Raw genomic sequence first — 230,529 nt, forward strand, 5'->3', positions numbered from 1 at the left:
ATTCACATTGATTTTGAGTTTGACAGTAGGAATTGTGGTCCTGATGCGACTGGAGAATATTGATTGTGCTGATGAGGGCAGACCCTGTCGTGGCATATTTTGCATACTGAAGAGTGCATCATAGTTATCTGTGTGACCCTCGGCACATTTCTCTCGAAAGTGCTTAGCTGAGCGTACCGCCTGTTGTGCCAGGCCATTGGACTATGGGTATAGGGGGCTGTTCATGATGTGCTCAAAATTCCACGTTGCTGCAAAGTTTCTAAATTCAGTGGAGACAAGCAGTATCTATCATAAGTCTCTGAGGGATGCAGTGATTTGATTTAATTTGGTTTATTATTGTCACATGTATTAGTATACAGTGAAAAGTATTGTTTCTTGTGCGCTATACAGATAAGCATACTGTTCATAGAGAAGGAAATTAGAGAGTGCAGAATGTAGTATTACATTCATTATATTCATTGGAGTTTAGGAGGTTGAGGGGAGATCTGATAGAAACTTACAAGATAATGAACGGCTTAGATAGGATGGACGTAGGGAAGTTGTTTCCATTAACAGGGGAGACTAGGACGCGGGGGCACAGCCTTAGAATAAAAGGGAGTCACTTTAGAACAGAGATGAGGAGAAATTTCTTCAGCCAGAGAGTGGTGGGTCTGTGGAATTCATTGCCACAGAGGGCTGTGGAGGCCGAGACGTTGAGCGTCTTCAAGACAGAAATTGATAAATTCTTGATTTCTCGAGGAATTAAGGGCTATGGGGAGAGAGCGGGTAAATGGAGTTGAAATCAACCATGATTGAATGGTGGAGTGGACTCGATGGGCCGAATGGCCTTACTTCCGCTCCTATGTCTTATGGTCTTATTACAGTCATAGTTACAGGAGAGAAAGATCAACTTAATGCAAGGTAGGTCCATTCAAAAGTGTGTAGCGAAGTGTCTCTTTGAACTTGATGATGACTCTGTTATTCATTATGTTTGGCAGGTAGTCGAGTTCAAACAGCCCAGAATAGGAGTCGACTAAAACCAAATGTTGTTTACTGTTCTGTTCGAAGATGCCAGCTGCTGTGAATAACAATGGGAGGTCTGGGATCTTATGTAGGTGCAGCGGTGCCCTTTTTGATGGGGCTTGAGTGCATTGCATGGTGTGCATCTGGAGACTTCCCTTTCCATGTCAGCATACCTGGAGGGCCAAAGTGATTTCTTGGCCCTGTATCTTATTGTTTCAACCCAGCATGCTCATGGTGAAGTAGCTTTGAAGAGAAGTGGGATGATGAATCTCTGGCCATGCAGTATCAGTACATCCTGTACAGTTTGCTCTTTGCTGATGGTGAAGAATGTGCAAATCTCATGGGGAAGTGCCCTTGAGGACTCAGGCTAGTCCCGCATGATAATATCATGTAGTTGTCTACCTGTAATATCTGCCGTTAAGGCATAGTTGAGTTTCTGGATTCTATAAGAGGACAGCACCTCTATTGTCATCATGTCTACGTCTTCCTCACGATCTGTCTTGTCTGAAGTGGGAAGGAAGGCTCGAGAAAAGACCTCAGCCAAGTACAGCTCTTCACCACGTTTTCAGACAATGCTGAGATTGTAATGTTGTAGCTTTAACACTATGCGCTCCAGTAGTGCAGACACAGTGGAAAGAGGCATTTTTAGGATAGTTATCAGTGGCGTATGATCAGTTTCAGCAGTTGCAGGATGGCTATATGAAATCATGAAATTTCTGACAGGCGAAGACTAGAGCGAGGAGTTCCTTTTGGAACTGTGCACCATGAGTCTCAATATCAGTGAGGGCCCTTGATACAAAGGCTGTTGGTCTATCATTCTGGATGTAGACTGCACCAAGTATGTGCTGGGAGGCATCTGCTGATATTATGGATGCTCGAATATATCATTGCAGAACTTGTTGGGCTGAGAGTGTCTGTTAGAGTCTGTTCAAGACCACTATGTGGTGGTCTTGCCAGCACCATTCAAAGTCCTGGTGGAGGTGCTGACGAAGAGATCCAGTGACCTCAGTGTAACAGGGAATGAACTTGGAAAGATAGTTCGTCATACTGTAACGTGTGCTTGTCCTATAGCCATTGTCCTGTCTGGATCTGGCTTCACACCATCGGCTGTGAGTAAGTGACCCACATAGAAAACCTGGTTGACCCTGACTCTACATTCAGCAGGGTTGAGCTTTAGCTGTATGGTCCTGATTCTGTTGAAGATGAGACGAAGATGTGCATCTTGTTCTTGCAGATTATGACCACAGATCAGGATGTCATCAACAATGATTTTACAGGATTGGTCTGCAAAGAGTTGTTCCATGCACTGCTCGAAGACCACACTGTCAATGGCGATCCCATAGGGCATACAAAGAAAATGGTATCTGCCTATCGGACATATGAATGTGGCAAGGTTCGAGGATTCTTCATCTGATGGGATCTACCAGAACCTGCATTTTGCATCCAGAATGCTGAAAACCTTAGCATTGGGCATACCACCAGTCACCTGTTCCACTGTCTTCACAGGGAGCTGAGGTCTGAGCAGCGCTTTGTTCAAGTGCACTGGGTCAATGTACATCCTGTACTGCAGCCACCATTGCCCTATAGGAATGATGACAACCAGTGGTCGTGATCCGATGCAGCTCATTGACTGCTTTCTGCTTCGTGGCTATTGGTACTCTTCAATCTGTTGGTGGTACCAAGTCATCTAGTCTCATGTGGTATATTACAGGTAACTTACCAATGACGCCGCAGTTGAAGAGGTCCTTGTGCTCTATCATTTCCGGGGCCTGGTATTGCAGAACATGCACCTCTGGACCAAGTTTGATGAGCTCCAGTGTAATGCTGTCTTGAAGACCCTAACTGCATCTACCCTAGGGTATTCAAGTTTGCTGATGACACAAAGGTGAGTGGGAAAGCGAATTGCGTGGAGGACGCAGAAAGTCTGCAGAGAGATTTGGATAGGCTGAGCGAGTGGGCGAGGATCTGGCAGATGAAATATAACATTAGCAAATGTGAGGTTATCCACTTTGGAAGAAATAATAGTAAATTGGAATATTATTTAAATGGAGAAAAATTACACCGTGCGACTGTGCAGAGGGACCTGGGGGTCCTTGTGCACGAATCGCAAAAACTCAGTCTGCAGGTGCAGCAGGTGATCAAGAAGGCGAATGGAATGTTGGCCTTTATCGCGAGGGGGATAGAATATAAAAGCAGGGAGGTCTTGCTGCAACTGTACAAGGCACTGGTGAGGCCGCAACTGGAGTACTGTGTGCAATTTTGGTCCCCTTATTTGCGAAAGGATATATTGGCCTTGGAGGGAGTGCAGAGAAGGTTCACCAGGTTGATACCGGAGATGAGGGGTATAGCTTATGAGGAGAGATTAAACAGATGGGGTCTGTACTCGTTGGAGTTTAGAAGGATGAGGGGTGATCTTATAGAGACATATAAGATAATGAAGGGGCTGGATAGGGTAGAGGTGGAGAGATTCTTTCCACCTAGAAGGGAAACCAGAACAAGAGGGCACAGCCTCAAAATAAGGGGGGGGGTGCGGTTCAGAACAGAGTTGAGGGGGAACTTCTTCTCTCAGAGGGTAGTGAATCTCTGGAATTCTCTGCCCATTGAAGTGGTGGAGGCTTCCTCGTTGAATATGTTTAAATCACGGGTAGATAGTTTTCTGATCGATAAGGGAATTAGGGGATATGGGGAGCAGGCGGGTAAGTGGAACTGATTCGCTTCAGATCAGCCATGATCTTGTTGAATGGCGGGGCAGGCTCGAAGGGCCAGATGGCCTACTCCTGCTCCTATTTCTTATGTTCTTATGTTCTTATGTTCTAACAATTCTTGTTACATTCTGGTCAACGGTATGAAACTTGAAGCTGCCCATTGTACAATGTAGAGTGGCCACACCTTCAGTGCAGATAATTTGTCCACAAAAGGCCATAAGGTCCACCTTGGTATTGGGGTCCAGCTTTGCAGATGGGTCTAGTTCCTGTAGCATTTAGCTAGGCAACATGTTACACTTTGCTCCAATGTCAATCTTTACCTTCAGTTTTGAGCTGCTGCAAATCATGTTCTGGGTGGTGAAGATCTCACCCTTTTCTGTGACAATGTGGACACTCTCATAATAGAGCGATGTTGGAGGCTCAGTGGTTTGGTTGCTCTGGCTGAGTTCCAGTTCGTTCACCTTGTTGGCACTCTTCTCCTTGGAGGACTGACCGGCTGCAATGTTGCTGATGGCAATGGAAGGCTGCTGTGGTTTTGATCTGCAGCAATTTTCAAAATGATTCACTTGCCACGATTATTGCTGCATTTACTATACGCCAAACATGCTCTTCTGTTCTGAGGGTGATGGCCACTGCATCACCCTGTACCATGTGCAGGGATGTGCCCTGTACCATGAAAACTTCTGGTTCCTGCCTAAACTCCTTGCTGCTTTTTTCAGACTGATTATTTAGCATGCAGATGCTCATGGCTCTTTGTAGTGTTAAATCTTTCTCTCACAGCAGCTGCTTGCAGACAAGATCGCTGCGGTCCCCGCAGACTATTCGATTCCTGACTAACTCATCGGTAAGAGAGCCAAATGCATAATCTTTTGCTAAGATTTTCCATGTGGACTGTATTGTTTCATCAGATTTTTGGTTTGTAGAGTTTAAAAACCCATCTGGTTCACTAATGCCCTTTCGGGAAATAAATCTGCCCTCCTTACCTGGTCTGGCCTACATTTGACTCCAGATCCACGGCTATGTGGTTGACTCTTAAATGCCCTCTAATATCTTGTTGTGCATTTCCTTTAAATTGATCACTGGGAATTCAAATCTCTTGTTTGAAGTTATTAGTTTTTACAGCGATTGTAACATAATGGATCTTTTATATCCATTTCCATCACATGCAAGATAAATGCAACTCGCACAGGAGGGCAGCTAATTATCCAGCTGAATGTGTAGACGAGCCACGTCCTGATAAACAGCCTGTAAATGATTTATTAAACCCAAATTAATTCCAGAAGGATCCTCTATTGATTAGACAACTCCCGGAAAGAATTATTCAAAGCTTTTGAAATTCATTTTATTTCTGTCATGCCATATCCTGTAAATTGAATTTCTTAAGACACTAGAATGACATTGGGTTGATTGAAAATCAATTTGTACCTCATGAATTGTAATGAAGCTGTACATCAAGTTCAAATCTGGTGACTGGTTCATGTTTAAAAAATATAATCATTAAGAAAGCAACGCTTCTATGGTTTCAATTCCAACACCTCCCCAATAAGTGTAACAATCCCTTCCTTATATAGGAGCATCGGAAATAAGATCATAGGACATAGGAGCAGAATTAGGCCTCTCGGTCCATCTAGCCTGCTCCGCCATTCAATCATGGCTGATTTTTTTTCATCCCCATTATCCTGCCCTTTCCCCATAACCCCTGATCCCCTTATCAATCAAGAACCTATCTATCTCTGTCTTAAAGACAATGACCTGGCCTCCACAGCCTTCTACGGCAAAGATTCTTTAAAATCATAGAAACCCTACAGTGCAGAAGGAGGCCATTCGGCCCATCGAGTCCGCACCGACCACAATCCCACCCAGGCCCTACCCCACATATTTACCCGCTAATCCCACTAACCTACGCATCACAGGACTCTAAGGGGCAATTTTTAACCTGGTCAATCAACCTAACCCGCACATCTTTGGACTGTGGGAGGAAACCGGAGCACCCGGAGGAAACCCACGCAGACATGAGGAGAATGTGCAAACTTCACACAGACAGTGACCCGAGCCGGGAATCGAACCCGGGACCCTGGAGCTGTGAAGCAGCAGTGCTAACCACTGTGCTACCGTGCCACCCCATCACTCTCTGGCCGAAGAAATTCCTCCTCATCTCTGTTTTAGTCTGAGGTTGTGCCCTCTGGTTCTAGTTTTTCCGACTAGTGGAAACATCCTCTCCACGTCCAATCTATCCAGGCCTCACAGTATCCTGTAAGTTTCATCAGATGCCCCCTCACCCTTCTAAACTCCAAAGAGTACAGACCCAGAGTCCTTAACCGTTCCTCATACGACAAGCTCTTTATTCCAGGGATCATTCTTGTGAATCTCCTCTTGACCCTTTCCAAGGCCAGCACATCCTTCCTTTGATACAGGGCCCAAAACAGCTCACAATACTCCAAATAGGGTCTGACCAGAGCCTTATACAGCTTCAGAAGTACATCCCTACTCTTGTATTCTATAGGAGCAGGAGTAGGCTATTTGGCCCCTCAAACCTGCTCCATCATGGCTAATGTTCTACTTAAATGCAATTTTCCTGTACTATTTCCAAATTCCTCAATATATTTAGTATCTAAAAATTTATTGATCTCTGTCATGAATATACTCCATGTCTGCGCCTCTGGGATAGAAAATTTCAAAGATTCATTACCATCTCAGTGAAGAAATTCCTCCTCATCTCTGTCCTAAATGAGCCATGTCTTATTCTGGGATTTTGTCCTCTGGTTCTAGGCCCCTGCATTCATTGGGATGTTTCTCTTGCTTGGATATGGTCCATATGTCTGCCCACTACTTTGTTCTCAACTCGAACTCAGAATGCCAATGGACCTGTTTCTGAAAGGATGGCTCCTGGATGGATCCCCTTCCCCCGTAGGCCACAAGGCCCACCTTGGTATTGGGGTCCAGTGCTGCATATGGTCTAATTCCTGTAGCATTCGGCTGAGCATGGTCCACTTTCAAAGTTACGCAGGTACATGGAGTCGCCTATTTTGAATGTATGTGTCCAGCTGTGCATGGTGTGATCATTTTGTTTCTGTCTCACCTTCCCTTCCAAATTGGGAAACATCAAATCCAGATGAGCACAAGCGGCGTTTCAGCAGCAGCTCTGACGGCGTGGAGTCTGTAGTCTTTGGTGTTCTGTGATAACTCGAGAAGGTATTTGGAAAGACAAGACTCCAAACTAGCTCCAGACAACTTCTTCATACTGGTTTAAAGGTCTGGACAGCTCTTTCAGTGAGACCATTTGCCAAAGGATGCCGGGGGCAGTCTTTATGTGCCAGATGCCATTCAGGTCTGTGAACTGCTGAAATTCTGTGCTGGTGAAAGATGTCCCATTGTCAGAGACAGTGATCCCAGGCAACCCATATAAGGGAGTGATGCAGCTTCTCAATAGTTGCAGCTGAAGTTGGCGTCTTTACCTTGTAGACCACAAGCCCCCTCGAATGTGTATCGATGAGTAACAGAAACTTGGTGCCTAGAAATAGTCCCACATAGCCAATGTGCAGTCTGACCAAATGACAACCAGGCCATTCCCATGGATAAAGATGAGGTGAAGGAGGCTGTTTCTGTGCTGCTGGCAGAGGGAAGTGTTTAAGCATGTCCTCGAGGTCACTGTCAAACCCTGGCCACCAGATATAACTACGTGCCAACATCTTCATCCCTAACGTGCCCGGGTGTGCACTGTGAAGCTCTGCTAAGAGTGGTCCTCTTCCCTGGAAAGGGACCATGACTCTGGAACCCTATAGCAAAATGCTGTCATGGCAACTCAGTCCAGTGCTTCTGGAATAAAAGGAACACAGGTCATCAGACACTGGAGTACTTGGCCAACCTTGTAAAACAAAATGTTTAACTCTTAACAGTACTAGGTTTTTGTTTGTCCAATTCTTGATCTGTTTAGCGCCATAAGGGCAATGAATCCAAGAAATTTAACAACATTAATTTTTGTGGAATGGATGTTTTGGCAGAATTACCCACTACCGGAAGACGACTAAGTGCGTCTGCATTGGCTATATGCAAGCCAGGGCAGTACATGAATGTGTCCTAATAAGCTGATAGTGTCAGGGCTCAATGCTGGATTCTCACTGAAGCTATAGATGGGATAGCTTTGTCTTCACTTAATAAGCCTGTCAGTGGCTTTTGGTCGGACACCATTGTAAACTGTTGCCCGTGCAGATATTGGTGAAATGTCTTGACACCAAACACAACCGACAATGCTTCTTCCTCCAGCTTGCAGCAGTCCTTTTCAACTTGTGAGAGTGTTCTTGAAACGCAGCTGATGGGCTTTTCTGGGACAGTACAGCTCCTATGCCATAGGGAGAAGTGTCACATATCAGCACTAGCTTTCAAGTTGGATCATAATGTTACACAAGCAAAATGACTGAAGCAGTTTTCTCGTTGCTGTGAACCCCATGACCAGTGGTGGTTCTTCCTCAATAACAGGTGAAGTGGTGCAAACACAGTGGACAGATTAAGTAAGAAATGGCTGCAGTAATTTATCATCTCTAGGAAAGACTTAAATTCTGTCACATTGCGGGGTGATGATGCGTCTTTAATGGCTTGAACCTTGTCTTCAACAGGATCCAATCTCACAACATCCACATTGTGGCCAAGGTAGGTTACCTCTGATGCCTGGAATGTGCATTTCTCTCTCTCCAAGCACATACCTGCTTCCATAAATCTTTCCAGCACTTCCTCGGGTGGGCTAAATGTTCAGCTTCAGTCAGTCCAGTGACAAGGACCTCATCTAAGTACACAACCACGGAAGTCCCTGCAGGAGATCTTCATAGTTCGCTGAGAAATGGCACATGCAAATGAAATTCTGAAAGGTGCACTGGTGGAGGCCTCTCTGTGTATTTATTTTCACATACTCCCTTGATGTGTCCAATTCCAACTGCTGATAGGTATGATTCATATCTAGTTTGGTGAATGACTTGCCTCCTGCTAACTTGGTGTAAAAGTAATCAATTCTGGGAATGGGGTACTTGTCTAACTTTGCTTGCTCCATTGACCATCATTTTGTAATCACCACATAGATATATGGTCTGGTCTCGCATGAGAACCAGAAGAATGGGTACAACCTATTCAGAAAATGAATAGACTGAATTGTTTCTGGATTTTCCAATCTATACAACTCTGCTTCCATTTTTTCTCTGAAGGAGTAAGGCAGCAGCTGAGCCTTGAAAAAGTGTGGTTACCTGGAGATTGACGTGTATTTGAGCTTGCATGCCCTTCAGTTTTCATCTGGAAAAAGAGCATCATATTTCTTCAAGAGCTCTGGAATTCCATTGGGTGTCAAATGGAATATTTCAGACCAGTCTACTTTTATTTTTCATAGTCAACCTCAATCCAAAGGGCTGGGCCTCTCTGCTTCCACAACCGTTACAGAAAGCTGGGCTGTTGGTAGCAGACAGGAACAGCAGCAATGCCCTTGATATATATTGGCTTTCCAGTGTAGATTTTCAGTTGGGTGGATGTGCACTCCAATGGCTTACCTTCTTCACTAATGTTCTTGAATGTGTGCTCCCCAACAACAGTAGCTGAAGCGCCAATGCCCATCTGCAGTTGCTTGCCTTTCACCTGTGTGGTGACCCACTGTAACTACATGTGTATGCCTGGACACACCCATGCTGCCCCTGGCCCAAGACTCCCCCCTTTCCACCTGAGACTCCTCCCTTTTCACCAGAGCGAGGTATAAAGGTGATGGTTCCTCCTCCTCGCCTCAGTCTGGGCCAGGTCAGCTACAAGGGTGTGCTCCTGTTCTTTGCGAATAAAAGCCTGTTATTTCACTCATTCACTGGAGTCCTCGTATCGTGATTGATAGTGCATCAATCTGCACTATCATTACAACAGACGCAGATTCAACAGCGATCACCTGATACAGAGAGTATGCAGCAGCCGCAGCATCAGCTTCTGCAGTGCCGCTTGAGTTGATCAGATTTGCGCTCTGCTCCACTATTGGTTTATATTTTGTTCTGCACTGCCTAGCCAGGTGTCCTTTCTTGTGGCAGTGGCACTCTGCCTCTCTAAATCTTCATGATGCGTCCGCCACATGATTCCCTCCACATCTATAGCCAAAGTGTACCTTTGTCAGCTGATGCATTGTAAGTAGGCTTCCTAACCTGATGTTTGGTAGATTGGGAATCGCTCTGAAAATCTGCGGGTGCTGCCCTTTTCGCTATGCTCAGTGGCAGACTTCTGCCTAATGTGGTGCAGTGCTCCATTATTTCTCTGCTGCTAATCTGAGGACTCTTTTGCGGCACCCTCCGTGACAAGAGAAAGTTCCAGAGCATGTTTGAATCCGGTTCAGCCAGCAACCGGGGCTATGTGCCTTTGTTGTTCACCCTGCAGCGTATCATTCAAAACAGGACCAACATCACAGTACACAATACTCAGTGCTCAGTTCGCCACAGGTTCACTCAGGTTCGCCACAAAGGTGGCAAATATATTCTCCTGGTGCACTAACTATCATGTTGAGCTTGAAGCACTGCATAATTACAGAATATTTTGGCTGAAAATGGGACTTTACAAAATCCACCAACTCGCTGTACAATTTAGTACTGGGTGCGTCTGCTGCAGTGAGGTTCCTGATAAGATTATATGTTTTACTTCTGCAAATGCTCAGTAGGCTAGCCTTATGCTTCCTCAATAACTTCACTCGCCGTGAAATAGAAACCGAGCATCTTGACATACTGATTCCAATCCTCAGCATCTGCACCGTACAGATCGACCCTCCGTGCAACAGCATGATCAGTGAGACTTTCTTCTAGTTGCTCTTGTGCTTTTGCTGGCTGTGTTTTCCCATGTTTACCGCTTTAAGAACATTGCTGCTGTAAGAGCTGCCAGTGCAAATCCTTGTTTTACTCTGCTGTCTCTGCAGCTTTCTGTGATTCCAAGATTCCCATTCTTTTTGGGATCTCGACGATCGTGGGCCTCCTTTGCTCCTGGGTAACTCTGCCCGCTGGTCAAATTGCTTATGATGAAGAAACATTGTGACCATCACTGCCTTTAAACTTCACAAATTTGTGTGTGTTTTTTCCCTTTACGGTTTGGACTCAGGGCGCAATACTCTTTGAAGTTGCAAGTTGCTGGTTTTGTGGTTTTCCCGCACTCTTAAGAATCATGGGCTGCTCATGGTTTACAAAACTTTTGAACCTTTTTTTAAAAACAATCTGTGGCAATTCTGTCTTGAATAGTTCTGACCCTTTTCAGGAACTCCCATCCAGGTGAGTCCTCGGTTTCTTTATTCACTGTGCAAGACTTCACTGTCCCCGAACTCCGTGGTACTCACCGCATTATGCAGCACCATTCGGATTTATCCTCATCGCCAGTGTAATATCTTGAGGCAGGAGCAAACAAGCATAAACTTTATTGGGACCACACATGGAGCTATTCATAACTCTTTGCCATTTGGCTGTCCAGGCCAGGCACTGCCCATCCCCACCGGTTGATTAGCAGGAGGGCAGGGAATCTACTTGGACGTGGGCGCGGATCTCACTAATCACCTCACGCCTGACTTTACCAAGCTTTCGGGCGCGACGCAATGGTAAAATCAGGCCCGATAAGTGATGTATTTGGATCTTTAGTATCATGCTTGAATTTGTTTTGGGGCGACATGGTGGCACAGTGGTTAGCACTGCTGCCTCGCAGCGCCAGGGACCCTGGTCCGATTCCCAGCTTGAGTCACTGTCTGTGCAGAGTCTGCACGTTCTTCCCGTGTCTGCATGAGTTTCCTCTGGGTGCTCCGGTTTCCTCCCACAGTATGAAAGATGTGCTGGTTAAGTGCATTGGCCATGCTAAATTCCCCCTCAGTGTACCCGAACAGGTGGCAGAGTGTGGCAACTAGGGGATTTTCACGGTAACTTTATTGCAGTGTTAATGTAAGCCTACTTGTGACACTAATAAATAAACTTAAGTAAATACATTTATAAATAAATTCAAGATTTATTTTACTCAGAGAGTAGTAGGAATCAGGGACTCAAAATGCCTCAATGGGTAGGAGAAGCAGAACGCTTCATAACATTAAAAAAATATTTGGGCTTGCATTTAAAGCCATGGACTAACAGCTGGAAAGTGGGATTGGGCTGGGTGGTTACTTGTCAACCAATGGGAACACGATGGGCTGAAGGGCCTCCTTCCATGCTGTAAATTTCTATGACTATGTTTAATGAAATGCGTAAAATCACATTTCAAGGAAACACACGAGAACTTAATCTAATGCCAAGCTGAAGATGTGTTTGTCTGAAGAGAAGTTGGGGATATATAATGGGAAATCAGAACCCACAGGTTAAAGAACAGTAATAACAACGCATGGATTAAAATGAGTTTAAAATAAAATTGATTTATTTGTTTACAAGTGCAAGAATACTTAAGGCGTATGTGACATGTTTCCAATGATTAAGCACCTTATCAGAAACACTTCAGTCAATAAAGACCATGTAAAGCTTCATTTCAGAGCCTGTTGTATATTTGTATACACAAATTTCCTTCATGTGAACACCAGAGAGACATTGTCCAGTGTTGCCATTTGAGTTCACTAAATAACAATTGAGTAGCAGCAATTAAATTTATCCTACTATCCAAAACACTTTTGGAACCAACTTGATATTGCTAAATTACAAGGTGACTAGATGTACCATTTTTCCAACACATAAACTGCCATGGGATGAATGCGCAATTGCCTCTGTAGGGAGAATTGATACCAGAATTTCTGCATTTATCACAGTGGGGGAATTTCCCCCACCCCTTGGAGATGGGGTTTGGTGGAGAGTTGGAAGGTGTGTGTGTGTTGGGGTGGTGGTGGTGGTGGTGGTGGGGGGAGGGGGGGCAGTTTTGGCACGAGGAAAATCTGTTGAAAGTGGGATGAATCAGTTTGCGGACGTGCTCCCACATCTGGTCACTTTATTCGGAGACAGGAACAGATGTTGAGACACTGTACAGCAGCAGAGAGAAAGAAATTGAGGTCACTGATGAGGCAATTGTCAGGCATGTTCACCGCATACTTAAAATTATGCTCAGGGGAACATAACCCCCGCTCACTGGAGGCAGGTGTACATCCGAAGGTCCTGGCAACTTTACAGTTGCAGCCAATCTTTACATAGCAAGAATGGCAAGATGGTAAGATGGCAATCATCTGGAGGCCTGCCACATGACCAGTCTCACAGGGAGACTCCTGTCACAGTGTTAAAGAGCTTTCTAACGCCATCAGCTTGCTCTCCATTTCATTGCATTGCTCCTTCATGCCTCAGAATCCTCAGCACTCTCACTGTCACCACAGTAAAGACTACTGACTGAGCTCTGATCAAACCTTCCACCTCCTGAGCCCACCTGCTATTCTTGAATGGACAGTGATCTCAGAGGAGGGTTTTCATTGACCAGTGAAATCCTGGCTGAAGCCCCAATGCTGCCACAAGGAGGGTCAGAGCCTGAAAATGCTCCTGATGCCTGAACCTTTTCAGAGTCTGGAAGATTCGGCCCACTGAGTCAGCATTAGAGCTCACCTTGCAACACCTGGTTCCACTCTTAACACACGCAGACCAAATTTGGTCATTTTCCATGGGCAGCTTTCTTTAGAAATGGACACAGAAATTTATAATTAAAGAGACAGGAAGTGATTGCAGACGTGAGTTTTAACACATATATAAGTATCTGACATATAAAGTGATTGAACAATAAAGCCATGCAAGGGATAGTAAAGGGATAATCTTTCACCAATCCCTCGGATTACACATGTAGTGAGTCAAATAAAGAAGAAACAACGTAGTCAGTGGGAATTCCATCAATAAATCCTTTCCCGCTGTAGTGGACAAACCAACATGGGATATTGGTTCCTCGCTTTGGATCAAATCTGTAATCTTTCTGGTATCCCCTAAAATTAGAATCATCAATAAAATGTATGTAAGAAACGTACAGAGAAATTACAACTATTAGAAGAACTCATCAAAAGTGTTAATAATACTATAGCAACATTACCTCGTCACCCTGAGTTTGTGACCTTTTACAATCATTGTTGCGTCAGGTTTGCCTTCATCTAAGCCAGGACGAATGTTATATATCTCAGCATTTACTTCATGGTAAAACTGGCCTGTGTCAAAATAAAGATAAATTAATTTGACTGGAAAGTCACAAATAATGGTGCAGGATATGGAAGAAGAATAAAGAAAATGTATTTCATTCTACCAATGAGGGTGACCTAATGGTTCATACAGGATGAATGAGTTTAGATGCTGTTGCTGAATGTTGTGATTAAACTGTTGTGAAAGTCAACTTACGTTCAGGCAGCTAAAGGCACGGCTCCCAATGGTGCAGTGATTAAAATTGGGGAAAAGGAATTGGCAACGAGCTGAGCTTGAATTGTGCCATGGGAGGCGATGGCCTAGTGTTATTACTGCTAGACCATTAATCCAGAAACTCAGTGTGGTGAACCATCGTTGGTCCCCACTAGATAGTACTGAGCCAGGGTCTGGCCAGTACTACAAGTATGTATATATGTTGCTGTTGGGGTTAGGGATGGGTTGTTCTACTTGTTGCTGTTGGGGTTAGGGTTGGGCTGTTACACCTTGTATTATAGTTATTGTGGTACATCCCAGTCGGGCTCCGCCTCCTGGGAGAGGTATAAAGGTCTCTGCTCTGTCTGGGACCCCTCAGTCTGGGATCGTGTATATAATTAGTAGCTGCCTTGTTACAGCAAATAAAAGCCTTTATTTCCTGAGCATCAAGCCTCGTGTGTGATAGCGCGCATCACTCAGTTAATGTTCTAGGGACTTGGGTTCAAATCCCGCCACGGCAGCTGATGGAATTTGAATTCAATAAAAAAAATCTGGAATTAAGGATCCACTGATGACCATGAAACCATTGTCGATTGTCAGAAAAATCCATCTGGTTCACTAATGTCCTTTAGGGAAGGAAATCTGCCGTTCTTACCTGGTTTGCCCTGCAAGGGCAACTAGGGATGAACTATAAATGCTGGCCAGCCAGCGATGCCCATGTCCCATTAATGAATAATAAAACCCCATAGCCTTGAGCGCGGAGGTCAGAAACTTCAACAGCCGATGGACCTCAGAGCTTTTGTGCACGCGCAGATCTGGAGCAGGTTTGCATTTTGAGTTCTTTGGGCTCAGTCCGCCTGTGCTTGAAGAAAAATCTGGGGCAAAAGCTCAATCATTTGACTGGCAGCAGAGTGCCATGGATGACTAGTATCCCAGGCAAGGAACAGGGTGAAGGCCCAATGGAAGTGTCCCAGAATGGCGACAGGAAGAAGTCTCAGATCAGTTAAAAGTAGGTAGAGGAATGCAGTGAACAGACTTTAAGTGAAGGTGGCTCAGCCGAAGCTCTGGTAATTGATAAGAGCTCAGGGGAAAACCTAGTAATCGAAAAGGCCTTGGGAGAAGCCCAGAAGATCCAAAAAAGCAGCCAAAGGTTGGTGACTCCATGCTACAGGCTGCTGGGGTGAAGTTACACCTTTGTAACAGTGGTATTCTGCTCAGCATGGCCGAAGAGTTGAAGTTGTGCCTGTGAACACTTAAGGAGTCTTTGGAAAAAGCTGTACCATAAAAAGGAATGGGTGTTAAAACTGTAGCAATGGTACAAGTGAAATGTGTTCTCTCAGGGGGATATAGCTCAGGGTAGTCAAGGGAATTCTTGGCTACTTTTAAAAGTGAGTCAGGTTACTGTAGGTTTAAAAGACTTGGTCTTGAAGGGAGAAGTGTCCCATTACTCCTCCAACAAAGCCAGTAAGCAAATTAATATTTTGAGAGATACTGGAGCAGATCATCATTGATTGTGTTCCAGATTATTTGATGAAAGAAAAGGTATTAAGCGGGAGTACTCATGGGATTTATAAACCTGTTCCATTGTAAAAAGTCAATTTACGAAGTGACTTAGTAAACCGAATTGTTATTGCAGAAATTGTCCCTAGTTTAACATAAAACAAAGGCAACTGAACTGTCCAGACTGGTTGTTGAGCTGAATCAAAAGATAAGGAAATCTGGAAAAGAATTGGAAAATAAGAGAGGAAGCAAATACTCGGGTGAAACTGTGAAAGAAGTGGAAATGACTGTTCCATTTTTTGGAACATCAACGGGAAGAATAAGAGTGTTTTCAGAAGACTGGAGCATCTCTTGGGTCAACTAGAAAGTGGACTTGAGTAAAGAGAGGAAAGTTCCCTCAGTGTGAGTTCATTCTTCTGGTGAAAAGAGAAAGTCTGTTATGGAGGAAGTGAATGAAGAATAGAATTTTGATGCTGATTGTCAATCAGACATATGTGCTTTCCGTGACAAACCTAAAGGACCCATTAAGGCATGTTTCCATGAACAGAGGAAAAGAATAAGAAAAGCTCCACGTTCTTGTATAAAAATTCGCAGATCATGCTGCCATTGTACAGAACCTTAGTTAGGCCTCATTTAGAATATTTCGTACAATTCTGGTCGCCACACTACCAGAAGGATGTGGATGTTTTGGAGAGGGTACAGAAGTGGTTTACCAGGATGTTGCCTGGTCTGGAGGGTATTGGCTATGAGGAGCGGTTGGATAAACTCAGTTAGTTCTCACTGGAACAACGGAGGTTGAGGGGTGACCTGACAGAGGTTTACAAGATTATGAGTGGCATGGACAGACTGGACAGTCAGATGTTCTTTCCTAGGGTGGAAAAGTTAAGTACTAGGGGACATAGTTTTAAGATGCGTGGGGAAAAGTTTAGAGGAGATGTGCGAGGCAAGTTTTTTACACAGAGGGTGGTGAATGTCTGGAACGCACTGCCCAGGGAGGTGGTGGGAGCAGGTACGATAGTGGCATTGAAGGGGCAACTAGACGAATACATGAATAGGATGGGAATGGAAGAATATGGATTCCAAAAGTGCATACAGTTTCAGTTTAGGCAGGCATCATTCATGGCGCTGGCTTGGAGGCCTGTTCCTGTGCTGTACTTTTCTTTGTTCTCTGTTCTTCTGTATTAAAGTTGAGAAACCTATGCGAAAGTCATTTGTATCACATAAAATGACTAAAACGCATCCATATGTGAAGAGGGGAAGACCGCCAGAGTTTTGGCTTCCATTCACACCAGCATAGTTGAAAACCCTGGTACAAAATAGAGAAGTTTAACAACACCAGGTTAAAGTCCAACAGGTTTATTTGGTAGCAAAAGCCACACAAGCTTTCGGAGCTCCAAGCCCCTTCTTCAGGTGAGTGGGAATTCTGTTCACAAACAGGGCATATAAAGACACAAACTCAATTTACATGAATAATGGTTGGAATGCGAATACTTACAACTAATCAAGTCTTTAAGAAACAAAACAACGTGAGTGGAGAGAGCATCAAGACAGGCTAAAAAGATGTGTATTGTCTCCAGACAAGACAGCTATTTGTAACTCCCACAGTTGCGTGGACCTGCAGAGTTTCACTGGCTGCCTTGTCTGGAGACAATACACATCTTTTTAGCCTGTCTTGATGCTCTCTCCACTCACGTTGTTTTGTTTCTTAAAGACTTGATTAGTCGTAAGTATTCGCATTCCAACCATTATTCATGTAAATTGAGTTTGTGTCTTTATATGCCCTGTTTGTGAACAGAATTCCCACTCACCTGAAGAAGGGGCTTGGAGCTCCGAAAGCTTGTGTGGCTTTTGCTACCAAATAAACCTGTTGGACTTTAACCTGGTGTTGTTAAACTTCTTACTGTGTTAACCCCAGTCCAACGCCGGCATCTCCACATCACAAAATAGAGATGCAAGCTGGTCAAGATGGTTCCAAAGAAATCTTTAATGTAACTTCACTATCTTTGGTTGACCATGAAAAAAATATGAGATTTTACAGCCTCACTCATCCTGAAACCATAAAACCTCACCCGAGGTCAACAGACCTGTCCATTGTCCGCTTCTCACCCCGTGGCGGGCGGGGCGTTAAAATTCCGGCCCATGTGATTGTTGATGTTCTTATTCAGTTTAAAGAAAAGACCAAATGTGATTGTTGATGCTCTATTCAGAGTTTAAGAAAGGGTGTAGGAGAAAGGGCAGATTCTAAGCTGTGATAATTCTATGGGCACGATCTTTCCTGCCATTCACACCATGCTCCCGTTACAGCCAAGTTGGAGAATTTGGCAGCCAGCCAAATTTCCGTTCACTAAGGCTGGATGGGAAAATCCTGGTGGCGTGAACGACGTTAAGATTCCAGCCTATGAGTTTTAAATCTTGCTAATCCTAGTTGATATGTAGTGGCTTCTGTTTTGGTTAAATCTTTGTAACTTTATGATATGTGTAGCTGTGGAACAAAATGGAAAGTTTAGTTGTGTTGCAATGCTGCAATAAGCTATTCATTAGAATTGAACGATATTAAATATTTAATATTAAATATTTCTTGTAAAGAATTCCTGTTACCAAATGTCTCTGGTTGGCCTGCTAATGCCTTGATAGTGACAAAACTGCAGTCAATCATGCCTTGCACCCTTGGAAAACAAGCCAAGGCAGCATAGCCTTTGGCTCTTTCTGTTTGATTATTGCGATCAATTGTGAAGGCTAGGATTTGATCCACATGTTTAAGCATGGCATCTGTGAGCACGTTTATAAAGTTTATTTATTAGTGTCACAAGTAGGCTTACATTAACACTACAATAAAATTACTGTGAAAATCCCTGAATCGTCAGACTCCAGCACCTGTTCGGGTGAGGGAGAATTTAGCATGACCAATGTATCTAACCAGCACGTCTTTCGGACTGTGGGAGGAAACCAGAGCACCGGGTGGAAACCCATGCAGACACAGGGAGAATGTGCAGACTCAGCACAGACAGTGACTCAAGCTGGAAATCATACCCAGGTCCCTGGCACTGTGAGTCTGCAGTGCCAACCATTGTGTCACTGTGCCACCCACAGTGATGCGCAGCAGGCTGGATAATGCCACTCAGGTCCCCTCACATGCCCTTAAATGAGTCTGAGACAAAGCTACTGTGACTTTCAAAGCGATGTACTGGCATTGGGTGGCCGCCCCATAGTTAGATATAATCTAAAGTTTATTAGTCCCAAGTAGGCTTACATTAACACTGCAATAAAGTTACTGTGAAAATTCCCTCATCGCCACACTCCAGCATCTGTTCAGGTGCACTAAGGGAGGATTTAGCATGGCCAATGCACCTAACTAGCATGTCTTTTGGACTGTGGGAGGAAACCAGAGCGTCCGAAGGAAACCGACACAGAAACGGGGAGAACGTGCATACTCCACACAGATAGTGACCCAAGCCGGGAATTGAACCCGGGTCCTTGGCGCTGTGAGGCAGCAGTGCTAACCACTGTGCCACCCTTGGCCACTGTGTCACAAGAAATGTCACGGTTGCTCTAGAAAGCCGAAGCCTTCACAGGCATCACATCCTGTCATCTTAAAGTCATCCGTGCCCTGCATACACAATTAGCTAGGTCTGGCCTCCACTAGCTCCCTATGGCTGCTCTCAGCCCCTTATTCTTCAGCAGGTTGAGCTCCTTCACATATTTCCTGTGGTTTCAGTCCCTGTTCATCTGGTCTCTTCCTTCTCCTTGCCTTACTCTTCCTCACTGGAGGATGTATCTCTAACAAAAGTAAGTATACCCATAACGCAGAGTGACAATGCTGCAATGGCGATATCTTGCTGAGTCCCCCAGTGTGTAGACAATATCGTGCGAAAGACTCTTGATAACGTCTATGAATTCTGGGACTTCCAACAGTAGCCAATCAAAAGCTTCCCTCCTGCTGAAGCCAGGCACGGATCCAGCTGCAGCTTTTATATTTGCCCTTATTATCCAACAAAAGTCCTGCATCAAGGATTTATTATTGCAGTCAATTAGACTGCTAGAGGTTAAATAGCCATTAATTGCTAATTTCAAAATGCTTTCGGAGTCTGCCTACCCACGGTGTAACGAGTTTGGAATTGCAATTCAAAGTCATCGCACCAGACATTACACCATCGCAGGATGAAAACAGTCCTATTTTCACAAGGTAAAATTCAGCCTATGGTGTCATATTCACAGTCAGTTTCAGTGGAGAAAGGGAACTACTGTTTCTGGGACATACATCCTGCAGAATCATCATTAAATATGGTATTGCAGAATGATAGTTTTTTGATGCAAAATAATATGTAAAACCAAGAGTTGTATATCCTGTTGGTAGTATTGAATGGTGAAAGCAACACCACTCAGCATAGTGGCCCAGTGGTTAGCACTGCTGCCTCATAGCGCCAGGGACCCAGGTTCAATTCCAGCCTCGGGTGACTGTGTGGAGTTTGCACATTCTCTCCGCCTGCGTGGGTTTCCTCCGGGTGCTCTGGTTTCCTCCCACAGTCCAAAGATATGCAGGTTAGGTGGATTGTCCATGATAAATTGCTCCTTAGTGTCCCAAAATGTGTACGTTAGGCGGATTAAATGTGTGGGGTTATAGGGACAGGGACAGGGCAGGTGCAGACTGGATGGGCCAAATGGCCCCCTTCTTCATAGTGCAGATTCTATGAGAATAACTTGTGCTTATAAAGCATCTTTAACTTAATATAAAGCCTCAAGGTGCTTCGCAGAGACATTTAGAACAAAATATGACACAGAGCAACATAAGGAGATATTAGGGCAGAGGACCAAAGGTTAGTTCAGAGGTCAATTTTAAGCAGTGTCTAAAAGGAGGAAAGTGAAGTGCAGAGGCAGAAGCTTTAGGGTTGCAACTCCAGAGGTTGGGGCCTGAGCAGCTTTTTTTTTATTCATTCGTGGGACATGGGCGTCACTGGCTGGCCAGCATTTATTGCCCATCCCTAGTTGCCCTTGAGAAGGTGGTGGTGAGCTGCCTTCTTGAATCGCTGCAGTCTATGTTCTGTGGGTTGACCCACAATGCTGTTAGGGAGAGAATTCCAGGATTTTGGCCCAGCGACTGTGAAGGAATAGTGATATATTTCCAAGTCAGGATGGTGAGTGGCTTGGAGGGGAACTTGCAGGTGGTGGTGTTCCCATTTATCTGCTGCTCTTGTCCTTCTAGGTGGAAGTGGTTGTGGGTTTGGAAGGTGCTGTCTAAGGATCTTTGGTGAATTGCTGCAGTGCACCTTGTAGATAGTACACACTGCTGCTACTGAGAGTCAATGGTGGAGGGATTGAATGTTTGTAGATGTGGTGCCAATCAAGTGGGCTGCTTTGTCCTGGATGGTGTCAAGCTTCTTGAGTATTATTGGAGCTGCACCCATCCAGGCAAGTGGGAAGTATTCCATCACACTCCTGACTTGTGCTTTGTAGAGGGTGGATAGGCTTTGGGGAGTCAGGAGGTGAGTTACTCGCCACAGTATTCCTAGCCTCTGACCTGCTCTTGTAGCCACTGTGTTTATGTGGTGAGTCCAGTTGAGTTTCTGGTCAATGGTAATCCCAAGGATGTTGACAGTGGGGGATTCAGTGATGGTTACACCATTGAATGTCAAGGGGCGGTGGTTAGAGTGTCCCTTATTGGTGATGGTCATTGCCTGGCATTTGTGTGGCTTAAGGCACAGCCTTGCTGGTAACGTGTTTAACTATGTTTGAGCAGCCAGTAAAGTGAATACATACCGAGTAATCCATGGGTCATGTTTGAGAGCCTGTGGCTGTCAAGTGTATAAAATCCCAGAAAGTCTCTGTGCAGAGGATGATTTTTCCAAACCCGATGCAGCACAATAACAAATTTTGCAGCATCGCCCACTGTCAGTGTGAAATTCCTTTCCTTCATGATGGAGATTGAGAAACTAGGAAATAAATTTAGAGATGATAGATTATGCCATGTCTATACTAAATGCAAACAAATAAAACTCTCAAAATTATTAATTTTATAAATCCATTATTAATAACCTTTATAAATAAGAATACAATCCATAAAATCCCACTACAGATAGTAGTCTGTTATACCTCTCTTGACCTCTGCCACTGAATGTTGGCAGGGTGAATATTTTTGCCCTTGTTTGTTTGTCTGTTTGCCTGTGAAAAAAATCTCAAAAACTAATGGATGGATTTGAACAAAGTTTGGTGCACATTGGGAGTGGCCGAAGAAATGTTTTTTAAAATTCATTCGTGGGACATGGGCGTCACTGGCTGGCCAGCATTTATTGCCCATCCCTAGCTGTCCTTGAGAAGGTGGTGGCGAGCTGCCTTCTTGAATCGCTGCAGTCCATGTACTGTGGGTTACCACAATGCTGTTAGAGAGGGAATTCCAGGATTTTGACCCAGCGACTGCAAAGGGACATCAATATATTTCCAAGTCAGGATGGTGAGTGGTTTGGAGGGAAAATTGCAGGTGGGTGTGTTCCCATTCATCTGCTGTCCTTGTCCTTCTAGATGGAAGTGGTCATGGGTTTGGAAGGTGCTGTCTGAGGATCATTGGTGAGTTCCTGCAGTGCATTTTGTTGATAGTACACACTGGTGGTGGAGGGAGTGGATGTTTGTAGATGTGGTGCCAATCACATGGGCTGCTTTGTCCTGAATGGTGTCAAGCTTCTTCATAGAAATCATCATAGAAACCCTACAGTGCAGAAGGAGGCCATTCGGCCCATCGAGTCTGCACCGACCACAATCCCACCCTGGCCCTACCCCCACATATTTACCCGCTAATCCCTCTAACTACGCATCTCAGGGACAATTTTTAACCTGGCCAATCAACCTAACCCACACATCTTTGGACTGTGGGAGAAAGCACCCGGAGGAAACCCACGCAGACACGAGGAGAATGTGCAAACTCCACACAGACAGTGACCCGAGCCGGGAATCGAACCTGGGACCCTGGAGCTGTGAAGCAGCAGTGCTAACCACTGTGCTACCGTGCTGCCCATTTTCTTTTTCATTAAGCCAAATTTTGAGTGCAAATAATTGTAAAAGGGAGCAACAGCAGCAGTTAATCATTTGGACCCACTGAATTATCAATAGCTTAGAAAACGAACGAAACGCTAGGAATGAGATACAACATTTTGGTGATGTTAATGAGGAATCCTTTATTATAATAGCTATGAAGTTTCTAGAAAAAAAGTTTCTTGAGTGTTGTTGGAGCTGCACCCATCCAGGCAAGTGAGGAGTGTTCCATCACACTCCTGACTTGTGGCTTCAATTTGGTGGCTATAGAAAAATGTAATGCTGCTGTATTGCTGCATAAACTGTACCTCTCTCTTGTTAAAGATGCTGTTGCTGACCAAGGGAAAATAAGTTTGTCTTCTCCATGAAACACCGTAATCATTTTAGTCGATACTTCAACTTTCAGGTCCATTTTGTTATTCAAAATACCAAACTTTCCGAAGTATGTATTTATTTTCATATTATTTTGTATTTGCTTCTCTCCAATCAGCTCTCCATTTACCACAAAATCTGTATGAAAATTTCAAAACACATCAATTAATGTGAATCAATTGTCACAATATCAAATTAAAATCAGGAGAACCATTTTCTTTCATTAAGCCAAATTTTGAGTGCAAATAATTGTAAAAGGGAGCAACAGCAAACAGTTAATCATTTGGACCCACTGAATTATCAATAGCTTAGAAAACGAACGAAACGCTGGGAATGAGATACAACATTTTGGTGATGTTAATGAGGAATCCTTTATTATAATAGCTATGAAGTTTCTAGAAAAAAATCCTTTTTGATTTTATGTATATGTGGGTTACATTCAGGACCATTAACTAAGTTGACAAAAAAATAGTGCTCCAAATAATCTACAATGACTTGAGTCTCTAGAAAGACAAAGGATGATTGGGATTCAGTGAAGTGGCCACGAAATCAATGATTCAGGAATTAATTGCAGAAAGAAGCAATCTGTGCCTACTGTCCTTTATTTCTGGAATGTTACTTCAGAGATTTCTTTTATTCGTTCATGGGGTGTGGCTAGGCCTGCCCTTATTTCCCATTCCTAATTGGCCTTGTTCAGAGGGCATTTAAAAGTCAGCCACATTTCTGAGGATTTTCACAGTAACTTCATTGCAGTGTAAGCCTACTTGTGACACTAATAAATACATTTTAAAAAATCTCTCCTCTGAATAAAAATGGAGGAAATAATGAAGATTATAATGGAAACATCAAGTGAATTATCTATAAGATTTGCACAAAATAAAAATACACTTAAGCCACTTCATAAAATTAGAAGCATCACACTGAACTGGCAACTTAAAAGGCCACACGTTTGGGCCAGGCATCCTACTCCTGCTGATAGTTCACTTGTTTGTTTGTATATTCAAATTCTGGTTCAATCTAGCAAGTGTGGTAAAGATCAATAAATCTCAGGTTTTATTTTGTATTCTGTTCACTACAAATAAAAACTGCAGTAAAATTCCAGAATGATTGGCTTTAATGGCACTGTATGATCCACTAACTCAGATGTTTCTGTTTGTTAGCAATGCATAGCTATTTTCCTTTCCTTATGACAGCTTCTGTCGGAGCTTGCACCTACCTGTATGAGGATCTGTCACCAGGTTTAGAATTGCACCTGGTTTCCCATCAACGTTGAAACAAATGGCATCACTGTGATCATTTATTGAAATGATAAAATGAGGATCACTGTCAACTTGAAAAAAAAGAGGTCAAAGTTTTGGAACATTTAAGTCATTGTCACTTTTATATAAAACAAAGTTTGGAGTCCCGTGACACTTTAACTTTACGCATTGTAACAGATGCAAAACAATCTTGAATGAAAAGCAGGCATTTCTTCTGCATGTTGAGAATTTGGCAGGGAGCTGGCATTTTAAAACAATGGACCCTGTGTTCAATCTCACGATGCGCTGAAGAGAAATTGGTCAAAATAATACCAGCAGAAGGCATTCAGCACATTTAAGACATTTGCCTCACATGGGAGCAGGGAAAGACATCACATGCAATTGTGGGAGACAAAACAAACATAGCCAAGAGATCTCTGAAAATGAAGGTGCAGTGTAATTTTGGTAGCTTTTTAGGCTACGTCAGAAGAATATTAGGGCCACTAAAGAATACTGTTGGAGAGATTTAAACTGTTTCTCAAGTTAGTATTATTTTGTACCAGTTTGTACTCCGATGCTTAAATCCCAGATTGTGGGTTGGAGATAACATACTCTGTTTTTGAGGAAGTTATTAGGGTAGCAGATAAAGGGAATATTGTGGGTCTTGTCTATCTGGACTTTTAGAAAACTTTTGATAAGGAATTTCTCACCAGCTTACTTCACAAGATAGATTTTGGTGGTATTGGTAGGGATTTAAATGCTGACTTATGAATTGGCTCAAATCCCACAGCCGAAGTGTTGTAACTAGTGAATCCAGTTCAACCTGGTGGTATGCCACTTGTGATGATCACCTGATAGGTCCAAAGTCCACTTCCATTCACTGCCCTAATTAATGACCTTAACAGTGGTGTTAGGATTGTGGTCAGTATATTTGCAGATGACACCAAAATTTGGAAAAGGATTAAGCCCTGTGGGAATGGCTCCCCTCGGACATCTGAAAATTTCCTGCCCCGCTATGCTGGTCAAGTAGCATAGCGGGGCAGGGAAATCCCACCGTTGCTTTGGCTATCATGAAAGTGGGGCAGACTTTTCCTGTCCATCAATTTTAAATGTACACGGTTATAAGATTTACTAATACAACTAGATACATAAAGCAAATTCTTAAGCTGAGTCTTACCGTAAGTGTAAGTAGGACTTTGAGCTGCAGAAAAGAAAATTAAAATCAATGAGTGATCAAGCAACTGAAGGAGTTCGAGGAATTTCATTCGTGAATGTCTTTGCAATATCTTATGGAATACATGGGAATATCTATACTTACAAGTCATTGATGTGATTTTGTCTCATGTCACCTGAATGCGTTTACAACTCCAAAGAGTACAAGCATATAAGACCATAAGAAATAAGAACAGGAATGGGCCATTCAGCCCCTCACGTCTGCTCTGTCATTCAATAGAGTCATGGCTGATCCAACATTCGTCACGTCCACTTTCCTGTCCTTTCCCCGTCACCCTTGATTCCCTTACTGTTCAACAATCTATCTATCTCAGCTATATATATGCACAAGGACTCTGTCCCCACAGCTCTCTGTGGCAAGGAGTTCCAAAGACTCTCAGCCCTCTGAGAGAAGAAATTCCTCCTACTTCAGTCTCAAGTTGGCGTCCCTTTATTCTGATACTATGCCCTCTGGTCCTACACTCTTCCATGAGGGGAAACATCCTCTCAGCATTTACGCTATTAAGCCCCTTAAGAATCCTATACGCTTCAATGTGATCACCCCTCATTCTTCTGAACTCCAATGAAAAAAGTTCCAACCCCTTTAACCTTTCTTTATAAGACAATCCCTCCATAACCAGGATCATCCCGGTGTACCTTCTCTGAACTGCCTCCAATGAAATAATATTTTTCCTTAAGTAAGGGGACCAAAACTGCTTACAGTACTCCAGATGTGATCTCACCAGTATCTTGTACAGTTGCAGCAAGATTTCCCAACTCCTATACTTCAACCCCCTTTGAAATAAGGGCCAACATTCCATTAGCCTTCCTGATTACCTGCTGCACCTGTATGTTGGCTTTCCGTGTTTCATGCACAAGTACCCCCAAGCCCCTTTGTGTTGCAGCATTCTGCAGTTTTTCTTCATTTAAATAATATTCTCCTTTTGTTCGTCCTTCCAAAATGAACAATTTTCCATTTTCCCACATTATATCCCATTTGTCAACTTTTTGCCCATTTACTTAACCAATCAATATATTTTTGTAAACTGTGTGTATCCCTCTTGCAACTTGTCTTTCCATCTATTTTTGTGTCGTCTACAAATACGGCTACAGTATGTTTGCTTCCTTCCTCCAAGTCATTAATATATTTAGTAAATATTTGCAGTCCCAGCGCTGATCTCTGTGGAACCCCACTAGTTACAGGTTGCACAGCCTGAAAAACAGCACCATACCACTTGTGCTATAACTCATTCATTAGATGTGTCAATGAAAAAACTTTTCCAAGTATCTGGAGTCGTTGGACAAGAGAAAACAGCTTGCAATTCTCAATGATTTATATTTGAGAAAATAAATTGTTGCATGCATACAATAACTTGCCTCAACTATCAGAAAAAGTTCAAAATCCAACTGTATGTGAAAGAAAACTTACATTTAATACTTGTCCTTGTAAATTGTGGTCCTAGAAAAAACATTAAATCTTTGTAATTATACAACTTTGAAAAACCTGAGTTCAGTGTGTACCTATAATGCCAAGTTTAGTATATTTAGTATATTTTAATTCATTCATGAGACATGGGCGTCGCTGGATGGCCAGCATTTATTGCCCATCCCTAGTTGCCCGAGGGCAATTGAGTATCAACCACATTGCTGTGGCTCTGGAGTCACATGTAGGCCAGATCAAGGTAAGGACGGCAGATTTCCCTCCTCAAAGGACATCAGTGGACCAGATGGGTTTTTCCGATAATTGACAATAGTTTCATGGTCATCAGAAGATTCTTAATTCCAGATGTTTTTTATTGAATTCAAATTCCACTAGCTGCCGTGGCGGAATTTGAACTCAGGTGCCCAGAACATTAACTGAATTTCTGGATTAATAGTCCAATGATAATACCACTGAGCCATCATCTCCTTTATGTAATTTCTGGAAGCATTATTGAATTCTAAATTTAATTATTAGCTGTATATAATTTGATGACTTGGGAAGAACCGAAAAATTGTTTGAGAAATTTGATTGGTTAATTTAGTGGTACACCTTGTTTCACGGGCATTACATCTGAAATTGTGTCGGACAAGCTTTAGTTCTCAATACTGTCACACTTTTAGAGAGTGACATCTGCATGGGACATGTGGGACATGGGTGTCACTGGCTAGGCCAACATTTATTACTTGTTCCTTGAGCAGGTGGTGGTAAGCTGCCTTTTTGAACTACTGCAGTCCCTGAGGCATAGGTACACCCACAGTGCTGTTAGGGAGGAAGTTCCAGGATTTTGACCCAGCGACAGCGAAGAAACAGCAATATATTTCCAAGCCAGAATGGTGAGTGACTTGGAGGAGAACCTCCAGGTGGTAGTGTTCCCAGATATCATCTGCTCTTATCCTTCTGGATGATAGCAGCCATGGGTTTTGAAGGTGCTGCCTAAGGATCCTCAGTGAGTTTCTGGAGTACATCTTGTAGATGGTTTATACACTGCTGCCACTGTTCATCAGTGGTGGAGGGAGTGAATGTTTGTGGAGCAGGTATTAAATGAGTGGGCTGCTTTGTCCGAGGTGGTGTCGAGTTTCTTAAGTGTTATTGGAGTTGCACTCATCCAGGTAAGTATGGAATATTCCTTCACACTCCTGACTTCTGCCTTGTATATGGTGGACAGGATTTGGGAGTCAGTAAGCAAGTTACTTGCTGCAGGGTTCCTAGCCTCTGACCTGCTCTTGGAGCTTATTTATATGGCTGGTCCAGTCCAATTTCTGGTCAATGGTAACCCCAGGATGTTGGCAGTGGGTGATTAACTCATGGCAATGCCATTGAATGTCAATTAATCACTTTACTGTTAAGTTACCAATGAAGTATTTGATTGACTAAATACAAATCAGCCAAAACACTTTTCTTATCTCAGCAAGTGGCTAACAGCAAAATTGAGGTGTGTGATATCAACAGAAATTGAAGGAAGTATTTTCCCACCACACAACAATTCATAACCAGTAAGTATTATAAAATAGACTAGCCAAATTAATCAATTTTCTTACTTGTGTTGTTTTTTTCTGTCCTCCCTGTACTCTACACAACTAACAATGTAATTGAGAACATTATATGGGGTGGCACAGTGGTTAGCACTGCTGCCGCACAGCGCCATGGACCCGGGTTCAATTCCAACCTCGGGTCACTGTCTGTGTGGAGTTTGCACATTCTCCCTGTGTCCGCGTGGGTTTCCTCTCGGTGCTCCGGTTTCCTCCCACAGTCCAAAGATGTGTAAGTTACGTGGATTGGCCATGGTAAATTGCCCCTTAGTGTCAGGAGGATTAGCAGGGTAAATATGTGGGGTTACGGGGATAGGGCCTGCGTGGGATTGATGTTGGTGCAGGCTCAATGGGCCAAATGGCCTCCTTCTGCACTGATTATGATATAATTTTGAATGTATTTATTATTTCTTTATAAAAATAACCAAAATGCACAGAAACTTGTCTCAAAATACTTTCTTCCCCTCTTCCACCATTATGCGTGTTCTTTTGAAAAGCTCCTGCTCGCTGCTTCCTTCTCCTGAACCTTCGTCATGAGCAAGGGCTCGGGAGAAGAGCAGCAAGGCAACAGCAACCTTGATGGTCCATATGGATTGTAACAGTACCACTGGGACTTTCCCTTCCGCAGCATCAAAGCTCAGGCTTTGGCGTGGATCTGGATCTTGAATGGGAAGACCAGTCCAGGAGAAGGAAACAGCAAGAGGACGAGTCAGGGAACAGGAGGTTCAATGAGAGGGTGAATCAGGGAGGGGAATTGGTCACCACTCGGAGGTCTAGGAGCAGAAGAGGCCACGACCTGGAGATCGAGGAAGCGGAGAGGCCACAACATGGAGGTTGAGGAGAGCTGCGACACAGAGGTTGGGGAGTGGGAGAGCCATAACCTGGTAGTTGGGATGAGGGAGAGAGAGGCTGCAACTTGGAGGCCGGGGAGAGAGGGGTGCTGCACCTCAAGGTCAAGGAGGAGGAAAGGCCACAACATGGAGGTTAGGGAGGGACAGAGGACGTAACTCAAAGGAAGGGGAGAAAAGGCTGCAATTTGAGGGTCCAGGAGCAACGAGAGGCCACAACGTGGAGGTTGGAGATCAGGGAGATGCTGCAACTTGGAGGTTAGGGAGCAGGAAAGACCACAATTTGGGAGAGGGGAATAGATCACTCCATAATGGCGCCAATTGAATCACATAGTACAAAACGTTAAAATGCATTTTCAGATGCTCAATGAGATTACAGGCCCCATTAACTTATCAAACAGAACCGAGGAAATGTTATCAATGTTAAATGGGGCAACATTAAACAAGGCCTTAATAATGTAAATCTTTTCTGACTATTTCCTTCATTGCCTGCCACTGTAACTCTGCTATCCTACAATTTAAACTATTTTCCCAGTTCACTTTTGCCAACTCTGTCCTTATATCTTTGTAATTGCCTTTATTTAAGTTCAAAATACTAGTCTTAGACATACACTTCTCATCCTCCTCAAATTGAATGTGAAATTCTATCATGTTATGATCACTGCTACCTAGACACTCCTTTAGCATGGGGTCATTAATTAAACCTGCCACATTGCACACTAGCATGTCTAAAATAGCCAGCTCTTTGGTTGGCTCAAGTGTAAGGGCCTCACTGCATTCTTGCTTATGTTATGATCCCAGTTGATGTTATAACTGGACAGGAAGATCCCAGAATGGAATCCCCTGGCTGAAAAAATTGTGGGGCAAATTTTACTATTCCACCTGCCACAGGAATTGTAGCGGGCAAGGACCGGACCTTTGAAAGGTCCGGTTTTGGGACGAGCATGGCAGGAAAATCCTGTCCAGTAACTTATGCTCTTTTTTGTCAAACATGGAGGAATATAGTCACAGGACTGCTAAACAGATTTAGCAACAAGAAAAAAAAGTTTATTAAAGATGGAAAATTGGATAATACAATACTTTTGTACTCCCCCACTTAACTTAATAATACACACAAGTTTTAAGATTAACATGAATGACAAAGTACATTTGCAGCTACAATGGTGTCAGTGACACACATTTTCCTGTGGTTAAATACACACTCCACTCTGGACCCCCAAGTGAATGTCTGTGGATGCCTCCTCAGAATCCCTGCCAGATGATTGTCTTTGTAAGAGTGTCCAAACTCTAATTTGTAAAACACACTTTGAAATCTTCTCTCATAATCATGCTTTCCATGAGTGGTTTGCATCCCGAAATGCAGCCCACATTTTCCAAAAGACTCTTGTGAACAGAATTTCCACCCCATTTTTACCAGCGAATCCAGTCCTGGATTTTACACCAAACCCTCTCAGGATTTTTTTTAAAAAAGGCTTCCACAGAAATTCTGAAATCCAGCCAGTTTTACTTGATTATTTCAAGTAGAGTCTCATAAACCTTAATACCCCTGCAGATAATTTTCTGGCCTCTTACAACTTCTTCAACTCTCTGTGACTTTCCTGAACAGTGACCTGTTTTTGTTTCCAGTTTCCTCGGTTCTGTTTAACTGCAGCCTTCTTAAGAAACATTTCCCTGTCCCAATTCCCTGGTTATTTGTACTGCAACTTGTTCCTTAGAAAACTTGCATCATTGCAATTCTCTTGTCCTATCCAGATTCTCCTGACAGAGATAAGAGCTGTTCACTCCTCTGTAATCTGGCTCCAAGTGCTGTGGCTTTCAGTTTTAAAAAAACTAAGAATAAAGGAAGGCTTTTTCTTTCCTTACAAGGCACCAGTTGCTAAGCAGCCACTTTTCCCTCTATAAGCTTTAATTTAGTCCATTCTTCAATGCTCTACAAGCAGAATAGAGTCACAGTTGGAATTGAAACCAACCCCCACATATACAAACACTTTGTACAGCAATAATTTATATCTCTAGTGGATTTAATTGCCCTCGCTCCGGACTTTCTAGTTGACAAAGAAACCTCATGGAGGGATTCACCGATCCCATTCACTGATGGAAGGAATTTTGATTGCCCGCTGAATCAGGGGTCAGGACTAAAATCGGGATTCACGCCGAACAAGAGGGCTACCAGGATTCACCCAACCTGCCCCGCCGGCCCTGATCGGGCTCCCACCCAGAGCATGTGGAAACTCGATTAATGTGCAAGGGTTTGATGGCCCATTCACCACCCCCTTTTCCATGCAATCAGCCCTCCAGCGGGAATGCACAGGGTGGGCAGTTAGTTTGGTCAAAGGGAATAAGTGATCTGCAGGAGAGGAAGTTAAACCAATTACTCCCTATGAAGAAACCATAGCTGTCAATCAGACTTAGAGTCTATGTAAACATTATGGTTAGGAACAATGGACGTACTTGAGATGCATTCAAGTGTGAAGGGAAATGAAAATTAACACAACTAACTGAAGGCTGAGTAGAAATCCATTAAGCTGTCAATGGAAGCATTTTTCAAAGCACTGCATTTTGAAATTGTCAGAGATTAAAGGTTTCCAATGGAATAGAGAGGGTTTCAAAGGTTTCAGCTTTGCCAGGAAGGCTCAGAGACTTCAAGTCAAAGCTGTGTGAATATGTTGGGGCTGAGTGCACAGCTGTGTAGAATGGAACCCGCAAGTGAAATTGACATCTCCTCTCTGTCAGAGGATTTCAAATGGGTCTCCTCACACCTGCAGCTTCTGAAATGGAGAAAGGGAAATCTCTGCTGTAGAATGGAGTGCTGCAGCGATATTAAAGGCTGCAGGGGGCATGGAGATTAAAATGACCTGGCCATTTCAAAGTTTTCACAGTTGACAAGCAAGAATGAAAATATTGATCACAGGGCTGCCTGAAATCACCATGTCAGGGGTGATCTTCAGGGCTACCAGGCTAAAAGAGGCAATCCAGTTATGAGACCCTCTTCCTGTGGGAGAGTGGTGAGGTCGCCCCACCCTTGTCCCCAGCCCAAGCTCACCCAATGTCCAGATGTTTCCTACTCAGCCTGGCAGCAGCAGAGGGGCAAATGGCCACTGGATGTACCTCCTTGCCCCTCTTGGGGACCAAGGTGCCAGGCCATGATGTCAGTCATGATGTGGAGAATGTGGATGTCAGTGCCAGGGGCAGAGTACTTTGGCACTGCCAAGGCCTGTGGCCTGAAAGTGGGCTAGAGTGGGTGGTCTGAGGTAAAGGAGGACTTAATGAGGGTCTGAGGAGGGAGGGGATCTGATGCGGTGTCAGGTTGTGTCGCCCTCATGCCTGCATGGCATGGGAGGAGGGGGTGACCAATTATTTAGTGGCACGGGGAGGGTATCCCTCTTCACTGAAGGGTTGGTGGTACAACTTCCCTAGTCAAGGGGAGGGGTCACCATTTCATTTTTTGTGGGGAGGGGGCCTGTCTCCAAGTGCAGAGATGGGGGCACCCTTGATCTCTGAACAGTTGGGCTGGCTAGTGGGTTTCGCAAGATGGCCTCATTTGCATTTTTCAGGTGGGTGAATCCCACCTGACAGACACTGTCAGTGCCAGTAAGAAACACTCCTGTTTTCCCACTGGCGTGGGCACTTAGCCCGGAAATGGGAGAATCCCACCCCACGTGTTCAAAAAGTTGTTCTTCATTTCTTTTGAACTGGGACCTTTGGCGTAACTTGTCCATTCCACCCAGTTTTTACCACTAAACTAATCTCAATTGCCCGTGTTTGCCCCATATCCATTTATACCCATCTTACCCATGTAACTGTCTAAATACTTTTGAAAAATAAATTGTACCCGCCTCTACTACGACCTCTGGCAGCTCATTTCAGACACTCACCACCCTCTGTGTAAAACAACTGCCCCTCTGGACCCTTTTATATCTCTCCCCTCTTGCCTTAAACCTATGCCCTCTAGTTTTAGACTCCCCTACCTTTGGGAAAATATGTTGACTATCTATCTACCTTATAGACCTCTATAAGGACACCCCTAAATCTCCTACATTCCAGGGAAAAAAGTCCCAGTCTATCCAGCTTCTTCTTATAACTCAAACCATCAAGTCCCAGTAGCATCCTAGTAAACCTTTTCTGCATTCTTTCTCGTTTAATAATATCCTTTCTATAATAGGGCAACCAGAACTGCACACAGTATTCCAAGTGTGGCCTTACTAATGCCTTGTACAACTTCAACAAGACGTCCCAACTCCTGTATTCAATGTTCTGACCAATGAAACCAAGCATGCTGAATGCCTTCTTCACCATTCTGTCCACCTGTGACTCCACTTTCAAGGAGCTATGATCTGTACCCCTAGATTTCTTTGTTCTACAACACTGCCCTACCATTAATTGAGTAAGTCCTGCCCTGGTTCAATCTACCAAAATGCATCACCTTGCATTTATCTAAATTAAACTCCATCTGCCATTCATCAGCCCACTGGCCCAATTGATCAGGATCCCATTGCAATCCCAGATAACCTTCTTCACTGTCCACTATGCCACCAATCTTGGTGTCATCTGCAAACTTACTAACCATGCCTCTTAAATTCATATCCAAATCATTAATATAAATGCCAAAATGACATGAATAATTTAAATCCTCACTGGAGTACCTGTATATGATGTGGAGATGCCGGCGTTGGACTGGGGTAAGCACAGTAAGAAGTCTCACAACACCAGGTTAAAGTCCAACAGGTTTATTTGGTAGCAAATACCATAAGCTTTCGGAGCACAGCTCCTTCGTCAGATGGAGTGGATATCTGTGGATATCAGATGGAGTGGATATCCACAGATATCCACTCCATCTGACGAAGGAGCTGTGCTCCGAAAGCTTATGCTATTTGCTACCAAATAAACCTGTTGGACTTTAACCTGGTGTTGTGAGACTTCTTACTGTGCGTACCTGTATATGTCATGGCTCTACCAAAGCTAAAAGATACGTCAACCATTGTTTAGCTTCCACAATCAACTTGGAACTTATTGAATAAACTCAGTTTACCTTCTAATTGTGATTATTGAATTTCATCAGGTTGTTACTCATTTCTCAATGAGATGTTTCCATTTCTCTCAAATTTTAAAAAAATTCCCAAACTAAAAAGTTATATTTCTAATGCACATGACTTATGAAATCAGATATTTGCAACATTAGTTTACAGTTACGAACTACACATGAGTAAGACTCTTTCAGCCGTAAAACCAATTATAATTTTGAGGAATCATCACCCAATTAGGACTTCTGTGATAGAGTCACAGGGGGCGATCGTACCAAAAAGATTCTAAGTGCCTAACAAGCGTGAAACTCGAGGGCAATTAAATCCAATAGGATTAACCTATTCGACCCTTTGAGCCTGCACCACCATTCAATATGAACATAGCTGATCACGCACTTTCAGTATCCCACTTCCGCTTTCTCTCCATATCCCTTGATCCCTTTAGTCACAAGGACCATATCCAGCTCCCTCTTGAATATATCTAATGAATTGGCCCCAGCAGCTTTCTGTGGTAGAGAATTCCACAGGTTCACAACTCTCTAAGTGAAGAAGTTCTTCCTCATCTCAGTCCTGAATGACTTACCCCTTATTCTTAGACTGTGACCCCTAGTTCTGGACTTCCCCAACATTGGGAACATTCTTCCCGCATTCAGCCTGCCCAGTCCCATCAAGATTTTATATGTTTCTATGAAATCCCCTCTCATTCTTCTAAATTCCAGTGAGTATAAGCCCAGTCGATCCAATCTTTCTTCATATGGCAGTCCTGCCATTCTGGGAATCAGTCTGGTGAACCTTCACTGGACTCCCTCAGTAGAAAGAATGTCCTTCCTCAGATGAGGCAACCAAAACTGCACACAATACTCAAGGCGTGGCCTCATCAATGCTCTGTATAACTGCAGAAAGACATCCCTACTCCTATACTCAAATCCTCTTGTATGAAGGCCAGCATGCCATTAGCTTTCCTCACCGCCTGCTGTACCTGCATGCCAACCTTCAGCGACTGTTCCACCATGACACCCAGGTCACTTTGTACTTCCCCTTTTCCTAAATTGCCATTATTCAGATAATAATCTTCCTTCCTGTTTTTGCCACCAAAATGGATAACCTCACATTTATCCACATTATATTGCATTGGCAAATATTTGCCTACTCAGTCAGCTTGTCCAAGTCACCCTGCAGCCTCTTGGCATCCTCCTCACAGCACACACTGCCACACAACTTAGTGTCATCTGCAAATGGGAGAAATCCACGCCTTTTTTTTGGGTGACTTAAAAGTTTAATCTTATCACACTCCGTCAAAAAAAACTCAACAAACTTGAAATTCAACAGCAGAGGGAGTGGGCAGGGCCTAAATCGCCTTATGGTTGGCTGATAGCAGCAGAGGGCACCATTGTGCATGTGCAGGTTTCTGTGGAGTGAGAACAGCAGAGGCTCAGCACTCCACCCCCCGCTACTGTGTCACCCATGGTCAATCGCAAGCCCCCACCACCCGGAACGATCACAACCCTGCCCCCCCCACCCGGAATGTTCACCACCAACTTTCCCCCACTGTTCACCATTGCAGAGTGCGCAGTGGTACCCCCTCTCGCCCCCATCAATCACCGCTGCAGAGTGGCAGCAGTCCCCCCACCCTCCCCCCACCGATCACTGTGCAGGGTGCGCAGTGGTCCCACACCACCCCCCCCCCCCACCGAATGGCCTGCCCCAGTCACACCTCAGGTCCCACCCCCTTGGCATTGCCCAGTGCACAGTGGGCAGTGCCAGGGTTGCACTGCTCAAGGGGCATCCCGTGTCCCTGATCTCCCAGGGAGGCCTCAATGGCCTCTGGTTCTACTGGCAATAAGAGGTTTAACAACACCAGGTTAAAGTCCAACAGGTTTATTTGGTAGCAAAAGCCACACAAGCTTTCGGAGCTCCAAGCTCACCTGAAGAAGGGGCTGTAGGCTCCGAAAGCTTGTGTGGCTTTTGCTACCAAATAAACCTGCTGGATTTTAACCTGGTGTTGTTAAACTTCTTACTGTGTTTACCCCAGTCCAACGCCGGCATCTCCACATCATGTCTACTGGCAATGCCACCATGTCTGGTCCCCATGATGGGGTCCATATGTGATCCTCGCTGGAGAGAATCTTCCCTAATTACCATCAAATTTGAATTTACATTTATTTAAATAATATATTCATCCCCATGCCTCTACCACCCTTTCAAGCAGTGAGTTCCAGATTCCCACCAGCCTTTGGGTGAAAACATTTTCCCTCAAATCCCCTCTAAATATCCTGCCCCTTACCTTAAATCTATGCTCCCTGGCTGTCGACCTCAACCAAGGGGAAAGGTTTCTTCCTGTCTACCCTATCAGCTCCCCCTCAGCCTTCTCTGTTCTAAGGAAAGTAACTGCAGACTAGCCAGGTTCTCTTCATAGTTGAATGTCATGCACGTCTTTCCATCTCCTGGTTGCACTCAGTTTCCTGCTCTCCCTGTTGTTCTCATTTCCACTCCATTGGCATATGTTGTTCCTTTGCCATTCTGGCTGTGGAACTATGGAAGGCATCCTTTTGAATCGCCTGCTAATAAAGCTATCAGATCCAACCCTTTCCACTCTGGCAAATGAGCTGAAAATGCTTTGAAATCATGACTTTCTTCACATATCTCTTACACTTGTGCAGCAGCTTACCACTGCTCTCAGACACAACTTCCAAGTAAGACTAAGATTTGTTTATGAAAACGTACCCAATGCGTACATTGGAGAACTGAATTGTTTCCGTGGTCTCTCAATTTTTTCTGGAAAATAAATGAAAACATATATTTACTTTAATTTTTTTTAAAATCTGGCATGTATAGAAGTTCTTGATACTCAGTTTGTAAGTAGATCATTTTGAAGTTTTCCGTCTGTTGCTTCCTTCTAAGTGATGTGCAAATGGAAAAAAGAGTTCAAAACATATAGAAAAGGACAGCACATATACAGAGAATGAAAGAGAATAAGAGGGATACAGGGGGAGGTGATGGCCTAGTGGTATCATCGCTAGACCATTAATCCAGAAACTCAGCTGATGATCTTGGGACCCGGGTTTGAATCCTGCCACGGCACAAGGTGGGGTTTGAATTCAATTTTTTTTAAAATCTGGAATTAAGATGACTATGAAACCATGTCGGAAAAACACATCTGGATCACGAATGACCTTTAGGGAAGGAAATCTGCCATCCTTATCCGGTCTGATCTACATGTGAGTCCGGAGCCACAGCAATGTGTTTGACTCTCAAGGGCAACTAGGGGTGGGCAATAAATGCTGGCCAGCCAGCGACGCCCATGTCCCACGAATGAATTTTAAAAAAATCAGATGTACAATAGCAGCTTCCATTTATATCAAAACAGACAATGTTAATTTACTTTAACTTAAAGGGCGGACAGTGGCAGTACAGTAGTTAGCGTTGCTGCCTCACAGTGCCAGGAACCCGAGTTCGATTCCCGGCTTGGGTCTCTGTCTCCATGTTCTCTCCGTGTCTGCATGGGTTTCCTCTGAGTGGTCTGGTTTCTTCCTACAGTCTAAATGATGTGCTGATTAGGTGCATTGGCCACGTTAAAGTCTCCCTCAGTGTACCCGAACAGGTGCTGGACAGTGGAGACTGGGGGATTTTCACAGTAACTTCATTGCTGTGTTAATGCAAGCCTACTTGTGACACTAATAAATAAACTTTAAAAAAATGAGTGAACTAGATGAGTTTTTACAATGGTCACCATTATTGATACTAACTTTCATTTCCAGATCTTCTTAACTAATCAATGAGTGAGATTTGAACCCGTCACTCTAGAATATTAGCTGGGGCCTCTAGGCTACTAGTCTTGTGACATTAACACTACACCACACTCTCCCCCTGGAAAGCTGATCAGATTGGACAACATTTATGGAGATAGAAACTGATCAATGAGCTTTCATTTGCATTTCTATAGCACCTTTAATTTTGTAAATCATTCAACGATGCTTCACAGGAGTGATCAGATAAAAATGAATGGAAATTCAGAGAAGGATTTATGTCTAAAGGTTTAAGGTCTTTAAAGAGGCAACTGTATAAAGTGGTTTAGAGAAGAATTCTTGGACGTAGGGCTTGGACAGCTACATGTACAGGGTGCAATCTTACCAGTTCGTTACACTGGTCGATCGGTGTGGCAAACCGGTAAGATTGCATTCGAAGCCAAAAGTCGGGTTCGCATCCATTTTGTGCCGCACCAAACGCTACTGGCACTGTTTTGCCAGCAGGATTGGCTTTGCGCCCAAAAAGATATGGACAGGGATGTTAGGCAGAAGGGACTTGGTACAAAATAGGATACAGGCAGCAGATTTTTTTTTTAATGAGTTGAAGCTGACAGGATGTGGAGGGTGGGAAGACATCCAGGGCAGCAGAAGGATAGTTGAATGTTGAAATCACAAAATAATTGACAAGGTTTCCAGTAGCAATGGGCTGAGGCAGGAGCAGAGAGCAGGACCAGATGCACATGAGATCACAGGCGGCTAACCTGCCAACATTCCTGCAGCTCGGAAAATGACATGTGGGGAGGAACACATTGGTCCATTCCCCCAACACCTCACTTGCCACTTTGCCTACCTTCCTGATGTTGTTTTCAAATTTGTTTTGGGAAGCAACTGCACAGGATTTTAATGTTACTGCATAATATGTGTGTTTCATAGCATCATATTTTTTACATTATAAAATGGTGCATGTGCATCTAAGGAACAATTTCATGGAAGATCAACTAATTTTCTCAAATACAATTAAATCTCTGCTGCCTTTGACAATCATGAAAAATTCTGACTTGTTCAGAATGTCGGGCGATGCCGGCGACCCATGTTGCCATGTGGCGGGGTGGGGAGAGTTACACTGCTACCAACAATGGGGGGGGTGCGGTTGCAGGAGGTCTCCCAGTTCACTGGGAGATCAGGGTGCCTGCGCAACCTACGCAACGGCGCCCCAAGCAGTGAGCTTAGGCCCCTTCCCCCAATTGGTGCAAATTGCAATGCTGTCCAAAAAAGTGACAGAGTGCCTTAAGATTTCATTGCCAAACTCGCCCAAAAAACTCATCTCAAAGACACCCATTTTCAGACTTTTTTGACATTCGTAAGATAGCGCCCGTTTATTACTGTCAAATTTAATTTTTGATCTTTGCTTTTGGAGAAATTTAATGATTAATTGAAAAATGTTTTGCATATTAACATAAACATGTAGCTTTTTAAATTAAACGTACGCATCATGTGTTGACTGATAAACAAGGTGAGTGTCAATTGCAAAATCAAGATTGAATGAAATGTAGTTTTATTCAAACATTACCATCTTCTGGTGGTTTGTCAGCCACAAAAGTGTCATTTTTGTTTTCCTCTGGTTTTGTGACGACCATTGATGTTAAAGGAGTTACAAAGCTGTATTTGAGTGAAAGCTCCAGGATTCGATCTGTTAGGTTTTTCTTTTCATTTGTATCTGCAGAAACCCTGAAGATAACAATTGGTAGCAATTAATTTTGTATCATATGAAGCACAGTAAATACCTGTGCTGTCATTTAAAGAATTATTCCTGCAAAAATTTTTAACGGCCTGTGTGATATTCCTCTACGATTAATCAAAATAGATAATTAAACTTCGCGATTATTAGTCATTTTGCTCTAGTGACAGCTACAGTTAGTAAGAATAAAAGATAATGAAGGATTAAGAACCAAACCATTAACCTATCTTTCAGGTGCTGAATATCAGCTGTGCAAGTGTGTGAATCACGGCTTGTATATCAGTTACATTTCAAGCTCATAGGCAGAAAACTCCTGCTACTTTACCGCTTCTCAAAGAGCTGTTGTATGGTCAGATAAGCCCACAGTCGCTCAGTAAAATCACCAAAAATGTATTGCTGCTGCTGAGTGACACTTTCAGCTTCTGATACCTTCACTTTAGTTTGTAGAGTTAGGTTTTCATTGGCCTGTGGGAGAATTAAAGGTTTCAGCTGAAACTTGTGTTTAAGTATCGGGAACATACATTATAGAATCATAGAATCCTACAGTGCAGAAGGAGGCCATTCGGCCCATCGAGTCTGCACCGTCCACAATCCCACCCAGGCCCTATCCGCATAACCCCATGCACTTACACTGGCTAGTCCCTCTGACGCTAAGGGACAATTTAGCATGGCCAATGCACCTAACCCGCACATCTTTGGCTGTGGGAGGAAACCGGAGCACTCGGAGGAAACCCACGCAGATACGGGGAGAATGTGCAAACTCCACACAGACAGTGATCCAAGCCGCGAGTATAACCCGGGTCCCTGGCGCTGGTGCTGTGAGGCAGCAGTGCTAACCACTGTGCCACCGTGCCGCCCCGTCATGCATACTTTAATGCATGACAGAAATTCACAATTTGCTGTTGATTATGTTTTCATGTTAGGCACAAAGTACACAAATTATTTTCACAAAATATTTATCTCTATACTGCAACAGAACTAGTCAGAGATCTGAAGACGAATTTTCCCATTCCGCCAGCCATGGGAATCTTAGCGGGCGAGGGGTAGACCATGGAAAGGTCCATTGACCTCTGGTGGGATTTTCCGGTTTCGGGGCGAGCGGGGCTGGAAAATCCCGCCCCTCATTGTTTGCTTTGGGACCTTGCTTTGTGCAAATTGGCTGCCATGGTGGCTGACATAACAACATCAACCACTTTTCAAAAGTATATGAAATAACGTGAGATGTCCTAAGGATGTGAAGAATGTTATGTTTGAGTGCTTTCTTCATGATTATGTTCTTATCAGGAGTACAATGTGTGAACTTCAACTGAACAATGCTGGGTCCAATGTCCAATTCAAAGAGTGATGTAGAGATGCCGATGTTGGACTTGAGTGGGCGCAGTAAGAAGTCTCACAGCACCAGGTTAAAGTCCAACAGGTTTATTTAGAATCTCAAGCTTTCAGGACGCTGCTCCTTCATCAGGTGAGTGGGCCCACTCAACTGATGAAGGAGCAGCGCTCCGAAAGTTCGTGATTCAAAATAAACCTGTTGGACCTGAACCTGGTGTTGTGAGACTTCTTACAATGCTAGGGGAAAAGTGAATGCTGAAGGCAAGGGTTCAAGAAAATCTGCAGGGGAAAGGGGGCAGGCATGACAAAGAAGCAGAAAGGTTAAAAAAGAAAGACTTGGAAAGATAAAAAGGAACAGATCTTTACAAGGATAGACCACACTCGGTAACAATATCAAACAGGTGGGTGGCACAGTGGCACCGTGGTTAATACTGCTGTCACCCTGCGCCAGGTACCTGGGTTCAATTCCAGCCTCGGGTAACTGTCTACACATTCTCCCCGTGTCTGCGTGGATTTCCTCCGGGCACTCCAGTTTCCTCCCACAGTCCAAAAATGTGCAGGTTAGGTGGATTGGCCATGGTACAATGGCCCTTAGTGTCCCAAGGTGTTTAGGTTCGTTGGATTAGCCATGGTAAATGTGTGGAGTTACAGGGATAGGGTGGTGGAGAGGGCCTGGTTAGGATACTCTGTCAGAGAGTCGGTGCAGACCCGATGGGCAAAATGGCCTCCTTCTACATTGTAGAGATTCTATGAGATTAAGTGGGGGTACATGGTTAATAGGTAAGGTACTATGAATAAAACTGGGAATCTTGAAGCACAAGTCTGTGGTATGATATAAAGCTCAGACCAGGAAAAGACTGGAAACTGAACATTTATGGTTATAAAATATTCCAGTGGAATGTAGGAAGAAATGAGGGAGGAAATGTAGTACTTAAAATGTTCCAACTGCAGGGATAGAGCAAAGAGATTGTGACGAGGGACAGTGCAAAATCTGAATATAGAACACCTTTGTTAAAGAAGGGGCAAACCAGGGAATGACTGGCCCACCAGCCTAACATCAACAGTGGCTAAATTTCTAGAGGCTATTACATGGAATAAAATGAAATATTTTGCATAAGAGACATGGGTTGGTTAAGGACAGCCAATGGGAATTCATAAAAGGCCAGCCATATCTCATTTTTTAAGGAAGTAGTGGAAGTATTGATAAAGGAAATGGATGTTTCTTTCAAAGACATTTGGCCAGAGGTTGCTTTGCAAGCTTGTTGACAAAAGTGAACACATTATTAAAGGGAGTGTGGAAGCATGTATAGAAACTGGTTTAGATGGAATACAGTAGAGCTGTGCTTCCCATCAGTTACTGATGAAAGTGTGGGCTGGGGTTCTCCCAAAATATTCTAAGTCTCCGATTCGTGTGAAAACGGGAGTAACTCCACCAATTTTGGATTTTCAGATCAAATTTCCCACGCTCCAAGCATTGCAGAGTGCCTCAGCATGATTCCCTCTGAAAATTTGTGGGCGGGGCCTATTAGCACCCAAAGGGCCGGCAGAATAGCATTGAGCGGGCCACTGCGCATGTGCTGATCTGCCAGCGCGGAGTTTGGTGCATGCGCACTACCCCCACGTTGCCAGCCTCCCAATCGCTGGCCAGCCCTGCAGCCTCCCATCGCTGCCCCTCCGACCCCCCCCCACCAATCGCTGGCCTCCCAGACCTCCCCGAGCCAACCAGCTCCGTTCTCCCCGACCCTCCACCCAGCCAGCCCCAATCTCCTGATCATCGTACCCCCCTCCCTCCCAACAATCCCAACCACGGCAGTCCCAAAGCGCCCCCCAGCAGCTGCGTTCCCCCCTCCACCACCGTCCCCCTCCCCCCCCCCCCCCCCCCCCCCCCCCCCCCAACCTGGATGGCCAGCCCTGATCTCCTCTTCCCTCCTTCTGCCTGTGATGCTCTGGCAGAGTGGCAGTGGGCTCACCCTTTCACCCACACCAATCGCTCCCCCCCAAATAGGCCCCGCCTCCTCTGTCCCCATTCCCTTGTCACGACCCGATGCCTGGTGGGCAGTACCAAGGTGTCCCTTGGGCATTGTCAGTCTGCCCCTTGGGCAGTGCCAGATGGCCATGTTGGTACTGGCTGGCTGGCACTGCCCAGGGGGCACCCCCTCTTACACCTGACCTCCTGGGGGAGCCTCAATGGCCTCTCTTCCCTCCAGCAGGGTCGGGTTGCCTGTTCCCCGTTAGTGGAGAGCAGTTGTAAACCTGGCTGGAGTGAACCACTCCTGGCCGGATGGGGGAAGAGGGAGATGCAAGCGGGCCTGGAAACCTCAGTCCCGGGCCTGCTAATCATATGCTAATTGCAATTACAAAATTGAAATCAGCTTTGCGCCAATTACCAGCGCGGAGCTGATGGTGCCGGCCGCCCAGCGGGAAGCCTGCGGAATGGCCTCCGCTGATGTCTGCTGGCCCATTGCACTGCCAGAGCAGCACGGTGGGCTGGGAGAATCGCCCCCGTGATCTTTTCATTTTATCCAAATGATTTGGATTTTGGAGACACAATATCAAAATTGGCAGCCAATATAAAAATAAGGAGCATGGATAACCTTTAAGAGAACTGAGTGAGGCTAATTGAAACAAAAATCAAGAAAGATGTCGAAAAAACTACCAATCCAATATCTCCTGCACAACACCATCATCAAATGTTTAAATTACCCCCGATTATCTCCTGGGAGGCACAAACTGGTCTTCTGATTGGGCGGATAAATCATAGTTGATATTTAATATAGAGAATGTAAGAATAAACATTTTGGCAGTAAAATAGAGGTTATGTACATGAAACGATAACATTTTAAAAGGAGCTGAGAGAAAAGTGTTTGACAGTACGAAGACAAGTTGATAAGTGATTTTACACATAGAAGTTCAGAGTAGAAAAGCAAAGAGATAATACTAAACCTATCCAAATTTTTAATATTTGCAACATAGACCTGGATTTTCACTAAATTGGGATGACACGGGAAATGCCTTTAAAAATGTCGGGTGGGTCCTGATCTCATTCCTAGGCTGTGTGATTTTTGGATGTCTTTAAAGAATGCAGGCTGCTTCCGGTCAAAAGTCCACACCTCGCACTCGCAATCTGACAGGCTCCATTGCGGTGATGGGCGTATCCTATTCAGCAATTTTCACGGAGGCGGGTCAGTTTTTAAAGGGCTTGTAGTTCACGATCCTCAGAGGGAAAAAGGGTAAGTTGTAAATGTCCTCCTCATGCCAAAGTATGGCTCCCTCAACCACCCATGGCCTACCATGATCGCCATGTCAAAATGTGCTCCCCAACCCATCACCTACGGCCCCTCATTATACATTCTTGGTTGAGAGCCCAGGCATCCATTAGAGTCCTGAAACACCGGAGCCCCAGACCTAATATTGCTTGATTGACAGCTCTGGCTCTCTGCTGTCGATTTCACAATGTTTATTTACACAATATTTGAAATTTTAAATGCCTGCAGCTTCATCTATTCAAACCTTTAAGGGTATGAATCCTTGACATCTTTATTGCCCTGACCTATTAATGGTTTCTGAAGAATGGAAAATTATCAATGAATGATTTTTCTTAAAGCTTTTTTTAAAAAACACATCTTACTGTCACTATAGGTTCATTGCTTCTATAGTGGATGAATGGACATGGGAGTGCCATAGCTTGGTGTGGGGTGCATGAGGGGCCATAGAGTGGGTGGGAGAGGTGCATGAAGTATCATAAATGAGGCATGGGGAGAGTGGGGGTTTTGAAGAGTGAAGGGCTGAAGAGCTTTCCATTTTAATTTTAATTGGGACCAAGTTGGGCACGAAGGGCCTGTTTCCATGCTGTAAACCTCGATGACCTCTTTGACTATGACTCTAGGTTCCACAGCATTGAGGCTGGTCTTTAAAATGGCCCACCTCCACTTTTCCCAGGGCCGGATGGCCCAATTCCAGACTGCACCCACCCCTCTGCAGTGAAGATCCCCATCCTTGTGGGCACTTTCCCTCAAGGTGGGTGGGTTAAGCCAATAATTTTTGTGGCTCCTGCTGCCTGTCTTGTTGGTGAAAATCCAGGCCACTGAGTGCACTTTCCCACTATCTTATTTGAGAAGGCTGTCAAGGCTGCGGAATGGTTACAGATGACATTCAGACAGATTCAATTCACAATAAGAAGTTCAGGCGCTGAGGTCAGAATGGCGACATTGGACTTTTATTAAAACAGTGAAATTAAGAGAAGATCTGATTGAATCATTCAAATTTATGAAGGGGTTTTATCAGGGGGATGGAGAAAACTTCTTTCTATGAGTCGTCATCAATAACTGAAAGGCATGAAGAGGTCAGAGGGGTGCTTTAAATAATTTGGCAGGGTAGGGTACCACAATGAAGCATCAGAGAAGAGATACAAATGCACATAGAACTGAAGGAGTTAACCAGCAATCGAATAAAGGGTAGATCAGAAACAGGAAGGTCCTGACAGATAAAACATTAGGGCAGACTAAGATCGGTTTAAAATGCATGTGTGTAACTGTCAGGATCGTGGTAAATGTCATCGAATAGAATCCCTACAGTGCAGAAGGAGGCCATTTGGCCCATCGAGTCTGCACTGACCACAATCCCATCCAGGCCCTATCCCCATAACCCCACGTTTTTACATTGCTAATCCCTCTGACACCAAGGGGCAATTTAGCAAAGCCAATCCACCTAACCTGCACATCTCTGAACTGTGGAAGGAAACCGCAGCGCTCGGAGGAAACCCACACAGGCACGGGGAGAATGTGCAGACTCCGCACAGGTAATGACCCAAGCCAGGAATTGAACCTGAGTCCCTGGCACTGTGAGGCAGCAGAGCTAACCACTGCATCACCATGCCGCACTTACATGGTTGCTGAGTTGCAGGCACAAGTTGTCCCATGAAGTCAGGATTCCAGGGTGGCACTAACAGAGTTGGCTCAAACAGGAGGCAAACGGTTACTTAATGTTTCTGGCTACAATATATTCAGGAGAGATAGGGTGGAATAAAAAGGAGGAATGAGCTTGATCAAAAGTACTATTATAGCACCGGAAAGGAATGACATACTTGAAGATTCAAAGGTTATAATTAAGGAACACAGAGGTGCTATTACCCTGTTGGGTGTAGAATCTTTTAAACAGGAAGCCGATAATTAATTATAAGAAAACATTTTTGGTAAGGTACGAGGGAAGGAGAAAGAAACAGAGGTGAAGAGATAATTCTTTCATAGGCACAATGGGTTAAATAACTTCCTACATGCAATACTGTCTTCTATTTTCCACCCAATATATAAATTGAAATAACTGATAGAGGGTACCTACAGTTTGAGCAAGGACCTCTGCTACGAGAAAATTCAGATTGTTGTCTGAAATCTTGCCAGCCACGACAATTTCAGAGCCATCGTAATACTGTTTAAAATTGGCCTGAGTTAAATCTGAAATGGCATTCTCTGGATATTGCAATTCAATGTCCAGAAGCAAGGGATTGGCCACTTCATCATAAAAACCCTGTGAAAAAGAAAACAAAGAATTTGACATACTTTCTAAACAATCATAATACCGATGAGAGATTAAGCTTGGAAACTCCCCGCGCAACACAAACAGAGGTCGAAATGCATTTGCAGGACCATTTGCTCCTGATATTGAGGTTTTGTGTGCTTTTCTACTCGTTTTTAGTTCTGAACTTAACCACTTGCTTGCTCAGGAAGCATTCATTTGGTGGCCATTTAAAGTACCACAGGGTAAAATATCTGTGCTCTTGCCTCAAAGGATAGATCAATAAACTGCAGAATTCCTGAATGTGAAAGACTTCTCAATTTAGTTTATTTAAAGTTCGTTTATTAGTGTCACAAGTAGGCTTACATTAACACTGCAATGAAGTTACTGTGAAAATCCCCTAGTCGCCACACTCCGGTGCTTGTTCAGGTACACTGAGGGAGAATTTAGCATGGCCAATGCACCTAACCAGCACGTCTTTCGGACTGTGGGAGGAAAATGGAGCACCCGGAGGAAACTCACACACACATGGAGAGAATGTGCAGACTCCGGATTTTTGCAGTAACTTCGTTGCAGTGTTAATGTAAGCTTACTTGTGACACTAATAAAATAAACTTTAAATTGACAGTGACCCAAGCTGGGAATCAAACCCAGGTCCCTAATGCTGAGGCAGCAGTGCTAACCACTGGGCCACCGTGCCGCCCCGTGGTTGTTGGTAATTGAATCTCTTATTGTCCTCCATTTATATCTGAAAAAACATAGCAACAAGCGTAGGAGAAAATTGTTAACGTAAGACAAGGAAATTCTGGATGACTTTACAAGACTTTTAAAATAACATAGAGGAAATCTGGTTGGAAGCCCTTGATTTGCATACATAGGGCTGGATTTAGGGCTGACCTCTCTGCCCAAGACCGCAAGAAACTTGAAAAGGTCGTGAGTGTAGCTCAATCCATCACACAAACCAGCCTCCCATCCATTGACTCTGTCTACACTTCCCGCTGCCCCAGCAAAGCAGTCAGCATAACTAAGGACCCCACACACCCCAGACATTCTCTCTTCCATTTTCTTCCGTCGGGAAAAAGATACAAAAGTCTGACATCATGTACATTGGATGAGAATATAGGGGGCATGGTTAGCAAGTTTGCAGATGACACCAAGATTGGTGGCATAGTGGACAGTGAAGAAAGTTATCTCCAATTGCAACGGGATCTTGATCAATTGGGCCAGTGGGCTGACGAATGGCAGATGGAGTTTAATTTAGACAAATGCAAGGTGATGCATTTTGGTAGATTGAACCAGGGCAGGACTTACTCAGTTAATGATAGGATGTTGGGGAGAGTTACAGAACAAAGAGATCTAGGGGTACATGTTCATAGTTCCTTGAAAGTGGAGTCACAGGTGGACAGAGTGGTGAAGAAGGCATTCGGCATGCTTGGTTTCATCGGTCAGAACTTTGAATACAGGAGTTGGGACGTCTTGTTGAAGCTGTACAAGACTTTGGTAAGGCCACACTTGGAATACTGTGTGCAATTCTGGTCACCCTAATATAGAAAGGATATTATTAAACTAGAAAGAGTGCAGAAAAGATTTACTAGGATGCTACCGGGACTTGATGGATTGAGTTATAAGGAGAGGCTGAATAGACTGGGACTTTTTTCTCTGGAGCGTAGGAGGCTGAGTGGTGACCTTTTAGAGGTCTATAAAATAATGAGGGGCATAGACAAGGTAGATAGTCAATATCTTTTCCCAAAGGTAGGGGAGTCTAAAACTAGAGGGCATAGGTTTAAGGTGAGAGGGGAGAGATACAAAAGTGTCCAGAGGGGCAATGTTTTCACACAGAGGGTGGTGAGTGTCTGGAACAAGCTGCCAGAGGTAGTAGTAGAGGCAGGTACAATTTTATCTTTTAAAAAGCATTTAGATAGTTACATGGAAAATTGCGATGGAAAATTTTCGGATTGGAGGCAGGTTGCTAGCAGAGTTCCGCAGGGATCAGTGCTTGGTCCTCTGCTCTTTGTGATTTTTATTAATGACTTAGAGGAGGGGGCTGAAGGGTGGATCAGTAAATTTGCTGATGACACCAAGATTGGTGGAGTAGTGGATGAGGTGGAGGGCTGTTGTAGGCTGCAAAGAGACATAGATAGGATGCAAAGCTGGGCTGAAAAATGGCAAATGGAGTTTAACCCTGATAAATGTGAGGTGATTCATTTTGGTAGGACTAATTTAAATGTGGATTACAGGGTCAAAGGTAGGGTTCTGAAGACTGTGGAGGAACAGAGAGATCTTGGGGTTCATATCCACAGATCTCTAAAGGTTGCCACTCAAGTGGATAGAGCTGTGAAGAAGGCCTATCGTGTGTTAGCTTTTATTAACAAGGGGTTGGAGTTTAAGAGCCGTGGGGTTATGCTGCAACTGTACAGGACCTTGGTGAGACCACATTTGGAATATTGTGTGCAGTTCTGGTCACCTCACTATAAGAAGGATGTGGAAGCGCTGGAAAGAGTGCAGAGGAGATTTACCAGGATGCTGCCTGGTTTGGAGGGTAGGTCTTATGAGGAAAGGTTGAGGGAGCTAGGGCTGTTCTCTCTGGAGCGGAGGAGGCTGAGGGGAGACTTAATAGAGGTTTATAAAATGATGAAGGGGATAGATAGAGTGAATGTTCAAAGACTATTTCCTCGGGTGGATGGAGCTATTACGAGGGGGCATAACTATAGGGTTCGTGGTGGGAGATATAGGAAGGATATCAGAGGTAGGTTCTTTACGCAGAGAGTGGTTGGGGTGTGGAATGGACTGCCTGCAGTGATAGTGGAGTCAGACACTTTAGGAACATTTAAGCGGTTATTGGATAGGCACATGGAGCACACCAGGATGATAGGGAGTGGGATAGCTTGATCTTGGTTTCAGATAAAGCTCGGCACAACATCGTGGGCCGAAGGGCCTGTTCTGTGCTGTACTGTTCTATGTTCTATGTTCTATGGGTACGATGGGTATAGAGGGATATGGGCCAAATGCGGGCAATTGGGATTAGCTTAGGGGTTTTCAAAAAAAGGGCGGCATGGACAAGTTGGGCCGAAGGGCCTGTTTCCATGCTGTAAACCTCTATGACTCTATGACTCTACAAACCAACTCAAGAACAGCTTCTTCCCTGCTGCCATCAGATTTTTGAATGGACCTACCTTTCATTAAGTTGATCTTTCTCTACACCCTAGTTATGACTGTAACACTACGTTCTGCACTCTCTCGTTTCCTCTTCTATGAATGGTATGCTTTGTATAGCGCACAAGAAACAATACTTTTCACTGTATGCTGATACATGTGACAATAATAAATCAAATCAAATCAAATTTACTACAGCCTATTGCAACAGAAACCCTGGTGGTTGGACCCACTTAATCATGAGGCAGTTTCAAAATAAAGTGTCTCCCACTTAAGTTGGAGATAAGGAGGAATTTCTTCTTCTGGGGTTGTTAATCTTTGAAATTCACTGCCCCAAAGAGCAGTGTATCACAAGGGAGTGAAGGTCTATGAGTTAAAGGGATCAGTTCGCTCAGTTAACTGGATGGATTGTTCACAATGCATAGCGATGCCAACAGTGCGGGTTCAATTGCTGTACCGGCTGAGGTTATTCATGAAGGGCCCGCCTTCTCAACCTTACAGGAATAGGGCCTGGTGGGATTGTGGTCAGTACAGACTCAATGGGGCGAATGGCCTCCTTCCATACTATAGGGATTCTGTGATTCTAAGGCAGGCAAGAAAGTAGAAGTGAAACCCAGTCAGGTCAGCAGTGCTCTTATTGGATGGCAGAGGGGGCTTGAGGTATCAAAATAGTCAACTCCTGCTCATATTTTGTATGTTCTTCCTTGCTTAAGTTCTTCTGCTCACATGAAACCACACGTGGAACGAAGATTGAATTAAACAGCTGCAGTGTGTTTGACAACTTATACTGCAAGTCAGACTTACAAGACACAAGTTACCAATCATTATACAAAGTAGTACATAAGATAACTCGTGGGAAGAGGTGAGTGAAATTCTGCGGATTTCTTCACAGATACTCCCACTCCAACACTATCACTTTGCCAGCAGTGCAGTTATAATTCAGTTTGTTAGTGTCAATAGAGTTTCGGTTGCACTTGTTTTGTAGGTACAGCAGTAATAGGAACATCTCTGAGGAGATTCTGGACCATAGAAAGTGAGACAATATCAGTAAATATTTAATAATCATTTTTACCTGGAGCTGTAAGGGAGCATCTGAATCCTCATAAATTCTCCGTGCTACACCGTCATTCTCCAGTGACATTTTCTCCAGAAAATTGTAATTAACATCAAAACCAAAACCAAGGGAATAGACGGTGTACCTGCCATTGACAGCACCTTTAACATTCTGCTGGATTTTTGTTGGGTTTGATTCTCCTGTAATAAAAATAAATATAATTAAGTTTGGAACTGTCCATTTAGTGAAGTGAGCCAATGTGCTACTAACCTCAGGTAAAATAAATGATTAATGAAATATTTCTACTTTTCACAAACTTTTTAAGGGATTCTACCGGGATGGGAGAAGGTTTAACTTGGTAACATTATTAATAGTTTAGGTCCCACTTATAGAGTGACTTAACTTATACATTCCAATAATTTTATCACTGATACATATATTGCATGACATATTGTAGTGATTGTTCTTTTAAGGGAAACACAGAAGGTCACCTGGCCTGGGTGACTAATTGGGAGTCAGAGTGGGTAATCACACCCAGAAGGTGGAGTCCTCTCTTTGGAAGGATACATGTAGGGGGCTAGGTGCTGTATTGCTATATGATTCTTCTTGTTATTAAATCATTTTGTGTTTTACTGAAGTCTATGAAAATGCTTCGTTTCATCTGACAACGAGGATAAGAGTATCATGACACTGCCTCTGGCCCGACACCTGTGAGTATCCTGTTTTAATCTAAGTCTTAAAAAAAGTACTCGCCCAAATGCCTCTCACAGACCCATTTATGATGTTGAGATATTGCCAGATCCTGAGTAATGTGGAATCAGAAAAGATAGACAGTTCCAAGCTGTGTGGGCAAGAGAGAGAATATGCCAGTACCCCTCAGTCAAAATCCACAAGGAGGGTGAGCAAAATACAGAATTGTACCTCAGCTAACATTGTAGACTAGGAGGTGAGGCGGTGCAGGAAGCCTTAGAGTGGCTGAGGGACAGATGCAGAACAAACCTGAATTGGCTGGTACTGTCAAAAGTTTAGAAACATATAGAAAAAAAATCAAGAGAAAATAATACTGGAAAACAAGAGCTGTGCCTTTAAGTTTTTAAAAATAGAAATTAAGTTTAAAAAAAACATAGAGGTACTGTAAAGTTTTTATAAAGGGGTAGACAGAAAGCAGTGCTTTAAGTAAAAAAAGCCCCAAAGTGAGGTGTCCCAAAGTACAGGAAAAATCAAGGAGTTGAAACTGGTGAGTGTGGTAAACAACTGTTAAGCTTATTGCCTGTGTGTATGTGTGACATGCCTGGGCATGCCCCTGCCGGCCCTGCCTGAGACTCCTCCCCCCCTGGTCCAGGTATAAAGGTGACTGCTCCCAACCCCCCTGCCTCAGTCGCCGGACCAGTTCATCAGCATGGGTATGCTCCAAGTCTTTTGCAAATAAAAGCCTATTTGTTCTTGCATACTAACTAGTCTTTGCTTGATTGATAGTGCATCAGTGAGTTCCCAACGTTGGAGCAGAGACTGTGGGGGTTCCATGGCAGGAATCGCTGCATTGATGGACTTCAAACAAAAGGAGAGAAGTCCTTAAGATTTTAAAGAAAGAAATAGCAATTTTAAAAAACAATGGCCTCAAACAGACTTTGCCAGGTCTCCAAGTGAAATTGACAGAAAGACAGACATCTTAAAAAAAAGAAAGAAAAAAGGCTGTCCAAACAGCCTGAAGAAAAAGAAAGCTCCCCAAGATTACTGAAAAGGTTTTCCTTTATTAAAAGGAGAAGTTTCAGAAGTTCAAAAAAGTAAGAGAGAAACCAGGCTTGCACCAAAATTCCAAAAGCATGGGAAAAGGACAGAGAGAAGCTGGCAGCTGAGCAAAAAAAAAAATGACAGTCTTAAAGTAGCGATACATTTAAAGCAGCAACAACAAGAAGAAACAAACGGCTATGGACCGGAAAATTGGATAAGACTCCAGGTAGAGGGCAACAGGAAAGGTCCATAAGCAACAAAGTCCTCAAAGAAGAGGCAAAGGAAGAGATCAGAGAAGGCAATGAAGAACCCATCAACCATGATGTGAAATTAATCAGACCTAAGCACTGACAGGCCAAATCCTCGGAAGATTCCAGAAGGTAGCCAGACAAATGTGCTAGCAGCGTTCGAAAGAAACCACTTCCCCAGCTTCCCCAGAAGTGCGTCAGGACATGGCAGTGACAAGAGCAGCTCGCCTCCATGCCAAAGAGAAAGAGAGAGAGAGAGAGAGATTTGAGAGTTCAACGTACTGACAGAATTGCGAGGATCCGGGGTAGTATACAAATTTCTAAATGATCGATTGGCTAGAGCAAGAGAGAATTGTTATAGTTGTAAAACTATATTTTACTGTTTGGAATAAAGTTGCTACTTGGTTATTTACTATTAGTTCGTGTGCGTAGTCCTTTTGTCTGATATATGCAGGGGTGTTTGAGTGAAATCCATTATACACAGTGCTGGTTGAGTGAGTCTGCAGGATATTAGAAATACACCGGACAACACCTCACCCGCTCGGATTCAGTGTCGGCCGGGCAATAAAATTCCTGCGTATGTCTCTGAGGAAATTGGCAGCAGTGGCTAAACTTCAATAATAACTAATTACCTGTAAAACATGTTGGATGGTGCTGTGGTCATGAAAGGGCCTGTATGACTACAACCTGTTTTCTTTAAGATTGTGAAATATAGTCAGAAGGGACAAATATTCTGCACCTGGATCTCACCAAGGCCTTAGTGGATTGAAGGCAGTGGGAATTAATTCAGAGCGCTTAGGCAAGGGAACCCAGGAAAATTTCTAATACAATCCCAAATTTGTAATGGGGACAATCCCCATGATTTGGAAATTTCTAGGAGAAAGGCTTTGGGCACAATCTTACTAGCCGTTCATGCCACACTCCCAGCATGGTCAGAGAATTTGGCACCCAGCCAAATCTCCGTTCACTGTAACAGGATGGGAAAATCCCGCCGGTGTGAATGGTGGTAACATTCTGGTCTTGATGTTTAATTTCTATTTTTGCATTTTATTATCAGAAAACATAGATTATAAAATATTGCAATATTTTTCAATGAACTCTAATTAAGGAACCCTCAGAATGAAGGTTTCACATCATCCTTCTAAGATCTACCTTGTCCATGTTCCGCTTTGAGCTTTAGTTTTGTAACCAGTTTTTCAAAGGAAGGTACTTAATTTTAATAACCTGAATTTGGATGACCGTCAGTTAACAAAATGATCATGGAGATACTTCTTTCAGGCAGTTGCCTGTCTCGATGGCCCTTGTTGAGAAGTCGCACTGCTTCCATCATTGGGTCATTTATATTTGTTACTGCAATAGAAGAATTTTGCTGAAATTTACACAGTTATGTGACGCCACCAAAATATAAATTAGGCAACTAAATTTCAGATGTTAAAGTGTGATTTGACTTCTTGTCTTTAATAAGCACTGGGACAAAATTGCAAAGTGTGGCAAAATGGCTCTGTTTGAATATCTGAGCGTTGTTAACCACATCATTAGAAAATGGAACAAAAACAGAAAATGCTGGAAAATCTCAGCAGGTCTGACAGCATCTGTGGTGAGAGAACAGAGCCAACATTTCGAGTCTAGATGGCCCTTTGAAGGGTCATCTAGACTTGAAATGTTGGCTCTATTCTCTCCCTACAAATGCTGTCAGACCTGGTGAGATTTTCCAGCATTTTCTGTTTTTGTTTCAGATTCCAGCATCTGCAGTATTTTGCTTTTAATTAGAAAATGGATCTGATTAAACACTGCTAAACTGTAATCCCATATCTGCGTTATGTTCCACCTTTGTAGTAAGTTAAGAAACTGTTATGTCCTGCAGGTAGTGTTCTCGCCTGAGTCGCAAGGTTCCAGTTCAGATCCCACTCCAGGACTTGAGCACAAAAACTAAGGCTGACACTCTGGTGCAGTAGTGGGAAAGCACTGCACCATTACAGATGTGACGTTAAAGCAGGACCCCTTCTACCTGCTTGGATAGATGCAAAAGAACCCATGCACCATGTCAAAGAAGAGTAAGGAATTTATTTCAGTGTCCTGGCCAGTATTTATCCCTCAATTAACACCACAAAGAAACAAATGATATAGTCATTATCACATCGCTGTTTGTAGGAGTTTGCTGTGAGTGAATTGGCTGCTGCCTTTCTTACTTTATAGCAGCAACTACATTTCGAAAGTACTTCATTGGCTGTAAAGCGCCTTGAAGTGTCCCATGGTCATGTCAAACCTTATATACATTCCAGTCTTTCTTTCTTGTAAGCTGAGGGGAGTGGGGATCATGTGGTAAACCACTGTTAGCTTATTACCTGTATATGTGACATGCCTGGACACATCCCTGCCGGCCCTACCTGAGACTCCTCCCCCCCCCCCCCCGGTCCAGGTATAAAGGCAACTGCTCCCCACCCCCCTGCCTCAGTCTGGACCAGTTCATTGGCATGGGTGTGCTCCAAGTCTTTTGCTAATAAAAGCCTATTTGTTCTTGCATACAAACTAGTCTTTGCTCGATTGATGGTGCATCAGATCATAGAACTGTAACAAGATGGCTAATTAAAATTCAATTAAAAGAGCAGCAGAAATAAGAAAGAACAGTTAGCAGAGGTGTTTATATTCCTATGGGATTGCAGACTTGGCATCTCAGTTGGAATGTGACAAGGAGTAATGGAGGATTATGCCTTAGTTCAGGTCAGGGTAAGGAGGAGGTGTCTCCATCCGGAAACATTAGATGATTAAAGGGCACAAGTAACTCCAGTGTAAAAAATGTCCCTATGAACAGGGTTGTAATGAATGGCAAAGCTGGACAAGACATCACACCTGATCCACTTTCTCCCTTTTTACTTCTATCTCTCCATTTACATGACAAGTTGCAACCAATTCTAACTCTACTTACCCTTGGCACTTAAAGCTAACCCTCATCTGTCGCCTTCATATCAGATGCTGATAATTCAGATGTAGCTCTACCAAAGTCACCCACCACAGCCAAACATAGGGGGCAATTTCCAGCTTGCTCTACGTCCGCGAGAATAGCGGCACACACTCAAAATCCAGAGTTCCTATTTTCCCAGCCTGTCACTGGCGGAGTGGCGTCAAACACGCGGCGAGACCGCAGAAATCTCAATTTAATACATTATCATGTCATTAGCGAGCACTCCTCCGAGGGGGAGTTCGGAGGTGAGCACTCAGGCAGCCAGCACGCTCCACTGTGTGCCATGCTCAGGGAGCACTAGAGAGGACTCGAGGGACACAGATAAGTGACTCTCTAAGTGACTCTCGGTGCCGGGGGTGGGAGTCCCACAATCGTCATATCGGGTGGGGGGGGGGGGCTCCACAGGGTCATTTGCAGGCCTTACCTTCCCTTCATGTCGGGGCGCCCCTTGCTTTAAAGGGGTTGTGAGGGCTGGTGTGCAGGTAGTGCTTCCTGTGTCCTCCTTCCTCTGTTCCTCTCCATATCACAGTTGAGGGAGTGCCCTTCCTTAGTGGGGACTGGCCAGAAGTTGGGAGGACTTGAAAACAAGAAGCACATCACTGGGGGCGACTGAGAGTTACCCGGGTGGGGTCCTATGAGAGGCCGGGCTGTCAGGGCACAGTAGGGGAATCAGGAATGGGCTGTGTCCCCCCTCATGCGACCTGAAGGGCCTCGCGCTTGAGGGAGTTTGACTGCAATTGGAACCCACGCTCAGGCAGCGGTGGGAGGACAAAGGGGAGGAGCTGCCCGGACAGCCAAAACCAATTGTCAGGAGGCTTGTGTGCAAGGGTGGATCTCATTGGATCATGGAAGGCTGCTCAGCTCTGTACCTTGTGACCTGGGAAAAACAGGGTGCCCTCTGGGAATGCACTGGACAGCTGTGCCTCGCCTGCCACAAGAGGCAGACACTTGGCTGAACAGCCACCCCATCCTCCCCTCACTAGTGATTATGTCATTCAATGGTTTGCAACAAAAAGCACTGCCATTTAGTGGAGGCCAACTGTTAACCCTTCACAAGCGATGTCCCAGGCATTGAGTTGACATTTCCAGTAACAGATAATGCTGATGTGCTCCCCTATGCAAGGCATGATGGTGTGTCTATCATCACGCAACTCACTCGAGGTCACAATGAGTGCAAGGCACCCCTTGAGGATGCAAACACTGGTCACATTCAACCACTTGACTGCCCTCTAATGTGACACCCTTTGAGGAGGAGTTTGGGGGCTCAGGTAAAGCGGCTGTTTGGTGCCACTGACATTCTGGTGGGTCCACACGATGCATCCTGCTAGAGTTGACAGGGACCAGTATGGAGATGTGGTGATAGTGTCTGAGGGTATGAGGGATGGTGTTGAGGCACCTACTGAGTGTGCTGCCATTGAGTGATAGTCCCAGACGAATTGAAGAAGGAAGTTTGGGACTCTGTGGTTTTCTCTTCTTTACAGTGCATGGTCTGGAGAATCATGGAGCCTATCGAGTTCGCTACCCTACTTCGAGTGGTGACAGAGACACCCACATGCCATGGCAGCTGGCCAGGACCTGCAGCCTGTGGAAGAGGGGGAAACTAGGCCTGTTGCTGTTCTTGGAGCAGCACCACAGATGCGTAGGTACCAGCCGAGGGTATTCTGATGTCGATCATCATACCTGCAGATGTCAGAGATGCAGTGCCGTAGAAGGTTGCCTCTGTCCTAGGGGACGGTGGACCACCTCTGCCAGACCCTGCAAGAGCTGGCACCACAGGGAATGGGAGGACACGTACTACCTGTGGCCCTTAAACTCACAGCAGCTCTGAATTTCTGTGTGAGTGGCTCATTTTAGGGAAGCACAGGCAACTTGTGTGGCATCGCCCAGTCGGCCACACAGAAGTGGGAGGTCAGAGTTGCCCTTTATGCGAGGGCTCACACGTATGTCAACTAGGACGGGAGCAGGTGAGCCAAGATGTCAGAGCCATGAGCTTCGCCCTCTTAGCAGGCTTTCCTTATGGGGCAAGGTCTGATTGCCTACACCCATGTGGGCCTGTGCACTCCATGGTGCCACACTGCGCCATTCATGAACCGCAAGGGATTCTACTCCCTCCATGTGCAGCTCATCTGTGATCACATGATGCACTTAATGCAGGCGTGAGCCTGTTTCCTGGGCAGTATCTATGACAGCTACATTGTGGGTGCTCTCAAATTCCAGCTGTCTTTGAGGGAGAGTGGCAGCGGGTGGGTTGGATCCACATGGACAAGGAGTACCCACCCAGGAGTTGATGGTGGCGCCAATGCAGAGGTCACAAACACCAGCGGAGACCTGTTACAATGAGGCTCACACTGTAATGTGTGTGCTTGTTGAGCAGGCCTGCTGAAGATGCAGTTCCAGTGCCTGGACAGGTTGGTATATGCCCCTACGTTGCACCCTCTAGAGGATCTCCTGCATTGTTGTAGACTGCTGTGCTCTCCACAACTTGGCGCTGCAGAGGGGAGACCACCTGGACCTGGAGGAGATGGAGGAGCGCCATATCTCCTCGGATGAGGAGGATGTCGAGGAGGGCGATGAGGGTGACCACACAGAAGAGGAGGTGGAAGAAGTCTGGGCAGTGGTCAGGGCCCGACTGGGCCGATATGCTAGGGATGGCCTCATAACGTCTCACTTCGAGAAAGCAGGACTATTTGCCTTTCCACCATGGGGACTAACATCTAAGCAGTTATTTGGTGCCAGAAGTATGCTCCCATGCTGTGGACAGGCATCATGGGCAGGTTGCTGAAGCCATTGGCTGGGCTCTGTGGGAGAATGATGATGACTTGCATTGAGGACAGAGCGATACTCCTCCAAAGGAGATAGCCATCGACTTCAGGAAGCGAAGAGGAGAACATGTCCCTGTCTACATCAATGGGGATGAAGCAGAAACGGTCAAGAGCTTCACGTTTTTAAGTGTCCAGATCCTCAACAACCTGTCCTGGTCCCCCCATGCTGACACTATAGTTAAGAAAGCCCATCAACGCCTCTACTTTCTCAGACGACGAAGGAAATTTGGCATGTCAGCTACGACTCTCACCAACTTTTACAAATGCACCATAGAAAGCATTCTTTTGGGTTGTATCACAGCTTGGTATGGCTCCTGCTCTGCCCAAGACCACAAGAAACTACAAAGGTCATGAATGTAACCCAGTCCATCACGCAAACCAGCCTCCCATCCGTTGACTCTGTCCACACTTCCCGCTGCCTCGGAAAAGCAACCAGCATAATTAAGGACCCCACGCACCCTGGACATTCTCTCTTTCACTTTCTTCCGTCAGGAAAAAGATACAAAAATCTGAGGTCATGTACCAACTGACTCAAGAACAGCTTCTTCCTTGCTGCCATCAGACTTTTGAATGGAACTACCTCGCACTAAGTTGATCTTTCTCTACATCCTAGCTATGACTGTAACACTACATTCTGCACTCTCTCCTTTCCTTCTCTATGAATGGTATGCTTTGTCTGTATAACATGCAAGAAACAATACTTTTCACTGTATGTTAATACATGTGACAATAATAAATCAAATCAAATCCTCTCATCCTCAGTGATATGGCTGACTCCTGACTGACAGAGAGCATCACACATCATGCCAACGAGTGGGCTTATCATAGGGCTCAGAAACACTGGCTGTGCAGCGTCAACTACTACAGACCCCATCCACGTCACAGGTCCTGGTGTTCACATCCGTCTTCATGCCGAGGTGGGCAACCTGGCAGCATCTCAACAGCCCTTGGCCTCGAGAACACTGTTAGACAATAGAGGAATGCCTTTTGATGGAGTCCGGTGGCGGGGATGGGGCTCCCCCTTCCATGGATGGGGTTTGGGGGATGGGCTCTGAAAGTGGGAAACACTCTTTTTTTGTGCTGGAAATAACCCTCTGCCATTTTTTGGTAAGATTTCATCGTGTTTTTCACATCTGTGACCCAGTAAGCAACTTGTGACCTTATAGTTTGGATGGAATAATAGTAGCAGAGAAGCCAGGAACACGATAGATAAAGAACAAAGAACAAAGAAAATTACAGCACAGGAACAGGCCCATCGGCCTTCCAAGCCTGCACCGACCATGCTGTCCGACTGAACTAAAACCCCCTACCCTTTCGGGGACCATATCCCTCTATTCCCATTCTATTCATGTATTTGTCAAGAAGCCCCTTAAAACTCACTATCGTATCTGCTTCCACCACCTCCCCCGGTAGCGAGTTCCAGGCACCCACTACTCTCTGTGTAAAAAACTTGCCTCGTACATCTCCTTCAAACCTTGCTCCTCGCACCTTAAACCTATGCCCCCTAGTAATTGACTCTTCCAACCTGGAAAAAAGCTTCTGTCCATGCCCCTCATAATCTTGCAGACTTCTATCAGGTCGCCCCTCAACCTCTGTCATTCCAGTGAGAACAAACCAAGTTTCTCCAACCTCTCCTCATAGCTAATGCCCTCCATACCAGGCAACATCCTGGTAAATCTTTTCTGTACCCTCTCCAAAGTCTCCACATCCTTCTGGTAGTGTGGCGACCAGAATTGAACACTATATTCCAAGTGCGGCTTAACTAAAGTTCTATAAAACTGAAATATGACTTGCCAATTTTTAAACTCAATGCCCCGGTCGATAACGACAAGCATGCCATATGCCTTCTTGACTACAAATGTCCCCTATAAATGGGGGACATTTTGAAGAATAAGTATTCTCCTATATTTCCCTTTCTCATCAACTGATTTTGCAAGTTATAGTATAAGAAATTCTCATGTTTTTATTAATAAAAGCAGTAGTCTTTACCTCCTCTGGCTGAAATAGATCGTGCATACTTCTGAGCTTCAGCCACATTATCCGGAGTTGCTTGAAATATGGTATTCCTCCATGTTTCAATGGTATCATCAAATATAATAATTGCAAAATGATCCTTTGCGTCCATATCATCCAGAATTTTGACAAGAGCTTCATTTGTCTGGAAGAGACAAAAAAATGTTTGCAACTGTAACTTCAAAGCATAAACTTTAACAATTACATTAACTATAGTGCCATAGCAGGTTTTGATACTATTTTCCTCATTGTGTTTCTATGCTTTTTTAAAATTCATTCGTGGGACATGGGCGTCGCTGGCTGGCCAGCATTTATTGCCCATCCCTAGCTATCCTTGAGAAGGTAGTGGTGAGCTGCCTTCTTGAATCGCTGCAGTCCATGTGCTGTGGGTTGACCCACAATGCCGTTAGCGAGGGAATTCCAGGATTTTGACCCAGCGTCTGTGAAGGAACAGCAATATATTTCCAAGTCAGGATGGTGAGTGGCTTGGATGGAAACTTGCAGGTGGTGGTCTCCCCATTTATCTGCTGCCCTTGTCCTTCTACATGGGAGTGGTCGTGGGTTTGGAAGGTGCTGTCCAAGGATCTTTGGTGAATTGCTGCAGTGCATCTTGTAGATAGTACACACTGTTGCTATTGAGCATCGGTGGTGGACAGAGTGGATGTTTGTGGATGTGGTGCCAATCAAGTGGGCTGCTTTGTCCTGGATGGTGTCAAGCTTCTTGAGTGTTGTTGTAACTGCACCCATCCAGGCAAGTGGGGAGTATTCCATCACACTCCTGACTCGTGCCTTGTAGATGGTGGATAGGCTTTGGGGAGTCAGGAGGTGAGTTAGTCGCCACAGTATTCCTAGCCTCTGACCTGCTCTTGTAGCCATTGTGTTTATGTGGTGAGTCCAGTTGAGTTTCTGGTCAATGGTAACCACAAGGATGTTGACAGTGGGGGATTCAGTGATGGTTACATCATTGAATGCTGTATAGGTGTCCCCATGAACCCATCTGAACACACAATGAATAAGAGACTACACTGTTAATGTTGACCAAATAAGTTGAAATTGAATTGGACTGAAGTTGATTTCCAAAGCATGTTGTTGAACAATAGAAATCATTATTTATTGCTTAAGTCTTAAGTAGGGACGTATAATTCAATTGTGTTGCAGCATTATCAGTTGATATTTGCATTTGCACCTAAATAGCTGATGCCATATTCATAAAATGAACAAAATTGTGAGGTTTTCCACCCACAACATTAGCTTGTAATTTGTAATCAAATTAGGGAAGTGAGTAAGTAAAGTAGAATAATAATCACGGATGATTTCAATTAGCATGATATGAATTGGCCAGAAGAGGTAGGTAAAAGCAGCTGCAGTTCCTACGATGTTTACATATCTCCTTTCTATCCTAATATTTAAGAAACCCAGTAAGGTTAGATTTGTTACTAGATCTAGTAATGGGAAATGAGTCAGAACAAATAAAATAAGGAAAAATAGCAGAATATCAAGTTGATAATGACCAGAATATTGTACACTTTAAGATAACAATTGAAGACACAAGTATGACAAAGACCAGAGTAATAGGAACATAAGAAAGTTATAAATAGAGCAGCAGTAGACCATTCAGCTCTACATGCCAGCTCTGCCATTCAATATGACATGGTTGATCCCCTGCCCCAACTCTGCTACCCATATCCTTTGATATCCCTTGACCCCCTGCATTCTAAACTCTGAAACTGAATAACAAAAGGTGTGGACTCCCACAATAATGTCTGGAGTTTGATTTTGTGGAGGCCAATTTGGGGAAATATCTTCCAAAATACAATTCCCAGGTTTCCCACTCTGCAATAGAATATAATATAATATAATATGGGTAAATGTGAGGTTATTCACTTTGGAAGCAAAAACAAGAAGGCAGATTACTACCTGAATGGCTGTAAATTGGGAGTGGGGAGTGTGCAGTGGGACCTGGGTGTCCTTGTGCACCAGTTTCTGAAGGTAAGCATGCAAATGCAGCAGGCGGTAAAGAAGGCAAACGGTATGTTGGCCTTCATTGCGAGAGGGTTCGAGTTCAGGAGCAGGGATGTATTGTTGCAATTATATAAGGGCCTTGGTGAGGCCACACCTAGAATATTGTGTGCAGTTTTGGTCTCCTTTTCTGAGGAAGGATGTTCTTACTCTCGAGGGAGTGCAGTGAGGTTTGCCAGGCTGATTCCGGGGATGGTGGGACTGATGTATGAGGAGAGATTGACTAGGTTAGGATTGCTTTCGCTGGAGTTCGGACAAATGAGGGGGGAATTTCACAGAGACTTATTAAATTCCAACAGGACTAGACAGGGTAGATGCAGGGAGGATGTTCCCGACAGTGGGGGAGTCCAGAACCGGGGATCACAGTCTGAGGATTCGGGGTAGACCATTTAGGACGGAGATGAGGAGACATTTCTTCACCCAAAGAGTGGTGAGTCTGTGGAATTCATTATCACAGGAAGTAATTGATGCCAAAACACTGAATGTATTCAAGAGGTAGCTGGACATAGCATTTGGAGCGAACGGGATCAAAGGTTATGGGGAGAAAGCAGGATTAAGCTATTGAGTTGGACGATCAGCCATGATCGTATTGAATGGCAGAGCAGGCTCGAAGGGCCAAATGGCCTCCTTCTGCTCCTATCGTCTATGTTTCTATATGATGATGTGGCTCGGTGAATAGTAGCGAAGGTGGGCTTTTAACATCATTATGTCACACTGAAGTCCTGGGCTATAGAAACGTTTCAATGTTGGCTCCATTTTCCTTCCACAGATGCTGTCAGGTCTGCTGAAATTTTCTAGCATTTTTCTGTTTTTGTTTCAGATTCCAGCATCCGCAGTATTTTGCTTTTATCTATCGATGAAGCCGGGAACCAGAACAGCTTATTGTTCAAGAAGAGCAGAGTTGAAAATTTAAAGTTTATTAGTGTCGCAAGTAGGCTTACATTAACACTGCAATGAAGTTACTGTGAAAATCCCCTAATTGCCACATTTCCGCACCTATTCGGCTCCACTGTGGGAGAATTTAGCACTGCCAATGCACCTAACCAGCACGTCTTATAGGCTGTGGGGAGAAACCAGAGCAAACCCACACAGAGAGAATATGCAGACTCCACACAGGCAGTGGCTCAAGCTGGGAACCGGGTCCCTGCGTTGTGAGGCAACATTGCTAACCACTGTGCCACCGTGCTGTCCGCTGTGGGTCGGGAGATGCCAGAAAGATATCTGCAATAGTGCTAAGGTTTGTGAGAAAATTACCACCGTTTGGGACACCTTGTTTGAAATAATTGTGGAAATTGGTGGCTGGACCTTGAATGTGTAAAAGCACTTGAAGACAAAGAAATCCTAAAGGGCTTGGTGTAAAATCCTGGACGGATTCGCTGTTAAAAGTGGAACAGAAGCTTTGTTTATAAGTGTCATTTGAAAAATCTGGACTGGAATTCGAAATGCAACCTGCTAATGGAACGCATTATTATGAGAGAAGGTTTTAAAGTGTGTTTTGGGAATGGAGTTTTGAAACTCTTGTATAACATTCATCTGGGGGGCTTCAGAGGAGAAATCCACAGACACTAACTTGGGTTCAGAGCGGAATCACAATCAATCTGTTTACTTTAAAAAAGGACTCTATGAAACCATTGTAGATTCAAATGTATTTTGTCAACCATATTAATCTTAAAACATGTATGTAATTATTAAATAAGTGGGGAGTAAAGAAGTATTATATTATAGTACAATTTTTAAATGTTTAATAAATATTTATTTCTAATTAAAACTAATTAGAAGTCCCATGACTCTGTTCCTCCACGTTTGATTCCATTCTGCAATCTCCCCATCGAGTTCTAACATCAACTGGCATCTTACCACTATAATCCAAAGGTTCATTGCCTGCAAAGCACTTTGAGGTATCATGTGACTTTGAAAGCTGCTATATAAATGGAAGCTTTTCCTTGGTGGATGTGTAAGATAAGTTAGTTTCTCTTTTGCCTGCAGCTTGAAGATCTGGGAAGGAAATAGAGTAAGAAAAACAACCCTCCTGCACCAAAAGCTTTTCTTACCTGACGCATTTTAGCCCCTGACATAGATCCACTGTGGTCGATCACAAAGATAACATTTTTGGGGATTCTGGATAGATTAGCAGGTGCAAAATGATGTACAAAATATCCATTTACAATCTGAAAAAGAAATTACAGCATATGTTTTCTTTAAAAGTCATCAGAGTGAGGAATCCTATGAGATTTCCATTTTAAGTATAATTTTCAATTACCTGAATACTACCAGCTGACAGGTCTCTATTCACATCATACTCTATGATGAAGTTTCCATCTAGTATTGTTTCATGACAATCAGGACATTTGCGTTGTTGCTCAAGAGTTGGTTTGAAGGAAACATGCCCCTGAATAAAGCAGTGACTCAATGTTAATTTTTACAGTAATTGTTTGGGTCAATATGTTTCTGAACAATTATATGTACCTGCCTTTGTGCCAGTAAGAGTCTTTTTCACAATCGAAGTCAGATTATTAGTTAGGAACTTTGCATCAACGTTCAGGAAGGCAATGCCTTGTGGTTCAAAAATGTGTACGTCAATCTGGAAAAAGCAATCCAAAATGTAAGATAATTGAATTATCATCAAATGGGAAATTTAAAAGTTGAAATATATTAGTAATGTTGCTATGTTAGAAAAGAACCTGGAAATTTTTGACAAGTTGCTGGGGTTTTACTCTGATGTTCATCTCATATTTCCCCAGGTTACGTTTTAATAATTCTTCGTAAGTTAGTTCAAACGTGACTTTTTTGGTTGGTCCAATATTTACTGACACTTTAAACTTTTCCATTTTTCTTCCAGACGCCCTTTGAAAATCAGAGGGATAAAAAGACACTGAAGATCATGGAATCCTCATGCTACATTGAGCAAACAAACACTCATTGCCTTTTCTTATATTGGTGTCTCAGTATGGAGCTTACACCATTATAATGTCCAATTTTGGGTGCGGCAAAAGAAAGGCTTGAAATTATATCATGTCGTTCACAACCGAAAGGGTACTCAAACCACTTGTCAGCCACTAAATTACTTTTGAATGGTAGTCACTGTTGTCGGCAAAAGGAACAGGCAATCTGCATACAACAAGATCCAACAAATAACAATCAAATAAATGATCTGTTTCAGGTGTTGGGTAAAGGGACTCATAATTGATGGAAGAAAATATTACAAAGTATAATTCAATCTCAGTTAATTGTATATAGTAGATTATGACCTTGATGGGGTGGCACGGTGGCACAGTGGTTAGCACTGCTGCCTCACAGCGCCAGGGACCCGAGTTTGATTCCCAGTTTGGGTCACTGTCTATGTGGAGTCTGCATGTTCTCCTCATGTCTGTGTGGGTTTCCTCTGGGTGCTCCGGTTTCCTCCCACAGTCCGAAAGACGTGCTGGTTAGGTGCTTTAACCATGCTAAATTCTCCATCAACGTACCCGAACAGGTGCTGGAGTGTGGTGACTAGGGGATTTTCACAGTAACTTCATTGCTGTGTTAATGTAGGCTGACTTGTGACACTAATAAATAAATTTGTGGTTACTCGTGTCAATCTATCAGAACTCAGTGACAACAATTGGATCAAATGTAATAATCGCAGCAAATAGCACAAGTTTATTTATTGAAATACCTCAGCAGAAAATTTAACTTGAATTGTGGCATGAATTAATTATTTGGTCTGGGCATTATTTGTACAATGTAGACAGGTTAATTTTTCCAGAGTAGAGTATTTCTTGTATCTTGCATGCTGGTATTTCGAGAAATGGTGAAGAGGATGGGCCCAATTTTACCATTGCGTCGCGCCCGAAAACGAGCGCGAAAACTTGGTAAAGTGTGGCGTGAGGCGATTAGCACGATCCGCGCCCGCATCTGCGCAGATGCCCACTTTACTTTGCATGCATTTAAATTGACTTAATGAGCTGGATTAATGGTCTGTTTCGGGCGCTCCAGCTTCTGAAGAGGTAAGTTCAGAGCTTCCAGCGGCTCTCTAACTCAGATCGATGGTGGGGGGGAGGTAAGGAGGCAGGCCAGATCATTGTCTGGTGGGGGAGGCAAGGGAGACCCAATCGTTCTCTGGTGGGGGGAGAGGAGGGAGGGCCAGATGTATTTCATGTGGGGGGGGGGGGGGGGGGAAGGAGGCCAGATGGTTCTCTGGTGGGAGGGAGGAGAGGAGGAGGCCAGATCATTCTTTGGTGTGGAGGGGGAGGGAGGAGGGAGGCCCGATTATTCTCTGGCGTGGGGGGAGAGAGGGAGGAGAGATGCCTGATTATTCTCTGGTGGGGGGGGGGGGGGGGGGGAGGGAGGAAGGCCACATTATTCTCTGTTAGGGAGGCAGGAGTGGAGGGGTCCGCTGCCACTCTGCGGGTGATCGGTGGGGGGGTGGGCAGAGGATTGCAATCGGTCTGGGTAGTGGGAGGGGGGTGGGTAGATAAAGGGGACAGTTATGTTGTGGGGAAGGCGCGATATCTGTGGGGGCCCACCTGTTTTTCGCTCCCGGGCTGCTTTATCCGCTTTTGGCGGCCCGGGAGCGATGTGACAAGGGCGTGTTTTTCAAATTTTATTTCACTGCGCATGCGCAGTTGGAGGCTCCGATCAGAGCAGCAGGGTTTTGGGTGCATAAAGCCCCACCCACAGCGCGATTCAGACTCACGATTTGTTTTTCAGGCTCAGAGTGTATGGGGGCGCCTGAGAACAGGTTTCCAAGTCAGATCTGAATTGCCCCCAGATTCAGCACTTAGAATCAAAATGGTAAAATCGGGCCCATTGTGCTCAAATTAATATTTAAATGAGATTCCTGCTTGTTTAGGTCAGGTGTTTCCTGTGCTGTTTTCCCACTTTTCAGAGACTGTTGTGATGCACAAAGTTTATTATTTTTTCCCGGGGTTTGGACATCGATGGCTAGGCTGGCATTTATTGCCCATCCCTAATTGCCTTTGAGTCATCTTCTTGAACTGCTGCAGTCCATGTGGTGCAGGTACACCCATAGTGCTGTTAAGGAGGGAGTTCCAGGATATCGATTCAGCAGCAGTGAAGGAACGGCGATGTATTTTCAAGTCAAGATGGTGTATGGCTTAGAGAAAACCTGCAGGTGGCGACGTTTCCATGCAACTGCTGTCCTTGTCCTTTGAGGTGGTACAAGTTGCAGGGTTAGAAGACATTGCCGATGAAGCCTTGATGAGCTGCTTGTTTCAGTGCATCTTGAAGAGAGGCTTTGGGGAGTCAGGAGGTGAGTCATTCACTTCAGTTCCTGGTCAATGGTAACCCTCATCTTATTGGTAGTGGGGTTTCATTGACGGTAATGTCATTGAATGTCAAGGGAGGTGTGGTGAACCATAGATGGTTACCACTATGGGTACTGAACCATAGATGGTCAGCACTATGGGTACTTGTACATATGTTACTGTTGTCACTGTTGGGGTTAGGGTTGGGGTGTTCTACCTGTTGATATTGTTCTGTGGTACACTCCAGTTGGCTCCGCCTACCTGGAGGAGTATAAAGGTCACTGCACTGCCTGGTGACCCTTTAGTCCGGGATTATATTGTTATATAGTGTGCTCCATTCTTGTTACTAATAAAAGCCTTTATTTCCCGGGTACGATCTAGCCTCCCGAGTGATTTAATCGCGCATCAGGAGGTAGTTAGATTCTCTCTTGCGAGAGATGGTTATTGCCTGAAATGAGTGTATGAATGCTACTTGCCACTTATTCACCCAAATCTGAATGTTGTCCAGGTTCTGGTGCATATGGACTCAGACTGCTTCAGTATCTGAGGAGTCGCAAATGGTGTTGTGCAATCATCAGTGAACATCTCCATTTCTGATGGAAGGAAGGCCATTGATGAAGCAGTTGGAGATGGTTGGGCTTAGGAAAATGCTCTGAATGGGTACAGAGTGGGTGACGATCTGGCATTATTGATTCCTGCCAGTTTTTCCGATTATATCTGCCTGAGTTACACTTTTAGATCGGTTGAATCCAATCGGTAAAACCATGTTATGAATAATATAATTGTCAGAGGCGATTTAAATAGTTTGCGTGTTTCTGTGATCCTGCACTACCAGCAGGGAATCTCTGTGTTTGGGCACCCAATGTGGGAAACAGCACTGTAATCATATATTTTGAAATTTCATTCTCAGGGAATTTCCTGGTCGGTGTACACAACAGCAGGGTTTGCCCTGATATTGGAAGATGTTTAAAAAGGTAAGACTGCATAGAATTAGTGAAACATTAGCCAGGTGGGTTGAAAACTGCCTTGGCAAGAGGTGATGATAAATGGACAAGTGTTGGGGGTGGGAGTAGGGGGTACTGCCCATTGGAATTTCATGTATCAATTTCTATTCTCATTTCTCTGCAGCTAATACTGACACAATCCCAAGGACTTTCACTCATCAAATGGCGTGGGGACTAATCGAACGAAGAATGGATGTCTCGGTTAAATGCTCAGAAATTGTTCTTACTTTACAAGCCCTGCAGTTTGTCCCCGTGAAACCGCTTGTTGGTACTGTCGCTGAGCCACTTCTTTCTCTTTCACAGCTCCCACGTACGTCACTCCATCTAGAGTCCTACAAGAGAGAAATCACATGGATGGTACAACGGGAATCCTATTTGGCTTAATGCTCCCCTCATACCTCCTCCACTCCTTCCTTCTTTTAAACCACAATTTTTAATTACATTCATATTGTTGAAGGAGGAATATTCACACTCATTTAACATGCTCCTAATTATCAATTACTGTACTTTATTTCAACACATATTTATGCACCGAGCAAGAGGACCGGCATGGTGACACAGTGGTTAGCACTGCTGTCTCACAGCATCAGGGACCCGGGTTCAATTCCGGCATTGGGTGACTATTTGTGTGGCGTTTGCATGTTCTCTCCAGGCGGGATTTTCTGACCTCACTCACCCCAAAATCCCCTGAGGTCAACGGACCTTTCCACATTATCGCCTGCTCCGATTCCCATGGCGGGCAGGACGGTAAAATTCTGGCCTCTGGTTTCCAGTTTCCTCCCACACTCCAAAGGTGTGCAGGTTAGGTAGATTGGGAAGGCTAAATTGCCCTTTAGTGTCCCAAGATGCGTAGGTTAGATGGATTAGCCATGGTAAAATCTGTGGGATTACAGGGATAGGGCAGGGGTGAGGGCCTGGATAAGACACCCGTCAGAGAGCTGTTGCAGTCCTGATGGGCTGAATGGCCTCCGCATGCACTGTAGGGATTCTATAATCTTGAAAACACAGAGTGGACACTATGCAGGGCATAGATCTCAAAAATGTGCAGAGATCTCAAAAGCAATTGAGGACATCTCTGAGGCAGTGAGATTAGGAGAGTGATACCAGGTAATAAATGAGGGAAATCTTGGAATCAGGGAGTAAAGAGATAACATTTCAGAAACATAGAGGGATATCGTTATCGGAATTACAAATCTCTTGTTGCCATGTAGCAAATTGAAAGAGGAAAGATGTTGGCCTGAATTTTACATTCGGGCCTTGCCTGAAGTAGGCAACATCGCGTAGGTAATATCGCATTGTTAACACGATATTACACTGGCTGGTCAATTAATGACCTTTCACCTGAAACACACTCGGGGGAAGGCTGAGCTCCACTGAGGAGGGTGGGAGGAGAGCAGTGCCAAGAAAAGGCAGGGTGAGGAGACCAGTATGGAGCTGTCTAAGGGAGTTGCTGACCTGTAAAAAATAAATATCAGAAGAAAAATGGTGCCACGGGTGTCCGGACAGCACAATCATGCACAGACCTCAGTCCCCAGACAAACCTGTTCATTTTACTGAGCCTTGACTTTCATCCCACCCTGGATCGAGGTTGCAGCTTAACCGTAAAGGCCACCTCACCGATCGGCCAGTCTGCCAACCATAAAGGAAGACGGGCAAAGTAAAATACTGGTCAATTGCTGTTTAATTCATTTAAGTTGGCTTCTTGGTTTTCGGTGGGCATGTTTCTGACTCAAGTGTTCGTCCATCGACTGAAATATCGCACAAAGGGTGAGGTGACATTGGGACATGTGCCCAACTGCTTCTGGCATGATTTTAGACATTTCCAGCAGTGCCCCCACACACAGTGTCAGGGGGCAGTGCTGGAATCGGGGTTGGGGGGTGGTTCTGATGGAGAGGTTTGTGGGTCAGTTAGACGATTGAAATTTTATGTAATTCCTTTGCAGGGAATTGACAATATTGTCGCTATGCATTGGCACTCTTCTGTTGTATCTTTAATGGTGGACAGAATTTAATCAATCCCTTGGGGGCAGGGTGGAGGACTCCCAGATGCCATCAAATTATATTAGCGGCAGAGAAGGTGCATATCTGCCCAGAGGCTAATTGAGGCCTTTAAGTGACCAATGAAGGCCTTCTATGCTCTTTTCCTGATCCCCACTGGCATTTTACCAGCAGGCAGGAGGGAAGCCTCCGCTGTATTGGGAAAGCAGCTGGTAAATACTGTGGTCTCCATGTGGGTAGGAGGGTGCGGCCAGATGCCCCCCCCCCCACTACCCAATCGGGGCCATCTGGCAACAATGGCCACCCAGGTAATACAATGGCCACTACCGTGCCCAACCAATCTCCTCCCTCCTCACCTGTGCCTTCCTGAAAGGCCCCAGCAACCTTGACCTCACTTACCTTCTCAGGGTGAAGTCCATGCGCTGGGTGCTGTTCCGGCAATGGCCACTGCTCCCAGTGGTGCTGCTGGATGGGAAGTGCTGCCAGTCCTCCAAATGGCCGGCAGCTTCTGGATGTGAGGTCTCATCCCTTAATGAGCCTGTTAACTGCCTGATTACCACAGAATCCAGCCAGAGAATCTGTAGAGAAAACTCAGCAGTGCAGCTGTAGAGCTACACGTCGGTTTTCTTGCCTCAGCCAGCACTGTGTGTGCAGATTGCAAAATTCCACCCTATATCTGTATGGGTTTCCTCTGGGTATTCCGGTTTCCTCCCACAGTCCAATGATGTGTGGGGTAAGTGGATTAACCATCGTAAATGCGTGGGGTTACGAGGATAAGGCAGAGCAGAGAGTCTGAGTGTGATGCTCTTGGAGAGTCAGTGCAGACTTTAGGGGCTGAATGGCCTCTTTCTGCACTGTAGGGATTCAATGGTACTATTTTTGAACTTTCACACAGTATACGTAAAAGAGCTAGTTCATGCTAATTAGTAATTAGTCTAGCTGACACTCACATGCTAAAGTTGGTAATGAAGGCTGTTTTGGGTAGTTCTATTTCAAAGAAAGCTTCCTTTGACGCATTCGCTCGATTTACCACCCGGCTGATTACCACATTGTGAGCAAATCGAGATGTGACTTTGGACTCGATCTTCATCCCGTAGATTTCAAGATCCCTGTGAGGCTGAAGGAGCAGAGAAATGATGGGTGCGAGAAACTAAAATAACTGGAAAGATCCAATTTCAATTAAGTCAGTGCTTTGTGCTGTTCTAATGGAACATTAATTATCAAGCATCTAATATTTTCACTCTAAATGATCACAGGGTACAAACGGTAGCCTCAAATACATTATACAAAATCACAATCCCATTAAATCATCAAGACCAGGCCAATCTGGCAATTGTGTCGAGGAAGAAGAGAATGTAATTGAAATGATAAAAATCATCCAACATATTTGCAGTGAGTACAGATTGTTACTGAAGTAAATACTATCGGAGAAATCAAACCTACTATGTTGCCATGTCCCTCGGTGCTTCTTTTCTGTTGACAGGAAGAAAGAACCAATACATTAATGTTTCAAAATGCTTCATTAGGCACACAAATTATACAAGAATTATATCAGAAATTAGATTAAATTCAGATGTTTGACGTGCAGAAAAATAAAGTAAAATATCAGCACAGTAAAGTTTTCCTCTCTCTTTTGTGAAGTCAAATATTAATGGCACCAAATTGAGGAACTTAATCAATACGGAGGATTGCGATAATTTCCAGAAGAAGATAAATAAACTTGCAGAATGAACAAATAATTGGCAAATTAAGTTCAACAAAAATAAATGTGAGTCACATTTTGGAAGGAAGAGAAAGATCACTTATTACTTGGACGGTGCTAATCTAGGAAGGGTAGAGAAACAGAGTGCAAATATATCAATCACCTTTGGGTGGCACGGTGGCACAGTGGTTAGCACTGCTGCCTCACAGTGCCAGGGACCCGGGTTCGATTCCCGGCTTGGGTCACTGTCTGTGCAGAGTTTGCACGTTCTCCCTGTGTCTGCGTGGCTCTGCTCCGGGTGCTCCGGTTTCCTCCCACAGTCCAAAGAGGTGCGGGTTAGTTTGTTTGGCCATGTTAAATTGCCCCTCAGTGTCAGGGGGACTAACTAGAGTAAATGCATGGGGTTATGGGGATAGGGCCTGGGTGGGATTGTGGCTGGTGCAGATCCGATGGGCCGAATGGCCTCCTTCTGCACTGTATGATTCTATGATCACTAAACTTTACGCTATAGATTTGCAAAGCCTTAAGATAAAAGCAAACCGAGCACTGGGCTTTATTTCTAGAGGGATGGAATTGGAACGCAGGAAAGCTATGCTAAATCTGTTGAACCTTGGTTAAACTGTATGTAGACGGCAGCAGCAGTTCTGATTGCTTACTATAAAAAGGATAATGTTGTACTGGAGAGGGCACAAAAAAAGTTTTACAAGAGCAAATCCAGAAATACGTGGTTGTACATGTCAAGAAAGGATTGACAGACTGGGGTTTCCGGTTTCCCGATAAATGAAGGCTGATCTAATGGAGGTCATTAAAATTCTGAGAGATTTTGATCGAGTGGGTACAAAGAGAATGTTTCTTCTTATGGGAAGAGCATAACTAGAGTCCATCAATATAAGGTAGTCATCAAGAAATTCAATAGGGAATTCAGAAGAAACTTCTTTACTCTAGAGTGGTGAGAATGTGGAGCTTGGGAGTGGTTGAAATGAACAGTGTAGCTGCATTTAAGGGGAAACTACACAAAAATATGAGGGAGAAGGAAAAAGAGAGTTATGACAATCTGATTGAGGGAAAATAATGAATATAAATGCATATCATTTTATATTTGATAATACAATCTTGTGAATCAACAGTTATGCCTCCAGACTTTATAAGGGGCTCATGTACCATTGCGTCTAATATGTCACATTTAATAAACAGTAATAATGTACTACAAATTGCAATAAATAGTGTACCAACTGAGGATGATTTTTGCATCAAAGTCATCATAATATTTGATCCTTTGCAAAAAATAATCCTCAGTTGCTGGCTGCATTGACAGCTGTTGTCAACAGTGGGAAAAACAAAGCAAGACATAATCAAATTGAAGCAGTACTCACTATTAAAGACAATTAGATGCTAGAGAGCGAACATAAGCCTAGAATCTAACTGAAAGGTTTAATGAGAATTAATAAAATTGTCCTCGGTTTACTCTTGCCCAGGATTTCATTTGGAAAAGTTACCTAAATTGTGTCATTGCGTAATCATTATTAGATTAGTGGGCGGCTTGAAAATCATTTCAGTCGTGGGCGAGGCTTGCAAATCATGGCTAGTGGGGACAATGCCTGGTATGACTGGCATTGATCAGAGCTCAGAATTGAAGTATATAATCAATCATCAATCCTTTTATATTTTGCAGTGATTAAATGAAGCACAGTACTTGTACATGCACAGATTAGTTACTGAATACCTTCAGGGTTCTTCCGGCCAGTTTTAGAACATGTGGTATAGTGTTCGCATGATCACTCTGCTCAAGATAAAAATGAAAATGCTTAAACAATCAGCCCATTAAGAAAGTTATTAAAATATTTGGTCATATAAATAATACATTACCTTATGTTGTTCTGCTTCCGTTATGATGAAATCGGAGGTTATTAATGCTGGAATAGAAATCAGTAAAAGAAATGACAACATTGTCTTCACTTTGCACAAGGTAATGCGCCAAATGGGTTACAAGAAACTAGGTTTTATTCTGAAGTCTGTTAATCAGCAACAGTAGTTTGACCCTATTCCTACAACTGCCAAGAAGTGTTGATCCAGCGGAGGATATAATGTAAACAGTCGGTGTAATTAAAGCAAATACAGTTGTTTGCAGAGCAATTGTGAAACCTGAACAGTCTGTAACATAGAATCATAGAATCTACAGTGCAGAAAGAGGCCATTCGGCCCATCAAACCTGCACCGACAACAATCCCACCCAACCCCAATCCCATAACCCCCCACATCTACCCTACTAATTTCCCTGACACTAAGGGGCATAGCCACCTAACCTGCACATTTTTGGACTGTGGGAGGAAACCGGAGCACCCAGAGGAAACCCATGCAGACACAGGGAGAATGTGCAAACTCCACGCAGACCCGAGGCTGGAATTGAACCTGGGTCCCTGGCACTGTGAGGCAGCAGTGCTAACCACTGTGCCATCATGTCCCCCTGGAGCTCAATACTGGAATATAAATATAAATTTCAATGTGGGAGCTCATGGATACCAGAGTTTTCCTCACCAGATAAGTCTACAGTAAGTGTCTGCAGCTTGAGGAGTTTCGACTGAGAGTCATTGAGCTGGAGGTTGAGCTGCAGACACTGCGAGATCAGGGAGGGCGAGAGTTACCTAGACACATTGTACAAGGCGGTGGTCACACCCCTTAGGATAGGTTTATCTCATTTGGGAAGTGGTCAGGGGCAGGAGGGTGTGATTGCAGCTGAGGCAGATAAGGGGACCCAGAGGGCATGAGTACAGGAGTGTCACCCTCTGCAATTTGAGGTTCTTTCAGCTTGTCTGGAGGAGAGTGGGGGCTACAGACCATGGTACTGTGATGCAGGATGTCATTCATGTGGGGGGAGCATATAAGAATGTAGTGGTGGTAGGGGACAGTGTGGTGAGGGGAATTAGCACTGTTCTCTGTAGCAAGGAGTGAGAGACCAGATGGTTGTCTGATGCTCAGATTCAGGACATCTGCTCCAGGCTGGAGAGGAACGTGCAGTGGGATGGGAGAGAAACGTGCACTGGGATGGGGGAGGAGAGAAGATCCAGTTGTTGTAGTCCATGTAGGTACCAACGACATAGGCAGGATGAGGAAAAGGATTCTATATAGTCAGTATGAGGAGCTAGGCAGCAAATTAAGAAGCAGAACCTCAAAGGTAATAATATCCAGATTATTACATGAGAGATGTGCAAATTGGCATAGGAGAAATAAAAACACACGGGTCAAAGACTGGTGTGGAAGAAGTGGGTTCCAGTTCTTGGGGCACTGGCACCAGTACTGGGGAAAGTGGGATCTGTACCGTTGGGATGCCAGCCCCATAACTAGGGAAGTAGAGGGCATTTTAAACTAAATAATAGGGGCAAGGGATCAAATTTAGGGAGAGAAAAGTGCATTCAAGACTAGTATTTTAAACTTGACTAAGGGTGAATATGAAGCTATGAAAGTGAAGCTAGTTAGAGCGAACTGGCAAATATGCTTAAGGAATAGATCAACAGAGGTTCAGTGGCAGACATTTAAAAGGATATTTCAGAATACACATTAGTGGTTAACTAAAAAGTTTAAGACAGTATTAAACTTAAAGAAAAAGCATATATTTTTGTGAAGACAGTAGCACCAATAACACCTAATAAACTCAGCACCATCCAGGACAACACAGCCTGATAGATCGCCATCCCATCCACCACACTAAACATTCATTCCCTCCACCACGAACACAGAATGGCAGTGTGTACCAGCTGCAAGACGTGCTGCTGCAACTCACCAAGGGTCCTTCGACAGCACTTCCTAAACCCATGACTTCTACCACCTAGAGAGTAGAAGGCACATGGGGAACACCACCATCTGCAAGTTCCTCTCCAAACCACAACCACCCTGACTTGGAACCTTATCACTGTTCCTTCACTGTCACTGGTTCAAAATCTTGATCAGCTGGGCCATTGGGCTGAGGTATGGCAGATGGATTTTAATTCAGATAAATGCCAGGTGTTGCATTTTGGTAAGACAAACCAGGACAGGACTTACACAGTTAATGGTCGGGCCCTGGGGAGTGCTGTCGAACAGCGAAATCTAGAGGTGCGGGTATATAGTTCCTTGAAAGTGGCATCACAGATAGACAGAGTGGTGAAGAAGGCCTTTGGCACACTTGCCTTCATTGGTTAGAGCATTGAATACAAGATTTGGGATGTTATGTTACAACTGTACAAGACATTGGTAAGGCCACATTTGGAGTACTGCGTACAATTCTGTTCACCCTGCTATAGGAAGGATGCTATGGAAAGGATGCAATAAAGATTTACAAGGGTGTTACCTGAACTGGAAGGTTTGAATTATAAGGAGAGGCTGGATAGATTGGGACATTTTTCACTGGAGCATAAGACGATGAGGGGTGACTTTATAGAGGTTTATAAAATCATGACAGGCATAGATAAGGTGAATAGCCAAGGTCTTTTCCCCAGGATAGGGGAGTTCAAAACTAGAGGGCATAAGTTTAAGTTGAGAGGGAAAAGATTTAAAAGGGACCTCAGGGGCAACTTTTATACACAGAGGGTGGTGAGTTTATGGAATGAGCTGCCAGAGGAAGTGGTAGAGCCAGGTACAATTACAACATTTAAAAGACATTTGGACAGGTACATGGATAGGAAAGGTTTAGAGGGATATGGGCCAAACACAGCAAATGGGACTAGTTCAGTTTAGGAAACCTGGTTGGCATGGACGAGTTAGGCCGAAGGGTCTGTTTCTGTGCAGTATATCTCTATGACTTTATGAAATCCTGGAACACCCTCCCTAATAGCTCTATGGGTGTATTTATATCACATGAACTGCAATGGTTCATGCATATAGCTCATCATCATCTCAAAGGCAATTTGAGATGGCAATAAATGCTGGCCTAGCCGGTGCTGCTTATAACCCCTTACACAAGCCAAGATCCAGTGGTCCTCGTTGTGTAAGATGCCTCAGTGTAGTAGTGGTGCGAATTGAACTAAGGCGTACCACTCTCCACAACAGTTCTGATGAATGGGATCATTCAAGCCAGCAGCCCCCTAATGAGTTTAGAAATACATATGGACCAATTTAATTGGAGACCACAAGATTGTGGGAGGGGTTGGGTGGGCGGGTGGGATTACAGGAGCTAAAGTTTTCAATAGGCACGGGCAGACGGCAAATAATTTAAATAAGGTCCCCACCGGCTTTAGGCTTCCACTTGCTCAGAAACACAGATTAAAACGGAAAATGATGGGATAGTGGATAGGAGATCAACCAGTCAATTTTAACTGCTTCCACCCAATTGGTTTGAGGTTATTGAATATTGGCCCAAATTTCATGCTCCCCCCTGCTGACAGATTTCTAAATGGTGGCGGGGGACATAAAATAGAACAAATGGGCTTCCCACAGGATTCCTGGGTTCCAGTCCACTCTGAACCCTCAACAATCTAATGCTGGGCAAGTGAGGCATCTGATGGGCTGTCCACCCTTGCTTCAACTGAGACCTTTAAGTGATTAATTATTGGCCACCTAAGGGCCATTCCCACCCAGCATTAATTTTTAGGATGGTGGAAGGATTTCCCAGATGTTGTGAAAGCCCAAAAATGATTGGGCTTAGATCTTGGGCAGGAAGGGTGGGGTAGGGGGTCGTCTCCATCGGAAACCATCTTATAAATTTGGACAACGACCCCCCTGCCTTAAGGTCCAGCAGCCACTGGACCTCCCTGCACCACCCCCTGGGTACTCTCCTGACACCCCAATCTTTCCTGCACCCCCACTCCCCAAGGTCTTCCCTGCCTTCTCCGCCCTGGGACCCTGAAAACCTACCTTTCCAAACAGATCCAGAACTTAGGTGCTGTTGTCTTCAGAAAGTTCCTCTTCTGTCGCTAAGGTGACAAGAGAGCTAGAGGCCAATCAAATTGGCTGGCAGTTCTTTTAGGTGGGTCCTCCTCCCACAAGAGGGGCAGAATGACACTCATTCAAGGGGGAGGCAGAGTTGGCGGGGTTGTGTTCCCTGCCAATCCTTTGGATAATGGGAAGGCAAACCCTACCATTTGAAATATCCTGACCATTATTTGGGGCTAAGAAGAGTTTTATAAAACCATTAAGATTTCACAAAGAAAACTGTGGAGTAACGAGCTGATCATAGAATCATACAGTGCAGAAGGAGACCATTTGGCCCATCGAGTCTGGCTACAATCCCACTCAGGTCCTATCCCCCATAACTCCATGCATTACCCTAGCTAGTCCCCCTGATACTAAGGAGCACTTTAGCTTGACCAATCTACCTAACCTGTGCATCTTTGGACCATGGGAGGAAACCAGAGCAGCCGGAGGAAACCCACGCAGACACGGAGAGAACGTGCTAACTCCACACAGACAGTGACCCAAGCCGGGAATCGAACCTAGGTCCCTGGCACTGTGAGGCAGCAGTGCCAACCACAGTGCCGCCGTGCTGCCCCTTTCCACCATTTTGAAGAACTATTTTCATACTTTGAAAAATTCAGAGTGTCAGCAACAAAGAACAAATGAGTAAGCTTGACCAAGTGAGAGAATAGCCAAGAATGAGAGTTCAGGTGCCTGGTGGCATTGTCCTATGGGATCTGAATATTAATCCAACTCACATTCCCAGAAAGGAAATTTCTATTCTCTACTTGTTGAAAAGGTTATAAATCTCAACCAGTTCCGCCTGGGCATATATCCACATCCCATAATTTGCCTCAGGGGTCAGTAATAAATTGACAGTCATCAGGATAGTTGAAAAGGGGAGGCAATTTTGTGGTTCTCATATTTTGTGCCAATTTTTATGAACATATCTTTAAAATGGGTAAGTTACTTAAAGATGAGAGGAAAGTTTTGGGACTAAGGACAAGTTGCTTTGCAATGGAGTTAGTTTCTAGTCATCTTGCGAGAGATTTGTGCAATAAATGTATGAAGTTGTGAATATTGTTACTGAACATTGTGTCCTTTGCTTGTTTAATCTGCTGCTTCAGTGAGAATCTGTAATATGTAACAGCTTCCATTAATGTACACACTAGGGTGAATTTCAATCGATGTAATTGAGTGAAGTCCTTCTGTCATAAAACAGAGCATAATCATAGCATTATTTTACTTTACCCATGAAGTTACTCTAATCCCCAAACAGAATGAAAGCATTTGATTCCTGAGGATTAGCATAATAGGCGTGATTTTTCAGTCCTGAATGTATCTCCATTTGGTACTCATTGTTCAGGAGAATATAAATTACTCAAGTAGAAGCTGAATATGTGCCTTAATGGATTTTTTTATATCACTGGCCATCACATGCAAGATAGTAACAACACACAAAAGAAGGCAACTAATTTGTCTACCTGAGTGTATAGACAAACCAGGTCCTGATATATGGCCTGGAAATGATTTATTAAACCCAACTGAATTCCAGAAGGATGGTATAATGAAGATTAGTCAGCTCCCAGAAAGAATTATTCAAAGCTTTAGAAATTTAATTGATTTCTATCATACCATATCAGTAAATTGAATTTCTTAAAACATTGGAAATGGTATTGGGTTGATTTGAAATTCATTTTGTACCTTATAACCTGTAATGAAGTCATCCGCCATGTTCGAATTTGGAGGCTGTATAGGCAATGCAATCAAAGCAATAGGCTGAAGTTCCTGCAGGCCTTGAGATCCCAGCATGGGACCAAATGGGGATCACAAGCTCCCACTTGCTGGCAGCCAGCTCAACTTAACAATCTTTCTGGAGGCTCATTGGCGTTCTCCATCCTAGTAAGGATGGCAGGTTGGCTCTCGACATTGCAGGCCCAATCAGAGGGCCGGCCGCTCAGCAGCCCAATCGGGAGAGGTGGGCACTGTTAAGGCAGGTCAGGGACTCTGGGGGCACTGCATGATGGAGGCATCTGCACTGGCCTGCATGCAATGAAGAAATAAAAATGGTCCATGCTGGTGGATCCATTGGGATGAATGGGTGAATCCCTTCGCTGGATTGGATTCGGTCCAGATTGGAGATTTTTCATTCTCGTAATCTCATCAATGTGGCATTGAGCCTCTGGTTCCAGTAACCAGCCTGCCTGCCATGGAGAGGCAATCTCAGTGAGCTTGCAGCCTCCATACAGAGCATGGAGGGATACTCAACCAAATGCACAAGTCCTAGAGTGGAATCCACAACTCTGACTTAGAGATGAGGGTTCTACCAACTGAGTGTAGCTGATGTTAATGCTTATTACATTCGTCTCAAATTCTTCTGTTTGTTCACTTAATCAGGCTCCATATGTTGGATGAGTGGTAATAAAGAGCAGTTGCCAGTGACATGTGCAATGATGCAAAAATTATACTTGTTTATTTTAAGACCATAAGACCATAAGACATAGGAGCGGAAGTAAGGCCATTCGGCCCATCGAGTCCACTCCACCATTCAATCATGGTTGATTTCAACTCCATTTACCCGCTCTCTCCCCATAGCCCTTAATTCCTCGAGAAATCAAGAATTTATCAATTTCTGTCTTGAAGACGCTCAACGTCTCGGCCTCCACAGCCCTTTACATTGATTTAAAGAGATTTTGATGAAAAATGACACTTCAAAGACTCAAGTGGGATTGCTAAGGGAATGGTTGAATAGAATGTCAATTTTATGCTGCTACAATCAATTTACATTGATGTACAAATGGACTTCTAGAATATTAAGTGATTGCTGCATTGTCGGAGGTGGTACTCATTGACAAAGTGTCATGGGCTCCATAAAGTTTATTTATTTATTAGTCACAAGTAGGCTTACATTAACACTGCAATGAAGTTACTGTGAAAATCCTCTAGTTGCCACAATCCTGTGCCTGTTCAGGTACACTGAGGGAGAATTTAGCGTGGCCAATGCCCCTAATCAGCGCATCTTTCGGACTGTGGGAGGAAACTGGAGCACCCGGAGGAAACCCATGCAGACACAGGGAGAACGTGCAGACTCCGCACAGGCAGTGACCCAAGCCGGGAATCAAACCCGGGCGCTGTGAGGCAGCAGTGCTAACCACTGTGCCACCATGCCACCCTAATTTCCAGATGTTGTTACTACGGAGGAGACTAAACTACTCAAATTGAGCTATGTTGAGAAATTTAGCTGGCAATTGATAAATTATATTACTTAGTCAAGTACATTTTTATGCACCTGGAGAAAATACATTTACCCAACAGGTCACGGTACTGAAGCCAGTGCTATCAGAAAAAGATGTGTTGGTTAGGTGCATTGACCATGCTAAATTCTCCCTCGGTGTACCTGACCAGGCGCTGGAGTGTGGCGCCTCGGGAATTTTCACAGTAACTTCCTCGTGGTGTTAATGTAAGCCTACTAGCGACACTAATAATAAACTTTAAAACCGGGGACAAATTTTCCGGTTCACCCCACCACGGGAATTGTAGCGGGCGAGGGACGGACCATGGAAAGGCTTGTTGACCTCGGGCGGGATTTTCCAGTTTTGGGGCGAGCGTGGCTGGAAAATCCCGCCCATAGTTGTCATAGCCCACATTCTTTAAAGTTTCTCAGTCAACGCAGTGAAGCCATATCTAAGCAAACAGGGAACTACCCTGCACCCTCAGGACTATTTATTATAAATTGTATAAGATCTTAGTGAGCCCACATTCAGAAATCATAGGTGATTTGATTGAGTACTATAAAATAATGATAGAACTAGATTGTGCCCACCTTGAGAAATTATTTCAATTAAGTGGATTGGAAAGATTGGCTCAGGAAAGAATTGGATTCATCTGGAGTTGTTTTTTGCCTCACTCAAGTGCCAACACAGACCAAGAAGACAACATAGACCCTCATGGATAGGAAATGATAGGTTAGGTCATTGAACCAATCTTTTCCAGTTGTGTATTTTCATATGTTTGCATGTTCAAAGGTCACTTCTATCTATTCAGATGGCTGTTAACGATCACAGTTTCGTTGAAGGTGACTTTTGCTCTCTTACGTAACATCAGTCATTGGACTTCAAACTCAATGTATTCTGCAAATATGCTTCACAGTATAGAATCATAGAATCCATACAGTGCAGAAGGAGGATATTCAGCCCATTGAGTCCGCACCAACTCTTCGAAAGGGCACCTTAACCGACCCTATCCCAGAAATCCCACATATTTACCCCGCTAATCCCCCTAACCTACACATCTTGGGAGACTAAGGGCAAGATATTATGACCTCGTTTGGGTGAGATGGTAAAATCCCGCCTGAAGCCAATGGAGATTTCCGTTCTGCGAGTCTCGCCCGCCCCGGGCAAGGCGGTAACATTCCGGCCCAAGGAGCAATTTAGTATGGCCAATACACCTAACCTGAACATCTTTATACTGTGGAAGGAAACTGGAGCACCCAGAGAAAACCCACGTAGACATGGGAGAAGGTGCAAACTCTAAATAGGCAATGTCCCGAAGCCAGATATATTGACATCATCTATATGAAAAAGTATGAATAACATAAAAATTGTAATTATAGGCTTTTATTGTCTTTTTTATTGAACTGGTCAGATCTTATATCTGTGTTGAGTCAAATAAAGAGGAAACAACATAGTCAGCATAAATTCCATCAATAAATCCTTTCCCATTATTGTGAACGAACCAGCATGAGACATTGGCACCCTGCTTGGGATCCAGTCGATAATCTTTCTGCCATCCTCTAATAAGAAAAATGTATGTTAGAAAATTCAAAACAATTATACTTTCGAAAAATATTGTTTAAAATGTTCTCAGATATGTAAATTTACCCATGGTTGAAACTTTTACCTTGTTACTGTGAGTTTGTGACCCTTTACAATCATTGTGGCATCTGTTTTTCCTGGGTCTGATCCAGGGTGAATGTTATATACCTCATAATCAATATCGCGGTAAAATTGACCTGTGAAAATATCAAATAAAATCAGCTCTGGCTTAAAATTAGAATTTCACAAATACATTGCGGCCAGGATTTTTAGCGGGGGTGGTGGGGGGGGGGGGGGGGGGGGGAATGGTTTCCCTTCCCATTATCCAGAGGGTCAACAGAGAAGACTTCCCTGTTGTTGCCACCTCTCCTCATAGAGTCATAGAGGTTTACAGCATGGAAATAGGCCCTTCGGCCCAACTTGTCCATGCCGCTCTTTTTTTTTAAACACCGAAGCTAGTCCCAATTGCCCACATTTGGCCCATATTCCTCTATACCCATCTTACCCATGTAACTGTCTAAATGCTTTTTAAAAGGCAAAATTGTTCCCACCTCTACTATTACCTCTGGCAGCTCATTCCAGACACTTCCCACCCTGTGTGTGAAAAACTTGCCCCTCTGGACACTTTTGTATCTCTCCCCTTAAACCTATGCCCCCTAGTTTTAGACTTCCCTACCTTTGGGAAAAGATATTGACTATCTAGCTGATCTATGCCTCTCATTATTTTATAGACCTCTATAAGATCACCCCTCAGTCTTCTATGCTCCAGAGAAAAAAGTCCCAGTCTATCCAGCCTCTCCTTATAACTCAAACCACCAAGTCCTGCAGCCATTTAATGCTCCAACAAGCCGGGAGGAAGTCCCACCTCAGAGAGCAGCCGGCTAATCTAATGGGCCTCTAGTCCCTGCAGTGGCAGTTGACAGAGCTGGGATTGCGAGCTGTCCCTCAGGGCCTCAATCACAAGAATCCAGAATGAGGTAAGTGTTGTGGTCTTAGGGCTGGATCAGGAGATGGGGTCTAGGCGAGTGGGCAGAAGAGGGTGGAGGTATTGGTGGAGAGGCCAGGGGGTGCGAGGGGGGGGGGTACCTGCAGGGGCTGCACCTTTTGGAAGGGTGGAGTGGGGGATGTGGGGAGGCAGGGCAATGATAAAAGGAGGTTGCTGATGGAAGTTCCCCCACCTACTTCCTTCCCAAGGCCTGAACATGGTTCATTTTGGGCTTCCCTCCTAGAATCATAAAAAACAAAGAACAGTACAGCACAGGAACAGGCCCTTTGGCCCACCAAACCTGTGCCGACACAGATGCCTCTCTAATCTAATATTTTATTGCTTCTACATGGTCCATATCCCTCTATTCCCTGCCTATTCATGTATCTATCCAGATGCCTCTTGAACGTTGTTATAGAATCTGCTTCCACCACCTCCTCTGGCAACGCGTTCCAGGCATTCACCACCCTGTGTGTGAAAAACTTGCCCCTTGCATCCCTTTTAAATTTTCTCCCTCTCACTTTCAACCTATGCCCCAGAGTAATTGACCCTTTGACCCTGGGAAAAAAACTCTGACTATCCACTCTGCCTAAGCCTGTCATAACCTTGTAAACCTCTATCAAGTCCCCCCCTCATCCTCCGACGCTCCAATGAAAACAATCCAAGTTTGCTCAACCTTTTTTCATAGTCCATTTCCTCCTGGTAAATCTCTTCTGCACTCTTTCCAATGCATCAACATTCTTCCGGTAGTGTGGTGACCAGAATTGTGTACAATTCTCCAAATGCGGCCTAACAAAAGTCTTATGCAGCTGCAACATGATTTTTCCAATTCCTATAGTCAATGCCCCGATCGATGAAGGCCAGCATACCATACGCCTTCTTGACCACCTTGCCAACCTGAGTTGCCACCTTCAGGGAACTGTGGATCTGCACGCCTAGATCCCTCTGTATGTTAATATTCCTAAGGGCTCTGTCAGTTACTGTATACTTTCCTTCTGCAGTAGACCTTCCAAATCGCTTCACCGCACATTTGTCCGGGTTAAATTCCATCTGCCATCTTTCAGCCCAGGTCTCCAGCCAATTTACATCCTGCCTCTTACAATCCTCCTCACTATCCGCAACTGCCCCAATTTTGTATCATCTGCAAATTTACTAATCAGACCACCAACATTTTCCTCCAAATCATTTATATATATATATATATATTACAAACAACAGAGGCCCCAACACTGATCCTCGTGGAACACCGCTTGTCACAGACCTCCAGTTAGAAAAGTACCCTTCTACTGCTACTCTCTGCTTTCTACGCCCTAGCCAGTTTTGTATCCATCTTAACAGCTCACCTCGAATCCCAAATGACTTCATCTTCAGATTCAGGCTGCCATGAGGAATCTTATCGAAGGTTATCAAATCATAGAATCCCCACAGTGCAGAAGTAGACCATTCGGCCCACTGCGTCTGCACCGACTCTCCGACAGAGCATCTTTAACCAGGTCCACCCCCTGCCCTATCCCCATGACCCCATGTACTTACCCTGCTAATCCCTCTAACCTATATATCTTGGGACACTAAGAGGCAATTTAGCATGGGCAATCCACCTAACCTGCACATCTTTGCATTGTGGGAGGAAACTGGAGCACCCGAAGGAAACCCACGCAGACACAGGGAATCATAGAATCATACAGTGCAGAAGGGACCCTTCGGCCCATCAAGTCCGCACTGACACATTAGAAACACCTGAACTCCCACCTAATCCCATCTGCCAGCACTTGGCCCATAGCTCTGAAGGTTATGATGTGCCAAATGCTCATCCAGATACCGCCTAAAGAGTGTGAGGCAACCCGCCTCTACCACCCTCCTAGGTAACGCATTCCAGACCATCACCACCCTCTGGGTAAAAACGTTTTTCCTCACATCCCCCGTAAACCTCCTGCCTCTCACTTTGAATCTATGTCCCCTTGTGACTGACCCTTGAACTATGGAGAACAGCAGAACATGCAAACTCCACAGAGTCACCCAAGGCCGGAATTGAACTCAGGTCCCTGGCGCTGTGAGGCAGCAGTGCTAACCATTGTGCCGCCCCTAACCACTTCGCCACCTATTGTGTCTGGAACAAGCTGCCAGAGGTAGTTGTAGAGGCGGGTACAATTTTATCTTTTAAAAAGCATTTAGATAGTTACATGGGTACGATGGGTATAGAGGGATATGGGCCAAATGTGGGCAATTGGGATTAGCTTAGGGGTTGAAAAAAAAAGGGCGGCATGGACAAGTTGGTCCGAAGGGCCTGTTTCCATGCTGTAAACCTCTATGACTCTATCCCTGAAATCCTGCCAGCCTGAAATTGAGGCTGAGTGGGAAACAGTCCTTATCCATAATAAACATCGCTAAAACAGCCATCTATGTAATTTATATATGTGTGGGATGTTGTTGTGTACATATTGCTACAACCTTTCCTTGAATTAGAATTGTGCCTATACTCAAAATGTATTTAATTGGTTATGATTGCTTTGAAGATCCTCAGATCTCATTCTTTGCTGCCAGAGTAGGTAATTAAATAAATATTCTACGTACCAAGTAATCCGTGGGTCATATTTGAGAGCCTGTGGCTGTCAAGTGTATAAAATCCCAGAAAGTCTCTGTGCAGAGGATGTTTTTTCCAAACCCGATGCAGCACAATAATGAATGTTGCACCATCTCCCATCATAACTGTGAGATTCTTTTCCTTTTTGATGGAGACTGAGAACCTTGGTGGAGATTATTTTTATGTTCAATTATAATCAATCCAAAATTGTATCAATTCTTTACAAAAGCATAGGTAAAAATGAATAATTACAGGAATATAATCTCAAGCAGTTCATCATCAAGAGGAATTTAGATGAAATTAGGTTTATTGAAATTATAACTGTGGTATATTTGACTAGGTCCAATAAGTGTGCTGCTTTTTGCTCTGCCCGTTGTTGGACAACTTGAGGTCATTGTCACTGAAATATAAATTTATGTGGTAATCACTTTAAGAAAGCAGGAATTCAATCTACAGTGTGCAGTATCTTCTCAATTTTACTGTGCAAATCTATATACTGTAAACCTTGGGTTATTGACACTTTACCAACCAGATTTCTCTACCATTCTGAATTTCTGCTGGGCCTATTTATTAACTGGAGATGTCTTTCATCCCTCAGAAGCTGGCGCTAACACTTGTTGCCCCCTCAGTCCCACACTCACGTAACTGCTAAAAATTGTCAAACTCACAGGTGGTTGTTATCCGTGGTTTCCCTCTCTCCGGTCTCAGCCTCCCACCATTCCCACAGAGCTGCTCACTAGATTGGCATCTCTCGCGTGACCCCAATACTCACCCCAATACCTGTTCACCCAGGAGCTTTCCGATTGGTTGAAAAAGTGGAAGGAACTTTTAGGAAACTGGCATTTTTGGTTAATTGGCACTACCCATTTCCCACGCATGCCAAATAATAGAAATGTTACTACATTGGCACAATGCTGATAGGAACACGATACATAGAATCATAGAGTCCCTACAGTGCAGAAGAGGCCATTCGGCCCATCGAGTCTACACTGATTCTCTGACAGAGTATCTTACCCAGGCCCTCTCCCCTACCCTATCCCTGTTACCCCCACACATTTCCCATGGCTAATCTGCCTAACCTACACATCTTGGGACACTAAATGGCAATTTATAGATTGAACTCAGACAGAAGAGCTGAAAGTTTCTCATTTGACAAGGAAAGTATCTTAGCCCTAATTATTTGATATCTTAGCTCCAATTTTTAAAGTTATTTAAAATGTAAAAGTTTGGCAGCTAGGTGACCTGTGATCTGCCAATGCTAGTAATCAAATTCTGTGACCATCTATTAGGAAGTTGCAGAAGAGTGGTGAGATTTTGTCTCCCCCTATGAGAAGAGCCTTACCTGTACCGGCTGCCTCCCCTCACAACCCAGAAGAGACCTGAAACTCACCTTGGCCAGAAAATTACTAGACCACAAAATTACAAGATTATAAAATAATTACAGATGAGGTTTGAGGTTGATTTTAGTTTGTTAATTTTGAAAATCACAGAAAAAAACCCATGCAATATCTTGAAAATATTCCAGCTTTTTCACCTCCGCAGTCTATCTGAGAATCTACACATATATTTCTGTAACCATTGCTTAGTATTCTAAAATGCAAACATATGGCAGTTTATTCATGCAGCCAATACCTCTCATAAATTAGTGTTGCTGTTGTTGACCAAGGGATAATAATCTTTTCTTCTCTGTAATAAATGGCGATCATTTCAGTTGTCACGACTATTTTCATGTTGATTTTTTTGTTTTCAAGCCCAAACTTTCCAAAATACGTATTTAATTTCTGGTTGTTTTCTGTTTTCTTGTCTCCTATTAATTGTCCATTTACTTTTATGCCTGTTGTTTTAGAATACATACATTGAAAATAACTTAAAAACAATAAAGCCAAATGCACAAACGGAACATTTGATGAATAATTAATTATTATTAATACACTAAATTTATGATCGTTATTTGGACAACATTATCTGACAGGAAGACCACATAGGAAATGGAAATGTCAGACGGAGGTATAGAAAATAGTAAAGAGACAAAAAGTACACAGTGTGGGAAATGGGGAAATAGTACTTGCTGGGAAGATAAGCATGGGAATGGAGTCCAAAACAGAGAGGAACAGCAATGGATATGACATGTGATCATTTTGGTGACTTTATTGTCACCATTGTCGAGCCAAAACAAAAATACGGGCTTGAATTTTCTGTCGTTCACGCTCCGCCTCCGCTGTGACTGAAGACGGAGAATTTGGCACTCACCCAAATTTCCATTCACAGCAACGAGGACAGAAAATCCTGCCGGCGTGAACGGCTGGAAAATTCCGCCCACAGTGTGGAACCATAAAAGCAAATGTAATTTGAGACAAGCTGGAAAAAAAGAGCACAGAGAACAAAAAGGGAGAGAAGGGGAGAAACAAAAAAAAACAATGTGAAGTCAACAGAGACAGATAGAAAAGAACATATATTCTCCTGCTCCCCAGCAGCAATGCTGTGGGAGATTTACTGTAGTGGTGCTTTTAATTTTTTAAAAGTTTATTAGTGTCAAGTAGGCTTACATTAACACTGCAATGAAGTTACTGTGAAAATCCCCTAGTCACCACATTCCGGCACTTGGTCGAGCACATACTGAGGTAGAATTTGGCATGGCCAATGCACCCTAACCAGCACATCTTTCAGACTGTGGGAGGAAACCGGAGCTCCCGGAGGAAACCCATGCAGAGACGGGGAGAATATGCAAAGATGGTGACCCAAGCCAGGAATCGAACCTGGGTTCCTGGCTCTGTGAGGCAGCAGTGCTAACCACCGTGCCACCCCCAGCATTTCCTTGTGGAAAGTTCTGCATCAACCTATAGTGCCACTTGGGCATGTGGATGCTTTTGCATTAATGTAATGGATTGTAAAAACAAGTAGTTAAATTGTAAAAGAAGATCATTTACAAAGACACATTAGCTGCAAAACAATTTGATTTTGTTTCCCACAGGAGAACCTGACAAGGAGAATATTTTAGTGCCCTGCTCTTCCGCAATAAGTAAGGACAAATCAGAATTTCACTATTTTCACGGAATCATAAAGATTCATTTTCTTTTGCAGAACTTGAACGGAGTTTCTGATGTCTCATCTAACTTTGTGCTGTGAATTTGTGCGGTACGGTGGCACAGTGGTTAGCACTGCTGCCACACAGCGCCAGGGACCCAGGTTCAATTCCAGCCTTGGTCTAGTCTGTGTGGATTTTGCACAATCTCCCTGTGTCTGCGTGGGTCTCCTCTGGGTGCTCTGGTTTCCTCTTACAGCCCAAAGATGTGCAGGTTAGGTGAATTGGCCATGCTAAATTGTCCCTTAATGTCAGGGGAGGAAAATATGTGGGGTTACGGGCATAGGGCCTGGGTGGGATTGTGATTGGTGCAGACTTGATGGGCCAAATGGCCTCCTTCTGTACTGTAGGATTCTATGATTCGATGATATCAGGATATTTTCTTAAATGTGGCAGGAAGTCAGGTTGACGTAAAGAAAAACTTCCAAGGCGCTCTTCAAACAAAAACAAAGGATCTTTTTAGGTGCCCTGGTCAGTATTTATCTTTCATTCCATTTCATTTTATTCATAGCTGTGTGTGGGATCTTGCTGTGTGGAAATTGGCTACCATATTTGCCTAAATTAATGACTACAGCTTAGAAACAAATAACTGCCCAGGAAGCATTTTGCAACATTGGGACGTGAAAGGCACTACATAAACACAAGCTAATTATTTCCATTACTGTGACAAATTCAGTGCTATCTTGTGTTTGGGTTCTGTTCTAGCACTCTGCTTAAAAACAACACAATGTTGGATGCACATAATACCGTTACCTGTGTCTGGATCAGTGACAAGATTTACGATCGAACCTGGTTTCCCACCAATGTTAAAACAGATGGCATCAGATTGCTTTGGGAGCTGGATAATGAAGTGCGGATCTCCGTCAACTTCGAAAAGTGTAAAGTTAATAAAACTTGAGTAATTGCCATAATTAATTATATTTTAACAGAAGAACAGATGTTTCATTTGCTGATATCAGATAACAATATAGAAGAGAGCAGCATGAAATAGAAGAATGGAAATCTTTATTCTACTTGTTACATTAATGACAGAAGACATTTCTTTCATGTACATTTTTCTCATTTGCATTTAAATGATGTTAACAAATAAATTTTTATTTTAAAATATTCCCCGAAGCCTTTTCAATGTATACTATTTGTTTTCCTATTGCCACACCAAGGGCCCGATTTTACCAAAACTTCGGGCACGAAATCACGGTAAAGTTGGGCGTCGGGCCTATACCGCGATCTGCACCCGATTCCGAGCAGATCACGGCTTTACCAACACCCGATTCAGGCGCGGGTCCAGCCCGCGCCCGAATTGGGCAGCCCGACGATTTAAATGTATTAGCACGCATTTAAATCGACTTAATGAACCGTGCGCCCAATTCTATCACCAAATCCCACTTTACCGTCTTCTGGCCCGTTCCGCATGCGCGCTTTTAGCGATCTGCAGAATAAAAGTCCGAAGCGGATTTCTATTCTGCAGGGGAACCTCCGAAGCCCTCTCTGCCCTTGTGAAGTCACCATCCTCCTCGACCATCCTTCGCAGACCCCCCCACTAACCACCCCGGCAGACCCACCCCCCCCCCCGGGAGGCAGGCCCCCCTCGGCAGACTCCCCCCCCTGCCCCGGGATCGGAGACCCCTGGGAGGCAGGCCCCCCTCGGCAGAGCACACCCCCAACCTAACTCGATCGCTGGTCTCCCTCCACCATCCTTCGACCTGCAGTCTTTCGAGAGCCTGCAGCACCTTCCTGGCCTTCCGCTGGCATCTGCCGGAGGAGGGGGGCGGGCTCAGATGGATCTCTGGTTGGGGGGGGGTGGGGTGGGGGAAGCGGAGGATGGACTTGGGAGAGTCTTGCAAACTGAAAATAATGTAGCATCTTCTTTGTGCTGCCTAATTACCTATGGGAAAGGTAATTAAACTACAGTGTCCTAGTGAGCAATTAGTGACCTGTATAATACATTTGTGAACTGTAACTGGATTGCTGATGTCCCTGTAGCCATGAGCCAGGTGCTCAAATGTTCAGAGTCATGTGGTGAACTTGGGAGAATTATCCCCGTGGTGGAACTTGGTTGGAAATAAGATTCAAGGAGATTACTAAATCTGGGAAATCAATCATAGTGAAAAGAAGTTTGTATTGGCAACTCTTCTCTCACATTCCATGGCAGATGTGCCCCTACTTATGAATGTGATTTGCATGGGCAACGTTGGGTGCAGCTAATCTGCCTCTGGAGCAGCCTTGGATCCTTTCTTTCATCTTGTTTTCATCTGAACATTGCACAGAATTAGAGGAATTCCCTTTGGAAGATAATGTCAAAATTATAATCGCAGGAACTAAAAACGTGACAGTCAAAAATTTGGGAAAATATTTCAAAATATGGATGGGGGGATATATATTTTGAAATATTTTCCCAAATTTTTGACTGTCACATTTTTAGTTCCTGCGATTATAATTTTAATTGTAGTTTAATTGTAGTTTAATTCCCATTCCCATAGATAATTAGGCAGCACAAAGAAGATGCTACATTATTTTCAGTTTGCAAGATTCTCCCAAGTCCATCCTCCCCCCCTCTCTGCTCTCTCTGCTGTATTTTTCTTTCGCACCCGGGCGCGCTGCTTCGGTTTTTTGCAGTTCAGAGCTCCGATCGTTCCGGCAGCACTAAGCCCCGCCCACAGCGCGGATCGGACTGGAGCTGGCAAAACACGTATGGGCGCGCTGCAAAGAGGATTCCAGGCTCGGATCTAGTGCCCAGATTCAGCACTTAGACTCCAAATGGTAAAATCAGGCCCCAAGTCTCTTTTAATCCATTGGCAGTAAACTGCATTGCCATTACACAAAGATTCAATTTCTTCTAAATATAGATATATTTTATCTTACAAGATCCTCTGCAAAGTGAATTTTCAGCTGAGGGGGACAATGATTGAAAAAATTCAATGGGGAAATACTTGGATGGGTGGAGTGTCAAAAATCATGACCCCCAACTTCTGGTTTAATGGAGATGGGATGGGTTGCTTTATAGCCATTGGGAAACCTGGTAGCTAAAGGGAGCCGAGCCCTGCAGAATCTAGGAGATAAGTGTCCTTTCCTTTTACCTGCTCGATCAAATTTACCTGTTTCACCAGCCACCCCCTCCTTGATCAGATACCCCTGCTCTCGTCTCTTCCTTCTCCACAAGGCCACCACTCTCACTAGACTCTTCAAATCTCCGCACCGACTCCTGATTTCCATGGACTCTTTGCATCATTTCCACAAGACCTTTGAGATCCCCCCACCCAACCCTTGCCATCGATCATCTCTGGTCTCCAATCTCCTCACTACTCTGACCTCTGATCTTCCTTGCTTCAAATTGTACCCTACGTTGGCCGTTACTTTACATTGAGCTTCGAACTTCTCCCCTAGCGCCCATCTCTCTGTCTTTCCAATCTCTCCCTCCTCCAATCCAGTGTGGGCCTGGTGCTAAAGGCATCCCCTCTCGACAGCCAACCTCTCAATCTGGAAGGCTGTGTTGGGGAAACATAAGAATTTCTACTCGGGTCCTGCCACCTTTGAGAAACATGATGTGGAGATGCCGGCGTTGGACTGGGGTGAACACAGTAAGAAGTCTCACAACACCAGGTTAAAGTCCAACAGGTTTATTTGGTAGCAAATACCATAAGCTTTCAGAGCGCTGCTCCTTCGTCAGATGGAGTGGAAATGTGCTCTCAAACAGTGCACAGCTACACAACATCAAGTTACAGAATACTGAATAGCTTGCCTCCTGGGCTTGCAGAATTTCACTAGCTGTTCTGTCTGGAGACAATACACATCTCTTTAACCTGTGTTTAATGTTCCCGCCACCCACATTGTCTGTACCTTTAAGACCTGGCTGGCTTTAGGGATTCGCATTCTAATCAGTATTCTGTAACTTGATGTTGTGTAGCTGTGCACTGTTTGAGAGCACATTTCCACTCCATCTGACGAAGGAGCAGCGCTCCGAAAGCTTATGGTATTTGCTACCAAATAAACCTGTTGGACTTTAACCTGGTGTTGTGAGACTTCTTACCTTTGAGAAACCCACTCTACCAGGATTCCTGACCTCAAAGCAACCCATTCCTCCCTCCCCAGCTCTCAATAAATGTCCAGCCCAGAATATCTGAACAGATGAGTAACATCTCCACCCTTCTCTAGCCCAAAAATGATTTATAAAGGGAAGGGAAAACAGATAGTAGAAATGATTAGTAATGATCAGAAATGAGTACGTCGTCAAAACCTATAAATGAAGTTTTTAAATAAATTTAGAAATAATTTGTATCTATTTGAAAGTTAGAAAGAAACTTAACCAACTTACCACTAATTACTGGCTGTTCAGACGCTTAGAAATAAACAGAAAAAATATGTTGTTCAACAAAATTACATTGAGGAGATTAGATATTACACATTTTCAGTCAATTACAAAGCAGTGAGCTAATTATGAAAGCTCAGATAACAAAGATAAATCACTCAAATTTCACTGTCTTCGTTCAAGTTGATTATTTGAACTCATGAAATTGAACTACTGTTTTAGAAACACCATCAAGCTTCAATTTTGGAGGTAATAGTAGTGAGATGATGGCGTTATTTCAAAAGTATTTTCTTAGTGTTGTGCTGTTGATGTGTTTTTGTTACTCTTTAAAGGCTGTCATGTGACAAGAGAACCCCAAATAATTCTTCTCTTAACATAAAAACACAATGATGTACTTCAATTGTGAGATAGAAATAGAACTGAGGGGTTAAAATTGGCTTGAAAGACTTGTCAGGAAAGCAGAGGGAGTTTTAGATGAACTATATATCTGAGTTTTTTTGTTTCAGTTAAAACTGTGTTGCTTTTGTGCTGAGAGAGCGTACAGCGTGAAAAGTAAATAAAACCTTGGAGGAGGAATGAGTCGTTGCTTAGCAACCAGGGCATCTGTCGGGTAGGAAGGATTTTTGTGACTTAACTTAACTGAATTCATAGCAGTCGGTGATAAGGGTGGAGAGGGAAAAGTTCTTAGCTCTGCTAGATGCAGGAAGTTAAGTAATGGTCACGAAAGCAAGCTCCAGAGGAACTAAAGAACAGTTGGTTCGAGAAATCAAAGAATGGAAATGAAGCTCCAGGAATTTTGAAGTAAATAGGAACAAAGATGAATTGCCATTGGAACAGGGTAATATTCATGGATGTTAAAGTCAGACTTGGGAAGAGAAGGCCTGATGAGGTTGGCTATAGAAGAGTCACATATTTGAAGTGATTGTAAGGTTTGGTGTCCTTATTTCCGGTTTCCTGAGTAATAATGTGCTGTTGGGGATTGAATACTCAAGTTTTGTGTAGAAATTTGGAAACTGTGGCAATGCAAGACAAAGGAATCCTGAAAGAAGAGTTGAAAAATCAGGAGGCAGGAACATGTTAAAACAGTGGAGAGAAAGCCTTATTCAAAGGGATAGTTGGAAAATCTGGAGGTGGATCCTTGATGAAAACAGTTGAGAGAAAGCATTGGTGTAGAAGAAGATTTTAAAGTGTGCTTTTTTGAGAGTTAAATTTGGAAACGCTCGTATGACAATCATCCAGGGGGAATTTGAGGAGGAATCCATGGAAGAGCGATTGAGTGGCATCTGCCATTTGGTTACAGGGTGGAGTGTTGTCTGATCATAGTCAGCCTGTGGATTTAAAGGGACTATGTATTTGCTGAAAACTTTATACCATCAGGTCTATTTTGCAACTTGTGTTATCCTTAAAATCTGTGTACATTTCTGAAGATAAGGGTGAAAGTTTAATGGATTATAATCAAAATTTTCTTTTTTTTTTACTCTTATTAAAACCTAATCGACAGTCCTGTGATTCTGTTCCTCCACATTTTCCAAAAAAAGTAAAAGGTTACGACCTTTTGAGCCACGGTTCCATTCTGGGATTGTATCAGACTGAAGCAGCTGGGGCACTCTTCACTAGCAAAGGGAATGCTGAGGCGATGACCAAATAAAGATACTTATGATAATGAAAGGGCTTTATAAGATAGACAGAGAAAATGTTTCCACTTGTGGGGAAGACCAAAATTAGTGGCTCTTAGGCAGTCACTAATAAATCCAATAGAGAATTCAGGAGAAAAATCTCATCCCAAGGGGTGGTAAAAATGTGGAATGTGCTATCACAAGGATTAGCCAAGATGTAACATTACTGCATTTAAGATGAATCTTGATAAGTATATGAGGGAGAAAGGAATAGAAGTATATGTTAATAGGGTTGAATGGGATGGGATGGGAGGTAGTTTGTATGGAGCACAAATGTCAGCTCAAACTTGTTGGGCTGATTGGCCTGTTTCTCTGCTGTAAACTCAATATAGGCTGGGATTTTCTGGCCTCAATTTGGCAGGACTCCCTGCAAGGTATGTGGCAGGCCAGCCAGAAGTGCATTGACTATCGGTGGGACTGGAAGATCCCCGTGGTGGGCAGGACTGGAAAATCCCCGCCATAGGCTTTTACAGTGTTACCTGATCATTTGGAGAAAACAAAATTACAGAAAAAAGTGGCTACCTTACATATAAATTATACCAAAACATCCTGCAACAGATGAAAATAACTGAAACCATTCCCTAACCCATTATCTAAATTTGACATACAAATCTGAGCAAATCTTATTGATGAATTTTTTCAATTATAAGAATTATTCATGGAAATAGCAGAAGAGATGGATGAATAAATGTCACTGTTCTTGTACAAACTCTCAGTGCATTCTTTGCATTATTTCAATGTGGGCACCAACTCGTTTAAAATTGAATTTTGTATAAGTGTGTTACATCTTACACAACAGAACAGAACCCATTGTAATCTGTCTCTGCGTCGCACAATGGGTCAGCGCAGTCAGCTATTAAGTAAATTGTGGGCGCCTTGAGACCAGCTAAGGATATAAACCATTAAATAGCTCTTTATTCCAACAATTGGAATCCAGAGTTACGAGAAAAGGTCAGTCCATCACTCAAACCAGCCTCCCTTCCATTGACTCTGTCTACACTTTCCGTTGCCTCAGAAAAGCAGCCAGAATAATCAAGGACCCCATGTACCCTGGACATTCTCTCTTCCACCTTCTTCCATCAGTAAAAGGATACGAAAACCTGAGGTCATGTACCAACCGACTCTAGAAAGCTTCTTCCCTGCTGCCATCAGACTTTTGAATGGACCTACCTTATATTAAGCTGATCTTTCTCTACACCCTAGCTATGACTGTAATACTACATTCTGCACTCTCTCCTTTCCTTCTGTATATACAGTATGCTTTGTCTGTAGAGCGCGCAAGAAACAATACTTTCCACTGTATATGAATACATGTATACATGGGCGGCACGGTGGCACAGTGGTTAGCACTGCTGCCTCACAGCTCCAGGGACCTGGGTTCGATTCCCAGTTTGGGTCACTGTATGTGTGGAGTTTGCACATTCTCCCCATGTCTGCGTGGGTTTCCTCCAGTGCTCCGGTTTCCTCCCACACACCAAAGATATGCGGGTTAGGTTGATTGGCCATACTAAATTGCCCCTTCGTGTCCCAGGATGTGTAAGTTAGAGGGATTAGTGGGATAAATGTGTGGGTTTGTGGGGATAGGGCCTGAGGTGGGATTGTGGTCGGGGCAGACTCGATGGGCCTCCTTCTGCACTGTAGGAATCTATGTGAAAATAATAAATCAAATCAAAACAAAATCATGGATAGAAGGACTACTTAGACTAACAGTTTGCGCTTGCTTGCTGCTGTTCACTATGTGTAATACCAACACTAGGCCACCTCAGGACTGTGACTGATGGCATAACATTATAATGAATCAATTAAACGATTATAGGAGTTCATACTGGATTATTCATTATAACTATTAACATATTAACAAATACAAATTGTGATCTTACAATATAGATTTTTAACATTGCTTAGTTATTAAGTTACTAAGTTATTAAGTCAGTTATTAAGATTTTGGCTTTTGAGTAAACCTGTTGACATCCTTAGGAAAAATCTGGAATTAAGTACATTTTATGCAAGTCAATGCTTAAATGGATTATGTAAAGCTCTAATTAAAACAAACTGTTAATATTCATTTGTATGAGCAGTCTATATGTAAATTCTATATATTATAACATACTTCAAGCATCCATTTCTGTATGTAACTTGACAAGTATCTGTGATCAGAGCTTCAATGCTGTATTTTACAGAATAAAATAACTGATTTTTGTGTCTAACTGCAAGTATGTTTATCGGCAAGGTCACTGCATTTTGGAAAATGATTAGCAACTGGACAAATTCAATCATTAATCCATCAACATATTTGTTAATGTTGCATCACTGTGCATCAACAAATCAAACTAGAGCTACGTTGAAGGTCATCAAGCAATTCTTTTCCTAAATAGTTGGTGCACAAAGTGTTGTGCAATTTCAAATCATAAACGTGAACATGTTTCTCCAAAGGTTCCCAAAGATGAATTTGTTCTTTGGAAAAAAATCGACATCACCATCAAAACCCAACAAATATATTTGAACTTACAGATTGAAAGGGAATAAAGACAAGAAATGATGTGTGATAATGTGCTTGATTGGATGTGATACATCTGCATGGAAATTATATCAGTCAGAAATATTGATTGCTCTTGGCCAACACCATGGCTCGACTGAAGATCTAGGACAGTAGAACATAGAACATAGAACATAGAAAGCCACAGCACAAACAGGCCCTTCGGCCCACAAGTTGCGCCGATCACATCCCCACCTCTAGGCCTATCTATAGCCCTCAATCCCATTAAATCCCATGTACTCATCCAGAAGTCTCTTAAAAGACCCCAACGAGTTTGCCTCCACCACCACCGACGTCAGCCGATTCCACTCACCCACCACCCTCTGAGTGAAAAACTTACCCCTGACATCCCCCCTGTACCTACCCCCCAGCACCTTAAACCTGTGTCCTCTCGTAGCAACCATTTCAGCCCTTGGAAATAGCCTCTGAGAGTCCACCCTATCCAGACCCCTCAACATCTTGTAAACCTCTATCAGGTCACCTCTCATCCTTCGTCTCTCCAGGGAGAAGAGACCAAGCTCCCTCAACCTATCCTCATAAGGCATGCCCCCCAATCCAGGCAACATCCTTGTAAATCTCCTCTGCACCCTTTCAATGGCTTCAACATCTTTCCTGTAATGAGGTGACCAGAACTGCGCGCAGTACTCCAAGTGGGGTCTAACCAGGGTCCTATAAAGCTGCAGCATTATCTCCCGACTCCTAAACTCAATCCCTCGATTAATGAAGGCTAGTACGCCATACGCCTTCTTGACCGCATCCTCCACCTGCGAGGCCGATTTAAGAGTCCTATGGACCCGGACCCCAAGGTCCTTCTGATCCTCTACACTGCTAAGAATGGTACCCTTCATTTTATACTGCTGCTCCATCCCATTGGATCTGCCAAAATGGATCACTACACACTTATCCGGGTTGAAGTCCATCTGCCACTTCTCCGCCCAGTCTTGCATTCTATCTATGTCTCGCTGCAACTTCTGACATCCCTCCAAACTATCCACAACACCACCTACCTTGGTGTCGTCAGCAAACTTACCAACCCATCCCTCCACTTCCTCATCCAGGTCATTTATGAAAATGACAAACAGCAAGGGTCCCAGAACAGATCCCTGGGGCACTCCACTGGTCACTGACCTCCATGCAGAGAAAGACCCCTCCACAGCCACTCTCTGCCTTCTGCAGGCAAGCCAGTTCTGGATCCACAAGGCAACAGCCCCTTGGATCCCATGCCCTCTCACTTTCTCAAGAAGTCTTGCATGGGGGACCTTATCGAACGCTTTGCTGAAGTCCATATAGACCACATCCACCGCTCTTCCTTCGTCAATGTGCTTGGTCACATTTTCAAAGAACTCAACCAGGCTCGTAAGGCACGACCTGCCCCTGACAAAGCCGTGCTGACTACTTTTGATCATACTAAACTTCTCTAGATGATCATAAATCCTGTCTCTCAGGATCCTCTCCATCAACTTACCAACCACTGAGGTTAGACTCACCGGTCGGTAATTTCCCGGGCTGTCCCTGTTCCCTTTCTTGAATATAGGGACCACATCCGCAATCCTCCAATCCTCCGGAACCTCTCCCGTCTCCATCGACGATGCAAAGATCATCGCCAAAGGCTCCGCAATCTCCTCCCTCGCCTCCCACAGTAACCTGGGGTACATCCCATCCGGTCCCGGCGACTTACCAACCTTGATGCCATTCAATAGTTCCAACACATCCTCTTTCTTTATGTCCACATGCTCGATCCTTTCTGTCCTCCGCAATCCAGCAGTACAACCACCCAGATCCCTTTCCACCGTGAATACCGAGGTAAAGTATTCATTAAGCACCTCCGCCATTTCTAACGGTTCCGCACAAACTTTTCCCCCTTCACCTTTTAAGGGTCCTATGCCTTCACATCTCATCCTTTTACTCTTGACATATTTGTAGAAAGCCTTGGGATTCTCCTTAATCTTACCCGCCAAGGTCTTCTCATGACCCCTTCTCGCTCTCCTAATTTCCTTCTTAAGCTCCTTCCTACATCGCGTATACTCCTCTAAATCCTTAACACCTCCTAGCTCTCTGAACCTTCTGTACGCCTCTCTTTTCTTATTTACCAGGTTCATCACAACCTTCGTGCACCACGGTTCCCGTACCCTACCAACACCCCCCTGTCTCATCGGAACGTTGTCATGCAGAGCTCCAGACAAACATTCCTTGAAAATCCTCCACTTTCCTTCGGTACTTTTCCCCAAGAATGCCTCCTTCCAATTTACCCGTCTAATTTCCTCCCTGATGACACTGTATTTCCCTTTACTCCAGAGAAACACTTTCCTAGCCTGCCTGACCCTATCTCTTTCCAATGCTATCGTGAAGGAGATAGAATTATGATCGCTATCCCCAAGATGCTCACCCACCGAGAGATCCTCCACCTGTCCAGGTTCATTAGCCAGCACCAGATCAAGAACAGCCTCTCCTCTAGTAGGCTTATCCACATACTGTGTCAGGAAACTCTCCTGGACACACCTAACAAACTCCTCTCCATCCAAACCCCTAGCCCTAGGGATATTCCAATCTATGTTTGGGAAATTAAAATCTCCCATCACGACAACTCTGTTATTCCTACATCTCTCCAGGATCTGTTTCCCCATCTGCTCCTCAACATCTCTGTTACTATTGGGCGGCCTATAGAAAACACCCAGCAAAGTTACCGACCCCTTCCTGTTCCTAACCTCCACCCACAGAGATTCCGTAGTCAGTCCCTCCACGGCGTCCACCTTCTCTACAGCCGTGACACTATCCCTGATCAACAGTGCCACTCCCCCCCCTCTCTTGCCTCCCTCCCTGTCCTTCCTGAAACATCTAAAACCCGGCACCTGAAGCACCCAGTCCAGTCCCTGAGACATCCAAGTCTCCGTAATGGCCACCACATCACAATTCGAAGCAGCAATCCACGCTCCAAGCTCATCCACTTTATTCACTACACTCCTGGCATTAAAATAGACACATCTCAGACCTTCAGCCTGAGCACTTCCCTTCTCCCTCACTCGTCTAACCTCCCTCTTACCCTGTCTACATTCCTTATCTATTTGCGAGCTAACCTCCTCGCTCTCAGTCCCCTCATTTCGATTCCCTCCCCCCAACCTTTCTAGATTAAAGTCTCACCAGTAGCCTTAGCCAACCTTCCCGCCAGGATATTGGTCCCCCTGGGATTCAAGTGCCACCCGTCTTTTTTAAACAGGTCACACCTGCCCCTAAAGAGGTCCCAATGATCCAAGTACCCAAATCCTTGTCCCTTGCTCCAGTCCCTCAGCCACGCATTAATTCTCCACCGATTCCTGTTCTCACTCTCCCGCGGCACAGGCAGCAATCCCGAGATTATTACCTTTGCATTCCTCTTTCTCAGCTGTCTACCCAACTCCCTATATTCTCTTTTCATGACCCCTTCCCTCTTCCTACCTATGTCAGCAGTACCTATATGCATCACGACCTTGGGCTCCTCTCCCTCCCCCTTCAGGATTTCTGGGACTCGACCAGAGACATCCTGGACCCCTGCACCAGGGAGGCAAACCACCATCCGAGAGTCCCGTCTGTGTCCGCAAAAACGCCTATCTGACCCTCTCACCGTAGAGTCCCCAATTAGCACTACCCTCCTTTCCTTACCCCTTTGCACTACTGGGCCAGGCTCAGCTCCAGAGACACTGCCACCGCTGCTTCCCCCAGGTGGGCTGTCCACCCCAGTAGTACTCAGACAGGAGTACTTATTATTAAGGGGCACATCCACCGGGGTGCTCACCATCACCCGAGCTTTCTCCTTCCTCACTGTTACCCAGTTACCCTCCTCCCGTGGTCCCGGTGTGACCACCTGCCGATAGCTCCTGTCAATGACCTCCTCACTATCCCTAACCCGGCGAAGGTCCTCGAGCTGCAATTCCAGTTCCCTAACATGGTCCCTTAGGAACCGCAGCTCAACACACCCAGCACAGATATGGTCGTCTGGGAGGCTAGGAGCCTCCAGGACCTCCCACATCCTACATTGGGAACAACATACTGGCCTGACAGTCATAATTGCCCTTTTAAACACAGGGAAAAAAGTGAATGAAGATTATTCCTCTCTGTTCCAAATTATTTCTACCAAGGTACCCGGAGAAAAGTAACTTATAAATAAAATTTTTTAAAAATAAGAAACTCACCCCTGCTCGCCCTTTCTGCCTAAGCCCGATGAGCCAAAGCCCCTCAGTTCTCACTCAGCTCCGTCTCACTCCGCTGCCCGCTCCCAACGCTGCCCGCTAGATAGTGGGACCTGCCTTTTAAACCTCCTGTGCACTAAAAAAAAACTCAAGAGACCCTTCCCAGTAAACCCCGCGGCCACTGCCGGTTGCGCGCCAAAATTTAAAACTAAATTAAATAAATAAATAACACCCGCGGAAAAGTACTTAAAACTAATTCTTACCCCAAAAATCCTGTCACCAGTCACAGCTCTGCCTTTCTCCACAGCAACAAGAGTAATGATGTTCCACTGTACCGACTCCAACAATGGCAATGAATGCTCTCAGCTGATTAGCTAGGGAATACTGTACACTATGCTGTGTGCCCTCTTGAGAAAGGCACCCCCGCTTGTGCTGGAAGGCTGCGAATATGCTATATCCTGATGCCACATTGTCCTGTTGGCTAATGCAATGACAAAATACCTGATTTGTACCACGAAAGTCCAGGTATTTCATTTGTCAAACAGCCAACGAACAATAAGCATTGAGCAAATAATTTAGCAAAGACTATGGTACCTCACAACATCTTGGCTGTAGTACTGAAGACTTGTGCTCAAGAACTAGCTGTACCCCTAACCAAACTGTTCCATTACAGTTACAACAAATACATTTACCCAACAATGAGGAAAATCGCCTAGGTATGTCCTGTACACAAAAAGCAGGACAAATCCAATCCAGCCACCTACCATCAATCTACTCTCAATCATCCGCTATTAGAAGTATCTGGAAGTACTCTGAATTGTTTTTGGAGTGTTTTGGTGAGTTCCTCAATCTGTCGAGATTGTCGCTGCACACTCAAAGGGATGGCAGAGGACTACCTGACTTGTCCACACAAAATGTTCCAATAGGTATGAGAGTAGCAGTGGCAGGGAATGAGTCTAACACACCAGCAAGGCATCTGTGAAGAAATTAAGCCTGTATGATGCCCTCTATCAAGTGAGGGCCAGACTCCTCCATGGTCCTTGACAATGACAGTGGCTGTCTGGTAGGCTAATCAATGCACTCAACATTTGGGTGTACATGCCCATCAGTGCTGTCCTATATGCCACCCATTGAGATTCTCAGCTTAGTCCTCTGCAGCAGAACCTGTCTGCAACCTTATCTTCCAACGTGCTGTCAAGTGAACCTTCCTTTACCCCTGACCTGTCTAAAATCTAGATAACCCATCACATGCTGAACTCCAAGCTATACGCAGTGCCAGTAACTAAGTTGGGCTGCAGGTGTTAGAGTCTCTTCATTAATGCTGTGGTGTTGCTCTCTATCTTCCTCCTTGAGCTGTTTTTGCAGGGCAAGCATCAGTTCTTCCAAGTCAAAGCAGGAAATCACAAGCAAAGTGTTGATTTGAGGGATGTTGGTGACGTTTAGAAGCAAGAGGTTCATGGTAACACTATCAGCAGCTTCTTCAACATAGAACATAGAACAGTACAGCACAGAACAGGCCCTTCGGCCCACGATGTTGTGCCAAGCTTTATCTGAAACCAAGATCAAGCTATCCCACTCCCTATCATCCTGGTGTGCTCCATGTGCCTATCCAATAACCGCTTAAATGTTCCTAAAGTGTCTGACTCCACTATCACTGCAGGCAGTCCATTCCACACCCCAACCACTCTCTGCGTAAAGAACCTACCTCTGATATCCTTTCTATATCTCCCACCACGAACTCTATAGTTATGCCCCCTTGTAATAGCTCCATCCACCCGAGGAAATAGTCTTTGAACGTTCACGCTATCTATCCCCTTCATCATTTTATAAACCTCTATTAAGTCTCCCCTCAGCCTCCTCCGCTCCAGAGAGAACAGCCCTAGCTCCCTCAACCTTTCCTCATAAGACCTACCCTCCAAACCAGGCAGCATCCTGGTAAATCTCCTCTGCACTCTTTCCAGCGCTTCCACATCCTTCTTATAACATGCCAGATAGCCAGCGTGAAGCGCGCTCTCCGAACTTTGAGCATATCCTGCCATACCCGCAGACGGAGACCGTGGGCTCAAAATCGCCTCCGGTAGCATCAAGTTTGAATGCTACAATATTCCAATGGAACTGGCATTGGGAGATCACAAATTGTGGCCCCCTCCCCCCCTACCGCATCCAAAAAATGGGGCAAGAACATTTTCAGCCCCTATTATTTTAGACGTAAGTTCTTTTAAGTTTAGGTTCTAATCATGCAATGTTTTATTTTGGATAAGTTACAATGATGGAGATGAATTCACTTAATGGATGTAAATTCTAATTCTGAGAATGACGGAAAAGGACTATCTATAGCTAACAATCCACTTCCTTTGCTCCTGTTGTCACCATAGGATTTGATTAGAATGTATCATATCTTTTTCTCAGGTTCACTGAGTGAGAAGCTGTCAGTGGGTTGTTAACCAAGAGAAAGTAAATAAAGGAGTTTGATCTAAATAGAAGTCAAGCGCCGAGATAAAAATGCCCTGAATCAGCAAGGTCAGCAAGGGTGGTGTGTGAATGTTTATTTTGTGGGCTTAGAACATTTAACTGGAACAAACAGAAAACAATGGAGATGAGAGCAGGTATTGGGAGGCTGGAGGTGATATCAGAGGTACGGAGCAGGGAGACGATGGAGGGATTGGAAAATAAGCATGAGAATTTTAAATTTGAGGTGCTGCTCAACTGGGAGTAGGTGCAAGTCCTGCTTGGAAATATTTGGAGACATTCTCCAATATTTGGAGACATTATAGAGGTTTATAAAATCATGAAGGGCATAGACCAGCTAGGTAGTCAACATTTTTTCCCAGAGGTAGGAAAGTCTAAAACTAGAGGGCATACGTTTAAGGTGAGAGAGGAGAGATGCAAAAGGGTCCAGAGGGGCAATTTTTTCATTCAGAGGGTGGTGAGTGTCTGGATGCCAGAGGTAGTAGTAGAGGCGGGTACAATTTTGTCTTTTGAAAAGCATTTGTCAGTTACATGGATAAGATGGGTGTAGAGGGATATGGGCCAGATGCAGGCAATTGGGACGAGCTTAGTGGTAAAAACTGGGCAGAATGGACAAATTGGGCTGAAGGACCTTTTTCCATGCTGTAAACCTTTATGACTCTATGACTTCACTCTATGAGACAGGAGAACATTTGTTAGAAGGCAGACTACAGGAATAATCATTAGACAGCTGGAGAATAGGTTGAAGAAAGGACATGGGTGACCAAGTGCCAGAGGATGGGAAGGGAGAGGAAGACTCTCAAAGTTCACGTGCTTCTGAAGCTATCTGATGGGGATACAGAGCTAGATACCCATAGTACAGAACAGTAACTCAGGACATATAGATAATAAGTAATGCCGATAAATTTCCTGGGGGTTCAGGTGTTGAGAGCAGCAGTAGTATTGGAAACTAAGACAGTGAGAGAAGTAAACAATCATTTCTGTAATTGTAAAGGTGTATTTCAATCACATGTTTCCTCACAGGTACCCGGGTAAAAGAAACAGAAGAAGGAGTACAAACTTCTTACAAAGGAAGAGTGGCAATGTGTGATGATACGGTGCCTTTAAGAAATGTATTTTTATCATGATTCTTGCAAGGGACATGTTTAAAATTCAGCTTTGTTTGATATGGTGCCAATTTGTCTGGATGACAGGTAGCTCAAATGTTGAGTATGCAGGATAATGACTGATTTTAGCTGATGGTGTGTTAATGCATTCTAGTTGACCTAGGTTTCCCTTGGGGGTTCAGAGTCGGGTTTTGATGAGATTGACAAGAGAGAATCATGTACTTATGGGAGGAGCTAAGCTTGCAGGGAAGATTCACAGCTTCTCTTTTATTTGAAAACAGTCAGTTTTTAGCCTGGTCCTGAAAGAAACAAGAGGTGTCTTTTTCTCTCTCTCTCTGGAGGTTGCTGTTTGAGGCTGTCAGAAAACAAGTGTCTCTCTGTCATGCTCTCTCTCTCCAGAGCTCTAGGACTGTTAACAAGTACAATCACTTAAGCCTGTGTGTTGCTAACTGATTTTGAAGAGGTGTTTTAAGTCTATAAGAGGAATATTGCTTGAATTGGAACTCATAGGAGTAGGTTAGCAGTTAAAAACTACATCTTGTCATGTTTAAGTATTGTTCAATTGTTAACTTTTAAGCTAATTCATTTGTTACAGTTAAACTGTGTTGTTAAATAAAGTTTGTTTTGATAAAGTTTCCCAATTTGTCAGTAGGATTGCCTGGAGTGATAAATCATATCTCAAATTAATGCCAAAATAACAAATAGTTGGGGTCTAGTCTAATTTCATAATATACCTTGGAGTTTCTGACTCATACACTAACAAAAGTGGAGAGAGGCAATATAAACAATAGACGCAATTCTACAATGCCTGCAGAAGCAGAGGAGACTTGGGAATAAAAATATGCAAATCATTGAAGATGTCAGGACGGTTTGAGAAAGTAGTTAATAAAGCATATGGGATCCAGGACTTTATAAATAGAGATGTGTGGCTGGATTTTCACCGAGTTGGGATGACCCATGATCCTTTGGCAGGTCCCAATTCAGGAATTCCCAAATTCACTCCTGGGCTGAGAGATTTTTGGGAATGCCTTTAAAGGGTGAAGTCAAAAGCCCGCACCCAACACTCCCGACCTGGCCAGCTCCATCGTGGAGATAATCCTAGTCCTCCATCTTCATGGAGTTGGGCAAGTCATGAACCTTAATCTGCATGAAAATGCCTTTTAAAAATTGAGTTCAAAAGGTCTTATCTATGTCCCTCCACCCACCTACCTACATGGCTCCTCATACCCCCTCTGCATACATAATGAGACTTGATTGAGAGCCCAGAAATCCATTACTCTGATTATACCCGAGACCCAGAGGAAATATTGCTTGATTAACAGCTCTGGCTCTCTGCTGTCCATTTCACAATGTTTATTTACACAAGGTTAAAAGGTTTCAAGGGCTTGGAGTTTCAAATATTGATACTTTAATGGATGTGGATAATTGACATTTTTATTGTCCAGTAGTGAAATTAATTATTTTTAATAGAGAGGAAAGTAATGAATGAGTGACTGTTTTTAAAGCTTTTTCTTATACAAATCATTGTCACTACAGGGTGCATTGATTCTATACAGTGTATAGTGGGACAATGGGGGCATAAATCATGACTCTTTAAAAACCTGGCCCAACTCAGTGAAAATTATGGAGGAGTAGGGCATGCCCATCTTCACAATGGAGCTGACTAGGTCAGGAGTGCCAGATGCAGGCTTTTGACACACACCAACCAGCACCCTCTAAAGGCACTCCCAAATATCAGATAGTCCAGAAATTGGGTCAGGAGTCCTGGAATCTGGAACAGCCTGCCGATTTTAAAGGGCTCTCAAGGTTATCCTAACTTGGTGAAAATGCAGCTGTGTGTCCAATTCTGGGCACCACATTTAAAACATTTTTTTTTTATTCGTTCATGGGATGTGGGCATCGCTGGCTGGACCAGCATTTATTGCTCATCCCTGAGGACATTTAAGAGTCAACCACATTGCTGTGGTTCTGGAGTCACATGTAGGTCAGACCAGGTAAGAATGGCAGATTTCCTTCCCTAAAGGATATTAGTGAACCAGATAGGTTTTTACAACTATTGACAATTTTAGGACGGATGTAAATGCATTAGCGAGAGAAGGTTTATGAGGAATTTCTGCTCTGTGGATAGATTGGATAAACCAGGATGTTCTCCTTAGAGAAGATTGAATGGAGATTAGTTTTCAAAGTCATGAGGGGTCTGGACACAGTAGATATGGAAAAACGGTTCCCATTGACAGAAGGGTTGAGAACAAGAAGGCACCAATTAAAGATTGAATGTCAGAAGAACCAATCATGAGGTTAAGCCTTTTTAACACAATAACTGGTTAGGATTTTGAATGCACTGCCTGAGATTGTAGTGGAGGTCAGTTCAATCATGACTTTCAAATGGGTACTGTATAAGCACCTGAAGAGAAATGATTTGAAGGCAGTGGGGCTAACTGAGTTGTTCTTGCAGTGAGCTGGCACTGACAGAATGGGCTGTATGGCCTTCTTCAATGCTGGAACTATTCCATGGTTCTGCAATCCCAACCAGAAGTCATAGTTCATGCCAATGATTTAGGAAAGAAGAGGTCGGAATGTATTTAAGATGTGGGACCTGTAAAAGTAGTACCTACAGATCACTGTCATTGCCACACCGATATAGGAATAGTCAGATGGTTACAATGGGATATGATTAAAGTTTAGTTCATTTCATATTTTTTGTGTGGTGTCCTGAAGGAATGTTTCTTTGATGAATATCACATACACAAGCTGATGTTTGAATTTGGAGGTATTTTAAGAGATGGTGATGCTGATCTTTATAAAATCTGAGATAAACAAAGTTGTTTGAAAGGTGAAGCATGATTCCCAATTAATGACAACAAAATATGTAAAAATACTTGGGGTGGGATTTTCCGGCCACGCTCGCCCTGAAGCCAGAAAATCCTGCCCAAGGTCAACAGATCTTTCCATGGTCTGTCCCTCGCCCCTTCCGATTCCCATTGTGGGCGGGACGGTAAAATTCGCCCTATGATGTCTCGCTCACTGTCGGAACATACGTTACAATGTCTATTTTTAAATGTTCATTTAACATGACAAGACTATCAGGAGGAAAGTTTGACAATGCAATTCATGTTACAAAGGATGTTACATAAGAACATAGAAACATAGAAGATAGGAGCAGGAGGAGGCCATTTGGCCCTTCGAGTCTGCTCCCCCATTCATTACAATCATGGCTGATCGTCCAACTCAATAACCTAATCCTGCTTTCTCCCCATAACCTTTGGTCCCATTCGCCCCAAGGGCTATATCTGGCCCCCTCTTTAATACATTCAATGCTTTGGCATCAACGTGTTCTATCAGCATGGAGAGCTTTTAGAAAAACCGATCATTTATATGCTTGTAAAGAATTACCGGACAACACCAAGTGATCAATGTCACATTATGCTGGGTGTTTATCACATGGCAATTTTTGTAAATTTTTTTGAAAAAAATCTCTTTGCTGTTTTTTGTTAATATGTGGTTGCTGAAGATTTAAATAAAACTCTTGTCTGTTTGTTATATGACTTTCAATTTTGATCTTCGTTGTTACCTTAATGTATACCATACTCATTTTCTTATATGACCTGGATTTAGAAACAGAATGAACACTATCAATAAAAAGACAACAATTTCTATACTTAAACTGGAAAGTTTAGGTTTTATATTTCTGCGTAATTATACTTAAAGCAGCAGTATGGAAAATACATGGGCTTACCATATGTGCTTAAAGTAGCATGGGAGAATTTCCTGATTAATAATGCTTCTAGCACATTTACCGCTTATATTTGAAAAAAAACTTACCAGATGATACATAACTCAATTTAGGACTCAGTCCTCGTGCAGTTGAGAAACGTTGTGAAGTAGAGGAATGTTGTGATATAGAGGAACCTTCTGATGGAGCGAAAACTCGCAAACTAGAGGAAGCACTTTGAGTTTTCTCTTTTTGGAACATCCCTAGAACAAAGAGAATTTGTTAGTCTTCTTAGATTTATTTGTACGACTCTTCAGAGCACCATTAGAGAACCAATTCTGTGACCATTTAATTTAAAATAAGATGTTTTGAATTTAGCAGTTTAAAATTATTCTTCAGTTCTATCAAATTGCAAGTTACATTACATGTAATCTGAAAGTACGCATGCTGAAGATTTTGTTTGGTTCTGTCCACATCAATAAAGGAAGAACTTGAATTTATATAGCACCTTTTACAACCTGGATGCCTGGGGTGAAATTTTCTGGCCGTTCACACCAGCGGGATTTTCTGGTCCTGCTGCGGGGAATGGAGATTTGGCAGAGCGCCAAATTCTCCATCCTCGCCTGCAGCAGTGGTGGAGCGTTGACAGCCAGAAAATTCTGGTCCCAAAGCATTTCACAGCCAACGAAGCATGTGTTGAAGTGTTGCAATGTAGGGAATGAATAGCAATGAGATAAAGCTCGGATCATCTATATTTTGTGTTGTCCGAGGGATAACTATTGGACAGAACATCAGTAAGAAATCTACTTCAGGAATCACAGGGGAGGGTAGATTGAGCCTCAGCAGAATTATATATGGGGCTAAGTTTCGCCATAGCTGAAATTTTGTATGCATGGAATCTGTCTTGGACCAGTGCAGGAAATTGAGTCAGAGTTTCTTTTACACTTGTTGAAACAGTTACGAGTGCCAAGATTGTGTATGCACTTTACCATTATGCATTCTTCCTTCGGAACTCAACTATCCCTGAATTCTTCAAGGAAGATCATGTGAACGGATGGTTTGTGCACATATGCATTGTGAACAAGAGTCTCCTGCGAAATGATTGAGTGTACTCCATGAAGTCTAGCAATTGAACTTCAAGTGGCATCAGATAACTGATGCAATAAATGTTAAAGCAGCGGAAAAGATTTTAAAGTTCTGCATACAAGTAATTGCTATTAAGAGAGATAGGAACATATACTGTGGGGGAAATTTTTAGCCTGCACTCTCTGTCTGCAAAAATGGTGGCGTGTGCTCAGGACCCAGAGAGCGCCATTCACACCGGTGAGTTTCCAAGTTCCGATCTTACTGACTCCTTGCCGGTGGAGCGGTGTGAAACATACCACGGGACCATAGAAAGCTCATTTTGATACATTAGCCTGTCATTAGTGAACATTCTCTTCCAGAACGTCCCCCCTCGCCAGATATGCAGCAGGCGCTGATGTGACGTCACGGTAGCACAATTTACAATAGGTTCACCTGGTCATTAATCTATCATGGGGGTCTCCCCGGGGTCATAAAGGTAAGTATAGGCCCACGGAAGAAGGACATGGCCAGGCAGTGGCTTGGCAATGCCTCTTAACATAGGTTGGCACTGCCAGTTTGGCACTATGCTCAGACTGTCGGGGAGATGGTAGGAAGGTGCCAATGATCGGAGGGTGAGGGAAGAAGAGGTCGATGATCGGGAGTAGGGGAGAAGGGGCCTAGTATCAGGGGATGGGAGAGAAGGGCTGATGATCCGGGGTGGGGTAGGGAAGCTCTTCAGAAGTTGCATAAAATCATTCATGAACTATCCATTATAGCGACCTAGTTAACTTGTTGAGACAAGTCGTGAATACAAATCCCTGAAGCCAAGTGATAGCCTCCTTACTTGCTGAGTTTAAGGTGATCAGTCCACCACTTAGCCTGCAGAGCCTTGGTAACGTGCAGCATTGTTTTTATCTTTCTGCAAGTGGATAAAGGGCCCCAGTTGGTTATGGCGATTGTCCCTTTCAGGGCAACACAGCAGAGTAAGGGTCACATGGCCTGTGTAACCAATCAGGACTCCGAGTGTGGAATCACCTCATGATGAGAGAAGTTCCTAAGCAGAGACATTTTGGGAGCTAGCTACAGCCATGTTGTACAATTCTTATTGATAAATATCTTTTGTGTGCATGAACAAAGTTTGTGAAAGTGCAACTTTACAGCTGTGTAGATTGGTTGGATAGAGACCCCATTTTCCTATTTATGTGCCACTTCTGCAGCTTGCTGCTGCACACTTCAGCAGAAAGTTGGTGGGTGAAGGTTCTGCTTAAGGACGAAGCCCAGTGTGGAAACTTAGGCCTAGTTGTTTGTCAAACATCCTAAACCCTCATCTAGCTGCTACTTCAGGTGGGCACAGTAAGAAGTCTCACAACACCAGGTTAAAGTCCAGCAGGTTTATTTGGAATCACGAGCTTTTGGAGCACTGCTCCTTCATCAGGTGACACTCTTCTGATGAAGGAGCAGCGCTCCGAGAGCTCATGATTCCAAATAAACCTGTTGGACTTTAACCTGGTGTTGAGAGACTTCTTACTGTGCCCACCCTAATCCAATGCCAGCATCTCCGCATCATGACTTCAGGTGGGAAACAAATTTGGTATTGATTTCCGATTGAATGTGCCTGCCCCCCAAATAAATGCTAATTTAGACTTTCTATCCATCCCAGGTCAAATATATTACTTTAAATATTGCTCTCTGCACTGTTGTCGTGGTTAACTAATACATTCATGGTAAGTACAAAAATACAAGAATATACAAGTTTAGAAATTCCCATGACAAGCCAATGGTTAAATTATTGGTTGAAGTTTTAAAATAGTATGAAGAATGTCTTGTGAACCCACTAAGTGCTTCAGCTATATTGACCAAAAGTAATTTTGAGATCACTCTCAAAATATTTTCTACAATGAGTATTTCCTCTGCAAAAACTATAATGTTTCAAAATATAAAGCACATCCAAAAAAGAGTGATTTCAATGAAGCAAAAAGGTTACCAATCCAAATGGGTTTGTCAGGCACGAGGATTACATCCGTTTTTTCCTCTTCTGGTTTAGTTACAACCATAGACGTTAGGGGCGTTACAAAACTGTACTTTAGCGACAGCTCCAAAGCTCTATCTGATAGTTTTTTCTTTTCTCTTCCACTAGCTGAAATTCTGAAAAATTGGAACAGATTGCAAGGATTATGAGCTGTTTTTGTTTGTTTGTTATGTTAGGGTACGGATCAGAAACCCCAAGGTATATTATGAAGTGTGACTAAACCCCAATGATTTGCTATTTTGGCATTAATGTGAGGATATCATGTTTTGATTTGATTTGGTTTATTATTGTCACATGTATTAGTATACAGTGAAAAGTGTTGTTAGACCATAAGACATAGGAGCAGAATTGGGCCACTAGGCCCATTGAGTCTGCTCCGCCATTCAATCATGGCTGATATTTTTCTCATCCCCATTCTCCTCCCTTTGCCCCATAATCTCTGATCCCCTTATTAATCAAGAACCCAGCGATCTCTGTCTTAAAGACACTCAATGACCTGGCCTCCACAGCCTTCTGCGGCAAAGAGTTCCACAGATTCACCACTCCTTGGCTGAAGAAATTCCTTCTCATCTTTGTTTTAAAGGATCATCCCTTTAGCCTGAAGTTGTGCACTCCGGTTCTAGTTTTTCCTACTAGTGGAAACATCCTCTCCACGTCCACTCTATCCAGGCCTCGCAGTATCTTGTAAGTTTCAATAAGATCCCCCCTCATCCTTCTACACTCCAACGAGTACAGACCCAGAGTCCTCAATTGTCCCTCATATGACAAGCTCTTCATTCCAGGCATCATTCTTGTGAACCTCCTCTGGACCCTCTCCAAGGCCAGCATATCCTTCCTTAGATACAGGGCCCAAAACTGCTCACAATACTCCAAATAGGGTCTGACCAGAGCCTTATACAGCTTCAGAAGTACATCCCTGCTCTTGTACTATACTCCTACTATACTCCTTATGCAGCTATGACTGTGTGGCCAAATTCCCCTTCAATTCGATTTTCAAGTTTGCTGATGACACCACCATAGTGGGTCAGATCTCAAACAATGACAGGAATGATTTAAAGAATCTGGTGAACTGGTGTGGCAACAATAATCTCTCCCCCAATGTTAACAAAACAAAGAAGATTGTCATCGACTTCAGGAAGCGTAAAGGAGAACATGCCCCTGTCTACCTCAACGGGAACGAAGTAGAAAGGATCGAGAGCTTCAATTTTTTAGGTATCCAGATCACCAACAACCTGTCCTGGTCCCCCCATGCCGTCACTATAGTAAAGAAAGCCCACCAACGCCTCTACTTTCTCAAAAGACTAAGGAGATTTGGCATGTCAGCTACGACTCTCACCAACCTTTAGAGATGCACTATAGAAAGCATTCTTTCTGGTTGTATCACAGCTTGGTATGGCTCCTGCTCTGCCCAAGACCACAAGGAACTACAAAAGGTCGTGAATGTAGCCCAATCCATCATGCAAACCAGCCTCCCATCCACTGACTTTGTCTACACTTGCCGCTGCCTCGACAAAGCAGCCAGCATAATTAAGGACCCCACGCACCCCGGACATTCTCTCTTCCACCTTCTTCCTTCGGGAAAAAGATACAAAAGACTGAGGTCACGTGCCAACCTACTCAAGAACAGCTTCTTCCCTGCTGCTGTCAGACTTTTGAATGGACTTACCTTGCAATAAGTTGATCTTTCTCTGCACGCTAGCTATGACTGTAACACTATATTCTGCACTCTCTCGTTTCCTTCTCTATTAACAGTATGTTTTTTCTGTTTAGCGCGCAAGAAACAATACTTTTCACTGCATGTTAATACATGTGACAATAATAAATCAAATCAAATCAAATTCTAGCCCTCTCGACATGAATGCTAACATTGCATTTGCCTTCCTAACTGCCGACTGAACCTGCACATTAACCTTAAGAGAATCTTGAACAAGGACTCCCAAGTCTCTTTGTGTTTCTGATTTCCGAAGCATTTCCCCATTTAGAAAATAGTTCATGCCTCCATTCCTCTTTCCAAAGTGCATAACCTCACACTTTTCCACATTGTATTCCATCTGCCACTTCTTTGCCCACTCTCCTCGCCTGTCCAAGTCCTTCTGCAGCCCCCCGCTTCTTCAGTACTATCTGTCCCTCTACATATCTTTGTATCATCTGCAAACTTATCAGAAGTGCCTTCAGTTCCTTCTTCCAAATCGTTAATGTATATTGTGAAAAGTTGTGGTCCCAGCACCGACCCCTGAAGCACACCACTAGTCACCGGCTGCCATCCTGAGAAAGACCTCTTTATCCCCACTCTCTGCCTTCTGCCAGTCAGCCAATCCTCTATCCATGCCAGGATCTTACCCTTAACACCATGGGCTCTAAACTTATTTAACAGTCTCCTATGTGGCACCTTGTCAAAGGCCTTTTGGAAATCTAAATAAATCATGTCCACTGGTTCTCCTTTATCTAGCTTCCTTGTTACCTCCTCAGAGAACTCTAACAGATTTGTCAGACATGACCTCCCCTTGACGAAGCGGTGCTGACTCAGTCCAGTTTTATCATGCACTTCCAAGTACTCTGCGATCTCATCTTTAATAATGGACTCTAAAATCTTGACAATGACAGAAGACAGGCTAACCGGCCTCTAATTTCCTGTCTGCTGCCTCCCTCCCTTCTTAAACGCGATGTTACATTAGCTACTTTCCAGTCCTCTGGGACCCTCTCTGCCTCCAGTGATTGCTGAAAGATCACCACCAATGCCTCCACAATTTCCTCAGCTATCTCTTTTAGAACCCTGGGGTGTAGTCCATTTGGTCCAAGTGATTTATCCAACTTCAGACCTTTCAGTTCCTCCAGAACCTTCTCCTTAGTGATGGCCACTGCACTCACCTGTGCCCCATGATTCTCCTGAAACTCTGGCATCCCACTGGTGTCTTCCACCATGAAAACTGATGCAAAGTAACTATTCAGTTCCTCTGCCATTGCTTTGTTTCCTATCATTACTTGTCCAGTCTCATTTTCCAGTGGTCCATTGTCGATTTTTGCCTCTCTCTTGTCTTTTATATATTGAGAAAAACTCTTCCCATCTTCTTTTATATTACTAGCTAACTTACACTCATATTTCATCTTCTCCCCCCTTATTGCTTTTTTAACTGTCTTCTGCTCGTTTTTAAAGGATTCCCAATCATCTGGCTTCCCACTAATCCTCGCCACTTTGTATGCTTTTTCTTTTGCTTTATGCTGCCCTTGACTTCCCTCGTCAGCCATGGATGCCTCGTCCTCCCCTTAGCATATTTCCTCCTCCTTGGGATGAATTTTTGTTGTGCTTCCTCAATAACCCCCAAAAACTCCTGCCATTGCCGTTCTACTGTCTTCCCTGCTAGGCTCCCTTTCCAGCTCCCTGGCCAGCTCCTCCCTCATGTCTTTGTAGTTACCTTTATTTAATTATAATACCATTACATCTGATTCCAGCTTCTCCCTCTCAAACTGCAGGGTAAATTCTATCATACTGTGGTCACTGCTCTCTAAGGGTTCCTTTACCTTAAGTTCACTAATCAAGTCTGCTTCATTACACATCACCAAATCCAGAATTGCCTGTTCCCTGGTAGGCTCTGTCACAAGCTGCTCCAAAAAAACATCTGAGACATTCCACAAATTCCTTTTCTTGGGATCCACTACCTGCCTGATTTTCCCAGTCCACCTGCATATTGAAGTCCCCCATGATTATTGTAATATTGCCTTTTTTATATGCCTTTTCTATCTCCTGATTTATTTTCTGTCCCACATCCTGACTACTGCTGGGGGGCCTGTACATAACTCCCATCAGGGTTCTTATCTTTGCGATTCCTCAACTCTACCCACAGAGATTCTAAGCCTTCTGATCCTATATCGCTTCTTGCTATCGATTGTATCGATTTGTTTCTTGCACAGACAAAGCATACCGTTCATAGAGAAGGAAAGGAGAGAGTGCAGAATGTAGTGTTACAGTCATAGCTAGGGTGCAGGGAAAGATCAACTTAATATGAAGTAGGTCCATTCAAAAGTCTGATGGGAGCAGGGAAGAAGCTGATCTTGAGTCATTTGGTACGAGTCCTCAGGCTTTCATATTTTTTTCCAGACAGAAGAAGTTGGAAAAGAGCATGTCCAGGGTGCTTAGAGTCCTTAATTATGCTGGTTGCTTTTCCGAGGCAGCGGAAGTGTAGACAGGGTCAATGGGTGTGAGGCTGATTTGAGTGATGGACTGGGCTTCATTCATGAACCTTTGTAGTTTCTTGCGGTCTTGAACAGAGTAGTAGCCATACCGAGCTGTGATACAACCGGAAAGAATGCTTTCTATGGTGCAACAGTAAAATTTGCTGAGAGTCGTAGCGGACAAATTTCCTTAGTCTTCTGCGAAAGTAGAGGCGTTGGTGGGCTTTCTTAACTATAGTGTCAGCATGGGGGGATCAGGACAGGTTGTTGATGATCTGGACACCTAAAAACATGAAACTCTCGACCATTTTTATTTCGTCCCCATTGATGTAGACAGGAGCATGTCCGCTACGGAATGCAATTCTACCTACACACTGGGAAACTTTTATTAAAACAAATTTTATTTAACAACAGTTTAACTATAACAAATGAATTAGCTTAACATTTAACAATTGAATAATACTTACATGACAAGATACAATTCCTAACTACTGCAAATCTATCTCTATGCATTCCAATTCAAGCAATATTCCTCTTACAGACGTAAACCTCTCTTCAAATTCAGTTAGCAACTCATAGGCTAATGTGCTTGTACTTATGTTGCCAACCCTTGAGCTCCCAGACAACCTCCGGAGAGAGAGAAAGACAGAGAGACATGTCTGCTTCTTTCATAACGAGGTAGAAACTGCTTGTTCTTTAAAAATGAAAGAGAAACTGTGTATCTTTAGTACAAGCTTAGCTCCTCCCATTAGCACATGACTTGGTCGCTATCAATCAACCTAATCAAAACTCTACTCTGTAACCCCAAGGGAGACCTAAGTAAACACAAATGCATTAACTCTGTTTAGCCAAACATACCATTAAATAAAATGAGTTATTATCCTGCAATCTCAGCATGGAGCTACATGTTTTTTTTCAGACAACTCAACTCATTATACCAAAGCACTGCCTCTTCCAAGAAACATGTTATAAATATATTTCTTAAAGGTACAATATTACGTTCTCTTTTTATGATCAAAGCTTATTGTATTATCCATGTTAAACTACTCAGTAATCGATTCAAATATGAACTCCGCTGTTTTTTTCTTGCTAATCATCAATGGTGCAATTTTACAGAAAGCAAGAAATCAAACTTACCTTTGTTTTAAGAGTTGTTGAATAGTCAAGTATGCCCACAGCCTCTCAGTAAAGTCACCAAAAATATATTGCTGATATTGAAGAATGCTCTCAGCCTCTGACACGTTGACTTTACCTTCAAGAGATAAATTAGTGCTGGCCTGCAAGAGAATTACATCATCAAAACTGCTGACATTAAAGATTTCAATCTGACTCCATCAAAACAAATCATCCTGGTCTCGGAAAGACATTTTAATATACATAAAATCAACTGCAGCGTGTCGTAAGAGATTTAAAAAAAACCTGAATGCAGGAACTTTATAATAAGAATAAATTATATTGTTCATGCGCTGGCTGCCAACTTGGATTAGTCGCTAGCATTCATGCCCTTGAGTCAGGAAATCAAGTGTTTAGCCCAACTTCTAAAGCTAAAGAAATTCGACACTTCCGCTACGACTCTCATCAACTTTTACAGATGTACCATAGAAAGTTTTGAGTTTATTTATTAGTGTCACAAGAAGGCTTACATTAACACTGCAATGAAGTTACAATGAAAATCCCCTAGTCGCCTGTTCGGATACACTGAGGGGGAATTTGGCATGGACAATGTACCTAACCAGCACGTCTTTCGGACTGTGGGAGGAAACCAGAGCACCCGGAGGAAACCCACAAAGATACGGCGAGGATGTGCAAACTCCGCACAGATGGTGACCCAAGCCGGGAATTGAATCCGGGTCCCTGGTGCTATGAGGCAGCAGTGCTAACCACTGTGCCACCGCATCTTTTCTGGACATATCACAGCTTGGTATGGCTCCTGCTCTGTCCAAGACCACAAGAAACTACAAAGGGTTGTGAACATAGCCCAGTCCATCACACAAACCAGCCTCCCATCCATTGACTCCATCTAGATTTCCAGCTGCTCGGGAAAGCAGCTAGCATAATGAAGGACCCCATGCACGCCGGACATACTTTCTTCCACCTTCTTCCATCGGGGAAAAGATACATAAGTCTGAAAACAAGTCCCAACCAAATGAAGAACAGCTTCTTCCCTGCTGCCATCAGATTTTTGAATGGTCTTATCACACATTAAGTTGATGTTTCTCTTCATCCTATCAGTAACTGCAACACTATATTCTTCACCTTATCCTTTCCTTCTCCCCTATGTACGCTATGAACAGTATGCTTTGTCTGTATAGCGCGCAAGAAACAATACTTTTCACTGTATCCCAATACATGTGACAATAATAAATCAAATCAATTCAATTCAACTTCGGAACCTGAGAACATAATTTAGACCGATACATTGGTGTCGAAGGAAGTGTTTCATTCTGTTGTACCCCAAAGAATACAGAAAACTGATCTTCGCGGCCATTGGAAGCATGCCAGAAGGGTGCACTTACCTCAGCAAAATAACTTTATTTTATATATTGCCTTTAACAAAGGAATATGTCCTATGGTGCTTCACAGTTGTGTTAAAAAGCAAAGCTTTGACATTAAGGCCCAGAAGGTAATATTAGGGGAGAGGAACAAATATTTGATCCAAGAGGCAGGTTTTAAGAAGGATCTAAAAGGAGGAAAGAGAGGTGGAGAGGTTTAGAGTGGGAATTCCCGAGCTTAAGGCCTAAGTAGCTGAAGGCATAGTCATCAATGGAGGAGCAATTAAAATCAGTGATGCTCAGAATTAGATAATATCAGAGGGTTGTGGGGCCGGAGGGAATAGTAGAGATAGGGAGGGGTGAGACCATTGTAGGATTTGAAAAGAAAGATGATTAATCAGAAAACAGCGCAGATCAGTGAGCACAGAGGAACAGGAGTAGCTGCTGTGAGTCACAGACAGCAGAGTTTGGATTGCCCCAAGTTAATGGAGGATAGCATGTGGGAGGTCGACCAGGAATGCATTGGAATAGAAAAGGCTTGAGGTGACAAAGGCATGTATGAGGGTTTCAGCAGTAGATGAGTTGAAACAGGGGTGAAGTTGGTTGATGTTGTGGAGGTGGAAATTAGTAGTCTTAGTGACGGTAGATATATGGTCAGAAGTTCATCTGTGGGTTAGTTATGACACCGAGACTGTAAACAGTCTGGTTCAGCCTCAGATAGTGGCCAAGGACAGCAATAGAGTCTGTGGACAGTTGCCACACGAGAGCAGTAGAGTCGTTGGACAGTTGCCAAGGAGAGCGGTAGAGTCAGTGTACAGTTGTCAAGGAGATTAATAGAATTGGTGGACAGTTGTCAAGGAGAGCGATAAAATGGTGGACAGTTCTCAACCCTCCACCCCACTCTCAATCCTCTCGTTCCCTTCCATGATCTGTGGTGGACTTCTTAGTTGCCTCAGATATAGTTCTTTGGATTCCCTCTCTATATCCTTCTGTTTCACTTCTTGAAGCCTTTAAACATGCTTTCAAGCCCAATCCTGTTTTTGATAATCTTTTCCAGTCCCCCTGCTTAAGCACTTGTTCATTTTGACTCCTCCATGAAACCCAGGCCATTTTCTATGTTAATGATATTATATGGACGGAAGCTGTTTGTTATTAATGGCACTACATACAGGAGCTGAGAACAGTACTGCCTACACTACCCCACCGACCCCTCCACCCCAACCAACACCACAACAAACATGTCATATTTATCACAGTTGCTGTAGTCCAAAGAGATTAGTTAACCCTTTATGAAGCTTTGAAATGTTCTGAGTGATAAGGTGTCATGTAAATTGAGACTTTTCACTGACCAACTTGCTGCAATTCTTGTTTCTACTTATGATGCTAGTCAAAGTATAAACAAGGAATACTGTGTGCAGTATTGGTCCCCTTATTTGCGGAAGGATATATTGGCCTTGGAGGGAGTGCAGAGAAGGTTCACCAGGTTGATACCAGAGATGAGGGGTGTTGATTATGAGGAGAGACTGAGCAGATTGGGTTTGTATTCGTTGGAATTTGGAAGGCTTAGGGGGGATCTTATAGAGACCTATAAAATAATGAAGGGGCTGGATAGGGTAGAGATAGAGAGATTCTTTCCACTTAGAAAGGAAACTAGAACTAGAGGGCACAGCCTCAAAATAAAGGGGGGTCAGTTTAGGACAGACTTGAGGAGGAACTTCTTCTCTCAGAGGGTGGTGAATCTCTGGAATTCTCTGCCCACTGAAGTGGTGGAGGCTACCTCGTTGAATATGTTTAAATCACGAATAGATGGATTCCTGATCGGTAAGGGAATTAGGGGTTATAGGGATCAGGTGGGTAAGTGGAACTGATCCACTTCAGATCAGCCATGATCTTATTGAATGGCGGGGCAGGCTCGAGGGGCTAGATGGCCTACTCCTGCTCCTATTTCTTATGTTCTTATGTTCTTAAGTGTTTTAGAAGGGGAACTGATATTCTGTAATTTCAGCAAAGCTGTTTTTTTTCCCCCAAGTGATGATGCTAGACTGCAGAGTTAAATAGTATGTATGAGGAGTTTGGGTACTTACAGTGTGAGCTGTAATTCCAATCATGAAAACGTCTAGACTGTTCGATATCTTGCCGGCTACCACAATTTCAGAGCCATCGTAATACTGTCTAAAATTGACCTCTGTCAATTCTGAAATGGCATTTTCCTGATATTGCATCTCAACATCCAAAAGCAAGGGATTGGCCACTTCATTATAAAAGCCCTGTAGGAAAACAAATAACGATAGGCGTTTACACAAGCTGAAGGATTCAATCTATTTTTAAAAGCCATTTCATTAAAAGCTAATTAAATGAATCATTAACCTACCAACAGGCAACACCAATCATCTGATTAGGTACAAGCATTGACCAAATGTTACTGTCGTTTCTTACATGCAAAGTGCCTGCTAATGCAACCAATCCCGATGGGCAGACAGAGGTAAAAATTCCATGGGCGGATTTTCTGACCCGCTGACCCTGAAACTGGAAAATCCCACCTGAGATCAACGGACCTTTCCATGATCCACCCCTTGCCCGCTACGATTCCTGTGGAGGGCGGAACGGGAAAATTCGCCCCCATGTTCCTAATTGGTTATTATATGTTAGAGAATTGGCAATTGAAATGTTGCCATTTATTGAAGGGGAATGGAATATAAAAGTAGGCATGCTTGTACAGGCCTTGGCAAGACCAAGAAAAGAGTATTGGGTGGAGTTTTGGTCTCTGTATTTAAGAAAGAATATAAATCTGATGGATGCAATTCAGAGAAGGTTCACTCGTATTATACCTGGGTTGGAGGTGTTGTCTTATGAGGAAAGGTTGGTAGGCTGGGAACTTAGAAGAATGAGAGGTGATCTTTTTGAAACATGTAAGATCCTAAGGGGAGTTGACAGGGTGGATGTTGAGAGGATGTTTCCCTTTCTGAGTGAAACTCAAATTAGAGGACACAGTTTAACAATAAGGGGACTCCCATTTAAGATGGAGATGGGAAGAGTTTTTTCTCCCAATTGGTCATGAATCTTTGCAACTTTCTTAATCAGAGAACACTGAAAGCAGGGTCATTGAATATTTTTAAGGCAGAGGTAGACAGATACTTGACTAACAAGGGATTCTCAAGGTTATCAGGGATAGGTGGGAGGTGAAGTTGAGGCCACGATCAGATCGGCCATGCTTTTATTGAATGGCAGAGCAGGCTCAAGGGGCCAGATAGCCTGCTCTTAATTCGTATGAAATATGATAGTAGTTTGGAGTTGTGGCCACGATCACATAGAGACCTTTTCCACTTCGCATCCTTGGGAATAACGTCTGTACTAATCAGAGTCCACTTGCCAACCAATCAACATTCTCTTCTCATACAGCATGAATTGTTTTCCCCTTATATTGGTATTCTTGCAAAGTGTCCTGATGAGTGCAAGACGAAAAACTTCGACATTTTCAGCAATCCTTAAGAGTTAGGTAAAAGTGAGAAAATATCTTGCTATGTTTCTGGCTTAAAACCCAGAGGACTCCAATGTAAGATAATGATTTTCCACACATGAGGTTTAGAGGCTTTGAAATGGTTAAAGTAGATGGGGTGCGCACAGTGATTTTGAAGTTTCCTGCTAAGTTGTACACCTCCCAACTCACAACCATTTATTTCCATAAAATCAGCACTTTTACAGAATATTAATAGTGTCAAGAATTAAACCTAGCAGAAAACAATGTTAGTTGGCTCTCCAAAATATGGAGCCCCCCGCCCCCCCTCCCCCACCCCACCCCCGCCACACCCACCATCACGTTATCTCTCTAAAAACTATCGCCTTCATATTGGACAAGGGTTCATCAAAATTGTCATCTTCATATTTAACTGGTGCAAATAAATAGAATTCCTATCAGATGGTGCTCCACCCATTTGTTATAATGTGTCAAAAATCCTTCCTCCCAGCATCAGTCTAGCTCCCCTCCATCTATTCTCCTCCTGAGATTTCTCCAGTTTTAAATGATCATTCGGATCCTGGATTCAGGAGGGAAAGTTGGTGCTGAAATATTATTCAAATATCATGGAGGATTGAAGCAAATGCTGATGTCTCTGCATCGTACGATGTTTCAGACAGGTCAACTTGCACCTTTGGAGGAATTCGTTTTCTGGGAGAAGATACCCAAAGAAGTCCATAGTCCATGGACCAGATGGCTTTCCTCTTTTAACCGCAAAGAAAGCCATACATTTCTGCACTTAAATGCAAATATACATATGGTATGTAAAAAAATCAAATCTACCATTTTTGGTATATATAGACTCCTTAGCAAACTAGAAGTTAAAAAGATAGAATACAACTAGTAGATTGAATGCTGGGATAATTTCCCTTTTGACCTCTCTAGTTTCTCCTTTCCTGAAGCCATCAAGTGGGCAATTGAGGTCATGGATACCGCCCTTTTGGTATTTCACATTAGTCGCATGTGAACCTTGACCACAAATAACAGCAGTATAACAGCTTCTACAAATACATAAAGGCCAAAAGAGCAACTAGGGAGAGAGTAGGGCCTCTTAAGGATTAACAAGATCATCTATGTGCAGATCCACAAGAGATGGGTGAGATCCTAAATGAATATCTCTCATCAGTATTTACTGTTGAGAAAAGCATGGATGGTAGGGAACTTGGGGAAATAAATAGTGATGTCTTGAGGAGCGAACATATTACAGAGGAGGTGGTACTGGAAGTCTTAAAGCGCATCAAGTTGGATAAGTCCCCAGGACCTGATGAAGCATATCCCAGGACATTGTGGGAGGCTAGGGAGAAAACTACAGGTCCCTAGCAGAGATATTTGAATCATCGATAGTCACAGGTGAGGTGCCTGAAGATTGGAGAGTGGCAAATGTTGTACCTTTGTTGAAAAAGGGCTGCAGGGAAAAGCCTGGGAACTACAGGCTGGTGAGACTCACATCTGTGGTGGGTAAGTTGTTGGAAGGTATTTTGAGAGACAGGATCTACAGGCATTTAGAGACTCAAGGACTGATTAGGGACAGTCAACATGGCTTCGCGAGTGGAAAATCATGTCTCACAAATTTGATTGAGTTTTTTGAAGGTGTAACCAAGAAGGGAGATGAGGGCAGTGGAGTTGATGTTGTCTACATGGACTTTAGCAAGGCCTTTGACAATGTACTGCATGGTAGGTTGTTGCATTAGGTTAAATCTCACAGGATCCAGGGTGAGGTAGCTAAATGGATACAAAATTGGCTTGATGACAGAAGCCAGAGGGTGGTTGTAGAAGGTTGTTTTACAAACTGGAGGCCTGTGACCAGCGCTGTGCCTCAGGGATCAGTGCTGGGTCCACTGTTATTTGTCATTTATATTAATGATTTGGATGAGAATTTAATCAACATTGTTAGTAAATTTGCAGATGACATCAAGATTGGTGGCATAGTGAACAGTGAAGAAGGTCATCTCAGATTGCAACGGGATCTAGATCAATTGGGCCAGTGGGCTAACGAATAGCAGATGGAGTTTAATTTAGACAAGTGTGCGGTGATGCATTTTGGTAGATTGAACCAGGGCAGGACTTACTCAGTTAATGGTCGGCTGTTGGGGAGAGTTATAGAGCAAAGAGATCTAGGGGTACAGGTTCATCGCTCCTTGAAAGTGGAGTCACAAGTGGACAGAGTTATGAAGAAGGCATTTGGCATGCTTGGTTTCATCGGTCAGAACATTGAATACAGGAGTTGGGACGTCTTGTGGAAGTTGTACAAGACATTGGTAAGGCCACACTTGGAATACTGTGTACAGTTCTGATCACCCGATTATAAATAGGATATTATTGAACTAGAAAGAGGGCAGAAAAGATTTATTAGGATGCTACCGGGACTTGATGGTTTAACTTATAAGGAGAGGCTGGATAGATTGGGACTTTTTTCCCTGGAGCGTAGAAGGCCGAGGGGTGATCTTATAGAGGTCTATAAAATAATGAGGGGCATAGATCAGCTAGATAGTCAATATCTTTTCCTAAAGGTAGGAAAGTCTAAAAACTAGAGGGCATAGGTTTAAGAGGGGAGAGATACAAAAGTGTCCAGAGGGGCAGTTTTTTCACACAGAGGGTGGTGAGTGTCTGGAACAAGCTGCCACAGGTGGTAGTAGAGGCGGGTACAATTTTGTCTTTTAAAAAGCATTTAGACAGTTACATGGGTAAGATGGGTATAGAGGGATATGGACTAAATGCGGGCAATTGGGACTAGCTTAGGGGTTTAAAAAAAAAGGGCAGCATGGACAATTTGGGCTGAAGGGCCTGTTTCATTGCTGTAAACCTCTATGACGCCATGACTCTATGTATACGCCTTGGGCACATTACAGTCTAATCTAATCCTTTCCTCTTTCAGTAACAAATTAAAATGAAATTAAATGAAGCTATTCCAGCATAAAACAAGGTTATCAGTAATGCTGGGGTTTACAGAACAATGTGATCAGTAAAATTTTGGTAGGCTCATATCACATCAGTGTTTCCATTTATTTTTGTGCGAATCTGTTTACCTGTGTAAATCTGTAAAACAGGCAAAATGTTATCAATTCTCCTCAATATTCCACTTCTGACAAACATTTCTTCTATTTACCTCTCCTCCTGCTAGTCATACGTAATTTCTTTCTGACATAGCAAAGGCAAACTGCACAAATAGCGCTACATTTTCCTATTCCCCCATGAATGAGGGTTCCAGGGATGAGAAACTTCAGTTAAGAAGATAGATGGGAGAGGTTGGGACTGTTATCCTTGGAGGGAAGACGGGTAAGGGGAGATTTGATAGAGATGTTCAAAATCATGAGGGGACTTGACAATGTAGATAGGGAGAAACCCCGCTCATAAAAGGATCACGAACGAGAGGGCACAGATTTTAAGTGATTTGCAAATGTGATGTGAGAAAAAACTTGTTCACACAGCGTGTGATTTGGGTTTGGAATGCACTGCCTGGAAGTGTGATGGGGGCAGGTTCAATCGAAGCATTCAAGAGGGGCATTAGATGATGACCTCAACAGAGACAACGGGCAGGATTTTCCGGCCTTGCTCTGCTCCGAAACCAGAAAATCCCACCCGAGGTCAACAGATCTTTCCATGGTCTGCCCCTCACCCGCTCCGATTCCCATGGCGGGCGGAACGGGAAAATTCGCCCCAATGTGTGAGGGGAACAGCAAGAGAATAACACTGCGTCACGAAGCTCATTTGGAGAGCCAGTATAGACACGATGGACCAAATTGCTTCCTTCTGCGCTGTAACAGTTCTGCAATTCTGTGATTGTGCTGGAATCTGATTCCCGTCATGAATTAATCCTTATTAATTATCACTTAATGAATCGTCTGCTTACCTGGAGCTGCAAGGCTGAATCAGAATCATCATAAATAAGTCGAGCCACACCACCATTATCCAGTGCCATTTTCTCCAGGAAACTGTAATCAACATCAAAGCCAAAGCCAAGGCAGTACAAGCTGTATCTTGCCTGTATGGCATTTTTAACATTGATCTGGATTTTTGCTGGGTCTTTCTCTCCTGCGATAGAAGAGAATAAATTTATCCTATTTAGCAACCTTTTTTATGTTTCTCTTAAATCCCCTTTTTATTTATTTTTCTTCTAGGTTTTAGCTCTTCAGAAGCAACGTACCATTTCACTCAGGGAGAAAGGTTAGATAACGTCCTTTTATCAACTCCATTATGTGACCAATTGCAAGAGGATAATACAATGGTTTAATGTAAGTCATCTTCTACATTTCCTTCACTATTTTTGAGGAAGCATCCAATGTCCAAGATCAGAAACTCATATCACCTGGCACAAAACTCCATCCTACTACTGAATGTGATCATGACCAAACCAATTCTGATATAGTTCTGATTACTATAATTAAGCAACTGTTGGTTCACGTCTCCATAAATAAATTTTATAAGATAAATTCTAAATTTATGGCCAATATATATTTCCATTTTCCTTTTTAACAAAATGCATGTCATGCTGCAACTGTACAAAACTCTGATGTGGCCGCATTTGGAGTATTGCGTACAGTTCTGGTCGCCATATTATAGGAAAGATGTGGAAGTGTTGGAAAGGGTGCAGAGGAGATTTACCAGGATGTTGCCTGGTATGGTGGGAAAATCGTATGAGGAAAGGCTGAGGGGCTTGAGGTTGTTTTCGTTAGAGAGAAGAAGGTTAAGAGGTGACTTAATAGAGGCATACAAGATGATCAGAGGTTTAGATAGGGTGGATAGTGAGAGCCTTTTTCCACGGATGGTGATGGCTAGCACGAGGAGACATAGCTTTAAATTGAGGGGTGAGAGATATAGGACAGATGTTAGAGGTAGGTTCTTTACTCAGAGAGTAGTAAGGGCGTGGAATGCCGTGCCTGCAGCAGTAGTGGACTCGTCAACATTAAGAGCATTCAAATGGTTATTGGATAAACATATGGATGATATTGGAATAGTGTAGATTAGAGGGGCTTTAGATTGGTTTCAGTGGTCGGCGCAACATCGAGGGCCGAAGGGCCTGTACTGCGCTGTAATGTTCTATGTTCTATGTTCTAAGTGAAAGGACTTAATAATATTTGATTATTCTATTTCAACAGTTTCCTCTAGGGTTTTCTTCAGGTGCTCTGGTTTCCTCCCACACTCCAAAGATGTGCGGGTTAGGTTGATTGGCCATGCTAAATTGACACTTAATGTCAGGGGGGCTAGCAGGGTAAATATGTGGGGTTACAGGGATACAGCCTGGATGGAATCGTTGTTGGTGCAGTCTCGATGGGCCGTATGGCCTCTTTCTGCACTGTAGGAGTTCTATGGTTCTATGAATATTGAAACGAGTGTGATTTTTTTAAAACTAACCCACATTTGGATCACCATCAGTTAAGAGGATTATCATGGAGGCACTTCTCTCAGGCAGTTGCTTTTGTTTGTGAGCTGTGTCTAGAAGACTTACAGCTAGCAGCAGAGAATCATTTATATTTGTTTCTGGAATGAAAGAGAAAAAAACAATTAGTGTTATAAGCTCACTTTCAAAAATAGATACTTTTATACAAATTATATCTGGAAAATACACAGGGGGAATTCTCTGTGATGTTGTTAAAATTGGTTGTGGTATGTTCTCCATTTTTTATAGTTTGTTTTTATTGTGTGTGACATAGCGACAGTCTCGTATGACAAAGTGCAACGTCTGAGGTGCAATGGATCCATTTCAATCATTATATATATGTGTGTATTCTACTGGTACTCCATGGAATTACTCTTTGTGAATCAGATTCTAGGATATTTATAAGGGCCGTGTTACACATTGGGATGGCACGGTGGCACAGTGGTTAGCACTGCTGCCTCACAGTGCCAGGGAGCCGGGTTCAATTCTGACCTCGGGTGATTGTGTAGAGTTTGTACGTTCTCCTGGTGTCGGGTTTCCTGCGGGTGCTCTGGTTTCCTCCCACAGTCCAAAGATGTGGGGGGTGATTTTCCCAGAAAGAGACTAAGTGCCCAATGGGTGGGAAAAAGAGAGATTGTCTCAACCGTTTTTTGGGGGTACTTAGTTGTATTTCCAGCACTCTGTGCTTCATAGGGTCCGGTCCACCAGGGTGTCCACCCCAGTAACGGGGCGGCTAATGCCACCCGGGAGACTGGCATCAGCGCATTGAGCAGGTCACTGCGCATGCACCGATCCATCAATAGGGAAATCGGTGCATGCACACTAGCCCCCCATCGCCCATCTCCCGATAGTTTCCTCAACCACCCATCCCTGATTGCTGGCCTCCCCAACAGCCCCACAGACCAGCCCTGTTTGCAAACCTCCAGGCCAACCCCAAGCCCCCTCCCCATGGCCAGCCCTGAACCTCCCCTCCCATGGCAAGCCCCGATCATCCCCTCCAAACCCCACCAATCCCTAATGCAAAGTGTGCAGCGGCTCACCCCCAAACCACAACCGACCAGCCCTGCACCCCAGAAGACCCTGCCCCCCTTTGACACACCCAGTGCCCAGTGCCAGGCTGTCCAACTGGCAATGCAAGGTTGGCACTGCCCAAGGGATTACCCCCTGCTACCGACCTCCCAAGTGGAGGGGGGGGGGCCTCAATGGCCTCTGCCCCCACCAGCGAGGTCATCACGCCTGGTCCCCATTTATGGGCATTCGGCCTCTGATATCCCCATCAAGATGCTATACACTAGATACATCGATGACATTTTCTTCCTTTGGACTCATGGTGAACAATCACTGAAACAACTCTATGATGACATCAACAAGTTCCATCCCACCATCAGACTCACCATAGACTACTCTCCGGAATCGGTTGCATTCTTGGACACACGCATCTCCATTAAGGACGGTCACCTCAGCACCTCACTGTACCGCAAGCCCACGGATAACCTCATGATGCTCCACTTCTCCAGCTTCCACCCTAAACACGTTAAAGAAGCCATCCCCTACGGACAAGCCCTCCGTATACACAGGATCTGCTCGGATGAGGAGGATCGCAACAGACACCTCCAGACGCTGAAAGATGCCCTCATAAGAACAGGATATGGCGCTCGACTCATTGATCAACAGTTCCAACGCGCCACAGCAAAAAACCGCACCGACCTCCTCAGAAGACAAACACGGGACACAGTGGACAGAGTACCCTTCGTTGTCCAGTACTTCCCCGGAGCGGAGAAGCTACGGCATCTCCTCCGGAGCCTTCAACATGTCATTGATGAAGACGAACATCTCGCCAAGGCCATCCCCACACCCCCACTTCTTGCCTTCAAACAACCGCACAACCTCAAACAGACCATTGTCCGCAGCAAACTACCCAGCCTTCAGGAGAACAGTGACCATGACACCACACAACCCTGCCACAGCAACCTCTGCAAGACGTGCCGGATCATCGACACAGATGCCATCATCTCACGTGAGAAAACCATCCACCAGGTACACGGTACATACTCTTGCAACTCGGCCAACATTGTCTACCTGATACGCTGCAAGAAAGGATGTCCCGAGGCATGGTACATTGGGGAAACTATGCAGACGCTGCGACAACGGATGAATGAACACCGCTCGACAATCACCAGGCAAGACTGTTCTCTTCCTGTTGGGGAGCACTTCAGCGGTCACGGGCATTCGGCCTCTGATATTCGGTAAGCGTTCTCCAAGGCGGCCTTCGCGACACACGACGGCGCAGAGTCGCTGAGCAGAAACTGATAGCCAAGTTCCGCACACACGAGGACGGCCTCAACCGGGATATTGGGTTCATGGCACACTATTTGTAACCCCCACAGAGTTTCACTGGCTGTCTTGTCTGGAAACAATACACATCTTTTTAGCCTGTCTTGATGCTCTCTCCACTCACATTGTTTTGTTTCTTAAAGACTTGATTAGTTGTAAGTATTCGCATTCCAACCATTATTCATGTAAATTGAGGTTGTGTCTTTATATGCTCTGTTTGTGAACAGAATTCCCACTCACCTGAAGAAGGGGCTTGCAGCTCCGAAAGCTTGTGTGGCTTTTGCTACCAAATAAACCTGTTGGACTTTAACCTGGTGTTGTTAAACTTCTTACTGTGTTTACCCCAGTCCAACGCCGGCATCTCCACATCATGTTCTTAAGTAAACATTGGATTAGGTCGGCAATTAATTGCCATTTCAACACCAGGTCATTACTCTGATTTACTTTTTCTGACAAGATCACTCATACATTAGACACTTGTTCCTGGGTGAAATGAGCTACTTCGAGTGTGAGAGAGGATGCATGCTGGCTCAGCATTTCTATAACTTAACTCTTATCAATATTTGAGAATAACTGACTCAAAATGTAAATACAACTTAAAAACGCAGAACTGAACTCATTAGAATTTATTCATTCAGTCATTAACAGGATGTGGGCAAGCAATTATTGAGCATCTTTAATTGCCCTTGGAAAGGTGAATGAAATCTGATCCCTGCACAAAATTTCAAACATACCAAACTGCCCTGCATTTGTTAACATTATATCTAATTAAGGAAACATAACATTAAAATGCAGAACATTGACCCAAACACAATGTCATTTTCAATTATTCATGCTTTTATCACTTATCCTGTGGAGTATAATCAGTCTAAGCACTGAGTCATCCCTTTCACAGTAATAACCCTGCTTTTTGTAAATTGTTTTCAATTATATTCATCAGTGATTAAATGTGCAACTAATATAATAAAACTGACAGCCTACCCCTCACCTTTCTCATCCCATCTACAATCAGTCTGTAGAAAGTCAAGCCCTCATGTATCCATTTTTGGGTAGATTATTTTTAAGGTTTACCAGCATAGGAATGATAAAGAAAAAAAAACATGCATTTATTTAGCACCTTGACATACCCTGCGTGAACCCAAAGCACTTTGCAGGCGATGGGTTATTTATGCAGTGTAGTCATTGTTGTTCTACTGGCAAATATATCTTAGCATACATCAAAGTGTGGCAAACAGCAAATGAATGAATGGTCAAATAATATGTTTTTGGTGTTGTTTGAGAATGTCAAATTCCTATTTATTGACTACAGCTCAGCCTTCAACACCATTATTCCAACAAAACTCATCTCCAAACTCTGTGGTCTAGGGCTTGGCTCCTCCCCCTGTGATTGGATCTTAGACTTCTTAACCCAGAGTAAGGATATCCAACAACACCTCCTCCATGATTATCCTCAACACCAGTGCCCCACAGGGCTGTGTCCTCAGCCCCTTACTATACACTTGACTGTCTGGCTAAATTCCCCTCCAACTCAATTTTCAAGTTTGCTGATGACACCACCATAATGGGTCGGATCCCAAATAGTGACGAGACGGAGTACATGAAAGAGATAGAGAATCTAGTGAAATGGTGCGATTACAATAATCTCTCCCTCAATGCGGGTAAAACAAAGGAGATAGTCATGGACTTCAGAAAATGCAGTGGAGGACATGCCCCTGTCTACATCAATGGTGATGAAGTGGAAATGGTTGAGAGCTTCAAGTTTCGAGGTGTTTAGATCACCAATAATCTGTCCTGGTCCCTCCACGCTGACGCTATAGTTAAGAAAGCCCACCGAGACTTCTACTTTCTCAGGAGGCTAAGGAAATTCAACATGTTCACTTTGACTCTCACTATTCTTTACAGGTGCACTACAGAAAGCATCCTTTCCAGACTTATCACAGTTTGGTATGGCTCCTGTTCTGTCCAAGGTCGCAAGTAACTACAAAAGGTTGTGAACGTAGCCCAGTATATCATGCAAACCAGCCTCCCATTCATTGACTCCATCTACGCTTCCCGCTGCCTCGGAAAAGCAACCAGCTTAACCAAGGACCCCATGCACCCTGGACATATTCTCTTCCATCTTCTTCCATTGGGAAAGGATATAAAAGTCTGAGAACACATGCCAACCGACTCAAGAACAGCTTCTTCCCTGTTGTCATTGTTCTTCTGAATGGACCTATCATATATTAAGCTGATCTTTCTCTTCATCCAATCTGTAACTGCAACACTTTATTCTGCATCCTCTTTTTTTCTCTCCCCTATGTACTCAATGAACAGCATGCTTTGTCTGTATAGCGCACTAGAATCAATAGAATCATAGAATCCTAGAATCCTACAATGCAGAAGGAGCCATTTGGCCCATCGAGTCTGCACCGGCCACAATCCCACCCAAGCCCTATCCCCATAACCCCATGCATTCACCCTAGCTAGTCCCCCTGACACTAAGGGGCAATTTAGCATGGCCAATCCACCTAACCCGCACATTAGGTGGATTCTCACCAACTTTTACAGGTGCACCATAGTGAGGAAACTGGAGCACCCGGAGGAAACCCACGCAGACACGAGTAGAATGTGCAAACTCCACACAGACAGTGACCCAAGCCGGGAATCAAACCCGAGTCCCTGATGTTGTGAGCCAGCAGTGCTAACCACTGTCACGCCACGCCACAGCCATGCAAATACTTTTCACTGTATCCCAATACATGTGACAATAATAAATCAAATCAAATTTCTTGTTCTGGACACTTGCACAATTCCCTCCTCTTTCTTGAATAATACGATGAAGCCCTATGCATTCACCCAAGCAGTCAGAGTGCTTTTCAGTTTAAAGTCTCATTAATCTGTCAAAAATATTACAATGGAATGTACTTTCATTTGAAATTCATGACAACATTAGGAACTCATTTCACCTGCACCTAACCGTGACCTATTCCTACTTTCAGCTCTACTTGCTATTTGCTATGAGTATAAATGATCTCCTTACCTGCTCCTAGCCGTAAGTAGATAACATATTTTTTTGCTTTTAGTACATTTTCTGGAGTTGCCTGAACTAATGAATCCGTCCAGTTTTCAATGATGGAATCAAAACTGATGATTGTAAAATGATCATTTATGTCCATATCTCCTAAGATTCGAAGAAGAGCTAATTTTGTCTGTAAATGAGAAAATAATATTTATGTTACTGCCTCAGGTTAAGGATGTTCCTCTCTCCAGTTTTGTTTCCCCAATGTTGGATTAACATTCCACATGTGAAGTGAGAGAGGCGAACCTGCCCAAAGCAGCTGAGGAGGTCTCACCATTCAATTTTCCTCCCTCTGCTCTGTTGCAAAGAGGTTAGGAATAGGAGAAAAGGATTTGAAAGCCACACCACTGAAGATCAACATTGATATTGAAGCTGGGCAACTTCTGTTCTCAGCTGTGTGATCTGCTATCAGAATTTTATATGACTCAGTTTAAACTCGGCCTGGATTTTCCCATGTCCATACTGATGACGTATTCAGCATTCACTCTTACTGTATGTGTTATGATAATTATAGAAGCGGAAAACATTTATAAAGATATTTGAATTTTCCAATTACTGATTGGAAGGATCATGCAACAAGGGTTCATGTTTTCAGACTCTTACTGTAACAAATAAATTAAAAACAACATTAACTGGCCAGAATTTTATGCCATTTGTGTGGGCACACTCCTGGCATGACAGTGTGCAAATTCATGTGAGAAGATGTTGGGCACACATTCCAATGCACTCGGGCAATATTTTGATTGGCGGATGTGCATGGCAGTCAGGAGTGTACCTGCCACGAATGAAGCTGCAATCAAGCCCATTAAGGAGAAATTGATTTTACGTGACCTGTCCACTTTTACAGTGGACAGACAGGCCAATTGGTCAGATGACCTTCACATTTTTGATACAATCTTGATCCAGGGCGGGATGAAATATCTGAGGTGAACTATAATAAAAAAAGATGTTTGGGGACTGATGTTTTTTGAGTTCTACTATCAGGTGCTTGGACATGCTACAGAGACACATGCCGTAATTTTATCGGCACGCCTGCCCCAGAATCGGGGCAGGTGAGGCTCACAGAACGGAATTCTCCGTTGGCCTCGGGCGGGATTTTATGAGCCTTGCCCCAGCGAGGTGATAAAATCCCGGCCTCAGTTTGCTGCATTTCCTTTTATCTCATTTAATTTGTACAGATCGGCAGCTCCCTGAGGCAACTCTGTCGCAGTTGTCCACATTCAGGGTGTGCGTTACCGGCCCACACCTTCACTTTTCTGAGCACACGCCCTCTTACCCACCCCCTCTGGCAGTGCTGAGCCTTTGTCAGTGCAATTTCACGCTGACTGCCTGTTAATTAACCAACCCGTGTGAAATCGCGTTCAGGGGCCAATCGCAGATAGAACACATTTTGCATCTGCTTCTGGGCCCACCAATCATGTGCACCCAATAGTGCAAGCTTCAGGCCACTATTTCAGAAGGCAATTTATATTATAAACTACAGAAAGATTTCCCAATTTAACTTTTAAAATGTGCCCTCTCTGAGCCTGCCCTTGGAAGGAACCTATTCTCTTTTAGCCTCAAATATTAGCTGTCGGGATTATGGGTATTCAGGCAGTTTTGTAGTTTCATTCCAGATTAGAGACAAGAACCATTGCTGAGTTGCTGAGAGCAAAACTCGAACTTTCTGGTGGGGTTTTTCAGCCAGGCTCACCCCAAAACTGGAAAATCCCACCAGAGGTCAACGGACCTATGCATGGTCTGCCTCCCCGCTACCCCTCCCGCCCTCTATGATTCCCGTGGCAGGCCGGACGGGAAAATTCCCCCCAGTCTGTTTTAGCATCAATGCAACAATGAAGTTGCTGTGAAAATTCACGTTTGTTGCAACAGGGTTTTTGTTTTAACATAAATAGTGCTTTAGGAGACATTGTAGGATCTTTCGCACAAATCGGGATGATTTGCCAGATGTTATTCAATAAAAACTTTAAATTCAGTGGAACATTTATTTGTTCATCACTAGTTGAGATTGGACGAATTGCATTACCTGTTTAAATTTGAGGCCACGCATCGAAAAGCTGCGGTCTATCACAAAGATGACATTCTTAGGCACTCTTGGTAGATTTGCGGGTGCAAAATGATGGACAAAGTAGCCATTCACAATCTGAAATAACATTAATGAAGCAATTGGTGAAATGTTACACAACATGATCAATTGGAAAACATTTTGAATTGTCATCGAATCACCTGTATGTCACCACTAGACAGATCCCTATTGACATCATACTGTATGACAAAGTCTCCATCCAACAGGGTCTCACTGCAATCAGGACATTTCCGTTGTTGCTCCAGGGTGGGTTTGAAGGAAATATGAGCCTAAATTGAGTTTGATTTTAGATGTCAGTTAGTCCATGCTGAAATGCCAATAAAGGAAATGTTAAAGGTGCCTCCATCAAGTTCAGAAACGCATACCTTTGTTTCAGTTCTATTTTTCACCAGAGCCTGTCCCAGGTCATTCGTTAAAAATGTTCCATGAACATTGAGGAAGGCAATGCCCTTTGGTTCAAAAATATGGGCATCAATCTAAAAAAAAAATTAACACCAGTATTAAGGAATTCAATTATAATTTTATTGTATGGCAATTTATACTTAAAATATTTTAGTTATAGAATATTAAATGAACATTTTACCTGAAATTGTTTGACAAGCTGCATAGGTTTTACTCTGAGGATCATCTCATATTTCCCCAATTTGCGTTTTAATAATTCTTCATAAGTTACTTCAAAAGTAACTTTTTTGGCTGGTGCAACATTTATCGATACTTTAAACTTCTCCATTTTTCTTCCAGATGCCCTTTGTACACCAGAAAATGAGTAAAGGTTAAACGATTGGAGTTATCAAGGAATGTTGTCTTCACTTTGAGAACAGAGCATGAAAATAATTCAACCTGAGAAGTTTGTCATTCCTGCACTCTCTGGGGTGGGGGTAAGGTTGTGAATCATGTTTCCACAGTACCACTCTACCTCTGCCCCCACCCCCACCACCATTCCCGTCCACCCCCCCCCCCATCCCCATCCATCCCCACCGCCACACCGCTACCCGGTATATATTTCATGTATCTCACTATACCTACCAATTGTTCTGTAATTATACGAGTATAACTTACTTTACCAAACCTGCAGTCTCTCCCCTGGAAACTGCTTCTTTGTACTGTTGCTCAGCAACTTCCTTTTCTTTCACATCTCCCGAGTACTTCACCCCATCTATAATCCTATAGAGGATGGCAACAGAAGAATGAATTAGCAAACTTAGAATGACACTCACTATTCAGTTTAAATTTATTTATTAGTATCACAAGTAGGGTTATATTAATGCAGCAACGAAGTTACTGTGAAAATCCCCTAGTCGCCACACTCCGGTGCCTGTTCTGGTACACTGAGGGAGAATTTAGCATGGCCAATGCACCTAACCAGCATGTTTATCAGATTATGGGAGGAAACTGGAGCACCCGGAGGAAACCCATGCAGACATGGGGAGAATGTGCAGACTCCGCATAGACAGTGACCCAAGCTGGGAACCATACCCGAGTGCCTGGCGCTGTGAGGCAGCAGTGCTAACCACTGTGCTGCCCACGTATGATTAGCCATACCCATAGCTTGGGCAGGTGGGAATAAAGTTCCAATTCTGTGAATAAACTGGACCGCTAGGAGAACAAGTCAGCTTTTATATAGCTTTCGGGCTGAATATTTTCTGCATGCTTAACCACAGCTTGAAGTGTTGCACCACAAAGAACTGAAAGTTCAATCTCTTTGCAATTTACATTTATTAGAATCAAATCCTTTAAAAAGATACCAGGAGCATCAGTTATGTTTCTCAAGATTGATTGTCAGCCTTAAATAACCTTCGGAGGACTTAATTCATAGTTACATTCCTGTGAGGCAAATGTGTAAGGTTAATTTGGGTTTTGGGAATGTGTGCACTGGAGTAATTAAACAAAACATTACTTCAGTAATCCAAGCTAAAAGAGGTCAAAACATTCACTTGGATCACAAAAGTGTTAATAATTATAGATCAGTTGCTCAGAAATCAATTTGTGCAGTCATTTTAATCTTTTTAAAAACTAATCTGTGTGGTACAACAATAATTGTACCAAAGTGCCTTGCACTTAATAGACAAATCAAAGGTGTGGCTGAGACACAATCCTATATAATATTTCATTCAACCCTGTAAGAAGCAATGCATTACCCGGCTTGCAAAAGTGTCCATGAATTTTAATGAGCTTTACATAGCATTAATAAGTTAATGGAAAGTTGGCAAAAAGTCAGATGCATCAGTAATTTATTTTTTTAAAATGCTGACGATCTATTCTGATAATGCATTTTCTAATGATGCACAGAGTTAAGAGAGGCAGGAAATTTGGCATGTCAGCTACGACTCTCACCAATTTTTACAGATGCATCATAGAAAGCATTCTTTCTGGTTGTATCACAGCTTGGTATGGCTCCTGCTCTACCCAAGACCGCAAGGAACTACAAAAGGTCGTGAATGTAGCCCAATCCATCACGCAAACCAGCCTCCCATCCATTGACTCTGTCTACACATCCCGCTGCCTCGGCAAAGCAGCCAGCATAATTAAGGACCTCACGCACCCTGGACATTCTCTCTTCCACCTTCTTCCGTTGGGAAAAAGATACAAAAGTCTGAGGTCACGTACCAACCGACTCAAGAACAGCTTCTTCCCTGCTGCTGTCAGACTTTTGAATGGACTTACCTTGCATTAAGTTGATCTTTCTCTACACCCTAGCTATGACTGTAACACTACATTCTGCACTCTCTCATTTCCTTCTCTATGAACGGTATGTTTTGTCTGTATAGCGTGCAAGAATACTTTTCACTCTATGTTAATACATTTGACAATAATAAATCAAATCAAATCAATCAAAACGTGGGCCTGTTAACATTACTCAAACTGTATTCTTGTCCTGGTCTCATCAACAGTGTGGACGGTGCTCCAGTTTCCTCCCACAGTCCAAAGATATGTGGGTTAGGTTCATTGGCCATGCTAAATTGACCCTAGTGTCAGGGGGATTAGCAGGCTAAATATGTGAGGTTACGGGACTAGAGTCTGGGTGGGATTGTGGTCGGTGCAGACTCGATGAGCCGAATGGCCTCCTTCTGCACTGTAGGGATTCTATATGACTTCCTTACTGAAGGATGCAATCTCATGTTCGATTCCCGACTTGGGTTACTGTCTGTGTGGAGTTTGCACGTTCTCCTTGTGTCTGCATGGGTTTCCTTTGGGTGCTTTGGTTTCCTCTCACAGTCCAAAGATGTGCAGATTAGGTTCATTGGCCATGCTAAATTCTCCCTCAGTGTACCCAAACAGGCACTGGAGTGTGGCGACTGGGGGATTTTTGCAGTAACTTCATTACAGTGTGTGAATGCAAGCCTACTTGTGACTAATACTTTACTTTATAAAATAAAAATTAGGTAAGGGGATGTGTCTATTTTATCTCTAATTTGGTAGTTTGTCAGGTAATCGTAGTAGATACATACATGGTAAAATTGGTAATGAATGCTGTTTTGGGCAGTTCAACTTCAAAGAGGGCTTCCTTGGACTGAGTTGCTTTGTTTACCACCCGGCTTGTTATCACATTGTGAGCGAATCGAGATGTAATTTTGGAATCGATCTTCAAGCTGTAGATGTCGATCTCTCCCCCCTCCTGAAGAAGTTAGAAAAATGTTTTAACTGGTGAGGAATTAGAATGAATCACTGAATTATGAACAAAATAGGGCAGCTTTGACATTGGGCTTCAGCCAAGCTGGCTCTCATAACCTGTGTCTTGTTCGAAAAACACACTCACCTGCTCAAGGATAACAGCAGAGTCCAAACATGTGTGGGTTAGGTGAATTGGCCATGCTAAGTTGACCCTAGTGTCAGGGGATTAGCAGGGTAAATATGTAGGGTTATGGGGATAGGGCCTGGGGGGCTTTGTGATCGGAGCAGACTCGATGGGCCAAATGGCCTCCTTCAGCACTGTACGGATTCTATGATTCTAACTGTGGGAGGCATAGTTAAAACAGACTCCTTCTAGCCACTTGTCTTAAAGAAAATGCCTGAAAAGTTTCCCTTCTGGAATAATGGCAGTACAAAGAGCCCTGCCCTACCCCAGATAAAATCAAACCCACTCACCGAACATTGCATCAGTTGTTTCAGATGCTACATTATCACATTAGCACCACCGAAGAGGGGATGAATCTTTTTGCCCTGCAGTTCAAGTTATCATGACCAATAACTTGGCAAGAAATTCTTGAACGAGGAAGTCCCAGAAAAATAAAAATAGATTGATACCATTACTAACAAATTAAGGTCAAGGCCTTTTTGCCCTGTAGTATTTGGATGCGGATTATGTAGATCTGTTTTGTTTAGGACCCTACAGATAATTGTGTCTGATTAATTTAGGCTGGATTTACATCTGGGCCTCAAAAGGTGGAAGGTCCAAGTGAAGTCCAATATGAAGGTCCTCATAATTTAATGGAAATTGTTTAAATTTCCCTGATGTTAAAAATTTCATACTGCATTAAATTTATATCTCATATCACGATGAATTAGAATTCTTATTTGGCTTCAGATCATCCAAGGTTCAATTGAAAAGAACTGAAAGTCCAACAAATGTCAGAAATACTGACATCTCCTTTGCTATTTGGATACAGATTTCCCTTCCCTTCCTGACTAAATTATCAGCTACCTTAGACATCAACACTGTCTCACTTCCACCAGGAAAGCTGAACAAATCACAACAGTCACAATCATGGGTGTGTAGCTCAAGGAATTATAGAAATAGCATCCCACACCCTTCCAGTCTGCCCAGTTGCTCTCCATCAGTTACCAGCATTAGTTTACCAAACGCTCACTGTGAATTCTGATAGAGCTTTGCTTTGACCTTATCAAAAGAAATTAAACACTAAATTGGCCCTCTGAACATCTATGTGCTTTTCCTCTGAGTAAGAAGTCTCACAACACCAGGTTAAAGTCCAACAGGTTTATTTGGAATCACGAGTTTTTGGAGTCTCACTCACTCACCTGATGAAGAAGTGCTCCGAAAAGTCGTGATTCCAAATAAACCTGTTGGACTTTAATCTGCTGTTGTGTGACTTCTTACTGTGCCCACCCCAGTCCAATGCCGGCATCTCCATGTCATGGCTTTTCCTCTGAAGAATTAAGCTTTTAAGAAATAACAAAAGCAACTTGTCTTTATATAGCATCTTTAACACAATAAAATGTGCTTCACAGGGATGTTATAAAAAGTAATTGTTTGGCACAGAACTACATCAGACATTAAAGCTTGGTCAAGGTAACAGGTTTTATGGAAGAGGAAAGAGAGATGGAGAAGTGGGGAGCTTTAGGGAGGGCATTCCAGAGCTAAGGGCCTTGACAGCTGAAGTCATAGCTACCAATGATAATTGGGGTACTTAAAAGGCCTGAATTTATGGAGCGCACATATCTCAGTGGGTTGTGGGGCTGGAGGATGCAGGGAGGACAAGGCCATGAAGGGATTTGTTAACAAGGATAATCATTTCAAAATTGAAGTGTTGCTTAGCCAGGAAAAACAATGTAGGCAAACAGGCACAGGGATAATGGGTGAAAAGACTTGATGTAAGGACCCAGAGTTTCTGGTAACCTCAAGTTTATGGAGGGGAGAATATGGGAAGCCAGCCAGGAGAGCACTGGAATGGTCAAATCCAGAGATAACAGAGGTATGGATGAAGGTTCTAGTCGAGGATAACGTGAGATAGTGGCAGAATCAGGTGATGTTATAAAGGTGATAAAAGGTGATCTTAATGTTGGCACAAATATACATTGGAAAGCTTATTTTGAGGTCAGATATGACACCAACATTGTGAAAGGTCCAGTTCAGCCCAGGCCATTGCCAGGGAGAAGGATGCCATCAATGGATGGGGAGCAGGATTTGTGGTGGAGGCCAAGGATATTGGGCGCGATCTTACCGGCTGTTCATGCTACACACGTGCTTGAAGTGAAGTCAGAGAATTTGGCGCTCAACCAAATCTCCATTCACTGCTGCGGGATGGGAAAATCCTACTGGCGTGACTGGTCATTACATTCTGGCCATTGCCTTTTCCTTTCCCAATATGTATCTGGAAGAAATTTCTGCTCATCCACAATTGGATGGTGGAGGAGCAATCTGACAATTTCAAGACTGTGGAGGAATCAAAAGAGGTGCTGCATGCCGTCAGCATGTATGTGGAAACAGACATGGTGCGTTAGGTGATATTGCTGATGGGCTGCATGCAGAAATAGAACACGCCAAAGATAAATCCTTGAGAGTAAGAGAGGTAACAATGAGGGTGTGGGAAGGGGAAGAGAAACCATTGCAGGTGATTCTCTGGCTACGATTTGATAGATAAGATCCAGTCACATCCAACTGGATGAGGATGGAGAGGTTTTCGGAGGAGAATGATGTGGTCAACCATGTCAAGGCTGCAGACACGTTGAGAAAGATGAGGGATAGCTTACCTTTGTCACAGTCACATAAAATATAATTTCTGACTTTGATGCCATTTTGGTATTGTGTTAGTGGCAAGAGCTGATAGAGGGATTCAAACATGGAGTTATGGGAAAGATGGGTAAAGATTTGAGAAGTGATGAGGATTGGGGAGAGGAAAGGGAGGTTAAATAGGAGTGGTAGCTTTCAGGATGGAGAGGTCAAGGATTGTTGAGAGGGGTGATGATGGTAGACTTGGAAGAGCGAGGGACAGAAACTGAAGGGAAAAAAACTCTTAACAGTGGGAGCCAGGAAGGAAAGTTGGGTGGTTGACGTTTTAGTGGCAAAAGCACTGAGCAAGCAGGAAATGGGTCTCATGGACAAGATAATCCTGGGAAGGGCATGAGAGGAAATAGAAAGTAAACTAGAGAAAGATGTGAGTTCAGGTGTAAGGCAGAGGGGAACCTTTAGAGGAAATTTGACCCAATAGGTGAGGGCTAGGAAGGAGGTGGGAGGGACAGCTAATTGAATGGTATTGGTCTTCGTGGTAACTAAGTCCATGTTCTCTTCACACTTGCGGTAGGAGGTAAAGGTGGAGGAGACAGGGAAGAAGGGTTTGATAAGACATTTTGCAAGAGAAACAAAGCCAGAGGTTCCTTGGCATTCCAGGGCCAAACCAAACTAACTGTTTACAGCACAACTTACATTGGCAAAAAGGATAATTATCATTTTTTTAAAAACCTGGCAAATAATACCTACTTTGTATTTCCGCCCCCTTGTGCTTCTTTTCTATTACCAAAAATAAAAAGAACAAATTTTAGTGACTGTTTAAGTACATTGGCTGTTGACATTTTTGTTGGGGCATTTCATGCAACAAGGAGATAGCAGTTGATTGTAAAACAAAGTCACCTAGTAATTGAGTTAAAGACACAGAAAATTAATGATTCAGAAATGAACCTGTATGGTCAGTCTCAATAAACAACATCTGAAGTTACTCCCAAAAATTTAATTTTATTCTCTAGCAAACAGCGCTGTAAATAATAAAATGCATGAACATGGTTAACCCTGATTATAACCCAGGATCAACGAGGCAGTTTGTTTCAATCAATATTTAACTACTGACGTTTCTAGAATGGGATTTCACCAGTCAATGGAGAAAAGGGTGAGGTGATGAGGTGTTTGTGACACTGACCTTGCAATAGCTATTCCATGGTAATAACTTGGTTTGTAAATGATACAACATTTGAGATTTGTAGGATTGAATTACTAAATGCAAAGAAATCCATAGAGGATTATTTTACGATGATTAAACATACCATTTTCAATAGTTGATGGTTTGGCAAATGGCTTCCATACATAACCTATCATGTTGATTAAAAAACAAAATCAAAACGTTAGTCATAATTTTAAAAGTATATCCGAAACAATTATATTTTGAACATATGTTGTACATTACCCCATGGTCCTCTGATTCTGCAATTATGAAATCAGCTGATATCAGTGTCGGAACAGAAACTAGCAAAAGATAGACTAACATTGGTCTCATTTTGAAAAAGAGTAGGTCTGTCCTCACAGGCGAATTGTTTTATTTAAACTTCTGTTAATAATGGTACATATTGACTATCAAAACAAACACAACAGATCTAAAGACAAACAACATGTTTTTCATGTTGACCCTGCTACTGCCTACCTTGTTTTTCATTCATGTTTATTTTTGTGGTTCATTAGACTAACTGGAGAAAGAATTTAAACAGTAGCACAAAGGCAGTTTGGAACAATGTATGTGTACATGTTCATATACCCTAAAGTAGTTGTGCTAAAATGTGAAACTTCACTTATCAAAGGAACTGTGTGATTTAGCAATGATGTGGAGATGCCGGCATTGGACTGGGGTAAACACAGTAAGAAGTCTTACAACATCAGGTTAACTGATAGCCAAGTTCCGCACACATCAGGACGGCCTCAACCGGGATCTTGGGTTCATGTCACACTATCTGTAACCCCCACAACTTGCCTGGACTTGCAAAATCTCACTAGCTGTCCTGTGTGGAGACAATACACATCACTTTAACCTGTGCTTAATGCTCTCTCCACTCACATTGTTTGTACCTTTAAGACTTGATTAGCTGTATTAGCATTGATTAGCTTGATTAGCATTCCAATCATTATTCTGTAAATTGAGTTTGTGTCTCTGTATGCCCTGTTTGTGAGCACATCTCCCACTCCACCTGACGAAGGGACAGCGCTCCGAAAGGTAGTGGCATTTGCTACCAAATAAACCTGTTGGACTTTAACCTGGTGTTGTTAGACTTCTTACTGATTTAGCAATGTGCAGTGGGTTGAAAAGTTAATTTAACTGTTACTGCACAATAATCAAAGTAACTTTAACAAAGTTTCCAAATAATTTACAACAGTAACTTTCATTTACATAGTAGGCCTTGTGCAGGAAAATATCTGAATATTTTATGAAGCAGGAAAATAATTCTGGAATATGGAATAAAATATAACTCCAAGTACTTTCGGCTACATGTTGCTGAGTTATGGAAAGATTTTCCACAGGCATTACAATAGGCAAAGGCATTTGCTTCTTCATCTAACTAAGGTTGCCAACCCTCCTAGATTCACTTGGAGTCAACAGCGATTAAGGATTCATTTCCTGGACGCAGTTGTAATCAGCCCACGGGAAAAAAGGGCATTAAAAATCACAGTGGCAATATCCTTCGAGTATGTTTGTTTATTAATTATCAAAATATTGGAAGTAGGAAAATTGGTTTTTTGATTGCATAGGCCTTTTGAAGGTGGGAGGTCTTGTAATAAATCCTTTGATTTGATTTTGTCTCATGTATTAGTATACAGTGAAAAGTATTGTTTCTTGCACGCTATACAAAGCATACCGTTCATAGGGAAGGAAAGGAGAGAGTGCAGAATGTAGTGTTACAGTCATAGCTAGGGTATAGAGAAAGATCAACTTAATGTGAGGTAGATCCATTGAAAAGTCTGATGGCAGCAGGGAAGAAGCTGTTCTTGAATCGGTTGGTACGTGACTTCAGATTTTTGTATCTTTTTCCCGATGGAAAAGAGAATGTCCGGGGTGCTTGGGGTCCTTGATTATGCTGGCTGCTTTTCCGAGGCAGCGGGAAGCGTAGACAGAGTCAATGGATGGGAGGCTGGTTTGCGTGATGGACTGAACTACTATGCACTGTGCACTATTTTAATAAATATTTTACTCTGTTAACAATCGTCCCTGAAATTACACATGGGATTTGTGCAGAAAAATGCTTAATATATGCTCATCTTCCAGAAACTATCCTGGACACTTTCACAGAACCCCATCTCATTTTGCCTTTAACATTCTCCCCTTAGCTTAGCTGCAATCCTCTACAATTACAACTTGGTTAAAACTGTAAATCTCTCTAAATTGCATCTCAATTTATTTTCCATTATCTACTCGTCTATCTAATGTACTCCAATGCCCAGATTTTTCCTTTTGCAGAATCTATGCACACTCCATCTTCAAATTCTTTAAATAATTTTTGCCTGTGCTATATTACATTGCTCCATTATAATTAATGCCCAGACTACTCAGCTTTATTTCTAATGCACAGTGTACTTGCATGAAAATATTGCAGTCCTGACACACTTAAGTAACAGGAAGCCATTAAGTTCGCCAAGCTTTTTCTGCCACTAATGGATCTGCTAATAATGGTTAATTTGTGACTTCACTCCATTTACCTACCTTTGCCTCTTTTCCTGAATATCTTCATTTATTACAATCTAAATTAAAATTAACAATTGATCTGGCATCAATTTCCATATGTGCAAAAGGAATTCCAAACTTCTCTCACTCATTGCACGGGAAAAGTATTTCTTAAACTCATCCTTGAAAAATCTGGAAGCTACATTCAAGTTGGATTGCAGAGGATGGTTGTGACACCTTGGCACGGAGATCCCCCTCACCCCACCCCAATGCACACAGGGCGCCCCAAATGCTCTGACCGACTTCTTTCCTGTCATTTCTCATATAGGCTTCTAAGTGACCTGCCCACTCCAGCACGACTGTCCATGGCAACTGTTATGGCACACACAACTTTTTATTCAGATCAATGGGCCTGTTACAAGCCTAATTAATTAATTACCTACATGTGACAGGCGTGATTTCAGTACTTGCCCACCTAGCATATTTTGGAGAGGAGCTCTGGGGTGGACATGAATATGGTGGGCTAGCCACCCAACCAATTTTCGACTCCCCCAGCCCTCCCCTCCACTGAAAATATGCCTAATGTAGGCAAGTAAATTTCAGCCCTGGCTCTAATTTTTAGGCTACTTTTGGGGTCCTGGACCAAATCCCGAGAAATATAATGAAGCCAGACTTGACTCCAACAATTTTTCCATTTTGGCGTGAAAGAAAGATTAAGATGCTTTGCTCTGGAAGCAATTCTACTGACAAATTAGAGATCTTTTATCAAAACAAGCTTTATTCATTAGAGTTTAAATATAACTCTAACAAAATGAAGTACATTAACTTTGAACAGTTGAACAATAGTTACAAAATTAAAGGAAACAACTCTAATTTCTAACTTAATATTATTTCAATTCCAAACGAGCAGCATTCCTCTTAGACTCAAATGCCAATTTAAACAGTTAGCAAACCCAGGCATACTTGCCATAAATTGTGTTAACAGCCTTGAAGCTTTCAGAGAGGTTTTGATTTTCAGAACAGCTTGCAGACTTATGCCTTTAAACAACCCCAGCCAGAAACTGAACAAAAAGCTGATTCTCTCCCTGCTACATACCTAACTCCTCCCATTAACCACATCACATTAACCTATATACCTAAACCCACCTACCATTCCTTTAATCAAAAAACCCCAGGGGATCATTTCATCTATAAATGAAAATCCATTAGCTCTCTCCTAAATAAATGCTGTATGGCTAAAATGAGTAATTATTATGCTTTTGCAGCATCTGAGCTGCATGTTTTCCAGACACACTGCCTGCAGAAAAAAAATTAACTTTAAAACAGGCCCCTTAAATCTACAATATATCAATAGCACGGTATCATCACACCGTGTACTCTTGTCTTAGACTCTCTAAATAACAAAATACTTTATATTTACCTGATCAGTTCCCCTTAATATCTTGAAAAAGTCAATTAAATCAGTCCTTTACCTTCTAAATTCCAAGGAATACAACCCTAGTATATATAGTCTCTCCTCTTGGAGTCCAAGTATCAATGTGGTAAATTTTTGTTGCTCTCCCTCCAAAGACAATAAATCCTTCTTGAGGTTTTACAGAACTGATTTAATAGAAGTAACACCTTCATAGCATTGAATTGGACTCTTATTCAGCTGCCAGTACTTTCATACAGATAACTAGTTTCTCTGTTGAAAAAAAAAGTCAGTGAAATAATAGATAGAATTTAGTATTCAGCAACTTACTTCCAATTCAGGTCAGATCAATTGCATGAAATCTCAAATTTTAAACATATACAAATTGTCATGATTTTCCAAGGAAATTAGATATATAGTTAAGGCTAGCAGAGTGGCACAGTGGTTAGCAATGCTGCCTCACAATGCCAGGGACCTAGATATGATTCCAGCCTTGGATGACTGTGCGGAGTTTGCATATTCTTCACGTCTCCATGGGTTTCTTCTGGGTGCTCCTGTTTCTTCCCACAGTCCAAAGATGTGTAGGTTGGATGGATTGGCTTTACTAAATTGCCCCCTAGTGTTCAAAGATGTGTAGGTTAAGTGGATTGGCCATGGTAAGTGCACAGGTTCACAGGGATAGAACAAAGGGGAGATCCTGGGTGGGATGCTCTTTCCAATGGTTAGTGCAGACTTCATGGGTCAGATGGTCTCTTTCTGCACTGTAGGAATTCTATTCTATGAGATGTTTGAGGCTGAAAGGATCACATACCAATTTTAGATGGGCAAAACCTGCACTCAAATATGACAACTGCAGACAAGAGTAATAAAAGATGAGGACCGCGGTTTAACCGGTTCACAAGCTGGTAAAATCACGCAAGAGCTGAGAATTCAGGTTTGCGCCTGATCCTTTACCTCATACGATCTTACCCACACCGGATATCCAGCACGATCAGTCACTCACCCATTTCCGGCAAGAGGCTGAATAATTTATTCAATTATATTTAAAACAGGATTAACATAGACTTAATGAGCCTGGAACGCAATCGTCCGGGCTTACTTGACTTTGTGGTCTCGCCAGGAGAGGTTCTTACCAGCGAGGAAAACGCCTAGTCCCCACAAACGGGGAATAGTCATGATGGCCTCGCTGGTAGAACCTGAGGCAATTGAGGCCCCCCAGGAGGTCAAGGGCAAGGGTGGGGCTGCCCCTTGGGCAGTGCCAGCCTGGCACTACACACCAGGCACCTTGGCATTGCTGATCAGGCAATGCTGGAATCAGGGACTGAAGGGTGGGGCAAGGCCAGGGCAGCCTGATCAGGAAAGGGGGCTCCGCTCCGCACTTGCGATCAGTGGAGGAGGAAGGGCCCCGCTGTTACTCTGCAGTTGTGCTCGATGGAAGGAGGTCCCACTGCCATCTGCAGTTGCGATCAGTGGGAGGGAGGGGGTTCCACTGCCACACCGCAATTGCGATTGGTCGGGGGGGCAGCGTGATCAGTCTGGGTGGTGGCAGGGGAGGGGGTCATATTTCTGGACGGTGTGGGGTTCACAATCGGCTGCGGGCCCGTGATAGCTGTGAGGGGGCAGGTTAGATTTGGTGAGGCTGGCTGCAGCAGCAGAAGCCTGACAGATCTCCCTTTCAGACCCGTCAGGCCTTTGCTATTGCAAATATGCAGCCACAGAGGCCTGCACATGCACAATAGCTCCCTTTGCCGCTAGAGCAGGCTGGCTGCCAATTTAAGCCCCGCCCCTTTCCTCTACAGGCGAGGAACGGTTTAGTCCATTTTTTAATGCACTAAGTGCATAAAATTCTAGCTTTGAACTTGCCCAAAAAACGGGTGAGCAACTCTCTGTTTTCCTGCCCATCCTGGACTTAGAATTTTTTTTGGTAAGATTGTCGCCAAGGTGTTTGAAGTTGGAATATTCGAGGATGGCAGCTGAAAATAATCCAGAGAGTTGTGCTCTTTTCATCAGCTGGGAACACGAGAGAATGGAACTGCATTATGTGTCTCAGTGATTTGATATTCAAAAGTGCATTTTTCCAGTCACCACTGCAACCTGAATATTGTTTCTCTACATCAGCTAATCTCAGTCGATCAGATTGTTGATTTTGCTCTGCTTGCCTCAGTACCCAGGCAGGTCTGAAAGATATATGCCTCGGGGAGTCAATGAAGATTTATTTTGTGAGCTAAAGTATATCTCTGTCAAAACTAACCTCTAAACTGAAAAAAACTCATGAAAGATCCAAAAGCTTTGTTACACTTGAATGTGGTAAATAGCCGCTGAATTAAAAACTGTGAAGAGCCAAATTAGCAATAATGGTATAAACTTTTATTTTATACTGATGTGGGCAATGCTTCATTGTTGCAAGTTACATAGTATTGCAAGTTAAAATGTAAAAGACATTCACAACTCAGTTCATCTTTTGTTTGGCAGACAGGAAGAAGATCAGTTTCTCATTCAAGAGAGAGGACATTGCTTTTAATCTACACTCCCATCATCCAGATGGGTTGACTTTTTTGGAGAACCATTGTATTGACACCAATTACAGTAAGAAGTCTCACAACACCAGGTTAAAGTCCAACAGGTTTATTTGGTAGCACAATCTTTCGGAGTATCAGGTGTTTTTCACTCCTCTGTCTCTCATCTGAAGAAAGAGTGACACTCTGAAAGCTTGTGCTACCAAATAAACCTGTTGGACTTTAACCTGGTGCGGTGAGACTTCTTACTGTGCTTACCCCAGTCCAACGCCGGCATCTCCACATTATTGATGCCAATTACCCAGAGGCCATTAGTTTTATGCTTTTAACAGCGAGTGCTGTTCAGATTTAACAGAATTGAATCTGCGAGATGAACCAAATTTTCTTGCCGAAAACATCGCTGTGGGACTCTAAACCTGATAAGACAAATGAGTTATCATTTTCAAAACACTGAGATTTTTCAATTTCACCAGAAAATCTGTTCAGATATCAATAGCGCCAGGGTCCTGTACTCAACATATACTAGTTTTAAAAAACACTAATATGAACAACACGCCATCACTGTACGCTTTACACAAAATTGGATGCACCATGGAATTGTACATATCTGCGTGCATATTTTATGGGCACATGAAAAATTTAACCCTCCCCTCAAAGGTTTGCTTTTTTCAAATCTTCAGGTAGAACACGTCCCTTCTTTCTTGCTTTGTCCTTCTTCCTTTCGATCTTGGCATGTTTCTTTTTCATTATATTTCTTGTCCTCTTATCTTGACGTTGTTGCATCTTTTCGACGACGTGCTGTGTTCGCTTTTCCCAGCTCTTCTGCCGCTGGGCTTTGTGTTTTTCCTTTCTCTTTAATGAGGCTCTCAGCATTTCCTCATTGTCTTTGATTTTCAGGCCTTCAGCTTTGTATAAAACATTGGTCCACTTCACCTTTTCTTCGACTTTCTTTGCTTTACTTTCATCTTTGCTCTTCAACTCTTCAATCTTATTCTTCTGGGCTTCTAGCCGAGATAAGAGCTGCTTGTAGTTTTTGCCAGTCAGGGGTGTGATGCCGCCTTTAGTGTTCTGCCGTCTCTCTTTTCTCCTCTGCTTTTTGTGTTTGACTTCGTCAGATGGCATGTCCACTTTATTGAAAAGCAATTGCTCTTCCACTTTCTTAACTGTGTCTTTTTTTTCTGTATCTTGAGTACCTGACGCAGTGCTGTCCTCCTGGACAGTTTTCTCTTCTTTCTTCATTCGCATCTCTTTTCGTTTTTGTTTTTTCCTTGCCTTCTCCTGCTTTCTGCGTAGGCGTTTCTTCTCCAATTCTTCAGGTGCCAAGCCTTTTGGATTGTCCTGCTGAAAAGTGCAAAAAACAACAAAATTAATGATTGAGTAATGAAAAGGCAGTCAATGGAAATCTTTGAACAGTGACAAATTGTGTAGACTAATCTAATCTCTGACATCACATGGCACGTGGGCAGCAGGATGGCACAGTGGTTAGCACTGCCGCCTCACAGCTCCAGGGACCCGGGTTCGATTCCCAGCTTGGGTCACTGTGTGCGCGGACTTTGCACGTTCTCTGTGTGGGTTTCCTCCTACAGTCCGAAAGACGTGCTGGTTAGGTGCATTGGCCATGTAAATATTAAACTTTAAAAATGAGCAAAATGTTATATTCTTATCAACAATATCATATTCCAAGCCATGTATCAAGTATCCTTCATTGCATTGGAAAGCAGGTTTTATTCCTTCCTCCTGTCCGAAGCAAGCTTCTTGAATTGTAATCACTGCAAAACTAACCAACTGACCAGTTGTCTTTAAATTTAACTCCAAGGATGCCCCGCACGTAACATTTAAGGCATTTCAAAATATCATACCTGCCCACGGCTTTCTTGAATTTTCTCGTGTAGTCTCTGACGCAGAATATTTACTGCTGAAAACGAGCTTGCCCCCACTTGGCTGACTGAGAAGATAAATCAGAAGTTATTATTTCTAATCATCTAAAATTATCCTGAACTTACTTTACCTATGTGAAAGAAGGAGCTTTAAATCATATAATCCTTTCAAAAGACTTTTAAAAACATAATTTTGAGATTGAAACAGAAACATAGAAGAAAGGAGAAGGAGGCCATTCAGCCCTTTGAATCTACTCCGCCATTATGATCATGGCTGATCATCCAACTCAATAACCTAATCCTTCTTTTTCCCCATAATCTTTGATCCCATTGCCCCAAGTGCTATATCCAGTCACCTCTTGAATACATTCAATGTTTTGGCATCAACTACTTCCTGTGGTAATGAATTCCACAGGCTCACCACTCTTTGGGTGAAGAAATGTCTCTTCACCTCCGTCTTAAATGATCTACCCTGAATCCTCAGACTGTGACCCCGGTTCTGGACTCCCCCACCATCAGGAATATCCTCCCTGTATCTACCCTGTCTAGTCATGTTAAAATTTTATAAGTCTCTATGAGATCACCCCTCATTCATCTGAACTCTAGCGAAAACAATCCTAACCTAGTCAATCTCTCCTCATACATCAGTCCCGCCATCCCCAGAATCAGCCTGGTAAACCTTCGCTGCACCCCCTCGAGAGCAAGAACATTCTTCCTCAGAAAAGGAGACCAAAACCACACACAATCCAAAACTGCACAATCCTTCTTTACAATATTTTCAATGATATGGTGAAAGCATGAGTAGGCTTGGAGCAAAGGAAGGAAATAAGCAACAACTTCCATGTATATAGCATAATAAAATGCCTCAAAGTGCTTCACAGGAATATCATAAAGTACGACACCGAGACACTCAAGGAGATAATGGTCAAATGTTCACAAACTTGGTCAAAAAGTGAGGTTTGAAGAAGGCCGAAAGGAGGAAAGCGAGGTAGGGAGACAGAGAGGTATAGGGAGGGAATTCCAGAGATTGGCAACTGAAGGAAGATTTTGAATGGCCTTGAGTTTACAGAAGGTAGAATGTGGGAGCTGGAGGTTTTGTGGCATAGTCCCTACCTCTGGGCCAGAAGCTCTGGATTCAAGTCTCACTTCAAGACTTGATGGTCATGGAGATTTGTTCATAACATGGTCAAACAGAATGATTGTCAGCATTTAAATCTTTTCAATAAGTCCGATGGCAGTAAGAGCAGGAGAGTCTCTTGATCAGCCATACTGCAGAAGGCAATAGCAAATAGCAAACCACTGCAGTTCTTTGTCATGCATAATCAATCCAATGATTTGATTTTGACTTGATTTGATTTATTATTGTCACATTTATTAACATAGTGAAAAGTATTGTTTCTTGCGTGCTATACAAAGTATACCGTACATAGTGAAGGAAACGAGAGAGTGCAGAATGTAGTATTAGTCATAGCTAGAGTGCAGAGAAAGATCAACTTAATGCAAGATAAGTCCATTCAAAAGTCTGACGGCAGCAGGGAAGAAGCTGTTCTTGAGCCAGGTGGTACATGACCTCAGACTTTTGTATCTTTTTCCCGAAGGAAGAAGGTGGAAGAGAGAATGTCTGGAGTGCATGGGGTCCTTAATTATGCTGGCTTCTTTGCCGAGGCAGCGGGATGTGTAGACAGAGTCAATGGATGGGAGGCTGCTTTGTGTGATGGATTGGACTATATTCACGATCTTTTGTAGTTCCTTGCAGTCTTGGACAGAACAGGAGCCATACCAAGTTGTGATACAACGAAAAAGAATGCTTTCTATGGTGCATCTGTAAAAGTTGGTGAGAGTCGTAGCTGACATGCCAAATTTCCTTAGTCTTCTGAGAAAGTAGAGGCGTTGATGGGCTTTCTTAACTATAGTGTCGGCCTGGGGGGGAAGCAGGACAGGTTGTTGGTGATCTGGACACCTAAAAACTTAAAGCTCTCGACCCTTTCTACTTCGTCCCCATTGATGTAGATAGGGGCATGTTCTCCTTTACGCTTCCTGAAGTCAATGGCAGTCCATGGTCACCAATACCTTCTTAGGGCATGGTACCTGGAGGAAGGAGGAGGAGAAAGTGGGAGACCAGCCAGGAGTGCATTGGAATAGTCGAGTCTCGAGGTAATGAATAATAAAAGGTGCAAAAGTGTTTAACCCAAGTATCTAATTTGTGAAGCAAGATAGATTGCACTATCCCAGAGAATATGGAATGATTACTCATTGTAAGATGTAGTTCACATACCTTTGGGACTTTGCTGGAGATTGTTCTCTTTCATTCCACCTTGAACAGTTTTAGGCCGATCCCCATTTACTAGTTGAAAGTTTTTCAGCACTTTTGCAGCTTCCTTTCTTCTTTTCTTTCTCTTCTTTTTAGGTTGGGCTGTGTCTTCTGAGCCATCCCTTCTAGAAACTGAAGAACAAACATAGCCAGACATAACTCAAACAGGACTCAAACTTTACTGAATTCACAACACGTTGTCATTAATAGCAACATCTGAGCATTCTTATAAATTAATCCCCTCACAGTAACTTTAATGTTACCCACATTATTTATAAATAAATGAACAGCACACCCATCAGTATCCAAGAAAAGGAACTACTGTTTCAGGGAGACAATGCATCCGGATCTCAACACAAAATCCTCATCTAGATATGTTTTTTCCAGCTTTATGTTCCAAGCATTTGAATTTTGTTTCAGAATTTCTAAATAGTCAATTTTAGTCAATGTATTTGAGTATTAAATCCACAAAATGAACTTGCCTTGACTGTTTTCACTGGATAGCCTCCAGCATTGCACCCATCAATACTCTGTCCTAAAACAGCTTCTGAATTTGCACCCTCCTCACAACCATCTCCAAACAAATGGTTTGGTTTGTCAATGCTACAAGTCAATGTTCTCCCAGCACTATAGCTCACATTTTAACTTTCACATTACCCTTACTGTATCCTGTTTATAATCAGGATGAAAAGTTTTTTTATTCTTTCATGGGATGTGAACATCGCTGGCTAGGCCAGCATTTGTTACCCACCCCTAATTGCCTGCGAGAAGGTGGTGGTGAGCTGCCTTCTTGAGCCGCTTCGGTCCATGTGGTGTAGATATGTCCAGTGTTGTTTGGAAGGGAATTCCAAGTTTTTGACCGAGCCAGTGGCGTATGGCTTGGAGGGGAATGTGCAGATGGTAACGATCTTATGCATCTGCTGCCCTTGATCTCCGAGGTAGTAGAGATCATGGGTTTGGAAGGTGCTGCTAAACGAAGCTTGGAGAGTTGTTGTAGTGCATCTTGTATTTCTTTTGATACCAATCAAGTAAACGAACTCAAATTAACTTAGGGACAAATTAAAAGGGGCAGCTCCCCAAAAGGAAGGGGGGGAACAGCCCGAACCAAAAACAAAGTCGAAAGGAAACTTAAAACGTCAAACCAAAAGGTGATTGTCGGGGTCGATAATACACCCCAGCCCCTGCGGCGCCCAGCGGTCACGGAAGACGTCAACCGCGCCCGTGGACACCGCATGCTCCCTCTCCAGAGACACCTGGCCGCGGATGTAGCCGCGGTAGAGGGGCAGACAGTCGGGATGGACGGCCCCGTCGATCGCCCGCTGCCTGGACCTATTGATGGCGCGTCTCGCCAGGCCCAGGTTCACGAGGAGGTCGGCATCCCGACCCGCCCCTCTCTGCACCAGGTGCCCGTAGATCAGGAGCGTGGGACTGAAGTGCAAACAAAACATCAGTAAAAGGTGTTTAAGGAAACCAAATAGGGTGTGCAGCCTAAAACACAGAACGTAGACATGGTCCACGGACTCCACGAGGCCACAGAAAGGGCAGTCTCGGGAGCCCGTGTACCGGAAAAACCTACGGTTGCATGGCACTGCTGCGTGCAGCACCCTCCACCCCAGGTCCCCGAGATAATTGGAGGAGATCCCTCCGTAGAGGGACCTCCACTGGGGACCTCCGCCGCCCGGCGGCAACAAGGCCCGCCATGGTGTATCCGGGCGACGGGCGAGGACGCGGTAGTGAAAGGTGTGCAGCAGCAGCCCGTACAGGAAACGCCTCCGCGCGGTGGAAAAGGGCACGGAGGGCATTTCCGCGAGGCGGCACACGCAGTGGGGCACCTGACCCGGGGGGGGGGGGGTCTAGGCTTCGGGCCAATGTGAAATTCCGTCTGAGCAGGGGAACGCTCGGGCGGGATCCCACCGCATACCTGCGCTGCCTCCAGACCGCGTGCGCACTCGGGGCCGAGCACGACCGTCCTGAGGTCTTGGATGGCGTTGGCCGCATGCCGGACGGTCACCCCCGCGCGCTCAGCCAGCACGTCGGGGCTCATCCAGCCCGCTCCTCCGCCATCCAGCACGTCCCCGATCCTGGTCACCCCGGCGTCCACGGCCCTCCTCTCCGCCAGCCACCTGAAGTCGTAGCATCTTGTAGATGTTACACACTGATGGCTCTTCAACCACTGCCATATTTATGCAACCTGAATCTCCTTTTTGCTTTTGTTATTTGTAAAATGTGAATTTGCAAAATACTCTGGATTCTGGAGTAAGAACAGAAAATGCTGCATTATATGGTCCAGTAGCATCATGGAAAGAGAAACAGTTAACTTTTCAGGTTGATCAGCTTTCACAGTTATTGATCTGAAACATTAACTTTGCAGAATCACAGAATTGTTACAGTGCAGAAGGCGGCCATTTGGCCCATCGCGTCTGTACCAGTTCTTCAACTGAGCATTAGGACTTAATGCCATTCCCATACACCCCTGCACATTATTTCTATTTCAATAATCATCGATTTAACCGGCCTCTCGATAGAACACTTCCAGGCAGTGAAAAAACTTTTTCTCACATCACATTTGCTTCTTTTGCAAATCATTTTAAATCTGTGCCCTCTCATTCTTGATCCTTTAACAAGGGGGAACAGTTTCTCTCTATCTATTCTGTTCAGCCCCCTCGTGATTTTGCACATCTCTATCAAATCTTCTCTTAGCCTTCTTCTCTCCAAGGAGAACAGTCCCAGCATCTCCAGTCTATCCTCATAACTGAAATTCCTCATCCCTGGAACTATTCTTATAACCCTCTTCTGCACTTTCCAATGCTTTCACATTCATCCCAATCTGGCGTCTCGAATTGTACGCAATCTTCCAGCTATACAAAACTAATGTCTTGTATATGTTCAGCATAACCTCATTGCTCTTGTACTCTATGGCCCTATTAATAAAGTCCAGGATACTACATGCTTTATTAACTGCTCTCTCAATCTGTCCTGTCACCTTCAATGATCAATGTACATATACATCCAAGTCCCTCTATTCTTGCAATCCCTTAAGAATATTATCACCTACTTATATTGTCTCTCCACGCTATTTCTTCCAAAATACATCACCTCGCACATCTTCGCATTGAACTTAATCTGCCACTTGACAAAAGAACAAACAAAGAACAAAGAACAATACAGCACAGGAACAGGCCCTTCGGCCCTCCAAGCCCGCGCCGCTCCCCGGTCCAGGAATGAATCCTGAATCCAGGATCCCCGCCCAATTTTCCAGCCTATCTACATACCAATATCCTATCCACCGAGCTGTCCCTCACAGCTACGATGCTTTGTTCATTACAACCTATTAACTCACCCCCACCCCCCCATTCCAGACCATGTGATCTCCAGGGAGAGGCGAAAACCCAGAGTGAAAAACCCCAGGGCCAATATGGGGAAAAAAAAATCTGGGAAATTCCTCTCCGACCCCCTGAGGCGATCGAAACGAGTCCAGGAGATCACAATGGCCCTGATCGGAAAATGCTTCCCAACCCTAGTAATTTCCACTTCCACGAACATCATAGAATTAAGCCTTAAAACGAGAAACAAGGAACAATTAGCCCGCGCCGCTCCCCGGTCCAAACTAGACCACTCTTTTGTATCCCTCCATTCCCACTCCGTTCATATAGCTGTCTAGATAAGTCTTAAACGTTCCCAGTGTGTCCGCCTCCACCACCTTGCCCGGCAACACATTCCAGGCCCCCACGACCCTCTGTGTAAAATATGTCCTTCTGATATCTGTGTTAAACCTCCCCCCCTTCACCTTGAACCTATGACCCCTCGTGAATGTCACCACCGACCCGGGGAAAAGCTTCCCACCGTTCACCCTATCTATGCCTTTCATAATTTTATACACCTCTATTAAGTCTCCCCTCATCCTCCGTCTTTCCAAGGAGAACAAACCCAGTTTCCCCAATCTCTCCTCATAACCAAGCCCCTCCATACCAGGCAACATCCTGGTAAACCTCCTCTGTACTCTCTCCAAAGCCTCCACGTCCTTCTGGTAGTGTGGCGACCAGAACTGGACGCAGTATTCCAAATGCGGCCGAACCAACGTTCTATACATCTGCAACATCAGACCCCAACTTTTATACTCTATGCCCCGTCCTATAAAGGCAAGCATGCCATATGCCTTCTTCACCACCTTCTCCACCTGTGACGTCACCTTCAAAGATCTGTGGACTTGCACACCCAGGTCCCTCTGCGTCTCTACACCCTTTATGGTTCTTCCATTTATCGTGTAGCTCCTCCCTACATTATTCCCACCAAAATGCATCACTTCGCATTTATCAGGATTGAACTCCATCTGCCATTTCCTTGCCCAAATTTCCAGCCTATCTATATCCTTCTGTAGCCTCTGACTATGTTCCTCACTGTCTGCAAGTCCTGCCAGTTTTGTGTCGTCCGCAAACTTACTGATCACCCCAGTTACTCCTTCTTCCAGATCATTTATGTAAATCACAAACAGCAGAGGTCCCAATACAGAGCCCTGCGGAACACCACTAGTCACAGGCCTCCAGCCGGAAAAAGACCCTTCCACTACCACCCTCTGTCTTCTATGACCAAGCCAGTTCTCCACCCATCTAGCCACCTCCCCCTTTATCCCATGGGATCCAACCTTTTTCACTAGCCTACCATGAGGGACTTTGTCAAACGCTTTACTAAAGTCCATATAGACAACATCCACGGCCCTTCCTTCGTCAACCATTTTGGTCACTTCTTCAAAAAACACCACCAGGTTAGTGAGGCATGACCTCCCTCTCACAAAACCATGTTGACTATCGTTAATGAGTTTATTCCTTTCTAAATGCGCATACATCCTATCTTTAAGAATCTTCTCCAACAACTTCCCCACCACGGACGTCAAGCTCACCGGCCTATAATTACCCGGGTTATCCTTCCTACCCTTCTTAAATAACGGGACCACTTGCCTTTGTCCTTTTGAGTTTTACTGTCCTCCTCACAGTTTACAATACATCCAAGTTTCGTATCATCCACAAACTATGAAATTGTCCCCTGCACACCAAAATCTGGATCATTAACATATATCAGGAAAAGCAAGAGTCCCAATACCAATCCCTGAGGATATTCCTCCAGCCTGAAAAATATCCATTGACCATTACTCTCTCCTTCCTATTATTTAGCCAATTTTGTATCCACATTGTTACCATCTCTTTTATTCCATGAGCTATAAAACTTTTCCTACAAGTCTGTTATGTGGCACAATATCAAATGTCTTTTGAAAGTCTAGGTACACCACATCAGGGGCAGGTTTTAAGGAGAATTTTAAAAGAGACAGAAATGGAGAGGAAAGGTATTTTGAGAGAAAACTTCAAGACTCAGGAAAGTGTCGAGGGACGAACTAGGATAAATGCAAGTGGTTATGGGGATAGAGCCTGGGTGGGATTGTGGTCGGTGCAGACACGATGGGCCGAATAACCTCCTTCTGCACTGTAGGATTTTATGATTCTATGAAGGCTGAAGGCATGGCTCAGAATTAGAGCTGCAAGAAGCCACAAATCTCAGAAGTTTGTCAGACTGGAGGAGGTCAGAGAGGTAAATGAAGGTGAGCAAAATCAATTTGGTTTAGCCTAAGTGTCCAGGATATTAGTTTTAATTTGAATGTCTAATTCAAACAATGCTGCCATGCTGGGTTTGTGCTTCACCACTGGTTACCAAGGGACCTGGGTGATTCAACAATTTCTAACACATCAAATAAAAGCAAAATACTGCGGATGTTGGAAAGATGCAATGAAAGTGGTAAATTCTGGATAAACTCCGCAGGTCTGGCAGCATCTGTGCAAAGAGAACATTCATCTTCACTCTGTTTCTCTCTCTCTCCCCACAGCTGCTGCCATGAGTTTATCCAGCGTGTTGTCTGTAATTTCTAACATATGCCTTACCAAGTTTTCGTTTACGCGGCTCCTGGTCCTGGGATTGACAGATTTTGCTTCCCAGACGCTGCAAATACTTGTCTTTTGCAGCAAGGCTTGGGTCAGCCATTCTGATCTGAAACCAGCGGGTGTTGGATCCAAGCGTTGGCTTCTATTGCCTAATGGAGAGGGAAAGAAAATCAGTCAGCACGCGGCTAAGAGAACTGGCCGCAGGTGAAGCGCTGGAATAAGTCGAGTCTTTTTAAGAGGTGCAGTGGATTTTAAAAGAAGCAACCCATTATGTGTTTGAGGGGATTAACAACAACTGGACTCCACACCGCTCTGAACATTCACCTTCACGCTTCCAAGTGTGGACCCCGTGACATCATCACTGTGCTCCCGCCTCCTCTCCTCAGGCGCATGAAGATGACATCACAGACCCAATAGAACTTTCTTCCCCAAGTGGCCAGGTTGAGGTACTGCAGGATGTCAGGGCCAACAGCTCACACGGGAAGACTTGCCTTCACTTTTCACTCCAAGCTACACAGTGCTTCTGATTATCAGTACTGTAAGGATTGTCAATCCTTTAGGATTGGCCTGGAGTTTCCAGGAATTGAAGATCAATTTCCAAGATACTGCTGTGTGCAATCTTGAAGAAATGTTTTCGCGACATCAAAAACTTTTCTTTTTTGTTATTTGAATCAGAGCTTGGCTCCAGGCCAGAAGGAGGCCATTCGACCCATGCAGTCTGCACCGGCAACAATCCCACCCAGGCCCTATCCCCGTAGCCCCACTTATTTATCCTGTTAACCCACCTGACACTAAGGAGCAATTTAACATGGCCAATCCACCTAACCCGCATATCTTTGGACTGTGGGAGAAATGATGTGGAGATGCCGGCGTTGGACTGGGGTAAACACAGTAACAGTTTTAACAACACCAGGTTAAAGTCCAACAGGTTTATTTGGTAGCAAATACCATTAGCTTTCGGAGCGCTGCTCCTTCGTCAGATCCACTCCATCTGACAAAGGAGCAGCGCTCCGAAAGCTAATGGTATTTGCTACCAAATAAACCTGTTGGACTTTAACCTGGTGTTGTTAAAACTGTTACTGTGGGAGAAAACCAGAGCACTCGGAGGAAGCCCACACAGACATGGGGAGAATGTGCAAACTCCACAGAGACAGTGACCCAAGCTGGGAATCAAACCCGGGTCCCTGGCACTGTGAGGCAGCACTGCTAACCACTGTGCCACCGTGCTGCCAATAGCTATAAAATATTGAAAATGGGAAATAAAAATTGTTTGGCTGATAATCAAGCGTCGTCTAATTGGGTAATGAGTCTTTTTGCTTTCCAGTTGGTGTAGGAAGGCAGTATGTCACAAGGATAGCCAACTAACTTATCGAGCATGGGGCAAGTCATGTGATGAAACGCTGGGAATATATGCCTCACCTGAGGAAGGGGCTTAAGGCTCCGAAAGCTTGTGGCTTTTGCTACCAAATAAACCTGTTGGACTTTAACCTGGTGTTGTTAAACTTCTTACTGTAATATACTTAATCACAGTTGTTAACCCTATAACACAGACAAACATGCCACATATTAGGGACATCATATAGTTTAAAATATACTGTGATGCTGCAAATCTGAAATAAAAAGCAAGTCTTCCCGACCTGACACGTTCGCCGGAATTCTACTGCCTCACCTGCCACAGAATCGGAGTGGGTGAGGGGCAGACAAAGGAAATGTCCATTGACCTTGGGCAGGAATTTCCGGTCTCATAAGAACATAAGAACTAGGAGCAGGAGTAGGCCATCTGGTCCTTCAAGCCTGCTCCGCCATTCAATAAGATCATGGCTGATCTTTGTGGACTCAGCTCCACTTACCCGCCCACTCACCATAACCCTTAATTCCTTTACTGTTCAAAAATTTATCTATCCTTGCCTTAAAAACTGCTTCACTGAGCAGGGAATTCCACGGATTCACAACCCGTTGTGTGAAGAAGTTCCTCCTCAACTCAGTCCTAAATCTGCTTCCCCTTATCCTGAGGCCATGCCCCCTAGTTCTAGTTTCACCCGCCAGTGGAAACAACTTCCCTGCTTCTATCTTATCTATTCCCTTCATAATCTTATATATTTCTACAAGATCTCCCCTCATTCTTCTGAATTCCAATGAATATAGCCCCCGTCTACTCAGTCTCTCCTCATAAGCCAACCCTCTCAACTCCAGAATCAACCTAGTGAATCTCCTCTAAACCCCCTCCAGTGCCAGTATATCCTTTCTCAAGTAAGGAGACCAAAACTGTACACAGTACTCCAGGTGTGGCCTCACCAGCACCTTATACAGCTGCAACATAACCTCGCTGTTTTTAAACTCCATCCCTCTAGGAATGAAGGACAAAATTCCATTTGCCTTCTTAATTACCTGCTGCACCTGCAAACCAACTCCTTGAGATTCCTGTACAAGGCCATCAGGTCCCTCTGCACAGCAGCATACTGCAATTTTTTACCTGTTAAATAATAGTCCATTTTGCTGTTATTCCTACCAAAATGGAAGACCTCACATTTACCAACATTGCACTCCATCTGCCAGACCCACGCCCACTCACTGAGACTATCTATATCCCTTTGCAGACTTTCAGTGTCCTCTGCACACTTTGCTCTGCCACCCATCTTAGTGTCATCTGCGAATTTTGACACACTACACTTGCTCCCCAACTCCAAATCATCTATGTAAATCGTAAACAATTGTGGTCCCAACACTGATCCCTGAGGCACACCACTAGTCACTGATCGCCAACCAGAAAAACACCCATTTACCCCCACTCTTTGCTTTCTGTTAGTTAACCAATCCTCTTTCCATGCTAATACATTACCTGTAACACCATGCACCTTTATCTTAAGTAGCAGTCTTTGGTGCGGCACCTTGTCAAATGCCTTCTGGAAATCCAGATACACCACATCCACAGGTTCCCCATTGTCCACTGCACATGTAATGTTCTCAAGGAATTCCACCAAATTAGTCAAACATGACCTTCCCTTCATGAACCCATGCTGTGTCTTACCAATGGGACAATTTATATCCAGATGTCTCACTATTTCTTCCTTGATGATAGATTCAAGCATTTTCCCTACTACAGAAGTTAAACTAACCGGCCTATAGTTACCTGCCTTTTGTCTACCTCCTTTTTTAAACAGTGGCGTCACATTTGCTGTTTTCCAATCTGCGGGAACCACCCCAGAGTCCAGCGAATTTTGGTAAATTACCACAAGTGCATTTGTTATTTCTCCCGCCATCTCTTTTAGCCTGGGAATGGAGGGATACAAATGATTGGTCTAGTTGGACCAAGGAGCGGCACAGGCTTGGAGGGCCGAAGGGCCTGTTTCCTGTGCTGTACTGTTCTTTGTTCTTTGTTCTTTGTAGTACCCTAGGATGCCTTCCATCAGGAGCTCGAGCGAGGCCATAACATCCCGTCTGTCAACTCTGATGGATGTTGCCTGACTTGCTGACCATTTCCAGTAGTTTTTTGTTTTTGGTGTTAGGGTACTAGATCTGAAACGCCAGGGTATATTACGAAGTCAGGCTGCACTTGAGCTGCAGCGTTTCCCAGGCAAATCAACTCCTGTAGCAAAACACTGTCTCTTAAAGCAGCCCCGCCTTACACATAAAATATATCAAAATATCACAGTGTCTTCACACTGGTTAGTTAACAATATGGTTTATTTTAAGAGGTAGTTCCTTCTTATTAAAACAAGGTTTCTCTTTCAGTAGGTTGACAAGATATACAGGCATCATATCAGGACTGAGAGATTACATTTATCTTGGAAGGTTGTAAAGGCTGGACGCGCTTTTCTCTAGAAAAAGTTCAGAGGCAGAACATAGGAACAGGAAGAGGTTAGCCAATTAGCCCCTGAAGCCTGTTCTAGAAAGTGTGACCAATTGTCCGGGATTTTCCGACTCCGTCTTGTATTTAGTTCCGTTGTCTCATGTCCCAGGTTGTTTGCTGCTCTGATGGTTTTTGCCCCATATTATTTATCTTTGCCTTCTGTGCACACACAGTAGCCTTTTATGACTACAGGATGACTCAAAAAGCTTTACAATCAATGAAATACTCTTGATATGTAGCCACTTTTGTCATGGAGGAAACCATCTTTTTGTGTAGAAATGTTTCCAAACTTCACTTCTGAAAGGACTGGACCTAATTTTGGACAATACCCCCTTGTTCAAGACTCTCCAACCGGCAGAAATAGTTCAAGTCTGTTTACCTGATCTGTTCCCCTCAATATTTTGAAAACTTTGATCAAACTATACCTGATGTTGTGCAATCTCTCCTCCAGCTATCATTCTGGCAAAGCTACACTCCACTCCCTTCCAATGCTAAAATAGCCTGCTTAAGGTCTGGGGCCCAGAACTGCTCATGGTACTCCAGGTTTGGTCTAGTCAGGGCCTTGTATAGCTGGACCTTGATTTCTATGCCCTTCTATTAAGGCCAGCTTTCAATCAGTCTTTTTCATTATTTTCTGTGTTCATTACATTTTAGTGTTCCATGTACTTTGGACCTAAAGTCTCTTTGGGCTTCTACGCTTTTTAGTTTCTCACAGTTAGTGAGTACTGCGACCTATCCTTTTCAGGTCTAAAGTGGATGATCTCACTTTTGCCTATAGTGAAACCCGTTCTCCTACAGTATTGCCTATTCATTTAATTTATCAGTATCTCTTCTAATTTTATGCTTCTATGTACATAGCTTACAATGCTGCCTACTTTTGTGTCAGTGGATATTTGATTTTCTATCCCATCATCTATGTCATTGATAAATACAGGAAATAGTTGAAGCTCCAACACAGATCCTTGTGAGACATGACTAATCACATCCTGCCAATTATCCAATGCCAACTGCCTATCTTTGTCTCCTGCCGCTCAGCCAGTTTTCTAAGCTGGGTCATTTGCCATCAATACTGTGGGCTTCATATTTAGCTAAAGGTCTCTTATGGGAGGTTTTTTCAAATCCTCTATCCGTGCCAGGATCTTACCCTTAACACCAGGGTTCTTAACTTATTTAACAGTCTCCTATGCGGCACCTTATCAAAGGCCTTCTGGAAATCTAAGTAAGTCAGGTCCACTGGTTCTTCTTTATCTATCTTCCTTGTTACCTCCTCAGAGAACTCTAACAGATTTGTCAGACATGACCTCCCCTTGACGAAGCCGTGCCGACTCAGTCCTATTTTATCATGCACTTCCAAGTACTCTGCGATCTCATCTTTAATAATGGACTCTAAAATCTTGACAATGACCGAAGACAGGCTAACCGGCCTATAATTTCCTGTCTGCTGCCTCCCTACCTTCTTAAACAGCAGTGTTACATTTGCTATTTTCCAGTCCTCTGGGACCCTCCTGCCTTCAGTGATTGCTGAAAGATCACCACCAATGCCTCCACAATTTCCTCAGCTTTCTCTTTTAGAATCCTGGGGTGTAGTCCATTTAGTCCAGGTGATTTATCCACCTTCAGACCTTTCATTTTCTCCAGAATCTTAGAGTCACAGAGGTTTACAGCATGGAAACAGGCCCTTCAGCCCAACTTGTCCATGCTGCCCTTTTTTTAAACCCCTAAGCTAGTCCCAATTGCCTGCATTTTGCCCCTATCCCTCTATACCCATCTTACCCATGTAATTGTCTAAACACTTTTTAAAAGTGTTTAGACAATCCTCTATCCATGCCAGGAAGGCAAATGCAATGTTAGCATTCATGTCGAGAGGGCTAGAATACAAGAGCAGGGATGTACCAGCTTCTACTACTACCTCTGGCAGCTTGTTCCAGACACTCACCACCCTCTGCTGAAGAGATCAGTAAGGAACCTCTCTCTCTGAAGCTAAAATTCAGCAAGATGCAGCCACCTGAACTTCAATTTTTGAAAGAAACAAACTCACTTCAAATGGCTGCAATGTTCAATAAACAAATGCTCTAGGACAGGCAAAGGACTCAGTTGCATAGTCTTTTTAATTTTATTTGGATTCTAACTTTTCCTAAGATATCTGTCTGTGCATGTGCCATCTCATCTTTTATATTTTTTTCTCAGATTTAGCAACTAATAAACTTGCTCTTTATTTAGTAACTGATAAGCTTACTCAGCCTGGTTTGACTGGCCCCTGGTGAAAAAGGAAACACATTTGGATTGGAAAATGCATTTACGGGGAAACTAATTTTTTTTAAAAATCCTTTGTTGCGACAACTGAGGAGGCTGAATAAAGGGGAGCTAGTTCACTCCATCTCACCTAGTCATAACATCTTATTTTGTTACATACAATTGCACCTCCATAAAAGACCAAAATAAAATACAGAACAATATAAACACTGTTTCTGCACTGATACAGTGCTAATGTCCTGCGTTAAACAGTTTTAACCCAATATTTAGTTATTATGATAAAGGTGAAAACAAAATGATCCATTGGAAATCCATAAAACCATACACAATTGTGGGGCAGCACAGTGGTTAGCACTGCTGCATTTAAATGTTAGGGACCTGGATTCAATTTCAAGTTTGGATCACTGTGTGTGCGGAGTCTGCATGCTCTTCCCGTGTCTGCTTGGATTGCCTCCGGGTGCTCCAGTTTCCTCCCACAGCTGAAAGAACTGCTAGTTAGATGTGTTGGCCATGTTAAATTCTCCCTTAGTGTACCCGAACAGGTGCTGGAGTGTGGCGCCTAGGGGATTTTCACAGTAACTTCATTGTAGTGTTAATATAAGCCTACTTGTGACACGAATAAATAGATTTTAAACTTTAAAAATGTTCCAGCAAAACAGATATAAAGAGCCTAGATAAAATAACTCTGAGAAGTTAGAGAAACTTATTTAAAAATTAAATATAACGCAAACTTAAATATATTTATTTTGGGTGCATTGTTAACACTTAGACGCACAACTTGTGAATAAATAGGGCGAGAATTATATTTTAATGCTGTTCAAAAACGTTTGGAAAAACAATGAACCATAAGTCACGTCCTCAGTAAACCAAGATCAACTGCTCTTTCTTTCCAGTCAGTGAGACTGGGCAGGTGAATGGATCATGAATGTTCCAGCAAAACAGATATAAAAAGACCAGATAGCAAAGCTTTGAGAAGTTAGAGAAACTTATTTAAAAATGAAATGTAATGCAAATTAATGTCAACACGTTTATTTTGGATGTACTGTGGAATTAAATGCAAGAGTTGGGAATAAATAGAATGAGATATGTATTTTAAGGCTTTAAGAAATAGTGAATTATCAGCCACAGCTCAACTAAACAGTGGCCTTTTCTTCTCTCTGGTCACTGAGGCTGGGGCAGATCCTTTTGCTGGTCCTCCTGTATCCCACAATTCTTAGAGAAGAAGCCGGCCGATTGAATGACGGATGAAGAAGCTGTGCTGACTGCTTAGTATTGATAGAAACACATCGCAGTGAGTACAGGTACAACATTTTAAATATTTATATGTATGGATGATCCTTGACCCTGACAGGAATTCGCCGCCCGGGGCTCTGTAGCCCAGATGAGTTGAGTCAGGAGACTTGGTGCCTTTCAATCATCACCAGGATAAACTTCCCCTTTTTCTCTCCACATGACAGAGAGACTGGAGTCACTGCTCCTGAATCCAAATTAGCAACAGGGACCAAGAGTGCTGCAAAACAACAGCAGCGTCTTTATACAGGGATTTTAACGGACAGGGAAAAAAAAACACGCCCTAAGGCGTTTTACAGAAACACTAGGGAGGTGGGGAAAGGATGGTCAGGATTAGAGCCAAAGGTGATATAAGGATTGGATGACCAAAAGCTTGTTTGGAGGGTCCAACCTGGATTTTAAAGCAGGAGAGAGCGTTGGATAGAGGGGGGGGGGGGGGGGGAGGGGTTGAATCATGAGTTAAGAGCCTAGCAGGATATAAAAGTAGATCTTCTACAGATTTGGATGTGCCAGGGAGATCCAAGTTTTCAGTGTGTTCTACATAAAGTTTATTTATTAGTGTCTCAAGTAGGCTTACATTAACACTGCAAAGAAGCCACTGTGAAAATCCCCTAGTTGCCACGCTCCGGCGCCTCATCGGGTACACTGAGGAAGAATTTAGCATGGCCAAAGCACCTAACCAGCACTTCTTTTGGACTGTGGAAGGAGACCTGAACGCGCAGAGGAACCCTACGTAGACATGGGGAGAACGTGCAGAATCTGCACAGGCCGTGACCCAAGCTGGGAATCGAACCCGCGTCCCTGGCGCTGTGAGGCAGCAGTGCTGCCGTGCCACAGTGGGTGAGGGGTGTGAGATTGGCCATCAGAACATTGGTGTAATTGAGGCTGGAGGTGACAGAAATGATGATTTTAATGGCAGATTTGTTGAGTTAGAGATGGAGGGTGGCTAATGCTCCAGATGTGGAGGTAGATGGTGGAGATAATTTGGGTGTGAGCAGCACTGCTCAGAGTCAAGCAGGACTATTGAGTTTGTGAACAGTTTGATTTCTGTCAAGTTAGTAGCCGGTAGGAACCAGAGTCAATGGTATTTTGTGGCAGGAGCCTAGTGTTCTCAATATTTACCTGGAAGAGGCAGTGGCTCATTCAAAATCAGATATTGGACACACAATCTTTGATAGGCAAGAGGGAGTGAAAGAATCAAGAAAGCTGGTAGAGAGACAGAGTTGGGTATCAGCGATAGACATGTGGAAACTGATTCTGCGACTTTGATGGCATTTTAAGGAACAAGCATACTTGGATTTATGGCACACATCTATTTTTTTAGAATTATTTTATCAAGCTCTGTGCTGCTAAGTTTTGGGGTTTCTTGTTAAACTCCTGCATCTTGGAATCCTTAGCTTTTGCTAACCTGTGCTTGAGTTGTTTGGACTTGGGTCAGTAGGATTTGTCATGACAATCAAAAATAAAGTGTTCTGTAAAATTTAATTGAATTCTGTGGCAAATATTCACTCTCTAGTAATAGTTTGTCTGCAGCATAAGGAATATTTATGTTGAAGGGTAGCAACAGGACTTGGACAATATAATTTAGATTGTCACCCAAGTGCAGTCACTGCATTCCAGAATTTAAAATGATTTGGGGCCTTTAGCTATGTACAATATAAATATTAGTTTTTAAAAATGCCATTTTTCCTTCAGGCATTTGGTTCCTATGATGGTTGAAGTGGCAAAACTTGATTTGTTTTTTGTACATGAGTAATTCTCATAATTCATATTATTTTCTGTAGTTCTGGAAAGGGGTACTTAACACATCTGTCAATCATGCAGGAGCAGGGCACAATAGAGCACAGTGTGTTAATTATGCACACTCGTAATAGTCCCATTACATAAAGAAAATTATGCACGTTGGGGAACACTGGAAACATAAAACGTACTTCACTCTGGGGAAAGCCTTTCAATAGCATTTAGGAACAAATGGGCTGCTTTCAATTATCTTCCACCCTAGTGTATCTATTGCAATTTCATTGTATTTCTTCTGTGCATCATTTGTAATTCCATGTGTATTGACAGTATTCTATATTTCCCATTCTGTATTTCATAATTCTCATTGCCAGCCAGTAAGTTTAGTATATATTTATTTTCAGATTAAAAATGCAAAAACAATCTAACAGGAGTTTTACTGCTAATTACTAAATTTTAATATTTTTCCCTGTAGGTCTTTGAGGCCCAGTCAACCCATTCCGTAATCTACATTTCTGGGACAGTGCTGAAATCAAGAATTTGACAAAGAAATCTCACGTTTGTGACCAATAATGGAGGGAATTTAAATAGTGGCAATGGCTGCAAAGGTGCACTCAAGTAATTGACTTCTACAACATCCAATCCTTAAATCACAAATGGCACTGCTTCATACAGATCAAGATACCGAAAGTGAGGAATCTGTTTCGAACCAAATTATCACCAAGATTCCCAAAACTTTAAATGGCAGAAGGCCAAAACTGATTGTGCACTTGGATTTAAATAACACAGTCCTCTTGTCTGACACAGTTACGAGACAAGGACCCAGGAAAGCTCTCAGTTCCTTTCTCACCACTGTTACCTGGGGCAGGATCAACCAGGAAGGTAAGAATCATTATTGTGTGGTAGCAACAATTTTTTTCGTATGACTGGGAAGCAGTTATAGCTCGGTGATGAGGTAAATAATCTAGAGGAAACAGATAAATAGTATTTTGCCAGATAACTTCAACAGTAAGTAAGGAAGCCCTTAACAGAGAGCTGGAGATAAAATGCTGATTCCTTGATACGAATTTTGGTTTTATGCTAAATATGCTTTTGGCTATATGAAGTAATCATAGCAAATACTTGTGAGTTTGCCTTTGCTCCCATATATCTAGACATATGAATAGCATAACTCAAGATCGTAATGATGCAACCTGCTTGATATGAGCATAATGCCTCAATTTTGCACATTTCCATATGCTTCCTGAGTATTTTTGAAAGGTGGTCCAATGACCACTATAGTGATTAGACCTAATATAAATGAGCAAACAAATATTTTCAGCTTTTATGGACAATATAATGATTACAGTGAATTTCAGTATATTTGTCAGTGAATGCGAATGTGGAATTTGCTATCACATGGAGAATTTGAGGCAAATAGCATTTAAGGGGAAATACTTGAGGGAGGAAAGAAGAGAAGAATATGTTGATAGGATGAAATGAAGTAAGGTGGGAGAATACTGAGATGGAACATAAAACACCAGCATTGACATATTGGTCCATATAATCTGTTTCTGTAATATTAAAATTCAAGGTAATTTTATAATATTGTCGGGAAAAAAATGGTACACTATGCTTGGTAGCTCAGAACTACTTTTCTGATTAATAAGTTATCTAATTAAAAGGCCCATCACTCTATATCTGATTTTCTTATTAGATCTTATATATTGCCAAACATCCCAACTCCACTTTCCCTTAAGTAAAGAGATAAGCACAGATATTTTGCAGATGGAATATCGTGTGTAGTCCTGGTCACCACATTATTGGTAGGACGTGATTGCACTAGAAAGAGTGCAGAGGAGATTCACCAGGATGTTGCCTGGCGTGGAAAGTTTCAGTTTTGAGGAATGACTGGATAGTCTGGGTCTGAGCACTTAAATCACCAAGGCATAGGAGGCTATGGACCAAGTGCTGGTAAATGGGATTAGTATAGATTGGTATTGATGATCAGAAGAGACATCGTGGGCCAATGGGCCTGTTTTTATGCTGTACGATTCTATGAGACTCTTAAATTTGACTTTGTAGAAACCACATTAGTGGCATACTTAATCTCAGTTCCTTATAAAAGCCACATCAGTGCATCTGGACATGCATTACAAAAAAAAGTTTTAAAAATCCTATCTGTAACATAGAAAGAAGCAAGAGTAGGCCATTTGGCCCTTCAAGCCTACCTCACCATTCAATATGATCATGCCTGATCCTCTATCTTGATGCCATAATCTCCCCATATCCCTTGATGCCATTACAATCTAAAAAAAATCTATCTTTTTCTTGACTGTATTCAATAACTTGGCCTCCACAATCTTCTATGGTAGAGAATTCCACAGGTTCACTACCTTTTGAGTGAAGACATTTTTCCTCATCTCAGTCATAAATGGTCTGAGACTGTGTCCCCTGGTTCTAGATTTACCAACCAATGAAACTGCAGGCAGTACTCCAAGTGTGGTCTCACTAAGCGGTTATTGGATAGGCACATGGAGCACACCAGGATGATAGGGAGTGGGATAGCTTGATCTTGGTTTCAGATAAAGCTCGGCACAACATCATGGGCCGAAGGGCCTGTTCTGTGCTGTACTGTTCTATGTTCTAAGGCCCTGTATTACTGCAATACGACATCCCTACTTCTGAACTCAAAGGCCAACATACCATTTGCCTTCCTGATTGCTTGCTGTGCCTGCCTCTCCACTTTCGTTGATGGGTGCACAAGGACACCCAGATTCCTTCTCCATCCACATTTTCCAATTTATCACCATTTAAATAGTACTCTTCCTTTCTGTTTTTTACACAAAAGTGTGTAGTTTCACATTTAGCCACATTGTATTGCATCTTCCATGTGTTTGTCCACTCACTCAACTTCTCTGAATCATCTTGAAGCCTTCTTGCATCCCCCTCACAATTTTACTCAGTTTTGTGTCGTCAGCAACTTACCATTTGTGTATTCAGCCTCAGCAAACAGAGAGTCATGTTTCCCAGCCTAGAATCTCTGGTTTATGGAGTTGGTGAGTGCAGCAGGTTTGTGGGGTGGGAGTGGGCTTGCTGTTCTATTTTGATTTGACAGTTCTCTACCAAAAAGCTTCCTAAAACTGCGTATGACATATTTTTGCTGGTCCACCAAGTCTCTTCTTGTAGCATTCCTTTAGGTTCATTAATGTCCTTTAAGGAAGGAAATGTTTCCGATCTACTCTACATGTGACTCCAGTCTCCAGTTCTACACCACATGATAGTCAAAATGACAGTGAGGCATCAGCAAATGATACTCAGCACATCTAAAATAACCAGAGTGCAGAAAAAATACAGCAGTAAATACTTAGAAGTAGGATTTACTTACACAGGCAAAAACAGTTACCATTATGTGTCGTATGTTCTGAAGCTCTGTCGAATGAAAACTTAACGCCTGCTAATCTTCAAACAAGCTAAAGAATTTCAGAGTATCAAGAAAATTATGGAATGCACATCTACAAGCAGTGTTGATGCTAAGGTGGTGGAGGCCTTGTATTGAACAGTTTGGCTCATAGCAAAGACAAGGAAGCTGCACAAGGAAGTTGATTTTGCCAGCAGCTAAGGAGATGGTGAATGTTATGGTGGGAGAGAATGACTGCAAGCAAATCAACATTTCATTGTTAGATAACACAGTTCAACACAGAATGGATGAGATGGTCCACAAGTGAGTGAACGGCTAATAGCAAAAATACACGCAACTCAATTTTATGCGCTTCAACTGGATGAATCAATGGACATTGCATACCTGCTCACCTATGTAAGGTATGAACATGATGGACATGAGGACTTTCTCTTCCGTAAATCGATACTCACACACGCAACTGCAGAGGCCATTTTTGACATTTTGAACACTTTCATAATTAAAAATGGGATCGATTTGTCAAAATGTGTGGGAGTTAACACAGACGGAGCCTGTGCGACGTTAGGCCAACACAGTGGGGTTGTTACACTTGTAAGAGCAGTGGCTCCGCTAGCAACATCCATTCACTGCAACCTCCATGGGGAGATGTTAGCTGCAAAGAACATGCCTGCTGATCTCATGAAGTTTTGGAGGAAGCGGTTAAAACAAGTTAATTTTATCAAAGCCCATTCCCTGAATTTGTAAATATCTGTAGTTCTATGTGACAAGATGGGCAGTGATCACCATCAAACTGTTTCTGCACACTGAGGTCCACTGGCTCTCCTAAGGAAAGATACTTGCACGCCTTTTCAAGTTGCATGATGAAGTGAGACTTTTTTTACTTGACTCCAAGTTTGAACACTCACAATGCTTCAGTAATTTGGCATATATTGCAGATATTTTCGATCCCTTGAATAGTCTCAATCTGAGTCTTCAGGGAAAATCAGTGACAATTTTTCATGTGCAGGACGAAATAGAAGTGATGGTCAGGAAAATAGGGATGTGGTCCAAACGACTTGACAGTCAAATTATGACTCAGGTGGGAATCTGTCAGATTTGTTGGACATGGCAGAAATGCAGCTTCCAAACAGTGTGAAACATGCCATCAGAGAGCACCTACAAAGCTTGAAAACACAGCTCCACGGGTACTTCCCTGTTCCCGACACACAGTTCAACTGGATACAAAATCCCTTTTGAGAACCTTGATGATGACATCCTCAGGAGAGCAAGAGAGCCTTATGGAATTGTTCTGTGACAGTGCTTTAAAGCCGGATTTTTCTCAGAACTAGCTGACTGACATTTTGGCTTAAAATTACTTCAGAATACCCAGAACTGTCCAACAAGGCAGTAAAGTTTCTAATGCCTTTGCGAAACTGGATTTTCAGGGCTTGTCGCATTGAAGACCAAATGTCGGAATAAACTTAATGTTAAAACAGATCTCCGATTAAGACTGTCATCCTTGGAACCTGACATTCAGTGTTTGACGTCTGCGAGACAACATCGGCCTTCTCAGTAGGTAAGCGTTAACTGTTTGCACTATAGGCCTACTGTAGGCAAATGTGCTGTGATGAGTGTACTCTATGAATGTACATCATAAACTATTAGAAATAGCTGTGTTTTTAATGCACATTGAAGTTTGACTCCTGTCAACCATAGGCTATGTAAAAAACGTTTACAATGGCTTTCATATTTTATGGTCTGCAAAGGCTTTTGATGACAATCTAGTGGTCTGCCTAAAGCAAAAGTCTGGGAACCGCTGGTCGAGAGGAAGTGTAATTAGTATGTTCCTGAATAGCTACTGTCCAAAAGGAAAAAAAGAAAAAGGAAATAACCGAGTAAAGAAAAACAAAACAAAATGGGGAACCGAGGTCACAATTTTTTAAATTGTTGAATTCAATTCAGAATTGAATTGATTCCCAAGTCTGGAAGGTTGTAAGGTGCTTAGTCGAAAGATGATGTGGTGTTTCTTGAGCTTCTGTTGAACCTCATTGGAACTCTGCAAGAGGAAAGGTCAGATTGGAAACAAGGTGGAGAATTAAAATGATGGACGACTGAAAGTTCAGTCATATTTGCAGATTGAACTGAGGTGTTTTGCAAAGCAGTTGTCCAATCTGCTTTTGATTTCCCCAATGTAGAGGAGTTCATGCCATGTGCAGCGAAGACTGTACACTAAATCGAAAGAAGTACAAAGAAATTGCTATTCAATAATTGGTTGATATAGTCTCTGAGTGCATTCCACAGCCTCACAGTCCTTTGAAAAAACACTCGTCATACTCAACTGCATATAACAATCTTAGTAAAAGTGTCCTTGAAAAAGATGTAATGTCAAAATCAGCTGAGATTGCTGATTGTAGTCTTGAATGGGGTCAATGCTTTGGACCCTGTTGACTTATAATCTACATTAATGAGTTGGATATACAAAACTAATCATAAACCTGGCAGATTTGTTGGCTGCATTAAAATAGGAAAAGAGCAGCAGGGGCGCAGAGTATGTAGCAAACGATTTGCAGAATAATTTGGCTGTGACATGAATTGTCTGGAAAATTGATGATTGCATTTAAATATACAAAACTGAAACTGCAGAGGGAAATTTACAAAGTGACTGGTTGGGGATGCATCATTTTTGATGCCAAGGCAATGCGTTGAACTAATTTAAAAAAAGAGTTACCTAGAATATGCACATGTTTGCACATGTCCGTGTTGTCCAATTACCCACTATCTACCTATGTTTAATTGGCAATACAGGTGCAATAAAAATGTAGGCAAGCATAATTCAGAATTGAAGAGGCATAGCAACAGGAGTAGGGCCATTCAGCCCCTTGAACATGTTCCACTCATCATGCTGATCCTTTTCCCTGCGTTGGTTCCATATCCCACAAAGGCAAATCAATTTCTGTTTTGAAATTTTCAATTTACCTAGCCTCAAGAACACATTGAGGCAGATTGTTCCAGTTTTTCCACTATCCTTTTTTTTAACTGTTTTTGGGACAGCATTTATTGTCCATCTCCAGTTGCCCTTGCTCAGAGGACAGTTGTGAGTAACTACATTGCTGTGACTCTGGAGTCACATGTAAGCCAGACCAAGTAAAGGAAGGCAGATTTCCTTCCCTAAAGAACATTAGTGAACTAGATGGGTTTTTCCCATCGACAATGGTTTCATGGTCATCAGTAGATTCTTAATTCTAGATATTTTTATTGAATTCAGATTCCACTATCTGCCAAGGCGGGATTTGAACTCGGGTCCTCAGCACATTAGCTGAGTTTCTGGATTAATAGTCCAGCGATAATATTGCTAGGCCATCGCCTCCCCACATGATGAAGTGCTTCCTGACATCACCCTTAAACTGCCTACTTTGGATTTTGAAGTACATCTGCCTTTGTTCTGTACTCCTCCAGCAGAGGAAATAGTATTTTTCGTATTTAACCTATTTAGTGTTTTTATCATGGTACCGCCTCTGAATTAATCTTCTGGGCTCCAGTAATATAAGCTTCATCTATGCCAGTGGTTCCCAACCTTTTCAGTGACAAGGCGCACTTCAATGAGACAGTCAATTTCATGGCACGCCTACTTGAATCGATTGCTCATGAATGTCACATTTACCTCCATTTACTATGGTTATGGTCTTACGAGGGAGGTTTGCAGCATACAATTGAAATTCAGTAGATCAGAGCAAAACGCAAAGTTGCGTAAATAGCAATTTACCAGGTTAGTGGGAAACCTGGGGCTGTCGGCGTGCACAGAGCCAGACAGACATGCCTCATGAGTCCTTTTTTTAATCCCTGTGCCGCTGAGCCATGGTTTCTTAACAAAGCGAGTTCAAATATTCAATTGTAAATGTGGTAGATTCCAGTACATGGCGGAACCATTTAAAAATACATATGGACCTTCAATAGCTGAGTTTTTCAAACTTGATGTTTAAAGCAAACCAGACAATTTTCAATGTAAACAGAAATTTGAACCAACTTATAACAAAGGGATATTGTCTGTATAACAGACTGGAATTTCATCACCCAATGTACATTTCACAAGACTCAACGGTTAAGAGATTTAAAGAAAACAAACTTCGTAGCAACTGCAACGTAAAAAGAACAATGGAAAAGGATTGCAAGCTTAGAACATGGAGTAAATGGCCATCAAGGTAAAGATGAAGCAGATGGACTAATACCAATTTTATTCAATGACATAATTCACTACAAATTGAAAAAACGATTCGGATTGCAGAACCATTCAGGGAATTAGAATGGCTAAAATGACATTTAACAGGAAAAGGTTTCAATTAATGTACATATTAAACTAATGATATGATGGTTCTAACAGCAACTGGAAGATCACATTTCAGCTTGTGAAATTACGAAGCAATTTTCATTATGCCGAGCTATCAATTGTAACTGAAAGTAATTGCAATTGCAACAAGCTGTCCTGCCAATACAAGGATTCTGCCAAGATGCCTGCCCACATTTAAAATTCTGTCAGCTCTACCATTTATATGTGCTAGGTGAAGACGAGTCTGGATTCTCCTCACGCTACACTCCCACTCCGGGTCCGCCACATTCCCGCTCCAGGTCCATCACACACCCACTCTCTCCCTCTCTTCCCCCCCCCCCCCCCCCCCCTCTCCTCATTCCCAGTTCCCCCTCCACCTGTTCTCCTCAGCATCACACCCCCAGGTTCCAGTCCTGGCTTTTTTCTTGATATTTTTTGTGTTCCTGCAGCATGCACTGTTTAAATCCCACAGCAGGCCACGGCACACTTGCAAATGTCGCATGGCACAGCAGTTTTGAACTAGTGGTCTGTGCAACCATTCCTTATATTGTAACATTTCCAATCATCTGATGAATTTGTGCTGTATTCCATCCATGGCCAGTGTATTCTGAGAAGTATTGTCTCTGGATGTGATCCAGTACTCCAGATGTATTTTACTCAGAACTTCAGACAACTTTACAATGTTTTCTACTCCTTTGTATTCCAGCACCCTTGAGATGCAAATTACCATTCCATAGACTTTGAAATTATTTACTGTGCCTGTCCACAGTTTTTTCTGTACATTAATCCCCAAATTTCTGCTCACCAGCAGTTCATAGTTTCTCACCATTTAGAAATACTCTGATCTCTCTTTCTTGGGTCCAGAGTTGATGATATTGTATTTTCTTACATTGAATGCTATCTGCCAGAGTTTTACGCAGTCACTTATCAATGTCACTTTGCAACTTTTTGTTCCCATTTCCATTACTGCCCAACATAGACATAAACTTGGAGGACCTCTCTTTATTCCTTTTTCAATGTATAATGAAATGCTGAGACCCCAGTACAGATCTCTGGGGACACCATTTATTGCATATTGCCAATCAGAGTATGTACCTATTAGCCCTACTCTCTACTCTCTACCTCCTAACACATTCTCATGTCAATACAATGTGCCTTCATTCATCTAATGGCCTTTTGTGTGTAACTGTTTCCTGTCTGACCCCCTTACCTTAATCGATAAGGGGATGTGTTATCCACTTATTTTGATTTATTAGCCGCCTGTGACAATTTCTTTATGTTATGTCACAATAAATCTCTTAGAGCAAAGACAGCGGTTGGAACCATTTCTTTCTTCCCTCGCTTGATGAAAGAGGGTGCATAATTTTTTGGTTCAGTTTTCTAAAATTCAGCCAGCCAAGAAGAGGTAAAATCAACCTTGATGGCCTTCTGATACTTTTTTTCTCATTTCAGTGGCTTTGAAAATAATTTTTTTTTTGAAATGTCATCTTGTGAGAATGGCAGGAAGTTATTTTTTTAAAATCATGTAAGTAAGTAATCTGGCCTGAGATGGTAATATTAACTGATGGTTCTTCAACTCCATTGTCCTGACCAGACTGGGAAATCCTTTAAGTTTAATTTTTATTCGTACTGGACTCATTAAATTTGAAGACCGTAGGCTATGTTTTCATGGGTTATCACCTACCATTTGCCCAAAAGACCATCACTCATGGTTGCCCATCTATCCTTTTATTTTTTGAAGGTGAAACTCCTTAAAGGAGAGATTGATCAATCACATGGCACCCAAGGCAGTGTAGGTGAATAGCTGCCTAACCTGGAATAGTTTTTGCAGTTGACAAAAATTAAGGGTCCAGTGTAAACTTGAAATAAAAACTTTCAAACAGTGGATTAGGTCAACACGGTTCAGCAGTAAGAAGGTAAAATTGTGCAATACTTTTTAGAACAACCCTTTTCTCATAATGGAGTACTTCATTTGGTGTTATCAGTAACAGCAAAAGAAAAATGTGACCAGTTTCATATCACACGGGAGGGAAATGATCATCTACTTGCAGCTCAATAGATTTTTTTACCTATCAGACACCCTCTTAGTTCACATATCCAGCTGTGAAAATTATTACCTAAAGTGTGATGAATACTTGACTTTTAACAGCGCTGACATTAAAATGAAAATCAATTGTTCCAAAATGATTTAACTGCTGATCAATCTTGAGTTCTGTCTCTTTGCCGTAGACTTTAGTCACAAGTTAGGGATATCTAATGATTTAGCTGACACAAGATGGGACTCGCACAGGTTGGTAGTTTAATATTTAGCCACCTAGAGTTTACAAATGTGTAAACTTAAAGTCAAAGTGATTACCAACGGGAAAACAAATGTGTGAAGGCAATGGAAGGATTTTATGGCCTCACTCGATCCGAGACCGGAAAATCCCACCCGAGGATCTTCCCATTGTCCACTCCGATTCCCGTGGTGGGTGAGGTGGTAGAATTCCTGTGAACACGTATCCTACTTAAAAATCAGTTTTGTTCTGGGAGTGGAATTTGCATGCTAATATGCCAACAGGAAATGAACCACCTAAGGTAACAAAATAGTTGGATGATTGAATTGCAACTGCACATGAGAGCTTGGCATGATTTTGACCTCATCAGTGAGTTTGCCTTACAAAAGAAAGAGAAATTCTATCAAATTCTTTAAAAGAGCAATTTGTTTTATAATGTTTTTTGGATCGGTTTTCCCGTTGGTAATCACTTTGACTTTAAGTTACATTCTTGGTAAATAAGAAACTTTAGGTGCAAATGGATATAATCCTTGAGTGCAAAATTGCAGAGATCTATGGGGGTATCCACCTACCTTGTCAGACGGCTGGTGGGATTCCCGATGCCCCGCTGGGCTCCCACTCAGAGCGGGCAGCAACCCGATAATTGTGCAAACCTGTTAATTGTATTGATGGTCCATTCACCAGCCTCCCGCCATGCACACCTCCCCCCCCCCCCCCCCCCCCACCCCCAGTGGCACGCGCACGCATACAGGCACGCACGTGCACACATCCTGTGTCTGTGCGAGTTTTCTGCGATTTCCTTACACAGTCCAAAAATATGCAGCTTACATGGATTGGCCATGCTAAATTGCCCCTTAGTGTCCAAAGATGTGTAGGTTAGGGGGATTAGCGGGGTAAATACGTGGATAGGGCAAGGGTGGACCCTGGTAAGATGCTCTGTCAGGGAGTCGGTGCAGACTCAATGAGCCGAATGGCCGCTTTCTGCACTGTAGGGATTCTATGATATTATGCAGGTATGAAAGTGACCCGACCCTCTTCCACAGCCAGCCCACTCAGCCCACCCCCTCCTCGCTCAGGCTCTCCTTCAAGGCATGGCTGTGCCAGCAGTGCACTAGCACCCTGGCATTGACATCTGGTCTGGCATCATGGGCCTTGAGGGAGAGTCAAAGAGGTATATCCAGTGACCATTTACCTCTGCTGCTGCCCAGCTACAGAGGCAGGGTCCCTCAAGTGTCCTGGGAATTGGTGGGCTTGGGCTGGGGGCAAGGGTCTGAATGGGTAGAGGGGCTCAGGGGGAGGAGGGCTAATGGGGAGCGTGTGGGTTGGGCCATCCTCATGTCTGCATTGTGTGGGGGGTGGTGACCCATTATTTGAGTGCTGGCGGGGAGGATGCCCTTCTTTTCTGATGGTTTGGTGATGCCTCCCTGGTTAGTGAGAGGGGGGGTCACCGGTTCATTTTTGGGGGGAGGTGTGCCTGTCTCTGAGTGCGGAGATCGGGGCATCCTTTAAAAACGGTGTCCCTATTTGTGAACAGCCGGGCTGGCTAGCAGGTTTCGCGAGATGGCTTCATTTGCGTCTTTCAGGTGGGTGGATCCTACTTGACAGACGCTGCCAGTGTCAACAGGAAACATTCCTGTTTTTCTGCCGACATAGGCACTTAGTCCCAATTCAAGTGAATCACAGCCCTAAGAATCAACATTCACTTTAGAGCTGTGGATCTTTGGCTAAAAGCAGTGCAGAGGCTGTAACTGACTAATCAAAGCACCGGACTGTTACATATGTTTATTTTCACACAGTCAGAATATACAACTGTTACTCTGGTTTTGTCACTCTGTCCTCACCTGATGAAGGAGCAGCGCTCCGAAAGCTGGTGGCGTTTGCTACCAAATACACCTGTTGGACTTTAACCTGGTGTTGTGAGACTTCTTACTGTCTCTGTGTCTTCTCATATAAGGACATTAGATAGAAATGAGAGGCAGAAGGCTGCAAGGATGTGTAGGAGGAGAGGTCATGGATGGACCAGTAAGTTTGAGAACTGAAGGCGGAAGCATTTATTGGAAGAGATTGCTGCTGGCAGAAGCTGGGTGGTATGGCTGGATATAAGGGGACGCATGAAAGCAATGGGTAAATGATAGGAGAGGTGGTTTGTGGCAGTGGGTAGATGGAAGGAAAGAAGGTTGTCAAGATCCAAAGGAATAAGATTTGGATGCTGTAGTGTGAGTACAAAGGGTTTCTGGCAATGAGTGAGAAAGTAGATAGCTTTGTGTGATAGATAAAAGGAGCAGTCTTGTTACATTCTTCTTCTGGTTATTTTAAAAATGTAAAGAATAAATAGATGACAATTACCTGCTGTATGTGATCAAAGTGCTGCCTTGCTAACTTAAAGCTTTTTTCAGTGTTCCAGGCACTGTGATACAAGTTAAACTGATGCGAATTCTGTTTCAGGGAAGTGGGAATGGCTGAGTAATGTACCGTCCTTGAACCCACCCTGTGAGGGTGCTGTGAGCTATTATTCGCAGTTCGGGAAGCCGCTGGACTTCACAGAGACTAGTGACGGTTCCCTCTTTAAAAAGATTTTCAGTGACCACCTACGGACAGTAGAGTGGATGGATCCCCGCAATGAGCTTCTGTCCATGACTGGGGAAGATGGGAAAAAGTACCATCGCATTCTGCCATCTTTCTTTGAGCTGATTGATTGTTTATCGTCACAAGGTAGAGAATTTGCTATAATACTTCGAACATTTGGGTCGGATTTGTGTAGAACTTTAAAAACCATCCAGGTCACCCTGTCAGGTCAACATCCTCAATATCAACATCTTCAAACGAAACAGGTAAGCGAGGTTCAATGTTCAATCAGATAAATGCATAAACTTAGTGAGTGTACATCGAAGTATTGTACAATATAGTATTTACACAGCAGCTAGTCCCAGTACAAAAATTGACACAAATCCATTTGTTACATCAATGGTATACCAGATTCTTCCTGAAATACCTCCTCTACAGTAAATTAAAAGTGCAGCATAACCCGCTAGTACTAAGTTACCTCTTTTCAGATTCACAAGTGCATAACAATCATTTGTATGGATTAAACAAGGCATTATAGAGAGGAATGTATGCACCTAAATTTCTAAAATAGTGGCCTAATAAACCATAGTGCCTATTCATTCCTGATACTTTCCTGAACCAAAAAACATGAATTCCCACATCAAGATGAAATTTATTGAGAGTGACATGGAGGCTCGAAGTCCACCACAAAAACTGGCAGCACCCCTGCCGACCAAATCTTTGGGAACCCCAAGGAAATTAAAGTCCCTAGCAGGAACCCAACTATGACTGGCTCCATGAGGAATATTTAATCACTGCGCTTCCTCTAGAAGGGCAAATTTCTGCCCCTGAGAGCTGTCAGAAAATCAGAGCCAGCAGCTCTCCATTGCCAGCAGCATCACTGGGAGCGGTGGCTGCTGCCATTAATACACTTGGTTCTTCACCAGAATTCATCTTTGGGTCTCTGGAGAAATCTAAGTGACAGTGGGATACTATGACAGGGTATGGGTTGTTGGCAATGGATTGGGAGGCAGAGGGATTGGAGGAAAGGGCAGTGGGGGTAGCACTCAACATCTCCCACCCTGTCCATTCCTAAAGCTGGGCCCCTCGATTAGGCACAGAGTGCCTGTGAACAAGAGACTCCCTTTCCCCCTTTAGCCTGATGGCAAACCTGATAGGGTTGAATACCAGTGGTAATGGCATGAAGCTATTAAATGGGCATTAATTTCTTAAGGGCAACAATTGGTGCCTAGGCGGGAAGGCAGCCTGCAAGCCTTCATGCCCCATACGTAATTGGGAGGAGGCAGGAGATAGTGGCACGGTGGTTAGCACTGCTGCCTCACCGCGCCAAGGACCCAGGCTTGAGTCACTGTTTGTGTGGAGTCTGCACATTCTCCCCATGACTGTGTGGGTTTCCTTCGGGTGCTCCGGTTTCCTCCCACAGTCTGAAAGACGTGCTAGTTAGGTGCATTGGCCATGCTAAATTCTCTCTGTGTACCCAAACAGGAACTGGAGTGTGGCGACTAAGAGATTTTCACAGTAACTTCATTGAAGTGTTAATGTATGCCTATTTGTGTCACTAATAAATAAACTTAAAATTTTTAAACCATACCCCTTCCAATTCCACCTCGGAACATGTCTCGCGGGAGGGGCAGGGGGCAATAAATTCCTCCCCTGGAGTTGTAAATCTAAGCAGTGCCATCTGGGGAGAACTGATCAGAAACTAGATACTTTACTAGGAGGAAAATACTCTATCATTCAAGTCAGCTCAGACAGCTGTCCTCCATCTCATAGTGGTTGGCTCAGAAGGAACATTGGGAATGGTCTACTTGTGCTTTTTACGTAATGGAACTTAGTGAAGGAGGGTGAAAAATGGATTTAGTTAACAACTTTGTTGAAAGATTAAAACATGTCATTGTCTGTGTGGGTGTGTTTAAACACTGTACAACAATTATAAATAACTTGGTTTGTTCCAAGTGAAAAGATAAATATTGCAAGTGCTATAAATATGGAGCAAAAACAGATAATACTGGATATCTAAAAAAGTGGATTAGTTAGCATTTGTGGTGACAATAGAAAGTTAATGTTTTTGATGTGGATCCTTTTTTCGAAGAGGAGTCGGCACAGCATTTCTATTCCCCTTACAGAGGCTGACTGGTCCACTGTGTATTTCTAGTATTTTCTGTTTTTGTTTTTGTTTGTTTCTTTTGGGTTTGTTAACAATTTGATGTGTAGAGATACAATTAGATTCTTCTAAGAGCCATAAACCCTAGATTCTTCCAGACTCAGGTAATAACTAATAAATGTTACGCCTATTTTTTTCTTTTAGCTTCCATTGAGAATAGTCCCAGGTAAAATCCGTTGTAACAAAAAGAACATTGTGTTGACCTTGGGATCTGAGCGGATTTCTACACAGTCAAGTCCGAGAGCTCTATATCATTACTTCTCCTCATTGGAAGGAATTGTAGGTTTTCAGGATCATTTTGACTGGTGAGTCTTAAAAGTTAGTTGTCCACTGCAAAGTTAGTATTTTTAGTAAAATTTAGCATTTCTTCACAAAATCCAAAAGAATGAATTGCTAAACAATAACTATTACAAATTGCATCTGCTGCAAATCTCTTCTGGGGTTCAGTGGTGTTGCTTCTATATCTTTCTGTGATCACAAGCAATATGGAGAATCATTACAGTGCATCGTGGATATCCAAAAATTGGGGTCAATTTTAACTGTTCTTGCTGAGGTATTGGGCAAGTAAAGCACACTCTGGTGGGATATGAGAGAGGACTGTTTTTAAGAACAGTCTGTGATACTAACCTGTAGAAAAGATCAAAGTTTTAACATTTGTTTATTAGTCACAAGTAAGGCTTACATTAACACTGCAATGGTGTCAAATATAATGTGGTTTAAGTCCATGGCAGAGTCAGTGTGGGGAAAGTGGGGGAGTCACGACACCCAACCTCATGACTTTGAAGCCTGTCTATTTTGTATGTCAGGATCGCAAATAATTGACTCAAATTTTAAGAGAACAAAGAGCAAAGAAAATTACAGCACAGGAACAGGCCCTTCGGCCCTCCAAGCCTGCACCGACCATGCTGCCTGACTCAACTAAAACCATGAAGAATTTCCTGATTTGAAAAAAAGAATAATTGCTACAGTTTTCCATTCATTTAAAAAATCCTAAACATTTGTATAATGAGCATTTTAACAATTTTGCTATTACTAAAAAATGATGATGATGCCCTCAAGTAATTTCACATCAAACTTCCTGGCTGTGACTAGGTTTCCATTTAGTTAGTGTACTTAAGCAAACGAATAATCCAAGTATCAGAAAATTGATTCATTGATTTTGATAAAAGTCTAATGCTTTTCTATGTTCCTCATTTTTTCAGGTGGGCTCGGAATAACTTCTCAAACCAGGGTGGTAAACCATTTTGGATTGATCCTTCTGAAACTGAGATACAGCATATCTTTATAGATGACAATATCCGTCTGAATGATGCTGAGAGCATTGTTCATCCACAGGTACAACACTCCTAGGAGTATTGATTTAGAATATATACTTATGATTGCATTCTACAGCTGATTGACAAAATTCAATTCGAGACCCAAGATGGTAACCACATTAACTTGTTGCTGTTTATGGTTTCTCTGTAGATTTCATTATGTTTTGCCAGTATGATGCTAAAACTGTTGTGATCAATAACCTCTTCTCCAGCTGCATTTCCTATTGAATTCAGTGGCTGTCTTCTGGGAGCTGGGGTAGACCTATGGCCCTACTACTGTTTTCCTTCAACAGTTTTCTTTGTAGTGTTACAATTGACCTGTGTCTAACGTAACAGCCTTTCCCCACTGGCGTCTGTGATCCCAATCACCAAAGCAGTAGACCAAATAATTTCAATGTCTAAATCTCCCTCGGCATCCCTTGGTATTTAGTGGCACATTACTTTGCTTCTGCTGATGCTTCTGTTGGGCATTTTCCAGTGCTCCAAGATTTCATCAATGATCTTGCTCCCTGTTCATAATGTCTTCCTCCAGCAACTCATCACAGGTTCTTTCAATCGGATTCCACCAACCTTCCAGGTTGTCCCTGGATTCTGATAACCATCCTCACTGTCTCTGAACTTCTTTAAAGTTCCTTTCTGACCTTGTACCAACCATTGGATTGTTTACTTCAACCACATTGATGGTCAAATTGGCTATCTTCATTCATCAAATTCCTACTTTGATTTGTAAAAGCAAAATACTGCGGATGCTGGAATCTGAAATAAAAACAGGAAATGCTGGAAAATCTCAGCCGGTCTGATAACATCTGTGGAGAGATAATAGAGCCAACGCTGGATGACCCTTCGTCAGAGTTAAAGACAAAGGAAATAGGATGAGGTACAGAGTGTCAAAGGACAACCCGAGGAATATGGCAGATGGTACTAGTGAGGTGAGTGGGGAAACGGGATGGAAAGTGAGATTTAGAAGTGGACAAATGAAATGATGGAAGAAATTCAAATTTAAAATATATGCTCAATATAAAGTAATACAAATGGATTAATACCAAAAAAAAATGGAAATGGAGTGGAGGAGAGAGTTCATACTCTGAAGTTGTTTGTTCAGTGCGGAAGGCTGTAAATGTCTAATCAGAAGATGAGGTGTTCTGGTTTGCGTTGGGCTTCACTGGAACATTGCAACAAGCCAAGGATGGACATGTGGACAAGAGAGCAAGATGGTGTGTTGAAATGACAAGTGACAGAACACTCTGCATCTTTCTTCTGCCATTCACACATTCTGATCTCTTAATGGGCACTAGGAGCATCATTCTCAGCCTTTATCATCACCACTTACATTCCCTTTGTCTTTTCGTCAATGATAACATGGTCAATTACACACCCTCCCCTCCCCCAATCTTTACAATATAAATCTTGCCCCATTTCCTTTGTCTTTAGCTCTGACGAAGGGTCACCCAGACTGGCAACGTTGGCTCTATTCTCTCTCCACAGATGCTGAGAAACCTGTTGAGATTTTCCAGCATTTTCTGTTTCTGTTCCTACTTTTGAATTCTTTGCTTCATCCTCTCCATTTCAGTTTTTATGTCCATGCATTAGCTGTACCTGTATCGGTCACATCCTGTCACTGCCCGATATTCTTCTTCCACTCCTTGAGTCTTGTGCCCTGTTTTCTCCTCACTCCCCTCTTTTATTCCAGCAGCATGCCCCTTTAGGATCACCCACCTTACCTGATTCTGTTCTCCAGCTGTACATATTCTTTGGTGCCACTCTAACCTGCTACCAATCGCAAAATCACAGCTATCAAGGTCCTTCTTTCTTTCTGACTCTCTCCACTTTTAAAAGCCATTTTGAAAACAGTCTCTTACTAAACTTCCAGTCATCTCTTCTAATCACCAAAGGCTTGTCATCTACTTCCCTTCATCTCTGAAACATTTTGGGACCTTTTACTATGTCAAAAACACTGCAAATGCAAATTGTTATTGTTGATTGAGAGCCAAGTTATTGCACATAAAGACCTGTAAGAACATTCTGTTTACCTATGAGAAAACTTTGACATTTGTTTAAAACACTTCTCTTATAAGATAATTTCCATACATTTTATTTTGTTCAGTACCCTACTTTCTTAATTTATTTTATTTTCTCTTTTGCATTAAGTGTACTTGGATGATATGTATTTTCATAGTGCACAGGGTTAGCAAACAACGAGCTCCCAGAACTCTGCAATGTTGCTTGGAATTCCCTGTTAGCAGTTGTGCCAGAGCAGTCCGAAGTCAGTCATTGGCTGAAGCCAAAACCTGTGTGTGGCTCATTGCATTCTATCAACCACATAAGTTCCAACAGTGCTTACTGTACGAACACAGATATTCCAAAAAGAATCAATATAAATAGGCATCAGTGAAAGGATGTTAAAAGTGTTATTTTCTTTATAAATAGCTATAACACATCCTGCTGAATGATCAAATTCCAACAGCTTGCCTATTGTTTGTTTTAAGTGCTGCAGAAAAGTGGAGCTCAACAATTGTTTCCTTTGCAGCCATAAATAAAAAGACTTAAGTTAACCAATAAATTCCTGCTCAGCACTACTTTATGCTGCTGTCTCACAATATAGCAAATTCTTTCTTTAAAAATGGGATGGTATTCTGGATTTCATACAGTCATAGAGGTTTACAGCATGGAAACAGGCCCTTTGGCCCAACTTGTCCATGCCGCCCTTTTTTTTTTAACAACTAAGCTAGTCGCAATAGCCTCCATTTGGTCCATATCCCTCATTAGCCATCTTACTCCTGTAACTGTCTAAACGCTTTTTAAAAGACAAAATTGTACCTGCCTCAACTACTACCTCTGCCAGCTTGTTCCAGACACTCACCACCCTCTGTGTGAAAAAATTGCCCCTCTGGACTCTTTTGTATCTCTCCCCTCTCACCTTAAACTTATGCCCTCCAGTTTTAGACTCCCCTACCTTTGGGGAAAGATATTGACTAGCTGATCTATGCCCCTCATTATTTTATAGATCTCTACAAGATCACCCCTCAGCCTCCTACACTCCAGAGAAAAAAGTCCCAGTCTATCCAGCCTCTCCTTATAACTCAAACCATCAAGTCCCGGTAGCATCCTAGTAAATCTTTTCTGCACTCTTTCTAGTTTAATAATATTCTTTCTATAATAGGGTGACCAGAGTTGTACACAGTATTCCAAGTGTGGCCTTACCAATGTCTTATACAATGTCAACAAAACATCCCAACTCCTGTATTCAATGTTCTGACCAATGAAACCAAGCATGCCGAATGCCTTCTTCACTACCCTGTCCACCTGTGACTCCACTTTCAATAAGCCATGAACTTGTACCATTCCACATCATGTACCCCTAGATCTCTTTGTTCTATAACTCTCCCCAATGCTCTACCATTAATTGGTTTGATCTACGCAAATGCATCCCCTCGCATTTATCTAAATTAAACTCCATCTGCCATTCGTCAGTCCACTGACCCAATTGATCAGGATCCCGTTGCAATCCGAGATAACCTTCTTCACTGTCCACTATGCCACCAATCTTGGTGTCATCTGCAAACTTACTAACCATGGGTCCTAAATTCTCATCCAAATCATTAATATAAATGACAAATAACAGTGGACCCAACACCGATCCCTGAGGCACACCGCTGGTCACAGGCCTCCAGTTTGAAAAACAACCCTCTACAACCACCATCAAGCCAATTTTGTATCCATTTGGCTACCTCACCCTGGATCCTGTGAGATTTAATCTTATACCTTTGGTACCTTGTCAAAGGCCTTGTCAAAGTCCATGTAGACAACATCAACTGCACTGCTCTCATCTACCTTCAAAAAACTCAATCAAATTTGTAAGACATGATTTTCCACTCTCAAAGCCATGCTGACTGTCCCGAATCAGTTCCTGCATCTCTAAATGCCTGTAGATCCTGTCTCTCAGAATACCTTCTAACACCTTACCCACTACAGATGTGAGGCTCACCGGCCTGTAGTTCCCAGGCTTTTCCCTGCAGCACTTTTTAAACAAAGGCACAACATTTGCCACCCTCCAATCTTCAGGCACCTCACCTGTGGCTGTTGTGATTCAAATATCTCTGCTTCATCAAGTCCTAGGGATTTATCTACCTTGATGCGCTTTAAGACTTCCAGCATCTCCTCCTTTGTTCTATGTACACTCCTCAAGACGTCACTATTTATTTCCCCAAGTTCCCTAACATCCATGCCTTTCTCAACAGTAAATACCGATGAGAAATATTCATTTAGGATCTCACCCATCTCTTGTTGATCCTTAAGAGGCCCTACTCTCTCCCTAGTTACTCTTTTGCCCTTCATCTATTTGTCGAATCTCTTTGGATTCTCCTTTGCCTTATCTGCCATAGCAATCTCGTGTCCCATTTTTGCCCTCCTGATTTCTCTCTTAACTCTACTTCTACACCCTCCATACTCTTCAAGGGATCCACTTGCTCCCAGCTGCCTATGTATGTCATGTGCTTCCTTCTTCTTCTTGACCAGGCCCTCAATATCCTGAGTCATCCAAGGTTTCCTACTTCTACCAGCCTCGCCCTTCACTCTAAGAGGAATGTACTTACCCTGAACCCTGGTTAACACACTTTTGAAAGTCTCCCACTTACCAGACGTCCCTTTGCCTGCCAACAGACTCCCCCAATTAACTTTTGAAAGTTCCTGTCTGATACCATCAAAATTGGCCTTGCCCAATTTAGGATTTTAACTTTTGGGCCAGACCTATCGTTCTCCATTGCTATCTTAAAACTAATGGAATTATGGTCACTGGTCCCAAAGTGATCCCTCACTAACACTTCTGTCACCTGCCCTTCCTTATTTCCCAAGAGGAGGTCATGTTTTGCACCCTCTCTAGTTCCCTCCCGAATACACGCAACAAATTTCTATCCATCCAAGCCTCTAATACTATGGCTGTCTCAGTCAATGTCTGCATCATAAAACATTCTTGGTATGAAGCACATTGATAAATTTAAATGATTGATGAAGGCAATTGCAGTGAGCCTTCAAACAAGAATAATGCTAATTCCAGGTGAGTGCATTGTGGTTGCAAAACAGATTGGGCCGAGCTCTTCAAGCTAGTGTCAATCTTTTTCTCAAAAAATGTGCAAAGTTAAGAAGAGGTTGGCCAAAGTTAGCAGAAAGCCAACATGTTGTTTGGGAGCTAGGATCCCTTTGCAAACTTAATTCTGAGAGAAGTCAGCAGAACTATTCTTTTCAAATCTGAGAGTGTTGAGAATGTAGGCAGACTGGATCTGAACAGTCTGATCACTGCTGTCAACACCTCACTCCTTCATCTCCAAACAGAACAGCATCGGAAGGAACCTTCACTGGCAGCAATATAATGACTTTTTTGGTACCATCCCTTATTTTTACTAAGCTACAGAATGTTTATGATGTACAATCTTACCTTTTTTTTGAGTGGTAAATATTGCACTTTGATCCAGGCCTATTCCTTATAAATCCTGCATTTTTTTAATGGGTGGGTTTTTATTGTTCACTTATATTTTCTTCACAACACAGGTGTGCTTCACATCCAGAATTAAAAGAAAAAACAATGTTCTTTGCAGTGAAAATTAATTTAAAAGACATCAAAGATTAAACACTTCCATCCTAAATCATCCCATCATTCTCATTTTAATGTGTTTCCTGTTTTCTGCTTGTAATTTAATTATGTCATGATTACAATATGAAAATTATAGTTGTTCTGGCCCCCAATGCAGCTGGCCAACCTTATTCAGATATCTCTACAGAGATCATGCATATTTACCACTAATCCACTGAAGTACTTTATGCTTTTTTTTGAATTTGACACCAATGATATGATAAAACATCTAATAGAAAATACAGTCAAGTAATCATGATCCATGCTTCCATAGTCATGATGATCATTTTGCATAATCCAAATTGTCATGTGAAGACATTTTATTGCCTTAGATGAGGAGAAAATAGCATGTGACAGAGGAGAATCTTTTTTTGTCCACTGAGGACCTATGAACATAGGAAGCATAAAATTAGAGGCTGCATTTGAATCATCGGGTCCTCTTTAATTCCAGACTCATCTACCTGATGATCAGGGACTGGATCCCACAGATTACATTTCTTGAAGGGAACTTCTATAAAATTTCTTTCAAATCAAAAATAATGGAATCAAACTTCAGACAGTTTGTTCTTCTTTATGCCTACAGGTTTAGCCCTGTCTGAATGCTTTCCACAAATAACAGTTGTTTGGCTTTTTGCCACAATTAATGAAGCAAGTTTTAGGAACATAGCAACAAGAGTAGGCCATTCAGCCCATCGAGCCTACTCTGCCATTCATTACAATCATGGCTGATTGGACATTTCTAATGCCTTTTATGCACACTATCTCCATAACTCTTTGTTCTTATCAATCAGAAATCTATCAATCGCTACCTTAACATACTCAATGACTGACCTTGTACAGCCCTCTGGCGTAGAGAATTCCAAAGATTCACAATCCTGTGTAAAGAAATCTCTCCTCATTTTGGTCCTAAGTTGTGACCCCCTTATTTTGAAATTGTGCCCCCTGGTTCTATACTCCCCAACCAAACGAAACATCTTGCCTGCATCTATTCGTTTAAGTATTTTGTAGGTTTCAATTAGATCACCTCTCATTCTTCGAAACTCTAGAAAATTAAGGCCCAACCTCTCTTCATAAAACAGTCTCTCCATCCCCGGAACATGTCTGATGAACCTTTGTTATGCTCCCTCTATGGCAATAATATCCTTTCTGAGGTAAGGGCACCAAAACTGCACACAGTACTCCTGGCATGGTCTAATCAAGCTTCAATACAATTGAAGAAGACCTTTCTACTTCTGTACTCAAATCCTCTTGTGATAAAGGCTAACACTCCACCAGTCTTCCAAATTGCTTGCTGCATCTGTATGTTAGCCTTCGGTGACTTATGGACAAAAACATCCTGGCCCCTTGGTACATCTACACTTTCTAATTTCTTAGCTTTTAGGAAATACACCGCACATCTGTTTCTTCTACCGATGTGGATTATGTCACATTTTTCCACATTATATTCCATCTGCCATGTTCTTGCCCACTCATTTAAGTCTGTCCAAATCCTGCTGTAGCCACTTTACATCTTCCTCACAACACACATTCCTGCCTAGCTTTGTATCATCCACAAACTTGGAAATATTACATTTGGTACCCACATCCAAATCATTGATGTATCTTGTGAACAGTTGGAGCCCGAGAACTGATCCTCATGGTATCCCACAAGTCACAGTCTGCCAACACGAGAATGACCTGTTTATTCCTACTCTCTTTTTCCTGCCTGTTAGCCAATCTTGAATCCATACCTGTATATTGCCTTCTATCCCATGTGCTTTTATTTTGCTAATTAACCTCCTGTGGAAGACTTTATCAAAAGCCTTCTAAAAATCCAAATATACTACGTCCATCGACTCTCCTTTGTCAATCTTGTTAGTAACATTTGTTGTACCCATCTATTTAACTGCTGTTTGATCGTGGTAAATTTCCTGGAATTAGTCCAGTTTAAATGATTTTAGGGCATCTTGCTGGGGGAAGTTACTGAAATGACTGCTTCAGGAGCCAACCATCTGCAGCTGCTTAAAGTGGCAGACATTTTCTTGCAGAAAAAATTCTTTAATTAAGTGCCAAAACCTTTTGACAGACCTCTATTTAAAGGTTTGGTTCCATTCTATGTCTCCCAGCAACATTTACAGACATTGTTAGCATCTATTTTTGTTGAGGCGTTAATGATGGAAAATGTGATTTCTGGTATCACTGTCATTGTTACAGTTAGGATGTGGACATGTGTTCCTGGGAGCCAGTGTCACAAGTCCCTGCCTAATTTTCAGCTGCTTTTTCATACTCTGCCACTCATTACTGCCATTAAAATGAGAGGGGGGGGGGGGGGGGGGGTGGGTGGCGGTGGCCTAGTGGTATAGATCACTGAACTGGTAATCCATAAACCTAGGGCAATGCTCTGGGGTTCCAGGCTCGAATCCACTACAGAAGATGGTAAATCATCCATGTGGTAGGCATGGATGAGCTGAAAATTTTATCTGGCTCCCAGTAAGTCTCTGACGCAATTGATCAGCATGTTCAAGGTCAGTGGTTTGAGACCATCCGAGTAGGAAATCTTTGTTATTTTGTGTGACCTGTCGCAATGAACAAAAATTCCTTATTGAATGAAACCAGGTCAGGCAGTTCTACAGAATGAGAAACATAGTCAGTCTTCCAGCTGGATGATCTTTCATCAGAGTAGTAAAAGTCAGATATAAAACAAGTAGAAACCATTGTGGCCCATGATGATAGGTCAACCAATTTGGAACCAGATACTCTGCAAGCCTGTGCCAAGATGGACAAACAGCAAAAAGATTACTGGCACTTTGTCCTGGTAAACTATGTAGTTTTGGTTGATTAAATATGGCGGAACATGCACACTTGGGGAAGGGTGGGTCCCTGAATCTCTGGCTTATGCCAGCCTGAGTTAGGGTAAGTGGGGGATAGGAGAGAGGACAAGTCAGGGGTCCCACTTTCCTTTGTATTGGAGCCAATTAAAATAGTTTGAAATCTTCAGAAATTTTTACAATTTGTACAATTAGTTTGATTGTCCATACTTCAGAAGTTGTGTTGAGAATTGAAATAAAGTGAAAGGGTGGGAAGGCTCAGAACTATATCAGAGAAGACCAGTTTGGATTGCAGGGAGGAAAAGGGATAAGTGATGTAATCACCAATATAAAATTGCGTGAACACCGCTTAGAGTTTGAACCAGAAATATATGTTTTGTTTTGTAAATTTTGAAGAAGCATTTGATTGGCTTGACTGGCTTAAGCTCTTGACAGTGCTGAAAGACTTTGGAATAAACTGGAGAGATGGATGACTCGTAAGAAATCTGTACATGGGACAACTAGCAAAAGTGTGAGCAGCCAATGGGGAGTTGAACAATATCCATTTGGAAGAGGAGCTCGACAAGTGTGTTGCTTATCACCAGTATCCTTAAATGTCTTTGCAGAAGTAATTATTAAAGAAGCATTTGAAGCCACAAAATCAGGCATTAAGATGGGGGGCGAATTATAGCATCAGTTAGATTTGCAGATGATAAAGCAAGTACAGAAGAAGGATTGCAAGGTCTGGTGAATAGATTAGTAACAGCAGACATGAATTTTGGAATGCATCGGCAAAACTAAAGCGACGCATATCTCAAAATCACCAAGAAATATTCATATATTCATAGAAGGAAAAGAGCTAGAGCAAGTACAAGAATTCAAGTATTTAGAAAGCATAATATATGCAGATGGCAGGACAGCAAAGACATAAGAACAAGGATAGCAGCGAGAAAGACTGTTGTAAAAAGTGACTTTTCCTAAATAAGCTGAATGAACAATTCGAGAAGCAGCTTGCAAAGAGTATGATTTGAAGTCATGCTTTTGTATGGATATGAGTCTTGGACCTTATGGAAAAAGGAGGCCAACTTGCTAAATAACTTTGAAATATGCGTTTGGAGGCGAATGAGAAGGATCAGTTGTACAGAAAAAGTAACAAATGAAGAAGTGCTGAGGAGAGTGAACGAACAATGAATTTTGCTAAACGTAACAAGAAAAAGGCAGAGGAATTGGGCAGGGAACATCTTAAGAGGAAATCGACTAATAAAAGACAATTTAGAGGGAAGATTTCAAGGAAAAAAGAGGAAGAGGGTATCAATGCTGGATGGCTTGACATTTAAAGGAATTTATTGGAAAATGAAAAGGCTGACACGGGACAGAGAGACATGGAGAAGACAGTGAGCTAAGGAACTGCTTTTGGACAGGGCACACATGATGATGATAGAGCCTGTTAAAGATGAAGGGTGGAACATTTAAAGGGGCACACATGCATCTTCTGTTGCAGATCAGCTGAAGGGAGGTGGATAAAGTGAGGAGCCAGTCATGGCTTTCTAGGGAATCATCCTGGCCCTCATAGAGGGTCAGTGGGACAGAGGGGGAGTCAGCATTCAATAAGGAAGTGCCTTTGGAGTTGTGCAAGTGGTGGAAAGAGTGGGTACAGTGCTTGGTTTGTCTCCCCCTGGCATTGTGGGGGCAGAAGAGCAGAAGTCTAGGCTACAAAGGACAATCAAACAATTGGATGGTTGCCTGTCCAGAAGGAAGGGCTGCAGCTGGCAATGGACTTTGGGCACAGTGGCACCACCTTCCAGAGTGGAACCCTGAGCCGCAAGGGGGCATGTCAGTGGAAAGAAAGGCAGGAAGACATCAGAGGCCATACCCTCAGTATTTACAACTGAAATAGAGCTATGTTGAGATGAATGGGAACAGGTCAAGAGACTGCAACTGACCAGGTATTTGGCCCTCCCAACACCCGTGACCTCATGGCTCAAGACCTTGCATCACCTAGCACTGATCTCCATTCCCTGCCTGTGATGGTCAAAACCATGCTGGCTCTGAACGTTTTCACATCTGGCATCTACCAAGGATCAGGTGCAGACCTTTAGTAGCATTTTACAAAATACTGCACACCACTGCATCTCTCACACACACACAAACACACACACGCTCACACACCTCAGTTTGTGTCTTCCTCCAACCATACAGAGAACCTGGAAAGGGGTAAGGATGTCATGGAGGAGGACAAAAGCGCCATTCCTCATGGGGCAGCATCATCATCCCCTCCGACTGAGGGATCATTATGCAGCAGGGAACAGTAATGGAGGCTGCCCCTGCAATGATGTGAGTGCAGTAGCAGCCTCTGTGGATGTCCCCATGGGCACCTCCATGATGAGGATTACCACCATATGCATCTTAGCTGCTAGATAAGGAGTGAGCAGGTTGCCTCCAACTCTCCAAGGCCCCAAGGGGAGCAGCACCAAAGAGTGGCCTCGTTGTGCCGAGCACTAAGTAGGTCACTGGTTAAGATGTTGAGAACCACAAGTAATTGGATGTAAGATTATTTAATTTGGATGATGTTGAGCGTCTTATTAGAGGAAACAGTTACAAATAAACAAACTCAGACTAGACTAAGAATTTAGCAGGTTTGCCCTCCCTTTTTTCAATAGTGAACAAATCATAGACTAATTAATGCTCTGTTAATTAACACCTCCAAAAAATCTGGATTGGAATTAGATCGAAGGTAATAGCTTTAAGCACAAGCAGAATATATTTTTTTAATTCACTCACTGAATGTGGGTATTGCTGGTTGGTAAAGCATTAGAATCATAGAATCCCTACAGTGCAGAAGGAGGCCATTTGGCCCATCGAGTCTGCACCATCAATAATCCCCATAACCCCCATATTTACCCTGTTGATCCCCCTGACTCTAAGGGGCAATTTAGTAAGGCCAGTCAACCTAACTGCACATCTTTGGACTGTGGGAGGAAATCGGAGCACCCAGAGGAAACACACGGGGAGAACGTATCCATCCTTAATTACCCTTGAGAAGGTGGTAGTGAGTCACCTTCTTGAACTGCGGCAGTCCATGTGTTGTAGGAACGCTCCCAATGCTATTAGTAAAGGAGTTCTAGAATTTTGGCCCAGCAACAGTGCAGGAATGGTGATATAATTCCAAGTCAGGATGATGTGTGACTTGGAAAGGATCTTGCAGGTGGTGTTCCCATGCATCTGCTGCCTTTGTCCTTTTAGGTGGTAGAGATTGCGGGGTGGGAAGGTGATGTCACAGGAGCTTGGTGAGTTGATGCTGTGCATCTTGTAGATGGTACGTACTGCTGCCCTGTGTGTCGGTGGTGGAAGGAGAGGATATTGGAGAGGGTGCCAATCAAACAGGCTGCTTAGTCCTAAATGGAGTTGAGCTTCGTAAGTGTTAATAGAGCTGCACCCACCCAGGCAAGTCGAGAGTATTTCATCACACTTCTGTCTCTTGACTTGTCGATGGTATATAGGCTTTGGAGAGTCAGGAGGTTAGTTACTCGCTGCAGCATTCTCAACCTCTGACCTGCTCTCATAGACACAATATTTATATAGTTGATCCAGTTTAGTTGCTGGTCAGTGGTAACCCCAGGATGTTGATAGTGGGGAATTCCGCAATGGTAATACCATTGAATCAAGGGGAGATGGTTGGATTCTCTCTTGTTGGAGATGGTCATTGCCTAGTACTTGTGTGGGGAGAATGTTACTTTCTACTTATCAGCCCAAGTCTCGATATTGTTCAGGTCTTGCTGTGTACGGGCACGATCGGCGTCAGTATCTGAGGAGTCATGAATGATGCTGAACATTGTGTAATCTTCTATAAACATTCCCACTTCTGACCTTATGATGGAGGGGAGGCCATTGATGAAGCAGCTGAACATGATTGGGTATGGGACCCTACCCTGAAGAACTCCAGCAATGGTGTCCTGGGACTGAGCTGATTGACCTCCAACCACCATGATGATTCTCCTTTGTGCTAGGTATGACTCCAACCAGTGGAGAGTTTTCCCCTGATTCCAATCGACTCCAGTTTTGCGGGCTTCTTGATGCCATACTCTGCGAAATGCAGCCTTGATGTAAAGGGCAGTCATTCTTGCTTCACCTATCGAGTTCAGCTCTTTTGTCCATGTTTGAACCAGGACATGGGGTCTTGAGGTCAGGAGCTGAATAGCTCTGGCGGATCCCAAATTGAGCATCAGTGAGCAGGTTGTTTCTGTACAAGTCCCATTTGATGGCATTGTTGATGAGCCCAAAATGATTTTGCCAATGATTGAGAGTAGACTGATGGGGTAGTAATTGGCTGGGTTGGATTTATCCTGCTTTTTATGGACAGACTATACCTGGGCAATTTTCAACATTGCTGGGTAGATGCTGTACTGGAATAGCTTGGATAAGGGAACAGCTAGTTCTGGAGCACAAGTCTTCAGTACTATTGCTGGATTGTTGTCAGGGCCCTTAGCAATAACAGTATCCAGTGTCTTCAGCCATTTCTTGATATCACGTGGAGTGAGTTGAACTGGCTGAAGACTGGCACCTGTGATGCTGGGGTCTGCCGGAGGAGGCTGGGATGGATCATCACTCAGCACTTCAGGCTGAAGATTGTTGCAAATGCTTGAGCCTTGTCTTTTGCATTTATGTCCTGGGCACCCCCATCATTGAGGATGAGGATATTTTTGAAGCCTCCTCCTCAATGAGTTGTTTAATTGTCTACCACCATTGACGACTGATTGTGGCAGGACTGCAGTGCTTAAATCCAATCAGTTGGCTGTGGGAATGTTTAGTTCCGTCTATTGCATGCTGCTTTTCTTATTTGGAATGCAAGTAGTCCTGTGTTGTAGCTTCCCCAGGTTGACATTTCAATTTTAAGTGTGCCTGGTGCTGCCCCTGGCATGCTAGCCTGCACTCTTCATTCAACCAGGGTTGACACTCCCCAGTTTGATGGCAGCGGGTAATATGCCAGGCCGCCGATTGTGGTTGTATACAATTCTATTGATGCATATGGCCCACAGTTCCTCATGAAACCCAGTTTTGAGTTGCTAGATCAGTTTGAAATCTATCCCATTTAGCATGACAATGTTGGCAAGAGAACTTTTGGAATCAACAATGTGTTACTATGTACAGAAACAATAATTATACTGAAGATTCCCCAAAGAAAGGCATTGAGAACTCATAAAAGTAGAATTTCTTTACATCTGATATGGAACTGAGTTTTCACCAAGGAGGTGGCACGGTAGCACAGTGGTTAGCACTGCTGCTTCACAGCTCTAGGGACCTGGGTTCGATTGGGTCACTGCCTGTGTGGAGTTTGTACATTCTCCTCGTGTCTGCGTGGGTTTCCTCCGGGTGCTCCGGTTTCCTCCCACAGTCCAAAGATGTGCGGGTTAGGTTGATTGGCCATGCTAAAATTGCCCCTTAGTGTCCTGGGATGCATAGATTAGTGGGTAAAATATGTAGGGATATGGGGGTAGGGCCTGGGTGGGATTGTGGTCGGTGCAGACTCGATGGGCCGAATGGCCTCTTTCTGGACTGTAGGGTTTCTATGATTCTATGAGGTGGGCAACAAGAGCTGGGTTTGTTTTCAGGTCAGAAACTTGTCTCCTGTGAGAAACCAATTAAAGTTGCTATTTTCATGAGGGTGACTGCTTAATAGATATGGAGACAGGTTTCAAGCCCAATGAGAACCTGGAATGGAGGTGAGCAGATCAAGCGTGGGACTCATTTTCATTGAGGTTACTGGCTGTTGGTGAAATGAATAAAGAGATCCAGCGGTCTGGGCCCCTGAGCGGGGTTGCTCCTCAGTTCATTGTTGCGGATCTGGATCTCATGTTGGCCGTGTGGTAGAGAAGGAAGATCCTTTTCCTGGCGGGTGGCAGGAGTAGGCCATCAGCGGAGATCACGCAGGTCTGACTCCAGATTGTTGCTGCCATCAGTGGCTCATCATCATCTTTTCTCTGATTGAGTTCATTCCTTAGCATCCTAGATCCTGGAGGTATCCTTATTGCGGTCCATTGACATTTTAAGAGTTTTTGGTGTCATTTTCAAAATAGTATACAGCAAACCAGTAAGCCATATTTAAAAGTTGCCTTTAACACATGATGTGTAAGGTTTACGCAGCTTGTTTTACCGTTGCTAAAATTTACATTGTACTCAAATGGCTTCATTAAGCATTCCGCTTCTAATGCTTGTTTTGGCTCATTGATAGCTTCACACTGCCATGAACAGTCAATAATAATGAACATTTGTGTTTAACATAGAGTGACTTTTATGAGCATTCTTTCTGTAACATCAGTACACCTTCAACTGTTACCTTCAACTCTCTCCTACACTAGGTTAGCATGATCAAAGAACCCAGTCACACTAAACTGGTTATTAGCATTTATGTTGAAAATCCATTCCATCTTTTACTAATCCAGAAGGTAGAAAATATCACCTAGTAAACCTAATTTTATAGAGGCTAACCTACTGCTTGAATATATTTACAATTACATGATATCTAGAACCAAAGATAGAGACAAAACATTGTACTATATTGAATAATTAGTCATTCATAACATATACATCTGAGATAGGGCTGCCTCACGGAGTCCCAGGTTCAATTCCCAGCTTGGGTCACTGTGGAGTTTGCACGTTCTCCCCGTGTCTGCGTGGGTTTCCTCCCGGGTGCTCCGGTTTCCTCCCACAGTCTGAAAAACGTGCTGGTTAGGTGCATTGACCTGAACAGGCGCCGGAGTGTGGCGACTAGGGGAATTTCACAGCAACTTCATTGCAGTGTTAATGTAAGCCTTACTTGTGACTGATAAAATAAACTTTAAACTTTAGATGATAGTGTATAGTTGGTCTTTCCCCTAGTTCCCTCTACAAATTTCAAAATTGAAACAGTATCTTGTTATAAATAGCAGTTGACCTTGTTGTTTAATTCCAAAACTAAAAGCTCGCACTCGAGAGCCTTTATCTCATGAAGTTTATTTTCCTACTCATTGGCTCTAAAAACAGGACCTTTCAAGATTGCCTTCAGAAGTGAACTTCACTGAACCCGCAAACTCTTCAAACAAGATCTTGTAAAATGCTACTAGTTATTGTCACTGGCACCCCCTTCCTCACTGGGGTTTTCTCCATTAATCGTCACCAGCTTCTTTCAATTTTATAAGGAAGTTTTTAATCCAAGTCAATAACTTCTCACAAACCTTAACTTTAAACACCTCACATGGGAAACTTGATCAAAAGCCTCTGAAAATCAAAGCAAATGATAGCATTGCATTGACTCTGAGATTTGTGACAGAGATTGTCACATAGATCAGAATTTAGAGGTGAAGTGTCATGTTGAGAGAGGAGCTGTCACATCAATTATGTTCAGAATATTATACAGTCCACTGTTAATTTGTTAAAATGCATTGTGAATTTAAAGATACTGCAATGGATTCATATGGGATGAGACTGTTTAAAAAGAGGTGTAATTGAGTTGGAAAATAGTATGGCCTCAAAAGAAAAATGTAGTCCATATGATTGTTTTGCAAAGATATGGAAAATGCAAGTTTGGGTTATTTTAGTCAGGTCCATCCACACTCTAATTGGATTTAATTGTGCTTTGCTCATGATGGACTGATCCATTGTAGCTGCATTGAAATGCATGTGGAAAACATCAGCTTGAGAGAATTAGACTAAGTGTAGCTTGTGGTAATGTGTAACAAAAGCTTGCTAACACTGCACACAGGATGATCTCAAAGGATAAAGTTTAATGCAAATCCACTATTAAATATAACAAGTATTACATTTTGTGCTTATCTAACTTTAGATGTCTAAAAGTCTTGTGTCCAAAATACAGAGGTCAAAATTTGCTCTCTGTGCAAACTGAAACAAGTAAATGCCATCATTTCATATTGAGGTCTTTTGACTTGAAGGTATAAATTTCCTCGCAGATACAACTACCCTCTAATTGATCTCATTGAATCTATTGCAATTTCCAGGATTTGCCTATTAGACGGTTCTTGAACAATGACCTGAAAGGGACAGGCTAGGTTAAATAAAAATCTTTTAGCAGTGCTGCAATACTCGTCAACACACTGAGGAATACCATAGGGAATCTGCATACGTTTCAGAAAAAGGGTCCTACTCCCCCTTTTAACAGAAAAAATCCAGATATACGAAAAACCCTTGCAGGCACGCAGACCATTCCATTTTGGCCTACAACTGGGCTTGCTAAATGAAACTAAATGTTTTTCTGGAGGTTTCAACACATGACTTGCCCCACTGTCCAGCCACTGGTCAGCCAACACATCCATCCTTGTGACACATTGCCTTTCTATGCCAAGAGAAAGCAAAAATATTCATTACCCAATTGGATGTCAGCCAAGCATCCTATTTTCCCATTTTCAATTTTGCTGTCTGATAAAAAGAAAAGTTCAAAGAAAGTGACAAAATAAACCAATCTTTACAATGTCCTGAAGATTTTTCTCCAGGATTGTTAACAGCAGTGACCTGGAAATTGACCTTCAATTCATGGAGACTCTTGGCTAATTCTGAAGGGTCGGCAACCCTACCTTAAACATCTCCTAACTCAACCATTCCCTTGGTGAACAGGATAGTCATTTCTGATTTTGGACATTGATGGCTGATTATGAGTGAGGTGAATAAAGACACAACTTTCAGTAGTGCTGCCACGGCATGATTTTTGGTCTCTACACAGGGGAGACCAAACACAGATTAGGTGAGCACTTTGTGGAACATCTCCATTCAGTTCACAAGTAGGTTTCTGGTGGCCTGTCATTTTAATTCGCTACTTTGCTCTCACACTGACATTTCTGTCCTTGGCCTGCTGCACTGTTCCCGTGAAGCTCAGTGTAAGCTTGAAGAGTAGCGCCTCAATTTTCAATTAGACATTTTACAGCCTTCTGGACACCACATTGTGTTCAATGTTTCAGATCATAAACTCTTGTCAACCCTTTTGATTCCTATTCTTTGCACGCTTCAGTTTTCTCTTAATTGTGTTTTCAGACAGTGGCAAATCTTTTGTTTCTTTCCTTATCCCATCAACATTCCCTTTAGCTCTATAAGACCGTACCTCATTCAAACTCTTTTTCTCCTAACCTACCACAGGCCTTCCTTTTATCCTTGTCCCACCCACCTCTTGCTCAGAACCTATTACATCTCTAACTTTTCTCAGATCTGATGAAAGGTCATTGACCTGAAGCATCAGAATTTCCAACATTTTCTGTTTTTATTTCAGATTTCCATCAGCTACTTTGTGAGAATTTATGTAAATTTTGAAATCTTTCACTTCGAATCAAATGCATCTTGACTACTAGAGCTATCCAAAAGTTGCTACATCTAATGCTTGTCTTACATGACGACTTGCAACGATTGGTAGAAGTTGTTAACAATGGAGTGGTTGTCTGATGATAATTCATTGTCATTCACTGACGAACGGCAGGATATTGTGGTGCAAATTAATTGCAAAAACTCCATGCAAGAATCTTGTTTGCTTAGTGTGAAAGGTGTGAATGACTGAAATTGACTAAATACTGCGCTGGGTTTTATATTGTTGTTGTTCCATCAGTCACTGCCAACAGAATTGTCACACCACAAATAGATTACTTGACAGTTTGTTCTGTACCAGCATTCTCACTGAAGTCTCTACCCAGGATACTGTTTTTGTATTGTGAAGAAAATGTCTCACCAATGAATTATTTCCAGATATTCTTTTAGAATCATGCAATCCCTACAGTGCAGAAGGAGGCCATTCAGCCCATTGAGTCTGCACCGACCACAATCCCACCCAGGCCCTATCTCCATAAACCCATGCATTTACCCTAGCTAGTCCCCCTGATGCTAAGGGCCAATCCACCTAACCTGCACATCTTTGGACTGTGGGAGGAAACCGGAGCACCCGGAGGAAACCCACACAGACACGGGGAGAATGTGCAGATTCCACACAGACAGTGACCCAAGCTGCGAATCAAACCCAGGTCCCTGGTGCTGTGAGGTAGCAGTGCTAACCCCTGTGCCACTGTGCCGCATAACATGCATGTTATGTCACACTACTGGCATGACTTAAGGTTAGAGGTTTTCAGAATTAATAAAATACTGTGCCTCACTCATTGATATCGATCATTTATTGAAAAATACTTTAAGTATAGTATATTTTTCAAATCAGTGATTTTCCTTTTTTGTTTGCAAATAACCAGGTATTTGTGGAGGATGGTGTTGGAATCAGGACTGCCCCAACCTCAGAGCTGTATGATATTTGTCTGGTTCAAACAGACCTTCTCGGAGCCATCCGTGATCGCAGTTACTTCGTCAAGTGTGTTCAGCAATGTGAAGAAAATTACAGTAACTACACAGCACTTTCACACTGAAGATATCCTACTTAGCTCTTTATCAGCCTTAGCTAGCTGAAAAAACTCAGGGCATGTATTTGAAAATGAAGTTGGATAATAAAATTATATCTATATTAGTTTGTATTTAGGACAAAAGAGAAGTTTGAGATAAATTGGTTGAGTTGTAATGAAACATTGTGATCATAATGATACATTATTCTGAAAAAAAGATCTATTATTTATGGTTACTGTGGAAATTGTAATAAGTTTCTGACACCAGAAGATAGTTTGCAGTGGCTCTTATTTATTTGCATTAAATCAAGTCCAGATACGCACACAATGGGGTGAATTTTCCAGTTCTGCCTGTCACGGGAATCATAGCGGGCGAGGGGCAGACCATGGAAAGGTCTGTTGACTTCGGCGAGATTTTACGGTTTCGGGACGAGCGAGGCCATAAAATCCCGCCCAATATCTTTAAGCAGTAGTCACACAGAGGAATATACCATGCAACTGTTTTCTTTCCCCACATAACTTTGTCATCATTCCTAGCCAATACTGCATCCCTCTGTGATGTGAACAATACTGCATCCCTCATGGGACGTGAGTGTAACCGGCCACCATTCCCCTTGAGAAGGTGCTGTTAAGCTACCTTCTCTAATTGCTGCACTCCATGTGGTGTAGGTGCACCCACAATGCATTTAAGGAAAGACTTCCAGGATTTTGACCCAGTAATATTGATGAAATGCTGATATATTTCCAAGTGTGGTTCTATGTCTGATGTCCTTGATCTTCTAGGTAGGAGAGGTTATAGGTTTGGAAGGTACTGTCGAAGGAACCTTGGCTACATTGCATCTTGTAGGTGACACACATTGCAGCCACTGTGCGCTAGTGATTGAGGGAGCGAATGTTCAAGATAGTGGGATACCTAACAGGAAGGTCTGCTTTGTCTTGGATAGAGTTCAGTTTCTTGAGTGTCTTTATATGCTGTTTCTCATAACTCTCGTTGATAATTAATTATGAGACTTGTGAAAAACACCCAGAGAAAATATATACTCCTTCAACACAGCAGGTACCACCTTGTTTTCATCCTGTTCTTCCATTGTTCGTTATCTCAAAACTGCCTTGATTAACTGTTTCCCAATGTGGCCATGAAAACAAATCAAAAAGATACAAATCACACACCACCTGTTATTTCAGCAAATACCTGAACCATGGGGCTGAATTTTACAGAAGTTCTGGTGTATTGGTTGCGACCAACTTTTTTTAAAAAAAGCTGCCCACAGTGATAATATGCTGGGAGCAGCCTTAACAAGATGAAATTGGACTTCTGCCCTTCAGGGACAGGAGGACCTTCCCTCTAGAGCTGCCGGCCAATCTGATTAGCCGGCATCTGAATAGTCTCAGCCACGCCAGAAGTCAACAGTGAGCGCTGCTAGGGCTACACTCAGTCTCAAGAAGACCATGGTGACCAGACCCGTTCATTATCATAGTTTCCACAAAGAAGTCCAAATGTTACATGCACAATATATAATTGAGGTGCCATCATCACCATTTTTTAATATCTGTAACTCAAGCACCGAGTTTACTTGGCGGATAATTTCTGACCACTTGACCAGAATTTACCACCTATCAGAGGTAAATTTCAAGGTCTTGTGGATGAGGAATGATTATAGACCCTGGGGAGGTGAGGTTGGGGATTGTTTTTTAGGAAGCAGGAGGTGGCACAAAGCTGTACCATGTTTGCATGGTGTCCCCAATGCACACAGTGCACCCCCAAAGGAGGTAAACCCTCCTACCTTCCTGAAAAAAGCAGCTGTCCACTTTCCTCTGCCTTCCACCGTCCGTGTGTTATACTATATTGATTGAACTAATTAAATTAACTTAAACAAACTGAGGGCCAAATGAAAAGCGCAGCCCCTTAAAGGAATGCCACATTGAACAAAAACAAATCACAAAGGAAGCCTAAAGCATTAAACCAAAATGTGGTTAAAGGGGTCAATAAAACGCCCAGTTCTCCTGGTGACCACCGGCCAACGAAGGCTTGATGGTGCTGGCAGATACCGTGTGTACCCTCTCCAGGATCACCTGCCTGCAAATATAGCCACTGTAGAGGGGCAGATAGTCGGGCTGGCTAACCCCCTTGATATAGGAGGTACAGGATACATGAACGCCACAGTTGTTTGAGATACTCCTTAAGAATTTTACCCTCTACATGTTCAATAGGACCAAGAAGGGCGGCACGGTAGCACAGTGGTTAGCCCTGCTGCTTCACAGCTCCAGGGTCCCAGGTTCGATTCCCGGCTCGGGTCACTGTCTGTGTGGAGTTTGCACATTCTCCTCGTGTCTGCGTGGGTTTCCTCCGGGTGCTCCGGTTTCCTCCCACAGTCCAAAGATGTGCGGGTTAGGTTGATTGGCCGGGTTAAAAATTGCCCCTTAGAGTCCTGAGATGTGTAGGTTAGAGGGATTAGTGGGTAAATATGTGGGGCTAAGGCCTGGGTGGGATTGTGGTCGGTGCAGACTCGATGGGCCGAATGGCCTCCTTCTGCACTGTAGGGTTTCTATGATTTCTATGAAGAATAAATCTCTTGTATAATCATAGTTTTATGACTGTATCAGTAGAGATTCAATTCCTTGTTCAAACCAGTTCATTATCATAGTTTCCACAAAGAAGTTCAAAAGTTACATACACAATATATAATTGAGATGTCATCATCACCATTTCTTTATATCTGTAACTCGGGTATTGTACCTAGTTTACTTAGCAGATAATTTCTGACCACCTATCACAATCTTTAGCTGATAGATATGAGACCCCCACCCAGTACTTACGTGTTTTTCTTTCCGTGTATCGTAAAGAATAGACTGATGGCTTTGCCTTATTCATAATTGAGAAAGTCCTCACAATTTGACTGCAGACACATGACCAATTCTTTTCCCCATATCCTAACACCGTGATAGTGCCACAAACTTCATCTTCAACAGGTCTTAATTTGATTTTTTGATCTCTCACTCTTTTGGGCCACATGCTAATTAGTGACTTGGATATGGTCAATCATAGCCAACCATATGGCTCCAGTTACCCCTGAAGCAATGTTGTTTCTGCTTGCAGCAAAAGGTGTCCAAGGTAAGCATTAGTCACCCAGTCTTGGCTTGGTAGTGTAACCCTCCTGTAATAAAATGCTGGTCAAGAGCACTGAATATAGAAGGTCGACAAAGTGAAGACTAGGAAACGGAAACAAAAGAATTGTTCAATGATTAGTGGTAAATATTTCAATGCCAGGAATCTAGTGGATGGGCCAGATGAGCTGTGGGCACAGAAAGACACTTGAAAGTACAACACAGCCATTACTGAAATGTGGCTTTAAAAAGAGCAGGAACAAGAGCTCAACATTTCTGGTTAAAGTGTTTTCAGAAGATGGGAACAAAATTGGAGAGGGGTTGCAATGTTGGTTAAACAATTAACAGTTTAGGAGGAATGGTATGCAAGAAGGAGCATCAAATGAAAACAATGGACTGCACTGACAAACAAAATAGGCCAATCACTGCTTTGAAAAGTGCAGACACAAAAGGGCACTAAAAGTAGGTGGCATTAACAAGGAGAAGTTCAGCATAAAAGGTACCTAGGGTGCAGAATTCAGAATTCTTAAAATGTATTCAGGAAAACTTTCTTTGGCAATGGGCCCAACAAGAGAAAGGGCAGTTCTGGACTTAGTTTTAGGGGTGAATCTGGGCAGGTGAAAGGTGTATCAGTGGGAGAGCATTTTTAAAAAATTTATTCGTGGGACATGGGCGTCGCTGGCTGGCCAGCATTCATTGCCCATCCCTAGTTGGCCGATGGCAGTTGAGAATCAACCACATTGCTGTGGCTCTGGAGTCACATGTAGGCCCAACCAGGTAAGGACAGCAGATTTCCTTCCCTAAAGGACATTAGTGAACCAGATGGGTTTTTCCAACAATCGACAGTGGTTTCATGGCCATCAGTAGATCCTTAATTCCAAATTTTTTTTGTTGAATTCAAATTGCACCATCTGCCGTGGCGGGATTCGAACCCGGGTCCCTAGGACATTAGCTGAGTTTCTGATTAATAGTCGAGCGATAATGCCACTAGGCCATCGCCTCCCCTGTAGTGGTTATGATCATAATTTAGTTGGAGTAGTTGTAGAAAAAGATAAAGAAAGCCCAAGAGTCAATGTTTTTAATTGGGGAAAGGCCAATAAGCTGCGATTTAGTTTGGCAAAACTGGATTGGGAACAGTTATTTTGAGGTAAATCAATGTTCGAGCAGTGGGAGGTACTCAATTGGGTTCAGAGGCAGAGCAAATATGCTCCTAAAAAGAGAAGGGGCAGAATTCACAAATTTAGATTTCCCTGATGTCAAAGAGCATTGAGGTGAAAGAGACTGTCCTTGACATCAAGGCAGCATTCAACCGAATGTGACATCAAAGAGCCTTAAATTCTGGAATGGTGCTAGTGGATTGGAAAGTAGATAAAATGTAACACTGTTTTTCATTTCTTCCTTGAGTGACAGAGAACTTCAGGCCTATTAGCCTGGTATCAGTCATCATATTCCTCCTGGTCATTCTCGCCTTGTCTTCAGCAAGGTTAACCAAACCATCTTCCTTCGACATTTCCCCATTGTCAACCAGCTGGATGCAACTGCAACAATGTTTCTGTGAATTTTCTTTTGTAATGCACAGTTGGTTTGTATAAGTGCATGGGCCCTTTCGGTTTTTTGCACAGCCACACACACAGTAACGTAAAAGGACCAATTTGTGTGAAGCCTGTGTGAGCACTTTAAAGTTGCAACTTGGAGGGAACATTGGACATCACCACCCCCCCCCTCCCCCTCAGTCATCGTCACCCCCTCTCTTTCCCCCTCTTCCTCTGGCCCCCTCTGTAACCCTCAGCCCCTCTCTAAGCCTTACCTGCTCTGCAACCCTTGCCCCCTCTGTCCCCTTTGCCCTCCCTTGCCACCTCACCTTCCCTGGCCCCTCAACCCATCTGTCCCCCTAGCTTCCTCTGCCTCTCCCTGCCCCCCTTCACTCTCCCTGTCCCCCTTGAACCTCCCTGTCCCCCTCAACCCCTCTGTCCTCCTTGCCCCCTCTGTTCCCTTCACCACTACTTCCCCTGAACCCCTTACCCCCATGTCCTCATGCCCTCCTTTGACGCTCTGTCCTCCCTTGCACCCACTGTACCCTCATCCCCTATGTCACCCTTGTCCCCTCTTCCTCTATCCCCCTCACTCCCTCGATCCCACTGTCCCCCTCGACAGGAGTTTCATAGATTTAAAACTTGCCATAGGTCAAGTTATAGAATAAAATAATACAGATTTAAACAGGAGAGTCATAGATTTAAACCATGCCTCGTAAAGTTATATAAGAAAATATTGCAACTTTAAATAGTTTTCAGATTTAACATATGCCAGATGTAAAGTTATAGAACAAATTAATGCAGATTTCATCAGTAGTTTCACAGATATAGAACATGCCGCATGTAAAGTTATCTGATAAAATAATGCAGATTTAAAAAGGAGTTTCAGATTTAGAACAAGCCACATGTAAAGATATTTAATAAAATAATGCAGGTTTAAACCACAGCTTCACAGATTTAAAACATGCTACACTAAAGTTATAGAATTAGATAAAACAGATTTAAATAGTTTTATGGATTTAGAATACACTACAGGTGAAGTTATATAATAAAATAATGCAAATTTAAATAGAAGGTTCACAGATTTAAAACATGCCATGCATAAATTTGTAGAATAAAATAACGCAGGTTTAAACAGTAGTTTCACAGATTTAGGACATGCCATGCGTAAGGTTACATATTAAAATAATGCAGATTTAAACAGAAGTTTCGCAGGTATAAAACTTGTCACATGTAAAGTTATAGAATAAAATAATATAGATTTAGACAGTTTCATGGATTTAAAACATGCAATTCGAAAGTTATATAATAATGTATTGCAGATTCCACCCCTCTGTCAGCTCACCTGCTGCCGAAACATGCATTAATGTCTTTGTTATCTTTAGACTTGTCTTATTCCAATGAATTCCTGGCTACCTTCTTACATTCTCACCTCTGTAAACTTGGGGTAATGTAAAGCTCTGTTGCCTGTGCCCTTACTTGCACCAAGTCCTTGTTCATCCATCACCTCTGTTCCTGCTGACCTACATTGGCTCCCAGTTAAACAGCCTCATTTTTAAAATTCCCAACTTATTTTCAAATTTCTCCAAACATCTCCCTATCTCTGTAACCTCACTTAGCGCACAACTTCTTGAAGTATCAGCACTTCTTTAATTTTGATTTTATGAGCATTCCTAAATTTAATTGTTCCACCAAATTTGGTGCATGGGCCCTAGTCTCTGGAATCCCTTCCCTAAACCTCTCTGCCTCACTTTCCTCATAGAATCCCTACAGTGCAGAAAGAGGCCATTCAGCCCATCGAGTCTGCATCGACTCTCCGAAAGAGCATCTTACCCAGGCCCATTCCCTCCTATCCTATCCCCATAACTCCATGCATTTACCATGGCTAATCCACCTGACCTACACATCTTTGGACACTAAAGGACAATTTAACATGTCCAATCTGTCTAACTTGCCTATCTTTGCTCTGTGGGAGGAAACCTATGCAGTCACCGGGAGAACATACAAACTCCACACAGTCACCCAAAGCTGGATTCAAACCCAGGTCCCTGGCATTGTGAGGCAGGAACACTCTCCACTGTGCCACCATGCCACCCTCATTTATGATGCTCTTTAAAACCTATCTCTTTGACCAACCATTGGCCATCTGCTCCAGCATCTCCTGTTGTGGCATTGTATCACATTTTGATTTGTAACACTGACAAAGTGCCTTGGCAAATCTATTACATTGAAGACACTATATAAGTACAAGCTATGTTAATACCCCAGTGACTGTCTCCCGAGCAGGTGCAATTGGGAAAAATCATCTGTTTAAACAGTGCATCATCACGTGGATCCTGGCAGGACCCCCACCAAGAGAAGGAGTCCTTGGAGACTGCATCAGTTCGTAGCAATCAGACAGCCGATTTGTGAATATGTGGGGTTCTTAACTGAACCTTTAGGAGTCAACGCACAATGATGCAGTATATTTATCTGATACATGCTCTCTGAGGCCTGCGATCACTAACTTTTGCAATTTTATATTTTTGCATTTTATTTTGCTTTGCTCCTGATTTTAAGAGTACCTGTATTGAGCCTATATTAAGAGGTCAAATGTTGCTATGTTGCCAACACCTGTTGAGATACAAAATGCTATCAAACAGATGAAGAACAAGGCAGAGATTCCAGACAACATTCCTGTAGACATCTACAAAGCTGTGTGATCATGAAATCTCACTCAGACCCTCCGACCATTTTACAAAAACCTGGGAAGAAGAGGTTCTACTTCCCAACTTCTGCAACGGCATTATTGTTTCACATTTTAAGAGGAGTGACAAATTGATTTATGGGAACTATAAAGGCTCGAATTCTCCGGCCATTCACTCCCCGTCGCCACTGCCGGTGAGAACGGAGAATTTGGTGCTCAACCGAATCTCCATTCACTGCAGCAGAGCCGGGAAATCCCAGCTGCGGGCGAGTTTGGAGAATCCAGCCCAAAGGCTTTGTCAACTGTGGGCAAGATTCCTACAGAAATCCTTCCGAATTGCCTCATACCCATCAGTGAAGACATCCTTCCAGTGACCAATTGTGGTTTCTGGCCATCCAATGGGAACCACAGACATGGGGCGTGATCCTACCTCCCATTCACGCCATCCTCCCGCTGCAGAGAATTTGGCGCCCAGCCAAATCTCCATTCACTGCAGTGGGATGGGAAAATCCTGCTGGCGTGAACAGTCAGAAAATTCTGACCAGGATTTTTCTCACTCGATGAATCCAAGAAAAGTTTTTGGAATGACAGAGAGAGCTCCACATGACCATTATTGATCTGTCAAAGGTCTTTCACTTCACCAACTTCCTTTAGGAAGTTCTTCAGAGACTTGGAGATCCAGCAAAAGTTGTTACATTCCTGTGACGCCTTCATGACTGTATGAAAGTAACTGTTTTGCACTGGATCGGAAACAAGCATGAAGCAAGGCTGTGTGATTGCATCAAATCTCTTCACTCTCTCCCTTAGCCTGGTCATGGAACTCACTTGTGATCAACTTCCACAAAGGATTGTGATTTGAGTCGTGACTTCAAACCTGATAGCAATTAAACCAAACCATAATCCTACATATATGTGTATATGCATATAGGGCATCTTAAAAAAATAGATTAAAGTTTTACCATCTGCATGTATATGCCAGATAACTGCAATGCGATTAAATTGAATGAATTCTATTCCATAAATGTTCATGAAATGTATTTATAAAAATGTATTTATTCTGTTGGGAAATTGTAATTATTACCTTTGGTAAAGTAATGCAATTGAGGTGAGTAGTGTTGACATGAATATTTATCCAGTATTGAGTTGAATAGACAATCTTTCCATGTGATACTACAATAAACGTGAAGAACAGTTGCATTTATTTCTATTATGAATAGAATAGGCACTTCATGCAGTTTTAGAAAATCTGCTGTGACAATATTTAAACCCTTATCCCGCTGGCTTAAATGTAGACCGCATTACAACAAATAATATTACCCTTACAATTCAAAATAATCAATGCCTCTGTGATTCCAGAACATAGTTATGAGAGATACTTTAATCCTTGCCCCTGCTAAATGAACAGCAATTGCATCTTGATGCACAATTACTGGGGAAATTGTTCATACTCCATGACGGCTTAAATAGTTTATAAATCAGCAGTTCAGTTATGAATGCGTGTACTGTTGAATGATTCATGTTGACATGGTCAGGCCCTTTCTTAAAAATTCATTGTGGGAACCTCTGGCTTACCCATCCCTAATTGTCCTTGAACTGAACTGCTTGCTGGGCTATTTAAGAGTCAACCACATTGCTGTGGATCTGGAGTCATGTGGAGGCTAGGCCAGACTGCATAAGAATGGCAGGTTTCCGTCCCTGAAGGATATTAGTGAACCAAATGGGCTTTTAGGACAATGGTTTCATGGTCATCATCACACTTTTACTTCCAGAATTTTACTAAATTTGAACCCGGTTCACCAAGCTAGATCACTAGTTCAGTGACAATACCACTACTGCCTCTTAGTAACGGGATCATACGCTGACTTTCCTGAACTTCTTCCAAGTCTGTTACAATAAAAGTCGAGTTAGCATAACAAGCCTATTCCATTCTTGAGAGAGAAAACAGAGTCTCTGGTTATAGTCGAGATGATAATCTTTCCATGTTTTGTGTCTGCCTCCATTGTGTGCAATGATATTAGTTTATTTTGGTTGACAATCAATCAAAATTTATACTTTACTGCAACCTCCAATTAAATCCATTCATTGATGATAATGTTCCCAGGACAATGTGATGTGGGATATCATAATACTGCCAGTTCTGATTCTTTTTCATCTGATTTTTGCCACATTTTGTATTTATCTGTTGGAAATGTTGGGGGCAATTCTCCCAAAAGTGCTGACTTGGCGGAAAAAGTGGTCTAGATCACGACTGTTTCTTCAGTGCAACTTCAGACCTGAATCTCCCCATTCTGTGCAATGCGGAGGACCCAATCGTGAATATCATTAAAAACCCGGGGGGCGGGACCAATTCACGCCAGAGGCTGACAGTTCTGGAACTCTGCGCATGCGCAGTGGCCCCGATTTGTCAGTCTGTGCATTTGCTGGCCAGATCAATCGCTGGCCAGCCTGGGAACCCTGCTGTGCTGCCCCTCCAGCCCCCCCCCCCCCCCCCAACAGCCTGATCGCAGCCCCCACGACAATTCGTGGGCCAGGCCTGACCACCCCCCCACCCTCTCCTGGAGCGCCCCGATGTCCAGCCCACTCCCCAGCAGTGGCGACCCCCCACCCCCCTCACCAGGCAGACCGCACCCCCGCCCCCCCCCTCCCACTGACACCCCCTGGGGGCAGACCCCCCAGCAGACCACCACTCTCCCAGCCCGCCTCAATTGCTGGCCTCCCTCCAGCCCAGACCGATTGCCATGCAGAGTGGCAGCGGGACCCCCCAGCCCCACCAATTGCCCCAGGCCATGCCCACAATAGGCCCCACCCCCTTAGCACTGCCTGATGACCAATGGGCAATGCCAAGATGCCCCCTGGGCATGGGCACTTTGCCCCTTGGACAGTGCCAGGGGCACAGGCTGGCACTGCCAGGGTGCCCATGCCCAGGGGGCACCACGCCCCCACCGCCCGACCCCTGGGGTACACTAATTGCCCCCCCGCTTCACTCCAGCGGGGTCTCCCAGTAGTTCCCCGAACGTGGGGAACTAGTCTAAACCCCATCGGAATGAAGTACACCTGGTGGGGTTGGAGATGCTATCGGGCCCGGCAGTTTCCGTGCTGGGCCCGATAATCACATGTAAAAAGATTTAAAATACATTTTAAAAAGATTAAAATCACTTACCTCTCTTCCCGTTGGTTTCCAGCACGGTCCCGACTGCGACTGTTCTCTGGCTCTGGGAGACGCACGTGCATCGGGAATGCACGCGCAAACCCCGCTAAATGGGCGATACGCGATTCTCCCGACCGGACCCGCCAGATAATTTGCGGGTCGCAATGGGAGAATCGCCCCAGTAATTTCTTACTTTACCGCTGATCCTTTACATAGAGAAATATTTCTATTCTATCTCTTCTAACCCCCCGAACTCTCACTCATGAAGATGATGAATGAACAGTCGAAGTCGAAGCCGTTCCAGCGCTGCCCAGAAATTGAGTGGACTTACCGTCCACTCGCCTCCCTCCTATACTTTGGAGAGGCTGTTAATTGGGTATTTAAAGATCTAGTTTACAACAGAAGAAAATGCTGGACAAACATATAAAATGTATTGGTGCTGGCCGAGAATTGCAGGATTTGTGGTGTGGTATGGAGTGAAAAGAACAGATATATAGATAACAATGGTGCTGAATTGGCATTGCAAAGTCCATCTTTTACAAATTGCAGTTGTGTTACAATATCTGAACATTGTTAGTATCATTTTTCGTGGAACTGGTTCTTATGACTGACCAGCTCCACTTCCTTAAGTACCTCTTACGATTGTTTTGGGATTCAGAGCCTTTGAAATCAGATTCTATTAACTGGTGCTTCAAATAGTAACCTAAATCATACGTCGATCCACTAGGGGGAGGTGTTAGAATCATACAATCCCTACAGTGCAGAAGAAGGTCTTTCGGCCCATCGAGTCTGCATCAACTCTCCAAAAGATCATCCCACCCAGGCCCTATCTGCGTAATCCTACTCATTTGCCATGGTTAATCCACCTAACCTACACATCTTTGGACGCTAAGGGGCAATTGATCATGGCCAATCTACCTAACGTGCACATCTTTGGACTGTGGGAGGAAACCTATGTAGACACAGGGAGAATGTGTAAATTCCATCCAGACAGTGACTCAAGGCCAGAATTGAACCCGGGTCCCTGGCACTGTGAGGCAGCAGTGCTAACTACTGTGCCAATCATTGTGTCATCCTGTCCTATTGTGATAACACTATTCTTTTAATAGAATCATAGAATCATAGAAACCCTACAGTGCAGAAGGAGGCCATTCGGCCCATCGAGTCTGCACCGACCACAATCCCACCCAGGCCCTACCCCCACATATTTACCCACTAATCCCTCTAACCTATGCATCCCAGGACTCTAAGGGACAATTTTTAACCTGGCCAATCAACCTAACCCACACATCTTTGGACTGTGGGAGGAAACCGGAGCACCCGGAGGAAACCCACGCAGACACGAGGAGAATGTGCACACTCCACACAGACAGTGACCCGAGCCGGGAATCGAACCCGGGACCCTGGAGCTGTGAAGCAGCAGTGCTAACCACTGTGCTACCGTGCCACCCAGTCTATATTTAAGGAGGAACTGACTTTTTAATAGAGTCTATATTTAAGGAGGAACTGACTTAAGATGCAGTGTATTGTTGCAAGCAGTCAATTTGTCTGGGAGGAGTACAGCAGATGCTGAGAAAGCAGGATTGTTACTTATTTTAGCCATAGAATCATAGGATCCCACAGTGCAGAAAGAGGCCATTCAGCCCATTGAGTCTGCACTGACTGACTACCTGACAGAGTATCTTACCCAGGCCCTTGCTGCCACTCCGTAACCCCCCTCAAAAAGCCATGTAAATTTTTATTGAGCAGAAGGCTTAATGGAGTGTTTTTTGATGAAAGTAATATGGTGAGTTAGGTATACAGCAGGATGGACCTGTGTAAGATACTCTTCCAGACAGTCAGTGTGAACTCGATGGGCTGAATGGCCTCCTTCTGCACTGTGGGGATTCTAGGGGTTCTATGTCAGTCCAGTTGAGCTTCTACATTGTTTAAACTCCACATCATGTTGATTCTAAATAGCAGTGCAATGTGACTGATTTCAGTGACAGTCTGTAGGGAGAATGAACAAGGTGGCTCAAACCAATATTTGAACCATATTTTATTGGCAAACATTTGGCGAACAGCATTAAACTAGGAATTTCTGAAGTGTTGACAATGACTCCAGTTAAAATTAGAGAGATGGTTATCTAAAAATGCCAAGGCATAAGAGCCAGGTACTACACTTCATTTGTGATCTTCGAGCTAAGTAATTGGACAGTGGTAATGTTCATCAGTACAATAGAATTTGATTTTGGGTAGGTTACTGATGAGGTCTATGCCTCATTGTGCCAGAACAACACTCTATCTACACAGGGCTACCAATTAAACTAAACTAGACCCTTTCTCCTTCTCCTACATTGTCCAATTGGACACCAGAGGGCACATCTAAACTGTCTGATTCTACAGCACCGTCTACTTATAAAATATGTAGAGCAATTTACTATATTAGCATGTTACCTGCAGCACTGGGCAAATTCCAAATTGATCTCGAATACATTTTCTAAATGAATTGCTGAAATATGTGTACATCTTTTTTTTTCATTAAATGAAAAATTGACTCAGCTTTAGAGTTCCCTGGCTGCAAGTCCAAAATACAAATTTTCTCACAATTAAGCCTTATTTTGGATGACTGGTTAGGGGAATGGAAATGTCAAGTTTACAAGAGCATGTCCTAGTTGTATTTGATGCTGAAAGTCGATTTAAATGTTCCTCAGTAGGAGCTGCAAAAAATAGTCAGCCAAAGAGAAAAACACAAGCTGGTGTTAAAACATAGGGTTTCTGTGCTGTGAAATATGTTTCTGTGCTGCGTGCAATTTTAATAATGGAGTTAGGATTTAGTGAAGGCCGGTCTGAGATAAACGGTATTATTATGGCCAGAGTAGGGGGGAGGTTGAGTATTTGTGAGTGAACGTTATTAACCCGTTCCTGTCATAATCAACAAAATATATTCCCATGATCAGAACAGAACTGGAACTATCATTTGCATTTGGATTGCTCAACACTATGCCAATAGAACCATAGAATTCCTACAGGCAGAAGAGGAGGCCATTCGGCCCATCGAGTCTGCACCATCTCTCCGAAAGAGCATCTTACCCAGAGTGCCCATCTCGCACCCTATTTCCCTAACACTCTGCTTTTTACCATTGCTAATCCACCTAACCTACACATATTTGGACACTAAGAGGCAATTTAGCATGGCCAATCCGCCTAAACTGCACAGCTTAGGAGTGTGGGAGGGAACCAGAGCACCCGGAGGAAACCCTCGCAGACATGGGGAGGATGTGAAAACCCCATACAGACAGTCGCCTAAGGCTGGAATTGCACCTGGGTCCCTGGCGCTGTGTGGTAGCAGTGCAAACCACTGTGCCACCGTGCCTAATTCTTTTCATTGTGTATTTGTTCAAGTCCTTTTTTTAAGTAATAATACTAATGGGTATATATTTGACAAAACTAATTTTCTGTATAGGGGAGGGCTGAAGCCTTTCAATCTTGTCTTGCAGTTACTATTCAAGTTAAATTACTTGGTTACATTCACATTATACATATCGGTCAGCATTTTGGGGAAATGTGAGAGGGTGAACACATGGTCAGTAGACAGACCTGAGACTGGACATTGAAAGAAAGTAAGACTTGCATTGATATAAAGCTTTTCATAATCACTAGGTGAAGCTTTTCAGCCAATGAAGTACTTTTGAAATGTACTCACTGTGGTAATGTAGAGAATATGGCAGCCAATTTGCACACAGCAAACTCCCACAAACAACAATGCAATAATGACAAGATTATCTGTTTTTGTGATGTTGATTTAGAGATAAATATTGGTGAGGGCATCCAAACTGACATTGGTCTCAAATGTTCAGTCTTTCACATGTATAGAGTTATGAGGAAAGTGCAATAAAATCTTAAGTGCACTCACATTATATTCGCAAGCCTTTTGCCATTGAATAAAAATAGCCCTTTTCTCATAGTCACAGGTTTCAAACTCTGGGGACAGATTTGTTGCACACAGAATTATTAATGTACAAATCATGCAGCAACTAATGGAGAAGAAGAGACAGCCTACGGATTGAGAATTGAATTTCTGCAACTCTGCCATTAGCAGAAAAAGGCAGCTCACCCTCAAACTCTCAATGCATTTCAAGATTGCTGCATTTGCACATTAACTGCTCATGAAACTGAGTGTCAGGACTAGTACTTTATAGTGTGGATGCCTTTTAGTGAAGAGATTTATATTCCTGCAATGGCACTCAACTCTCCAACTTAAAAAAGGAAAGTTCTCCACTGGTTGGAGTCATACCTAGCCCAAAGGAAGATGGCTGTAGTCGTTGTAGATCTATCATCTCAGTCAAGGACATTGCTGCAGGAGTTCCTAGGCCCAACCATCTTCAATGACCTTCCCTCCATCGTAAGGTCAGAAGTGGAAATGTTTGCTGATGACTGCACAATTGTCAGTACCATTCGTGTCTCCTCAGCAACTGAAGCAGCCCCTGTTCAAATGCAGCAAGACTTGGTCATCATTCAGGATTGGGCTGACAAGTGATAAGTAACATTCCCACCACACAAATGTCAGGCAAGGACCATCTCCAAAAAGAGAGAATCCAACCATCTCCCCCTGACATGTAATGGCATTACCATCACTGAATTTCTCACTATCAACATCCTGGGAAATTATCATTGACTGGAAATTGAACCGGACCCAGCTATAGCAACGCTGTGGCTACCAAGAGCAGGCCTTAGACTGCAAATTCTGTGGAGAGTAACTCACTTCCCCAAAGCTTGTCCACCATCTACAACGACAACACTCATGAAGCCCGACTAAGTAGCCTGCTTGATTGGCACCACCTCAAACATTCACTCCAGCCACTACTAATGTAGTGTAGCAGCAATGTGTACCATATACAAGACTTACTGCAACAACTCATCAAGGCTCTTTCAACAGCTCTTTCCGAACCCATGACCTCTGCCACCTATCAGGACAAGGGCAGGTGACGCATGGGAACACCACCACCTGCAATTTCCCCTCCAAACCACACACTGTCGTGCCTTGGAACTTTGTCGACATCCCTTCACTGTCGCTGGGTCTAAATCCTGGAACTCGCTTACTAACAGCACTGTGGATGTACCTCCATCACATGGACTGCAGCGGTTCAAGAAGGCAGCTCAGCATCAGCTTCTCAACGGTAATTAAGGATGGCTAACAAATGCTGGCTTAGCCAGGGATGCTGATATCTCGTGAAAGAATGGAAAACATTGAAACTGTGGATCACTTTTCTCTGGATGCAGTGTGAGTTTTTTTTCAGTTTTAGACTGTTAATTTTTTCTTGATTCTGATCTTTGTCTCCAACTCTTCTTCTCTGTACCTAACTGGATTCTAATTCATCCAATGTCTTTCCCCGTTTCTTTCTCAATTCTTAAATATAATTTGGTAAGAACACAATGGAGTGAATAACAGGACAGGTTCGAGGGGCCGAATGGCTTGTGTTCCTCCCAATGTTCCTTGCAGACTGTTAGACCATGTTGTTTGCCAGCTGCCGTGTTCTCCCCCTTGTCAGCTCGCACTTTGCACCAACTTCCAATGCAGAACCATTGTGCTGCAATGTCTAACTCGTGGGGCAAGTGGCAATTTGCCCCTCAGCAACATATTCTAGGCTGTTATCCTCCAGTTCTGGTGAAAGGTCATTGATCTGAAACTCTTCCCAACCAGAGTTGCTGACCAATCTGTGTTTTCCAGCATTTTCAGTTAACCAAAAGGTGGGAGAAAAGGACCAAGTCCAAAAATGTGCAGGTTAGTTTGATTGGCCATGCTGAATTGCTCCTTAGTGTTAGGGGGATGTCAAGTGGATTAGTAAGATAAATATGTGGGGTTACGGGGATAGGGCCTGGGTGGGATTGTTGTCAGTACAGATTTCATAGCCGAATGGCCTCCTTCTGCACTGTAGTGATTCTATGATTCTAAGTGGTGGCCTTAAGTTACTTGCCTGCTAACTAGAGGCAGGGAAAGAGAGGGAATGATTGGCCATGCATGCAAACACTTGTTTTTTTTATTGGTGTCACAAGTAGATTTACATTAACACTACAATGAAGCTATTGTGAAAATCTCCTAGTCGCCTGTTCGGGTACACTGAGGGAGAATTTAGCATGGCCAATGCACCTAACCAACACGTCTTCTGTGATGGTCTATCCCTGCAGCCAAGGAACACAGCCGCGAAAGTTGGCTTCTAGTGGGTTTTGAGTGTGTGTGTGTGTCCAGTCTGTGGTCAGTTTCACAAGAGAGGAGGGGGAGAGAAAGATCAGAGAAAGACTAGACTGGGGAAGGCTGTGTGCCTCAAAGGGTTAATTTGGGTGACGCGATTTTTAAAAAGATTTTTTTTAGCTTCCTCAGAGAGAGAGATCTGAAAAAAAACATCAATAAGAAGGCCAGAGAGAGAGAAATAAGAGAGGGGCACAAGGAAACAGTGAAATAAACATAGAGAAAGAACACAACATCCAGCCAACGAGCAGCCAGGGGGAGAAAGTAATGACAACAAGAGGGGGAGAAAGATCAGATTCAAGCCCGCAGCGAGGATGAAGAGGAAACTGCCGGGGATTAGCAGTGGAACCGCGGCAGAGGAAGAGACCCCAGCCTGGGTGCAGGAGGAGGAACTAATCGTGGCGGGGAATCCACAATCTGGCCCCGGGCAAACCGGAGCAAATCCCTCGCCCAGCCAGCAGCCGGAGTCAGTCCCAGCATCAACCCGGAATCCGCTTCCAAACTGCCCGCTGGAGCCGGCACAATGACACTTGCATCGCTCCGGGGATAGTTTCAGGAAAGAGGGGAATTTTGTCAACCCGATTGGCGATTGTATCCGGAATCTGGGCAAGAAACCTGGGAAAGTGACACCAGTCCAGGAGTTGCGGGCATTGGGCAGGCAGCGAGCGCACCCCATGTGCGGATGCTGCGACCAGGTAGAGTGACTGGATGCTTGAGAGAGTGCACGGGGCTTTTGGTAACTTTTCTGATGTGCACACAGCGACTTGTGAGGTTGGTGTTGCGTTTCCTTTTTCCCTTCCTGCTTCTGGATGATATAAACAGTCCACAGGCAACAGGTTTAAGGCTGATGTTTACACTTAGTGGAACTTCATTCTGGGAGTAAAGCTCCAATAACAGAGGAACTGCCAATGAATCATAGAATCCCTACAGTGCAGAAGGAGGCCAAATTGAGAGGGAGATTATTCGAAAAGGGACTGGATTTATATTAAGAGGTTTCTGGGAAGAGCTTTAATATATTTATATATATATATGGGAAGTAACGAACAAGAAATATAAATAACCTTTAAATCATGTGCAGGAAGCAAAATAGAAAGTATAATTTACAGATCACATGAAGGGTGAGAGAAAAAGGAAAAGAAAAAACATATAAAATTCTTATATATATATTATATATAAGAACTTGGAAAGTCTCCCCCTGTTTCTTCATACACAAACCAAAGAGAAAATGCTGGAAAATCTCAGCAGGTCTGGCAGCATCTGTGTGGAAAGAAAAAAATCTGGACTCCAAACGTCAGCTGTTTTCACTCCTTACAGATGCTGCCAGACTTGCTGAGATTTTCCAGCATTTTCTCTTTTGGTTTCAGATTCCAGCATCCGCCATAATTTGCTTTTATTTTGCTACGATGATATTGACTTGAGGAGTGAGAAAAGATATATCCATGCTTCCATTTGGCTAAATCAGAAGGGTCCATTTCAAACAGAATTCGTACCGATAGGAACAGTTCCCCTCTATCTCCTGTGTCTGGGCATCTCATATTTTGAATACCTCAATCAAATCTCTTAATCTACTATTCTCCAAGGAGAACAGATTCTCCAATCTATCTGAACTGAAAAGTAACGTAACTGAAGTCCATCATTCCTGGAACTATTCTTGTGAATCTGTTCTGCACTCTCTCTAATATCTTCACATCCTAATGAGGTGTCGGACAGACTAGAGAGAGAGAGAGAGAGACATTTCCCACTAGTGGAAGGATCGACAATCAGAAGACACTGATTCCAGCGTCTGCAGTAAATTGCTTTTATCTTCATACACAAAACCGGATGATGACACAAACATGCTTACAGGCATCATGTCAGTCACTGTGGGTGACATCATGCTGTTGGACACAGTATGTGACAATAACAGCAAATGCTGGAAAATCTCAGCAGGTCTGACAACAACCATGGAGAGAGAACATTTCAAGCCTGGATGAAAAAGAAGAGTTAAACTCACAATATGTGACACATGTTAAAAACATGGCCCTACATAGAGTAGCAAAGGAAAAAAAAACTTGCGCTGTTCACCTCTCATGTGACTGGCCACAGAACTTTCAGGAGATTGCTAGTGGGCATTTTCTACTAATCCAACCACCTGTGGTGCCTATGAACAGGGCCCTTCAGTCAATCAGGTTGTATCCTCACAGTGCCAGGCAGAGTGTAAGAAGGGAAGTAATGAACAAGAAATATAAATTTCCTTTAAATCATGTGCAAGAAGCAAAATAGAAAGTATAATTTATAGCAGGGTGAGAGATAAAGGAGACAATGAAGAAAAAAACAAGTATACTTTTAAAAATCTGCAGTATTAATTTTCTTCTGATGGAATGGGGCTCCAGACTTGTAAAATTATTTTTCAGGGGAGAAAAACTGCTTAGCAATGATTATCATTTATTACACCATCAAAAATGTATTTGGTCGCATATGTAAAAACGCTAATGTTTTCAGTTGTTTTGTTTTGCTACTATTGAGTAATTGCCATAAGTTCACATATTGCAGTGATGTTGGTGCACAACCAGCAGTGCAGAATGTAGTGTATCTCTGACAGCAACACTGTGCATGTGCAGACAACAGAACTTTATGTCAGATTTATTCTATAACTACTGCATTATTATTATCGTAAAATCCTGGCCAAGCACAAGGATCCAACATGTTAAAATATTACTCTGCATTTGCACTTCAGGATATTTATGCTAATGTTGGGATCTGAGTTTGTCTTTGGAGTTAAAGTATAGGCTTTAGTAAGGATATGCTTGTATTGTGATTTATAATTTAATGTATAATTTAATCCATCTCTGAGTGACCATGGTATGTAAAATCATAAGAGTATGAATTTTTTTTTTTGGCATTTGGATTTAGACTTACATTTGTATTTAAACTTCTTGTTTGGCGTTTGGTTGTGTTTAGAGATTTAAACATAGAAATTGCTATCAAAGCTCTTGCATTGCAATTTTCTGCCTGCTAATTTTCACACAGGTACAACACCATTTAAAATTATTTAAAATTGTAGACTGATAAATATGATATGTAAGTTTTCATGGTTGCTAGCTGACATCAACCAACCGTAATCTGTGTGCTTTAGATTAATAATTTGTTTTGAGGTGTAGACCATGAAATAATATTTTGGCATACAAGTTTGTGTCGGAGTGCCAGAGGTATGGATTTATGTTGGATTGTTTGCATTTGCACGTTGCATTTGGGGTTGACTCTGCATTTGCAGATTGAAAAAAGTAAGGAGATGAGAAAGTGGAAATATATTCCCTCCAGTCAACATTTCTCCTGTCGCTCTGGTGCTGGGAACAAACCATTATTTTTTCACTTGTTGTGGAATCAGATATGTAACCTCTCTTTTTTATGAGTGTTTGAAATCCTCCTTCACTGTGCTAAATAGCAGCTTGTTCTATAAATTGTGAGAGCTAGTTACTCCTTGAGAATTTATTGCTTTAATAATATGCTCCTCAGCACAAAGAACATTTCCACAATCATTACTCTGATTCCCTGTGTGATTAGAAGAATTTTGATTATTGCTTTGGTCTAACAAGAACAAATATACTTAATCTCTTTTCATAGCTCATTGATCTAGGATTAATTTCTCAGTAAAATGTAACAAAATGGGGACAATCAGTCAGGGCACATCTTTAAAATTTTTAAATCAGAAAATCATACAAACAGCACATAACTACCATGGCTGTTAAACATTTAATAAACACAATATTTACAAGAGGGTTGACTGAAATCATAGCTGTCCATACATGAAAAGTATTTTTGGAATACTTCTGGATTAGGTTGGCATTTTGATTTGATTTGATTTGATTCATTATTGTCACATGTATTAGGATACAGTGAAAAGCATTGTTTCTTGCGCACTATACAGACAAAGCATAGAGAAGGAAATGAGAGAGTGCAGAATGTAATGTTACAGTCATAGCTAAGGTGTAGAGAAAGATCAACTTAATGCAAGGTAGGTCTATTAAAAAATCTGACAGCAGCAGGGAAGAAGCTGTTCTTGAGTCAGTTGGTATGTGACCTCAGACTTTTGTACCTTTTTCCCGACGGAAGAAGGTGGAAGAGAGAATGTCCGTGGTGTGTGGGGTCCTTAATTATGCTGGCTGCTTTGCTGAAGCAGCGAGAAGTGTAGACAGGGTCAATGGATGTGGTACGCATGGAGTATGTTGGGCATTGACTTTGCAAAAGTTCTACATTTTCATAACACATTATTAGGTAGGAGCAATTCTCCAACAATGGGGAACAGTTAGTTTGTCTGTACTTTGAGGTTGGATTATGGAAATGGCTGTAGGGATGAATTTACACTTGAGTTTTGAAAGTATAGGACACTGATAGATAATTCCTACTGGATGTTTTCTTGTAAATTGAAATCCAGCTGAATTGTTTTTAAGTTGATTTGCACACCCACTTTCTATTTTAGTTTATATTTGGAGTTTGAAAATGTTGTAATGGGTTCTGGAATGTGAAATTAGCATGAGGAATTTCCTCTGTGGTGGGATAGGGACTTGATTAATAAGCGGAGACCATGAGTAGATCCATAAATGTGTTGAAGTTACTGTATCCTGTGAGTAGAATCAGTAAGGAAATTACACAGGTTGTTGCAAACTGATCACACGACGTAAATCATGTTGAACCCTATTATTGAATTACTTGGCTTTTGTCTCTGCTTGAATAAAAGGGCTTACACAACCCCCTGTTTTGTGAAGGCAATGATTTATGTGGTGGAGGTCTATTCACCTTTCCATCTCAGTGCTGGAGATGGGTTTGGATTTGGTCATCAAAGTGGGAGAATTAATGTATATTTATATCCCATTTAACTACTCAACTTCCTTTTCTGGCGATGATGCTAACTGATTTAGCAAGCTGTTCTCCCTCCTCAGATACATTTCGCCTTTTAAAATCATTCATTAACACCCCACCTCGTTAAAAAAAATCATCGCTATCCCATATGTCCTTCTTTTCCCCTCCAAATACCTTTGAATGTGTTGTCTCCCAAATCCATAATTTTCTACTTTACAACTTAAAATTTGAAATCCTCCAAGTCATGATTTCTTCCTTGCTATGTCACACTGAGCCTGGCCTAATTAAGGTCAGAAATGATATCCTCTGTGACTGTGGACTGTGACTTTAACCATGGCATACTCATCAGTAAGTTTTGATAGGACTGACCACGCTATTTTCCATCAAAACCTCTCCTCCATGGTCTAGTTATATGGAAGCTTGATGCCTTTCTTACCTATCTGTTCATAGTCAGCGGATCTCCTGCAATGGCTTCCCTTCTGTTATTATGGGATTACCACCTTGGATCCATCCTTGAAACCTTCCTATTTCTCACCTATATGCAGCCTATTGGCAACATATTCAAAGACATGAGAACAATGACAATCAATTCTCCCTGGCCACAACATCAGATAGCTTGTTTTGCTATTTTTTTAAAGTTTATTTATTAGTGTCACAAGTAAGGCTTACATTAACACTGCAATGAAGTTACTGTGAAAATCCCCTAGTCGCCTCACTCCGGCGCCTGTTTGGGTACACGGAGAGAGAATTTAACATGGCCAATGCACCTAAGAATGAGCCACAATTTCTTCCAATTATAGATTGGGAAGACCAAAGTCGTTATCTTCAACCCCCACTGTAATTTTGTTTCTTTGATAATAGTTATATCCTCCTCTCTGCCTGCCATCAGGCTGAGCCAGATTGTTCACAATCTCAACAACTATTTAGCTCTGAAATTCCATTTCCATCTTCTGTTCATCACAGAGACCATCCACTTCCATCTACATAGCATTGTCTGTCTTTGTCCCTGCTTAAGTGGTCTTCTCCTGTAACCTCTGTTTCTTCCAGAATCGTCTATTCCAAGACAGCCTTCTATCTTGCCTGCTCTGTAAACCAGAGCTCATCCAAAACTCTGCTGCCCAATACTTAACTGACCCTAAGTCCCATTATCCATCACATTTGTGCTTGCTGGCTGACATTGGCTCTCAATTCAGCAACACATCAATTATAAAATTCCCATTCTTGTGTTAAAATCTCTCCATTTGTCTTACTGCTCCCTATATCCATGACCTGCTCCACCCAACAACTCTGAGAGCTCTGCATTCCTCTAACTCTAGCCTCTTCTGAATCCCCTATTCTATTGGCCTTCAATAAAGTAAGTGCTAAAGTCTGAAATTCCTTCCCTAAATTGCTTTCCTCTCCATCTCTCACTTCTCTTTTATGATGTCCCTTACAATTAATCTCATTGACCAAAACTCTGCCTCCTCCTTTGGCTCAGCATCCATTTTGGTTCCATGAGACTCCTGTTAAAATGTCACGCCATATGTTACCATATTTGTGGTTCTAGAACGAAGAAAAGAACAAAGAAAATTACAGCACAGGAACAGGCCCGTTGGCTCTCCGAGCCTGCACCGACCATGCTGCCCAACTGAACTAAAACCCCCTCCCCTTCCGGGGACCATATCCCTCTATTCCCATCCGATTCATTTATTTATCAAGACGCCCCTTAAAAGTCACTATTGTATCTGCTTCCACTACTTCCCCAGAAGCGAGTTCCAGGCACCCACCACCCTCTGTGTAAAACACTTTCTATATAAATGCAAATTAGAGTATGGGCCTATTTCCTATAACTCACTGCTGCCTCACAGCACCAGGGACCCGGGTTCGATTCCCGGCTTGGGTCACTGTGTGTGTGGAGTTTGCACGTTCTCCCCGTATCTGCGTGGGTTTCCTCTGGGTGCTCCGGTTTCCTCCCACAGTCTGAAAGACGTGCTGGTTAGGTGCACTGACCCGAACAGGCGCCAGAGTGTGGCGACTGGGGAAATTTCACAGTAACTTCATTGCAGTGTTAATGCAAGCTTTACTTGTGACTAACAAATAAACTTTTAAAAACTCAGTGGGGTTGATTGATTTACATCGAGGGCAAGTGTGTGGGCATGCAATATTATATGCACGTAAGGGCGAGCAATCTCTTGAGTATGTGACAGAGATTTCTGGTGAGCATTTGGTTTTGAGTTGAGGTTTTCAGAGTTTGCAGGGTGCTTTTCTTCAGGTTTGAGCACAACTTTTCCTTGAATTAAATTATTAGTTTCTTTGCAAAAGGATAAAAAAATCAATGTAAGCAGAGAACGATGCGTGATAACTCAGCCAGGATTTAGTATTGATCACATGTACCAATGGCAGGCAATAGTTAAGTAACCCAAGCAGATATTTTGCTTCAGGGGCAATCTCTCTCTTTGAATTTATTTTCTTCAGGTAGCATTCTTCCATTTTTTTTATTCATTCGTGGGACCTGGTCATCGCTGGCTGGCCAGCATTTATTGCCCATACCTAGTTGCCCAAGGGCAGTTGAGAGTCAACCACATTGCTGCGACTCTGGAGTCACATGTAGGCCAGACCAGATAAGGATGGCAGATTTCCTTCCCTAAAGGACATTAGTGAAACAGATGCGTTTTTCCAACAATCGACAATGGTTTCATGGTCATCAATAGATTCTTAATTCCAGATTTTTAAAATTGAATTTCAAATTCTGTGGCGGGATTCGAAGCTGGGTCCCCAGAACATTAGCTGAGTTTCTGGATTAATAGTCTAGCGATAATACCATTCGGCCATCACCTCCCCTTAAACATCCCAAGTTATGCCAGTTATAAAGAAACTACCTGGTCCAGAAACAGGGCGCCACAGAGGTGCTACAAATTAATAATAACTTTGCAGAAATTCCTTGGTTGCTATGTACGCACATGGCTATAATAAAAACACACCAAGGATAGTGCTAGTGGGCACACTAGATTGCTTTTCTAACAACAATAATTTGGTAGAACACAAATCGGAAAGAATTCTGATTTCCCTTCAGAAAACATACAGAATCAGACATGGATATGTGGTTCTTCCTTCAGGCCCCTCTTGCCTTGCCCAATATTAAAATCATTGGAATATGGATAATGAAATGTCTGCCATTTGTAAAATCCAGACCTAACGGGGGTAGATGAATAACAAAAAGAATTAATTGAATGCAAAATTAGTTTGGAATCATGAATAAGTAGTGCAACGATTAAATAGATGGGAATTGCGGTTGGCACAGCTTCGGAATTTTGATTTGAAAATGATAAGTGGCATAATTGAGAAGTTTCCTCCTCAATGGTTCAATGCCATTTATTATAGGATTTTGTGTAGATTAGTCTTTGCACTCGGTAATTGTGGTTTAAGGGAAAACCCTGACATAAATTATTTGAGGCAGGCACATTTGGTCCCCAAGTAAACACGCGGAATGTTCCAAAGAAAGGACAGCCTCTGAGAGCTGAGGTAATCAAAATTCAAGTCCAGCTGAAAACATGTTTTTTCAGAATGGAGAACAATTTATGTTGCACCCCAAGTTAATGGATCTTTTGTGCTTGTTAAAAAATTCAGAAGGCTGGTTCTGAAAGCAGAATCTGAAGCAGATTTCTGTATGTATGTTGTTGCACTTACAGAAAGATTGTGTGCCCCTCTATTCCCACAGGCACCACACGTTAGACGAATATTAAAGGCAACTAGTAGTGGCTCTCACATGCCATTAAAATAATCATTCTGACACTGTCACACTGACATAGTTGATCAATCATTCCATATGTTAAAGCTGCCCAAGCAATTGCTGATAAGGAATTGAGCATTGCGTGAAGCTGTTAGTGTCTGTGTGCCATATGTGTCTCAGTTTAGGAACATGTTGGGTGTTATTGGAATTAAACTTAAACAACTACACTGCCATGGTACTTGTGTTGCAAAGTGATGGAGCACCTATCCATGATCACAGATTCCCACATAGTGAGTTCCTAATCTTGATTATTGCACAAAGGTCAGATGATTCCCCACAGAGTAAAGGAAACCATCCTCACACATCGTATACTGGTCAGGCACAAATTGACTATAGCCTAAGAGTTGCACTTTTCCATCCACCGAGGTGTGGATGAACTAATAGGCGGGGAAAATGAATCATTATGTTCTAAATAAAACCCTCTATCTGTACTGCCCATCACTACGTGGAAGCTCCATTCATATCAAGTCAAACTATATATGGGACGACTCTAAAAATGGGCTACAAAAGCAACATACAGTGGAAAGTGGCAATCAAATTTCTGTTTATCCAGTCTGCAATGTCAGACAAGCAGCCTGATAGTGAAAAGGTTGAGAGAGGTGGTAGTGAAGCAGAGCTTGTTGTCATCAGCAGCCATCTTGAACCATACATTAGGTGGTATTTAATGGAGGGAACAGGGCCTGGCCCACTGGTTGGAGAGCTGGTGAGAGCCCATGTTGCCTCTTCTCAGGAAGGCCTGCTGAAGTAATTGTCAATCAGGCACTTAAATGGGCAGCAGGTCTTCCCAGGGATCAAAGACCTGGGACAGACGTTCCACCCACCAAGAGCTACCAACCAATCAGAGGCCAGCTTTGTTGTTCAGCAGTGCCACATGGTTGGTTACTGCTAATACTGCACCCAACCAAGGCTAAGGATTGCCAATGGGCCCCTTTACAGGTAAGTGATGGGGGGGGGGGGGGGGGTTGGGAGAGGGAGGGGGTGGTTACAGGGAGGGCTGGGGAGATGTTTGGCAGCAAGGGCAGTGGCGTGGCTCTCAGTGGGCCCCCTCTTCATGATGCCAGGTGCCTCGATGGAGCACGGAGTGGCTTTGAATGAGGGAACAGCCCTCTGCTGAAGATAGCCTCCATTATGTTACTGTTGCTGTCTGCCCTGCCACTCAGATCAACAGGGTCTTCACATTCCCAGCCTTGCCAAATTCGCAAAATTTCACCCTCCTGGCTGGACACCATCCTTGCTTCAG

At 43.2% G+C, this 230,529-nt stretch overlaps 4 protein-coding genes across 8 annotated transcripts; 1 reads left to right on the top strand and 3 right to left on the bottom strand.

Moving 5' to 3' along the window:
• Nucleotides 1-12,061: 12,061 nt before the first annotated feature.
• On the bottom strand, nucleotides 12,062-117,667 carry LOC144485619 (inter-alpha-trypsin inhibitor heavy chain H3-like). The gene is made up of 20 exons (XM_078203720.1): nucleotides 117,663-117,667; nucleotides 71,756-71,922; nucleotides 69,035-69,139; nucleotides 65,239-65,401; nucleotides 65,028-65,138; nucleotides 64,818-64,946; nucleotides 64,609-64,725; nucleotides 60,515-60,683; nucleotides 53,966-54,091; nucleotides 50,781-50,962; nucleotides 46,382-46,567; nucleotides 40,041-40,180; nucleotides 39,548-39,705; nucleotides 36,956-37,006; nucleotides 25,316-25,339; nucleotides 24,117-24,230; nucleotides 22,837-23,038; nucleotides 21,263-21,435; nucleotides 13,713-13,824; nucleotides 12,062-13,608 (listed from the first exon to the last, which is right to left on the bottom strand). Exons 2-20 carry the CDS (start codon nucleotides 71,893-71,895, stop codon nucleotides 13,464-13,466), a joined length of 2,547 nt encoding a protein of 848 aa, XP_078059846.1. The 5' UTR covers nucleotides 71,896-71,922; nucleotides 117,663-117,667; the 3' UTR covers nucleotides 12,062-13,463.
• LOC144491656 (inter-alpha-trypsin inhibitor heavy chain H3-like) lies at nucleotides 82,973-143,904 on the bottom strand. Of its 3 annotated transcripts, XM_078209802.1 has the most exons (22): nucleotides 143,781-143,904; nucleotides 143,641-143,685; nucleotides 143,084-143,113; nucleotides 139,377-139,543; nucleotides 136,987-137,091; nucleotides 136,511-136,673; nucleotides 136,293-136,403; nucleotides 136,068-136,196; nucleotides 135,868-135,984; nucleotides 133,806-133,974; nucleotides 128,425-128,550; nucleotides 126,923-127,104; nucleotides 121,643-121,825; nucleotides 118,204-118,343; nucleotides 112,852-113,012; nucleotides 109,913-110,065; nucleotides 94,147-94,170; nucleotides 90,588-90,701; nucleotides 88,385-88,586; nucleotides 86,743-86,915; nucleotides 83,272-83,383; nucleotides 82,973-83,164 (listed from the first exon to the last, which is right to left on the bottom strand). In XM_078209802.1, the coding sequence occupies exons 1-22, from the start codon at nucleotides 143,868-143,870 to the stop codon at nucleotides 83,020-83,022; spliced, it is 2,841 nt and encodes a 946-aa protein (XP_078065928.1). In that variant the 5' UTR covers nucleotides 143,871-143,904; the 3' UTR covers nucleotides 82,973-83,019. The 3 variants fall into 3 exon arrangements, with proteins under 3 accessions (XP_078065928.1, XP_078065929.1, XP_078065930.1); XM_078209803.1 differs by lacking the exon at nucleotides 94,147-94,170; XM_078209804.1 differs by lacking the exons at nucleotides 90,588-90,701; nucleotides 94,147-94,170.
• A 5,880-nt stretch (nucleotides 143,905-149,784) lies between these two features.
• Nucleotides 149,785-160,452, bottom strand: surf6 (surfeit 6). 2 transcript variants are annotated; one of them, XM_078209809.1, is made up of 5 exons: nucleotides 160,388-160,452; nucleotides 160,064-160,212; nucleotides 154,101-154,268; nucleotides 151,808-151,893; nucleotides 149,785-151,289 (listed from the first exon to the last, which is right to left on the bottom strand). In XM_078209809.1, the coding sequence occupies exons 2-5, from the start codon at nucleotides 160,161-160,163 to the stop codon at nucleotides 150,600-150,602; spliced, it is 1,044 nt and encodes a 347-aa protein (XP_078065935.1). In that variant the 5' UTR covers nucleotides 160,164-160,212; nucleotides 160,388-160,452; the 3' UTR covers nucleotides 149,785-150,599. The 2 variants fall into 2 exon arrangements, with proteins under 2 accessions (XP_078065935.1, XP_078065936.1); XM_078209810.1 differs by lacking the exon at nucleotides 160,388-160,452 and having other exon boundaries at nucleotides 160,064-160,301.
• A 6,929-nt stretch (nucleotides 160,453-167,381) lies between these two features.
• On the top strand, nucleotides 167,382-205,036 carry LOC144485055 (uncharacterized). Of its 2 annotated transcripts, none has more exons than XM_078203358.1 (6): nucleotides 167,382-167,467; nucleotides 169,669-170,075; nucleotides 181,618-182,003; nucleotides 184,046-184,206; nucleotides 185,104-185,236; nucleotides 203,838-205,036. In XM_078203358.1, exons 2-6 carry the CDS (start codon nucleotides 169,850-169,852, stop codon nucleotides 204,006-204,008), a joined length of 1,077 nt encoding a protein of 358 aa, XP_078059484.1. In that variant the 5' UTR covers nucleotides 167,382-167,467; nucleotides 169,669-169,849; the 3' UTR covers nucleotides 204,009-205,036. The 2 variants fall into 2 exon arrangements, with proteins under 2 accessions (XP_078059484.1, XP_078059490.1); XM_078203364.1 differs by having other exon boundaries at nucleotides 167,382-167,457; nucleotides 203,838-204,307.
• The last annotated feature ends 25,493 nt before the right edge of the window (nucleotides 205,037-230,529 follow it).

The sequence above is a fragment of the Mustelus asterias genome, chromosome 3 (assembly GCF_964213995.1).
Source record: "Mustelus asterias chromosome 3, sMusAst1.hap1.1, whole genome shotgun sequence".
Classification (NCBI taxonomy): Eukaryota; Metazoa; Chordata; class Chondrichthyes; order Carcharhiniformes; family Triakidae; genus Mustelus; species Mustelus asterias.

Excerpts from the sequence above, each read along its gene's own strand:
- LOC144485619 (XM_078203720.1), bottom strand. The coding sequence starts at position 71,895 with ATGAAGATCGAGTCCAAAGTCACATCTCGATTTGCTCACAATGTGGTA. Across the intron at positions 65,402-69,034 it reads CAAACTGCAGGGCTTGTAAA|GGCGTCTGGAAGAAAAATGG; the intron begins GTAAGAACAATT and ends TGATTTTCAAAG. Across the intron at positions 13,825-21,262 it reads CATGACCCATGGATTACTCG|GCCAGTTTTACCATGAAGTA; the intron begins GTATGTATTCAC and ends ATTTTGACACAG.
- LOC144491656 (XM_078209802.1), bottom strand. The coding sequence starts at position 143,870 with ATGAGACCAATGTTAGTCTATCTTTTGCTAGTTTCTGTTCCGACACTG. Across the intron at positions 110,066-112,851 it reads TGACAAACCCATTTGGATTG|GGATGTTCCAAAAAGAGAAA; the intron begins GTAACCTTTTTG and ends TCTTTGTTCTAG. Across the intron at positions 83,165-83,271 it reads CACAAACTCACAGTAACAAG|AGGATGGCAGAAAGATTATC; the intron begins GTAAAAGTTTCA and ends TTTTCTTATTAG.
- surf6 (XM_078209809.1), bottom strand. The coding sequence starts at position 160,163 with ATGGCTGACCCAAGCCTTGCTGCAAAAGACAAGTATTTGCAGCGTCTG. Across the intron at positions 154,269-160,063 it reads GCCGCGTAAACGAAAACTTG|TTTCTAGAAGGGATGGCTCA; the intron begins GTAAGGCATATG and ends TTTGTTCTTCAG. Across the intron at positions 151,894-154,100 it reads TCTCCAGCAAAGTCCCAAAG|TCAGCCAAGTGGGGGCAAGC; the intron begins GTATGTGAACTA and ends TTATCTTCTCAG.
- LOC144485055 (XM_078203358.1), top strand. The coding sequence starts at position 169,850 with ATGGCACTGCTTCATACAGATCAAGATACCGAAAGTGAGGAATCTGTT. Across the intron at positions 184,207-185,103 it reads TTTCAGGATCATTTTGACTG|GTGGGCTCGGAATAACTTCT; the intron begins GTGAGTCTTAAA and ends TCATTTTTTCAG. Across the intron at positions 185,237-203,837 it reads AGAGCATTGTTCATCCACAG|GTATTTGTGGAGGATGGTGT; the intron begins GTACAACACTCC and ends GCAAATAACCAG.